The sequence below is a fragment of the Schistocerca cancellata genome, chromosome 3 (assembly GCF_023864275.1).
Source record: "Schistocerca cancellata isolate TAMUIC-IGC-003103 chromosome 3, iqSchCanc2.1, whole genome shotgun sequence".
Taxonomy (NCBI): domain Eukaryota; kingdom Metazoa; phylum Arthropoda; class Insecta; order Orthoptera; family Acrididae; genus Schistocerca; species Schistocerca cancellata.
In genome coordinates, this window is record NC_064628.1 from 452495362 (window position 1) to 452783719 (window position 288358).

The 288358-nt window shown below is 42.3% G+C and overlaps 3 protein-coding genes across 3 annotated transcripts; all 3 read left to right on the plus strand.

Moving 5' to 3' along the window:
* Window positions 1–103747: 103747 nt before the first annotated feature.
* Window positions 103748–127222, plus strand: LOC126175219 (peritrophin-1-like). Its single transcript, XM_049921849.1, has 3 exons — window positions 103748–103807; window positions 105469–105695; window positions 127094–127222. Exons 1-2 carry the CDS (start codon window positions 103801–103803, stop codon window positions 105690–105692), a joined length of 231 nt encoding a protein of 76 aa, XP_049777806.1. The 5' UTR covers window positions 103748–103800; the 3' UTR covers window positions 105693–105695; window positions 127094–127222.
* Window positions 124950–201022, plus strand: LOC126175218 (peritrophin-1-like). Its single transcript, XM_049921848.1, has 3 exons — window positions 124950–124998; window positions 126867–127008; window positions 200812–201022. The coding sequence occupies exons 1-3, from the start codon at window positions 124992–124994 to the stop codon at window positions 200891–200893; spliced, it is 231 nt and encodes a 76-aa protein (XP_049777805.1). The 5' UTR covers window positions 124950–124991; the 3' UTR covers window positions 200894–201022.
* Window positions 171370–173982, plus strand: LOC126175215 (peritrophin-1-like). The gene is made up of 2 exons (XM_049921845.1): window positions 171370–171478; window positions 173642–173982. The coding sequence occupies exons 1-2, from the start codon at window positions 171472–171474 to the stop codon at window positions 173863–173865; spliced, it is 231 nt and encodes a 76-aa protein (XP_049777802.1). The 5' UTR covers window positions 171370–171471; the 3' UTR covers window positions 173866–173982.
* Window positions 201023–288358: the final 87336 nt, after the last annotated feature.

The window sequence follows — 288358 nt, forward strand, 5'->3', positions numbered from 1 at the left end:
CTGTATCCATCAGCTCTGTCTTACGTTGCTGCAACATACAAGTTACGAATCCCCCGCTTACTGTATTTGCTCCTACAAACGTTGGTAGTAGCAACGCAATCCCACCCCTTTCTTCTCAGACTCATGGTGGTGTTCTGAGAATGCCTCCTACAGTCTTCGAATATTGTTTGTCTCTTCCAACTTATTATATGTTAATTTTAGCGTCCAACAGTGACTCGTTAGGATGACGTATTGCTGTCTGCAGAACGGTACGCATCCTGTGAGTCACAGATCCTCTCCCTCACTGTAGAGGTGCAGCACTGCTAGAACTATGATGCACATCTCTAGTGGCGACGTGACCTGGAGAAAGGAAGCTGCCATCACTTTCCCTCCCCCTTTTTGAAGATCAATTGTTTGTGATCCATATCCAAAATCAGAATATAATTGTATAAAAAGCTCCTGTGATGTCACCATGTGCCTGCCCTTTGAATAAGTTATTGGAATAAATTCACGTCATGTGTAAGATAAAAAAATAAAAACGAACAAATCTCCAACTCCCTATATTAACAAAACAATGTTCCAGGCCAAAAAAAAGTTACATGAACAAGTCGTAACAGCATAGAGCTGTGGCCGCATGAAACACGTGTGAAAACCGAAAACACGCCACAGCCACAGCCTGCCGGCCTGTCAACGTCTCTGCCTGCATAGCAACTTTAGTAGAAGGTGCTGCTTACGTACTGTCTACCTCCATACGCCGTCAGCTGAGTATGGGATGGTGTGTCCAACTGCTGCGTGGTAACAGCCGGTTGCTGGGCACAAATATCTGTTCCAGATGTTTCCAAGCATCGCAGAACGCAGTTCCATTCACAAAGTCAGCCTTGGGCAGTGGTGCTTGAACCTCAGTTATTGTCAACGAGCCAAGGGATGTACAAGATCCGATAGATTTCGGAATTTGGAAACTAGGGAAAAACGCAAGATATTTAACACTATCAATAAAATACAAGAAACTGGAATGAACGCCACGAAAGAGTGAGTCGAGAAAAATTACCTCTCTCGATAAGAAGATTTAAGCCAGTTGGGAGAAGAAGTCAAAGAAGAACGCGGAAGCGATGGGTTCAGTAACAAGCTCAAATGGTTCAAATGGCTCCGAGCACTATGGGACTTAACATCTGAGGTCATCAGCCCCCTAGAACTTAGAACCACTTAAACCTAACTAACCTAAGGACATCACACACACCTATGCCCGAGGCAGGATTCGAACCTGCAACCGTAGCGGTCGCGCGGTCCCAGACTGAAGAGCCTAGAACAGCTCGGTCACAGCGACCGGCTCAGTAACAAGCAAAAAAAAAAAAAAAAAGTATAATGTTTGAAGTGAAGGTGATGGTGAAGACGAGATAACAGAATAGAGGATATTTCGGATTAGACATACCATACCTGTATATTACATGGAATATATGAATACCTGTAACGTAACGTCTTTCGCAATATAGTATATGAAACCAGTGATAGTTTAGCACTGACAAAGTGGAACATGGTCTCAGAGTCGTAACGGAATCAGATGGGCAGATTTTCTGTACTCAGATTATGCTACACGGACCCAAAGCAGTTGTATTCTATGGAACCACATAGATGCAAGATGATCGCTATTCGAGACATCATTTAAAACGCTTCAGGCCTGCCATGATACACTGCACATAGTAGCAGGCAACGATGCGTGTAGGAATTTGCTATGGGAGAACATAAAGGTTAATAGAGAAAATTTTATGAAGTTTTACGAAGGTATGTTGTAGGCATAGGAGTGTAGCTAAAAGGCGATTTTGACTCAGAAAATAGGTCGTTGGTATCGGAAATAGTGAAATGAGACTACTGGACTAGTTGTACATTATAGAATGAGTGGTAGTCGTGAATTTGAATACGGAGTTTTATTGTGAAATTTCTTGAGGAAGTACATGGTGGGGCAAATAAAAGGGCCCAGAGGAGTGGATACGATGCATATCTGTATATGTGAATGTACACATGTAACCACACCCCGTAACGCTCACACCACGTGTAAGCTCGCCATGTGATCCACACTGGTTCAGAGCCTGGTGCGAATTGTGTCATTGTGAGTGGAGCTCTGCAAAGGAGACGATGGTACTCACCGTGGAGCAGCAGGTGTTCATTGTGAAAAGTTACGTGACAACGAAGTCGTGGAAACGGTGTGGTCTATTGTTTGCTAAGAAGTTTAATGGTGTCAAAGTGCCACCAAACAATACCATGCAACGCGTAGGCCGAAAATGGCGTCAGACACGATCTGTTTTGAACAAGCCAAACAAAATTAAATAAATAAAAAAGAAAGAAAAAAAGAAAATACCGAAACGTGCCCGTACACAGAAAAATGTGACTTCAGCTCACCATGAAATGCTTGACAGTCGTGGCTAATCAACCCGACGCCTGCCGCACATCGATCACGCGGACGAATATACATGGACCTGCGTGTGCATCCCTATAGAGTATCTGCTGCTCGCGCATTAGAACTGGCAGATGCCCCTCGGCGCCTCCAGTTTTATGAGCGGCTGTTCACTGAGATCACAATGAACTGCCTGCACATATATCTGTTCTTTATGTCTGATGAAGCCTGGTTTCAACTGAGTGGTCAACTCAAAGAATCGCATATTTCGGGCAGCGAAGAATCTGCATAATTTCCACGAAACACCATTGCATGATCAGAAGGTTAGGGTTTGGTGTGCAGTGTCTGCACGTCGCATTACTAGTTCACCTTCTTTCACCAGACACTGACTTCGGTGCCTTAAATAGCATTTTAAAACCATTTGTGCCAGCATTCACGGTGGAGGAAAAGACCAATCGTTACTTCCAACACGATGGAGCAACTGCCTATATAGACGGTCGAACCTTGGAGCAGATTTACTCAATCTTCACACTTGACGGAGTTGTTAGCAGAGGTCAATCTGGTCGCAGCCGTAACTGACCACCCAGCTCACCTGATGTGTCAGCGTGCGATTACTTTGTGAGCGGAACCTTCGAGTTTAAGGCGTACCGTAGAAACCTCATAGTCTTCAAGAACTGCAGAAAACATTTAGGATGAGACTGCAGCTACCCCAGCAATCCAGCTTCGGTACGCCTTCAGCAACTGGCTGACTAGGGCTCAGAAGTGGCAACAGATGAATGGTGGTAGCATTCAACATCTGCTGTAGTCAGATTAGTACCGTATTTCCTTGATCCTTCCTTTATCCCCTAAAACTCTTCTCTGGACCACGTGTATTTGCTCCACCCTGTATTATGTGCATTCATTGTTGTACTGTGAGGATGACGTAACTTTTAGGAAGATACAATAGTTTGTTTTCATTAGGTCATAGAGCTGCCCCCTATCAATGCGACTGAGAGCACGACTACAGAACTGCTGTTACTGATTTCTTCCTTTCGTAGACAGTTTCCATTACTTGTTCGGTCATAGTGATAAGGTAACAGAGTAGTACACATATAGCTCAATGACAAGAAAGTTAATAATTCTTGGCGACATATTTGGAAAGCACAGCAGTCTAACTATAATTTTAATAAAGTAATCAGTCTTGAGCGCAAAAAAAATATTTTACTTATGGTGATCAGTGTCAACCTTGAAAGACCAGTCGCTCTGAGTGGCCGCGTGGTTTGAGGCATCATGACACGGACTGCGCGGCCCCTCCCGCCGGAGGTTCAAGTCCTCCCTCGGGCATGGGTGTGTGTGTGTGTGTGTGTTGTTCTTAGCATAAGTGAGTTTAGGTTGTGTAAGTCCGGGGACCGATGACCTTAGCAGTTTGGTCCCTTAGGAATTCACATACATTTGAACATTTTTGAAAGACCACCTTCGGACCATAGGGAATCATCATCAGTGATCCGCATCGGCTGACGACTGTGCTGTCGGTCATACACTACAGCTTCGCTCAGAAACTACTCGGGTCGCCGATTGTGATTCCCAATGATACGAAGATGGTCTTTCCAGAATGAAAGCGAGCACCATAAATAAAACATCTTCATTGCGATCAAGACTACTTTAGTAATGAAAGGGAAACACAAAGGTCAAGGACTGACCAGTCTTTTATGTCAGTGCCATAGAGAGTGTAATATTATCTGTGTGAATTGCGGATATGACGTAATGTTATGTATAATATTTTTTATCGAGTTATTAGAGTTGTGTGATGTGAGAAATATGAGAATGCGTGAGAAACGAATTTTAGCTAGGAAATAGTGGGTGGATTAGAACCCTTTCCTGATTCTATTTGAAAGGACACAGCTGCTAACACGACTGGAAGTGAGAGATGAAGATAGTGCAATCGAGAACCTACAGATTCAGTGGTTATGAGAGAGTGTAAACAGAGTCGCTGTGGATGAAGAAGGGGATACCAAAGTGTAAATACTTGTAAGTGAATAAATGCTTATGTTGCAGACAGCTTTAAAAAGGAATTCAGAGGCCTAATTTTTCTTAGGAGCGTATTTCTTGCCATAAAACTGTGCCAGTATGGAAAACAGTCCATAACCGTAAATAAAAATTAGACCGCAGCCACAGAATGCCAGCTGCCAACGCCCAAGCCTACACAGAAACCTCAGCAGAAACCGCCGCTTTCATGCTGTCCACTTCTGCGAGCCATCGGCCCTGTCTGGAACAGTGATCAACTGCTGCCTGAAAGCCAGCAGATCCTAGGCATCAGTATCTGTTCCAAATGTTTCCAAGCGACGTAGAAATAGCGTTCCTTCCGCAAATTCTACTGTGGGAAGCAGGTCCAGCTCGTCATAGTTCGCCAGCTGGAAACCTTAGCTCCATCCAGTGTGTGTCCGCCACAGCTTTGGAGTCTTCACTGGAACTACATCACCTCAGCCTCTGCCATACTGGGGCTGTTAACCAGGGTCCACTGCTTGTCCGTGAAGGCCCTTGGCAATCTACAATCCGCCGCCGTCTCAACGGCACCCGATTACTGACATACTTTCTCTGCTCTGTGACCAGGGCATGAATGGATGGCCTACGAACATCTGCATTGAGAGTCCAGTGCCACCCAATACCACTCTACACTTATCAGTTCATAGTTACGCTCTGGGCAACACCATGATGTGCAGCAACAGCTGTTATTGTTAGGTGCCTTGCACGCTAGAGAGCCACGTGCGTGCCTTGGCTGCCACAGACAACTTTGCTCCTGGTGTGTTGGCTACACCATCTGAGCGCGCTGCCTTCTCGGTAGCACGTGTACACAACACGATGCATCTAACATAGCTACTGCTACAAGCTGGAATATTACAAGCTGGCACTAAACCATTCCAGAGGTGAGTGTGCCACTTACTGACTAAGTCGAATGATCTTGAAAGACATCATGTTTACGCTAGTGACTGTTAAACTTTCTATATATACTACTGCAATTTCGGCATTAGGCCATTATCAAGTGCAGATGTTTTGGCTTTAATCCAAGTCTACTTCATACAAGCGGACAGATTTATATGTCGTTGTCATTTGCTGTTATATACATTCGTAATGCTGCTATGTATATAACAGCAAATGACAACGACATATAAATGTGTCAGGTTGTGTAAAGTATACATGGCTTAAAGCCAAAACATCTGCATTTGATAATGGCCTAAGTCCGAAATTGCACTAGTGGAAATAAAAAGTTTAACGGTCACTGCCGTAAACATGATGTCTTTCAAGAAATGTCACATGACTGTGAATCCCAGTTATGAAAAGTTAAACCGAATGAATTTATAAAGAAGTATATATATTCACCATCTGTTTCTCTACAGCTATCCCTCAACATTACTCGTGTATCCACCAAAGGGAATCCAAGAAGCCGCAGGTGGGGCTTCGAGCCCATTCTGACACAAGGACGCAAAATTACCCTCACCACTTGTAGCGAGTTTAGAACCACAACGTGCTACGAAAGTATGACATTTAACAACGATTCCAGAATCCGTAGAGGTTAGCGCGTGTCGGCTAGGAGTCAAGGGGATGCCGCAAGCGGACGAGATAGGCGGTATTAGCGGAAGAGGGACGAAGATGTGTTGGCAACGACCGCGGCGAGAAGACAGGCGTCCAGCTGCTAGTGACAGGGATACGCTGTCTGATGTATGTGATTTTGAGTGTCTGGCCAGCAGACCCGAGCTGTTGAAGCGACCCGTGCTTGTTTGAGATGGCGATTGAGTTTGGAGGGGTGCCAGCAAAGAACCGGCACCCGGTTGTGATGAGCAGACAGAATGATTGTATGAAAGATGTACCTTTAGGTGTTGAGTCTGTATAAGGGCCCTGGTTGAGCCACCGTTTCTGTAAGGTTTCCCTCATAACCCTGAAGCCTTCCAGCGTCGTTCTCTTGGTTCGCATCTTGCTGTACTCAGTGTTGTGATGTGGACTAGTGCCATGAGCTGTCTACTTGTTGCTAATCTGATTTTCAGGTGGGGCCTATCGCCTTACATTCTGAGTAACTTCATTTTTCCATGACCTCGTGATTACTGGAATTAATGCAAAAATGGGCAATAGTGCGTCATTTGAATAACAAACTTAACTATGTTGGAATGGGCTAGACCCCATGAGCTATTTATTTGTTGCTAATCTAATTTTCAAAAGGGGCCTATCGCCTGAGATTTTGAGTGACTGCTGTTTATTCTGCGTTTTTAAATGATTTATTGCTCTTAGGAACTAATTGTTTTAAAACCGTTAATAACGAATTTAACTGTTTCAGTAATGTCTGTAAGCTGTTTACGTGCTGTTAATCTAATTTCAAAACTGGGCTACCGCCCACTTATCTTCACTCTGTGTTTTTTTTAATTAACTAGTGCTCGTAGTTCATCGCTGTTTCATGAGTATTTTTAATCATAAGCCCGCTTAGTATTTTCAAGTGACCGATTGCCCGTTGGATAATTTGTTTCGTAAAGGTTATGGTATATTTTCAGGTGGGCTCATGCCCGTAAGCTATCTATCCATCGTCGGCCGGAGTGGCCGTGCGGTTCTAGGCGCTACAGTCTGAAACCGAGCGACTGCTACGGTCGCAGGTTCGAATCCTGCCTCTGGCATGGATGTGTGTGATGTCCTTAAGTTAGTTAGGTTCAATTAGGTCTAAGTTCTAGGCGACTGATGACCTCAGAAGTTAAGTCGCATAGTGCTCAGAGCCATTATCTATCCACCAAGATTCTTAGGAGATTATATTGCTGAGTAACAAGCTGTGTACAACCCTGATTGTCAAATCAATCTTTTAACTGGAAAGCGTCCAGACCTGTGTGTCCCAGACTACCAGCTCCAAGGCATTGTTTCGCACTTGTCTCTTCTGGGCTCAAAAGGGGGATTGGTTTCAAGTGATTGCCCACAGCGTGGTTGCGATATACTTGGTACTGAGCAAGAAGCAGTGGGGGAGCTAGTTAATGTAGTGATCTCCCTTTCCTTCAGTGCAAAACTACTTTTAAATGTATATTGTTGCAGGATTTACCATGGGAGCTTGAGGTGTTCTTGGACTGTGTGACTCGAGAAAAGAAAAAACTTCAGTATGAACTGCGGAAAAAGGGGGATTCCGAGTACAGCAACAGGGCAGAGTTGTCCCAGTAGCTGCTTAGGGCTTAGGAGAAGCGAGTCGTCATTATGGTCAAAATAATGGTCGTCTGTTTCTCCTTACGGGTGTAATCTGGGAGAGGGTGGAATTGTTGGAAGGTACCACAACCTGCCAGAGAGCAGACGTTGAGGTTTCACGCTCTCATAAATTGCGCTGCTGATCTCCACATGGTCGATCAAGATCGAAAAGAGGCCTCATCAATACGGACTCGTCAGGAGAAGATTATTTCCATGCAAAGGCTGTATTTAGCTAAGTCGTAGGATGCGGGAAGATCGGAGAGTTGAAGCTTCGGGAAAACGAATAAAAACGTGTGATCAATTTGGTAGGTTCCAGAACACTGTCTTGCCGATTATCCTGAGCACTCGTAGACTATCAGTAAAAGACATGCAGCACGATAAAGAGGTTTTGTGGCTGAGAAACTGGAAGCGCAAGCAGCGGTTTTTCAATTATTATCCGCGGTAGTGAGTCAGGCAGTTTTGCCATTGGCTGACGGATCCTTAAGTAATGGAGGAGAGGAGATCCTTCACTCTTCTTCGCAAGAAAATTTTGGACGACTGTGTGGGCTCGCAGGGACAGAAGTAAATCTTTTACAAATATTTTTATAAGGCCAGGATGTTGGAGAAACCTAGGCTATATATGTAGAGGAAACCTCCACTGTAAAGAAACTTCTAAAGAAACAGAGATTTGCATAATAGGTGTAACACGAAGCGTGGGGATAGAGTGACGCTGAATGAAAGGTGTTTGGCTGTCAAGAGAGCAATGCGTAATACATTCAGTGACTAACGTAGCAGAATATTGTCAAACGATCTTTCACAGAACCTGAAGAAATGCTGGTCTTATATGAAGGCTGTTAGTGGCACCAAAGGCCCTAGCGAATGAGACAGGAACTGAAACGGAGGACAGCAAAGCGAAAGCTGAAAAGCTTAACTCCATTTTTAAATATTGCCCCACTTTAGTCCTTGTATCGCAGAAAAGATAAATCAAATAAGTATTAGTAACAGTGGCGTTGAGAATCAGCTGAAATCGTTAAAATTTAATGAAGCTCTAGAGGCCGATGGAATCCTTGTGAGATTCTATATTTGCAGCTGAGTTAGCCCCTCTTCTAACTATAATCTGTCGTAGATACGTTGAACAAAAAACAGTGCCCAGTACTTGGAAAAAAGCACAGATCACAGCTGATCCACGAAACTACCGTCCAATATACACGATATCAGTTTGATGTAGGATCTTAGAACATATTCTGAGCTCAAACATAATGAGACACCTTGAATGACGTCAGCCAGCATGGATTCCGAAAACATCGATCGTGTGAAACCCATCTTACACTTTTCTCACATGACACACTGAAAGATTTGTATGAAGGCAATCAAGCAGATGCAGTATTTCCTGAGTTCAGAAAAGCTTATAGTCAAAAGTTCGATCATATGGGTATCAAGTGAAATTTGTGACTAGATTGAGGACTTTTTGGTAGGGGGACACAGCATGGTATCTTGGATGGAGAGTGATTGTTGGATGTAAAAGTAACCTAGTGTGTACCCCAGTAAGCATGTTCGGATCCTTACTGTTCATGCTGTATATTAATGACCTTGCAGACAACATTAATAGTAACATGAGGCTTTTTGCAGATGATGCAGTTATCTGTAATGAAATACTATCTGCAAGAAGCTGCAGAAATATTCAGTCAGATCTTGATAAGATTTGAAAGTGGTGCAAAGATGGCCAACATGCTATAAATCTTTAGAAATGTAAACCTGTGCAACTCACAAAGCGAAAGAGTAGATCCTACGACTATAATATCAATGAGTCACTGCTAGAATCGGCGAACTCATACAAGTGTTTGGGTTTCAACAGTCTGTAGGATATGAAATGGAATGAACACATAGGCTCACTTGTGTGCAAATCAGGTGGCGGACTTCAGTTTATTGGTTGAATGCAGAGGAAGGGCTAGGAGATTGCTTACAAATCACTCATGCGACCCACCCTAGAATATAGGTCAAGTGTGCAGGACCCATACTAAATAGAACTAACAGGGGATATTCAACGTATACAGAGAAGGGTGGCACAAATGGTCACAGATTTGTTTAATCCATGGGAAAGTGTCACAGGGATACCAAAGGAATTGAACTGGAAGACTCTTGAAGATACAAGTAAACTATCCGGAGAAAGTCTATTAATAAAATTTCGAGATCCCGATTTAAATGGTGACCTTAGGAATATGCTACAATCCCCTAACATGGCGATAGCGAGAAAAAGATTATAATAATTACTGCACGGTCAGAGGCATTCAAACAAACATTCTTCTTGTACTTCATACGTGAATGGAACGGGTTGAAACCCTAATAACTGGTTGAATGACATATACCCCCTGCTATTTACCTCACTATGGTTTTCAGAGTACATGTACAGTTAGATGAACATATAGGTAGCCAGGGTTGCCCTGTGCTTGAAACTATTTGAAGCCATAATGAATATCTGGGCAGCATATGAGGCCTTCGGATATGTCTTGGATTACGCCTACTAGGTCGTTTAGAGGCCAGTACTGATAGCACCAGGTTTGGACATGCAAAACGACATTAGGCTTGGTGTTCTGATAAGGAGGAGGGATTGCAAGGGGCAGGTTCCATCGAGCACAAAACGAGCTATGAGTCACGATGCATCCGTTTCAGTTGCAGTATTACAGAGCACTTAGTAAATAACTGCAGGTCATCACAGATCACAGGAGGAGGGGGGAGTGGAGCATGAACAGCTGATGCTAAGAACTTGCGCTGGGTTCCAGAAGAAGGAGGTCACTATGAGCATGCAAATGGGTATGTGCGATGAACACTCGGAAGTTACCTTTTATGTTCGCCAGTTTGGGAACGGAACTCGTGTGTGTGCTCATTGACTCTAGGAGTACTATCTAGTTTGTCAATTATGAATGTTTGAGGTCTAACGGATGTCTTGCCAGTTTAGGGAAGCTACACCATGGGGATAAGGATTGTTGAAACGTATCTGGAGATCCTTTGCAAATGGTCGGTCAGGTCTAATGAAAGCTCAGGATTGGGTGGTCTAGCTGGCTGATGAAGTTCTCCGCTGTGAAAACGAAATGGTGAACCAATTGTTAGGGTGTGACTGCTTAGAGCGTTTTCAGTGCCAGATGGACTATACAAGGCTACAAGGAAAAAGAGATTATGTTTTGATACTAATGGGGTAATCTAGGCACTTATCTGATGGAGCAAGCTTTCAAGGTTGGGAGAAACCGGAAGGGAACAACTATTAGAAGTGTTGTGCTGATTTCCGGAAGTCCTAATGGAGAGGTTAGAAATGACTAACAAGATCAAATACAGCATTATATTAATGGATCAGGTTCCTGCATGGAAGGATCCCTTCTGGCTTTAGCCACCTAAGATAAAGGAACTGCACAAACTCATAAACAGACTGTTGATGGAGGGTGTAATTTCGGCAATCTGTGTCCTTGTACTTCTCGTCGATATTCACAGTACCTAAGCCCAATGGCCCTGAGTACCATCCAGTATCGGATTACCAGTTGCTCAACCAAAAGGTGGTTTTGGAACCTGTTCCCAAACTTGGCTAACATACTTCATTCGCATGGTGTTGGGGGCCAAAATTTTCACTATCATGTATATGAATCAGGTCTTCTATCAGCTGAATTTGGCTTAAGAGTTCAAATTAGTTATAACTTTTTGCACAGATACAGTCTCTCTGAATTCAACCGAGTACCCTTTGGCTTGGCCACTGGGACAACAGTTCTCTAGCGTCTGCTGGATAATGTTTTGGGTGACTTAACGTTTCAATGTGCCTACAATCATGTTGACGATGTGGTCATTTACAGTACTAATTTCGAAGAACATTTGAGCCCCACGGAGAAGGTCTGAATCCGATTGTAGGCAGCCCAGTTGACCATTACAAATAGCAAAGTCGCTTTTGCCAGATGGAAGATTTAATTTGTTAGGCGTAGTGTGCCATCCAAAGGAGTTCAAATTGATCAGTCACGAACTGGAACCAATTATAGATTCCCTGTTTCCAGAAGAAAATGGGATGTCGCAGATTTTTTCCAGTTTTGCCCAATTTCGAATGCCCAGCAGCACCAATTGCTACTGAAGGGTGAAAAGTTTACGTGTGTGTGTGTGTGTGTATGGAGGGGGGCGGGAGCGGTGTTTTGAAGACGGCCCTGGGTAATGCATCAGTGTTGGGATCGCCCAATTTCAGTCTACCGTCCATCGTACTGACTGATGCATCACATGGGGGAATCACAGTGGTAGTATTGGAAGATCAGGAAGTAGGGCACACGTCCTAGGTGTATGCATCAGTGGTTCTACTTGGACTTGAGTTATACTAATCTGCATCGGAGCAACATGTGTGCCCTTATAAGAGTTTAAATTTTATCTCGAAAAGCGAAATTTAGTCTGAAAACTGATAATCAGGCGCAAAGTTGGGTCTTGGTACATCCCTGACAGTTTCAGGAACAGATGAGTTGTGATATGATGGAACATCGTGCTTCCTCACAGTACGTAGACACAAGTGTATAATTGATCGAAGCACAAGAAGCCGAGAGATTAGGAGAGAGAGAGTGTGTGTGTGTTCGTTAGGGCGTTTGGGAACAGAGTAAGCAAATGGAATTACAAGAGAACGTTGACAAGTTCAACGGCTGGTTAAATTATTGCCACCCATAAGTTTCCTGGTGGAGGATGTTTGATCCCATAACCGTATTCATGTCCTTTTGAGCCAACTAGGTTGTTGTCTGTCTGTCTCGTCCTGCCCGTTCCCTCACCTACTTAATTTTGCTTTTGCTTCTTTTTTTGGGGGGGGGGGGGATGTTGATTCTCGAGGATCGACGTGTATCCAGAAAGCTTAGCGCGTGTCGGCTAAGAATCAGGGGCGTGCCATAAGTGGGAGACAGGCGAAGAGATGTTGGCGGCTTGAAGATGATAGTCCAGCTGCCAGACGACAAGGGTCTGCCCTCTGGTGTATGTGATTTTGAGGTAGTCTGGCCTGTGGACCGGAGTTGTTGAAGCAACCTGTCGCTGTTTGAGATCGGAGCAATGCCAGCTATGATCCGACGTGACCACTGTAACGAGCAGACATAGTGTGATTAAATGAAAATTATTCCTTTGGCTATCGAGTCAGCATGAGAGCCCCGTTCCGTCACCGTTTCCGAGAGTGGGGTTTTCAACGCAATCCTGAGGCCACCCAGGTTTGTTTCCTTGGTTCGCTTCCTGATGTATCCAATGTTTTGAAGTGGACTAGTGCTGTAAGATATTCAATTGTTGTTAATCTAGTTTTGCAGAAGCAGGCTTCTACCAAAAATCTGAGTAACTTTTACTTGTTCTGTGTTATTTTAAATAAGCTAGTGGTTGTAGGAATTAACTGTTTGCAAATGGGCAACAATTCGGCAGCGTATTTGAATAACAGATATGTTTGAGTGGGCTACTGCCCGTTAGCATCTTACTCATTATTATTCTAATCTTCAAGAGTGGGTAAGTGCCTGAGATTTTGAGTTATTTCTGTTTATTCTGTGATAGTGTTCTTAGGAATTAATTGCTTGTTTTGTCATTGCTGTTTCATACGTATTTTGAACGATAAATCCAGTTAGTACTTTCAGGTTAGATAATTTGTATAATAAAAGTTACTGTGTATTTTCAGGTGGGTTAGTGACTGAGAGGTATCTGTTTATTAAGACTCTTAAGACATTACACAGGCCAGTAACAAGTTGTGTATTACCTTCATTGTTTAGTAAATCTTTTACCTAGAAAGTGTCTAATGGTTTTCCACTCCCAGATCTGTGTGTCCAAGCCTACTAGCTCCAAGAGGCCATCCCGCCCTCGTACTTCCTCGGCTCAGAAGGGGGAGGAGTTTAAAAATGTAACATAATCCTCCTTCAGAAAGAATGCATCTGAATACAATGTGAGACCCTAATGCATGTGACATTTTAGTACAGTTGGTGGAAGTGCTTCTGGCTCACATTTTTTCCTTTTTCTCCCTAAATTCTTTTTAGGATCTGGTGCTGGCACTCGTTGCAGTAATCCAGTGCACATTTAAAAGAATGAAGGTGCCCCATGTGCATAATACACTCCTGGAAATGGAAAAAAGAACACATTGACACCGGTGTGTCAGACCCACCATACTTGCTCCGGACACTGCGAGAGGGCTGTACAAGCAATGATCACACGCACGGCACAGCGGACACACCAGGAACCGCGGTGTTGGCCGTCGAATGGCGCTAGCTGCGCAGCATTTGTGCACCGCCGCCGTCACTGTCAGCCAGTTTGCCGTGGCATACGGAGCTCCATCGCAGTCTTTAACACTGGTAGCATGCCGCGACAGCGTGGACGTGAACCGTATGTGCAGTTGACGGACTTTGAGCGAGGGCGTATAGTGGGCATGCGGGAGGCCGGGTGGACGTACCGCCGAATTGCTCAACACGTGGGGCGTGAGGTCTCCACAGTACATCGATGTTGTCGCCAGTGGTCGGCGGAAGGTGCACGTGCCCGTCGACCTGGGACCGGACCGCAGCGACGCACGGATGCACGCCAAGACCGTAGGATCCTACGCAGTGCCGTAGGGGACCGCACCGCCACTTCCCAGCAAATTAGGGACACTGTTGCTCCTGGGGTATCGGCGAGGACCATTCGCAACCGTCTCCATGAAGCTGGGCTACGGTCCCGCACACCGTTAGGCCGTCTTCCGCTCACGCCCCAACATCGTGCAGCCCGCCTCCAGTGGTGTCGCGACAGGCGTGAATGGAGGGACGAATGGAGACGTGTCGTCTTCAGCGATGAGAGTCGCTTCTGCCTTGGTGCCAATGATGGTCGTATGCGTGTTTGGCGCCGTGCAGGTGAGCGCCACAATCAGGACTGCATACGACCGAGGCACACAGGGCCAACACCCGGCATCATGGTGTGGGGAGCGATCTCCTACACTGGCCGTACACCACTGGCGATCGTCGAGGGGACACTGAATAGTGCACGGTACATCCAAACCGTCATCGAACCCATCGTTCTACCATTCCTAGACCGGCAAGGGAACTTGCTGTTCCAACAGGACAATGCACGTCCGCATGTATCCCGTGCCACCCAACGTGCTCTAGAAGGTGTAAGTCAACTACCCTGGCCAGCAAGATCTCCGGATCTGTCCCCCATTGAGCATGTTTGGGACTGGATGAAGCGTCGTCTCACGCGGTCTGCACGTCCAGCACGAACGCTGGTCCAACTGAGGCGCCAGGTGGAAATGGCATGGCAAGCCGTTCCACAGGACTACATCCAGCATCTCTACGATCGTCTCCATGGGAGAATAGCAGCCTGCATTGCTGCGAAAGGTGGATATACACTGTACTAGTGCCGACATTGTGCATGCTCTGTTGCCTGTGTCTATGTGCCTGTGGTTCTGTCAGTGTGATCATGTGATGTATCTGACCCCAGGAATGTGTCAATAAAGTTTCCCCTTCCTGGGACAATGAATTCACGGTGTTCTTATTTCAATTTCCAGGAGTGTAGTTGTATGCCTAAGTGATTAATTTTGTTGTCTTACCCTTCAGGATATATGGACTTGTCAACAACAGACATTAACCTGCTCAATAGTGCTGTACTTTACCGCTATGCTGCCCTATTATCCCCTTATAGGTGTTCACTCATTGCACTTATTGCATGTGGTTTCTCACATCCTTCAGCGATGTAGTGAGTTTCTGTACCAATTTCCCATTGTTCAGCTAGTCTATATCAAAAGATTGAAGCATTTTCCTACCATACACAACATAACTCCCTACAAGGAAAGACCCTCGCTATCATGGGTTACAGGCTGCTACCATATATGGTAAGAAAACGTTCCAGTCATTATGACAGCTATGGACGTAATAGCTCAGCATCCTACTGACTGTGTGATGAATGTGGTTCGTCTTTCCACTAGTCTACGAATGTAATAGGCTAGTTCCCCTTTTTTTTAGTCATCAGTCTTCCGACTAGTTTGATGCAGCCCATGACGAGTAATCTTCTGTGCCAAACTCATCTCAGAGCAGCACTTGCAACCTATGGGCCCAATTATTTGCAAGTGTCTTCCTCTATACATTTTACCCTCCACAACTCCCTCTAGTACCATTTAAGTTAATCCCTCATGTTTTAACAAATGTCCGATCATCCTGTCCTTTCTTCTTGTCAGTGTTCTTCACACATTCATTTCCACCCCAATTCTCTGTGGAACCTCCTCATTCATCATCCCATCAGTCCATCTAATTTTTAACATTATTCTGTAGCACCACATCTCAAATGCTTCTATTCTCTTCTGTTATGGTTTTCCCACAGTCCATATTTTACCACCATACAATGCTGTGTTCCAAAAGTACATTCTCAGAAATTTCTTCCGCAGATTATGGCCTATGTTTCACACTCACAGACTCCTCTTGGCCAGAAACGCCCTTTTTGCCAGTGCTACTCCTCCTTGCCTCGCCCATTTACTTCCTAGGTAGCAGAATTTCTTAACTTCGTCTACTTTATGATCACCATTTCTGATGATAATTTTCTGGGTATTTTCATTTCTGTTACTTTAATTGCTTTCGTCTTTCTTAGATTTATTCCCGATCCATAATCTATACCAGTTCTTAGTTTGTGAGTATATACCAAATGACGCAGCTGTTTCATCAGCTCTGACATCAAATTGGTACCTGAACTGTGATTAATGTCTTGAGGGGACACAGGACTAAAGCAAACATTTATTTACCATCACATGTGCTAATGTGTCCGGATGTTAATTTGGAACAGCGATCAGTGCAACATATAGTGAGAAATGGTCTCTTAATATTCAGAACATAACTGTTTCCCGCTGATGTCTGGCTAAAAGGTCCATTCCACTCAAGTCTAAGTTGTTAGATGCCTCTTGTAACCTCCGTAACGGCACTTGTTTATGACTTAAATCGACAAGTTGTACACATGACATACAATTATTTATATACTGAACTACCTACACCCTCCGTGCCCAAATAACACATGCTCATGTGGTGCCTGTAATAATTCATTCCACAATGTGGCAGCCATTACCACATGCTGTACAAACTTTGTTGTCCTATACAGCACACTATAATGAACAGTGAACTTCGGCTGTAAATATCTTGTACACTTATCAGTAATTTGTGCCTTGTGACATTCACCGTAGCTACGAACCACTGCCTGTATTAGAACAATCTTTCTGGTGACAAGAATCATTTGTTCACTATCCTCTTTCTGTACACCTCCTACCTACAAGCAACATGGTACATCTAATTCCTTATTATCCTCTAGTGGGCCTACAACACATGAATCGTCGACAGGTAGTTCGTACTTTGACGTGAAGTATTTTCCCTTTACCTTGCAGCGCTTTATCATGGCAATCCAGTGTGAATGACTGATCACGCAATGTAACTGGTTCGTCCTTAACGAGGTTGCGTTAGTAGAGCAATGGCACAGCATCCTCCAGTTGGAACAACGCCACACATATTTGTAGCGTGTGCTGTCGAAGATCAGTTTTTTCATTCTGTTTGCAAAGGAGAACCCACTCTACGATCACACTGTACTCTTCATCCAAATGGGGCACAGCTTCCATACTCTCTCAAAACTGTTTTGCCCTAATGTAACTGCATTTTTAAATTCTCCTTGGTACATGATACATTTCTTTGCTTTTTATTTCAAGCAAAACTTGATCAACTGCTCAAGAGGCCAGAAATATAGCCTTTCAACTGTCACTAGGTCATCTATAAATAACAAAATATTGTCTGTATCTTTGCCTGGAAAGGACTGACCAAACCAGTGGCAACTTAATCTGGGTTACCATGGTGTCTCTTCCAGATCATGAATCTGCACGAAGGAAACTCACTCAGTTTTAATGTGCTCTGTGTAAATCTTGTCAATGGATACTTCGTACCTTCATGATAAGTCAATATCTTAAGTTTATTACCATACAAACAGCATTTGAAGTATGTCGCAATGTATATCAAGCTTAACATTTCCTTCTCAGTGGTAATGTTTCTCAATCTGTCATTTGAGACAGAGTAAAAGCAATATTGTGCTCGTTACCCTGTACTCCTTAACTCAGAAAACAGCTTACCACACAGTTACTAATATCACACAAAATTTATTTCCATTCATAATTTGGGATGACCAACACAGGATTAGTTGTTAATGCCTAATTCAATTTTTCAAATGTAGTTTGACATTTTGCTGTCCATTGGATCCTGAAACCCTTCTTTAACAATTACTTGAGCAGCCTTTCAATATTCACAGCTCCCACCACAAACTTCTATAACAATTACCTAATCCCAAGAATCATTGTAATTTCTTCCTCAGCTGTTGTGCCACAAAACTTTATACGGCTTGGAACAATGTAGGCTCTGTTTTCACACTACCCTTAATGCAAAATGAAACTTCTTGTTGCTTAAGGTCAGCTATATGGAACATAATCCCTTAAACATTTCGTTTAGCCATTGCAAATGTTCCCCCATATGTCATGAATATATATGATAATATTCTGAAGCTACATTACGCATTGCCTCAGCTTCAAACCTCTTAACACTCCATTCTGAAATATCTGAAATATTCCTAGTGTGTTTTTTAAACCAAATGGTATTATCTTATACTGGTGATGACACCCAAGGCACTGAAAATACAATCTATGGTTGGTGCTATTTCACTACGTCCAAGTTTTTTTCAAGTACCGGTAGTCACAATAGCGATAGTCACAAAAGAATCACATTTCTCATTTCTTTGCAATGCCTAATGATTTTTTTTGCTACTGTGACAGTTGGTGCTGCCCAGGGGTATAAATTTCTTCGATTATGCCGTGGTTCCATTGCTGGTCACTAAATCTTTATGTCATTGTATATGATGAGATAGCCGATATGGTTTCTGATACGATGGTCATTTATCTCCATTTTGAGTCTGGTGTTACATTATTGGGGCTGCTTTCAGTAGACAACCGAGGACTGAAGAGGTACTCGTTTTCCAATAATACCTTTTCCAAGACTCTCCCCTCTGCTTCCTACAAATGCTTCACATTTACACGTAATTCACCCTTTACCTATTTCTTGGTGTCCCTCAACTAGAATGTCTAAACTGGCAACTAACAGCCCTTTTGCAATTTCTGAAATTATGCTTACTGACAATAACCATTTGTTCATTGTCCTCTTTCTGTACACCTCCTACCTACAAGCAACTTGGTACATCTAATTCCTCAGTATCCTCTAGTTGTTCTACTACACACGAATCGTCGACAGGTAGTTCCTACTTTGACAGGAAGTATTTTCCCTTTACCTTGCAGCGCTTTATCATGGAAATTCAGTGTGAATGACTGATCACGCAATGTAACTGGTTCGTCCTTAACGAGGTTTTGTTACTAGGTCATTGGCACATCTTGCTCTAGTTGGAACAACGCCACACATATTTGTAGCTTGTGCTGTCGAAGATCAGTTTTTGCATTTGGTTTGCACAAGAGAACCCACTATACGATCACAAAGTATTCTTCACCCAAATGGAGCACAACTTCCGTACTCTCTCAGGGCTGTTTTGCTCTAATGTAAGTGCATTTTTCAATTCTTCTTGGTACATGATATATTTCTTTGCTTTCTACATCAAGCAAAACTTGATCAACTTCAACAACTACTCAAAAGTCCAGAAATATAGCCTTTCAACTGTCAATAGGTCATCTATAAATAACAAAATATTGTCTCTATCTTTGCCTGAAAAGGACTGACCAAACCAGTGGCAACTTAATCTAAGGATGGAGCGATCAGCTGGACAAGACTCTGCCTTCTATTACAACTGATAACTGCTTATGCATTTTCAATTTATCTGCTCTCAGCTGAGTTACCTTCTGCGCCAAAGATTCAGTCACTTCTCGTGTGGTTAATCCTAGTGTCTCATATTTAGATGTTATGGAGGCTGTATATAATATTTAAAAACAGGCTCAAAAACTCCACTCTTGTGCCCTTGGCAGTCTCGTATCCCAGTCACAACATTCACACACTAAACGCGACAAGGGTAGAGGAAAAAGAAAACAGTCCTCCCACTCCATTGTACGAGGGCTATTCTGAAATTAAGGAACGATAGGTCGCGAAAAGGAAACCACAACGAAAAACAAAACTGTTTTATTTGCAACAGTTAGCTACAACTTCCAGCTACTTATCTCAATAGTAGCCGATCCGACTTAGACGTTTGTCGTTGCGTTGTATCAACTTTCCAATACCCTCGTTATAGAAGGCAGCCGCCAGTGATTTCCGCCAATTCTCTGCGCTGGCCTACAGCTCGTTGTCTGTGCCAAAATGTTGTCTTCATAGCCAGCGGTTCATGTGGTCAGAGATGCAACTCAGAGGGAGACAGTTACGGGCAGCATTGTGGGTAATCAAACATTTACAATTGAAAACGATGGAGGAGCATCTTCATTGCCCCTGTAGAATGCGGCTGATAATTGTCTTGAAGAAGAAAACGCACGACAGTTACGTAATGTTGGCTGCATAGCGTCAGGTGAAATTTCTCACCAGGCCTCGTACTTGGCGGGAGACACTATTGTTCCAGGTATCTTTATGTGCTCCCTGTGTGCTCAGAACTAAAAAGAACGACGTAATGCGGTCGACAGGCATGCAAAACTTCATGGGATTTTTACTGTGGTTTCCATTTCGCGACCGATCGTTCCTTACTTTCCGAATAACCCTTGTATGTTTGATGTTGCCCACTGTGGCTGCCAATGTCATGGTTAATGCAGCTGTCTGCGGTAGGAACACTTCTGGCGCTACTTGTAGAGGTCGGAGGTGAATGACTTCCACAATGGTTCGTGTAGCTGAGCTGCCAGTGCTCAGGAAGGACTGTAATTCATCAACCTGGGTTTTGTGCAGTGGTTTGGTGAATAGGTACCGGGTGGATGCCTGACATCCTATAAAAACAGTATTTACGTATAATCTTTTATTTCATACCGACATACATCGATGGCAGTGCTAGGTGGCAGTCAGTGTTCCCAAAGCGCAGACCAGATTCAGTATGCTGCGATCAGCCAGCTGCCAGCAGACTTCGGCGACCTGGGTAGCAATGGGAGCTGCACGAGGCGACGTACTCAAGAGTTGTATGGCGCTGTCTCAGGTGCCGAATCAGGGTCTAATGTGGCTGCCAGAGAAGGGAGCCGCACTGACTGGTACGAATACACTGCTCAGTTTGGGACGCACATGTGTGTTCAGAATCAAACTGTAGACCCCGGTGTGGACAATTGCGATTTACAGTGGTGACGTGTGTCACTCAGTTGACGAAGGACAGCAGAAGAGTTGCCCACACTGGACGATGAATGGCAGAGTTTGCCAGCACAGGCGATGACACTTGGGGAGCTAGGCGACCAAGTCACACACTGTGGATCCCAGTGAATACAAGTGAGACATTAGTTGGCCCACTTATTAGAAGACATCAGAACCGCAGCTAGTGGAGGCAGCATCCGTCAGTGGCAGCCTGCTAATCCATTTCTAGTAATAGGCTAGTGTAGAGACTCCCTTCATAGCTGGCTGCTGGAACCGAATGATGCTGTCTGCCTACGCAAACTCAGTCCATCTTTGGTTCTTGAACAGTGACACTGTCCTCTTCTAACTCACAACAGAATCGAGATGCAAGGCGTGCTCGTAGGTAACCATGACGTGTGGCGATTTCTCTTTTCAAGAGCAGTTTCTGAAGTGTCAGCATAAACCGCCAACAGTATCCTATGCAAAAATGCCTAACCAACCCCTGTACTGTGGTTTCTTGCATCATTCTTCTGTGACGCCTCCTCTTAACTCGTTCACAAGATTCTTCTGTTGGTAGAGCTATGTCGCACCATTTAAGACAAAATTGCGGGAACTTGTGTCCAATTATTGATCACACTGGAATGCATGAGTCATGCTCATGTGTCTCGTTGGAATTTCATAGACAGTTGGAGCTCATTATAAGGTCTTTCTCCACAAGACATATTGCCACCTTGCTGGAGGATGCACCATTTCAGCAATGACCATAATGTAGTTCATCCACCTGTCACTTCAGCACTTTTTTGCAGCAGTGTGCTTGAACATCTAACGCTGACATTTCATGACTACTAGATGAGCGGGGATGGCCGTAAAACATGACATCCTTGTTCCCCAGGTTCAAGCAACTAGAAATCTGGTTGTGTAGGTACTTGATGGAATAAGTCTACGATATTTTGATTAATGACATACAGCAGTAGAGTCTGCAATGTCAGTCGGCAAACAACGCCTGTGACGCAATTCCATTACAATAATTAAAAAGAATGACCCTCAGGGGTGAAGGGCAAGGATTGCCATGAATTGCCATCACGTCGTCCTTCGCTAGGGATCAATGTCATGAATGGACCAATGTCAGATGTCAGAAAGTATGTTACCACTCACTCAGGTTTATTTGTTTTGTTCTTCTTGCTTTATTTAATATACAAATTCTCAAAATATTTTACACCCTCATATAGCAAGCAGTGGGAACACCTAAGAAAGTTGTCATATGTGTATGCATAGGTAGTACAGGTGTTATGGTGTGGGGGAACATAACGTTGAACAGGCACATTGACCTCCAAATCATTGGAAATGGTACTCTCAATGGTCAACGTTATTGTGGCACTGTACTCATATTCCATTTGCGCCTTTTCCAAGATAAATTTGGCCCTGATTTCATTTATATGGATGACAATGCGCGACCACATCGAACTTCGCAAGTGGAGGAGCTCTTGGAATGAGAGGATATTCGGCGAATGGATTGGCCTGTCCACTTTCCTGTCTTAACTCCGCTGAGAACTGGTTGCATGCGTTGGGGAGATGCATGCACCAAGAACCATCCATCAGTTGTCAACAGCGTTTATGGAGTGAAACGCCCTACTACAAGTACTCATTACCAACTTTGTAATCAACATTGGAGAGCATTGTAGTGCATGTTCGTTCTGTGATGGCCTTACATTCTATTCAAAACCGTGTCCCACCGTTTGTAACGTCCAGAAGATTATCATGATTTCAGAAGATTAAAAAATGGTTCAAATGGCTCTGAGCACTATGGGAGTTAACTGCTGAAGTCATCAGTCCCCTAGAACTTAGAACTACTTCAACCTAACTAACCTAAGGACATTACACACATCCATGCCATAGGCAGGATTCGAACCTGCGACGGTAGCGGTCGCGCGGTTCCAGACTGTAGCGCTTAGAACCGCTCAGAAGATTATCATGATTACAGAATGATTATTTTCTTTGAATAAAAGCGTAATTTCCGTTCGTCTCATTGCATATCACTTCCCGTTACTATTGCACTATTGCCGCGCGGGGTAGCCGCGCGATCTCAGGCGCCTTGTCACGGTCCGCGCAGCTCCCCCCCGTCGGAGGTTCGAGTCCTCCCTCGGGCATGTGTGTGTGTGTGTCTTCCTTAGCGTAAGTTAGTTTAAGTTACATTAAGTGGTGTGTAAGCTTAGGGACCGATGACCTCAGGAGTTTGGTCCCTTGAGACCTTACCACAAATTTCCAAATTTTATTGCACTATTATGTAGGAATTCGTTCTATGTATGTCCAAGTTTCGGTGAACTACGTTACTTGTTTGTCACTGACACATCATTGGGAAGTTGCTTTTGCCGTTACGTTTTGCTCACCAGGGTATAAACCAATTTGAATAATGATTTCAGAAATCTCTGAGGAATGTGATCTACGCCTTCCACCTTGTTTAACCGGACGTCTTCTAATGTCCTGTTAAACTCTGACTTTAAAACTGGATCACCTATGTCATCCATATCGGCTCCTATATCTTCTTCTGTCAAGCCATCAGACAGATCCTCCCCTTCGTGGAAACCTATCAGTTCCCCTTGTACCGTGCATGAGAAGTATAATAATGATTACTTGGTATTAATAGGATCTCTTGGTACAATAGAGGAATCTGAAGACGGTGTAATGTGATACTACAATTAAAATAAAATAGGACCAATAGATACAAATGAAGGCGTCATGCCTGCTATAGAAATATATAGCAGCACGTATCTTTTCGTGATCTGTTGGAAGAATTATGTATTGAAATAAATATGGCTGGTTACAGTGATTTGTATTTTCAAATTAAATATATTTTTGTGTCTCGTTTTTAGAAGCATTTATTTTTCATTTTCAACTCGTGTTCCTGTTGGTACACCACGAGGCCGCGAAATCTGTGAGAGATGTTTTCTTAACCTGTTTCATACTTATTTGTCATGTGATATCTTAAGCATGATATTATGTGCAATACAAACAGTAGCTCATATAATTTACAAACATACATTGAAAATTTTAATATAATCAATTGCGTCGCTCGCTGCCATCAGGAAATCGATGAAAGTTGCACTATTTGCCCTGCTGGACATTCTGTAACAATATATCGAATGGTTAGTCTGGCCGCTCCACAACTGCTTTTGGATGTAGCTTTACTTTATCAATAAAGAGAGTCTGCGGTTCTGCCGTGCTTGGTGCGTATTCTTTTAACTGCTATCCGTATCCTGTGTGATTTTTGGAAGGCAAGGAGCTTCTTTCTTATGCAGTGCAAGTTCATGTTATTTGAGGATAGATTTCTGTTCAATCTCATTCCCATAAGTCTTTTTAGTTAAACTGAGACGTGTGCTTTTCCAGCCGGCCGGTGTGGCCGTGCGGTTCTAGGCGCTTTAGTCTGGAACCGCATGACCGCTACGATCGCAGGTTCGAATCCTGCCTCGGGCATGGATGTGTGTGATGTCCTTACGTTAGTTAGGTTTAAGTAGTTCTATGTTCTAGGGGACTGATGACCAGAGATGTTAAGTCCCATAGTGCTCAGAGCCATTTGAACCATTTTTTTGTGCTTTTCCATGGCTGTTTTCATGTATGGTTTTCTTGATTGAAAGTTGTTTCTTCCTAGGGTAACCGCGTTTTGTTGGATAGGGAATTGCGTGTTGCCTTGTGTGCATTTAAACTCACAGAGAAAAGTTGCTTTCTATTGAAAGCTAGGGCGCATAACCTAATCAAGCATTGGTGTGTGTGCACTATTGACCCACGCAGGATATCATTTTCCGCAACAGAGTAGACAGTCCAAGTGCTGAAGGTCGCAGAGTTTCAGCATTGGAGTCCCGGTTGTTCTGTCCAGCTTACATAGGATGTTGTTCCTAGTATGTATCTTTGTAACGGTATTTTCCAGATGCTTTTTGTAAGACGGTATCCAGTCCAATGTAAATCCTACACATTCTGTCACCAAAGTAGCCCAGGAGCTGTCTGTCTGCCGTTCTATTTCGCAGTGTCTTGGTGGAGTTTGATTTCAGTCTCCATCTCTGAAAGTATATTTCCTTTATCGCCATAAGATATTAAAATGCCTTCCATTTCTTCAAAAGTTCTGTGTCCCAATGCCCACATCCAGTCACCAGTATATTCAAATTTACAAGTCCTAGTTTCAGGAATGTAGGAAATGTACAGATTAAACAACAGTGGAACGAGGACAGACTACTGTGATAATCCATCGTTTAAGAGCTTATTCTGTTGATCAGTGTAACCATAAATGACCTGCTGGGAAGCATGAACTGTTTTTCTTCATGGGATTATTTCAACGAATTTGAAGGGACTGTGTCGTAAGCTGCTGTGAGGTCTATAAACGTAGTTGATGTTTTTAAATTTTTATGAAAGCCTTCTTTTATGTAGGTCTTGAATGACATTTTCTGAAATGGTTTGTGTCTAGTGACATTAATCAATGGCTGTTCTGAAATATAACATTGCGTTGCATGTACTGAAAGAGACATTTTCCGTTTAACATGGGTTCCAGTATACAAGGGAATGACAATAGCGTATATGATAAAATTACGTCAACAATTTCTTGCAACGTAAAAAGAAAACTAGCTACGAATTGTGACGACTAATCTCTGACTCCCGATAATAATACATCTGGATATCGAAGCACCCAGACGTTGCTACATTTGACATTACACGGGCACTTCTAGTCTTTCATGACATGTTTCATCTTCAAGACTTCAGATCCGTCTACCTTTAACGCAGATTTTTTTTGTTACATCCTATCAACAAGGTCACAAGTGACGCAAATATTTTGTTCTGATCCACAAGAAGAGTATCGCTTTGCGAAATCACAAAAGAGGTCCGAAGTAACTGAGATAAGATTTGGTCGTCATCCAAGAGAAACGTGAGTCTGTCGTTCATATCAAAGTTCGCTGCTGAGAGTATTGTGTCTGATTCATGTTTCATTCTCCCTCTTGATCAACAGCAGTAATATCTGATAACATTTCATTTTCGTCCGTTGCAGCTGAAATATCTGAGTATTTCATATATTCTTATTGTGATTTTGATTACTAATGATGCGATAAAAACACCTGTAAGATCCACGCTTATATTTTATTCAGAATAATATTCACGACAGAACTGTGTGTGCAGTGTGAACGAACATTAATCGTATTCTCGTGATATTAATAAAAGGAACTTCATCGTTAATTAAAACAATAAATAACTGTTGTCAATGACATAATTTAATATTTTGCAAAAAATTATATCTCAGACAATCCATGGAAAATGATAATGAAAATCTCAATCTTTTGTTATGTATGGTTCTTCTAGAAAAATCATTGTTGGAACCGTTGTACTGATAGGATGTGACTGATGTCTCGTAACACATAGTTCTGTAAAAATTGTATTATGTTTCTAATTTAACATTTGAAAAATAGAGTTTATGTGCCACTGAAATGAATCTTCTTTGTTTAAAGCTTTATTTCATTGTAATTCTCGTCCAATATAAATGTTAATTTTTCTGGACAGCTACAAAGGAGCTCTACCCTTAGCGCTACTGATCTACAGCGCGGTTTGCTGGTAAATGCTGAATAATAAGCGATTAACATTGAGAAATATTTTCAAATGTTAATGCATATAGTGGAGGCACAAAAAGATTTAATATATGTTATTTGTTAGTACTAGTAACACAGGGCCTGAAGCAGAATCGATAAGTGATTGTCTCATGTTAGCCGCCATCTTTGTGAAATATTGCAGCGGCACTTTTTATTGTTTTTCTATACAGATATAATTGTTCTTGGTTATAATTGCGATGATAATTGTGCATTGGTGGCCATGGACCCACTCTGAGGTAATAAATTCCAGTTAGACTGTGAATACAGTGAATAAATGCAAACAGCAGCTTACGTGATATAAATTCTTATCTGCTGATGTGTGAAGCCTGGTTATTTCGTAACAACCCTTATGAAATATTTTGACAAGAAAAAATAAATTAGTGTTGTGTGCGTGTGGTACTGTGTGACAGAAAAAGAAAAGTGTTGCCAACTCGAATAACAGTAACGTTAAAATCGATAAATGATCTGCAACTAGTAAAGAGACTGTTATACAACATCACTGAAAACTAATAAAAATCATTACTCTTGTTTAGCTCATATTACTTACCATACCTTGAGCTTGTTTTCTGGTTATATATGATTACTTTTGTGCTTGAACGTAGTGCTATTTACGCTGCTTGACAGATAACATTGCTACACGTTCCCAGGTGGACTTTTCTTTAACAAAATAACGATAATTTGTCGGGAAAAGCAGCGATTAAATAAAACCTCATGTTACATTAACAATAAGTCACTAGTTTTATGGTAATCTTGCTGAAATTGTACAACACGCAATCAAACCATATACGCCATACACTGCAGTGCAAGACGATTAGTATAGTTCATCAGCAAACACTAGATGAGTATGAACCACCTCATTACTTCGACTTTCATTGTTAATCCTACGAAGTTTTGGTTTATCTCGGTGTCCTATTGCTCTCTCTTCCTTACTTAAATTTTTAAAGTTCTACAAGTGCCCTCGTGAAGCCTAGCCATAATTCTTCTTTAAAGGAAAAATGTCTGTTTGGAGTAGTGACTCGTTCACACTGCAATATATTATATTATACATTTATTAGTATACGTACCATTCCTCTTGCGCCCAAGACATTAGCTCTTACTATAAATGAATATGTACGCTGTATCTTTATCACAAAAGGAGAATGCTTTTAGCAGAAATAATAAAAATACTTAGCTTAACTTATACATAGTAATTCAGACCTTCTCTGACTCCAGTGATTCATTTAAATGCATTGATAATTAGAGGGAATACTTTTTTTAAAACAGTAAATATCAAACAGACACTGAAGTTATTGTTGTTCTTGTGGTGTTCACTTTGGAAACTTGTTTGATGCAATTCTTGACGATATTCTGGTCTATTCGAGGTTCTTCATCTCTGAATTGCAACAACAGTCTACACCTATTTAAAACTACTTGCTATATTCAAACTTTAATCACCGCACACTTCCATCTATTAGCTAAATAACTATTCTCTGGAGCCTCACCCTAACTTTCGTTCTAGTATACTCTCTCTACCTTACCATATTCAATGGTTCAAAAATGGCTCTGAGCACTACACGGTTATTACAAATAATTGAAGCGATTTCACAGCTCTACAATAACTTTATTATTTGAGATATTTTCACAATGCTTTGCACATACACACAAAAACTCAAAACGTTTTTTTAGGCATTCACAAATGTTCGATATGTGCCCCTTTAGTGATTCGGCAGACATCAAGCCGATAATCAAGTTCCTCCCACACTCGGCGCAGCATGTCCCCGTCAATGAGTTCGAAAGCATCGTTGATGCGAGTTCGCAGTTCTGGCACGTTTCTTGGTAGAGGAGGTTTAAACACTGAATCTTTCACATAACCCCACAGAAAGAAATCGCATGGAGTTAAGTCGGGAGAGCGTGGAGGCCATGACACGAATTGCTGATCATGATCTCCACCACGACCGACATCGGTTTTCCAATCTCCTGTTTAAGAAGTGCCGAACATCATGTGGAAGCGCGGTGGAGCACCATCCTGTTGAAAGATGAAGTCGGCGCTGTCGGTCTCCAGTTGTGGCATGAGCCAATTTTCCAGCATGTCCAGATACACGTGTCCTGTAACGTTTTTTTCGCAGAAGAAAAAGGGGCCGTAAACTTTAAACCGTGAGATTGCACAAAACACGTTAACTTTTGGTGAATTGCGAATTTGCTGCACGAATGCGTGAGGTTTCTCTACCGCCCAGATTCGCACATTGTGTCTGTTCACTTCACCATTAAGAAAAAATGTTGCTTCATCACTGAAAACAAGTTTCGCACTGAACGCATCCTCTTCCATGAGCTGTTGCAACTGCGCCGAAAATTCAAAGCGTTTGACTTTGTCATCGGGTGTCAGGGCTTGTAGCAATTGTAAACGGTAAGGCTTCTGCTTTAGCCTTTTCCGTAAGATTTTCCAAACCGTCGGCTGTGGTACGTTTAGCTCCCTGCTTGCTTTATTCGTCGACTTCCGCGGGCTACGCGTGAAACTTGCCCGCACGCGTTCAACCGTTTCTTCGCACACTGCAGGCCAACCCGTTGATTTTCCCTTACAGAGGCATCCAGAAGCTTTAAACTGCGCATATCATCGTCGAATGGAGTTAGCAGTTGGTGGATCTTTGTTGAACTTCGTCCTGAAGTGTCGTTGCACTGTTATGACTGACTGATGTGAGTGCATTTCAAGCACGACACACGCTTTCTCGGCTCCTGTCGCCATTTTGTCTCACTGCGCTCTCGAGCGCTCTGGCAGCAGAAACCTGAAGTGCGGCTTCAGCCGAACAAAACTTTATGAGTTTTTCTACGTATCTGTAGTGTGTCGTGACCATATGTCAATGTATGGAGCTACAGTGAATTTATGAAATCGCTTCAATCATTTGTAATAGCCCTGTATGGGACTTAACATCTGTGGTCATCAGTCCCCTAGAACTTAGAACTACTTAAACCTAACTAACCTAAGGACATCACACACATCCATGCCCGAGGCAAGATTCGAACCTGCGACCATATTCAATATTTCTCCGTAATTGTTCGATCTCCTCAGATAATCTTCAACATTTTTTTTGTAACACAAAATATCAAGAGGTTCTATTTCCTTATTGTGTACTAGGGAAGTTTAATAAAAATGTACGAGTCTCAATACTTAGTCGATAGGTTCATTTTATCTGAAGTACTATACATGCGCGTCCAATTGTTATCTTTCTATCACATGGAACACAACCCAGATGTCGTGGACTGGAGGGAAATTTAGATGAAGTATTAAATATGAAACTACTCGTAAAATATTAACAAGGTCGTCTATTACTGACCGTAAATTCCAATCAGTTTCTTGCACTATTAAGCCAACCGTAATGTACACTGTCCAATCAAAAGTGATCATGAATATGGGATACATCCACACTTCACATATGTCGCGGCTTGAACACAGTCCTCGACTCTCATTTCATAGAGTGGAGTCGTATTCAGTGGTGAGTTCCGCTTCTAATTCGGTACAGATCACTCTACCTTAACCAGCAAGGTCGTTGGATCTCTCCCTCACGCCCCTACCCCCCTCCCCCCCCCCCCCAAATTGAGAACGTTTGGGGCAATATGCGGAGGGCTTGGGATTCTGACGACCTAACGAGCCAATTGGATAGCATTTTCACGATATCCCTCAGGACAACACCCAACAACTCGATCAGTGCCAAACCAAATAACTTCCTGCATAAGGGCCAGCAGAGGATCAACGCGCTGTTAACTTGCTCAATTTGTGTAGCGCTTTCTCTTGAATAAATCATTCAAATACCTGAACTTCTTATCATTTGTTTGATTGTTCGTGTACATCTACTGATTTTTTTTTCTTAGAGTGTATTATGGGCCCCGTAGCTGTCAATTAGGTCTGATATTATCGATAATGTCAATATAGAGTTAGAGATGATCTTGATTTCGTCGTTGTGAAGATGATTACTGTACTCAGTAAATACACCAAGAGGCCAGGAGAGAGATTCTGCGGGAAAGAGCAGATAAGCAGTTGTTATCATCCCACTTAAACAAGGAATGGACATAATTTATTTCCAATATGAGAGTCGTACACGAATGTCGCATACAGCATTGGTAGTGTGCCGTTTGAGACAGCCATGTCGATTAAATCTCTAGGCATAACGTTGCAAAGCAATATGAAATGATCGAACACAGAAGAATATTAGCAGGGAAGGCGAATGGTCGAGTTCGCTTCAGTGGGAGAATTTTTTGTAAGTGTAGCTCATTTATGAAGGAAACTGTGTATAGAAAACCAGTGGGACCAATTCTTGAGGACTGGTCGAGTGTTCGGAATCCCCACTAGGCCAGACTGAAGAAAGACTTGGAGGTAATTCAGAGGTGTAGTGCTATATGTTACTGTTATGTTCACTCGACAAGTGACTGTTGCAGAGGTGCTTCATTAACTCAAATGGGTATCACTGGAGGGAAGACAATGTTATTAGCAGGAGACATTATCAAGAAAATTAAGAGAACCGGCATTTAATGCTGACTACAGAAGGATTCTACTGCCGTCAATGTATATTTTACTTAGGAGAAATTAGATTTCGTATAGAGGCATATCTGCAGTCGTTTTTCCCTCTCTCTATTTGCGAGTGGAACAGCAATCGAATGACTAGTAGTAGTAGGACAAGGCAAACTCTGACGTATATCATAAGGTGGTTTGCCGAGTATGTTTGTAGATACAGATATAATTCTTCCATAAATAACGAATCTTAGTAAGATATAACTGAATAAATGGAAATGCAACTGTTAGAGAAAGATTTTAAATACAACATTGACAAAAGTAAATTAATAAATTCAAATGTTAGGGACATCTACATGGATACTCAGCAAATCACATTTAAGTGCCTGGCAGAGGGTTCATCGAACCACCTTCACAATTCTCTATTATTCCAATCTTGTATAGCGCGCGTAAAGAACGAACACTATATCTCTCCGTACGAGCTCTGATTTGCCTTATTTTATCGTAGTGATCGTTTCTACCTATATAGGTCGGTGTCAACAAAATATTTTCGTATTCGGAGGAGAAAGTTGGTGATTGGAATTTCGTGAGAAGATTCCGTCGGAACGAAAAACGCCTTTCTTTTAATGATGCCCAACCCAAGTCCTGTATAATTTCTGTACACTCTCTCCCATATTTCGCGATAATACAAAACGTTCTGCCGTTCTTTGAACTTTTTCCATGTACTCCGTCAGTCCTATCTGGTAAAGATCCCCCCACACAGCGCAGCAGTATTCTAAAGGAGGCCGGACAAGCGTTGTGTAGGCAGTCTCTTTAGTAGATCTGTTACAATTTCCAAGTGTCCTGCTAAGAAAACACAGTCTTTGGATAGACTTCCCGACAACATTTTCTATGTGTTCCTTTGAATTTAAGTTGTTCGTAATTGTAATACGTAGGTATTTAGTTGAACTCACGACTTTTAGATTAGACTGATTTATCATGTAACAGACGTTTAACGAATTCCTTTTAGCGCTTTTCGTAATTTAGAGACAACTGTCAATTTTCGAACCATTCAGATATCTTTTCTAAATCGTTTTGCAGTTTGTTTTGATCTTCTGATGACTTTATTAGTCGATAAACGACAGTGTCATCTGCAAACAACCTAAGGCGGCTGCTCAGATTCTCTCCCAAATCGTTTATATAGATGAGGAACAGCAAAGGGTCTATAATACTACCTTGAGGAATGTCAGAAATCACTTCTGTTTTGCTCGATGACTTTCCGTCAATTACTACGAACTGTGACAGGGAAACTCAAATCCAGTCACATAACTGAGATGATATTCCATAAGCACGCAATTTCACTACAAGCCGCTTGTGTGGTACAGTGTCAAAAGCCTTCCGGAAATCCAGAAATACGAAATCCCTTGTGAACAGCACTCAACTCTCCGTGTGAATAAAGAGCTAGTTGTGTTTCACAGGAACGATGTTTTCTAAACCCATGTTGACTGTGTGTCAACAGACAGTTTTCTTCGAGGTAATTCATAATGTTTGAACACAATATACGTTCCAAACTCCTGCCGCATGTCGACGTTAACGATGTGGGGCTGTAATTTAGTGTTTTACTCTTACTACCTTTCTTGAATATTGGTGTGACCTGTGCAACTTTCTAGTCTTTGGGTACAGATCTTTCGTCGAGCGAACGGTTGTATATGATTGTTAAGTATGCAGCTAATGCATCAGCATACTCCAAAAGGAACCTAATTGGTATACAGTCTGGACCAGAAGACTTGCTTTTATTAAGTGATTTAAGTTGCTTCACTACTCCGAGAATATTTACTTCTACGGTGGCAGCTGTTCTCGATTCGAATTCTGGAATATTTACTTCGTCTTCTTTTGTGAAGGCATTTCGGAAAGCTAACTCTGCTATGGTAGCACTGTCTTCGATACTGTCTCCATTGCTATCGCGCAGAGAAGGCATTGACTGTTTCTTGCCGCGAACATACTTCACATACGAGCAGAATCTCTTTGGATTTTCTGCCAGGTTTCGATACAAAGTATCGTTGTGCAAACTGTTATACGCATCTCCCATTGAAGTCCGCGCTAAAGTTCGAGCTTCTGTAAAAGATCGCCAATCTTGGAGATTTTGCGTCTGTTTAAATTTGGCATGTTTGTTTCGTTGTTTCTGCAACAGTGTTCTAACCCGTTTTGTGTACCATCAGCTCCGTTGTTTGTTAGTTTATTTGGTATAAACCTCTCAATTGCTGCCGATGCTATTCCTTTTAATTCAAGCCACATCTGGTCTGCATTTAGATTGTGGAGATTGTCTGTCAGAAAGTAGTGAAGTGAATTGTTATCTGCATTTATGAATAGGTATATTTTTCTCCTATTTTTGGAGGATTTGGCGATTACAATATTCAATCTTGCTACGACAACCCTGTGGTCACTAATCCCTGTATCGGTTTTGATACTCGTTATTAACTCAGGATTTTTTGTTGCTAAGAGGTCTAGTGTATTTTCACAATCGTTTACTATTCGCGTGGGCTCATGAACTAACTGCTCGAAATGATATTCAGAGAATGCGTTTAGCACAATTTCGGATGACATTTTATGCGTACCTCCGGAATTAAACATGTATTTTCGCCGACATATCGAGGATAAATTAAAACCACCACCAACTATCATCGTATAAGTCGGGTACGTGTTTGAAATCAAACTCAAGTTTTCTTTGAACCTTTCAGCAACTATATCATCTGAATTGGGACGTCGGTAAAGGATCCTATTATTATTTAATTCGGGTTGCCAACAATTATCTATGCCCATACTAACTCACAGAAAGCATCTACTTCAGTTTCGCGATAAGTTAATCTACTTCTAACAGCAACAAATACGCCACCGCCAACTGTGTTTAGCCTATCCTTTCGGAACACAGTTAGGTTCTTCGCAAAAGTTTCGACTACATGTATTTCCGGCTTTAGCCAGCTTTCAGTGCCTAAAACGATTTGAGCATCAGTGCTTTCTATTAGCGCTTGGGGCTCTGGTACTTTCCAAACACATCTAAGACAGTTTACAAGCTATACCAATGGTTCCTGTATCTGCCTTCTTCCTGTGTTCGGCCTGCACCCTTTGTGACTGAAGCTGTTTCTGTGTTTTCCCGAGACCCTCTAACCTAAAAAACCGCCCAGTCCACGCCACACAGCCCCTGCTACCCGTGTAGCCACCGGCGCAAGTCGAGGAATCTGCAGCATACATGGTCGCAGAACCGTCTGAGCCTCTGATTCAGACCCTCCACCCTGCTCTGTAGCAAAGGTCCGCAATCAGTCACGCCGACTGAAACAGTACAGGCGACAGCACCTGGCTCAGCGACAGTATCAGCCACAGACAGCACCAGGAGGAGCTGGCCACTGTTCGCGAACAGCTGAACGTGTTGATGGCCGCGGTCAGCCGTCTTCAGGCTGCTGCCTCGGAGTGTAGCGGCAGTGGGGAGTCTGATGCGTCGCAAGGTACACTCCAGGTGTTACATGCTTCACCCACTGTCCCTGCTGTCGAGACATCTTCGCGGATACCGGGCGCGGCTGGGCCACCCGCTCCCCAAGGGGAGTGGCGGGTTCAGCGGCGTGCGCGGCGCACGAGGCGGAGGGTAAATGTGGAGGCTGGCCGTGTGGCATCGCCCGCTCTGCCTGTGAGTGGACATGTGGCTGCTCCTTCAGCAAGGTCCGAGCAGGCACACGGTGGGAGGGCTTTATTAGTTATTGGGAGCTCCAACGTTAGGCGGGTGGTGGAGCCCCTTAGGGAAATAGCGAGAAGGTCGGGGAAGATGGCCAGTGTCTGCTTGCCGGGAGGGTCTCATCCGAGATGTGGTGGAGGCCATACCGGCGGCGATAGAGAGCACTGGGTGCACCCGACTGCAAATTGTTGCTCATGTCGGCACCAATGACTCCTGCCATCTGGGTTCAGAGGTCATTCTCAGTTCGTACAGGCGGTTGGCGGAATTGGTGAAGGCGGAAAGCCTTGCTCGCGGGGTGGAATCAGAGCTAACTATTTGTAGTATCGTTCCCAGAACCGATCGCGGTCCTCTGGTTTGGAGCAGAGTGGAAGGCTTAAACCAGAGGCTCAGACGATTCTGCGGAGACCTGGGGTGCAAATTTCTCGACCTCCGCTATCGGGTGGAGAAATGTAGGGTCCCCCTGAATAGGTCAGGCGTGCACTACACGCTAGAAGCGGCTACAGGGGTAGCGGAGTACGTGTGGAGTACACATGTTTTTTTTTTTTTTTTTTAGGTTAGAGAATTCCCTCCCTAGGCCCGACAAGACGCCTCCTGAGACGCGGCAAGGTAGGAATAGGCAAAATGCAACAGGGAATAACAATATTAATGTGCTAATAGTAAACTGCAGGAGCGTCTATAGAAAGGTCCCAGAACTGCTCTCATTAATAAACGGTCATAACGCCCATATAGTACTAGGGACAGAAAGTTGGCTGAAACCAGACGTAAACAGTAATGAAATCCTAAACTCAGATTGGAATCTATACCGCAGAGACAGGCTGGACAGTGAAGGGGGAGGCGTGTTTATAGCGATAAGAAGTGCAATAGTATCGAAGGAAATTAACGGAGACCCGAAATGTGAAATGATTTGGGTGAAGGTCACAGTTAAAGCAGGCTCAGACATGGTAATTGGATGTCTTTATAGGCCCCCTGGCTCTGCAGCTGTTGTAGCTGAGCACATGAAGGATAGTTTGGAAAATATTTCGAGTAGATTTCCCCAACATGTTATAGTTCTGGGTGGAGATTTTAATTTGCCGGATATAGACTGGGAGACTCAAACGTTCATAACGGGTGGCAGGGACAAAGAATCCAGCGAATTTTTTTTGAGTGCTTTATCTGAAAACTACATTGAGCAGTTAAACAGAGAACCGACTCGTGGCGATAACATATTAGACCTTCTGGTGACAAACAGACCCGAGCTATTTGAAACAGTTAACGCAGAACAGGGAATCAGCGATCATAAAGCGGTTACGGCATCGATGATTTCAGCCGTAAATAGAAATATTGAAAAAGGTAGGAAGATTTTTCTGTTTAGCAAAAGTGACAAAAAGCAGATTACAGAGTACCTGACGGCTCAACACAAAAGTTTTGTCTCAAGGACAGATAGTGTTGAGGATCAGTGGACAAAGTTCAAAACCATCGTACAATATGCGTTAGATGAGTATGTGCCAAGCAAGATCGTAAGAGATGGAAAAGAGCCACCGTGGTACAACAACCGAGTTAGAAAACTGCTGCGGAAGCAAAGGGAACTTCACAGCAAACATAAACATAGCCAAAGCCTTGCAGACAAACAAAAATTACGCGAAGCGAAATATAGTGTGAGGAGGGCTATGCGGGAGGCGTTCAATGATTTCGAAAGTAAAGTTCTATGTACTGACTTGGCAGAAAATCCTAAGAAATTCTGGTCTTATGTCAAAGCGGTAGGTGGATCAAAACAAAATGTCCAGGCACTCTGTGACCAAAATGGTACAGAAACAGAGGATGACAGACTAAAGACCGAAATTCTAAATGTCTTTTTCCAAAGCTGTTTCACAGAGGAAGACTGCACTGTAGTTCCTTCTCTAGATTGTCGCACAGATGACAGAATGGTAGATATCGAAATAGACGACAGAGGAATAGAGAAACAATTAAAATCGCTCAAAAGAGGAAAGGCCTCTGGACCTGATGGGATACCAGTTCAATTTTACACAGAGTACGCGAAGGAACTTGCCCCCCTTCTTGCAGCGGTGTACCATAGGTCTCTAGAAGAGCGTAGCGTTCCAAAGGATTGGAAAAGGGCACAGGTCATCCCCGTTTTCAAGAAGGGACGTCGAACAGATGTGCAGAACTATAGACCTATATCTCTAACGTCGATCAGTTGTAGAATTTTGGAACACGTATTGTGTTCGAGTATAATGACTTTTCTGGAGACTAGAAATCTACTCTGTAGGAATCAGCATGGGTTTCGAAAAAGACGGTCATGTGAAACCCAGCTCGCGCTATTCGTCCACGAGACTCAGAGGGCCATAGACACGGGTTCACAGGTAGATGCCGTGTTTCTTGACTTCCGCAAGGCGTTCGATACAGTTCCCCACAGTCGTTTAATGAACAAAGTAGGAGCATATGGACTATCAGACCAATTGAGTGATTGGATTGAGGAGTTCCTAGATAACAGGACGCAGCATGTCATTCTCAATGGAGAGAAGTCTTCCGAAGTAAGTGTGATTTCAGGTGTGCCACAGGGGAGTGTCATGGGACCGTTGCTGTTCACAATATACATAAATGACCTGGTGGATGTTATCGGAAGTTCGCTGAGGCTTTTTGCAGATGATGCTGTGGTGTATCGAGAGGTTGTAACAATGGAAAATTGTACTGAAATGCAGGAGGATCTGCAGCGAATTGACGCATGGTGCAGGGAATGGCAACTGAATCTCAATGTAGACAAGTGTAATGTGCTGCGAATACACAGAAAGATAGATCCCTTATCATTTAGCTACAAAATAGCAGGTCAGCAACTGGAAGCAGTTAATTCCATAAATTATCTGGGAGTACGCATTAGGAGTGATTTAAAATGGAATGATCATATAAAGTGGATCGTCAGTAAAGCAGATGCCAGACTGAGATTCATTGAAAGAATCCTAAGGAAATGCAATCCGAAAACAAAGAAGTAGGTTACAGTACACTCGTTCGCCCACTGCTTAAATACTGCTCAGCGGTGTGGGATCCGTACCAGATAGGGTTGATAGAAGAGATAGAGAAGATCCAACGGAGAGCAGCGCGCTTCGTTACAGGATCATTTAGTAATCGCGAAAGCGTTACGGAGATGATAGATAAACTCCAGTGGAAGACTCTACAAGAGAGACGCTCAGTAGCTCAGTACGGGCTTTTGTTAAAGTTTCGAGAACATACCTTCACCGAAGAGTCAAGCAGTATATTGCTCCATCCTACGTATATCTCGCGTAGAGACCATGAGGATAAAATCAGAGAGATTAGAGCCCACACAGAAGCATACAGACAATCCTTCTTTCCACGAACAATAGGAGACTGGAATAGAAGGGAGAACCGATAGAGGTACTCAGGGTACCCTCCGCCACACACCGTCAGGTGGCTTGCGGAGTATGGATGTAGATGTAGATGTAGATGTAGAACCTGTCAGGCAAACCGGGGAGGCCTTACGTGCGGCCGTCTGGGATGTCTTTCGCCGCCTGCTTCGTTCTGGGGTGACCTCCCACCCGTCCATAGGTGAGGGGTCAACCTCAGTGCGAGCAGTAACTGGGTTGGCCACCGCTGAAGACCGACCAGAGGACTCGGACGTGCTGGACGTCCGTTGGATCCCCACGGCCGGCCTACAACAGTGGTGCCCATCCACTGCAGCCTCAAGCTGTGTAACCGAAGCCATCACATCGTGAAGCTGAGAGCGAAGTGTCACTAACTCCGCTCGCATCCGCACACAACAATCGCAGTTCCTGTCCACTAAAGACCGTGGAAAACTAACCTATGCAGATAAACGGAGTATCGGCACGTGCTGCGCAACTGTACTGTGGACCCTGACGAAAACGCAGGAACTGTGTCTAATAATACGCAGATATTCAAGAACCTAACTTCCGAAGCACTCAGGTGAAACTAAATAATTCGCCCCTGATTAGGAACTTGTGTTACAAAATCCGTTTACTTTCCGACGCAAACGAAAACGCGAGAACTGTGGCTATTAAATATTAAATTTACACGCAGAAACTCAAGAAACTAAACTATTAAAACACACAGATGATATAATAAAATTTTCTCCTGGTTAGGAACTCGTAAATGTTACAAAAGCGGTTACTTCCCTGTTGCTGCGTCTGTCTCGGTCGGCTACTACTGCCTGACATAATAATAGAAACAGAACATACTGTAGAATAAGAAGGAAGATTAAAAGGAAAACAATGATTAAATACTGGGATAATCAGGGAATTGATAGTAAAACTAGTAAATAGCTTTATCAAAAACAAGAAAACTTCTGTAAAAAACCTGGAATGTAACAAAGAAGCATGAAATTAAAAACGGCAGAAAAAGAGGTAAATAGCTACAAAGGTAGGTAATGCTCATGAATACGGAGAAACATGTGAATAAGACAAAGACAAAATTACAAAAAATATAGAAGAACTAAAATCTTAATGCATCTATTAGATTCCAAATGAATCTGAAAAATGCCAAATGGCATAGAAAAAATTTCAGTAGCGCCATTGCTCAGTAGCCAGCCCAAGATACATGAAGACAACAAATATGCCCGTTAGATCAATCATCAATCTCAAGAATGCTCCCGTATCATATTGCAACATTCGCACACTAAAACTTAGTTGAAAGGTAACGACCACAGGAAAATGGAACTACACTCCTGGAAATTGAAATAAGAACACCGTGAATTCATTGTCCCAGGAAGGGGAAACTTTATTGACACATTCCTGGGGTCAGATACATCACATGATCACACTGACAGAACCACAGGCACATAGACACAGGCAACAGAGCATGCACAATGTCGGCACTAGTACAGTGTATATCCACCTTTCGCAGCAATGCAGGCTGCTATTCTCCCATGGAGACGATCGTAGAGATGCTGGTTGTAGTCCTGTGGAACGGCTTGCCATGCCATTTCCACCTGGCGCCTCAGTTGGACCAGCGTTCATGCTGGACGTGCAGACCGCGTGAGACGACGCTTCATCCAGTCCCAAACATGCTCAATGGGGGACAGATCCGGAGATCTTGCTGGCCAGGGTAGTTGACTTACACCTTCTAGAGCACGTTGGGTGGCACGGGATACATGCGGACGTGCATTGTCCTGTTGGAACAGCAAGTTCCCTTGCCGGTCTAGGAATGGTAGAACGATGGGTTCGATGACGGTTTGGATGTACCGTGCACTATTCAGTGTACCCTCGACGATCACCACTGGTGTACGGCCAGTGTAGGAGATCGCTCCCCACACCATGATGCCGGGTGTTGGCCCTGTGTGCCTCGGTCGTATGCAGTCCTGATTGTGGCGCTCACCTGCACGGCGCCAAACACGCATACGACCATCATTGGCACCAACGCAGAAGCGACTCTCATCACTGAAGACGACACGTCTCCATTCGTCCCTCCATTCACGCCTGTCACGACACCACTGGAGGCGGGCTGCACGATGTTGGGGCGTGAGCGGAAGACGGCCTAACGGTGTGCGGGACCGTAGCCCAGCTTCATGGAGACGGATGCGAATGGTCCTCGCCGATACCCCAGGAGCAACAGTGTCCCTAATTTGCTGGGAAGTGGCGGTGCGGTCCCCTACGGCACTGCGTAGGATCCTACGGTCTTGGCGTGCATCCGTGCGTCGCTGCGGTCCGGTCCCAGGTCGACGGGCACGTGCACCTTCCGCCGACCACTGGCGACAACATCGATGTACTGTGGAGACCTCACGCCCCACGTGTTGAGCAATTCGGCGGTACGTCCACCCGGCCTCCCGCATGCCCACTATACGCCCTCGCTCAAAGTCCGTCAACTGCACATACGGTTCACGTCCACGCTGTCGCGGCATGCTACCAGTGTTAAAGACTGCGATGGAGCTCCGTATGCCACGGCAAACTGGCTGACACTGACGGCGGCGGTGCACAAATGCTGCGCAGCTAGCGCCATTCGACGGCCAACACCGCGGTTCCTGGTGTGTCCGCTGTGCCGTGCGTGTGATCATTGCTTGTACAGCCCTCTCGCAGTGTCCGGAGCAAGTATGGTGGGTCTGACACACCGGTGTCAATGTGTTCTTTTTTCCATTTCCAGGAGTGTATATAAAAAGTCTTAGTATTACTCTAAAGAAATAAGAGATACAAACATCCTGCCAACAATAAAACTGGTTTAGTTTGATATCAAAGGCATGCACACTTTATCCCCACTTGGTGATATTTGCTGGGAAGTATGACACAGGGTTTCCAGCGGGAGGTAAAATATAAATATACGAATTCTTAAACTGAATATAGGTTTACTTGGTGATTACTTTTATCACTTGTGTCAGCACTTCCGTAGTGGTATTCCATAATAACAAAAGAACGGGAATACACGCTCTACAGGAAGAATGTCACAGAGAGGGGCATACAGAAACATAGGATATAGGCTCAATGAAAAAAAAAAAAAGAAAAAATACCCCCTTGGAGATTGTGCACTATACGCAAAAGGGACTCATGTAGTAATGGTGGTATATCCAGATGTGAACATTGCTCAGGTTTAACGAGATTTAACCGATCAGGTGATACATTTTATGATGCAAGAGCAGTCTCAAAGATCCTTTGTCTTCTGAAATCGTAATTGATGGTGTCATTGGGTCAAATGGAAACACGTAGGGCTCATCTACTATGAGACACTATATTCAACACAGTGCCTTGAATGCTGTGCTCTTATGAATTTGTGCCTGCATCACCTTTGTCATTGCATCTACCACATATCATTGCCTATTCTGCTTCAGAGAGCGAGCTCATAGTCCTCTTATCTCCATGTTTTGTAATGAGAGAAAGACTGCCAACCACTTGTCACCTATTTGTGGTTTTCTCATCCTTTAATGTCTTTCCAGAGATGCTCATGACAGTAGTACGTGAACAGCTGAACACTTTCGCCATTTCTGAGATGCTGGTTCCCTGACCCTCGGCCATAACTTGTCCGATAGAGTGGACACCGCTCATACTTTTAATTCTACGGGACTCAGAAATATGCTAGTAGGTAGTTAATTGGAGGTGGTCGTTGCGGTGCGGCGAGAGAGAAGTTGGGTGTTTTGGTTTGATGGAAAGTGCGTCTGGATGGCCAGGCAGTTAAGGCAACCATTCTAGAGAATAGGGGCATACCGGTTCGAGCTCCGGTCCGGCACAAATTTTCAGATTGTCCAATGTTGCAAATGGATTGCCGCAATACGCTGTGCGGCTGGAGGTTATTTCCTCGCTAACTCTGTCCCATTCTGTTTCCTTTCGATTCCTTTCACCCCAAAATATTACTGCTGTAATTATAGTTTTCCGTAGCAACTGATGGTGATGCAGTATGGTTTTCGATAAGTGCAGGTGTGGACAGAAATATGGAAACATCAAAAACACAACACATCATGACTAATAAGGTGTACGAAAACGGTTGGCATTCGGTACAGCCTTTAGTCGTCTCGAAATGGATAAATACAGGTCTTTTATGGTTTTCAAGGAAAATCAAAATAGTGGCAAGTACAGGTCACAATGATGGAGTAGGATAACGATCACTCACCTTTAAAAATATCACAAAGGATGAGTAATATTGAGATCTTCTGACAAGGGAACCTCCCCATCGCACCCCTCTCAGACTTAGTTATAAGTTGGCACAGTGGATAGGCCTTGAAAAACTGAACACAGATCAATCGAGAAAACAGGAAGAAGTTGTGTGGAACTATGAAAAAAAATAAGCAAAATATACAAACTGAGTAGTCCATGCGCAACATAGGCAACATCAAGGAGAATGTGAGCTCAGGAGCGCCGTGGTCTCGTGATTAGCGTGGCCAGATGCAGAACGAGCGGTCCTTGGTTCAAGTCCTCCCTCGAGTGAAAAGTTTACTTTCTTCATTTCGAAAAGTTATGATCCGCCCGTTCGTTCATCGGCGTCTGTGTTCACTGTAATAAGTTTAGTGTCTGTGTTTCGCGACCGCAACGCAAAACCGTGCGATTAGTAGACGAAAGTACGTGCCTTCCAATAGGAACCGAAAACATTTGATCGCAAGTTCATAGGTCAACCGATTCCTCCACAGGAAAACACGTCTGATATATTCTATACGACACTGGTGAGGGCAAGTGCGTCACATGACAGGAATATGTTGTCTACTCACCTAACTTGTACGCCGGCCGGAGTGGCGAGCGGTTAAAGGCGCTACAGTCTGGAACCGCACGACCGCTACGGTCGCAGGTTCGAATCCTGCCTCGGGCATGGATGTGTGTGATGTCCTTAGGTTAGTTAGGTTTAAGTAGTTCTAAGTTCTAGGGGACTTATGACCACAGAAGTTGAGTCCCATAGTGCTCAGAGCCACCTAACTTGTACACTTGGCGAATGGGTAAAAAGGTTCTTCTACTTTGCCCGATTTATGTTTTCTTGCGGATGTGATAATCACTCCCAAAAAAGTGATGGAAACATAACAGTTTGTCACATAAACTGCAAAAAATGAATGCAACAGTTTCACAGTCGTACAGTTTTCCCTGTGCTCTGTCAAAACATATGTTTTTAACGTTTTCAAATTTTTCCATGTGTAGACCGTCAAATCCTGCATATGCCCAAGCAAATCTGAACATGCCCTAGAATTTTGGAGAGCGAAGTTGATTATGTGTGAGTGCCTGAACTTTGATAATTATCTGAAAATAAAAAATTAAACTTTTCACTAGAAGGAAGACTGGAACCAAGGACCTCTCGTTCTGCAGCTGCTCACGCTAAACACGGGACCACGGAACTCCTGAACTCACACTATCCTTGATGTTGCTTATGTTGCGCATGGACTACTCAGTTGTCTATTTTGCTTATTTTTTTATAGTTCCACACTTCTTCCTGTTTTCTCGATTGATCTGTGTTCAGTTTTTCAAGGCCTATCCACTGTGCCAACTTATAACTAAATCTGAGGGGGGTGCGATGGGGAGGTTCCCTTGTGAGGGTGATGGCCACGGGAGATATGACAATTAATCCTTGTGCTCACAAAACCAGCGCTGAATGATGAGAGCTGTGTGAACAAGATGCCTGTCGTCTTGGAGCACAGCGTCACCATTGAGGAACAAACACTAGACGACAGGATTGCCCGAGCAGCCAGACATGTCACATAATCTTGGTAGTAAGGTGACGTTGCAGAATAACCGTGGGGCCCAAGAAATTCCATGATATGGCTGCCGCAGTCATCACTGAACCCACGCCATGTTTCACTTTCGCGATGTTAACACGACTAGAAGTTTGAAACTTATCAGAAAAAAATGACTTTAATCAATTGCTCTGTAGTCCTGGTTTTATGGTTTCGGCACCACGTTTTCCTGTTACGGGAATTTGCATCACTGACGGAGGTTTTGCAATTCCATCTCGTCCTGCAATTGCCAGTTTATGGAGCTCCCTTCATGTTGTTTTGGCGCTGACACTGTTCGCGAATGCGATATTCAGTTCTTCAACCACTTTTGCAGTTGTCGTCCTCTTATTTTTCGTCACAAACCTATCTAATGACCGTCCTTCACGATAAGCCACATAAATGTTCAATACTGGGCCTTTACAAACAAACACTTCGGCTGTCTTGCTTATGAAAGCACTCACCATACGAGTACCATCAATTTGTCCACGTTCGTGTTCACTTAATTCCGACATAAGGCACTCACATCTATATAGAAGACTGATCTGACCGTGACTTAACTTGAAACGTAGTGTAGTGGGAATAGGTAGAAGGCACCATATTAAGACTCGTCCCAGCTTTTCAAGTGATTTATTGTTTCATACTACAGAGCCACCATTCCTCTCGATCTGTGTCACTGGGTCCCGCAATGCTGAAGACACCACTTCGCTGTCTGCGAAACGGCTTGGCGTGGAATGGCTGCCACAGTGGCCCATGCACGTGATGCTGTGTGTCAGCGTTGTACGGCAGCGGAGATGCGTCGTCGACAGGATTCTGGCAGATGACTCAGCGGTCTGCATCTCTGCCAACTCAGCGCTGCTCGTTGTGAGCCACAGGCGGTCGGTCAGCTGCATGCTTCTCGCCGGCGTGGCTAAGACTGCGGCAATAACAAGCTCCTGCGATCTGGAGTCTGAATCTGTGGCCCTCGCTTTGGGATGCTTCCCACGTGTGTTGGAAGCCAGGACGACTACCCGTGGTAGCGAGCCGTGGAGTGGCCCGCCGCTGGCTGACTATGGACCCCGCATAGGCCTCAGAGGGTCGAACCAGCGACGCGCCGTGTACTGGAACGTTGACGCCCCATCTGCTGCTGCATGTAGCTGGTGGTGTGACACGCCCCGCCGTCCAGGAGAGCTGCCACACTTGAATGAATCTCGTTACAATCCCGCACGTATTTATACGCAGCTCTGCAGCTCTGTTTTGCCATATGTGCCACTTTGTGTCACGTACTCATAACGTGCTAGGTTGGCCAGTGGGCCCCTTTTCCCTGTGATTTGCGAAATGCAAAACTGCTGCGTATACTCTTTCAGCAATTTGACAGCCCTGTGGCCTCTATTCTACTTCGCAACAGTTGGTATGCGTAATTCACTAATTCACTACAATCCGGCCCGCAGCTGGCTGTAACTTGTCCTCAGAATATAGCACGAAACTAACTTTCCCTATCCTAAACGGTGGTGCCCCTAGAGTACTGAGGACATTGAATAGGTTCCGTTTGTGGCCAAAGACAACAGCGTAGCGTGAAGGCTTGGCTAGCATCTGTATTTATGTTGAAGCGTGCATTTCTCGCAGTGTTTCAATATTTTAAAGTAGGAATGCGGTCGCTATTGAGGAGACTGATATTATTAACAACATCTCCACAAGCTTCAGTTCTAACGTAAGATCTACAGCGTAAGACAAGAAAGATGTTTTCATGCTATTTACGGTTTTGCAATGTGCGTAGAGATAACTGTTTAGGATATTGAAGACTCTGTTTGTCTGCAAATGGATTGAAAGTTTCAACAGTTCAAGAGAGATCATGGGGTGATGCTCGTACACTCACAGTTTTAGAACTAAATTACGCATTCGTTCAACATTCAAGACTGCAGTGAAATTTAATTTTTCGTGGATCAGTCATGAAGTTTACCGTATCATCTGATACAGAAATTGTTGTAATACGGGGATCCCGGTGGAAGTTTCTCCAGCAAAATTGTCTCTGCGGAGCAGCACAAATTGTTGTTTTACATTGAAATGAGGAAGTTCAGTATTCGCTGCTTCTATTTATTTGTAAGTGCGTTGGAAGTACAAGCGGAATATAATCAGTGTGTCATGCCAAGTGATGCCAAATTATAGAGCGCTAATCTTCTGGTGCTTTCTACATCCTGAAGTCCGGCCAGCAGCAGGTGTTGATGTTGGAGTTCCAGACGGTGCCAATGGGGCAGGCCGTGTGAAAGGATCCACCGTTGATGCTCTCGTAGAATCTGTCATTGTCCTTACCGTCAGTGAAGAAGACGGGCGTGGAGCCATCGCAATGTGGACAGTTTGTAGCACCCGTCACCATGGCTACCAGCATGCACACGGTCGGAAGAGATGCCAACACAGAAACTTATAAGACGCTTTATATAATTGAGGGTGAATGGGGAGAAAGTGAAGAAAAGGGAAGACTAATGATATCAACTGCATCGTAACTTAATGTGAAACCAACGGTGAGCCGTCAAAATGTGTGCTGGACTGGCGCTCTAACCCGGAGTCCTCTACTTACTAATCAGTTGCGCTAATCACTGCGCCATCCGGGCAGAGTGTTTATTGCAAATGTGCGGAGTATCTTGGCACGCTCTCCGGCAGACTCCCACTCCCACCCAGCGCCTCCTGTCCACAGCCCCGTCCAAGTCCTCCATGCTCGCTAATTTTCGATTACCGTAAGAGGTCAAACAAAATGCCCATCGAGGTGAATCAATTTTATGAATGAGTGGTGTCTGTTCTTACGGAGATGTCCGAAAGAATGGACACCTGGTTTCATATAGGTTTTGACGTGGTTGAAGCAATTTGTTTTATAATTCTTGTTCAGCTATGACATCGTTATTGAATACTACAGTATTATGAATGGTTTGTTGCTCCCTATGTCTATCTACCTACTAAGAATCTTATCATCTCAGCATAACACATACTCTCATAATACCCACAGTTTCTTTTATGTATTTCTTATCCACTGTTTTAACCTTCTGCTACTCTTTCCACCGTTCTATTATTAGGTGCAGGTATGTGAGAGATTACACTGTGTCCCGGTGGAGTTTTGAAACCGGAACCCTGCCATTTTAGGACGGTACACTGCCGACTGCACCTAATGGGTACATCTCACGGATCCAACGACCACAGCTATGCGTCTACCTTACCTTTCCACATACTTCAAACACCCCCAGGGGCTGCCTATTTGTAGTGTGAGCCTAACGTCTCTTGTAAAATAGATAGAACAGAGAACTTGACATAACTACAAAAATGGTTCAAGTGGCTCTAAGCACTATGGGACTTAACATTTGAGGTCATCAGTCCGCCAGACTTAGAACTACTTAAACCTAACTAACCTAAGGACATCACACACACCCATGCCCGAAGCAGAGTTCGAAACTGCGACGTAGCGGTCGCGCGGTACCAGACTGAAGCGCCTAGAACCGCTCGGCCACTCCGGGCGGCTATTTATTGTTCTTTAGATTATGCAGATAGGAAGATAATCATTCATATTCGAATACTCGTCTGGCACCCTACTTTGACTTGCCGCTTCTCCACACATATTTTCGATCAGACACGCTCTTAATACATTGGTTAAGTCAAATTTTTCGCCATTAGCATTCTTCCGAAGTGCTAGTACCACAGCGTCATCAGAAAGTGTGAAGATTAGAATTTCTGAAGAGGATATAGTGGCAAGGTTATCACTGAGTAGAAGGAAGACGCATGTTTGGGAAGCACACTGTTCGGCACATACGTTTTAACTGTAAGGTATATTCATCGCAGCGTGTACTGCGCAGTAAAATACTCGTATATAAAGTCAAGTCACCTCATCCTGTTCCTACGAGACGTGGAGTAAGACACACTTACCTGTATGTTTTCCTTCAGACTCCTTTGTATTATCTCCCTCAATCAATAACATTTCATCGAGAAGGTTTTAAAAGATTTAAGTTAAATTACATGTAAATTTATTCTACATACTTTTCTCTACTATGTGCAGATTCACTTTGTACGAAGATAGTGGTCTGCTTAAAGTATAATGCTTTGAGAACATGCAGAAGTTTAATGTTAATGGAGACCCTTTGTTCTAATGAACCTTTATCGTCTGCTCAGGTGAGGTTCCAATGTTGCAATCGTTTCTGCCGTATTTGCTACACACCTGTATTCTTTCACTCATTGTATAATGTTTCCACAATTTCAGTATTTAGAAGGTCGATATTATCTCAGCACTACTGTTCAGCTTTTATTTGTTTATCGTCAACGCCAATTGTATGCTATGCGGGCTCTCCTGTCCTTTCTATAATTTGTGAATACTTATTGATGAATTTGACCAGAAGAGCTACATTAACTGCAGATGTTAGTATTAGCATCCTTACCCCTTACTCGTTTATTCCTGTTCTGAACTGTTCTTCCGTTTGTTTGAATGATTATTCTTTGTAAAAAGTAAACGACTGTGTTAAGTTGCAGACGTAGCTTACAGCACTATTAACAACGAATAAATTTCTTGATTCTTCCAGTTTTCCTTACTATTTTTTTGTATTTGAAACACGTTATTAGCGACTTTGTCACTACACAGAATGCATAAAAAATATGATTTTGTGCAACGAAAAAATGTTAAGTGTGAAATGTAATATAGAATACTGAGAAGTTCATTTGGTATAACGACAATTAATTCAATCCGTCTTTATGCTGACGAGTTTCATTATTTATCTTTGCAATAGTAATAACCTCAAGTTTAATATTAACACCATTATAAAAAGTTTCCTGGTAATTACATCAGATAGTAAAACTTAATATTAGGCCGGTTCATAAAGTCGTAGTTTTTATCCGTAAGTTTAATAAACACAACACATATACATAACGGAGACTTCAGTCATCAATAATGTATTCTCCTTCACTACTTACAGCAGTCTGGCGACGCTGAGGTAACTTTCCAATTCCGTGACTGTAGAACTCGCGTCCTTTTGAGGCAAAGAACTCGTCGAGCCACGTTCGGAGAACATTTTCATCCGGAAAGGAAGTTCCTTGAAGATTGTTAGATAGAAAGCGAAAAAGGTGAAAATCTGAGGGCTCGAGATCAATTGAATAAGATGGGTGCGCATGACTTCCATACCCAACGCCTGTATAACGTTTTATGTCAGTGTAGCAAAATGCGGGGAAGTGTTTTCAAATGGTTCAAATGGCTCTGAGCACTATGGGACTTAACATCTGAGGTCATCAGTCCCCTAGAACTTAGAACTACTTAAACCTAACTAGCCTAAGGACATCACACACATCCATGCCCGAGGCAGGATTCGAAACTGCGACCTTAGCGGTCGCGCGGTTCCGGACTGAAGCGCCTAGAACCGCTCGGCCAACGCGGCCGGCCCCAAATGTTTTCGTGGAATAGCATCACTTCATGCAGTGTTCGTGGTCGTTGTCCTTGGATTGCATCTGCAAGACATCTCATTTTTTGACAATAAATGTTAGTAGTGATGATTACACACCGGGGAAGCTATTCGTATAGTGCATCACACCGTCGCTGTTCCACCAGATGTAGAACATTATCTTCCATGGATGCATGCAGGTCTTTGTATGGGGAGCTGCTGCTGTGTTTTGGCGCAACCATTCCTTTCTTTTCCTTAAAGACAACGTTTCTCGTCACCATTAACGATAGAGGATGGGAATAGTCAATGTTATTCACGAGACAGTTGATGGCGAACAGGCTTAGATACGCATATGGGCACCTGTAATTTTTGTGATTTTGCCTTAGAGCACGCGGTACTGATACACTCGATTTTTGAAGTTCCTCACTGAATGCAAATGTCGCACGATTGTGCAATGATCACAGTTCATCACATCTGTCAGTTCTCGGAGGACGTGGTACTCATACACCCGATTCTTTAACCTTCCTCATTGTATGCAAACGTCGCACGATGGTGGAATGATCACAGTACATCACATTTGGCAGTTCTCGAGTACACCGACTTGGAGCATTGTGTGTTAATGCGCTTAAACGATCTTCATCAAACCCTAAAGGTCTTCTTGAGCGTGGAGAGTCACTAATGACGAAACGATCCTTCTTAAAACTACAAAACCATTTTCTTGCCGTGCTCTGTCCAATGGCATTATCCCCTTATGTGGCGCAAATGTTTCTGGATGTTTCCGCGGCTGTCACCCCTCTACTGAAATGTTCCGATTTCACCATTTGGCGCTCCATTATACTGGGTCCACTGCTCCAATCATTATCTCCAGACGACAAAATGACGATATGCAGACAAGCACCAACAGTGAACCACAAATAAAGATGAAAATCTACAAATGAACTCGTTGCAACCGGAATACCAACATGCTAAACAAAAACGGTACGAAATTATGTACTAACCTAATCAATATCGAATATGTAGGCTGTTCTGTAAACGAATTGTTGTTATATGCACTCAGCTACTAGGTTCAACCAAACTGCGTAGTAGTCTCGTTTAACAATTGGACTTCCAGTCGTTCCATTGGTTAAACGTGTACGACTAGATGATAATTTCTCGTATGTAGTTGATTGTACATCATGATTTGACTCACTGTTTGATTACGATAGCTGACCTAATGTTTACCAGGATAGGGTATACTATACGAGATGTAGAGATCAAAGAAACCATTCTCTCACCCAACCAGCTACTTTCTTTTGTGTCTTATGCCGAAAAATGTGTTACAATGTTTCGCGAAGTGACTTAGAGCATTAAAAAACTGTCTATTGAGTAAAGCAGTACATTGCAACAAGGACTTGAGTACCGATATTCGGTTTCACTTTCTTCTGAACACGTAGGGAGTCAACTGTGGTGTCTCGCGAAGAAGCACATTAGACTACCGCGTCAGGGGCGGTGCAGTTGCAGGGGCACTGCTATTGCAAAAAATGTCACACTGAAGTGTAATGAAATTTCGCTCAACGAACACCTCCCATAAAATTTAGGACATACTGGAAAAAATTGACTAGCATAACGATCAACTTTTCGGGCAGTCTCAATGTTTCAGCGGTGTCTGTCAGTTCATTGACTTCCAGGTAACTACTCATGAATTCCATCTCTAATCTCTCTTCGTGACAACCGACGATACTGCAGCTCTGGTTTGCTGTTTTCACAGCAAGCAAATGCCGAGGCCGTACCTTAATCAAAGCGAAGGGTGCTTGCTACCTTCCAAATCGTATTTTTTTCTCATCCTTGCGTCGCCGAAAGCCTTCAAGTGTGAGTGCCACGTAAAACCTTTCGCAAAATACAAAAATAAAAGACAAAAATTAAAAAAAGAAGACCTTAAATAACAACAAATCGTCCACATTACTTGCAGTTATTTGAATTACAGTTTCTTTACTCGTTATTTCTGCAAGAATTTCTTGATCATGTCTTCGTAGAATTTGGATTCATCATCATCTCGCAATTTCGTAAGAAACTGTTCCTCAATCGATATGAGGCTTACATTAGCCATACAATGTGGGGTTTATCTAGCACGGCAGAATTTGTGAATCCGGGTCAAGGACGAAAATGACCCGTCGACAGATGATGTAGTGGATGGATTTGTTTCAAAGAGCACAGCCAGCTTGTAAATTTCTCTAAAGGCACTCTGCAGATTAATAAGTGAATAAATAAGTAAATAATTAACAACTTGAACCGGTGTTTTGTCCGCTCCTTCGTCAGAAACATACCACACGGAAAGTTCATTCTGGAGTTTCCTCAAATTAAAAAGGTCATCGTAAATTTCCTTAACTCTAAAAGTGGCTCATTTTTGAAGTACTGCAAGGTTTCAGAAGATGAGAATCTAATTTCTATTTGATTACTGGTATTATCTATGATTTAGAAAAAGAGTCTTCGAAAGTAGCTCTCACGTGGTTCATAATTCAGCCTTCCCCTTTTTACTGATGTCAGTTCTTCATCCCCAGCCATAACCGTAACGATTCAAAGTTCTCTCTTCAGAAAATGATCTTTCTCCACTGCAAGAAGTGACATACAAATACTGAATTGAGGGAACTTGGAAAAGTGTAATGTTGAATACTTCCAGATCCTATGCATTTGCTCTAGCTTCTCTGTTCAACACAATAATATCAGATTTGTTCAGTCCAACAACCCTATCGGTAATAATCACGGTGTGCTAAAAGTTAAAATTCATTGATTTCTGATCAGAAGTGATCAGAAATCAATGAATTTTAACTCAAATCGAAACTGAGAGAAGAAGAGTGCAAAATAACCTGGGAGGCTGAAGGGATATTAAAGCTGACTGCTTCACAGTAGTTTTTCAAAATACAGCAGTCAAAATGAAGTGATTATATCTCTGCTTAATAAAAGCTCCGAAATAATTGTCAAAGAAAATGGTTTATTGTATTGTTTGAAATTTCCATATTTTATGGAATAAAATCGTGAAAAAGCACTATTATGCAAAATAGTGCAATGTTATGTGTTAAAGGTGGGGAAAGGTGATTGATCTGAAGGCTTAAGGTATAAAATATGTCAATTAAGTATTAAAAATCAAAATATGCAATATACATGACTATATACGACCGTAGTATCTGTTCCCAAAAGAACAGTTACCGTGGATGACCATGCAGCTTTGCTAGAAATGAAATGATAATTAAATGGACACCCTAGCTGCAAACAGGCGTTGATGTACTTCATTGGGGACATGTTGAAAATGTGTGCCCCGACCGGGACTCGAACCCGGGATCTCCTGCTTACATGTCAGACTCTCTATCCATCTTTTTTTTTTTATTCACCAAAAACAGTAACAAAAATGGCTACAATGAAATGACATAAATAAGGTGACAGATAATTTCAGTCATAAATTACAGCATTCAAAAAAATGAGTCTTTAGCAGTAGCACAATTTAGCACATTCACTGTCACCTTCAACTGGTGGCAGATCAGCATGCACATTTTCTTCTTCTGCAGCCGGTTCCTCATCATCATTTCCCAGACCCAGATTAATCATACAGTAAATCCTTGATGTGTGTTGCTTCCAGGGTAAATTACATGGACAGAAGAGAAGTCTCCAACAGCGACATCGCAAAATATTTCACTGCCTTGTTGTTTTTGTCAGTTCCAGCCTTCTAAAAGCATCTATAGGGAGTTCAAGATCTTCCTTTATATCAGACACCAGATGTTTCTCGCCATATTCTTGTATCTGCTTTGCTACTGATTTATGTTTCATGTGTGACTTGCAGGTGAGGTTAGGGTCGGGAACGTGCCCCAATCCATTCCCTCTCTATTAGGAATCCAGTTCCTAACCTATACCCACTCGGTTGAAGACAATTCGGAGCATGTTACCATATTTCTTATTGTGATTCTGATATTTGAGTATTTTCTCGAATTCATTTTCCATATACATCTTGTATTCAATATGTTCATCGCTCCCAATATTGTTAAAAACATAACTTGTATATTTGCCCATTAACCAAATCACTGCGTTATTTTTTGCCTGAGGGTAGTAACTTCCCTCTGGTCTGAAGAAAATGTTAGTCGGTACATTGTTTGCTGAAGTTCTTGTTATTTGAGCAATTTTCTCCCTGGTCCACCTCCAGTTGATAATCCGATCTCCACAAGTGTAACGATGTGGCACACTATCAACGAGATTGCATTTGCTGCAGAGGTTTGTGTCACTTAAACCGATGGCAAAGAGACGCTCATTAGTGCTGCTGATGTTATTGACTACCTTGTACCACGCTGTTCTCACGTCAGACGAAAGAACATCACTACTGATGTTTTTTCCAGACCACATTCCATGCTATTCCAGCATATTTGGTTTCTATGTTATTTTTCCTTTCATGTTTCCGTCTTTCAGCTAAAATCGCCTTTGCTGTAACGTTTTTGGAGTTTAAAATCTTTTTGCTGAGATAACTTAGTTCAAGATAATACTCCCTAATGTGTTTCAGCTTAAAACTTATTTTTTATATATTTATCGGCGGCTCTACACTTTCTGGCCTGACAATATCGTATAGTTTTGCTGTAATGCACCCTGGATCATTACACATTATGCTCCATTTTCGTTTGGCATACAATGCCATCGCTTTAGATTTGATGTCGGTTAGACCCATTCCTCCATTGCTTGGATCCAAAACTGCTGTCTTCACCGGCACTCGAAACAATTCCCCTTTCCGCAAGAACTTTGCTAAGGTGGACATGATCGTCTTCGCCACCATTGATGGAATGGGGAGAACCTGTGCTACGTAGTAGGCCTTGGATAAAATATACGTGTTGATAAACAATATTCTCTGGAACTGGTCTATGCTACGTTGACAGTTTTCAATCAAAGCTCCCTTGATTTTTCTTGCCACCTCCCGCCAATTTATTGCTATCAGTTTTAAAATGGACGTTGTCAATGGCATTCCAAGAGCTTTGTGTTCATTAACATGGTTCGCCCACTCAATGCGTAAGTTAGCAAGCCGCTTTATATTTAGAAATTTACTTTTATTTTCATTTACCCTCGAACCTGATGCGGAACAGTATTTTGCAAGTATCATCTCTAGTTGTGTCACATCTGTTTGGTCTCTGATGATTACGCCTACATCGTCCGCGTAACCACCTACCACGGACTTTGTTCCTTGAATGGTAATGCCTGTCAGCCTGTGCTGTAGCTGTCTCAAGAAAGGTTCCAGCGATATAACGAACAGGTGCATGGATAAGGGGCTTCCTTGGGTAACACCCCTTTTTATTTCAATTTTTTTTTGTCAGTTGACAGTTAACGGAGATTTGTGCAGTAACACCCATTGCCATGTTCTTGATGATGTCGATGGTTTTTGGCAGGAAGTCCATTCGGCGCATTATCTCTATCAGGTATTTGTGATTAATTTGATCAAATGCCTTATGGAAGTCTATGAAAAGCAGTCCACATTTTATGTTACTTGCCTGCGCTTGCGCAATGACATCGCGATACAAAGCCGCAATTTGTAAAATCGTTCTTCTAAAAGCACAAGTCTGCTGTTGGCCTATGATGTCAGCAGTGCATGGTGAGCCACCGCGGGCACAGAGGATAGTGCGTCTGCAGGGACTTATCCCTTGCACGCTCCCCGTGAGATCCACATTCCCAACATGTCCACACCACTACATTCGTAGTGCGCCTGTTTGCAGCTAGGGTGTCCATTTAATTATCATTTCATTTCTACCAAAGCTGCATGGTCATCCACGGTAACTGTTCTTTCGGGAACAGATACTACCGTCATATATAGTTAAAATATGGCTTCCCGGCCATTGACCTTCTTGTGCGAACGCACACGCTATGCCCGAACTCGTACGGGACTTGGTAGATTAATCTGCCACGAGTAATGAGTATGATGGGCAAACTTCTATTAGGCGCACTACGAATGTAGTGGTGTTGACATGTTGGGAATGTGGATCTCACGGGGAGCGTGCAAGGGATAAGTCCCTGCAGACGCACTATCCTCTGTGCCCGCGGTGGCTCAGAGGGATAGAGCGTTGCCATGTAAGCAGGAGATCCCGGGTTCAAGTCCCGGTCGGTGCACACATTTTCAACATGTCCCCAATGAAGTACATCAACGCCTGTTTGCAGCTAGGGCGTCCATTTAATTATCATTTCAATATACATGAATTTATTTCTCGTAAAGTCAAATTATGCAAACATGCACGAAAAAAACCCTGAGCCCTGGAGCTACATTTCAGGAATGGTACTGATTTTTTTAAAATGATTGACATTTTATCCAACCCTCCCGTTAACACATCCCCTCCGGGATTCGGGGAGGTGATAGTGAACCTTGTGTTAGAAGACATCTGTGTTCTGGTAGCCAAGAGGTAGTAAGTTATATGAAAATTACAATTCGTTTGGCAACAGAGTTAAGTCATCATACTGCCAAAGAAAGAAATATTTAATTGTGAATTTGGGTACTTTTACTTGCTGTTGAGAGTATTTGTTATACATTTTTAAGAAAAGCTTTTTTTTTTGCTTTATTTTATAGAAAAAATTCTATTTGTATGAAGATCTCCCAAAAGCAAATTACGTACATAAAATTTAAAACGATGAACAAGTATGTTTTTATAATAACTGAAAAACATGAGCTCTTTTAATGTCCTTTTTAACGAATCTGACTCCCCCCGCCCCCTCCTTCCTCTTTGACAAAATCCTGTCTACATCCTTTTCACTGTGACTCACCTGATTCTTTTCATTATAATGTCTTACTACGCTTTCACTACTAATATTAAATATTTGAACTTCCGACTTAATTGCGTAATCAATAACACACTCGCTTGCAATTCGAAAAGAATAATCATTGTTATAATGTTTAATGTTATAGTCAAGGCTGTCCCTAGACCTTCGCTCTAATGTTCCTCTAAGTGGCTAGTTAACTGTTGCTAGATGTTGTAAGACAAGTTTTACTTATATGTGCTAGTTATGCCTACAGTGGCAATTTCTCGTATGTGCTTGGATATACACTGACGGAGCTCATAATGCTGAGAAAAAAATCCGCGAAATTCAGGAACGAGGACGTTTGAAGTGGCATGCACTGTAATTGAAATCTATCGTTTTATTTGTCTCATTTATGAAACGAGAGACTCAGACGCTCACTTTAATCACAACAGCATTCGGATGAATTTGTGTGGAATCAGTAGTTCTTTTGTACACTGAAACAAAACAGAATAAATCGTGTCGTTGCGAGTGGGTGGAATACTGGTAATTCAGAAAGAGGTTTTTCAGGCAGGTATAACTACATGCATGACGTAGCTGTTGATCAGCTTGAGAGTAAAATGATGCCAAGGACTATACTTCGCATCTAACATGGAAATTAAAGCGGATGAACCGATGTGGAGAGATGTATCTTCACAGAAACCATGAAGACAAACAATGGGCTGAAATGGTATGTAAGAGAAAGTAAATAGCCTGATGACTGAGCTACCGTCCTCTAAAGATTTTATTCTCTGCAGTTTCCTCTAGTACAATCGAAGTTGTTCCCTGATGTCTTAACACATGTCCTGTGATCCTGTCCCTTCTTCTTGTTTTATTAGTTACTTAATTTTAAACATTATTCTGAAGCAGAATATCTAAAACGCTTTTACTCTCTTTTGTTACAAGACTCTTATCTACGTTGGACTTTAAATACCACACGTCATTTGGGCGCGGATGACGGGCGCAGTCGTCTTGATAAAAGCCGCTGACAGCGTTTCCTGTCAGATTTGACATTTGGCAACGCAATAATATGAAATCAGAATTACGCCAAATACTACACAAAGGCCGCAGCCTCGACATATCTCTCAGTTTCCAGAAGTAATTATTGGTACTTGAGTGCGAGTAACGCAAAAACAGTTCACGCAGGAATGCACTTATTTCAGGTGAAAGCTCTGACCCAACAGCGGCTAACGGAAATGAGATTAATTGTCGCACTGGTAATCAAAGTTTTTGTGACGAGTGACTCAATGTATTTACTCCTCCGAATCGCAATACAAGTAACTTAGTTACTCTTGAGTGCCAGTTACCGAACGAGGAAGGGAAGTTACCGTGTAACGTTTCGTCAAAGTTGGGGGCTACGGCTCCATGAAGGAACTATCCCGCTAGTGACTTGAGTACACGTGTGAACCTTAGAAGATTAAAAAGCTAATGAGTGAACATATGTTTGAATTCCTTTCCTATAAAATGTTGATGCAGTATATTAATTATTGCACCACGTCGCTCAGTATTAAATGAAAATTCGTTACTTCTACGAAACGCCAAGTCCTCTAAACATTAAAGTATTCATGCGCTTTAAATTTGCTACGTTAGGTTTCATAGTCTGCAGCAACATTATGCAGGGCAACCTTGTTTCCCTGCAATTACTGGAACAATAATTATTTATACTCCTTTATTGATAAATGTGTCCTATAGACACAATGCACAACTGTAAAATAATGTACTACAAAACACACTGTTGTTAATCTGAGTATATCTAGCCACGCAGTATGTGCGGTTCACAGGGCCAGAAACGTGTGGTGACACTGATTGTATTCTTTAGCCATGGTGCTCCAGGTGCACTCGGTTCAGGAGGATTGTTAAGTGTGAGATTCAAGACGCACATCCCTCTCTCGTCATCATCCAGAATCGACGAGAATTGGCCTCTGAAAGGAGACAGGAACATTACTGTGGTTATAGACCCACTCTGGCAAAATCTGCGGTTGATGTATAGTGCTTTGCATGATGCACAAGAAAAAAGGACTACGACAAAAAGAAAGGAATGTGTTGTTTTGCTGAAAGAGTCACCTCGGACTACAACTCAAATGCTTTTGATGAACAACAAAACTGTAACGCACATTAATTATAACCACCTTACGACAACGTCACCAGGTTTCGTTGGTTATAGGTGAAAAAATGACCCCGGGGAGAATCGCAGCAGCTGATGAGTGGAAGAATTTCTGCGACCAACAATTCCACCTTTGCTAATATGGAGGTGCAGCCACGCCATTGTATTACGGCATTACTGCATCGATCGAATTCCTTTAGGGTCCTGCTCATTAAATTTTAAAATTCCGCGTTGCTAAACAAAACTTGTATCGACCGTAGTTCAGTTTCAAGTGCGTCAACGACAGGTTGGGTATATCATCGTTGTCAAACGGAAATTGCGAGCCAGGTGTAGTTGTGCTTAGTGTCGCATCGCATAAAGTAGAATTATGTATCAAAATATCGATGTACAACTGTGTTCTTTTTGTCTTGCTACCGCGAAACCGAGCGACGTGTCTTACTTTCCGAAACCCGAAACCCGGGAAGATCCGCCACGTGGAAGGAATTTCTGCGAGCAACACCTCTTCAGACTGCTTGGCCGTTGTGATTGAAGCAAAAATCTCCTGGGTTGTTGGACCGCGTCATATTTCTTCTAAACTATCGACGGTACCGAGCGAGGTGGCGCAGTGGTTAGTCACTGGACTCGCATTCGGGAGGACGACGGTTCGATCCCGCGTCCGGCCATCCCGATTTAGGTTTTCCGTGATTTCCCTAAATCACTCCAGGCAAATGCCGGGATGGTTCCTCTGAAAGGGCACGGCCGACTTCCTTCTCCATCCTTCCCTAATCCGACGAGACCGATGACCACGCTGTCTGGTCTCCTTCCCCAAAACCAACCAAACCAACCAACCTATCGACGGTTCGAGCCCTCTGCTGGGATCTTCTTCAGGATCTTGTGGTGTCCACTGTTGACTGAACACTGTCAGAGACAAGCGTCGCGTTCTCTTATAAAGTGAGGTTCTCCCATACATCTGCTGGAGAAGTATAATTATTGGATTAAGTAATTCTGGCTACCAGTGGTCGGCCATCGAGCAACACAAACAACGCCCAGGAAGCCACCTCTGCAGACAATAATATTTTGCACAAGCATTGTCCTCTCTTACTCTGCCCGTTTCGTTTCTAGCCAATGATGTTGGGCCACCAATAGCACCAAGAGGAATTTTAAGCAATAACTCTTCTCTAGAATAAGTTCGGGAGAAAAATGCCTATACATCCGATGACAATGGCCCATCGACGCGAGTCACAAGAGATTTAGCCAATAACCCAATTCTTCGGCATTAGCACGGGAATACTTCACTTAATGACGATGGCCCTCCAGTGGCAGGCAAAATAATTTTACCCAATAATCCCACTTCTGCAGCGCAAGCGTGGGAAAACTCTCCTTCATCAGAAAATGCGACACTGGTCTCTGAGCGTGTTCAATCAACAGTGGACACCACAAGATCCTGAATGAGATCCCAACACAGGGATCGAAACGTCGATCGTTTAGGAGAAATATGACGTGGCCTAAAGGCCGTCATTGGCAGTGAACATATTGGCCAACAAGCACCTGACACTGAAACCAACGGCGAAATCAACGTATTGGGCCTGTTCCATATACTATCGAGCTAAGCACGAGCTTTAGACCGAACTTGTTACTACAGTATTCTTTGTGCAATGTATTTTGAATCGGCTATAGCTGTGTGTTGTTCTTTCGCCTAAGTAAAAGGAAGAAATGAAAACCTCCTTGATTGTGGATTAAGAAGTGGATATTACAGCGAAATAAATTTAGTCATATGTCTTTATGGTCACAACTAGCCTCCAACGAGCCACAAGATTATAGAAACTATTTACGAATGGACGAGGAGTATTTTGAAGACAGACTTTCTAACAACCCCACCACAACAAAGGTCAAAAATTAATTATGATTGTAGTGTTGCTCACGCTGTTAAATATTGCATTTTCGGGCAACAACAAAGTTATATTATGTGGCAGGTGTCATTAGAGCACAGTTAATAAAGCCATTTCTTGAAATAATGGATAAACTAGGCACTCATCTTTTCGTGTTTCCCACGCTGGTCTCGTATGTGAACTCATGGCTCAATCGTCGAAAATCTAGGTAGTGATGATTCCAAGTTCGGATGCAAAGATGCCTAGGTGTTATTCTGCGATATTCAAAAGTTTTATAGATGTGTTTCATAAACCATTCTTGAAGATTAAACTTTTGCAAGTTAGGACAATGGTGAGGTAAAAAGGTAATCAGCACTCCGAATTTAAGTTACACTTCTTTTTCATTACTTTTGTTGTAATATCACGTAACTCGTTCCAAAACATCAATATAAAACATACTTGAAAATATCTTTCTCACTGTTTCAGTTCACATTTCATAAACTGACTACAATTTGCGTCTTTTTAACATGACGACCAAAGTTTGACTCTCTCTAATAACCGCTTACGCGCCCAAAAATCAGTGTTACAAGTACGTCAAAGATCATAGTGACAAAAGAAAGAATACGCATAAGAGTAATATCATTGCAATATATACAATCGATGTATCGAAGTACCTCTACATTAATGAAATAAAATCTGAATGTTGTCACAGAAATATGTTAACTACTTTACAGAAACACACTACAATATTGCTGGTATCGAGAGGTTGAGATGTGGTGCCGTAATGGTTATGTAATTCAAGTACCATTACAACTTGTACGAATTTTCAATCTTATCCAAAGTATGATACTAGGATGAGGGAATCTATTTCTCCTAAAGCATGACTTGTTGCCATATTTCACTTTCTAGCCACTGGAAGAAACTATGAGAACATGAAGTTCAGTTGTATGATATCATCTCAAACGCTCGGTAGGATTTTATCCGAAACATGAGCAGCTACTTTTTATGTTCTCAAGGAAGATTCACTAAAGGTAAGCACTCCACGATTGAAATACCTTCGTATTAACCTGAACTCACAGTACATTATAACTCGAATTTTTACTTTCTTACATATCGTAGTGGATAATGTACTATGCCTGCTGGTGGTAACAAATGCAAATAACACCAGGTAATCTGGATGGACATATAAATTTTGTAAGGGGACAGTTGTACCACGATAGAACAATGTGTCAGACCGGGATTCGAACCGGGACGCCTTCATTTAGTGGGGTGACGTTCTAAAATTTTACTGTCTTGATAGACGCCCTCTTGCGAAACGTCCAGGACTGTTACGCTAAAGAGATGATGGGGAAATAGCTGTCACCCATCTTGAGGTTAAAATGTTACAATTGTGCTACAAAGTTCTCAAAACAGCGAATACTCCGCCAACGAGTCAAAGCCTAACAGCGTAAATTTTCCAATACATTGAGATTGATGCAATGCTTCTCTGCCTTGTAAATATTAACATTTCGCGTAGTATACAAATGAAATCTAATACAAATCAATATGTGAATATCAAACGGTGTAATTATCAATTCATCAAAATATTATATGTTATATTTATCTTGGGCCTGTGCGAAACTTTTAGCAGCTTGCGTTAGGACAATGATAATCGGTGATTTAATGTGCAAATCACAAGATTCTGAAATTGTAAAAAAATTAGGGCTGCGAGGCATTAAAAATAGATTTATTAAAAACATGGTTAATACAATATTTTACAAAATCATATAACGTACATATTATTTAGTGTTCATTATTTGGAAGATTATCAGACGCAAAAACTGTCCAAGTTCTTCCCTGGTCTCTTGATGGTTAATTCCTTCGATAGGAGAGATATTACTGCTTCTGTTTGAAAAAGCGGATTGTCAGCATGTGACGTATTTGGGGGAAGCGCATTTGCAACGTTTGAAGACTCACTATGAGCAGCTGTATGTTAAGGAAATGCACCTGTTTTTGTAGAAACGTGCTGGGAAGGTGCTCCTTCGAATACGCAACATAAATGGAGCAGTATGAACGAAATTTGTCAAAATGCAGTCGATGTTGATTACTTATCCTGCGATGGGTGAAAGAGTGAATCTGAACGTTTGTATCTACGAAATATGAATGTGACCGCTGATGAATGGCTCTGAGTTCTATGGGACTTAACATCTGTAGTCATCAGTCCCCCAGAACTTAGAACTACTTAAACCTAACTAACCTAATGACATCACACACATTCATGCCCATGGCAGGATTCGAACGTCCGACCGCAGCGGTCACGCGGTTCCAGACTGAAGCGCCTAGAACCGCACGGCCACACCGGCCGGTGGACCGCTGATGATTCAATGTAATTATGATGAGTAGGCTGATCAGTTACTACCGCAGAAAAGGCTTTCAAATTCCCTAGTTTACCGTGGAAGAGAACGTTGAATATTAATTTTTCAGCAATCACTTGCTGGCGCCGATCTATGTCCTCTATTTGGAATGCCGCATTGTTCCCAAGTGCTCTCAACTCACTCTGACTGGTCAGAAGAGACGTAGAAATGTAGAAGAAATTTCCTTGCTTCTTGTACAAGTTACAAAATCTTTTTCCTATTTACACCCACTCTATCTATACCTTAATCTGTACTTCCCGAAAGTGATTCACTGAAACCTGATCTTTGGCAGGTTGAAACTGTATATATAAAAAGTACCACATTGTAATGCTATAAGAGTAGTGAAAAAGTGTCATGATGATTTCTCCACTGGCAAAAGATTCCACAATAGTCCACCATTCGGATCACCGGGAAGGGACTGCTAATGGGGATGTGACCACGAGAAGAAGACTGAATAATCAACGAAACGATAACGTTCTACGACTCGGAGGGGGGGGGGGGGGGTGGAATGTCAGAAATTTGAACGTGATAGGGAAACTAGAAAATCTGAAAAGGGAAATTCGAAGTCTCAATCTAGATATAGCAGGAATCAGTGAAATGAAATGGAAAGAAGAAAAGGATTTCTGGTCAGATGAGTATAGAGTAAAATCAATAGCAGCAGAATATGATATAACTGGAATAGGATTCGTTGTAAATAGGAAGGTAGGGCAGAAAGCGTGTTACTATGAACAGTTCAGTGATAGAGTCGTTCTCATCAGAATCGACAGCAAACCAACACCGACAACGATAGTTCAGGTATACATGCCCATTTCGCAAGCTGAAGATGAAGAGATAGATAAAGTATATGAGCATATTGAAAGGGTAACACAGTACGTAAAGGGAGATGAAATTCTAATGGTCATAGGGGACTGGAATGCAGTTTAGGGGAAGGAGTAGGAGAAATGGTTACAGGATGATATGGGCGTGGAACAAGGATGAGAGAAGAGAGAGACTAATTGAGTTCTGAAACAAGTTTCAGCTAGTAACAGCGAATACTGTGTTCAAGAATCACAAGAGGAGGAGGTATGCATGCAAAAGGCCCGCCGATATGGGAAGATTTCAGTTAGCTTACAACATGGTCAGACAGAGATTCAGAAATCAGATAATGGATTGTAAGGCGTACTCAGCATCAAATATAGACTGAGATCAAAATATACTAGTGATGAAGAGTAGGCTGAAGTTTAAGACATTAGTCAGGAAAAATCAATACGCCAAGAAGTTGGATACGGAAGTACTAAGGAATGACAAGATACGCCTGAAGTTCTCTATGGCTATAGATACAGCAATAAGGAATAGCTCAGTAGGCTGTGCAGTTGAAAAGGAATGGACAGCTCTAAAAAGGGTCATCGCAAAAGTTGAAAAAAAAAACATAGTTACAAAGAAGGTAACTGCGAAGAAACCATGGGTAATAGAAGAAATACTTCAGTTGATGGATGAAAGGGAGAAGTACGAAAATGTTCCGGGAAACTCAGGAATACAAGAATACAAGTCGCTATAGAATGAAGTAAATAGGAAATGGAGGGAAGCTAAGACGAAATGGCTACATGAAAAATGTGAAGAAATCGAAAAAGAAAGGATTGTGGGAATGATAGACTCAGCATACAGGAAAGTTAAAACAACATTCGGTGACATCAAAATCAAGGCCGGTAACATTGAGTGCAACGGGAATTCCACTGTTAAATGCAGAGGAGAGAGCGGATAGGCGAAAACAATACATTGGAAGCCTCTATAAGGGGGAATATCTGTCTGATTTACTAGACGAAGAAACAGGAAGAGATAGGGGACCCATAATTAGAATCAGAATTTCAAAGAGCTTTGGAGGACTTAAGAGCAGATAAGACAGAAGGGACAGATAATATACCAACAGAATTTCTGAAATGATTTGGGGAAGTGGCAACAAAACGACTATTCACGTTGGTGTATTGAATGTATGAGTCTGGCGACATACCACCTGACTTTCGGAAAAATATCATCCACACAATTCCGAAGACTGCGAGAGCTGACAAATGCGAGAATTATCGACAACCAGGGTAACAGCTCTTGCATCCAAGTTGCTGACAAAAATAATATACAGTACAACGGAAAAGAAAACTGAGGATGTACTAGACGATGATCACTTTGGCTTTAGAAATGGTAAAGGGACTAGAGAGGCAAATATGACGTTGTGATTGATAGTTGAAGCAAGACTAAAGAAAAATCAAGACACATTCGTAGGATTTGTCGACCTGAAAAAAGCTTTCGACAATGTAAAATGGTGAAAAATGTTCCAAATTTTAAGAAAAGTAGGCGTAAGCTAAAGGGAGAGACCGGTAATATACATGTACATCTACATCAGCATAGATACTCTACAAAACAAATTTAAGTGCCTGGCAGAGGGTTCATCGAAGCACCTTCACAATTCTCTATTATTCCAATCTCGTATGGTGCGCGGAAGGAACGAACACCTATATATTTTGGTACGAGCTCTGATTTCCCTTATTTTATCATGGTTGTTGTTTCTCTCTATGTAGGTCGGCGTCAACAAAAAATTTCGAGTTCGGAGCAGAAAGTGTGTAATCGGAATTTCGTGATATGATTCCTCCACCATGAAAAACACCTTTCTTTTAATGATGTCCATCCCAAATACTGTATAATTTCAGTGACACACTCTCCCCTATTTCGCGATAGTACAAAACGTGCTGCCCTTCCTTGAACTTTTTCGATGTAGTCCATCAATCCTATGTGGTAAGGATCCCACACCACGCAGCAGTATTCTAAAAGAGGACAAGCGTAGTGTAGGCAGTCTGCTTAGTAGATCTGCTACATTTCCCAAGAGTTCTGCCAATAAAACACTGTCTTTGGTTAACCTTCCAAACAACATTTTCTGTGTGTTACTTCCAATTTAAGTTGTTCGTAACTATATTTCCTAGGTATATTAGTTGAATTTACTGCCTTTTGGTTTCACTGATTTATCACGTAACCGAAGTTTAACGGATTCCTTTTAGCACTCATGTGGATGACCTCACACTTTTCGTTATTTAGGGTCCATTGCCAATTTTCGCACCATTACATATATCTTATCTAAGTCGTATTTCGTTTGTTCTCCTGATGACTTTACTAGTCGATAAACGACTGCATCTGCAAACAACCTAAGGTTGCTGCTCAGATTGTCTCCCAGGAACAGAAAAGAGTCTATAACACTAACTTGGGGAACGACAGAAACTATTTCTGTTTTACTCGATGACTTTCCGTAATTGACTGCGAACTGTGACCTCTCTGACATGAAATCATGAATCCAGTCACATAACGGAGACGACGTTTCTTAAGCACCCAATTTCAGTACAGGCCGCTTGTGTGGTACAGTGTCAAAAGCCTTCCAGAAATCCAGAAATAACGGAATAAATTTGAAATCCCTTGTCAATATCACTCAAACACTTCATGCGAGTTAGGAGTTAGTTGTGTTTCACAAGAACGATGCTTCCTTAATCCGTGTTGACTGTGTGTCAATAGACCGTTTTCTTCGATGTAATTCATAATGTATGAACACAATATATGTTCCAAAATTCTGCTGCATATCAACGTTAATGATATGGGCCTGTAATTTAGTGGTTTACTCCTACTGCCTTTCTTGAATATTCGTGTGATCTGTGCTACTTTCCAGTCTTTGGGTACGGATCTATCGTTGATCGAACAGTTGTGTGTGGAGCTATTGCATCAGCATAATCTGAAAGGAACCTAATTGGTATACAGCCTGGACCAGAAGATTTGCTTTTATTAAGTGATTTGAGCTGCTTCACTAAGTCGAGGATATTTACTTCAACGGTGGCAGCTTCGTCTTCTTTTGTGAAGCCATTTCAGAAGGCTGTGATTAGCATTCTGTTTTGGCAGCACTGTCTTCGATAGGATATCCATTATTATGGCGCAGAGAAGGAATTGCTTGTATCTTGCCTCTGGCGTACTTCACATACGGCTAGAATTTCTTTGGATTTTCTGCCAGGTTTCGAGACAAAGTTAGATTGTGGAAACTATCATAAGCATCTCGCACTGAAGTCCACGCTAAATTTATTCGAGCTTCTGTAAAAGATAGCCAATCTTGGGGATTTTGCGTCTGCTAAATTTGGCATGTTTGTTTCGTTGTTTCTGCAACAGTGTTCTGACCCGCTTTGTGTACGAAGGAGGATTAGATCTGTCGTTTCTTGATTTATTTGGAATAAATCTCTCAATTGCCGCCGATACTATTTCTTTGAATTCAAGCCAAATATGGTCTGCACTTAGATTGTGGAGATTGTCCGTCAGAAAGACTCAAATGAATTATTATCTGCTTTTTTGAATAGGTATATTATTCGTTTATTTTTGGAGGATTTTGGGATTACAATATTCTATCTCCCTATGACACCCTGCGCTCATTAATCCCTGTATCCGTTTTGATGCTCGTTATTAACTGAGGATTATTCCTTGCTATTAGGTTTCACAATCGTTAACTATTCGTGTGGGCTCATAAACGTATTGCTCGAAATAATTTTTAGAAAATGCATTTAACACAATTTCGGATGACGTTTTATGCGTACCTCCGGAATTAAACATGTATTTTCGCTAAGATATCGAGGGTAAATTAAAGTCACCACCAACTGTAATCGTATGAGTCGGGTAAGCATTTCATATTAAATTCAAGTTTTCCTTGAACCTTTCAGCAATTGCATCAGCTGAATTTGGAGGTCGGTAAAAGGATCCAATTATTATTTTATTCCGATTGCCAACAATGACCTCTGCCCATTCTAACTCACTGTAACTATATACTTCAATTTCGTCAAACAATGGCCTCTGCCCATATTAACTCACAGGAACTATCTTCTTCGATTTCGGGACAAGATAAACTACTTCTAACAGCAACAAACACAGTACAGGCAACTGTGTTTAGCCTATCCTTTCGGTACATTGTTAGGTTCTTCGCAAAAATTTCGACTACATTTATCTCCGTCTTTAGCCAGCTTTCAGTGCCTATAACGATTTGAGCATCTGTGTTTTCTATTAGCGCTTGGAGCTCTGGCACTTTCCCAACACTGCTACAAAAAATTACAACTGATATACCGATGGTTCCTGTATCTACGTTCTTCCTATGTTCGGCCTGCACCCTTTGTGACTGAAATAGGTTTTGTGTTTTCCCGAGACCCTCTAACCTAAAGAACCGGCCAGTCCACGCCACACAGTCCATGCTACCCGTGTAGCTGCCTCCTCCGGATAGTGGACACCTGACCTATTCAGCGGAACCCTAAACCCAAACACCTTTTGGCGCAAGTCGAGGAACCTGCAGCTACACTGTCGCAGAACCGTCTGAGCCTCTGATTCAGACCCTCCACGGCTCTGTAGCAGAGGTCCACAATCAGTCATGTCGACTATGCTGCAAATGGTCAGCTCTGATTTCATCTTGCAAGCAAGACTGGCAGCATTTGCCACTTCTGTTAGCTGCTCGAAACCAGAGATAATCTCTTCCGATCCATATGTACAAGAGCCAAGAGGGAATAATAAGCGTGGACGACCAAGAACGAAGTGCTCGGATTAAAAAGAGTGTAAGACAGGGATGTAGGCTTTCGCCCCTACTGTTCAATGTGTACATCGAAGAATGGTGGTTAGTGTTTAACGTCCCGTCGACAACGGGGTCATTAGAGACGGAGCCCAAGCTCGGGTAAGGGAAGGATTGGGAAGGAAATCGGCCGTGCCCTTTCAAAGGAACCATCCCGGCATTTGCCTGAAACGATTTAGGGAAATCACGGAAAACCTAAATCAGGATGGTTGGAGACGGGATTGAACCGTCGTCCTTCCGAATGCGAGTCCAGTGTGCTAACCACTGCGCCACCTCGCTCGGTTACATCGAAGAAGCAGTGATGGAAATAAAAGAAAGATTTTAGGAGTGGTATTAAAATTCAATAGGATTCGTTGAGGACATTGCTAGCCTAAGTAAAAGTGAAATGAGAACAGCGTGAAACTTAACATCAGGATTGATGGTCACAAAGTAAATTAAGTTAAGCAATTTTGCTACCCAGGCAGTAAAATAACCAATGACGGACGGGGTACGGAGGACATCAAAAGAAGACTAGCAATGACAAAAAGGGCATTCCTGACCAAGAGAAATCTACTGGTATGAAACATAGGCCTTAATTTGAGGAAAAATGTACGTCTGGAGTACAGCAATGTATGGTACTGAAACATGGACTGTGGGAAAACCGGCGGAGAAGACAATCGAAGCATTTGAGATGTGGTGCTACAGACGAATGTTGAAAATTAGGTGGACTGATAAGGTAAGGAATGAGTAGGTTCCGTGCACAGGAAAGGAATATGTGAAATACACTGATAAGGAGATGGGACACGATGATAGGACATCTGTTAAAGACATGAAGGAATGACTTCCATGGTACTAAAGAAAGCGGTAGAGGGCAAAAACTGTAGAGGAAGGCAGAGACTGGAATACATCCAAGAAATAATTGAAGAAACGAATAGGTTAGGTTGGCACAGGAGAGGAATTCGTGGCGGATCTCATCAAACCAGACAAAATAATGATTACAAAAAGAGAGAGTTGTGAAGTGTGAATTCAGTCCATGTGAGCGTGATCTTGAAGCTATGTTAATCACTGTGTAGTTGAAACCTAGAAAAAGACGTTAACCATAATTTTGCTAACACTTACACATATAGAGAGAGGCGTCGGGCGGATTTAGGTTCTGAGGGGCTCATCGGATGGTCTGGGTGTATGGAATATCCCCAAGAGAATAGAGGTTGTGACGCTCCCCTCCAGAAATTTTTGCGCTTCTTTTACTGTATTTCCATAGGGTGTTAACCTCCCCCTTGCAACGCCTCGGTATAAGAGATGCATATATTTTGCATTAATAAAACAGAAATTCGGTGGATTTTATTTTATTCAGTGCGAATTATTTGCTGAGTTGATGACTCATGACCAACCTACATGCCGATCCGGGGCTCAAACACCGGAACAGGACAACTGCGCCACCGACTGCGTCTCCTGAAAGCGCTTCACAACTTACGTCATTACAGATCTCTGTCATATTCCGAACACCACGAACGCTCTTCTGCAATCCCTACAGAACTAGCACCTTCGTAACGCTGTAGCGATGGAAAAGCAGTGGTCCTGGGTTCGAATTTCAGTTCTTCACATGGTTTTCACTTGTCATGATTCATAAGCACATAAAAGTTAAATTAAAAAAAAAATAATTCTTACAATAATTGTTCTCTATTTCAGTTTCCTTGTAAGTATTTAATATCAAGAAAACATTTTGGTAGTACAGTGTGCTTCAAATATTAATTTCATTAGGTACTACAAAGCGGTTCTAATTATTTGTGCTTGCCCGCCCGGTTGGCCGTGCGGTCTACCGCACGGCTTTGCGGGCTGGAAGGAGCGCCTGGTCCCCGGCACGAATCCGTCCGGCGGATTTGTGTCGAGGTCCGGTGAACCGGCCGGTCTGTGGATGGCTTTTAGGCGGTTTTCCATTTGCCTCGGCGAATGCGGGCTGGTTCCCCTTATTCCGCCTCAGTTACACTATGTCGGCGATTGCTGCGCAAACAAGTGCTCCACGTACACGTACACCACCATTACTCTACCACGCAAACATAGGGGTGACACTCGTCTGGTGTGAGACGTTCCCTGGGTGGTCCACCGGGGACCGAACCACACAATAACCCTGGGTTCGGTGTGGGGCGGCGGAATGGTGAAGTGGACTGCAGTAGTCGTCGTGGGGTTGTGGACCACTGCTGCTGGGGCTGCGACGGAGCCTCTCCGTCGTTTCTAGGTCCCCGGTTCACATACAATACAATAAAATACAATTATTTGTGCTTGCAGAAATAAACACCGTTATTGAAATAATATACAGAGTGAGTTAACCACGCCGTTACATCAAGTAACAGAGATCTATGAAATTTCTACCAAGCATATAAGGGGCAGCCAAAAGAAAACGAGATAGATGGAAACGTAAGTAAACTGTTTCTTATTTCAAAAGTAATGATAATAGCTATTAATACATTTATTACACTGTGAGACAAGACGGTCAATGACATCATGGAAAAATGAAACTTCCTGGCAGATTAAAACTGTGTGCCAGACAGAGACTCGAACTCGGGACCTTTGCCATGGAAAAATGTTTGAGTTTAGCAACGACCACATAGGTCGCACCAGTGGTCTAGGGGTAGCGTCTTTGATTACTAATCAAAATGTCCTCTGTTCGGGTTCGAATCCAACCATCGCTTAAATTTGAATAAAAATCCTCAACAATGGCTCCCGAAGTGGCTCTCATTCAGCCAACGGCCTTGTCAAAGTGGGAAAAGGAGCGGACAATGGTTAAGGAGTGGGGTAGGAAGCGGTTACTAAAAGCGGAAGAATCAACAATGATCAACGAAGCGAGGGTGCAGAAGGCAATGGAAGACACTGCATTAACGACACGTACTGTGTATCCACACCCAGGACAAGTAGCTTGTACTTGAAAAAGTGTAATGATGATCTCTCCATTGACAAAAGGTTCCGGAATAGTCCCCCATTCGGGTCTGAGGGAGGTGACTTCAGAGTGAGGGGTGACCATGAGAAAAAGATTGAATAACCAGCGGAAGGATAACGTCCCACGAGTCCACGATTCACGGCTTGGCAGAGAAGCAAGCAAATCTGAAACTGGAAATGCGAAGGCTCAGTCTAGATATAGTGGCGGTCAATGAAGTGAAATGGAAAGAAGACAAGGATATCTGGTCAGATGAGTGTAGGGTAATACTAACATCAGCAGAAAATGGTATGAGTGGGATTCGTACTCAATAGGAAGGCAGGGCAGAGAGTGATTTACTGTGAACAGTTTATTGACAGGGTCATTCTCATTAGAATCGACAGCAAACCAACACCGACAACGATATTTGAGGCATACTAGATTGTAAGTTGTACCAAAGAGCATATATAGATTCCGACCATGATTTAGTAGTGATGAAGAGCAGATTGAAGTTTAAAAGACTAGACAAAAAGTCAGTGCGCAAAGCATTGGGATATGGGTATACTAAGGAATAACGAGATACGCATGGCGTTCTCTGTGGCTATAGATACTGCGATAAGGAGTAGCTCACTAGGTATTTCAGGTGAAGAGGAATGGACTTCTCTAAAATCGGTAATTACAGAAGCTGGAAAGAAAAAAACATAGGTACAAGGAAGGTAGCTGCGAAGAAGCCATTGGTAACACAAAAATACTTCAGTTTATCGATGAAAGATAGAAGTATAAAAATGTTCAGGCAAATCCAGGAGAGTACAGAAATACAAGTCACTTGGGCATGAAATAAAGAGGAAGTGCAGGGAAGCTGAGGCGAAATAGCTGCTTGAGAAATGTGAAGAAATCGAAAAAACAAAAGATTGTCGGAAGGATTGAGGCAAATATAGAAAAGTCGAAACAACATTCGGTGAAATTAAAAGCAAGTGTTGTGACATTGAGAAGGCAATGGGAATTCCACTGTTAAATGCAGAGGAGAGAGTGGATAGGTAGAATACATTGAAGGCCTATATGAGGGGCAAGACGTGTCTAATGAAGTGGTAGGAGAAGAGACCCGAGTCTAAGTAGAAGAGATAGAAGATAGAGCATCTAGTATTAATAACAGAAATGAAATGAGCTTTGGAAGACGTAAGATCGAATAAGGCACAAGGCATAGATAAAATTTCATCAGAATTTCTAAATTCACTGGTGGAAGTGGCAACAAAACGACTATTCAGTTTGGTGAGTAGAATGTATGAGTCTGGCGATATATCATTTTACTTTCGGAAAAACATCATCCACACAATTCCCAAGGTTGCAAGGGCAGAAAAGTCGGAGAATTATCGCACAATCAACTTAACAGCTGCCACGTCCAATTTACTGGCGAGATTTATATACAGACGAATGGAAAAGAAAATTGAGGCTGTGTTAGATAACGTCTAGTTGGGCTTAAGGAAAGGTAAAGGTACCAGAGAGGCAATTCTGACGTTGCGGTTGATAATGGGAGCAAGACTAAAGAAAAATTAAGAAACGTTCATAGGATTTCTCGACCTAGAAAAAGCGTTCGACAGTGTCAAATAGCGGAAGATGTTCGAAATTCTAATATAAATAGGAGTAAGGTACAGTGAAATACGAATAACTCACAATACATATAAGAGCCAAGAGGAAACAATGAGAATCGAAAGCCAAGGAGAAAGTACTCGGATTAAAAACGATGTAAGACAGGGACGTAGTCTTTCGTCCCTACTGTTCGATCTATAAATCGAAGAAAGAATTACGGAAATACAAGAAAGGTTCAAGAGTAGAATTTAAATTCAAGGTGAAACGATAAGGTTCATTAATGACAATCAACGGAAGCGAAGAAGAATTACAGGAACTGTTGAATGGAATGAGTACAGAATGTGGATTGAGTGTAAACCGAAAAAATCCCGCCCAATTAACCGTGCGGTCTAACGCACTGCTTTCCGGGCGGGAAGGTGTGCCGGTCCCCCGCACGTATCCTCCGGGCGGATTAGTGTCGAGGTCCGGTGTTCGTAAGGTGGTTTCCCATCTGCCCATCTACCACGCAATCATTGGGGCTACACTCGTCTGGTGTAAGTGAGACGTTCCCGAGGGGGAGGGGGGGGGGGTCCACTTGGGCCGAACCGCACAATAACCCTGAGTTCGGTATGGGGCACCGACGAAGCCTCTCTGTCGTTTCTAGGTCCCCGGTTCAATACAATACAATGCAGTACAATACAAACTGAAAAAAGGCGGAAGTAATGAGAAATAGCATAAATGAGAGCAGCGAGAAATCTAATATCTGAATTGGTGATCACTTATTAGATGAAGCTCAGGGACCCTGATACCTAGGCAGCAAAATAACCTATGGACGGAACAACGAGGGTATAAAAAGCTGACGAGCATCGGAAAAAGGGCATTCCTGGCGTAGTCTACTAGTCTACTAGTCTACTAGTGTCAAACATAAGCCTTAATTTGTGGATTTCTGAGGATCTTCTTTTGCAGCATAGCATTGTATGATGAATCATGGGTTGTAGGAAAACCGGAAGAAAAGAGAACCGAAGTATTAGAGATGTGGTGCTACAGAAGAACGTTGAAAATTATGTGGACTGATGAGGTAAGGAAATAGGTGGTGTTCCTTTCAATCGGCGAGGAAATGAAAATATGGTAAACACTGACAAAAGCAGGAACAGGGTGGTTAAGACATCATGGAATGACTTCCATTGTACTATAGGGGGCTGTACAGGGTAGAAAGTATAGAGGGAGACAGAGACTCCAATATAGCCCGCAAATAATTAAGGAGATAGGTTGCAAGTGATACTCTGAGGTGAAGAGGTTGGTACAGGAGAGTAGGAGAGGAATTCGTGGAGGGCCGCATCAACCAGTTATAAGGCTGATGACTATCTTTTTTTTAAAAAAATTGAAACATGATTTTAGCCATACTCCAGGAGTGAATCTTCTTTCGGAAATGCCTTTCTTCAGGTATTCCAAAACATGGAAATAGCATGGACAGGGGTCGGGACTGTATGGATGATGTGTAACAACTCCCAGCGAAACTTATGAAGTGTAGTCGAAACGATCTTGGTAACATGTGCGAAAGCATTATCCTGCAACAGGATAATGTCGTTTCTTTTAAGCTGCAGAAGTTTTGCTGAAAGCTCTTACACATCCTCCATACAGTGCCGATTCCTCCCTGTGAGATTTCAATACTTTTGAAGTCCTGAAGAAAGATATTCTTGGCTGTCGATTTGCTTGGAACTCAGAAGTGCACGCCTGGGTACAATGATGGTTCGCCAGGCAACTGCACCAATTTTTCCATGAAGGAATTAACCGTCTTGTTTCACAATGGGCTAAATATATTTGTATTTGTGGAGATTGCTTTTGAAATAATAAATAGTTTACTTACTTTTTCCATCTGTGTCGTATTTATTTGACTGCTGCTGAAATAAAAATTGCTGCAGTATAGTACAGAAGGTATGTGACAGAAATACGATAGAGAAATTACAGTTTTATCCAAAGTCAAGAACTACACTGAAAGCACCATAATTTATGATGATTTTCATATTCAAATATTTGGAGCTCAGTACGCCCATCCAATATTATGCGATATCACACCTTAACATCTGGATCACCAAAACTATCATGTTTGGCAACGCTAAGACGTTCCCTCGTACGGTGAGAGGTGGGAACACGTAATTTACCGAAGAACATTGCCGAACTTGATTGTTTTAGTAGTCGAGGTATTACGGTGTGGGGAGGCCTAGGGTGCATCGCCGCACCGACCACCAAAACATTGGACACGTTACACCTCCAATCAATCATTGTGACGCTGTACTCATTGCCCATGTGCGTCTTTTGAGGGGTGAATTCGACCATGACGTCTACATCTATTCTCCGCAAACCACAGTGAAGTGCTTGGAAGAGGGTACATTCCATTGTACCAGTTTGCTCCCATTCAATCACATATGGAGCTTCGGAAGAATGCTTGTTTCAGTGCATCTGTGCATGCTGTAATTAATCTGAGCTTGTCCTTACAATGACTTCATTTGTGTGGATGACAATACGTGGCCACCTCAAACAGCGCAGTCGGAGGAGCTCTTGGAACACGAGGGTATTCGGCGAATGGTCTGCCTTTCGTTCCCCCTGACTTCAATCCCATCGAGCACTTATGGGAATCAGTGAGAAAATGTACTGCAGCACGCCCACATGCACGAACGACCATCCAACAGTTGTTAACCATATTGTTGGAGGAAGGGAACGTTCAAGCACAAGAACTCCCTCCCAACCTCGTGTCCACTGTGGGAGGACTTTGCAGAACGTGCACTCGCGCCTGTAATAATCACACACCCTACTGAGAACAATGTCCCGCGTTTTGCAATGTCACTGAGACCGCCATAAGTCACAGTGAATTCGATGTAATTATTGTCCTCGAATAAAAGAGTTATTTCTGTTAGCCTCCTTGCGTGTTTCATTCAGTTACTTCCTGTACAATATGGCAGCACATCTTTATTTGTATGATCCAAGTTCCATCGAGCTGTGTTACTTGGCTTGACACACGTAATTAGACTAACGAGTCAAGCACGACAGAAAAAAGGGAGAAGGGTTGGTTGATGGAATACGTTATTCATCTCTAGGTGAGTAAGTCTCCTGCCTGGAGATAAGTAAACGTTACGAATAGTGAGCACTGCTTTCTCACAAAATCTGCGCGAACCAGTGTACTGACTGCAAATTCTCTGTAGCGGTGAGCAGTTTTCTGACAAAATAACGGTTACCTCTAACAGTTGGAGAACGCTCATCAGTGAAGTGGATTTCTTTGTGAGCAACTCAGGTTGCAGAGCAAGGGGAAAGTAGTTGTTGTAGCTGTGGCAGGTGACGGCAGTATCCTTTCCAAGTCCGTTTAGTTATTATTTGCGAGATATTCTAGTTAGGTGTGAAAGGATCAGTAGGACAGGCCATGCTCCACTGATGGGCGTGAGACATCAATCATCACTGGTTCAATGTCCGCAACCAAGACAGTCACAGAGTAGACAAAGCCTCTGGTTTAGTATCTCCACTTGACATCAAACCAAAGGTTCCTGAAGAATCCTAGAATGGTGAAATTTGCTAGCCCTGTCTGTATGAATCGAGCATGGTCTCAGACGCGCAGCAACAGTCGCCATTGGTGCCGAAGTGAACCACTACTTCCATCTCGGATGAGGACCCAGCAGACATACCGACAGCACATTGGCTTTCTTTCTAAATGGTATTTCTCTTAGAGGCTCCATAATGCTCCTACCATTGGAGCTGCCGATAGCTGATAAACCCCTCCCCTCTTGTACCTGCTAGGACCGCGGTGTATGAGCGGCCACCTGTCAGTTCACATTGTGAATGTCTGAAGCTAGACAGCAAGCCTCCACACTATCCCGCGATAGGTGGGCGTTACGATTCATGTATCACCCTACGATGCTGGATCCCCCGCTGTGTCCACTGGAAGGTGTGTTATCAAAACCTGTGAGTGAATCAAGCTTGCGATGCACCATACGCTCTGTCATGCGTATACCCTGAGGCAGCAGCCTGAAGGAGACTGCGGTAGTCATAAGTTCCTTCAGCTGTTCGCGAACTGCGGAAAAAATACAACTGAATAAAATACTAAGAGAAAATTACCTCACACATCATCTTAAAAACAAATCTAAGAGCATAAGTCATTTCGTGTGTATTATGATCATCATTTTTATTCTCTTTTTTTACTCCTATATTCACGGGACGAGGTCTGCACGGGGGGGTGGGGGGGGGCTAGGGGTAGCGTCTTCGATTACTAATCAAAACGTTCTCGGTCCCGGGTTCGAACAACGCCACCGCTTAAATATCGACTAATAATCAAAATCGGCGGTCGAAGACTGCCGACATAAGAAGTCACCCACATTCTGCCAACGGCCTTGTTATAGAGGGTGGAGGAACGGACGGAAGATCAGGACATTGTCTTGTCCTTTGGGTGGGAAACTGTTCTAAAGGCAGAACAATCAGCAATCTACATCTACATCTACATCTACATTTATACTCCGCAAGCCACCCAACGGTGTGTGGCGGAGGGCACTTTACGTGCCACTGTCATTATCTCCCTTTCCTGTTCCAGTCGCGTATGGTTCGCGGGAAGAACGACTGTCTGAAAACCTCCGTGCGCGCTCTAATCTCTCTAATTTTACATTCGTGATCTCCTCGGGAGGTATAAGTAGGGGGAAACAATATATTCGATACCTCATCCAGAAACGCACCCTCTCGAAACCTGGCGAGCAAGCTACACCGCGATGCAGAGCGCCTCTCTTGCAGGGTCTGCCACTTGAGTTTGTTAAACATCTCCGTAACGCTATCACGGTTAGCGAATAACCCTGTGACGAAACGCGCCGCTCTTCTTTGGATCTTCTCTATCTCCTCCGTCAACCCGATCTGGTACGGATCCCACACTGATGAGCAATACTCAAGTATAGGTCGAACGAGTGTTTTGTAAGCCACCTCCTTTGTTGATGGACTACATTTTCTAAGGACTCTCCCAATGAATCTCAACCTGGTACCCGCCTTACCAACAATTAATTTTATATGATCATTCCACTTCAAATCGTTCCGCACGCATACTCCCAGATATTTTACAGAAGTAACTGCTACCAGTGTTTGTTCCGCTATCATATAATCATACAATAAAGGATCCTTCTTTCTATGTATTCGCAATACATTACATTTGTCTATGTTAAGGGTCAGTTGCCACTCCCTGCACCAAGTGCCTATCCACTGCAGATCTTCCTGCATTTCGCTACAATTTTCTAATGCTGCAACTTCTCTGTATACTACAGCATCATCCGCGAAAAGCCGCATGGAACTTCCGACACTATCTACTAGGTCATTTATATATATTGTGAAAAGCAATGGTCCCATAACACTCCCCTGTGGCACGCCAGAGGTTACTTTAACGTCTGTAGATGTCTCTCCATTGAGAACAACATGCTGTGTTCTGTTTGCTAAAAACTCTTCAATCCAGCCACACAGCTGGTCTGATATTCCGTAGGCTCTTACTTTGTTTATCAGGCGACAGCGCGGAACTGTATCGAACGCCTTCCGGAAGTCAAGGAAAATGGCATCTACCTGGGAGCCTGTATCTAATATTTTCTGGGTCTCATGAACAAATAAAGCGAGTTGGGTCTCACACGATCGCTGTTTCCGGAATCCATGTTGATTCCTACATAGTAGATTCTGAGTTTCCAAAAACGACATGATACTCGAGCAAAAGACATGTTCTAAAATTCTACAACAGATCGACGTCAGAGAGATAGGTCTATAGTTTTGCGCATCTGCTCGACGACCCTTCTTGAAGACTGGGACTACCTGTGCTCTTTTCCAATCATTTGGAACCTTCTGTTCCTCTAGAGACTTGCGGTACACGGCTGTTAGAAGGGGGGCAAGTTCTTTCGCGTAATGATCAACTACATGAGGATGCAGAAGAAAATGGAAGCTACTACATTAAAGACACAGGGCAGTAATTGAAAAAGTGTCATGATGATCTCTCCAAGGGTAAAAGATTCGGGAATAGTGTCCCATTCGGATCTCCAGGAGGGGACTGCCAACGGGAAGATGGTCACGAGAAAAATATTGAATAACCAACGAAAGAATAGCGTCAGGGCGTGGAATGTCAGAAGTTTGAATAAAATATGAAAAGAGAGGTGCAAATGCTCGATATAGATATAGTAGGGATCAGTGAAGTGAAATGGAAAGAACACAAGAATTTTTGGTCAGATGTGTACAGGGCAGCAGAAAATGCTACAACGGGAGTAGGATTCGTTGTGGATAGGAAGGTAGCCCAAGGAGTGTGTTATGTGAAAAGTTCAGTGATAGGGTTGTTCAGATCAGAATCGACACCAAACCAACACCGACAACAATAGTTCAGGTTTACACGCCGACGTCACAAATTGAAGACGAAGAGATAGAGAAAGTATATGAGAATATTGAAAGGGTTATACAGCACGTAAAGGGAGATGAAAATCTAATAGTCATGGGTAACTGGAATGCAGTTGTAGGGGAAGGAGCAGAAGAAACGTTTACAGTTGAATGTGGGCCTTGGACTAGGCATGAGAGAGAAGTAAGCCTAATTCGGTGATAAATTTCCGTTAGTAATAGCGAATACGTCGTTGAAGAATCACATGAGAAGGAGGCATACGTCAAACGGCCGAGTGATACGGGAAGATTTCAGTTAGATTACATCATGACCAGGAAGAAATTCCGAAATCAAAGACTGGATTGGAAGGCATACCCAGAAGCAGATATAGATTCGGATAACCATATAGTAGTGATGAAGAGTAGGCTGAAGTTTAAAAGATTAGTCAGAAAGTATTAATACATCAAGAAGTGGTAATAAAGAAGTGGTATATACAAATACTAAGGAATGACAAGATACGCTTGAATTTCTCTAAGGCTGTAGATACAGCAATAAAGAATAGCTCAGTAGGTAGTACAGTTGAAGAGGAATGGACATCTCTAAAAAGGGAAATCACAGAATATGGAATAACATACGTAGAAGTAAGGTAATTGCGAAGAAATCATGGCTAACGGAAGAAATACTTCAGCTGATGGATGAAAGAAGGAAGTAGAAATTGTTCAGGGAAATTCAGAAGTACGGAAACACAGGTATCCGAGGAATGAAATAAACAGGAAGTGTAGGGAAACTAAGACAAAATGACAGCACGAAAAATTTGAAGAAATCGGAAAGTAAATGATTGTATTAAGGACTGCCTAAACATATGGGAACGCCAAAACAACCTTCGGTGAAGTTAAAAGCAAGGATGGTAACATTAAGAGTGGAACGGGAATGCCACAGTTAAATGCAGAGGAGAGAGCTGATAGGTGGAAAAAGTACGTTGAAGGCTTATATTTGTTTGATGTGGTAGAAGAAGAAACATGAATCGATTAAGAAGAGATAGGAAATCTAGCATTGGAATCATGATTTAAGACAGCTTTGGAGGACTTAAGATGAAATAACACAGAAGAATTTCTAAAATATTCAAATGTCTGTGAATTCCTAAGGGATCAAACTACTGAGGTCATCGGTCCCTGGATTTACACACAACTTAACCGAACTTAAACTAGCTTATGCTAAGAACAGCAGACACACACCCATGCCCGAGGGAGGACTCGAACCTCCGGTGGGAGGGGCCGCGCAATCCGTGACATGGCGCCTCAAACCACGCGGCCACTCCGTGCAGCGAATTTTTAAAATTACTGGGGAAGTGGCGACAAAACGGCTGTTTACGTTGGTGTGTAGAATGTATGATTCTGGTGACCTACCATTGGACTTTCGGAAAAACATCATCCACACAATTCCGAAGACGGCAAGAGCTTACAAGTGCGAGTGTTATCGCACAGTCAGTTTAACAGCTCGTGCATCCAAGTTGCTGATTAGATTAATATACGGAAGAATGGAAAAGAACATTGAGATTGTGTTAGATGACGATCAGTTTGGTTTTAGTAAAGGTAAAGACACCAGAGAGGCAATTCTGACGTTGGGATTGATAATGGAAGCAAGACTATAGAAAAATTGAAGATGCGTTCATAGGCTTTGTCGACCTGGAAAAAGCGTTCGCCAACGTAAAATGGCGCAATATTTTCGAAATTCTAAGAATAATAGGGGTACGTTGTAGTGAGAGACGGGTAATATACAATACGTACAAGAGCCAACAGGGAATAATAAAAGTTGACGATCAAGATCGAAGTGCTTCGATTGAAAAGTGTGTTAGACAGGGATTTAGTCTTTTGCCCCTATTCTTCAGTCTGTACATCAAAGAAGAAATGATGGAAATAAAACAAAGGCTCAGAGCAGAATTAAAATTCAAGGTGAAAGGATAGGATTCGGTGACGATATTGCTATCACGCGTGAATGTGAAGAATATTTATATGATCTGCTGAATGGAATGAACAGTCTAATGAGTACATAAGATGGATTGAGAGTAAATCGAAGAAAGACGATGGTAATGAGAAGTAGCAGACATGGGAATCGTGTGCAACCTAGGCAGAAAAATAACCAAAGACGGACGGAGCAAGAAGGATATCAATAGCAGGCAGACTAGCAATGGCAGAAAGGGCATTCCTGGCAAAGAGAAGTATACTAGTATCAAACATAATCCTTAATTTGAGGCAGAAGTTCCTGAGAAAGTACGTTTGGAGCACAGCACTGTATGGTAGTGAAATATGGGTCGTGGGGAAATCGGAGAGAAGAGAATCAATGCATTCGAGCTGTGGTGCTAGAGACGAATGTTGAAAATTAGGTAGACAGATAAGATAAAGAAGAGGAAGTTTTGCGCGGAATCGGAGAGGAAAGGAATATGTGGAAAACACTGAAATGGAGAAGGGACAGGATGACAGCAAATCGGTTAAGACATCAGGGAATGACTTCCATGGTATTAGAGGGAGCTGCAGAGGGCTAAAACTGTAGAGGAAGGACGAGATGGGAGTACATCCAGGAAATAACTGAGCACGTAGGTTACAAGTGCTTCACTGAAATGAAGAGGTTGGTACAGGAGAGGAAATCGCGGTGCCTAACCTCCTTTAAAAGACTTAATATGTCCGATATGCACAATGAATCTTTTGTTGGCGTTTGCGACATGGCAGTGGCAGATGATGACATCTATATGCCCTGATATGGTCCTTTATAGCCGGCCAGGGTGGCCGAGCGGTTCTAGGCGCTACAGTCTGGAACCGCGTGACCGCTACGGTGGCAGGTTCGAATCCTGCATCGGGCATGGATGTGTGTGATGCCCTTAGGTTAGTTAGGTTTAAGTCGTTCTAAGTTCTAGGGGACTGATGACCTCAACAGTTAAGTCCCATAGTGCTCAGAGCCATTTGAACCATTTTTTGGTCCTTTATATCAGGCCAGAAATGTCTTTGTTATCCCATAGATGCATAGTGATATGTTAGCAAATCTTCATTGCCTCACTTAGCAATACACCATACAGTCAGTTCCTGACACTCAGGTGATGTAGTATTTTATTTTTTTCGTATTTTGCCTCACAACCTGTAATTCTTTTATAAACTTCTTCACTGTGCCCTTGTTTTCTCCGAGTCTCGGCTTAACTACCTCAGAATGTGTGGACATCTTCGTACTGTATATTACTTTTTATGGCAAACCGCAAACCCACTAAGTTCTTTAGAGTTATATGCCGACATGACGTCACCACAGTGTACAAAGGTCATGGGGTATCTGCTTCTGCCCAGCGTCATGCTGCGGATCGACGTGGCGTGGATGCAACATGTCGCTGGAAATACGTACAGAAATATTGAGCCCTACTGCTTCTATAGCCGTCGATAACTGCTAAAGTGTTGCCGATGCAGGATTTTCTGCAAGAAATGCTCTCTCGATTATTTCCCACAGATATTCGATGTGATTCATGTCGGGCGATCTGGGTGGCCAAATCATTCGCTCTAATTGCCGAGAAGGTTCCTTAAACCAATCGTGACCAATTGTGACGTAGTGACATGGTGCATTGGCATCCACAAAAATGCCTTCGTTGTTTGGGAACAAGAAGTCCATGAATGGCTACAAATTGTCTCCAATCAGCCTAACATAACCAGGATCCAGTCCGTTCCATGCAAACACAGCCCACACCATGATGGAGCCACCATCAGCTTGCACAGTGTCTTGTTGACAACTTGGGTCCATGGTGTCGTGATATCTGTGCCACATTCGTATCCTACCACCAGCTATTACCAAATGAAATCGGGATTCATCTGACCAGGGCACTGTTTTCCAGGCGTCTAGGGTCCAACCGATAATCCAGGAGAGGCACTGCAGGTGACCTCGTGCAATTAGCAAAGGTGCTCGCATCGACCATCTGCTGCCATAGCACATTAAAGTCAAATTTCGCCGCACTGTCCTGACGAATACGATCGACGTATGCCTCTCATTGATTTATGCGGTTATTTCATGCAGTGTTCCTTATCTGTTAGCACTGACAACTCTACGCAAACGCCACTGCTCTCGTTCGTCAAGCGAAGGCCATTGGTCACTGCGTTGTCCACGGTGAGAGATAATGCCTGAAATTGGGTAATCTCGGCACACTCTTGACTCTGTGGATCGTAGAATTTTGAATTCCCTAACGATTTCCCCCCATGAACCATGGACCTTGCCGTTGGTGGGGAGGCTTGCGTGCGTCAGCGATACAGATAGCCGTACCGTAGGTGCAACCACAACGGAGGGGTATCTGTTGAGAGGCCAGACAAACGTGTGGTTCCCGAAGAGGGGCAGCAGCCTTTTCAGTAGTTGCAGGGGCAACAGTCTGGATGATTGACTGATCTGGCCTTGTAACACTAACCAAAACGGCCTTGCTGTGCAGGTACTGCGAACGGCTGAAAGCAAGAGGAAACTACTGGCGTAATTTTTCCCGAGGGCATGCAGCTTTACTGTATGGTTAAATGATGATGGCGTCCTCTTGGGTAAAACATTCCGGAGGTAAAATAGTCCCCCATTCGGATCTCCGGGCGGCGGGGACTACTAAAGAGGATGTCGTTATCAGGAGAAAGAAAACTGGCGTTCTAAGGATCTGAGCGTGGAATGTCAGATCCCTTAATCGAGCGGGTAGGTTAGAAAATTTAAAAAGGGAACTGTATAGGTTAAAGTTAGATATAGTGGGAATTAGTGAAGTTCGGTGGCAGGAGGAACAAGACATCTGGTCAGGTGAATGCAGGGTTATAAACACAAAATCAAATAGGGTTAATGCAGGAGTAGGTTTAATAATGAATAGGAAAATAGGAATGCGGGTAAGCTACTACAAACAGCATAGTGAACGCATTATTGTGGCCAAGATAGATACGAAGCCCACGCCTACCACAGTAGTACAAGTTTATATGCCTACTAGCTCTGCAGATGACGAAGAAATTCAAGAAATGTATGATGAAATAAACGAAATTATTCAGATAGTGAAGGGAGATGAAAATTTAATAGTCATGGGTGACTGGAATTCGTCAGTAGGAAAAGGGAGAGAAGGAAACGTAGTAGGTGAATATGGATTTGGGGTAAGAAAAACGAAAGAGGAAGCCGCCTGGTAGAATTTTGCACAGAGCACAACTTAATCATAGCTAACACTTGGTTCAAGAATCATAAAAGAAGATTGTATACATGGAAGAAGCCTGGAGATACTGACAGGTTTCAGATAGATTATATAATGGTAAGACAGAGATTTAGGAACCAGGTTTTAAATTGTAAGACATGTCCAGGGGCAAATGTGGACTCTGACCACAATCTATTGGTTATGAACTGTAGATTAAAACTGAAGAAATTGCAAAAAGGTGGGAATTTAAGGAGATGGGACCTGGATAAACTGACTAAACCAGAGGTTGTACAGAGTTTCAGGGAGAGCATAAGGGAACAATTGACAAGAATGGGGGAAAGAAATAGAACAGATGAAAAATGGGTAGCTATGAGGGATGAAGTAGTGAAGGTAGCAGAGGATGAAGTAGGTAAAAGGACGAGGGCTAGTAGAAAACCTTGCGTAACAGAAGAAATATTGAATTTAATTGATGAAAGGAGAAAATATAAAAATGCAGTAAATGAAGCAGGCAAAAGGGAATACAAACGTCTCAAAAATGAGATCGACAGGAAGTGCAAAATGGCTAAGCATGGATGGCTAGAGGACAAATGTAAGGTTGTAGAGGCTTATCTCACTAGGGGTAAGATAGATACAGCCTACAGGAAAATTAAAGAGACCTTTGGAGAAAAGAGAACCACTTGTATGCATATCAAGAGCTCAGATGCAAACCCAGTTCTAAGCAAAGAAGTGAAAGCAGAAAGGTGGAAGGAGTACATAGAGGATCTATACAGGGGCGATGTACACTCCTGGAAATGGAAAAAAGAACACATTGACACCGGTGTGTCAGACCCACCATACTTGCTCCGGACACTGCGAGAGGGCTGTACAAGCAATGATCACACGCACGGCACAGCGGACACACCAGGAACCGCGGTGTTGGCCGTCGAATGGCCCTAGCTGCGCAGCATTTGTGCACCGCCGCCGTCAGTGTCAGCCAGTTTGCCGTGGCATACGGAGCTCCATCGCAGTCTTTAACACTGGTAGCATGCCGCGACAGCGTGGACGTGAACCGTATGTGCAGTTGACGACTTTGAGCGAGGGCGTATAGTGGGCATTCGGGAGGCCGGGTGGACGTACCGCCGAATTGCTCAACACGTGGGGCGTGAGGTCTCCACAGTACATCGATGTTGTCGCCAGTGGTCGGCGGAAGGTGCACGTGCCCGTCGACCTGGGACCGGACCGCAGCGACGCACGGATGCACGCCAAGACCTTAGGATCCTACGCAGTGCCGTAGGGGACCGCACCGCCACTTCCCAGCAAATTAGGGACACTGTTGCTCCTGGGGTATCGGCGAGGACCATTCGCAACCGTCTCCATGAAGCTGGGCTACGGTCCCGCACACCGTTAGGCCGTCTTCCGCTCACGCCCCAACATCGTGCAGCCCGCCTCCAGTGGTGTCGCGACAGGCGTGAATGGAGGGACGAATGGAGACGTGTCGTCTTCAGCGATGAGAGTCGCTTCTGCCTTGGTGCCAATGATGGTCGTATGCGTGTTTGGTGCCGTGCAGGTGAGCGCCACAATCAGGACTGCATACGACCGAGGCACACAGGGCCAACACCCGGCATCATGGTGTGGGGAGCGATCTCCTACACTGGCCGTACACCACTGGTGATCGTCGAGGGGACACTGAATAGTGCACGGTACATCCAAACCGTCATCGAACCCATCGTTCTACCATTCCTAGACCGGCAAGGGAACTTGCTGTTCCAACAGGACAATGCACGTCCGCATGTATCCCGTGCCACCCAACGTGCTCTAGAAGGTGTAAGTCAACTAGCCTGGCCAGCAAGATCTCCGGATCTGTCCCCCATTGAGCCCCATGAAGCGTCGTCTCACGCGGTCTGCACGTCCAGCACGAACGCTGGTCCAACTGAGGCGCCAGGTGGAAATGGCATGGCAAGCCGTTCCACAGGACTACATCCAGCATCTCTACGATCGTCTCCATGGGAGAATAGCAGCCTGCATTGCTGCGAAAAGTGGATATGCACTGTACTAGTGCCGACATTGTGCATGCTCTGTTGCCTGTGTCTATGTGCCTGTGGTTCTGTCAGTGTGATCATGTGATGTATCTGACCCCAGGAATGTGTCAATAAAGTTTCCCCTTCCTGGGACAATGAATTCACGGTGTTCTTATTTCAATTTCCAGTAGTGTACTTGAAGACAAATTATGGAAATGGAAGAGGATGTAGATGAAGATGAAATGGGAGATATGATACTGCGTGAAGAGTTTGACAGTGCACTGAAAGACCTGAGTCGAAACAAAGCTCCGGGAGTAGACAACATTCCATTAGAACTACTGACAGCCTTGGGAGAGCCAGTCCTGACAAAACTCTACCATCTGGTGAGCAAGATGTATGAGACAGGCGAAATACCTTCAGACTTCAAGAAGAATATAATAATTCCAATCCCAAAGAAGGCAGGTGTTGACAGATGTGAAAATTACCGAACTATCAGTTTGATAAGTCACGGCTGCAAAATACTAACGCGAATTCTTTACATACGAATGGAAAAACTAGTAGAAGCCGACCTTGGGGAAGATCAGTTTGGATTCCGTAGAAGTATCGGAACACTCAGGCAATACTGACCCTACTACTTATCTTAGAAGCTAGATTAAGGAAAGGCAAACCTACGTTTCTAGCATTTGTTGACTTAGAGAAAGCTTTTGACAATGTTGACTGGAATACTCTCTTTCAAATTCTGAAGGTGGCAAGGGGTAAAATACAGGGAGCGAAATGCTATTTATAATTTGTACAGAAACCAGATGGCAGTTATAAGCGTCGAGGGACATCAAAGGGAAGCAGTGGTTGGGAAGGGAGTGAGACAGGATTGTAGCCTCTCCCCGATGTTATTCAATCTCTATATATTGAGCAAGCAATAAAGGAAACAAAAGAAAAATTCGGAGTAGGTATTAAAATCCATGGAGAAGAAATAAAAACTTTGAGGTTCGCCGATGACATTGTAACTCTGTCAGAGACAGCAAAGGACTTGGAAGAGCAGTTGAACTGAATGGACAGTGTCTTGAAAGGAGGATATAAGATGAACATCAACAAAAGCAAAACGAAGATAATGGAATGTAGTCGAATTAAGTCGGGTGATGCTGAGGGAATTAGATTAGGAAATGAGACACTTAAAGTAGTAAAGGAGTTTTGCTATTTGGGGAGCAAAATAACTGATGATGGTCGAAATAGAGAGGATATAAAAAAGTAGTCTGGCAATGGCAAGGAAAGCGTTTCTGAAGAAGAGAAATTTGTTAACATCAAGTATAGATTTAAGTGTCAGGAAGTCGTTTCTGAAAGTATTTGTATGGAGTGTAGCCATGTATGGAAGTGAAACATGGACGATAAATAGTTTGAACAAGAAGAGAATAGAAGCTTTCGAAATGTGGTGCTACAGAAGAATGCTGAAGATTAGATGGGTAGATCACATAACTAATGAGGAGGTATTGAATAGAATTGGGGAGAAGAGGAGTTTGTGGCCAAAAGAAGGGACCGGTTGGTAGGACATGTTCTGAGGCATCAAGGGATCACCAGTTTGGTATTGGAGGGCAGCGTGGAGGGTAAAAATCCTAGAGGGAGACCAAGAGATGAATACACTAAGCAGATTCAGAAGGATGTAGGTTGCAGTAGGTACTGGGAGATGAAGCTTGCACAGGATAGAGTAGCGTGGAGAGATGCATCAAACCAGTCTCAGGACTGAAGACCACAACAACAACAACAACAACAACAACAACAACGATTTCAGAAATGGAATACCCCATGTGTCTAGCTCTAACTACCATTCTGCAGTCAGAGTTTTTTAATTCCCGTCGTGTGTCCATCAACACGTCGGAAATCTTTTCACATGAATCATCTGAATACAAAAGACCTCCGTCAATGCACTGCCCGTTTACACCTTATGCCCGCAGTACCACCACTGTATACAGGGTGGCACAGAAGTTACTGGACACTGGGCACTGATTTAAACAAAAAACTGAATTTATGTTTCATTACAAATACAAACAATACTTACAATAATTTTTTACGTTAAAACTGTTTTCTGTGTGATATTGCTGGCTCTGGCCGCCAGTATTTTACTTTGTTAGAGGCTCGCCTAGATGCAGTTTGATACAAGCGAAGTAGCATGTGGTACAATTGTGGAGTGAGATACAAGCGACAGATGGTACAGTATGTACCAGTCCCGTGGGAGAGTCCGCCAATTGTACTGAACTTGATCCTGATTGGTTGGCACATTCGGGTGCTAGGCACCAAAACAACTAACTTCTCTTATTAATTATTTATATACGTTTCATTGTATTTAACCCAGCTTTTTATGACAGTCTCTCATGATTACCCTACAAGTCTATCGTTTTTTTTATGAAATTTCACTAGTTTTGAGAAACATAAGATCAACGATATTGCAACCGAACTGCTTCGGACATCTTCGGGTCATACTCTATATCGGTAGTTGGATAGAGAAGTTACCGTACAATTAAGAAAGCTATGTCGAGTGTTGTAAAAGGTAGTGTAAAATATTTAAATAATAACCAAACAGGATACATTAATGGGAAGTAGCGCCTACCATCATTGTTGGTACTGCAGATCTTTCCCTCCGTAGATACATAGACTAACCTAAGCAAGTGGCACACCATAAAAAGCACAATCACAGGTTCGAGATGCCAGCATAGCAGCCTGCGCCGAAGAAGATCCCACGACCGACGAGCTGTCTTCTGCGCTGGGGACACAAGTTTAGAAGTCGACAGGTTAGTGGGAAGAACGGTTAGAGACTCTTATTCAGTCCCTCCTGATCTCTCCAGCTCTCAGATCTGACTTCCAAATGACGCATAATTTGTATCTTCATTAATACGTCTTTCAAATCTTTTTGGAACACTGTTACATATTTTATGGCATAGTGTGGTATCACCGTCCAAATCATGAAATGCGTCGTATATGTAGTCCTGTAGTTCAGCAATGGTTTGAGGCTTTTGAGAATAAACAGAGTCCTTGACGACACCCCATAGGAAAAAATCATAGGCTTGATATCCCGTGAACGTGATAGCAATCACTTTTCTTTGGAAAGTTTCCTTTACATAATCTCGAGCAGCAGTGGAATAATGTGGTGGAGCACCACCGTGTTGAAAGTAAATTTCTTGAATGTTTCCAGCACACGTCGTTAGCGCTAGCACCACATGATTCTGAAGCATGTCCACATAGTTAGACCTGTCTCATGTCACCATTCCTTCAAAAAATGTGGTTCAAGTAACCCATACGAAGATACTGCCTCCCAAGCACTCACACCAGGTTGATTTAGTGGTTGTTCGATGAAAATATTTTGATTGTCAGTATACCAGTAAGTCCAGTAATGTCTGTTAACTTGCCGTCTTAACTTAGACAATTTAGACCACACAGTTTTACTGAATAGGTTAGGGTCATGTTTCTGTTAGTCAATTCACAAATCTGAAGACGTCGATCTGAATCATCTTCAAGTAACCCATGTCGTAAACGTGGAATATGAACTCTAAACCTCACATGTGTAACATTCTTTGCACTGGCGTTCTTGACCAGCTCAGTTGTTGACCTTGTGGTTGATTTTCGCTGACTTTGTGTCACAGCTAAACATAACCACAATTCATTTTCCTCAGATGTGACTGTTGTTGTGCGTCCAAATCTTGGTGCATCCACAACAAATCCACAGTCTTCAAATCTATCTCGTATGCTGTAGACTTTTCGATCTAAAATGTCTTTCTCATTCATTAACAACTGCAGTAACACCACTTTAATAAAGCGTTTTTAACGCGAAAGTGTTAGCTTCTTTCGTTATCGTCGTGAGAATTCGGAAAACTAGAGCTGTAAACACGTCTCACAGATCACTATTTCAAAAATTCGCTAGTTTGATTACTGTGTTTGTTTTGGTTGTCATTGTATTGATACCAGTTTGACAAGGCGAAATTTTCACCATTTGGTAATGACAACTTAATGGGTTAAGACTTCCCACTGTATTACATCTTGCTGTTACTTTTGTTTTCTTTTACCCAATTGTCCAGTGACTCTTGCGCCGCCTTGTATGTGCATATCGCTATCCCATGATTTGTTTCAACTCAGTATAGGGGAAGGCGATGGTTGTTTACACAATAACCTAACACAGTCTGTTCTCCATTGGTTTGAGGTCTGATCCTGTGCTTCCAAATGCATAGCAGTTGGTGTAACTGTTTCATCAGAGCGGGCATAAAATTGGTGCCATGAGCCCATGTGGAAAAGACAACTTTTCACTGTAGCCTGCATTTGCCTATTGAATCAGGATTACAACCGTTGGGACAAAACGTTAAAAAAATGGTCAAATGGCTCTGAGCACTTTGGGACTTAACATCTGAGGTCATCAGTCCCCTAGAACTTAGAGCTACTTAAACCTAACTTAATCTATGGACACCACACACATCTATGCCCGAGGCAGGATTCGAACCTGCGACCGTAGCGGTTGCGCGGTTCCAGACTGAAGCGCCTAGAAACGCTCGGCCACCACGGAAACGTGAAAAAAGACCTCTCATAGTGAACATATAGCACCTAATCATTTGTGTCCTGTTCAACAGATCTAGGATGTCCTTTCTCACCATTTCAAAATATGTAGAAGCTTCTGGGAACTTTTGCAACCACCCTATTTCGTGACTGAGGTTTGGCTCATTGTGCAAAGGTACACAATTTTTGACATTTCGTAAAACCTCCTGTCTCCTTATTTTTCATCAATTTTTTTCCACTACTCGTCGATGAAGAGTTCCCTGACCTACAAGACATGGTAAAAATAGTCATGTGCTTCCTCCAGTAATTCATATTTGAATGCGGTAGGTGCCACCATGCATGATGTACACTTCGTAATTCTATACAACAAACGCACATATGTTTTAAACTATTGGTGTGCCATAAATTTTTGACAGTGTGCATAACCAGACAGTGGCTCTTGCCATTCAAGACTGCTGCTACCCAACGCTCACAAGAGTGTAATCTTCCTACCCAAACCAATTGCGTTACTGTGCTTTCTGACTGATTTCCGTGCTACCTCGTAACCAACGATCATTAACAAATTACTTACTTTAATGACAGACTGTTAGGAATGTTGTTGCTGTGTTGTCCGAGCTGGCAACAAATAGTGCACTGCATAAATCAAACGTGGATCTGTTTCCACAACCTTTTCACTAATTACATGATCCAGATATTTGACCTCTGTTGCCGCGAAACGACATTTATCAACACTCAATGTTAAACATGCTACACATAACCTCTTGAATACCTGTTCCAATCGTAGTGACAGGTTACTACCGTTATCTTTTCTGGTCGCAGCTCTCCCACCTGTTGCATCAAACAGTCAGGCCTACTAGGTTTGTGACCTGCCAAGCGAGTGCTTTTAATGTTTGTGCATCGGAAATGTTGATATGACTTATCGTAGCCACTGCTACTGTACATTGTTAGCAAAGCCCTATCACCCAGATATTTCGGTATTCAACTAAATACCTAGGAATTACAATTACGAACAATTTAAATTGGAAGGAACACACATAAAATGTTGTGGGGAAAGCTAACCAAAGACTGCTTTTTATTGGCAGGACACTTAGAAAACGTAACAGATCTTCTAAGGAGACTGCCTACACTACACTTGTCCGTCCTCTTATAGAATACTGCTGTGCGATATGGGATCCTTACCAGATAGTACTGACGGAGTACATCGAAGAAGTTCAAAGAAAGGCAGCACGTTTTGTGTTATCGAGAAATATGGGAAAGAGTGTCACAGAAATGATGCAGGATTTGGGCTGGACATCATTAAAAGAAAGGCGTTTCTCGTTGCGACGGAATCTTCTCACGATATTCCAATCACCAACTTTATCCTCCGAATGCGAAAATATTTTGTTGACAACGACCTACATAGCGAGAAACTATCACCTCGATAAAGTAAGGGAAATCAGAGCCCGTACGGAAAGATCGTTTTTTGCGTGCGCTATACGAGATTGGAATAATAGAGAATTGTGAAGGAGGTTCAATGAACCCTCTGCCAGGCACTTAAATGTGATTTGCAGAGTATCCATTTAGATGTAGATGTACATTTTTTTAAATTATCTCAACGCAACAGAATTAAATGCATTTGACTAACAAATTTTAAATATGGCACTGTCTGTAAACATTTCCGATGGACTCACTCCAGCTTAACAAGACTACAATTCCACTCTATTGCATTCATTTTAATCAGAGCTTGGGTATTCTAGTAATAGGGAGCTTATGGCAAAAAATTGTCTGAAGAAAATGACTACCCTCTACTGGAAGATCATGACCACTATTTTGTTTCATATCTCCTCTTTTATATTCTGAGATTCTACCACCGCAGTGATACAAAATTTCCTTCAATACATTTAAACATAAGAGGAAACGAGGAATTCTCTGCCCAGTGGGCATGATATTAGGTACTCATTTCAATATCCTATGGTCTCTTAATGATTTTCCTTATTACTATAGTGCACTTTCTGGATTGGTACAGATATCCACTGCCTCTCTCTCTCTCGCTCCCGTAAGTTCATTCATTAATAACCTAGAGAATTTACTAGCGGTCAGGCTATTCAAAGAAAATTCTTGCTTTTTGGCACAGTACTTGTAACTAAGTCACCACATTCAAATTACACAGATTAAACATGTAAATAAAACAGAACAACCGACTTTAGCCAGTACGTATCAAATCTTCCGCACAACAAAATTTCAACCCAGGTTAACAAGTCACAGACCTTCGGATTAAATTTCACAATTAACCTTTCCCATGAACCTACCACGCACTCTGGAGGACTTAAGCTCATCTCCCACTGCAATGTAACATTCATTTTGTTGCTGGGCAGAGGGCTAACTCTCCTTTTTCTCTCTCACAGTATCCAAATTTCTAACTTGCTTCACACGAAAGTAAGTAATACCAGTAATTTTGATATCATCATTACTTAATTACCTCACACACGGATTGTCAACTGAAAGTCTGGACAACCACTTCTGTTTTCCATTGTCTCTTAGTCAGACTGAGACAAAGTCAGTACTAACCATGTGGATGTGCTTGTTCCTAATTCAGATTCTGCACACGCAATTCTTAATTATTCTCAGCTTAAATTTACACACGCAAGTATCTCAGCTTAAAATTACCACACGCAAGTATCTCAGCTTAAAATTACCACACGTGGTTTCATTGTGACCGTTCGTCACTACCAAATAATCCTAAGTTCCCCATGTGTTTCACCTGCCTACCTTTACATGAATCTCAAACCAAACAGTTTAGTTCACGTCGAAATACTTAAAAGGGAAATAATTATTTCTAGCTACTCTTAAAAGATTCCACATGCATTACATTCCAATATTCTTTAGTTTTACGGAGCACATCCAAAATCGGTGTTTCAACTTCAGGAACCACTGACAGAGTGCCGGAACATGACCGATCACCAGGCCATCTCACGCTTCCTCAGAGGTGGGGGAAGATCCCGTTACCGTATTGGTCAGCCACTCTCCATGCCCTCCAGTGGTCTCGAATACTTTCTTTCTCCATAGGTGACTAGATGACTGTCTCAAAGATAATTACAGATTCTACATCCACTATCTGTAGTCAGCAGACAACAAACCACTCACTCATTTCTCAAACATCACAAAACTGGATATAGGGATCTATTTTTGAAGGAAGTGCACTTATAGATATCCGGTTTCGGTGTATTGAATAAAACTGTGTTACCATAAAACCACTGTTCTGAATAGAACAACGAAGTCTGTTGTTTTACATCGGGTATTACTGTACCCAATGAGGCAAATTTTTTCTATGTCGGGTAATACTGTACACTTTCATTTGCTCATGCTCTTCCATATGCTTATAAAACATAATTTTTCTCATAGTCAAGATAACCTATACACTGTTTCCTTTTTCAGTCATCTGAGCATTCCATCTAGCAGCCATTGGAAAATTGCTGGGGTATTCTTGAGACTAAACGGCATCCAATGATATTAAAATGTCCCATGAAAACAGTAAATGTAGTCCTTTAAGTCCACTGCAGAAAAATATTTGCACTAACCCATTAACTTTGGTAAAAGATAAGCACTGGTAACATTTCTTGAGTTTAATTATACGTAGTCACAAAAAATAGATAAAAATGCTTTCTTTTACTATACAATGGTTTTTTGGGAAGAATTACTACGGCCGTCTCCCACGGGCTTTCACTTTCTTTAATAATGTCATCAGCCACTTGTTGATAGATAAATTCTTCAGTTATTGGTGAAGGTGTTTAGGAGTTTAATACGGTTTCTTGTACAATGGAGCACTGTTACCGAACCGTAATCTATGCTGAATTGTTGATGTTGCTGGTAATGTCTCACCGTGATTAAGCAGATTTATGAATCGTAGAGCAAAACTTCCATTGATTTTTTACTTCTTCCCTCTAAATGCTTCACCTTTTCACGTAGTGAAGATGCATTGGCAGTTTGCTTGTGGGAGTGTCCATCTGACCAGTGTAGATCATTGTAATCCATATTATCCAAGCTGGCAAACTGTAGACCCTTTGGCACACTCGCTTGGGGAGTGCCAATGTTGCCCACAATATTGATACCATATAATTTCCAGTCATGTCTTTTAGGCATACTTGGCTCCTCTACCCAAGAATATGATTGCAAATGATTCCACGATACATAACATCTGACTCGGTAGGTCAGTGCCCACATTCACTTGTATTATCTTTCCTTTTACTCTCTTTACTTCATTATGTGATTTCCTGAGAAATTTCTGAGAGTATATGTTTGGGGCACAACACTGTATGTGAATCATGGACAGTGAGAGAACGGGACCAAAAGAGAATAGAAGAGTTTGAGATCTGCTGCTACAGGAGAATGTTGAAAATTGTATGGACTGATAATATAAGGAATTCGGAGAGCCTCTACAGAATCAGAGAAGAAAAGAACATGGTACTAAAGAATATCTGTAGAGGGTAGAAACTGTAGGGGAAGACAGAGAGTGGAAGAAGACAGACATTCTCGAGCCTGATGTCCTCTTCCGAGCATCCATAACGCTACAGGTGACGACATTTATACTTAATGTTACCCAGACACCGACATCTATAGCTTTTCATGGCGGAGGAAAACACACTTCGTTTATTGTATACTCGAGTCGCAATATCGAACTATTCAAATTGCAGTCCCAACCATGACAGAGGCTGCTAAGTTCCTTGGGTTTTCCATTCTTACCATATCCCTTAAAAATACATCAAGCTTCCTGTTCTCTGACTCCTGAAGAATAGTTCTGTCTGCTTCCTTTTTTGGTTAATCATAGGTCTGAGAACTAACTTTCCTAACTCTGTCCGAAAAAATTCAAAAGACTCACTCCGTTACTACGACAAACCATTAAGCAGTTCCCCAAAAACGACACACTTTTCTGCTTGTTGTTATGTTGATAAAGCCCCTTTGTTAGCTCTTTAGATGCCTGTGTCTTATTTAATCCCTCATAATATATGACGTACATTTTCACATTGCCAATTACTCTAACTCTGCAGTATACAAGTACATTCAACTAAGTGACAGCTTTCAGGTCACTAATAAATACTGACAATACTCCTCGGTGGACTTACACAATAAAGGATTTAACAGAGTAGTTGAATCAGAGTTTATAATAGGGCTGGGTACATTAAACAAAGCGTGTTCCTCCATCAATTCGGCTTGTGGCCACTCATTAAGGGTTTGTAGACTACCTGCCTGTCACTCCAACGTGGAACTGCTTTTCTGCAGTTCGGCTGCTTGTCCCTGAAAAAAATTAGTGTCAGGATTTCAGCTTTTGTGCAACCAACAAATGATAAGAGAAAAAATACGGACAACCATAATACACAAACAGTCGGAAAAGCTGTTAATCGAGCGATGTCATGGCCCAACGAGATCCAAAGCACTGATACGCTTCATGGCGAAGGCATCGGTGTCGCACCAAGGCAAGAATGACCATGTTGTAGACTACACAGAGGAAAGGCAACCACCGGCAGCAGTGGGCAGCCCGCGGGAGCAGAAGATGGCAGCCTAGTCTGCGCGCCCCCGCGAAGACGGGAGAGCGGCTGCACGTCCCTGGATCGGAATGAGGGACCCTCAGGGTGTAAGTTGTAGCAGAGCCCACCGACCCAAGGTGCCTATGTTCATCTCATCGCACTCGACATGGATATCAGTGCTGTGGATATCAGTGTTGAAAAAGCCAGGGTAGACTTTGTTGTCCTATAGACGATTGGTCTAGGGGTCTTCGACTAGTAATCAAAACGTCACGGATCTAGAGTCCTAATCCACTCACTTCTTAAATTTCGAATAAAAATAATTACAAATGGTGGACGAAGACTTCCAACTCAAGAAGTCACCCTCGTATTCTGCCAACAGCTTTGTCAAAGAGGACGTGGTTGGAGAGGGGTAGGGGGGGGGGTGAGGAGAGGATGGAGGTTCAGGGCACTCTCTCGCTCCTGAGTTAAGAATAATCAGCAAGGATTAACGGCACGAGGATGCAAAAGACAATGGAAAAACAATGGAAACTACTACGTTAAAAACACGTAACGTGTACCTACACGATACGGGGAATGTAGCTAAAATATTGTCGTGATGTTCCTTTTTGGAAAAAGATTCCACAATAATCCCCAGTTCGAATCTGCGGGTGTGGAATGCGAAGAGGAGGATGAAAACGAGTAAAAGACTGAATCACCAACCAACGTGAAACATTCGTTGAGTCGGAGTATGGATTGTAAGAATTTTAAAGACAATGGAAAAGCTAGATAATCTGAAAAGCAAAATGCATATGCTCAATCTATACAAAGTGGGAATCAATAAAGTGAATCTGAAAGAAAAAAAATGATTTCTGGTCAGACGAATGTAAACTAATATCAACAGCAGCAGAAAATAGTACGAAACGAAATACTAAAGTAGGGCAGCGAGTGAGCTACTGTGAACAGTTCAGTGACAGATTTCTCTCGCCAGATTCGACAGCAAAAAAACAACGCTGTTTCAGATACGCCGACATCGCAAGCAGTACATGAAAAGAAAGAAGGTAAAGAGGACATTGAACGGTAAAACCATTACGGAAATGGAGATGAGTAGAAGAAAGGGTTGTGTACCAATATGGTCTATGCAGTAAGAATAAGACAAGAAAGAGACTAATTGAATTCTGCTATAAATTTCAGATGGTGAAAACACATACTCTGTTTAAGACTCACCAGATGAGGAGGTATACATGGGAAACACCCGGAGACACGGCCACGTTCCAGCTGGATTATATGATGGTAACCAGACACTCCGAAATCAGTTACTGGATTGTAAGGCGTACCTAGAGCAGATATAGAGTCAGATCATAATTTAGTAAGATGGAAAATAGACTGAAGAGTAAGGGAACAGTACAAAAGGGTGGGTGTGAAAGGAATTGGGAGACTGAAGAGACGAGGAATGATGAGACGCTTGAGAGGTTCACGAAGAATGTGGACACTGCGATTAGGACTATCACAGTAGGCACTTCAGTTGACGAGGAGTGTACATCTCCAGAAAGGCAATTACATATGTTGGACAATGAGACATAGATTCAAGGAATGTTACTCCGAAAAAAACCTTTTGTAACCAAAGAAATAATTTAGGTGATCGACGAAAGGAGGATATACAAAAATATGCAGGGAAAGATGGAATGCAGCCACACAAATCACATAGGAATGAAATAAATAGCAAGTGGAGTGCAGCAAACGCGTACTGGATGCAGGAAATATTTGAAGAAGTCGAAAAAGACATGAGTATCGATAAGACTGACACAGAATGCAGAAAAGTCAACGCAAGGATGGTAACATTAAGGGTCCAATAGGAATACCACTATTAAACGAAGAGGAAAGACCGAATAGATTTAAAGAGTACGTTGAAGGCTTGAATGAGGCGGAGGACTTATCCGGTTACGTGATAGAAGAAGGAATAACAGTCGATATGGAGTACATAGAGAATCCAGTATTAGAGTAAGAATTTAAAGGAGTTCTGTAAAACGTGAGAGAAAGAATGGCGAAAGGAATAGAGACAATTCTATCGGAACTCCTAAAATTATTGGGGAGGGGTGGGATGGGGGATGGCATCCAAACTGCTATGCAGGTTCGTATTTAGAATCTATGAGACTGGCGAGAAACCGTCAAAGCTTCGCATAAACGTCGCCCACACAATTTCAAAGACAAAAAGTGCAAATATGTGCGAAAATTATCGCACGATCAGCTTAATATATCAAGCATTCAAGCTGCTGACAAGAATAATACAGAAGAATAGAAAAGAAAATTGATAACCTGTCAGATGATGGTAAGTTTGGCTTTAGGAAAGGAAAGACAGAAGAGTGGAAGTTTGGAATTTGTAATTTTGTAATTGATAATGGAGCAAGACGGAAGAAAAATCAAGATACGCTCATAGGATCTGTGGTTCTAGGAAAAGCGTCCAATACCGTGAAATGATGCATGAGGTACGAAATTCTCATATAAATACGAGTAACCTAAAGTTGCTTAATATAAAATATGTACAGAAACCGAGAGGGAACAATAAGACTGGAAGAACAAGAAAGAACTGCTCGGATTAAAAAAAAAATGGTTCAAATGGCTCTGAGCACTATGGGACTTAACATCTCAGGTAATCAGTCCCCTAGAACTTAGAACTACTTAAACCTAACATAAGGACATCACACACATCCATGCCCGAGGCAGGATTCGAACCTGCGACCGTAGCGGCCGCGCGTTTCCAAACTGAAGCGCCTAGAACAGCTCGGCCACCAGCGGCCGGCCCCGATTTAAAATGTTATAATACTGGATGCAGCTTTTCACCATAGTGTTGAGTCTTAACACCGAAGAAGCAATGACGAAAATAAAAGCAAGATTAAAGAGCGGGAAAGGATATCAATGATAAATTCGGTGATGACATTTCTGTACTCAGTGAAACAGTAGAAAAATTACAAGATATGCTGAATGGAGTGAATAGTCCAACGAGTACAGAATATGGACTGAGAGTAAAGTGGAAAAAGACAAAGTAATGAGAGGTGGCAGAGATGAGAAGAGAGAGGAACTTATCAAAACTGGTGCTTGAAACTGGCAGGGTCGCCATATGAAACGTCCCCTTTGAACAATTTATATAGGACTGAGCTTAAACTGACACACAATATTTTTAGCGCAACGCAATCTGACTTTCAATAATCCCTACAAAACAATGGCCCTGACTAACAATAACCTATACCTTTCACAAATCACTTACCTCACAAAAATCTTCGTTACTCGAACTACTGCAATACAGCGAGCGCCACTACTGCCAGCTAAATAAAAGATTAAAACTACGGAAGGCACTAACTACTGATAGGGATAGTTAGCAAATGAAAGATTTTAATAGAGAACAAACAATGTATTTACCTTAATAGTCATAATATATGATATCCAGTATTACAAATTTCAAATCTCCGCCATCTCTCTCCCCACATCCACCACTTCTGGCGGCTCACCTCCAACTGCGCAACGCTACGCGCTGTTCACATCCAGCTGCTACTGCTAAACACTACAATGGCAGACAACAATGCAAACTAGCACAGACTGCACACAGCACAGCCAGTGATTTTCATACAGAGCGCTACGTAACGTTGCCAATAAGTTAACATAAACAGCCTACTTACATGCTCACGAAGTAGTTGAAGTTCCGGAATTCTGTCTTGGAAGCAAAATAGGTCATGATGGATGCAGCAAGGGCGACGTAAGAAGCAAACTAGTAGTGGCAAAGAGAGCATTCCAGGTCAAGAGAATTCTACTGGTTGAAACGTAGACCTTGAGGAAGAAATTTGTGAGAATGTACATTTGGAGCGTAGCATTGTATAGAAATAAAACACGGAAATCGGGAAAATCGGAAAGGAAGAGTATAGAGGCGTTCGAGATGTGGTGCTACAGAAGATTGTTGAAAGCTTGGTGGATTGATAAGGTTAGAAATGAAGAGCTTCTCCGCCGAATCGGTGAGCAAAGCACTATATGAGAAACGCTGATAAGAAGAAGGGACATGACGATAGAGCGTTAAGTCAAGGGGGAATAACATCCATGGTCCTAAATGGGACGTAGAGGGCAAAAACTGTAGGGGAAGACAGAGATTGGAATACCCCCAGCGAGGAGATGAGGTCCTAGTGTGCAAGACCTACTCTGAAATGAAGAGGTTGGCACAGGAGATGAATTCGTGATGGGCCGCGTGAAATCAGTCATAAGACTGATGACCCATAAAATAAAGAGAGAAAGTGAGAGAGAGAGAGAGAGAGAGAGAGAGAGAGAGAGAAGAACATGACTGAGCACACCTAAATGAGCAGATGGTAGAGCGACATAGGCCTTCTTGCAGGCTGGTCGGCTACAGAGTACGGTACTTCTACTGGAAATGAGCAATATTTATGCGAGGCTGGCCACCATTCGAGTCATCGGTGGTATCATTTGGACTACTTATCCAGTTTGGTCAGCTTTCCTGAACGCCCCATGATGTCCTAACTCTTTACACTTCAGGTGCTCTGACTGGCCGGCCGCTGTGGCCGAGCGGTTCCAGGCTCTTCAGTTCGGAAGCGCGCTGGTGCTACGGTCGCAGTTTCGAATCCTGCCTCGGGCATGGATGTGTGTGATGTTCTTAGGTTAGTTAGGTTTAAGTACTTCTAAGTCTAGGGGACTGATAACATCAGATGTTAAGTCCCATAGTGCTTAGAGCCATTTGAACCATTTTTTACTCTGACTGATCTATTTTGCGAGGTCAGTGTACTGTATAGCTGGACTTGCATCCGAGTTACCTTTTCCTGCTTAACTATGCATTGACACCGTAATCACGGCACCCCTCTCCGGACGATGTTGTGCTGCGTCGCTGACTCAGTCCACGTCGTCCATATGGTGTGTAACAAAAGGGGACGTTCGTGCGGGTGTCATATCTGCAGTGTAAGAGGCATCTCCGTGTAGAAATTTCGTCCTGCTGTTAGGGTTTGACCTGCTTTCCTTTACTTCTTGCGTTTTCAGGGAAGGTGCTCCGATATATGAATCCGCATCGCAACATTATGTTTCCCATTAACTTTTACATCAAGTACTTGTTGCAAGTAATTACAACATTTAATGTAGAATTTTTTTGTGCCCTTTGCAGGTCTGAAGATGACTGCTAATGGACGCTGGTCATGCCGCGTAAATTTCGGATCAAGATAATGTAAATTGTGTATTAAAATTTTTCTCCAATTTTCGTTTCGAGAATTTGGAGGACAAACAATATATTAAAATCTTCTGGGTTATTAGGCTGCGTCATAATTCTTCTAAAATGATCGACGTTTCGACCTCTCTGCTGGGATATTCCTCAAGTTCTTCTGGTGTCCACTACTGCTAGAACACTGTCAGAGACGAGTGTAGCGTCCTCTTGTAACGGGAGAGTTTCCACGCGTTGGTGCTGGAGAAGTGACAGTATTGGTTAAAATTCATAAGGCTGTTGGTTGGTCGCCATCATTGGCTAGATTCGAAAGGGACAGAGCAAGAGAGGGGGAATGTTTACCCAAAATATTATTGTCCACCAAGGTGACTTGCAGCGCGTTGTTTATGCCGCTTTTATTGATCTCATGAGAAACGAAAGCATCATTCTAACAAAATCAGATAAGGGGAATGCTACTGTTGTTTTGGACGCTGTGGATTGTCTCAGGAAGATGGAACAACTACTAGCTGATCGTGTGTATCGCAAGTTAAAAAACGATCCGACGAACAGAATCGTTCGGAAAGTGGAAAACCTGATATCAGACTCCAGACTGGACAGCTCTATTACAAATAATCTAACACTTCGAATACCTGTCTCACCCAGACTGTATGGACTACAGAAAATACATAAAGAATCGGTCCCTTTGAGGCCTATAGTCAGTGGGATTAACTCGCCGCCTTATTTTTTAGCACGTCATTTATCTGGAAAACTGAGAAATCTAGTTGGTAAAACAAATACTTTTATAAAAGATTCGAAACATGTTTTAGAAATTATACGCACACTGAAGATATCTGCAAGTGACTTTCTTGTTAGCTTCGATGTGACATCATTATTTACTAACGTTCTAGTATCAGATACAATGGAGATTATAAGGGAGAATGTTGCTCCAGGTGTTTGTGACTTAATTGAATTATGTCTTCGTTCTAACTGTTTTAAATACAATGGTAAATTCTATGGACAGGCTGACGGCCTTGTTATGGGCTCACCCATTTCGCCAGTTGCAGCTGACGTTTTTATGGAACATTTTGAGCAACATGCGTTAAGTAGTGCTCCTTTGAAGCCTTCTTGCTGGCTCCGCTATGTGAATGTTATATGACCACACGCCGAAGAAGAACTTCATGCGTTCCACAATTTCTTAAATGGAATTCACCCCAAAATCAAATTTATCTTGGAGCTTGAGAGTGAGGTTGGTTGGTATACAGAAGATCTGATAACACTCTAGGTCACAGGGAGTACAGAGAGCCGAGTAACACAAACAGGTATTTAGATGCCACTTTGCACCACCACACAGCCCAGAAGCAAGCAGTACAGTGCCTTCCGTACCAGCGATGGCGACAACTTGGAATCCGAGTTGAATTTTTTAAAGAGGACATTGAAGGCAAATGGGTATGATAGTTATTCAGTCGACAGGGTTTTTAGGCGGATTATTTATACCGCTAACAAGAATGACGAGGAACTGCCTTCTCACTCCGTCAGGTTACCTTTCGTTTCTGGGGTCACTGACTGCATAAGCATAATTTTAAAGAAAAATGGTATTCAGACATCTTTCCTTATTCAAACAAAATAAAACATTTTTTCCGATGGAAAACGGATGCACCTGATTGCCTCCACAATGCAAAGGTGTCTATCAAGTGACATGTGGCTACGAAAAAGTATAGGCGAAATGGGAAGAACTGTAAAACAACGCGTAAGAAACACGAACAGCACATGCGGCTAAAACAAAGTGCAAAATCGGTAATAGCGGAACATAATGAGAACTGTGGCCCTGACATCGATTTTGATAACGTATTTGTACTGGCTAAAGAAACAAACATTTATAGAAGAAAGGTCCGAGAAGCGGATGAAATTTCTAAGAATGCATCTAATTTCAATAGAGAGGACGGCTATAGGCTTCCGGCATCGTGGCTCCCCGCCATCAAGGAAGTAAATAGGCGGCCGCGGTGTGTGAGCGGCATAAACAATGCGCTGCAAGTCACCCTGGTGAACAATGATATTTTGGGTAATTATTCCCCCTCTCTTGCTCTGTCCCTTTCGAAACTAGCCAATGATGGCAACCAACCAATAGTGGTAGCAGGAATTTCAACCAATAGCTCTTCTCCAGCGTAGGTGTGGAATAGTGCCTTTCTATCCAATGACGATGAGCCGCCAATGGCATCCACAGGAGATTAGCTAACAACGCCCCTTCTTCTACATTGAGTATTAGCCTATGACTATGGCTCGCCAATGGAAGCCATATGAATTTTTACCAATACTGTCACTTCTCCAGCACCAACGCGTGAAAACTCCCCCTTGGTAAGAGGATGCGACAGTGTTCTAGCAGTAGTGGACACCAAAAGATCCTGAGGAAGATGCCAGCACAGGGGTTGGAAATTCGATCATTTTAGAAGAAACATGGTGCGTCCTAATAAACTAGAAGATTTTATCTTCAGTGACAACGGCCACGAAAGCCTCCAGACTTACAACAAGCATTATGTCTTATGACGAACAAAACGGGAAAACTGGGAAGTGCTCTGTGGTCCTGTACTGACGCGACTGACGAAATGTGCTGTAAGTAGCTGCCAGGAATTTTTTTTTATAAAGTGCACGTAATCACAATTATGATTTCGGACGTGGTGACAGCCTTATCTCTGACAGTTTCTGAAAGCTAAATCGTGTAATTGGAAACGCCCTTAATGTATTGTAACACGACAGCCTTTTTTGTCATCGACGTTGATATGAGGCAGATTATCTGTTCCAATTTGTATATAAAGCCTCAGCAGTACACTGTTGGATATCTTCTGACTGTTGAAACATCGAGTGTGTCCACATCGTAGCATCTCATCCATCATGAAGGGTAAGTGGAAATTCTGTTGTATTGTATGTGGGAAAGAGTTATTCTTCTGACGATAGTTTCTTTTTATGTATTTGTCACTTGAGTGTGTGCAAGACTTCTATTTTCACTAGTAGAAGGAGCACATCCAAAATGAACTGTGTAGGAAATATTTATCAGACAGTTGCCTATGGACAACTAATACTTATTTGGATAGAATGATCGAATAAAATTATAGGTAAATTACAAGTGAGAGCTTTGTGGCCTTTGAGTGTGTCTCGGACATATATTTGTCTCGTAAAATTGCACACAAAAAAGAGTACGTCGATGGCAGCTAGTCTGCGACTCATTGTACTTCTTGTGTGATTATATGTGATACTAATCCAATTTATTGCATTAGAATGAGGATAGGTTACGATGGAATATTAAGACAAAGGCGCTGATCACAATACTGTTAAATGAATGTTTTTCACAAATGCTAACAAACAGTACAGACCTGCTATTCAGAATGATAGCTCTCTTGACTTAGCAAAATGAAATTTCGTTAGGTACTTACTGTCGTGCTGTAGATATGTATTATTTTACAATATGCCTCACATATTTTACGTTATTCACTAATAATTATAGCAGAAGCCGTGACGTTGTTGAACACACGTTCAGTTATCGTTGCACCACATCATAGAAACAACACAAAGTAGCTGAAACACGTATAAGTAAGAAACAATAATATTGAGTCAACGGGATGATACACGCGATTTTTAACATTTAGTGTAACCGATTCATAAAGCGATAAGAAAGTCATGCGACAAATTTAAAAAAAAGAATAAGTTGTGAATAGGGACAACCACGACAGAAAAAAATTCGAAATGGAGCTGGACATCTTATTAAAGGAAAATTTCCCTTTAAGTAACATTCCCAAGCTGTCTCTCATCTTCTACTGTAATTATGGAGTTGAGACAGTATTACGACATATTACCACCTGGTACGCAGTCAGTATTTCTGAAAGCAATGTAAGCATGTAATCCGATGGATACAAGGATGAATAGCAAACTGCATGACTATCGCCTCAGCTAATATTGCCTTGTTGACAGGATAGTGACACTTGCCCAGCCAGGTGAGCCGAGAGCGCTAACGCGCTGCCTCCTGGACTTGGGTAGGCGCGCCGGCCTCGGATCGTATCCGCCCGCCGGATTAACTAGGAGGGTCGGTGTGCCGCCCAGCCTGGATGTGGTTTTTAGGCGGTTCTCCACATCCCTCCAGGTGAATACCGGGCTGGTCCCTTTGTCCCCGCCTCAGTTACACGACTCACAGACATTTGAAACACATCCGCACTTTTCCATGATTTACGCTGGATGCAGAAGATGGGGTACTCCGATTCCGTCCCGGGGGGAATGGGGTGGCGGCAGGAAGGACATCCGGCCAAATCCGATTTAACCAAGCCAACCCCACGCAAAATGCGGAACAAAGGCGATAGCGATAAAATAGGATCGTGATACTTGTTTAAGTTAGCCGCTGTGAAATATACTTTTATCAATCCCTGTATCACAATTTTGAGTACAGCTACTTGTTTATGTACTCAGACTCATTTAGTTGGTTATCTTTACTTTTACTGGCTGATTTCTCTTTGCAAACTTGTGCATTCTACAGTGGCGACAGTCCACATCTGACTACCCTTTCTGTTCCAGTGTTGGCTTCTCTCCTGGCTGTGTGCGTGCTGGTAGCCGTGGTGTCGGCGGCCCCCAACTGCCCGCAGTACGACAGCTCCACGCCCGTCTTCTTCCCTGACGAGAACGACAGCAGCAGCTTCTACGAGTGCAGCAACGGCAGGTCCGTCCACATGGCCTGCCCCACTGGCACCGTCTGGAACTCCAACATCAACACCTGCGACTGGCCCCAGGCCAGGAAGTAGAAGGCACCGGACGATCGGCTCTCTCTCGTTCCACATTACTTGGCATGATGATGAAAATGTACTCCTATAAGCTTCACAATGTTCTACAATGTAACAGTTGATTTTGAATAATCGACAATGAACCAAAAATCATTCATTTTTATTATGAAATAATACTGCAAAATCCTACTACAGTGCAATGTATTCAAAAATCTCATGAATAGTTGAGGGGGATTGAAACAAGGTAGTGATGGGAGTTAAAAAGCCTATTACGACCTTCACCGAAGAAAGTGATGAAATACTTTGCTCTCATTCAGAAGGCTGACGGTTGAAGTAGCTCTCCCCCTATACCTATTTTGTGTGGTTTGTCCAAATCGCTGTTTTCTTTCCTTACGTAAGGATGCAGCCAGATATATTTCTGTTTCTCGCCCAATTCAAAGTCGTGGTCTGACAATATCGTCGTTGACAGGATGTTAAACACCGGTCCTCCATGCTTCCTTCTGTGTTTCTTGGTGTATCACAGATTTTATAAAAAATTATGTATGTTTGTGTATGTTTGTGTGTGCGTGCGCGCGCGCGTGCGTGTGTGTGTGTGTGTGTCCCACATCTCCTCCTAAACTACTGGACAGATTTAAAGAAAACGTGGTACGTGTATCACAGTGTGGAAATAAATCACCGTGTTGGTTGGAACCACCTATACACCCCTTATGTTTGGTGTGAGAAAGAAATGTAGCCCGCGACCCGTGAAACCCAGACTTTATTCATCCAGTATTTCAGAATGAGAGCTTTTAGTGACTTGTAACAATCTTTAATTGTAGTTCCGGACATTTAGGGAACTTTTCTGGCTGACATCACTACAAAATGATTGAAGGAAACAAGTTTATCGCTTGCTACAGTTGCTGTTCATGGACAGAGCGTGATGTTTTAATGAATTACTTCTTTAGTGCAACTGTATTCACGACACATTTTGTAGACTGTATCCACTGTATGTAACTGCAAAACTGTGTCATTGAACTACACTTAGTTCAGGAAAGAGGACTTCATAAACACTGCGATGCGTCAAAACCGACGCATCATGCATGACGTTCAAATGTATTACTTTTTTCGTATTAAAACTATTCGCTACACATTTCGCAGACCGTGTACACGTATGCTACGGAATGTACCTACAGAATTATATTATTGTATGATACATAGCTCTGGAGACATGACGTCATACACATGTAGCTGCATGGAACGAAAATGCAGGTTGAAATTCGCTGTAGGTACAACGGAACTACGTGTACAAATACGTGTGAAATGTGTTAAATGTATGTGAACTACATGTCACATGTGTATATGTGCTCACAGTCACAGATAAAAGTTTCCTCCTAAATTCATGGATCGATTTCAACCAAACATGGTGCACATACTACTTACTATCTGTGCGGTTTAAACAGTAACCTGCTAGTGGCATAAGGATGGTAACGTGGAGATCGAAGAGGGTAGGAGGAAATTGACAGACAGAGAGTAGGAAGGACAGGATGAGCACAGATATGAGTAGGAGAAGATAGACAGAGAGAAGGGGAGGGGTAAATGGACAGAAAGGAAGAATAGGAGATGGACACAGAAATGAGAAGGAGGAAAGGGACAAAGATATGGAAGAAGAGGATATTGCAGAGACAGGCGCTGGGAGGAAATATACAGAGAAAGGAAAGAGGCGGAGACGGGCGGAGGAAGGCGGATGAGGAGGTGGAGAGAGAGTGTGGGAGGAGTAGATAGGTAGAGAAAGGATGAGGAAGAGATGGAGGAGTGAATGTGGAGGAGGCGATGGACGGAGGTAGGGCGTTAGGAGGATGTAGGGAGGAGGAGGAGATTGACTTAGAGGGTGAGGTCGAGATGGACAGAGGAGAAAAAAAGCAGAAACTCAACCCCTAAGGGGTTCACATACTGGATGATTTTCTAATGAATATAATTCATTATGAAAGCATTTTTAAAGTTTACAGTTTTTGGAAATTGAGCCACTAAGGGGGTGAACTGTTTCATAAAAGGTATTTCACTGCAAAAGCATTTTTAAAGTAAAATTGGTATTCGACTTCTGAGCTGGAAATAAAAGAGAGATGCTCATGTGTTCTGTGGAGCTCAATCGCTTCAGGATGTGAAATAGAGGATGAGAAGATTAATGATATTATTTTATTATGAAAACATTTTCAAATCTAAATCCATGAAATTTTTCGTTATATTAAAAAATGTTTAAAACTGAAGCTATGAAAATTTGTACTTCACTTCACAGTTAAATAAAAGAAATATATGTTAGAGGATGACAGTTTCTATCGAAATGTCACCACAAGAACCCAAAATGTATGTTGAACAAAACCCATGGACTCCAACTACCAGAATTGCTGTCTCGTTAGAAGCACATTCGGTAAGACCATCCTACTACGGTCTTATTTAGCACGAAAAGTTTAGAATGCGATGCGATTTGTGAACAGCATAAAAATTCGATTAAAAAAATCTGTGCAGACCACGCAGTCTGCCAGAGTATATCAGTGGGTGCCAAGCTAGTGTTGTATACAATCTGTCCCTCCCTGTAGCTTATTCCTATTTTTCTTAGAATCTGGAACATCTTGCACCATTTTACTTTGTCGAACGCTTTTTGCAGGTCAACAATAACTACTAACGAATCCTCCTTTTCCAAGTCTTGCTTTGACTATCAGTTACCTCCTCAGATCTAATTTCCGGTGTCCTCACATTTTCGAAAGCCAAACTGATCGTCATATAACAGATCGTCAGTTTTCCTTCCGTTATTCGTGTCAGTGCCTTGAATGTATGAGCCTTTAAGGGACCTGTAAAAACGTCTCCTTGCTGTGTTTGCGAGTGCTTGGAAGATTTTTTCGCGATAATATCCCTCCAGACTCATAGATCTTACACACCGAATTAAATGGTCGCCTGGTTGACACTTCCCCCAACGACCTTAAAAGATTCCGATGAATGTTATTGGTTCCTTCTGTCTCACTTGATCTCAAGACTTCGAGAGATCTGTTAAATTCTGGCACAGACCTGTCTTCCATATCGATGCCCATTTCTTCCATAGTTAAGTCATCAGCCTATTCCTCCCTCTCATAGAGGCCTTCAGTGTGGTCTTTCTAAGTTTCCGTTCCCTCCTCTGTGCTTAGCAGTGGTATTTCCAACCCACTTTCAATCTTGACGTTCTCGTTTCTATAACTATTTCTTTATCGATTTCTGCACATATTTCTACTGTTATTTCCATTTAGTTTCCCTACACTGTATGTCATTCCTAAGTGAGAATGCAGGCTTTCTCGGCGAATCTCGATGATAAAGTCTTATTGGGTTGACAGCAGAGTCAATGTGTTGTTTACCAGCAACGTTTCAACAAGTTTCTTACTTGACATGTTCAACCTGTCAACCCTAGAAAATTTTATCGTCATTCCTAAGTGTCTTATATTTCTGTACCCCTTAACTTTCTTGATATGTTCGTACTTCCTTCTTTCGTAGATCAGTTGAAGTACTTCATCTGTCACCCAAAGTTTTTTCACAGTTACCTTTCTTGTACTTATGTTTGACTGCCCCACTTCTGTAATTATCGATTTTTGAGGTGCCCACTCCTCATCGGGTGAACTGCCTGCTGTGGTACATAACCGCAGAACTATAGACTCAAATAACTTCAAATGAATCTCTTCATTCCACCGTATTTCAGTATCCCACTACTCTAGACACTGATTCTTCATGGTGGGTAAGCCTACTCTTCATCGCTATGAAATTGTGATCCAAATCTATATCTGATGCTGGGTAAACCTTACAGTAGAACATCTGATCTGGCAATCTCTTTCTGAACATAGTGTAATCACTCAGGTATCTACCTGTATCTCTAAGCCTTCTCCAAGGACACTTCTTCCACGTGTAATTTGTGAACACTGTTTTAGCCAGTTGTCATTTTTATAACTACCAAGCTCATATTGTGCCATGACTCTTTCTTCTATTCCATCCCTTACAACAGCATTCCAGTCACCCTTGATGATAACGTCATCATCTCCTTTTACACTGAAGCGCCAAAGAAACTGGTATAGGCATGTGTATTCAAATACAGAGATATGTAAACAGGCAGAATACGGCGCTGCGGTAAAAAATGGTTCAAATGGCTCTGAGCACTTAACTTCTGAGGTCATCAGTCCCCTAGAACATAGAACTACTTAAACCTAACTAACCTAAGGACATCACGCACATCCATGCCCGAGGCAGGATATATATATATATATATATATAGAGAGAGAGAGAGAGAGTAGTTGAGTAGTTGTTAGGTCGGTTACTGCTGCTACAATGGTTGGTTATCATTGGTTATCAAGATTTAAGTGAGTTTGAACGTGGTGTTATAGTCGGCGCACAAGCGATGGGGCACAGCAATTCCGAGGTAGAGATGAAGTGGCGATTTTCCCGTACGACATTTCACGAGTGTACCGTGAATATCACGAATCCGGTAAAATATCCAGTCACCGACATCGCTGCTGCCGGAAGAAGATCCTGCAAGAACGGGTCGAATGACAACTGAAAAGAATCATACAACGTGACAGAAGCGTAATCCTTCCGCAAATTGCCGCAGATTTCAATGCTGGGCCGTCAACAAATGTCACCTTGCGAACCATTCAACGAAACATCATTGATAAGGGCTTTCGGAGCCGAAATCTCACTCGTGTACCCTTGACGACTGTACAATACAAAGCTTTACTCCTACCTTGGGCCCGAGAACACCGACGTTGGACTGTTGATAAGTGGAAACATGTCGCCAGGCCAGACGAGTCTCATTTCAAATTGTATCGAGTGGATGGACGTGTACGGGTGTGGAAAAAACCTCATGAATCCACGAGCCCTGCATGTCAGCGGGGGATTGTTCATGCTCATGGAGGCTCTGTAATGGTGTGGGGCGTGTAAAGTTGGACTGACATGGGACCTCTGATACGTCTGGATATGACTCTGACAGGTGACACATACGTAAGCATCCTGTCTGATCACTTGCATCCATTCATGCCAATTGTGCCTTCCGACAGAGTTGGGCAACCCACACGCCCAGAATTCCTACAGAGTGGCTCCTGGAATACTCTTCTGAGTTGAAACACTTCCGCTGGTCACCAAACTCCCCAAACATGAAGATTATTGAGCATATCTGGGATGCATTATTACGTGTTGTTCAGAAGAAATCTCCACCCCCTCGTACTCTTAGGAATCTATGGAAAGCTCTGCAGGATACGTGGTGTGGGTTTCCTCCAGCACTACTTCAGACATTAGTCAAGTCCATGGCAAGTCGTGTTGCACGGGGCCCCTACACGATATTAAGCAGGTGTTCCAGTGTCTTTGGCTCTTCAGTGTATAAGAGCCAATCAAATGAAAACGAAAGAGACAGAAAAAAATTAAGTGTTTGCTATTTGAAAAGTAATCACCATAACTGTGAGACCAAATGGTCAGTGCCCTCATGGAAAAACGTTAACGACTGGCTACAGAACCACAACTGTACCCACAGCGCACCTCTTAGTCTGAAGCAAATTGACTGCCACACATGTCTTTCTTTGCCACTCTAAAAATATGGAAATCTCAAACGGAGAGATTGAGACTGGGTGGAGAATGTGTAGGGGCTTTCCAGTAAAAGTTCTACAGCCTACTCAAAACAACCTTGGCAACATATGGACATATGACAACTACAAAGGAATACAGCTATCAATACGCTCAATCTCCTAATTCAACTGTACAGATTCCATGTGAAGAAAGCTTTTGTATTTTAAGAAACCTGTGGATTCCATAATACCACTACAAATTAATCCTTCTTATATTTACAGACGGAAAACACCTTATTTGCTAACACAAGGACGAAAAATAAATATACACTAGAAAATGAGTCATACTAGATCATTTCACTGACAGATATTTATTTACAATGCAAGACACCAGTCATGTCTCGAGTGACTGTTCATTTACAATATGGTTTCACATCCTCATATGGACATAGTCCTTTGATTTTTCTTCAGTCAGGAAAGCTTTGTCACTACAAACGTGTTGGATAATTTCATATCAACGAGTCTGTATCAATTCCCAATCCTTATTTTGTTGATTATAAGAGAAGATTTAAGATGATCATGAACCAGATCTGTGTCACAGCGTTACATTGTGGGTTAGAGTGAAATTTTGTAATCGAAATACGATCTTCTTTGATGTGGTTTTATGAGTGAGTTTATCAATGTTCATCTGACTTTATCCACATGGTATTGTATATTACACTCCTGGAAATGGAAAAAAGAACACATTGACACCGGTGTGTCAGACCCACCATACTTGCTCCGGACACTGCGAGAGGGCTGTACAAGCAATGATCACACGCACGGCACAGCGGACACACCAGGAACCGCGGTGTTGGCCGTCGAATGGCGCTAGCTGCGCAGCATTTGTGCACCGCCGCCGTCAGTGTCAGCCAGTTTGCCGTGGCATACGGAGCTCCATCGCAGTCTTTAACACTGGTAGCATGCCGCGACAGCGTGGACGTGAACCGTATGTGCAGTTGACGGACTTTGAGCGAGGGCGTATAGTGGGCATGCGGGAGGCCGGGTGGACGTACCGCCGAATTGCTCAACACGTGGGGCGTGAGGTCTCCACAGTACATCGATGTTGTCGCCAGTGGTCGGCGGAAGGTGCACGTGCCCGTCGACCTGGGACCGGACCGCAGCGACGCACGGATGCACGCCAAGACCGTAGGATCCTACGCAGTGCCGTAGGGGACCGCACCGCCACTTCCCAGCAAATTAGGGACACTGTTGCTCCTGGGGTATCGGCGAGGACCATTCGCAACCGTCTCTATGAAGCTGGGCTACGGTCCCGCACACCGTTAGGCCGTCTTCCGCTCACGCCCCAACATCGTGCAGCCCGCCTCCAGTGGTGTCGCGACAGGCGTGAATGGAGGGACGAATGGAGACGTATCGTCTTCAGCGATGAGAGTCGCTTCTGCCTTGGTGCCAATGATGGTCGTATGCGTGTTTGGCGCCGTGCAGGTGAGCGCCACAATCAGGACTGCATACGACCGAGGCACACAGGGCCAACACCCGGCATCATGGTGTGGGGAGCGATCTCCTACACTGGCCGTACACCACTGGTGATCGTCGAGGGGACACTGAATAGTGCACGGTACATCCAAACCGTCATCGAACCCATCGTTCTACCATTCCTAGACCGGCAAGGGAACTTGCTGTTCCAACAGGACAATGCACGTCCGCATGTATCCCGTGCTCTAGAAGGTGTAAGTCAACTACCCTGGCCAGCAAGATCTCCGGATCTGTCCCTCATTGAGCATGTTTGGGACTGGATGAAGCGTCGTCTCACGCGGTCTGCACGTCCAGCACGAACGCTGGTCCAACTGAGGCGCCAGGTGGAAATGGCATGGCAAGCCGTTCCACAGGACTACATCCAGCATCTCTACGATCGTCTCCATGGGAGAATAGCAGCCTGCATTGCTGCGAAAGGTGGATATACACTGTACTAGTGCCGACATTGTGCATGCTCTGTTGCCTGTGTCTATGTGCCTGTGGTTCTGTCAGTGTGATCATGTGATGTATCTGACCCCAGGAATGTGTCAATAAAGTTTCCCCTTCCTGGGACAATGAATTCACGGTGTTCTTATTTCAATTTCCAGGAGTGTATATTGTATATTGTATTATATGTCATTTCAGCTTTCTAACGGGTTTTCACCATTCATCGCTTTCGAAACCATCAAACAACGACTGACTTAAAGTGAAAATTGTTATTGTATTAGCCAACTCACTAGTTTCATTTCAGATATTCTATCCATATTGGTTCGTACACAGCCGCACCATGGATCCCAATAGTACGTGGTACTTGCTGGAATTAAGGGAAACGTGGGAGGTAGGACCCACCAAGAACATATAAACTGTGTTTTACAGATAATCGAAGCATTTAATCATAAAATTTTCCTTAACAAAATGAACAAATTTGCAAAATTTTTTTGACCTTAAGCCTTAAGTTGAATAATATTTTCATCTTTGGAAAAGAAATCTGAAGTGCTGTATTGGAAAACAGCAAGTAATATGACAATGATTATAAGACGGCATTTAATCATAAAATTTTCCTTAACAAAATGAACAAAGTTGCAAAATTTTTTTGACCTTAAGCCTTAAGTTGAATAATATTTTCATCTTTGGAAAAGAAATCTGAAGTGCTGTATTGGAAAACAGCAAGTAATATGACAATGATTATAAGACGGCCGGGCCGGCCGTGGTGGCCGAGTGGTTCTAGGCGCTACAGTCTGGAACAGCGCGACTGCTACGGTCGCAGGTCCGAATCCTGCCTCCGGCATGGATTTGTGTGATGTTCTTAGGTTAGTTAGGTTTGAGTAGTTCTAAATTCTAGGGGACTGATGACCTCAGAAGTTAAGTCCCATAGTGCTCAGAGCCATTTGAACCATAAGACGGCCGGACCTGCAGCCCGTCCGTTATCGGGTGGAGCAGTTGTCTATACTACCGCGCTGGACACAGTCTGTCTTATTAAATGCCCTTCTTTATCAGCAAGAAGTTCCATGGATCCACGGTGCGTCGCAGCGGTTACTGAGTGCTGTCGATGAAAGCAAGGTAGAAGAGGGCAGCCAGGGCACGAGCGGTCGTCCGACAAGAATGTTGCCAACCAACCGACGGGATGACGGCCTTCTGCTTGTAGTCGACGTTGACCCCTGTGAAGTACTGTGGTATCTTCGCTCTGCGCAGGCCCTCCTTGCGCAGGTCGTGGCTTCGGCCGCTCAGACCTCGTGATCACCTCTTGTCGCGACGCTACCGCCAATTCCCAAACTTCGTGCCTCCCTCTCGGGCCAGCGAACCTCGTACATATATCGACAAGCAAAGACTTTCTAAGGACACAAACGACTGATACCAACTTTTCCTCATAGATATTGGCCAAGGGGCCTCAAGAGAGATAGTCGATACTACATTTGAGCCAGTGGTGCCAGACAGAACAGTCCACTAATTCAATGGCGCCACGGCTCATTCTCATTCCAGATATTCTATCCACCTTGTTTTGTACAGTCCTTGATACATACTTGCACACAAATCCAGACAGACTACAGAAACAGTGCCTAATTGGCTTCGCTTCTGGATGACTCTTAGAAAGGAACAACTGGATATTATTATCCAATTGTTCCTTAGAAACTCTCGTTGGAAATATTTACTGAATACATTACATCATGCTACGACGTAGCTGACTCCAGTCTTTGTTTATAGTAAATGTCCATAAATGGTTCAAATATATCTGAGCACTGTGGGACATCTACATCTACAACTCCATCTACATGACTACTCTGCAATTCACATTTAAGTACTTGGCAGAGGGTTCGTCGAACCACAATCATACTATCTCTCTACCATTCCACTCCCGAACTGCGCGCGGGAAAAACGAACACCTAAACCTTTCTGTTCGAGCTCTGATTTCTCTTATTTTATTTTGATGATCATTCCTACCTAAGTAGGTTGGGCTCAACAAAATATTTTCGCATTCGGAAGACAAAGTTGGTGACTGAAATTTCGTAAATAGATCTCGCCGCGACGAAAAACGTCTTGCTGTAGTGACTTCCATCCCAATTCGCGTATCATATCTGCCACACTCTCTCCCCTACTACGTGATAATACAAAACGAGCTGCCCTTTTTTGCACCCTTTCGATGTCCTCCGTCAATCCCACCTGGTAAGGATCCCACACCGCGCAGCAATATTCTAACAGAGGACGAACGAGTGTAGTGTAAGCTGTCTCTTTAGTGGACTTGTTGCATCTTCAAAGTGTCCTGCCAATGAAACGCAACCTTTGGCTCGCCTTCCCCACAATATTATCTATGTGGTCTTTCCAACTGAAGTTGTTCGTAATTTTAACACCCAGGTACTTAGTTGAACTGACAGCCCTGAGAATTGTACTATTTATCGAGTAATCGAATTCCAACGGATTTCTTTTGGAACTCATGTGGATCACCTCACACTTTTCGTTATTTAGCGTCAACTGCCACCTGCCACACCATACAGCAATCTTTTCTAAATCGCTTTGCAACTGATACTGGTCTTCGGATGACCTCACTAGACGGTAAATTACAGCATCATCTGCGAACAACCTAAGAGAACTGCTCAGATTGTCACCCAGGTCATTTATATATATCAGGAACAGTAGAGGTCCCAGGACGTTTCCCTGGGGAACACCTGATATCACTTCAGTTTTACTCGATGATTTGCCGTCTATTACTACGAACTGCGACCTTCCTGACAGGAAATAACGAATCCAGTCGCACAACTGAGACGATACCGCATAGGCCCGCAGCTTGATTAGAAGTCGCTTGTGAGGAACGGTGTCAAAAGCTTTCCGGAAATCTAGAAATACGGAATCAACTTGAGATCCCCTGTCGATAGCGGCCATTACTTCGTGCGAATAAAGAGCTAGCAGCGTTGCACAAGAACGATGTTTTCTGAAACCATGCTGATTACGTATCAATAGATCGTTCCCTTCGAGGTGATTCATAATGTTTGAATACAGTATATGCTCCAAAACCCAACTGCAAACCGACGTCAATGATATAGGTCTGTAGTTAGATGGATTACTCGTACTACTCTTCTTAAACACTGGTGCGACCTGCGCAATTTTCCAATCTGTAGGTACTGATCTATCGGTGAGCGAGCGGTTGTATATGAGTGCTAAGTATCAGCGTAATCTGGAAGGAACCTAATCGGTATACAATCTGGACCTGAAGACTTGCCCGTATCATCTGAGGTAATCATTCCCCCAGAACTTAGAACTACTTAAACCTAAATAACCTAAGGACATCACACACATCCATGCCCGAGGCAGGATTCGAACATGCGACCCTAGCGGTCACGCTGATCCGTACTGAAGCGCCTAGAACCATTCGGCCGCAGCGGCCGGCCTATCCATAAATGATGGCGGAAAGTTGTAGTAATTTTTTTTTTAACAATAATGCTTTCAGATGGTTCAACGACTTCCCAAAGTGAGATCTGAATTATCTCTTTTGCAATGGCCAGTCTTTTTACCCACTAGAGGATAGTAGAATGAGCAGTTGGTGAGCCACTTCTACTTCATACTCACAACAATTAATTGTTCGTGGGTTTTCTTCAAAAATCTCTCTGAAATGTGGCAGGACATTCTACAGATCGAGTATCCGTTGGTCATTAATATGATTTGTTTCATATAGTTTATCTTCAATGACTGTTATTTAGTTCAATAACACTGTAAGCATCTAAGATTGTAAGCCACATTGGGTTCAGGTTCTGTCACCACCAGCTACACTCATGGCTGTCAGCTAAAGCTAATAAATTTACCTACACAGTACAACCACTAAACTGTAAAACAAATGTTCCTCCAGAAAATACCATAGACCTTTTCTCTGCTCGGAAATTAACACCTGTTATACCGTCAGTCACCAAGTCGTCGACAGTGATGACGGCGTGACACACTACTTGCTCTTTCAGATTTTCTTGTAGTTGGGTCTGTAGCTTTACAGCCCAACCTCACATAGCCACGACGCTTAATATTCTGCGCCGCTGACAGGTGATGTTGATACCTTCCTTCAGAAATTCATCTAAATAGGATGGTCGAGATCAGCGGCAAACTGCGCCCGAATAAATAACCGCCAATGTATCAATTCCTTCACTTTTCATTGTGAACCGATGGCTCGTCATTGAGCCGAACCACAGACAGCTTTCGTGCATATTTTGCAAGTTGTCCTTCAGGTCTGTCCGATTCTGTAGCTGTGTGGTCAGCGTGGCTGACTGAGATGTGGAGGACCCAGAATTGACCACTGGTACTTCCAAGGCTTTTTGGTTGATGGGGACTAATAAAGGATGCACTCAACTTCGTGAGACCAATTGAGGAGCTACTCGAACGGTTCCAAAGTCAAGAATCCTTGACAAAGATGGGGAGAGGGTATGCTGATTGCGTGCCCCTCCAGACTACATCCAATGACGCCATTAGCAGAAGATGACATGGTAGTCGGTGGGAACCGACTGGTCCGTCTAGAGCCAGAGCTCGGAACTTTACTGCCCCTCATGTTCAGGACATAGTTGTAGTGTAACATGCGGATTTCTAAATCTGCGCCACTCAATTCCCTTTGGTCAGTACACTGGGGTTATCTTGTTTGGTCGGTATCAGCTTTCTTATACTTCGTGTTCATTGGGTCCATCCAAACAACGATTTTTACTGATGTCTGTGGTTTTGTATATGGCGTGGTAATGCTCGTTTCATTTATTTTTTCACCACCCATTGTCTGACCATCGTGAGTTCCGTTCGATATTATCTGCATTATATTGCTACTCGTGAAGTGTGCTTTCATGTGTCCGAGGCACCTGTAGGTCTCTCGACCTCTCATGTGAACTTTGATTGTTTGTTCATGTAGCCTAGATTGTTGTCATATGATGCATGAACGTTATTAACGACACAACGTCTACAGTCTCCCATAAATCGATTGTATTAATCTTGAAACACTTTGTATTACTTCAAAACTTTTGAAAGTAAAGACGCAGAAATCCTTATCTACTGTTGTACGTGCCGTGATTCAGTATCCCTTTGTGTAGTGTTAGGTGGTGGCCATTTGTCAAGTATTTGGTCAAAAGAGCTCTTTCGAAATCATCTTTAACTGGACGCTTCTCTGAAGCTTCGATGGCTCACGATGTGGATGAACCCTAGATGTATGCTGCTGCAAACTTAGCATGCTGTATGTCATTCCAGCTATTTGGAATGACCCCTAAAAATATTGTAATGGACGCATGGTGTGGATTTCATATTATGTCGTCCCAACTAAATACCGTGAGTTGCCATAGTCGGAGCGTGATTCTGTCTATGATACTAATAGAAAAATATGGTATAGCTCCCACAACATGTTATTCGTGGGCTGTCCCAATATAATTTTGTTCATTAGTGGCAATAGCATTTATATGGTTATTTCTGTTAAACTTGCCACGTGTGCAAGAAGTGCTATCCCATCGAAAATAGACGAGTAAGCGTCCTACAATTTTATATAATTTTTTAATACTGTTGCCTCATAGTGCACGGATTTCATTGCTTTGCTGATGCTTTCACCTTCGTCGTACTGGCCAGTACCAGCTTCATATAATTGTTCTGCCAGGACGTCAGTAACACATACTCTCGTACCTGTTACATGGTTTTGGCACGCTGTTCCCACTTCGCTGCTAATTTGCATAGTCTGATCCTGCTACAGTTTTGAATTATGTTCGTTTTGTGTTTGCTGTAGAGTAGATATTCTGTCATGAGTTGTTTCGATTATTTGTTTATTTTTTCACACGGTCCAAGTGGATGTCTTCCTTCTCGTCCCAGAAACTTGTTTAGCACATTCCCCATCAATATGTTTCACTGTCTTGTCTGCAATGTTATTCATTCTTTGACATATTTTTTGAAAATTTTTAAATATATTATGGTTACTCGTTAGGTAAGCGGCTTAGCACAGCTATAATTTTGTCGATCAGTCTATTTTTGGGTCCATGCTATTTATTCTGCAATTTGGTTTTGTTAATTACTCATTTGGTTTTCTTCTTTTGCCATATAGATAACAACACCTAAAATCGAATCAAATTGAGACAGGTATCTGACAATTTGTCTTCAGTAATGTGCACAGCTACGCTTTTATGCATGTCTTTAGGTTTTGTAGTCTATCTTCCCTTTTCATCCGACCTACAACCAGTTCTAATACGTAAATCTATTTCGCTTTCAGAGCACGTCTCAGACTGTGAAAATTGATAACAACCTCTCTAATTAAAATTACCCACCTGTTTCACTTGAATTCATTTGAACTTTCCTTAAATGCAAAATGTGTAAAACAGTTACTGACCAAATTACAGAAATAGAGTTATGTTCATCAGTGGAACGTACACGTCATGTTCACAATTGAAACTGCGAAAATTCATTTAAGCAACAAAATATAATGAACCAGTTGACTACAGCTAACTAAATTGCGCACGACGTTACTACCGCTAATTTATAACTTCTACAGTGACGTCTCAGTGCAGAATTTGCTGCTACAAAGAACAAGATAAGAATAAATTTTTTTTTCAAGCTGCGTTCAATATCCGACGGATATAGTTTTCGGTTTTTAATCCTTCCATCTGAATTTCGTTTCTCTGCATCTCGCCCGGATCCGTGTGGTTCGTGTAACAAAATATGCAAGAATCAATTAGTTATATGAGAAATACCTGAACTTGGTTAATTCAAATAACAAAATCCATCCTATTGCCTCTTACAAATTTCACAAATAGCTATAGGTTCTTTCACTGAGATCATCAGTTATTGTATTCCTTCAATTTCTATTGTTATTTTTTATCATTTTTAACCTTCTGATATTTTATCTGCCTTATTTATCCCATATAAATTATACAGTTATGAACGATGTAGCCTCTTACTGGGGACTAGGAAAAAACTATATGAACAAAATATTTGTTGGGTTCTCTTCAGATATAGTTCTGCAAAAATACAATTGTTTTGTATTAACACGTGGGTGTACTGAAAAGTAATGCCTCCGGATTTTTTATGTGATAACCCTTAATGTTTCTTAAATAAAACAAACTTTATTAACATCCAACATCCTATACTTCTAATCTACATATTTATTTTTCAACTTAGTCGCTGTGGTGACAAACATGTTTCTCTCAGCGACAGGCCAGTTTCTTGATACCATCGCTGTAGAAAGTTTGACTTTGTTGACAGAGATAGAGCCACAATATCACCTCTGCTTGTAGCCCTTCACCACTTCAAAGTGAAGTCCTCCAAGTATATTTTAAGTTTTGGAAACAGATGAAAATCGGAAGCGTCCAAGTCGGGACTATATGGAGGATAACCGATGACAGTGAACCCAATGTGCTGGATTGTTGCAGATGTCGCAGCGCTCGTGTGTAGTCAGGAATTATCATACTGAAGCAGAGGGTGCCCTATCTGTGGATGAACTCTTAAAATTCGAACCTCGGTTGCAGCATGTTGTTTCTCATTCACTAACATAATTACGTTACACATTGCTTAGTTTCACGCTATTATTCGGAACCGCCTGGCGGCATAGGGCTGCAAATATGTAGACATGAAGAATAAAGACGTAAGATGTTAATAACGTTCGCGTTATTTAAAGATCTGTAAGGTTTCTGTCATAAAAAATTCGCAGGCATTACTTTCCAGCACGGCCTCGTAATACAGAGAAGACACAGGATAACTTTTCAAATTACGTAAGTGTTTCTATTTTCATTGGTTGATAAAACTGTTCCGTGTATGCACTTGGATTTACATACATTTCTTCTCTTATCGTAATGTTTAATATGCCTTTGTATTCATATGTATTATTGTTAATCGCGGATATCTGATAATGACAGACTAGTTAACAAAAGAAAAGGCAGATTGCTTTCAGTTACGAACATGATCTAGATTTGCTGGCATCGTCGGTGTCTTTGAAGAGAGAGGCATAGAGAGTGGTGTGAGTTCTTCTCCAGTCATATTACAGCATGTTTTTCCTGGTGGTGAAACTCATGTTGCCTACACGTAACCACGTTTTCAGTGCATGAATTACGTTCTCATCTTTTTCTATATGTGTTCCTCATAGAGCACCGATAAGAGACCCAAGCAGGTGAAAGTCCGAGACAGAGGGTCTAAGTGATAGGATGGACAGGGTAGTGATGTCCAACCTAGTTGTGTGATGTTTTCCCGGATAACGTGTGTGTGGGCACGCGTTGTAGTGTTGGAACATTGTTACTTTTTAATCTACTACAAATGAAAGTAACTGGGTAGACAGCACGTTTGACTACCTCGTAAGGGTTTATAGACATCTGTAATTTGTGCGTGAATGTGCCAGCAAAAGAAACTATTCCAATCATAAAATAAAACTTATTAACGTATTAAAATATGAGCAGTGCACAAACATTTGAACTCTTAGCACTTTAACAATATTTTTATGTTTCAATTATTTTGCTTTTAAGGCAAATATTTATCAGCAGAAGAAGGACCGCGCGACAGCTGACAGCCTACGTGGCATAATGGCAGCAATTTTAATCAGTGAGCTTGAGAACAGTTCTTGAGAAACGTAATAACTTAAAACAGAAAACGGTTTATGTACACGATGCTATTCTCCTCTTTAAACACAATGAGGAATGTATTACTTTGCATAAACTATGCGAAACGTTTTTCTTGAACCAAAATGTGAGAAATGGACTTCATTATAATGAGAAAGTAAAGTAAACATGTCATCGACAGGTACAGAAACCAACATGCACCAACGTTATCACAAATGCCTATTCATGTCATTTTCAAAGCTGCATTAGAGTACTTTTCAAATTCTCTGCCTTATCGTTAGTACTCCTTCCTTTACAACAAAGTAAAATAAGGAAGGAACTAGATATACGGAAATTAATCGTTCTAACGAAGGGTTGTAAAACACCTAAGAAAATTTTAAGAGGATCCCAATGAACGATGAATGACACTTCGCGATTTGGAGATACAGAAACAAAATATAATGCTACCACATATAATGGCAAAATTTCACAAAAAATGACAAATGCTCTAAAAAAATCAAACGTTAGATTACATTTTAAAATAAATAAAATTTCGGGATTTTTCTTAGCCAATAAACTGGACCTAAAAGTGATACACTATCAGGTACATACAGAAATAACTGCAGTGGTTGTGATCGGCATTGCGTAAATTATATAGGTTGTTTATTTAAGACAGTTTTTAAAGAGCGTATACAGGGTTAGTCAAAAAGAACTGTACAACTTTACAATGATACTGGAATTTATTGAGATAACTTAAAGAATCGGTAGATGTGTCTATTCTTAGGAAACAACCTCAAGTTTGATTCATATAGTGCATCCGTACACCATTCCACCACCAAGAGTGCAAGCATAATGCACAGTTAAAATGGATGAAACTCCCTCGCAGATTAAAACTGTGCCGGACCGAGACTCGAACTCGGGACCTTTGCTTTTCGCTGGAGAAATACTGTGGAGTTTGGATGATAGGAGACAAGGTACTGGCGGAAGTAGGGCTGTGAGGAAGGGTCGCGAGTCGTGATTGAGTAGCTCAAGTTGTAGAGCTCTTCCCCGAGAAAGGCAAAGGTCCCGTGTTCGAGTCTCGGTCTGGCACAGTTTTAATCTGCCGGGAAATTTCATATCAGCGTACACTACGCTGTAGAGAGAAAACTTCATTCCAGTTAAGATGGATACTTTCACTGTGGCGGAGTGTGCTCACTGTATGTTCTGGTTTGGTGAAACAAACTCTGTAACAACTACTCGGCGTAAATTTCTCACCGAATGCGCTAAAGAACCTCAAAGCAGGCCTACGATTTACTCTTGGTACAAGAACTTTGTTGAGACGTGTTGATCAATGCGACATGATAAATCACCAGTTGCTGGCCGGAGTGGCGGTGCGGTTCAAGGCGCTACAGTCTAGAACCGAGCGACCGCTACGGTCGCAAGTTCGAATCCTGCCTCGGACATGGATGTGTGTGATGTCCTTAGGTTAGTTAGGTTTAATTAGTTCTAAGCTTTAGGCAACTGATGACCTCAGAAGTTAAGTCGCATAGTGCTCAGAGCCATTTGAACCAAATCACCAGTTACTTGTGGAGGGTCAATCACATGGCCACATCGCTCCCCAGACTTAACGCCACTGGATTTGTTTTCCGGGGTTTCGTTAGAAACAGTGTGTAATTTTTCCTCCTACTAAACAACTTAGCCGATCTGAAAAATCGATTTACTGCGACGAGTGTGTCATAAACTGATAACAGATGGGATGTTTATCGCATCACAAATCGTAGTCACATTGAACACTTTTATGTGAAACTTGAGGTTGTTAGCTACAAAAGACACGTCTACCAATTCTGTAAGTTATCTCAATAAATTTCTGCATCATTTAAAAGTTTTAAATTCCTTTTTACTCAAACTATAAATTCACAGATAAAACGACCTTTAGTAGGTAGATTCCTAAAGCTAAATATTCCACGACAGACATAAAACAGAACTTGTATGTTTTATGTACAGCAACCAATGGAAGCCAACTCATTGTTCTAGAGGGAATGGAAATTTTAAGTAGCAAAAATTACTCGCCCAGTGAGGTCAGTTAGAATTATAATTTTAAAGAAGGGTTATATCTAAATAACAAATATTTTGACGATACACGTCGAATTGTGGTGAATTGGAATCCGGAAACAAGAGGGTTACGTGGCTTCCTGGCTCTTACAACACCAAAACGACAGACAGATGTTTTCCTCACGGCCGGTCTACACTCCTTAGTGGCAAATCAGCGACTGAGAAATACTACAGGAAGACAGAGCACGCCAGCAGGAAGTGACCCGTGTTGGCTGCAATGATCTGGTCGGCCCTTTTCTACTTAACACCCCATAAATTCTATGTATACTTTTTGAAATTAATCACACAATTCACTGATGTAGGCCTCTAATTACGTATCTATTATCAGTTGACAGTATGCTCTTGTACAAGACTATTAACCTTCTCAGTGCTTTTCCTACTTTTTGATTATCTAGTATTTCATTCTTGTGTGACCTTCAGTTAGCTTTCTGAGATTCATTTTTTTTATGTGTCAAATTTTGTTTTATGTGATAAAGTTAATAAAGGAACTGTGACATCTAGCGTGTCGGTATTAACTTCTTAAAAGTATCAGCACAGAATACACAACAGTTTTAATGAACATCACGGCGTTTGGCTACGTTTAACGAGTTACTCCCCATAACCAAGTTTTCATGGTAAGTGCAGCATATGAAGTATGTAACTTCTATAGTTGACGTTCAGTGCAGTTTTCCGTCTGGTGTAAATCTAAAGATTGTCGCTTGATCAGTCAACAATGGTCATACTGCATAGATTTGCCATCAACCCAATCTTAATTTTATATTCAATATGTTTTTCGACTTCCGTTTGAAGATTTCCGCGAACAAGCGTCGTGTCTTAAGACAAGGACAACGAAATAGTTCGGAATAATTTTGCTGTCGTGTACTGAAGTGAATAACAAAAGGTACTGAATATAGCTGTCAAGCGTGTATTTGAAAAGCATATCGAATCAACAATTTTGATTTCGGAACCGTCATGACGCGACAGATTTATCTTTGACAGTTCCTGAAAGTTAATCGAGTTTTAGGAAACGCCCTTAATGTATCGTAGCACGGCGGTCTTTTTTGTCATCCACATTGATATGAGGTTGTTTATCTGTCGCAGCGTGTATATAAAGCCTCAGTGAAGCACTGTTGGGTATCTTCTTACTGTTAAAGACGCCCAGAGTGACTTGTGTCCCAACTATCATGAAGGGTAAGTGAAAGTTATGTTGTATTTTAAATTAAAAAAAAAAATCTTGTGGCGATAGTCTCCTGTAAAGTATTTGTCATCTGCATGTGCGCAAGACAAAATGCACATTGCTAGCCAGTTGTCTAGTAAACATTTGTCATGCAATGGCCTATGAACTACTGATAGTTACCTGGCAAGAATGAGCGAATCTCGGGTAACAGTTAAGAAATTACAAGTGAGTCTGAGATGATGTCCATGACATGAGCATACACTTGGCCCGTAAGGATAAATGGGAGTCCTTTGTCGTCTCTGTATCTCAGACATATATTTAACACGTGAAATTACATACAAAAATTAGTACATCGATGACTGCTTGTTTACCAGTCATTAGACTTCGTGCGTGATTGTGTTATATTAATAACATTTATTGTATTAGGAAGGGGCTATGTTACCTCCTATTTCCATGACAAAAACGCAGATCACATTATTTTGAACAGATTCAGTTTTTAGGTATGTAACCAGAAAGTATTCAGGACGACATTTATTTGGTCGTAGCGTGATGACATTTCAACTTCCTGGTGAATCTTTCACTCCATGAGGTTTGCCAACCCAGCGTCACCAGGAGCATCTCGGAAGATGTCTAGTGCTGCTCTCGCGAGACATCAGGAAAAGTTTTTTCAACAACGACCATACAGGCTGGAAGATTCATCAGCAATGATGACATTCAGTCACGAAAGACTTCATTGTTCGAAGGCGCTGACAATTGAAATGTGAATATATATTATTTAGCAATATGCCTTTCTTATGTTACGTTTCTGAATAGTAGTGGAAGCAGAAGCCATTAGGTTGTTGGGGTACAAAGTGTCATCATTGCACCACATCATAAAAAATATAATCTAGTTGAAATGGCGATATGTAAGGAAAAGAGATAAGATAATCAGAGACATGGCATATGTGACGTTCAACATTTAGTGTCACTAGGGTTTTGTGACCAAGAAGTCATCGTACCACAAATTAAAAAAAAAGCAAATTAAGTTAAAGTGTATTTGGACAATTACTCCAGAAAAGGTTTGGAAATCCTGCTGAAGGTCTCATTAAAAGGAAATTTCCCTTCAGGCAACACTCTCAAGCCAATCTCTTTGGCTATGGAGTTCGAACTGAATGTTACGAGAAACTAGGAAGTCAGTATTCTTGAAACCAATGGAAACATGAAAGGCGATGCGTACTACAATAAACCCAAAAACTGTATGACCATCTCCTCAGTTAATACTGCCTTGGTGTTAGGATCATGATACTTACATAAATGTAGCCACTGTGGAAAACTTTGTTGTTGTGGTCTTCAGTCGAAAGACTGGTTTGACGCAGCCCTCCAAGCTACTGTATCCTGTGCAAGCCCCTTCACCTCCGAATACTGCAGCGTACATCCTTCTGAATCTGCTTACTGTACTTATCTCTTGGTCTGCTACAATTCCCCCCGCCTTCCCCCCCCCCCCCCCACACACACACACTTCCATCTAGTTGTAAGCTTGTGATCCATTTATGTCTCAGAAAGTGCCCTCTCAACCAATTCCTTCTTTTGGTCAAGTTGTGCCACAAAATTTCTTGGCTCCCCAGTTCTATTCAGTTCGTCCTCGTTAGTTATGTGATCTACCTATCTCATATTCAAAATTTTCTGTAGCGCAACATGTTCAATGATTCTATTCTCTTCTCGTCTAAAATGTTTATCGTACATGTATCATCAGTCCTTGTAGCGCAACATGAGCACCGCTATTTGTTTACGTTCCCCGCGCTATTTAGTCACTTGTTTTTACTTTTCCTAACTGATTTTTCTCTGCAAACATGTGCATCCCACTGTGACGACAGTCCAGACCTGACTACCCTTTCTGTTCCAGTGCTGGCTTCTCTCCTGGCTGTCTGCGTGCTGGCAGCCGTGGTGTCGGCGGCCCCCAACTGCCCACAGTACGACGGCTCCACGCCCGTCTTCTTCCCTGACGAGAACGACAGCAGCAGCTTCTACGAGTGCAGCAACGGCAGGTCTGTCCACATGGCCTGCCCCACTGGCACCGTCTGGAACTCCAACATCAACACCTGCGACTGGCCACAGTCCAGGAAGTAGAAGGCACCGGATGACTTGATCTCTGAGATTTGATACAATATGACACGAACCTAAAAATGAATTAAAGCAGATTTCACATTGTTCTCTAAGGTAATAATTGACTTAAAATAAAAAGAAAAAAGCAAAACAAAATGATTCGTTGTTATTGTGTAAGAAGAATGTTGAATAATCCTACAATGCAAGATATTAAAAAATATCTTGATTAATTGATGATACTGAAAGAAGTTAGTGAACGGGAGGCAAAGCGCCGATTATGTTCTTCGCCGAACGTGGGGATAGAATATTAGGCTCCCATTCAGGAGGATAATGATTGAAGTCATTCTCTAGTCTTCCAGACTGAAATTTTGTGCGGGGCCCCATAATACCCGCGATAATTCCTTACGTAAGGATGCAACCAGCTTTATCTCCCGTTCTTGACAAATTCTAAATAGAAATATGATACTGAACCATCCAAACATCCTTCCTCCAGTGTGTTTTATTGAGTCGATAATACTCTTTACTTTGTGATTTGACGGGTAATGATGCAAGTGCGATCTCTTCTTATTGGGGGAGGGTGGGTGGGGTGGTGGGGGGGTGAGTGAAGGGGTGGTCGGGTGAAGCACAAAGATGAATGTTTTAAAGAAATTTGAAAGATCGTTAGCAGATGAATACGGTGATGTAACACATGTCAATGTTCACGAGAAAGCGACCAAAACTGTGAAAAAATTTTAGTAGCTCTTCACTTACTACACAGTACTGAAATTTCAGTTTCTGAATATTATCTTCAAATTCCACTCCTAAGTGTGACACAACTGGCGAAAGACTGCACGGGGCGATGCCGATTTCTTTTTGTGTATTTCCTCATCTGATTTAACCCTGCAGTTTTATCCAACCACAATGCAGGGAATGTTTGTATGATACACTAAAAGTTCTTTGGAATTGCATCACTGCCACTGCCACTGTGTCCTCTGCTTTATCTGTTTGTTTACAAGTGTTTGAAGGCGAGTAAATTCTAAGAAAGTTGTATGAAGATTATTGCAGTCTGCAGCGTGCTTCAATCCAATAAGGGATTTAAAAAGGTTAGGAAGTGTCATTCTTATCGAAGTCATAAAGACAACTTGAAAACGAGATCATTAACAATGAATGAAGACCTCTCATCAAGCAAGAAAAGAAGGGTTTGGAAGAGGAGAACTGCTGCAGGTGACATTATTACTACTCAGTTTTAAAGTCAGATTAACCCAAGAAGACAATGTAAGGTATAATACAAACAGAGTCAAAACTTTGATTCAGGTTTTGCACAACTTACATTTTGGAAACTTTATTTACCTTTTCCTCACGAACGACTGTCATTATACAGGGTGGTCCATTGACAGTGACCGGGCCAAATAGCTCACGAAATAGGCATCAAACGAAAAAACTACAAAGAACGAAACTCGTCTAGCTTGAAGAGGGAAACCAGATCGTGCTATGGTTGGCCCGCTAGATGGCGCTGCTGTAGGTCAAACGGATATCAACTGCGTTTTTTAAACAGGAACCCCCATTTTTATGACATATTCGTGTAGTACGTAAAGAAATATGAATGTTTTAGTTGGACCACTTTTTTCGTTTTGTGATAGATGGCGCTGTAATAGTCATAAACGTATAACTACGTGGTATCACGTAACTTTCCGCCAGTCCGGACGGTATTTGCTTCGTGATACATTACCAGTATTAAAATGGACCGATTACCAATTGCGGAAAACGTCGATATTGTGTTGCTGTATGCCTATTGTGATCAAAATGCCAAACGGGCGTTGCTATGTATGCTGCTCGGTATCCTGGACGACATTATCCAAGTGTCCGGACCATTCGCTGGATAGTTACGTTATTTAAGGAAACAGGAAGTGTTCAGCCACATGTGAAACAAATGATGATGCCCAAGTAGGTGTTTTAGCTGCTGTCGCGGCTAATCCTCACATCAGTAGCAGACAAACTGCGCGAGAATCGGGAATCTCAAAAACGTCGGTGTTGAAAATGCTACATCAATATGGATTGCACCCGTACCATATTTCTATTCACCAAGAATCGCATGGCGACGGCTTTGAACGTCGATTACAGTTCTGCCACTGGGCACAAGAGAAATTACTGCACGATTATAGATTTTTTGCACGCGTTCTATTTAGCGACGAAGCGTCATTCACCAACAGCCGTAACGTAAACCGACATAATATGCACTATTGGGCAACGGAAAATCCACGATGGCTGCGACAAGTGGAACATCAGCGACCTTGGCGGGTTAATGTATGGTGCGGCATTATGGGAGGAAAGATAATTGGCCCCCATTTTGTCGATGGCATCTAAATGGTACAATGTATGCAGATTTCCTACCTAATGTTATACCGATGTTGCTACAACATGTTCCATTGCATGACAGAGTGGCGATGTGCTTCCAACATGATGGATGTCCGGCACATACCTCGCATGCGGTTGAAGCTCTATCGAATAGCATATTTTATGACAGGTGGATTGGCCGTCGATGCACCATACTATGGCCCGCACTTTCACCGGATCAGATGTCCCCGGATTTCTTTCTGTGGGGAAAGTTGAAGGATATTTGCTATCGTGATCCACCAACAACGCCTGACAACATGCGTCAGAGCATTGTCAATGCATGTGCAAACATTACGGAAGTCGAACTACTCGCTGTTGAGAGCAATGTCGTTACACGTATTGCCAAATGCATTGAGGTTGACGGACATCGTTTTGACCATTTATTGCATTAATGTGGTATTTACAGGTAATCACGCTGTAAAGGCATAAGTTCTCAGAAATGGTGACTTCACAAAGGTACATGTATCACATTGGAACAACCGAAATAAAATGTTCGAATGTACCTACGTTCTGTATTTTAATTAAAAAACCTACCTGTTACCAACTGTTCGTCTAAAATTGTGAGCCATATGTTTGTGACTATTACAGCGCCATCTATCACAAAGCGAAAAAAGTGGTCCAACTAAAACATTCTTATTTCTTTACGTACTACACGAATATGTAATAAAAAATGTGGGTTCCTATTTTAAAAAACGCAGTTGATATCCGTTTGACCTGTGGAAGCGCCATCTAGCGGGCCAACCATAGCGCCATCTGGTTTCTCCCTTCAAGCTAGACAAATTTCGTTCTTTGTGGATTTTTCGTTTGACGCTTATTTCGTGAGATATTTTGCCCGGTCACGATCAGTGGACCACCCTGTATACCTAAATTTCGCGTGCCATTAGTCAATACTATATTGAAACATTCTGTTGAATGAAATTTCTTTTATGCAATATCAACGCAGTTAGGTGAGAGAAAACCCCTAAAATGTGGTTTATTTTTCCAAAGATATTTGGACAGTTGTTAAAAACTAGCAAAAGAAGATATCAGAATTCTCTTCTACAAATATTTGCAATGGCAATATATCAAACTTTGTACGTAAAGGCATTAATTTCATTTTGACAGATTTTTCAAAACCGGAACATAATTGTATGTACTAACATCATTGAAAAAATTTCTATCGTTTATAATTAAAACCATATAACTTCAATACGCATGAACCTTGATATGTGTATGCACATAATGATTCTTAACAACTGTGCTAAATTTAGCTACATCATCTTGCAATTAAGGTTTCCTTCACAGTATTTCAATTTCGCGTACGTCCCCCCTTACGTATCACGAAATTGACAGGGGAAATCACTAAATTCAAAGTTGTCAACTGAGGACATTTTCTGCCGCAATGCAGATCTCAAAGGAGGACTAATACGGAATATTTCGCCATTTTATTCGGTATTCAGATACAGGCCACTTGTCCTGAGGATCCATATTGTTTGTAATATACTGATTATTCCTTGCCACTGTAGTGTTATCTTGAAGCTGTGAGAAAGGAGCACAGGCACTCCAAGGAGCGGAAGCAGAGACGATGCTGAGGGCAGAAAAAACTAGGGGAGATATTGTTACTTGAAGTAAACCGTAAGGGGAGAGCCCTGCGAAAATGCAGACGCCCCCAGACGCGGTCCCAGGGTGCTTGTTATTCTTCAAGGAATTAGCATGTAACTTTATATGTCGTTTACACGCTGTGGTAGGTTGCCACCGTAGAACGTTTTAACCAACAGGCACGTATTAGCGTATAAAGCCAGATTGATACCAGCCCTGAGAACAGCAACATCTGTAGGCTCACAAGGATTAGAGCGAAAACGCCAAAAAACTGTTGACCTAGCAGTCCCTACTCCGGGGAGCCCGAGGGGCTAGGCTAAATGACGTATAACAATGATGTTGCAAGCCTTATTTGGCAGAGCAGTTACGTTTAGCTTTCAGCTGAACAATATTGATACCAAACACGGACTTAATTAGTGCAACTGGATTAACATCCCCGCCTTAGGAGCAGTAGAGGGGGCCTAAGCAAACCATGATTGGCAAGCGCCTGTAAGAGACCTGCGGAATTGGCTGGGTGGCTTTAAGTGGGAAAAACAGTGCCTCCACTCGACTCTTTAAAATCCTTAGATTCCGCAGTTTGGCGGAGTTCTCAGTCAGACGATCTGGGCGCCGCATCCGCGTCCGTCGACTCCAGCCTCGGTCCAGCTCCACGTTAAGTCTGCTCTCTCACTTGGAGTGCGTCAGTGAACAGTGTCCATTCAGTATGTTTTGTTTTGCAACTAAGTTGTTGCCTTAAGATGCAAGTCCTCCTGGGACTTGTGCACTGGCTTCTGTTGTAACAGTGTTATTCATGCTTTTTCTAACCCTAGAACTAGCCTCCAGTGTATTAGTTAGTCCTGTCTGGAATAAACAACTATTTCAAAACCCTGTTTGTCCAAGAGTATTTAAAAACCCTGTTTGTCCAAGAGTTTCCACAACAAGTCCCCTACCAAGTCTCACCACCTGCATTTCTAGTAAATGCCCGTACCAGCGTTGGCTCAGATAAAAGAATTGTCCTTCTGTCTTCTGCTCTGTATCGCTCGGGAGCGTAGACTGACCAGTAACCCTTTTCTCCTTCTCCCACCTATGTCAGGACACGACGTGTCTACAATCCATTGGTTTACATAGTCCTGTGGATCCATATTGTGTGTCTACAGTCCATTGGTTTCCACAGCCTTCTTTATTCTGATGTTAGCCATTGCTGATTGTTCCTTCTTTTAGGGGGAGCTCTCCAGCCAAAGGACAAGAGATTTCCCTGGAAATCCTTCCTCTCCTCTGCACCCTTGCGCAAGGTCGTTGGCAAAACGGAGATGACTCTTCGTACTGGGAGTTTTCGTGCACCATTGCTAATCATTTTTATTTGAACTGCAAGCAGTGGTTGAGTTCGAAACCAATATCGAGTGTTCTTTAGTTGCAAAATGACGCTACTCATAGACCAATTTTAACTATTTTGAACTACAGTACGTTGACAATGTAATTAAGCTGAAATTCAGCGTGACAGAAGACTTCGGTCCTTTTATGGCGTTGTATGTCTTGTTTCGAAGTCTTGGACAGCTTATGAAACACCTGTTTAGGTGGGTCACTGTCATATACTGTTGTCCAAAATTAAAGCAATAAACAACTATTTCCCTATCCTGTGTTTAATCTACGATATAATCATACAAACTGTCAGAAAATATCCGTACGATTGTGTTCTGCACGGAAGATAAAACGCCGGTCAACGATCAACCACGCCAGTGATGGCGTCCGGGCACCTTTCAAACGGGGTAGTGTTTACCGGGCAGTCCCACATCCATAATCGCCGTGTACACAGTGACAGACGGTGCAGTATGGCACAGAGAAGACGCCTGCCAGACCCCCTGCGGTGGAGGGCCATAGGAAAAATGGAAGCAGGACAGTCGTAAACTGATGTGGCGCGATGGCTTCATGTGAATCGTTCTACTGTTTGTCGGATATGGGACCAGCTTATAGAGACCGAAACTCTATGCCGAAGACCAAGGCAGGACCGACCATGTGTATCATCAGAAAGAGAGACAATCGTTATTTGACTATAAAGGCACAACGGTACCGCCTTAGTACGTCACGGAAACTGGTATCTGACCCCGTAGCATCCACTGGACGTGTTGTATCGTGACTAACGGTGTACGGAAGATTCGAATGAGTGGTGTTTACTGTCGGAGACCTGCTGTATTGGTATCTTTGACGCGTCTTCACGGAAGGGAAGGTCGAAAGCGGAGTCGTCAACATGTCACCTGGACGGTCGAGCAGTGAACCATTGTTCTTTTCATACATGAGTCCCTCTTTTGTCTGGAGAGTGAGTCTCGACGGATTTGCATCTGAAGTGTACATGGAACACGATTTCTGGACCCAAAAATTGTAGAATCAGACAGATATCGAGGAGGATCCCTAACAGTGTACCAAGGGATTATGTTGACCAGTGTCTTCATAAAATTCTATGGGTGAATCAACAGGGTTGAACTGTTATCAGGTATCATGACGAGAACTTGGGACCTCTTGTGTGATTGCAGTGAGGAGGTGTGGGCCCAGACTTCGTACTGATGGATGATAATGCTTGACCTCATAGAGCAAAGTTATCTGATGTTTCGTTGGAAACGGATAATATTGCACGCACGGCGTGAACTGTTCGCTCTTCCGATTTGAGTCGCATAGAGATGTCCAGCATGCACTGGGGAGACGCGTTGCACCACGCCAGAATCCACCAATCGATCTCCATGATTTGTAAGCAGCTCTGCAGCAAGAACGGGCGTTATTGCTCATCGGGAGACTGATAACATCATTTACTGCCTGCCCCGTCATTTAAGGCCTGTATTGCTGCCGAAGATGGTCACACCCCATACTGAACATATTAACCAGTGTCGGAATGTGTGTGCAAGTCCAACAAGTTGGAAAACACGAAGAACATGATTGTCTACCGTTATGCATGTTGCAGTTGTTTACATTGTTTACATTCCGTATTATTTACATTGTTTCTAATTTACAGTCACCTGTTTATGGTGTTTTTAGTAAAAATAAATGTAAACTTACAAAATTTCTATTTGTTGCTTTAATTTTGGACACCAGCGTTTTTACGGCCAGACTTTCAGGGAACATTCCTCACACACAAATAAAGAAAAGATGTTATGTGGTCATGTGTCCGGAAACGCTTAATCTCTATGTTAGAGCTCATTTTAGTTTCGTCAGTATGTACTGTACTTCCTCGATTCACCGCCAGTTGGCCCAATTGAAGGAAGGTAATGTTGACTTCGGTGCTTGTGTTGACATGCGACTCATTGCGCTACAGTACTAGCATCAAGCACATCAGTACGTAGCATCAACAGGTTAGTGTTCATCACGAACGTGGTTATGCAGTCAGTGCAATGTTTACAAATGCGGAATTGGCAGATGCCCATTTGATGTATGGATTAGCACGGGGCAATAGCCGTGGCGCGGTACGTTTGTATCGAGACAGATTTCCAGAACGAAGGTGTCGCGACAGGAAGACGTTTGAAGCAATTGATCGGCGTCTTCGAGAGCACGCAACATTCCAACCTATGACTCGCGACTGGGGAAGACCTAGAACGACGAGGACACCTGCAATGGACGAGGCAATTCTTCGTGCAGTTGACGACAACCCTAATGTCAGCGTCAGAGAAGTTGGTGCTGTACAAGGTAACGTTGACCACGTCACTGTATGGAGAACCAGTTGTTTCCGTACCATGTGCAGCGTGTGCAGGCACTATCAGCAGCTGATTGGCCTTCACGGGTACACTTCTGCGAATGGTTCATCCAACAATGTGTCAATCCTCATTTCAGTGCAAATGTTCTCTTTACGGATGAGGCTTCATTCCAACGTGATCAAATTGTAAATTTTCACAATCAGCATGTGTGGGCTGACGAGAATCCTAACGCAATTGTGCAATCACGTCATCAACACAGATTTTCTGTGAACGTTTGGGCAGGCATTGTTGGTGACGTCTTGATTGGGCCCCATGTTCTTCCATCTACGCTCAATGGAGCACGTTATCATGATTTCATACGGGATACTCTACCTGTGCTGCTAGAACATGTGCCTTTACAAGTACGACACAACATGTGGTTCATGCACTTCAGTCGAAGTGTTCGTACGCTTCTCAACAACAGATTCGGTGACCGATGGATTTAGAGGCGGACCAATTCCATGGCCTCCACGCTCTCCTGACCTCAACCCTCTTGACTTTCATTTATGGGGGCACTTGAAAGCTCTTGTCTACGCAACCCCGGTACCAAATGTAGAGACTCTTCGTGCTCGTATTGTGGGCGGCTGTGATACAATACGCCATTTTCCAGGGCTGCATCAGCGCATCAGGGATTCCATGCGACGGAGGGTGGATGCATGTATCCTCGCTAACGGAGGATATTTTGAACATTTCCTGTAACAAAGTGTTTGAAGTCACGCTGGTACGTTCTGTTGCTGTGTGTTTCCATTCCATGATTAATGTGATTTGAAGAGAAGTAATAAAATGAGCTCTAACATGGAAAGTAAGCGTTTCTGGACACATGTCCACATAACATACTCGTATTTTCTTTCTTCGTGTGTGAGGAATGTTTCCTGAAAGTTTGGCAGTACCTTTTTGTAACACCTTATACACACACAAACACACACACACACACACACACACACACACACACACACACACACACATATATATATATATATATATATATATATATATATATATATATGTATATATATATATATTCTTATCACAGCTGATTCCAAGATATTCCCAGGGAATTTATTTCGAATCTTCACAATAAATATTCCTTGAGAACAAACTGGGGGATATTATCTATTGAACGAATGTGTATATTCTGTTAGTGTCATTTTCAAGCGATCTAGTCTTGTACTATCCTCACGTCCCCCAACAAAAGTTTCCGAAAACTCTTATTTTGTGTTTTTTCTAAATTGCATTCCCAGATTTCTTTAATATAGCTGCACATTAAAAAAGTTACTGATATTGATCAAAATATCTTTTGTGTAATATATATAATACCAAATATACGCTAACAATTTAGCTGTTTTTCGATAACGTTATTCTTTTGTAGGTAAGCACACAATTGCACAAAGGGTATTTTAATCAATATCACTAAGTTTTTTTTTAATTTGCAGCCCTATTAAATAAATCTGGGAATGCAATTTAGAAAAAAACACAAAATAAGAGTTTTCGAAAAGTTTTGTTGGGGGAAGTGATAATAGTATAGGACTAGATTGCTTGAAAATGACACTAACGGAATATAACAGTCGTGCGGCTCACTCTGAAGATGGCTGAACGTTATACAGCCGAAATATTAGAAGAAGAAGGAGATTTCTTGCGGCTGCACACCCGAAACTTAATGGAACAATACCCCACAGTTTTTCCTCAGGGCATATTTATTTTGAAGATTCGAAATTAGTTCGCTGAATGGGAATATCTTCGAATCAGCTCTGTTAAGAATGGGTATACTACCAACTAGTGACATTAAAATTTGTGTCGGTCCAGGCTACAAACCTGTTTATCTTGATTATCGCTAGCGTTCAGCTTAACCACTTCAGATATACGTGCACGTCACCTGGACCGACCCAGACATTAATAATGATTGACAGCCGTCCGGAATTAATTCGAAATAACTTTGAAGAATGTGAATATGTCAGCATCACCTGCTTTAGGTATATGTATATATATATACTACCTACTACTGAGATATGAATAATTCTGCCAGACTCGAACCTCTTTTTCCCACTTATCGCGAGAGTTCGCGTTAACCACACAGAACATCCGTGCACGTAGGTATATTATACATATCACAGCTGATACGAACAAATACGCAATCACGAATTTATCTCGAATTAATTTCAGGCGGCATTGAATCGTCATTAATGTCTGTTCATCCAGACATCCAAGTAAATATTACATGCCAACGTGGGCACAACATGACAATATTACCGGTCTCGATTCCTCATAGTCTCGTTCTCACTCTTGTGGAAGTTCAGAGTAAAACTGCGGGCATTAAGTGATGAATGTTGGGATTATGGCATAGGGTTATAGACAGTGTGGCATTTAGACGTTTGAGTCAGGCTCAGGAGCGAGCACAGTTAGCTGAAGTGGTTAAGATGAACGCCCGTGTTAAGCGGGGAATCCATGTTGGAGTACTGCTGAGTCACAAATTTTCGTATGTCACTAATAGTGTGTCTACAGGGAGTCTCAAACCTTTTACGTCAGATGGAAAAGATGATAGCTGGTCCACAACCGACTATATTTAGACAGGGATCCAATGGTCGGAAATACAAATTTCTTGTGCTATAGACGTACACAGCGTACACCACATAACGACAACGAAGCACATAATAAATGTTGAAAGTGACGACCATCAGTCTCAACGGACACATGGAAATCGCACATGAAGTTCTGTTGCGCTCTTGGAAAGATTCCCGGTATCTTTTCTACACTGGAACCGGCAGCGGGTACAAACAGCGTACACACCTGACCAAACCGGCATACTGTAGACAACTGAGCCCACAGCTCGGGTGTCATGCGAAGACCATATGCGTCGCACCGACTCATTAATCTGTGGCCTAAGCACACCAATATTTCTGGTGTGAGTTGTGCATTGCCTTGACAGCTGGTGTTGTTCCATGGTTAGGCGCCTTACTGTGCACAGTGCGCGGCTGTCCCAAGTGAAAATGGGACGTTATTCGTCACGAGAGCTGGCATACACACATTTAATATACAGAGCAGCAGAATGTAATTCCTGTGAAGCAGCACTAACGAACAGAGAACGTTTTACCTGAAAGTGGTCTTTTGCCGAAATCTGGATCGTATACCGATGAAATAAAAATTGTTACAATCAAATGGCTGCAGAATCATTAAAAAAAGAAAGAAAAAAGGAAAAAATTTCCTTCCCAACAGGTGTAATCCTAATACGAAGAAGTTTATCTTTTATGTCAGTGGAAGCTAGAGAAGAGGTCGTTCACGCCACAGAATGGGCATATCATTAGTGAAACCGAACAGTTGAAATTTCTAGATGCTCAGATAGATAGGAAACAGTCGTGGAAAGTTCAAGTTCAGGATCTTGTTCAAAGACTTAATGCTGCCATTTTTACTATTCGAACGGTATCTTTTCGACACGAAAAGTAGTCTGCTCTGCTCATTTTCAGTCGCTTATGTTGTACGGTACAATATTTTGGGGTAACTGTTTCCATTCTCAAAGGATATTTTTGGCTCAGAAACGCGCGGTTCGGGCAGTAAGTTTTATAAGGTCGCGAACCTCTTGTCAACCCCTGTTCTTTAGTTGGGGTATTCTGACACTGGTCTCATAGTATATGTATTCTTTACTGTCGTTTCTTGTTAACAGTATAAGCTTATTCCCAAGAATTAGCAGAGTTCACTAAGGTAATAGAAGGCAGAAATCCAGTCTGATTTTGTATCGCACTTTCTTGAGTCTTGTGCAGAAGAGTGTACAGTATACTGCTGCATCCAGTAAGCTACCACAAGAATTAAAAAGTCTTAGCAGTTATCCATACGCTTTCAAATTGAAACTGAATAGTTTCCTCTTGACTCATTCCTTCTATTTTGTCGAGGAGTGCGTTGAAAAACGAAGCTGATTCCTATGTCTTATTGTTGACTGATTATACATAAACTTATGGCTTGCTTTTTTTTGGCTTCATAAACATTTTGTTTTATGCGATATTGCTTTTATGTTGTCATTTAATGTGCTGACACGTTCCGTGACTTTGGAAATTTGCTCCGCCATTTGGTACTACGGAATTAGAAGTGTAACATAAAATAAAATAAAATAAACAGAGATGGCGTCAAGGTTCACGCCAAAGACATGTCATTACATTAGACTTTGAGCAGATGGTGTTGGATCGCGCGGCTGACTACCCAGAAACGAGCACACGTCAACTTGCCCGTAAAACGCACACTTTGAGGGATGTAGCTTGGAGAATATTGATGGAACGAGTATTACACCCTATCAGACAGAACTTGTGCAACCACTGGAGTTTGAGCCGAGCGTTCACTAACGCTAATGGATTATCCGTCTCTATGCTGTAGTTCCGAACTTCATACGGTTTTTATTGTTCACGGATGAGGTCTCATTCACCCGTGATGGTGTTTCCAACAACTGCAACAGCCATATGTGGAGCGAGGACAGTCCCCGCGCCACCCACATAGATGACCACCAGCAGCGATTCTCTGTCAACGTTGGGCGGGCATTGTCCAAGGTCATCTAATAGGACTTTATTGGCGGCTTCCCCGGCCGATCCTCGTTAGCTGATTTTCTTGTGAGCGGTGCTGCCACAATTCTTGGAGAACATACTCCTTGTTTTCCGTGAAAGGATGTTGTTTCAGCACGACGGCACACGAACTCATATCGACGTTTATGTCCACAAACACCAGAAAAAAAGCCAAAAGAAATCATACCGTCATCGGGGATTGGAAGAGGAGGTCCTCTCCCACGTCCTGTGCGATCGCCAAATCTCATACCTCTGTTCATTTTCTCTGGTGTTACGTCAAGACACTGATGTATGAAATCCCCCTAGGAACCGTTGAAAACCTCATTTTTACGGCTGAATCTGCTTTTCTCCTTTTACAACAGACACTAGGAATCTTCGAGAGAGAGCGGCTGTATTTCATTGCCATACATGTACTGCGACTGGTGCTCGACACTTAGAGCAATTACTATGAGCTGTTTTCTTGTTGTGCAGTGTACGTTGTTTATGTCCATAGCACAGTAAATATAATCGGCTGTGGAACGACTATCACCTGTTTCAAATTGACCCAAAGATTTGAGACACTCTGTACGTCTAACTCAGCTGATGCCAAGACATTCGCATTCAGCGAATTCACTACGAATTAATTTTTAACCGCTGTCGATTATCGTTAATGGCTGTTCGTCGAGACAAGCAGGTAATGATTTCGAAGATATAAGACCTAGTGTCAACATTATTCAACATTTCTTATGCATGTACAATTTTTCTACACAGTCTCCGTTTACAACAGTAATCCACAGACTTTTTTGTCCTTTTATTATTTTGGAGTACTTTGATGTTTTTTCTGTCTTCTGTGTCCCACATAAATTATGCAGTTATGTACCGTGTAGACTGTGTAAAAACAAAATATTGCAATAGTCATTTGTGAATATAGTTCATGAAAGACACAGGATAACTTCACAAATCAACTTTTCCTTTGTTAGGGAGTTCATAACATTATCTTGAGTATGCACTGTGTTTACATTCATTTCTTCTCTCAGTAATGTCAGGTAGTACACTGCTGTCATATCCATTCTTATAATTATAGTTACTGATTTCAGTGACGAAAAATAAGTAACTTCTGTGACGTCGACTCCAACTTAGAAAAAAAAGGGCACTAAAGAATGCGTAAAGAGTAACGACAATCTCTGTCCCACTTCAGAAGAGGCTCTAAAATCCAATTAATGTTTGGTTATAGATATAATGTGTTTCTCGTTGGTGGCAGAAATAAACAGGGATGCTACGTTGCCACAACGTAGATAGAAATTATTTAGTTCACATCTCTTCCCTCTTACTTTGTTTCAGTCATTGTTTTCTAATTTTTTTTTCATTTACATGGCAGAGATATTAAACTCGTAGGTAGTCTACCATAGTTCATATAGAAAGAAGCACGTAATGCAACAAGTGCCAGAAAAGATAAAACAATAGTTGCTACAAGTGTGATTAACCTGAAGGTGGATTATAAAGTGAAAAAGGATGGAAGCGTTCCGACAAATCGTTGTATAATTACTTTAAGGTCAGTAACACTATTTAGTAGATAATATACAGACCGAAGCGCAGTCAGCTCATTGTACTTCCACATCACCATAATTTTCATATTTCATATTCGCATTAACGGGTAATTTCTCGCTGCCATTTTTCTATGTAGTGTTTGCAGTGCTTGGACGAACACCGCTCCATAAATCCCTCAAACCAATGAGCATACAGTATTTGTAGACACATTGTTGAAGTTAATCGACTCCACAACACAGACGAATCACGAATTTGAATTATGTGGTAAGTGATAAGCTACTTCTCCTTGGAGAGTGTTCGAACTTTATCACCGATTACAAACTTCCAGCAAGTTTTCAATCCGTGGAGCTCACACTGCGAATTATGTCGTGCAAAAGCTCTTCATACTGGCAGCACAGTTAACACAGCATGACCGTATGATGTGACGCGCAGTGTACAGTTTTAAAAAATACATCACAACCTCGACATACATATGCCATGAGAAATTTCTGTCCAGACCGAAAAGCAGATTGATCTTCAAAAATGAAACAATTAAAACCAACTTAAGTAACAATCTACAACTTCACCTCCTCACATGCAAAGAATTTAATTTCAACAGGAAGGTCCAGGTTAAGCATTTCATTAGAGTGATGAAAGCTGAACCCAGAAAATCATGACTGTTTGTACAGGTACAGCTATCCTTCAAAGGTAAACCCTGAGTTTTCTCTCGAAATTGCTAGTAAAAAAATAATGAAGGAAGAAAGCAGAGCACTATCTTGTCCGATGAGGGCAAGATACCAAAAACACTGGTAAACTCTCAATAACAGTTGATTAGCTCTTGACGCTTATTATAAGTACAAAAGAAATTCACTCTCTTGCTGTCATATACCCTAATCCTACATTTCGTATGCATACAAAGAGATATTTTCCAACTACGGTTATATGACTTCCATAACTACTGTCAGAAATCGTTCTTACGTTAACACGTGAGAAACACCGTACTTTCTAATACAAAGACGACTAATAAAGCTATGCTAAATAATAAAGCATACTAGATCATGTCACTGAAAGACATTTAATTATGAGCTATGACCCGGATTTAAATATGCTGTAAGCCTGACAGGCGTAGAAAAAATTGGTGTTCCCTTTAAAATGATCAAGGGAACTTAAGACTACTAAATGAAGCACGGATTACAATTACTTTGATTTGTTGTGAGAAAATTATTCGCAAAACAAGAAATAAACAGTGGTAACGTTAATATAATAAGATCTTGACATATCTGACACAGGGGTTAGGAGAAGATGCTAATAATCGTGCAGGTGAATTAACTACACTCCTGGAAATTGAAATAAGAACACCGTGAATTCATTGTCCCAGGAAGGGGAAACTTTATTGACACATTCCTGGGGTCAGATACATCACATGATCACACTGACAGAACCACAGGCACATAGACACAGGCAACAGAGCATGCACAATGTCGGCACTAGTACAGTGTATATCCACCTTTCGCAGCAATGCAGGCTGCTATTCTCCCATGGAGACGATCGTAGAGATGCTGGATGTAGTCCTGTGGAACGGCTTGCCATGCCATTTCCACCTGGCGCCTCAGTTGGACCAGCGTTCGTGCTGGACGTGCAGACCGCGTGAGAACACGCTTCATCCAGTCCCAAACATGCTCAATGGGGGACAGATCCGGAGATCTTGCTGGCCAGGCTAGTTGACTTACACCTTCTAGAGCACGTTGGGTGGCACGGGATACATGCGGACGTGCATTGTCCTGTTGGAACAGCAAGTTCCCTTGCCGGTATAGGAATGGTAGAACTATGGGTTCGATGACGGTTTGGATGTACCGTGCACTATTCAGTGTCCCCTCGACGATCACCAGTGGTGTACGGCCAGTGTAGGAGATCGCTCCCCACACCATGATGCCGGGTGTTGGCCCTGTGTGCCTCGGTCGTATGCAGTCCTGATTGTGGCGCTCACCTGCACGGCGCCAAACACGCATACGACCATAATTGGCACCAAGGCAGAAGCGACTCTCATCGCTGAAGACGACACGTCTCCATTCGTCCCTCCATTCACGCCTGTCGCGACACCACTGGAGGCGGGCTGCACGATGTTGGGGCGTGAGCGGAAGACGGCCTAACGGTGTGCGGGACCGTAGCCCAGCTTCATGGAGACGGTTGCGAATGGTCCTCGCCGATACCCCAGGAGCAACAGTGTCCCTAATTTGCTGGGAAGTGGCGGTGCGGTCCCCTACGGCACTGCGTAGGATCCTACGGTCTTGGCGTGCATCCGTGCGTCGCTGCGGTCCGGTCCCAGGTCGACGGGCACGTGCACCTTCCGCCGACCACTGGCGACAACATCGATGTACTGTGGAGACCTCACGCCCCACGTGTTGAGCAATTCGGCGGTACGTCCACCCGGCCTCCCGCATGCCCACTATACGCCCTCGCTCAAAGTCCGTCAACTGCACATACGGTTCACGTCCACGCTGTCGCGGCATGCTACCAGTGTTAAAGACTGCGATGGAGCTCCGTATGCCACGGCAAACTGGCTGACACTGACGGCGGCGGTGCACAAATGCTGCGCAGCTAGCGCCATTCGACGGCCAACACCGCGGTTCCTGGTGTGTCCGCTGTGCCGTGCGTGTGATCATTGCTTGTACAGCCCTCTCGCAGTGTCCGGAGCAAGTATGGTGGGTCTGACACACCGGTGTCAATATGTTCTTTTTTCCATTTCCAGGAGTGTATAATTGGGAAGTGCACATTGACTGTGTTGATGCTGACTGAAAACAGATAGTACTACAGAAGTCAAGACATCACACCTGCGGTTGTATTTGAAAGCATACTGTTCACTGATTCGAGGTACAAATTTCCAAAATGAAGCTTGAAGTGATAGAAATTTTATGAAATGAGTTTGGTTTCCACATACCTTGCCTCGTTGTTGTCGCTCGATCTCACTGTAGTGTTGTAAGTGGAGGCTGAAAGTGGCTGCAAAATCAGTCGCTGGCGGAACCAACGACTCTCGCCAACGTAAAGAGCAGATCAGTCCGAAATTTCTCTAAGTCCCCAGATACATTAGCCCTGGCGGCGGCACTCAGTGGCGATCAAGTCGAAGACAGGGGCTTGGATAAAATTAATGATGCAGGAGAAGATATTCCTGATCGAATGCTTACTACGAGGTGCATTCAAGTTCTAAGGCCTCCAATTTTTTTTCTAATTAACTACTCTCCCGAAATCGATGAAACTGGCGTTACTTCTCGACCTGATCGCCCTGCAGACGTACACATTTTTCACAACGCTGACGCCATGATTCCATGGCAGCGGCGAAGGCTTCTTTAGGAGTCTGTTTTGACCGCTAGAAAATCGCTGTGGCAATAGCAGCACGGCTGGTGAATGTGCGACCACGGAGAGTGTCTTCCATTGTTGGAAAAAGCCAAAAGTCACTAGGAGCCAGGTCAGGTGAGTAGGGAGCATGAGGAATCACTTCAAAGTTGTTATCACGAAGAAACTGTTGCGTAACGTTAGCTCGATGTGCGGGTGCGTTGTCTTGGTGAAACAGCACACGTGCAGCCCTTCCCGGACGTTTTTGTTGCAGTGCAGGAAGGAATTTGTTCTTCAAAACATTTTCGTAGGATGCACCTGTTACCGTAGTGCCCTTTGGAACGCAATGGGTAAGGATTACGCCCTCGCTGTCCCAGAACGTGGACACCATCATTTTTTCAGCACTGGCGGTTACCCGAAATTTTTTTGGTGGCGGTGAATCTGTGTGCTTCCATTGAGCTGACTGGCGCTTTGGTTCTGTATTGAAAAATGGCATCCACGTCTCATCCATTGTCACAACCGACGAACAGAAAATCCCATTCATGCTGTCGTTGCGCGTCAACATTGCTTGGCAACATGCCACACGGGCAGCCATGTGGTCGTCTGTCAGCATTCGTGGCACCCACCTGGATGACACTTTTCGCATTTTCAGGTCGTCATGCAGGATTGTGTGCACAGAACCCACAGAAATCCCAACTCTGGAGGCGATCTGTTCAACAGTCATTCGGCGATCCCCCAAAACAATTCTCTCCACTTTCTCGATCATGTCGTCAGACCGGCTTGTGCGAGCCCGAGGTTGTTTCGGTTTGTTGTCACACGATTTTCTGCCGTCATTAAACTGTCGCACCCACGAACGCACTTTCGACACATCCATAACTCCATCACCACATGTCTCCTTCAACTGTCGATGAATTTCAATTGGTTTCACACCACGCAAATTCAGAAAACGAATGATAGCACGCTGTTCAAGTAAGGAAAACGTCGCCATTTTAAGTATTTAAAACCTCATTCTCGCCGCTGGCGGTAAAATTCCATCTGCCGTACGGTGCTGCCATCTCTGGGACGTATTGACAATGAACGTGGCCTCATTTTAAAACAAAGCGCATGTTTCTATCTCTTTCTAGTCCGGAGAAAAAAAATCGGAGGCCTTAGAACTTGAATGCACCTCGTACAAGGAAACCTTGCTTTGCTCTGTTTTGCATCTATTATTTGCATTTCTTCCTGAATTCTCATTGGCTGGATTATGGATCTTCTAAGCGCTGACCGATAAAAATAGTCTTAGAACATGCTGTTTGGATAACCAGTACCGTTCGTTTTACCAAGTTACACGGCAAAAAATCGCTTCATTCTCTCGCTATATCTTTCTCTGGGCAATGTGGCAGTCTGGTTGGTACATCCAAGTTCTGTATCTAAACTTAAGTGATCCAGTCGTTGTGATTCTTGAGTCGTGTAAGTATCTGTTATTTGAAGATTCAAGACATCCCTCAGTGCCTCATACCTTCAAAGGCCCAAAACTACAGGTTCCCATCCGATCTTATAGGTGTTTATGTGTGGCTTTCAGAACCATCCGGATAAAGCTCTGCTTTCTAATTTTGTGCACAATAGTGATCGAGCTACCAGACGCACTATCTGTGTGTCCTCGAAGTCTTAGGCTCCCAAGCAACTGCCTGGCGGTGGGGTAGTGACCTTCACCTGTACATCAGAAGACCTTCTGCAAACTGGCTCCGAGGGTAGTGGCTGACGTTTACTGCCCCGGCACCATTCAGAGGGCTTTCAATATTCTCTCACTTCTACAAGGCAGGCAAATGTAATTCGAGGGTAAATGAAGAGCAAGGTTACATTAGTCAGTTAATAACGATCGCTTGCACTGCCGTTGATGATATTCATTGGTGTCAGTTAAATATTCCGATCTAGTGGGTTTCTCCTTATGAATTTACATACGTTACGTGGCTGTTCCTGCGAAAAGGGTCGTGTAACATCACTCCTTGTTTCTGATAATGCTTTTGTACTCAAAACGTATTAAGACTCAACTGCACAAAAGAAATTTTCGTCCTATGTAGCATCAGATAATAGCTCTATATGCAAAATTCTTGTGTCACTGGTTGTGAAGCAATGAATGAGTTTGTAAATTCGATTGCAATTAAAATTTAAGCTTCAAATTATTTTTGTTGTTGTTTGCCGTACAAACAAATAACCACTACGAAAAAATTCTATAACTGTCAAATTAGAACTATAAGTGCTCAGAAGTACTGAGAAATAAATACGTTTATCTGTATGACATACATACTTAACATAACTCTATATCAAATGCATTAAGTAAGAGCATCTTCCCTGAAAAACCATTGCGGAAAAAACTAATGTCAGTTCGAGGCATAACTAGTTTGTCAAACAAGAATCTCAGTGTAAAAATCAAGGTATGAGAGGTGCGTGGCGTTAAGGTCACGAATCAGTGTTCATTCGATGTCTGTTCACTTCATAGTAGCTCTCATAAGAGTCATAGTAGTAGTCTTAATGTGACCTAAGACAGCCTGGTTGCGATACATGATCGTCCAAAATGTAATTTATTTCCTTGGTATGTTGTGCACACACATAAATTAATCAAAACTGAAATGCTCACAGCAATGTGACCTTAATCTTGTTATGTAAGTTGAAATATTTCATCAGACCCTAGATGGGTACATTGAAATCTTCAGTTGCAGACGTTAAATCAATCAAGTAATATCTTTTAAATATTGAAGGTTTGATGTCCTGCTGCTTTCATTGTTATGTGCTGTGACCAGTGTTGATACAAGGTAGGTGGTGAGACACCTGCTTTCACACAACAACAGTTTATAAGTTAAATGGTGTGACGCTGCAGAATCATATTGTTCTTTCCGGATGAAATATAATCCAACACGGTCTGGGTAACAAAGTAATCAACGCCCTACTTGAAGTATCTCTTTCCATTCCAAACAGTGAATCTTTGAATGACACTGCCGTCGATCGCTCGTTGATGGGGTGGCGAAGCAGCAAGGCTTCCCGCAGTAGCAACAGCAGATTGGGGTCTCATGGCGGTTCATGTAAGAGCAGGGATCAGCGTCCGGAACCATCCCATACATTGTGATCAGCTTAAGCTTTGGCACACGGGTCTCCACCTGGAAGCAGCTTCGCGTGACATGCTGTAACTGCAGCCACATACCATGATGGAGAGGCCTGCTGACGCAGTTTCGGTGTGTGCTGCTCATGGCGGCCGAAGGTTCAGCACCCTTCCAATAATCCATAACGTTTCCATCTGCGATTTTTTTCATACCTCTTGTTTTCATGTGGGTTGTTTGTCCTCAGAAAAAGGTTAACAATGAAACCATGAGCGATGCAGTTTACATAGATACAAATACATACAAACATACACTCCTCTCTCATACACTATCACGACTATTAACATCTTCAGATTATTACTTTATTTTATCTTTAGGTTACATCCAGAATCAAACAAATATTCTGGTTTTTCTTCAAATAAGTCAGGATTCAACCACATTTATTCAGCTATTATCCTTGTGTCATGATTATTTCCAGTCATTTGAAGTTAACTAATCATTCAATTGAAATTCAGTCACACGACAACGCATTATTATTCATTCTAGTTGTTTCATTACATGACTCTTGCACGTGATAATATTGGTCATAGTTTCTCTTTATATCTTGTTTAAGATAAATTATTACCTCTTTAAATTTTTTCAGATATGGTATAGGATTCATATGGTTGGTAACTCTGAAAAGGGCACGTTAATAATTTAATTCTTTACACAGTTAGCCTTTGCTTTCATCGATTACGTTTCACCACAGACATCCACCAATACTTGGCAGTTATTTCCCAATGACCCACACTTTGCTATAAACTATTGTTCACCTCTAAACTATTGTTGCCACATAAAAGTCAGCGTGTCTTGCTGTGCCATTGATTCAGGTACGCTACCGACCCCAGTGACACCACACTGAGGAAGCGCGTGCAAATAAGCTGTTCCATCCCTGCCACGCACGGCGGAGCAGCCCCCTGTTTCATAAGGCCTGTTCTCGTTTCCTGTAGTTTCTCAGCAAAAATATTGTGCCGCACTCTGACTGCCAAGTTATCCCTTAAGCGTGCAATATACACTCATTGCCCCCATATGTCAGTGTCGTAAATAACTTGTACCCGATGTTTTACTGCAATTAAAATACAAGTGCCTTTCTAATAGCTGCAAGTAACAAGACAACAAAGTCTGAGGCCTTACATTACCCTCTTCTTGTCAACAGATTTTCTGCTGTTACCGAATTAAAATATTGTGGACGTTTGATAAAGTAGAAAATACTCTTGATGATAAAAATAATTTCTAACAATTGTGCCTGTTACCAGCCAAACTCTTACAATCATTGGTAAGAGTCTGCACATACAAGCTATTTTGGCATCTCGGTGTAGAATGCTCTGCCCTTTTGAATTTAAATGCCGCATCAGTTCTTTAAACAAACAATATGAGTCTTTCACTGTTCGGTCCTACCTGATCCTTTTTGAAATTGCAATACTAGAAACCTTATGCCAAGTAAAACAATAATTGTGTAAGTGTTGGGTGTGTATTAACAAGCATAACCACCACAAGCAAGATTATTTAATACAACAAAAATTGACAGAAGTAGGAGCATACCGCATATAAGCGCTAGTGATCGCTTTCTAGCGTTTACGTAACATGAACCCATACTAACTTAACATATCCTTATTTCAAAGCGGTATCACTTCTTACTAATGATCCGCTTATTTAATATTACTCACATGTTTAATACGTAAAATTGGTATCATGCATTTATCGTGTTTCCATAATTGTAAATACACAATCTAAACTATTATAAGACATTCTAAGTCCATAATAAATAAATTTACCTTTTACAAACAATTCAAATCGAAGTATTCACAGAAAAGATTGAAAAAATGTACCTGACTCCGCAAGGAGACGTCGAAAAAACCAACACTCGCGTTGGAATTGGGGGTTCACTCGTTTATAGGTGCACACTGATTATTGCACCAAGCTGGTGGAACCAACAAAAGAAGCACTCGCTTCACATACCACTCTCACTGAACGCTGTTGTCGGTAGATGCCCTCGCTCAACTCATGGGAACTAAGGCACAATTACTGTGATAGCGGAGAGGATTGCGAATATTGTTGGTGCGATGGTGCCTATAATGACACCCCAGCGTTCGCCTATCGACGTTGCTGAGTTACAGACTAGTTGTCGCTCGAACTCGAGGACGACTGACTGTTGCTGCACAGTCGTGTCGATCATCTCAATGACTGCATCTTTGTCGCCTTAGAGTGGTGAGAGTATGTTACAGTGGACACGAGAGCTGTGACAACTGGGAAGAGAGCGCCTAAATGCCTGTTGAACAGCCTTCGTCAGCAATTTGCTGTGAATCTCTAAAGTGATACATTTTATGAAAGTAGGTATACGAGCTCGTTACGTATTTTGATGGTATATTACACCGCCCAACTGCTCCAAATTTAACTTTTCTCTTGTCTCTTTGGTTTCTGTTTCTTTTAACTTCCATTTTCTTCTGTCTTTCTTCTTCTGTATTTGTGTCTTGTAACTTGTTTCTCTTCTTTCTTGCCTTTTCCGTAAATTGTGATGCACTGGGTCCATAATTACCTGGAATGAAGAAGTTAGGTCGGATTCAGAATACCCTAATCAGGATGATATAGAATTCCGAGAGTATGCATGCCTGCCAAGAGTTGGAATTTAGAGAGGATTTGAAAAAGAGTTCTGTATGTCAGTGACTTGTGCATTGAAGAAGGTGTTGACCTACTTGTCCCTAGGGACATTATACAGTGTTAGACAACACATAACAAAGTGTTACAAGCCATTAAATGAAGCAACTTCCTTAAACCTCTTATAAGCTCTTGACCCTTTTAGCTCTGTCACAATGGCCTCGGCAGGCCGTCGCGTTCGGCAACCCCCAGCAGGTAGACACGGTGCGGTTTCCCACGTGCCACAGCGGCCGTACTTCCGCTACACCGCCGTGTGTCAGTTGCCGAAATACTTTCACCCCGCTACGCCACTTGTCCACTCCAGCCGGCTGTCCTCTTGCTCAAAGAAATCTTGCGTTCTCAACTATGTCTCCGACATTCCGATAACCCTGTGCAGATAATGAAACCCGTGTATTTTTTCTAATACATCCAATGACATACACAAGTGGTCACTTGACAGTACAAACCTACATATTTGTCGAAAATAATATGTTTATCTGTCACAAATGATTCAATTCTATTTATAGAAAAGAATGAAATTAACTTTCCAAACTTATCTTTGATTCCCGCAAATATGATTATTAGTCAATAAACAAGATTTACGAAAACGTGTTTTTTTTAATTTGATCCATTGTTTAACTCTGTACAAAAATATGATATAAAATCATTCATCCATTTGGGAAATGGAGAGATAAGGAATCAACGCTGTTGTAAGGCCATTCATTATCAGTGCGCTTAGCATTTTCCCAGTGTCCCATGTGATTAGTGGACTTACTAATTTACATGATACTTATCAATATTCGTCTCTACTCTTCTTAGTGCTGGCTCCTCCTTGTATCGTTGTCTGGTTGTCCATTGGCCTGTGAATGTAGAATTCCACTTCCTACTACAAACAATTTTTCTGTTTCTTCTTTTCTGTTTTCTTTTAGAATAGCTGTAACAGAGTATACATTGTTAATTTACAAAATTATTATTAACTTATACTAATTACATTGGTGATATACCATATCTTACTAACCTATTACCTTACCACTCTATTACCTTACTAATCTCCTGTGATCTCCTGTACTCCTCTTCACACATGGGGTAGTGTTGTGCCAATATCTACACTCTATTTTACTGTAATGATACTCTCTCCTCACTGGTAGTTTTCCTGTGAAGTATCAACAAATAATTACAGATCTCTAACTAAAAACGGCGACTTTACATATAGTACCCCATTTCTCTTGCAGCCAATAAAATATCATATCCCTTCTCTTCCATAATACATAAGCTTCTTGCGTTAGGCCCTCCAAATTCTCAATAAACACTCCCCTGCAGCTCGCTCTAAGGGCAGCATCGCAAAGTCCGCCATCAGGCCTTGGTTGGCCCACCATGTCACCATAAACGTACTTTCTTTGTCGATGGCGACAGGGAGAAAGATACAAACGTTAGAGAGAAGTCACATTGACTTGAAAATCGACCTAAGAAGACATCAATATAGTCACAGCACAGACATTTAACTCCTGCTGTTCGCCTTACTTTGGATTCTATATGCACCATTTCCTGTAGGATTATATATATTTAAGCTCTTAGACTTCTACCTCGACTGGTACAGTCTGTTCACAATATCACAATATCTGATAACATACCACTAGTACAAGCCTCCCTCAAACGATGGTAGGATCTCACAGTGTTCGCCATGCCATGCTGGCATTACCTGCTTTACCTCACTCAAGTCTAGAGCACAGGGATTTTCTCAGCACACTGTTATAATATGAGTAGTTCAACTTTTTTTTATACTTCCTTCAAACCAGCTTCCCTTCCATTAAATACATGAAACACACAACAGATAACTAATCTAATATTTACAAAATTAATGAATTAATATTTTTCATCTGGCATTTTATCATACCATATAAACTTCTTCACGTTGCTAACGTGGTGCACACCTATTGATTTCCCCATACGCAAACTTTCCAGCCACTTACAGCTCATTTCGTCACTGCCGTCAGTGCAGGACTAAAAACTTTTTCCCAGCTTTCCTGTTCTTCTCGTCTTAAAACATAATGTTTGTTCTCGAAATTCTTGGAACTGAGATTGAAGAAAAATTTTAATGTATAATTTACCTTGTCTTGATCGCCAATTAATGCGGGATGACCAGCGTCGATGGATCGATCAGTTCAGCTCTACAACAGACAGAAAAATTCTACCGTATTTATGTGAATCTAATGCGTTATCGAATATAATGCGCTCCCCAATTAAAAAAAAATAAAAAAAGGAATTTTAGCCATCGCTGGTAGAGTATTTTTGTATTGTTGAAATTTATTTTACAATGCTAACTTTATTTCAAACAATGGTGAATCTATAGATGAATTACAGAAAACAAGAATAATTTATTTTTAAATTACTTATTAGAGCAATAAGTGACATTTTCATTATTAAAAAAGAACCTCTAACTTGATTACCTACATGTCATACAAAGAAACATACTGTACATTACAGGCGTTACTCATCATTATTCACTAATGTCATCATTACTGGAATCCTCCGAAGAGTCTACATCAGAAATAGATTCATTTCCTCCTTCCCCGCCATCCTCGCTGTCAATCCACAGCACATCATCTTCACTGACATCCAGGGTATTTGAAATACAGAATTTCTCGAATGATTTTACCATCACTGGTGCTTCGATGCGTTTCCAGGCAGCCGACATCCAGTGCGGAATGATGTTGTGTGCAGCACGTTTAATTTTTCCTGTCGGAGTCAGTTCACGATTTGGTTCGCAAAACCATTTTTCGTACTGTTCTTGAACATAACCTTTGAAAGGTTCATTTATACTAAAGTCCAGGGATTTTAATGCAGCAGTCATTCCTCTAGAAATAATAACAAGGTCACTAGATTGGCTGTGCATCTTCTTTTTTACGTCGTCAGTGAGATGACCACGGATTCATGAAGATAAATCATTGGAGGTCGCTTGAAAAGCCCACCAGGACGGAGTTCTCACGTGCTTTGGAGCCAGTCAAGCATCAAAGTTTCAGTCTTCCTTCTCTTGATTCTGAACAATGACCTCATCAGGGAATAGCTTTTCATTATTTGGAGCCTTGGGGCTTGTTTTTCGCTTGAAGATTAAAAAAGGGGGGAGTTTGTTCTCATCTGCTGTGATTTCCAGCATTAGTATTACGCTCTGTTTTTCACACCCGGATGTTTTGATGATAACTTGTTTTGTACCCTTCTCATCAGTCGTATAATTACGTGGCATATCAAACCAAACTGGAGTCTCATCAGCGTTGCCTGATTAGGCCATCGAAAAATTCTTCTCTTTCCGATGCGTGATAACACACCACTGAAATTCTTGAAGTTTTTTCTCAAAATCCTGTCGAAGCTTTTGGCGTATTGTTGTACGACGTCGCAGAGATAAGCCCGCTCGTTTCATAAAGCGATCAACCTGTCCGCGGCTAGCCTTAAGCTCTTGCTTCGGCATATTAGAGCTGCAGCCACCTCTTTTGCTTTTCTTTTTTATTATGGTGTCACTGGTCGCGCGCTGCCCATTCTTCCTCCTTTCTCTAACGAATTCCAAAACATTCACTTAAACTTCAGGATGCCTTCTTTTGCAAGGTCAATTGAATTTGTTTCTAGTAGCGGTAGTTGCAAATAATCCTAATTTCTGTTCCTTACATGAGCGAACGTTAGTTGAACTGTCTTCCTGCTGTCACCATATTTTTCAGCATAAAGAATTACTTCACCTTTATAAGTAACTCCTTTTAATATTCTTCTCTGTTTGCCTTCCATTTTGTGACTATCTAATGCAGACACAATGCGAAGTACTATAGTTGGCCAACAATAATGAAACGAGGTTGAGAAGTACAACAATGCGTTATAATGTATGGAACAGTACCTAAATTTTATCAAGCAAATAAAAAAAAAAGACACGAAAATTTCCTCTTGTGGCAGTACTGGATTTTGTTCTGACGCTTGTGAGCAGAATTCAGAACTGGAAATATATACCAGCTCTTTTAATTCGATAACCTATTACCCGATTTACGTCTTGCTTTATTTTAATTCACAGATACGGTACCTATAGTTTCTTGCTAGGTTTTAATAAGTGCTCTGCTACTTCGGATCACGTAGGGTAAGAAATTACCGGTGAACGATTCAAGTTTGTACTCGAATCTAACGCACCATCGAATCTCACGCTCACCCCAATTTTGAGTTCTTCGTATGATAAAAAAATTGCGCAGTAGATTCGCGTACTTGCAATAAGTACTTTATGTAAAAGTGAATGGAGAAAATGCTGTTGCTGTGCGGAATAATACATCAGAGCAACTTCCCTGACAACGCAAGAAGGAGAGGAAAGCGGGCCAAACCCTAACAGCAGGATGCAATTACTCCAAGGAAACGTCTCTGACACTGCAGACATGACGTCCACCCTAACGCCCGCTTTGCTGTACACCATATGGGTGGGGTGGACTCACAACGCAGAAAAAGAACGTGATCCAGAGAGAGATGTGCACAATTAAGTATACAAGGGTAACTCGGATGCAAAAACAGCCATTCAGTTCACTGACGTTGCAAAGTACGCTAGCCACAGCAGCTGAAGTGTAAAAAGTTGGGACATCACAGGGCGTTCAGGAAAGCTGATCAAATTGGATAAGAAGACCAACTGATGTCTCTGATGCCTCGAATGCAGACCAGTCTCACATAAATATTGCTCATTACCAGTGGAAGTAAGTTACAAGGGGAAGTCACCATTACACCCCCCCCCCCCCCGCACCCCTCAGATTTAGTGGTAAGAGGACCCAGTGGACAGCCCGTCAAAAAATGAACCCCAGTCAAGCATGAAAACAGGAAGAACTGTGAAAAAAATACAAACAATGATCGGTTCAAGGACAACGTGTGCATCATAGAGCAATCTGGAAGAGCCACAACGTCGTAGTTAAGTGCTCAGGTCTTAGTTTACAAAGCAGGCGAGATGTGTTCAAAGCTCCCTTGTACCTCTTTTTTTTCACTGTTTGCTGTTTTAAAATTTGTGTCTGTGTGATGGTGTAACGTCCGTTTGCAACAGCGAAACAGTGATGTGTAAGGATGGGAACTATAATGAAAATTAATTCTGCACAACTACTCTATTAGCAACTGAAGGAAGTGGCTTTCCAATGGTAACCGCAAAAGTTTGATGACAAGGCGGCAAGTTAACCGAATCCTCCACCGAAAAAAACGAGTGGTGTGTTGTACAAGGCATTAGTGACAGTACATGTGTCGTATGACAAGAATCTGTTATCGACACACCTAACTTGAACGCTTGGTGAATGAGTGAGATATGCTTCCTTGCCTTATTTAGGTGTTCATATGAAAGTGGTTGTAGTCACCCGCAAGTAAATGATGAAACATAATAGTTTGTCACATAAGCTGCAACAAATGAACTCAACAATTTCACAGTCACACAGTTTTACTTGTGCTCTATCAAAGCACATGTTTATATGTTTTTTACGTTTCTTTCCTTTTTGGAAGTTTTGGCTCTTTAATTCCTTTGTTGTAACGTAGTTCACACCCGTTTATTTGTTCTTTTCATTTCTGTGACACATCTTTGTGTCGTCTCGCCTGATCTCTCTATTCGTCACATTTGCCTGCGACGGTAATGTATTCTTACCAGTTGCCTCATATTCTATAACCAGTGCATATATGGCAACAGCCAAGATTACAGAAAGAGAACAAACATTTCACTGCACTAACCAGACGGACAGTTGCTAATTTTGCGAAAAAAAGAAGTAAATGGCACGAAAGAGTTGTGGACACAGCTTAGCCGCTTTGCAGTCCAACACTGTCACCATTTAACCACGACGCCATGGCTCATCCTCTTCCCTCGATGTTGCTTTGTTAAGCTTGGACCATTCACTATTTCTATCTTGCTGTTTTTCACAGTTGGGCACACCTTCTTCCTGTTTCCGTGCTTGATCTGCCTTCAGTTTTTGATGGGTTGTCCACTGAGCCATTTCACCACTAAATCATCTGTGGGGCGGGGGGGGGGGGGAGGGGGTGCAGTGGTAAGATCCCCTGTCTGTAGCCAGCCAGGCTGCAAAAGGGCCAATGTCACTGTAGCATCTGTTCATCTAGATGTATACATTCTTATTCTTCTCTCTCTCTCTCTCTTTAGTCTTTGGTCATCAGTCTTCTGACTGGTTTGATGTGGCCCATCACGAAGTTCATCTCCTGCGCCAACCAATTCATTTCAGAGTAGCTGTTGCACACTGCGGCCTCAGTTATTTGCTTGGTGTATTCCCCTATAGTTTTTACCATCTACAGTTCCCTCCACTTCCATGGACGTCATTCAACGATGACTCAATCTCTATCATCATTTCCCTTCTTCTTATCAGTGTTTCCCACATACTGCTTTGCTCACTCTTTCTACGGAGAAACTCCGAACTCAAAGTCGTGCTCTGACAATATCGTCGTTGACAGGACATTAAACACCGATCGCCGCGAGGAGTGGCCGCACGGTTTGAGGCGCCATGCCACGGGTTGCGCGGCCACTTCCGCCGGAGATTCGAGTCCTCCCTCAGGCATAGATGTGTGTATTGTACTTATCGTAAGTTACTTTAAATAATGTGTAAGTCTAGGAACAGATGACCTCAGCAGTTTTGTCCTTTAGGAATTCACACACATTTGAAACACCGATCCTCCATGCTATCTTCTGTGTTTCTTATTGTGTCAAACATATTACAAAAGTATATGTATGTGTGTTCCACATCTCCTTCTAAACTACTAGACAGATCCTAGCCAAAGTTAGTACATTTATCATCTGCAGTGTGGAAATAAATCGCGGCGGGAGAAGGAACTACCTAACACACCCCCTATGGTTGGTGTGAGAAACAAGTGTAGCCCACGACACGCGAATAACGAGACTTTATTCGTTCAGTGTTTCACAATGACAGCTTTTTGTGACTTACAACGAACTTTACACATAGATTCAGACATTAAGGAAACTTGTTATCGATAATACCACCACAAAATGATGCAGGAGAAAAATTTTATAGCTTAGTACATTTTCGCTGTTCGTACAGTAAAACTACTGCATTAAGCATGATGCTTCAATGTATTATTTATTTACTAGGAGACAGTATTCACAAGTACCACTGAACTTACCTGCAAAATTTTATCGTGGTGCTACACTTAGTTCAGGAGATATACTTCATAAACACTGAGATGGGTGAAAAGCATCCCATCGTGCATGACGTTCAAATATATTACTTCTTTCGTACTAAATCTATTCGCTGCATATTTTGCAGACAGTATTCACGTACGCTACGGAATGTATCTACAGAATTATATCACTGTATGATACATAGGTCAGGACACATGACGTCATACACAAGTAGCTGCATGGACGGAACTGCTGGTTGAAATTCGCTAGTGGTGCAACTGAACTATGTGGACAAATACCTGTGAAATGTGTTAAAGGTATGTGAAATACATGTCACATGTGTGTATGTACTCACAGACACAGGTAAAAGTTTCCTCCTAAATCCCTGGCTCTGTTTCGACCAAAAGTGGTGCACGTACTACTTACTACCTGGAAAGAAATACTATGGGCGTTAATCAGTAAATTCCTAGTGGGGTACGGGTAGGGGGAGATGGAAAGATAAAGAACAAGAAGGAGAGGATGGGCACAGATAGTAGGAGAAGACAGAGAGAAGTTGAGGGAGGAACGGGAGATGAACAGAGAAATGATATGGAGGAAACTGTCAGATATAGGGAAGAGGAGGAGATAACAGGGACAGGCAAGGAGAGGAGACAGACAGAGAAAGAAATGATGTGGAGATACACACGGGAAGGGGCAGGAGGAGACGGAGAGAGAGAGGGGCAGTAGTAGATGGGCAGAGAGAAGGGCGACTAGGAGATGGAGGAGACATAGGGCAGGAGGAGATGTACACAGATGGGGGGAAGAGGAATTGGAGGAAGTTAGGAAGATGTAGAGGAGCAAAAGGAGATTGACTTAGAGGGGGGAGTGGAGATGGACACAGAGGAAAGAAGCAGAAATTCAACCGCTAACGATTTCAAATAGGGGAGGAATTGTTTTATGAATATAATTCATTATGAGGGGCATTTTTAAAGCTAAATGTATGAAATTTAAGATTTGCTTCTCGGTTAGAAATAAAAAAAATACATATTTAACTAAGGTGGTGAAATAAGGGGTGAAATGTTTCATGAAAAGTATTTCATTGCAAAAGCACTTTTAAAGTTACTTCTATGAAAATTGGCATTTGACTTTTCGGTTGGAAATAAAAAAATACATGTTTCAGAGTTCTTGCAAATTCAACTCATAAGGTAGTAAAATAAAGATAAAAATTTTTAAGAAACTATTTCATTATACTAAAAAAGTTTCAAACCGATATCTATGAAAATCTGTTTCTCACTTCTCGATTAAAAATAAAGGAATACGTCTTGGAGAATGAAAGTTTCTATTGAAATATCACCACATGAACGTTAGAAGTATTGTTAACAAAAACCATGGACTCCAGCTACCAGAATCCATGTATCGTCAGAAGTACATTCGGAAAAGACCCTGGGTCTACGGCCTCATTTACCGTGAGAAGTTTAGAATGCGTTGCAGTTTGTGAACAACATAAAAATTCGGTAAAAAAATCTGTGTGGGTCACGTAGTCTACCTAAGCAAAACAGTGGGTGCTAAGCTACCGTTGTATATAATCCATCTGTTCCTATAGCTCATTCCATTCTACATGGTCGAACGCCTTTTGCAGATCGACAGATACTACTAACGTATCGTGGTTTTCAAGGCTTGCTTTGAGTATCAGTCGCATCCTCAGATGTGATTTTCTGGTGTCCTTCAATATCCGAAACCCAAACCGATCGTCATTTAATAGATCATCAGTCTGCTTTCCGTTATTATTTTCAATATTGTGAATGTGTGTCCCTTTAAGCTGCTTATAAAAGCGTCTCCTCGTTATGTCTCCTGATTTATGGATTATACACACCAAATTAAATAGTCGCTAGGCTGCCATTTCTCTCAATTATTTTAAAGATTCAGAAGAATCTCATTAGTTCCTCCGCCTTACTATAAGACTTCCAAAGATCTGTTAAACTCTGACACAGAACCTGACTTCCTTATCGACGCTTATTTCTTCCACAATTAAGTCATCCACCTATTCCTCCATCTCACAGAGGCTTTCAGTGTGGTCTTTTCAACTTTCCGCTACCTCCCCTGCGCTTAACAGTGGAATTCCCATCCCACTATTAATCTTGACATCCTTGCTTCTAATTTCTCCGAGAGTTGTTTTGATTTTCTGTATGAAGATTCAGTCCTTCACATAAATATTTCCTTATGGATTTCTGCACATCTTTTCTGCAGTTATTTCGCATTAGATTCCCTGTCGTGTATTTCATTCCTAAGTGACTTATATTTTTACACCCCTGAATTTTGGTGGGATATTGGTAGTTCCTTCTTTCGATCTGTTGAAGTGCTTCTGCCGTCACCTAAAGTTTCTTCACAGTTACCTTTCTTGTACCTGTGTTTCTTTACCACACTTCTGTGATTATAGTTTTCTGAGATGTTCACTCCACAGCAGATGAAGTGCCTATTAAGGTGCCCATAATCGCAGTAACTACAGTCTCAAAGAACATCAAATGCATCTCTTCATTCATCAATATTACAGTATCCCATTACTCTGGACGCTGAATCTTCCGAATGGGTAAGCCTATTCTTCATCATTTCTAAATTGTAACCCATATCTGCTGCTGGGTACACCTTACAGTATTACATCTGATTTCACAATCTATTTCAGGTATCGACCTGTATCTCCAGGCCTTATCGAAGTACACTTCTTCCACGTGTGATTTGTGAACGCTCTTTTCGCTAGTTGTCATTTTTATAGCAGAACTAGTCTCCCTCGTCTCTCATTCCCACTACCAAGCCCATATTGTGCCATAACTCTTTCTTCCTTCCCCTATTACTTCATCCCAATCGCCCATGATGATAATTATTTGTAAAGGCCAATGAAATGAAAACGAAACGGGCACAAAAAGGTAAATTAACTGTGTACCATTTTAAAAGTAATCACCATATCTGTGAGACAAGATGGTCAATGCTTTCATGGAAAAATGTTAACGACTGCCGACAGAACCATGATTGTACCCGGAACTCAAGCTCCTAGTGTGAAGCAAATTAATGGCCACGAATATCTTTCTTCACAGCTCTAAAAATATGGAAATCTCATTAGGCGAGATTGGGTCTGTATGGAGAATGTGTAAGGCATTCCCTGTGAAGTTTCTGCAGTATACTCGAAAAAACCTTGCCAGCAAATGGACATATAACAATTACAAAAGAATACAACTATCATGACGCTCTATATCCTAGTTCTACAGTATATATTGCGTATGAAGGAAGTTTTTCTCTGTTAAGACGCTTGTTGATTCCATAAATACCACCACAAATCCTTTTTAAATTTACGGATGGAGAACACCTTACCTGCTAACATGAAGACGAAACATTACACTAGAAAATGAATTAGAGTAGATCATGCTACCGATAAATATTTATTTACAATGCAATGGAACCACTTATGTCTCGAGTGTTTGCTCATTTACGATATGGTTTCACATCCTAATGCAGATTTTGACCTTTTTTTCTTCTTGAACAAGGGAAGCTATGTCGTTGCCAAACTAGTCCAAATCAATTCCAGTCCTTCATTCTCTCGATTATAAGAGAAGATTTGGCATGATTATGAACCAAGTCTAAGTCAGGACTAGGCTTTGTGGCTTAAAGTGATATTTTTTTAATCGAAATACAATTTGGTTTGACGTGGGTTCACAAGTGGGTTTATGAATGTTCGTCTGATTTTGTACACATGGGAGTGTACATCTCATTTCAGGTTTGTAACGGGTTTTCACCATTCTGTGCAATCATACAATGACTCACATAGAGCGTAAATCGTTATTGTCTTTGCGAGTTCACTATACTGATTACAGATATTTTATCCACATTGTTAGTGTACAGTCTTCTGATATGTACATGCACAAAAATCGTGACAGAATGCAGAAACAGCACCAAAATGGCTTCCCTTCTGGATAACACTTAGAAATTAAATCATATTCCTACCCAGTAGTTTCTTAAAACTTCTTCCATTCATAACTCGTAGGAAATATTTACTGAATACATCACATAATGCTACCACGTAGCTGGCTGCAATCTTTGCTTATGTGAAATGTCCATAAATGATGACGGCAAGTTGTAGTAGTTTTGTTGGGACAATAATGCTTTCTGGTTCAACAATTTCTCAGTGTAAGATCTGATTTCTCCTTTTTGGAATTTCAAGTCTTTTTTTCTGTGAGATGACGCTGGAATAAAGAGTTGGTGAGGCTCAACTTCCGGTTTGTACTTGTAACAATTAATTGTTTCTGGATTTTCCTCAAAAATCTCACTGAAGTTCGACAGAACATTCTGCAGATAGTGTATCTGTTGGTCATTAATATGACTTGGTTCATACACTTTATCTTCAATGACTATTATTCAGTCATTAACGCTGCAAGCATCTAATGTGCTATGACGCGTGCCCCCGAGATTTTGTCACCACCAGCTGCACTCATGGCTGCAGATGTAACTGTCTAGGGCCATCAGCTAAATTTAATAAATTGAATCAACACCAGTTATACCATCAGCCAACTAGCTATCGACAATAATGACTGCTCCTTAAGTTTTTCTTTTAGATAGGTCTGTAGCTTTATAACCTAAACTCACAAAACCACGACACCCAATATTCGCTGTTGACTTGTGATATTGACATATTCCTTCGTTCAGAAATTCGTGTGAACGGGTTGCTCGAGATCGACGTCATGTCTGCTCCTCAAACAGTGATAATCAGTGAATCAATTCTTCTAAAATTCCTCACTGAGTCAAACCACGGAAATCTTCCGTGAATAGTTTGCAAGTTGTCCCTCATGTCTGTCTGACTTTGTAGGTGAGTGGTCAGTGTGGCTGCTTGGCATTCAGGCGGCCTGGGATTGATTGCTGGTGCTTCCAAGGCTGTTTGCTTTGTGCTTTGTGAGAGGACTAGTACGGGGTGCATTCATCTTTGTGAGGCCAACATAGAAGCAACTAGAGCGCTTTGAAGGTCATGAAACCTTGACAACGACAGCGAGAGCAGCGTGGTGACCATGTGGCCCCACCACACCATATCCAATGACGCCATAGCAAAGGATGACATGGTAGTCGGTCGGAACAGACTGGCACGTCTACAGCTAGAACTACTGTTTTGGCTGCTGTCTCTGTTTTTGTATCCGGGGTAATAACGACTGTTTCGTTTATTTCTCCATGATCCGTTGTTTGATCTTCGTGAGTTCCGTTCGATATTATCTGCATTATTTTGCTACTCACGAAATACGTTTTCATGTGTCTGAGTCACCTATCGGTCCATTTGTGTGGTCTTAGATGATGGCCTTTTGTCCAGTATTTGGTCAAAAGAACATTTTCGAAGTCATCATTAACTGGGCACTTGTCTGATGGTTCGATGGACCACAATGCGGAATATCTCTAGATGTACCGTGTTGCGAACTTAGCACGTTGTATGTCATTCCAGCTATTTGTAGTGACTCAACAAAATGTTTTAATGGACGCATGGTGTGGATTTCATATCCTCCCAAGTAAGTATAGTGAGTGGCCGTAGTCGGAGAGTGTTTCTCTCGATGATGTAAATAGGAAAACATGTTATAGCTTTCGCAACATGTTATTCATGAGCTGTTTCAACATAAATTCGATCAATGGTGGCCCCAGTAATTATATGGTTATTTTGTTAAACCTGCCTCGTATGTAGGACCTACTATCCCCATCGAAAGTTGACGCGTAAATGCCCAACAATTTTTAATATAATTTTTTAATTCTGTTGCCTCATAGTGGACGGATTTCATTGCTTTCCTAATGTTTTGATCTTTCTCGTCTTGACCAGTACCATTTTCATTTAACTGTTCTGCCAGGACTCAATAACACGTGCTCCCATGTTTCTTACATGATTTTGGCGCGCTGTTCCCACTTCCTTGTTAACCTGTATTATCTGATCCTGGTACAACTTTGAAGTATGTTCGTTTTGCATCTGATCTAGAGTGGATATTCCGTAATCAGTTGTTTCGACTATTTCATTATTGTTTCATACGGTTGAAGTGGATGCCTTATTTCACATCTCAGAAACCTGTTTATCACTTCCCTCATTAATGTTTTTTTCTGTCCCGTCTGTAATGTTATTCATTCTTTGAGATGTGTTTTGCAATGATTTCATTATTTTATACTTGCTCGCTAGGTAAGCGGTTTTGTACAGCTATAGTTCGTTCGATCCTGTCTATTTTTGGACCTATGCTCATTATTCTGCAATTCGATTTTGTTCATTATTCGTGTGGTTTTCTTCTTTAGCCATGTAGATTGCAACACCTACAGTCGATTCAAATTTAGACAAAGTATCTGACACCTTGTTTGGAGTGATGTGCACAGGTGGGCTTTCACGCTTGTTTTTAGGTTTCTAGTCTATCTTCCCTTATCATCCGACATACATCCAGTTCGAATATATAAATCTATTTCAATCTCCGAACACGTTTCAGACTGTAAAAATTGTTGATGACCACTCTAATTAAAATTACCCACCTATGTTGCTTGTGTAACAAAACGTACAAGAATAAATTACTTGTATGCGAAATATCTGAACTTGTTTAATTCAGATAACTAAATCCATCTTGTTTTCTCTTACAAATTTCACAGATCGTTATAGGTTCTTTCACTGAGATTGTCAGTTATTGTATTCCTTCAATTTTTATTGTTATTTTTTTATCATTTTTAACCTTCTGATATTTTCTCTCACTTACTTACCCCCTACAAATTATACAGTTACAAACCATGTAGCCTCTGACTATGGACTAGGGAACCTATATGAATGAAATATTTTGTTGGTTCTCTGCAGATATAGTTCTGAAAAAATAAAATTGTTTTGTATTAAAACATGGGTGTACTGAAAAGTAATGCCTCCGGATCTTTTATGTGATAACCATTATTTTTTTTAAATAAAGCAAACTTTATTAACATCCTACATCCTATTCTTCTAATCTACATATTTTTCAACTTAGTCATTGTGGCGACAGACATGGCCAGTTTCTTGATACCGTAGATGTAGAAGGTTTGACTTTGTTGACTGAGATAGAGCCGCAATATCACCTCTGCTTGTACCTCTTCATCACTATCAAAGTGAAGTCCTCGATGGTTATTTTAAGTTTAGGAAACAGATGAAAATCGGAAGCGGCCAAAGGGGGACTATATGGAGGTTAACCGATGACAGTGACCCCATGTTCTGGATTGTTGTAGATGTCGCTTTGATCGTGTGTGGTGTGGCATTGTAATACTGAAGCAGAGGGTGCCCCATCTGTGGATGTGCTCTTGAATTCGAAATTTGGTAATAGCATGCTATATTATCATGCCGATATAATTACGTCACACAGCGCCACGTTACACACTGCAATTTGGAGCCATCTGGCGGCATAGGGCTGAAAATATGTAGACATGAAGAACAAGGACATAAAATGTTAGTAACGTTTATTTTATTTAAAGAGCGGTAAAAGTTTTACCATAAAAATTTCGGAAGCAGTACTTTCCAGCACGGTCTCGTCATACAGAGGAGACACAGGATAACTTTTCAATTTACGTAGATGTTTTATTTTCCTTGTTTCTTAAAACTATTCGGAATATGTACTTGGTTTTACATACATTATTTCTCTTATCATAAAGTTTAGTACTCCGTTGCTTTCAAATGTAATATTCTTAATTGTGGATATTTGATAACAGCAGACAGTTATCAAAAAGTGACAGACTGCTTTCAATGACGAACTAGCTTTGCTGGCATAATCTCTGTCTTCGAAAAGAGAGGCGTAGAGAGTTATGTGAATCCCTGTCTAGAGATAATTACAGCATGTATTCCCTGTTACATGCAAAATATAACAAGTGCTTTAATAGTTTAGTTTCTTGAATTTCTGTGTATAAATTCTATATCTAATAGCCACAAATGTCGCGTTTCTTTTGCGTCGAAAAGTAAATCAATTTTGTGACATATTACAACTTACAAATCAGGAGCGAATTATTTATTTTCACCTGAGTATTTCCGTACCTAGGTTCTTGAAATCTGAGTGTTACTAGACACAGTTCCTGCGTTTTCGCCAGGGTCTACAGTAGAGTTGCGCAGCACGTGCCGATAGTCCGTTTATCTGCATAGTTTAGTTTTCCACGGTATTTAGTACGGACAGGGACTGCAATTGTTGTGTGCGGATGTGAGCTGAGTTGGTGACACTTCGCTCTCAGCTTCAGGCTGTGATGGCTTCGATTAAACAGCTTGAGGCTGCAGTGGATGGGCGCCACTGTTGTGAGCCGGCCGTGGGTTCCAACGGACGTTCTGCACGTCAGAGTCCTTCGATCGGTCCTCACCGGTGGCCAACCCAGTAACTGCTCGCACTGAGGCTAACACCTCACCTGTGAGTGAGTGGGAGGTTAGCCCAGGGCGAAGCAGGCGGCGAATGACTTCTTAGGCGGCCACACGTCAGGCCTCCCTAGTTTATCAGACAAACAGGTTCCAGGTGCTGACACTGTCGCTGAGCCAGTTGCTGTCGCCTGTCCTGTTTCAGAGGAAACAACTCAGCCTGCAAGGTCCGGACAATCGCAGATGGTGGGATTATTGGTTGTTGGAAGCTCCAACGTTAGGCGCGTTAAGGACTTGGCTGAGAAGAGGGGTAAAAAAACCAATGTGCACTCCGTGTGCATACTGGGTGGAGTCATTCCAAATGTGGAAAGGGTCCTCCCGGATGCCATGTAGAGTACAGGGTGCTGCCAACTGCAGGTGGTTGCCCACGTCGGCACCAATGATGTGTGTCACTTTGGATCAGAAGAGATTCTGTCTGGTTTCGAGCGGCTAACAGAAGTGGTAAAGGCTGCCAGTCTTGCTTGCAAGATGGAAGCAGAGCTTACCATTTGCAGCATAGTCGACAGGACCGATTGCGGACCTCTGGTACAGAGCCGAGTGGAGGGTCTGAATCAGAGGCTCAGACGGTTCTGCGACAGTGTAGACTGCAGATTCCTCGACTTGCGCCAAAGGGTGGTTGGGTTTCGGCCTCCGCTGAATAGGTCAGGTGTCCCCCGTACGCAGGAGGCGGCTACAAGGGTAGCAGGGGCTGTGTGACGTGGAATAGACGATTTTTTAGGTTAGAGGGCTCGGGAAAACACAAGAAGGGCTTCAGTCACAAAGGGTGCAGGCTAAACACAGGAAGAAAGTAGATAAAGGAACCATTGGTATAACAGTTGTAAATTGTCATAACTGTTTGGAAAAGTGCCAGAGCTCCAAGCGCTAATAGAAAGCACTGATACTCAAATCGTTGTAGGCACTGAAAGCTGGCTAAAGCCGGATATAAGTTCAGCCCAAAATTTTGCGAAGAACCTAACGGTGTTCCGAAAGGATAGGCTAAACACGGTTGGCGGAGGCGTGTTTGTTGCCGTCAGAAGTAGTTTAACTTATCGCGAAATTGAAGTAGATACTTCCTGTGAGTTAGTATGGGCAGAAGTCATTCTTGGCAACCGGAATAAAATAATAATTGGATCCTTTTACCGACCTCCCAATTCAGATGATACAGATGCTAAAAGGTTCAAAGAAAACTTGAGTTTGATTTCAAACACGTACCCGACTCGTACGATAATAGTTGGTGGTGACTTTAATTTACCCTCGATATGTTGGCGAAAATACACGTTTAATTCCGGAGGTACGCATAAAATATCATCCGAAATTGCGCTAAACGCATTCTCTGAAAATTATTTCGAGCAGTTAGTTCATGAGCCCACGCGAATAGTAAACGGTTGTGAAAACACACTTAACCTCTTAGCAACAAATAATCCTGAGTTAAAAACGAGCATTAAAACCGATTCAGGGGTTAGTGAACACAGGGTTGTCCTTGCGAGATTGAATATTGTAATACACAAATCCTCGAAAAATAAGCGAAAAATATACCTATTCAAAAAAGCAGTTAAAAATGCACTTGACGCCTTCCTGAGAGGCAATCTCCACTCATTCCAAATTAATCATATAAGTGTAGATCAGATGTGGCTTAAATTCATAGAAATAGTATCGGCAGTAATTGAGAGGTTTATACCAAATAAACTAACAATGACGGAGCTGATCCTCCTTGGTACACAAAACGTGTTAGAACACTGTTGCAGAAACAACGAAACAAACATGCCAAATTTAAACAGACGCTAAATCCCCAAGATTGGCGATGTTTTATAGAAGCTCGAAATTTAGTGCGGACTTCAGGGCGAATGCCTATAACAGTTTCCACAACGAAACTCTGTCTGGAAACCTGGCAGAAAGTCCAAAGAGATTCTGGGCGTGTGTGAAGTATGTTAGCGACAAGAAACAATCAATGCCTTCTTTGCGCGATAGAAATGAGATACTATCGAAGACAGTGCTGCCAAAGCAGAGTTACTAGACACAGCCTTCCGAAATGCCTTCACAAAAGAAGACAAAGTAAATATTCCAGAACTCGAACCGAGAACAGCTGCCAACATGACTGACGTAGGAGTAAATATCCTCGGAGTAGTGAAGCAACTTAAATCACTCAGTAAAAGCTAGTCTTCTGGTCCAGACTGTATACCAATTAGGTTCCTTTCGGAGTATGCTGATGCATTAGATCCATACTTTACAATCATATACAACCGTTCGCTCGACGAAAGATCCGTACCCAAAGACTGGAAAGTTGCACAGGTCACACCAATATTGAAGAAAGGTAGTAGGAATAATCCACTAAATTACAGGCCCCTATCGTTAACGTCGATATGTAGCAGGATTTTAGAACATATATTGGGTTCGAACATTATGAATTACCTCGAAGAAAAGGGTCTATTGACACACAGTCAACAAGGGCTTAGAAAACATCGTTCCTGTGAAACACAACTAGCTCTTTATTCACACGAAGTGTTGAGTGCTATTGACAAGGGCCTAAAGATAGATTTCGTATTTCTGGATTTCCGTAAGGCTCTTGACACTGTATCACACAAGCGGCTCACAGTGAAATTGCGTGATTATGGAATATCGTCTCAGTTATGTGACTGGATTTGTGATTTCCTGTCAGAGAGGCCACAGTTCGTAGTAATTGATGGAAAGACATCGACTGAAAGAGAAGTGATTTCTGGCGTTCCCTAAGGTAGTGTTAGAGGCCCTTTGCTGTTCCTTATCTATATAAACGATTTGGGAGACAATCTGAGCAGCCGCCTTTGGTTATCTGCAAATGACGCTGTCATTTATTGACTAATAAAGTCATCAGAAGATCAAAACAAACTGCAAAACGATTTAGAAAAAATATCTGAATGGTGAGAAAAGTGGCAGTTGACCCTAAATAACGAAATGTGTGAGGTCATCCACATGAGTGCCAAAAGGAATTCGTCAAACTTCGGTTACTCGATAAATCAGTCTAATCTAAAAGCCGTAATTTCAACTAAATACCTAGATATTACAATTACGAACAATTTAAATTGGAAGGAACACACAGAAAATGTTGTGGGGAAGGCTAACCAAAGAAAATGTAACAGACCTACTAAGGAGACTGCCTACACTATACTTGTCTGTCCTCTTTTGGAATACTGCTGAGCCGTGTCGTATCCTTACCAGATAGGACTGACGGAGTACATCGAAAATGTTCAAAGAAAGGCAGCACGTTTTGTATTATCGCGAAATATGGGAGGGGGTGTCACAGAAATGATACAGGATTTGGGCTGGAAATCATTAAAAGAAAGTCGTTTTTCGTTGCGACCCAATCTTCTCACGAAATTCCAGTCATCTACTTTCTCCTCCGAATGCGAAAATATTTTGTTGACACCGACCTACATAGGGAGGAACGATCACCACGATAAAATAAGGGAAATCAGAGCTCGTACGGAAATATATAAGTGTTCATTCTTTCCTCGCGCTATATGAGATTGGAATGATAGAGAATTGTGAAGGTGGTTCGATGAACCCTCTGCCAGGGACTTAAATGTGATTTGCAGAGTATCCATGTAGATGTAGATGTAGGTGTGCAACGTGTCTACGACAGATACGGAAACCGACATATACCAGTGTTATCACAAATGCCTATTATGTCATCTTCAGCGCTGTAAAAGAGTATTTTTCAAATTCGTTACGTTATCGTGTACTATTCCTGCCTTTACAAAAAAGTGAAATAAAGAAACAAATCGCTGTAACGGAGGGTTGTAAAACACTTACGAAAAATTTAAGAGAATCGAAATGAATCACAATAAACGATGATCGACTGTTCGCGAATAGTAAGACAGAAGCGGGAACTGATTATAATGCTGCCACATATAATTGCAAAATTTCACAAAAAACTGACCACTGCTCAAAAAAAAAAATAAAGACTGGAACGTTAGATTATATTTTCAAATTAACAAAATTTCAAGACTGCGTCTTTGTCATAAAACTATATCTAATCGTGGTAAATTGGTGATATATAGAAATAACTGAAGTGGTTGTGATCAGTATTAGCCTAAACATATAGGTCTTTTTTTAAGACAGTTTTTAAAGAGCATATACGGGGTGAATCATAAAGGACTTTATAACATTGTAATGATTCTGGAATTCATTGAGATAAGTTAAAGAATCGATAAAAGTGTCATTTTGTTTCGAAAAAACTCAAGTCTGGTTCGTATAGTGCATTGGGACTCCATTCCGTCACTAGGAGCGTCGGCATAGTATACAGTTAAAATGGCCACTTTCACTGCTGCGGAGCGTGCTCGCTGTGTGCTCTGATTTCATCAAACAAACCCTGTAACAACTTTTCGGCGTAAATTTCTCGCCTCCAAGGAGGCCTACGATTTATTCTTGACACAAGAACTTTGTTGAGTTAGACATGATAAACCACCAGTTTCGTATGGTCAATCGCATGGCCACCTCTCTCCCCAGACGTGACACCACTAGATTTCTTACTCCGGAGTTTCGTTAGAAAACGTGTGTATGTTCCTCCCCTACCAAACAATTTAGCAGACCCGAAAAATCGAGTCTACGCTGCCGTTGCACAAGTATTTTCCGGTTTACTGCAATGAGTGTGGAAAGAAATTGATTACCAGTGGGATGTTTGCCGCATCACAAATGGTAATCACATCGAATCAATACGAGCTTAACACTTTTATGTGAAATATGAGGTAATTTGCTACGAAAGACACATTTACCGATTCTGCAGGTTACGTCAGTCAATTTCTACATCATTCCGAAGTGGCCTGGGTTCGATTCCCGGCAGGGGACTGGGTGTTTGTCCTTCATCATCATTTCATCATCATTGACACGCAAGCAGCCGAAGTGGCGTCAACTAAAAGACTTGCCCTAGGCTGCCGAAGCCCGAAAGGAGATATCCCGACCAATAAATACTGTACTTTTTTTTCATTTTTTGTAAAGCCGTTTTTGACTCATCATATATATTCAAATACAAAACGACCGTTAATACGTACATTCCTAAAAGTAAATTCTCTACAATAGATATAAAACAGAATGTATGTTTGTTACGTACAGCAACCAAAGGACAACTCATTGTTCCAGAGGAAATGGACATTTTTAGCAACAATAATTACTCATCAGCGATATTAGTTAGAGTTGTAAGTTAAAAAGGGTTTATCTAATGACTATATATTTTGATGTTAGCACGTTGAATTGAGCTGAATTAGATTTCGGAAACAACAGTGGTTATGAGGTTTCCTGCCTTGTACAACACCAAAACGACAGCGAGATCTCTTCCTCATGTCTCATCTACATTCGTCAGCGCTAAATCAGCGACTGGAATTACCACAGGAAACTAGAATACGCCAGGAGAAAGCGTTACTGATTTGCCGTTATACAGTGTTTGATTCTTTTGTCACCTTCAGTTGGCTTTCTGTCATTCATTTTCTTGTATCAAGTTAAATTTGTTTTCATGTGATAAAGTTAATAAAAGAAGTGTGACCTCTAGCATGTGGCCGTTTGGTTCTTCAAAGTACCATCACAGAATATACAGCAGTTTTAATGAGACACCATGTTATTAGGATACGTTTAACGAATTACTCCCCATAGCGACATTTTCATAGCATATTTCCGTTACATTTTACATTCAGTTTACATTCAGTGCCCTGTTCTGTCTGTTATTAGTGTAAAGATTGTCGCTTGAACAATCAACAACGCTCATCCAGCACAAATTTGCAATCGACCGAATGTTAATTTTATATTCAAAGTTTTTTCAACTTGCGTTTGAATTCCGCGAACAAACGATATGTGCTAGGACGAGGGCAACGGAGTAGCCGGGACTAATTTAGCTGTCATGCACTAATGCGATTAACAAAACATACTGAAAGTAGCTGTCAAGCGTGTATTTCAAAAGCATATGGAATCACAATTATGACTTCGGAACGCCATGACGTGACAGTTTTATCTTTGACAGTACCCGAAAGTTAATCGAATGTTAGGACGCGCCCTTAATGTATGATAGCACAGCGGCCTTTCTTGTCATCCACATTGATGTGACGTTGTTTACCTGTCGCAGTGTGTATATAAAGCCTCAGCGGAACACTGCTGGGTATCTTCTAACTACTGAAGACGCCCAGAGTGACGTGTATCTCATCCATCATGAAGGGTAAGTGAAAGTTCTGTTGTATTTTAAACTGAAAAGATATAACTCTTTTGGTGATATTATCTTGTAAAGTATTTGTCATCTGCATATGCGCAAGACATTCATTTTTACAAGCAAAATGCACATTGCCAGCCAATTGAGTAGTAAACGTTTGTCACTCAAACGCATCTGAGGAACTGCTAGTTACTTGGTTAGAATGATCTAATCTGAGCTTGGGTAACAATTAAAAAATTACAATTGAGTCCAAGATGTTGTGCCATGACACGAGCATAGACTCGGCCAATAAACGTTGATGTATGTGAATGCTTTGTAGTCACCTTCTCACAGACATATATAGTTAACATGTGAAATTACATACAAAAGTTAGTACATCGATGACTGCTAGTTCACGACCCATTAGACCTGTTGCATGACTGTATGTTATATTAATCCAACTCGCCGGCCGGTGTGGCCGAGCGGTTCTAAGCGCTTCGGTCTGGAACCGCGCGACCGCTACGGTCGCAGGTTAGAATCCTGCCTCGGGCATGGATGTGTGTGCTGTCCTTAGGTTAGTTCGGTTTAAGTATTTCTAAGTTCTAGGGGACTGATGACCTCAGATGTTGAGTCCCATAGTGCTCAGAGGCATATGAACCATTTAGTCCAACTCATTGTATTAGGAAGGGGATATGTTATCTCCTATTTCCTATTTGTTTGGAACAGAATTCAGTTGTTACGAATGTAGCTACAAAGTAGAGACCTCGTATCTAGGATAACAGCTCTTTGGTCACAGAGTGATGAAATTTCAACTTTCTGGTGAATCTCCCAGGCCATGAGGCTTGCCAACTCAGCTTTACCAGGAGCACTTCGGAAAATATGGATATGTTTAGAGCAGCTCTGTATGAAACATTAGGAGCTGAAAAACCTTTTCCGACTATGGCCATACAGGCCAGAAGATTCATCAGCAACGGTGACAGTCAGTCATGAAAGACTTCATTGGATAAGGGCTATGACTACTGAAATGTAAATATATATTATTTAGCTATAAGCCTTTCATGCTTTTCATTAACTAATAATAATGGCGCCAGAAGGTGTTAGGTTATTGGAGCGTCATCACAGCACCACATTATAAAAGGAAATAATAAACTAATTGAACTGGGGATATATAAGGAATAAAGATAAGATAATCAGAGAGATGTCACACATGACGCTCAACATTTAGTGTAATTGAGGTTCTTTGTGACAAAGAAGCCATCATGCCACAAATTAAAAAAAAAAAAGAAAATTAGGTTAAAGTCAACTAGGGCAATCACTATGGAAAAGGATTGGAAATCTTGCTCAAGGTATCATTAAAAGGAAATTTGCCTTCAAGTAGCTCTCTCAAACCAATTCCTTCGGCTACAGAGTTCGCATTGAATATGACAACATATTACGACAGACAAGGTAGTCAATATTTTTGAAAGCAATGGAAACACGTAAGGCGATGCATATCACAATCAACTCCAGAACTGTATGACCTTCTCCCTAATTAATATTACCTTTGTGTTAAGATCATGATACTTATTTAAATGTTGCCACTATGGAAAATGTTGTTGTGACTTTCAGTCAAAAGACTGGTTTGACGCAGCTCTCCATGCTACTCTATCCTGTGCGAGCCCCTTCATCTCCAAATACTGCACCTACATCCTTCTGAATCTGCTTACTGTATTCATCTCTTGGTCTCCATCTACAATTCCCACGCCCCTCTCCGCCAACTCCACCCAGACCCACACCCCTCCCACACAGAATTCACTCCAATAGTAAACTGGTGGTCCCTATGTGTTTCAGTATGTGTCCCATCAACTGATCCTTTCTTTTAATCGAATTGTGTCACAAATTTCAGGTCTCCCCAAATCTATTCAGTACTTCCTCGTTAGTTACGTGATCTACCTATTTCATCTTCAGTATTCTTGTGTAGCACGACAAGTCGAAGGCTTCTATCCTCTTCGCGTCTAAAATGTTTATCGTCCATGTAGCATATGGAAAATTATTTTCCATCAATCCTTGTAGCCCAACATGACCAGCGTTATTTGTTTACGTTCTCTGTGCCATTTAGTTACTTGTTTTTACTTTTGATAACTGATATTTCTGTGCAAACATGTGCATCCTGTGGTGACAACAGTCCAGACCTGACTACTCTTACTGTTCCAGTGCTGGCTTCTCTCCTGGCTGTGTGCGTGCTGGCAGCCGTGGTGTCGGCGGCCCCCAACTGCCCGCAGTACGACGGCTCCACGCCCGTCTTCTTCCCTGACGAGAACGACAGCAGCAGCTTCTACGAGTGCAGCAACGGCAGGTCCGTCCACATGGCCTGCCCCACTGGCACCGTCTGGAACTCCAACATCAACACCTGCGACTGGCCCCAGGCCAGGAAGTAGAAGGCACCGGACGATTGGATCTCTGACATTTTACATAATATGGAATGACGCTAAAAATGTATTCAAGTAGATTTCACAATGTACTCTAACGTAATAGTCAACTTAAAATAAACAGCAATAAGCAAAACAAAATGATTCATTGTTATTGTGAAAGAAGAATGTCGTATAATCCTACAATGCAAGATATTAAAAAATATCTCGAATAATTAATGATACTCAAAGAAGTTAATGAATGGGAGGCAAAGCGCCGTATATGTCCTTCGCCGAACATGGTGATGGAATATTAGCTTCGAATTCAGGAGGATAATGACTGAAGTCCTTCTCTAGTCATCCAGACTGAATTTTGGTGCGGGGTCCCAAAATCTCCGCGATAATTCCTTACGTAAGGATGCAACCAGCTTTATTCCCCTTTCTTGACCATTACTAAATCTAAATCTGATATTGAACCATAATCCTCCTAACATCCTTCCTGGAGTGTTTTGTGTAGTATCGATAATATTCTTTACATTTTTGTTTGATCGTTTGACGGGTAATGATGCAAGTATGTCCTTATTTGGGGATGGGGGCGGGGGGGGGGAGAGCAAAGGGGTGGTCGGATGGAGGACAAAGATGAATGTTTTAAGGAAATTTGAGAGATCGACAACAGATTGATATGGTGATCTAACACAGCTCAATATTCACTAGAAAGCGACCAAAACCGTGGAAAAAATTTTACTGGCTCTTCACTTACTACACACTACTGTTTTACTTCCTGAATATCACGTTCAAATTCCACTCCTAAGTGTGACAAAGATGATAACTGGCAAAAGACTGCACACGGCGATGCCCATTTCTTGTTTTGTATTTCCTCATATTTTTTATTCCTGCTGCGTTTTCTTACAGTTTATGCAATGACACTGCAGGGAATGTTTGTACGATACATTAAAAATTCTTTGGATTGGCACTATTACCACTGACACTGTGTCTTTTGCTTTATGTTGTTCGTTTACAAGTGGTGGAGAAGGAGTAATTTTTACGAAAGTTGTGAAGAGATTTAGTACTGCAGTCTGCAGTGTGCCTCCAGTAAGGAAGAGCCGTTCTTCCCGATGTTACAGAGACAGGTTGAAAACGAGCTCATGAAGACGTCTCAGGAAGCAAGAAAACAAGTTCTTCGAAGAGGAAATTTGCTACATCTGACATCATTCCTACTCAATTAGAAAATCAGAGCGACCGATGAAGACAAACAATAAAAGGCTATTTGAGGATGAAAAGAAGTATACACATGGTTTGCACTAGTTTAGCCAGATAATGTAAGGCCTAATACAAACAGAGTCAAATGTTTGACTCAGGTTTTCCGAAACTTAAATTTTGGAAACTGTATGTAGTTTTCCTCACAGACGACTGCCATTAGATACTTATATTGCACATGCAATTAGTTAATACTATACTGAAAGATAATGTGGAATAAATTTTCGTTTAATGCAGTATCAAGGCAGTTATATAACAGGAAAACTCATAAAATCAGGTGTATGTTTTCACAGATATTTGGAGAGCTGTAAAAATCCAGCTAAAGAAGATATCAAAATTACATTCCAAAAATAGTGATGTTATGTCAGACTTTGTACGAAGAGGCATTAATTTCTTCTGACAGATCTTTCAAAAAGGGAACGTATGTACTCACCTCGTTGAAAAAATCTCAGTTGTTTATAATTAAAACTGTATAACGTCAATAAGCATGAAATTCTTGTCATTTTTATCTATTTTCCGTCTTTCGTGGAGGTATGTACCGTCTATGCAACTAAATGAAGGAAGTTTGTTTGTTGCTGTACTTGTTTCCCTTCTTTTATTTGGGAAGCATCATCAGTGGCATGAAATACATGTTTCTTTTTATTATGTGATAGACGTTTGTGGCTCAAGTTCTGTATTCTGAATGTATCGTTCGGTGTTACGATTTCTAGCGCTGTTTACACATGTTTGTGGTCCTGGAGATGTATTTGTTAGTCTTCATACTCCAGCTGGTCGATTTTGGCGTTCTTTCATCCACATTTGTCCCATAGCATGTTTCACTTTCACTTTCCATTTCGTGATCAACATATGTATGGTTTTGGTCTGTAGTGTTGCCAACTGTTGTTGTGTGTTTGTTTCTCTTTTGTTTGTGTTGTGTTTGATGTTCTTCATTTGTTCTGTGTGTGTGTATGTATGTGTGTGTGGGTGAGCACGCGCATGCGTGCACGTGTATGTCTATTCTGTTGCGTCCCTTATTTTTTTATGAGACTGTGTGTGTGTAATTTACTATAATAAATACGAGTGCGTGTGTCTGTCTGTGTGTATTTGTGTGTATGTGTATCTTCCTGTGTGTAAATGTATTTTTTAAGCAAATATCAGTTCCTCTGTGTCTATGGGTGGGGAGGGGGGGGGGAGATACAGAGAGAGAAGAGGGGAAGGAAATTCATTAATTTATTTTATCCTGGTTACATTTCGGTTTGTTATTGCTTTGGTGGTAAGCATGATCAGAGAGTTGTTGTTGTTTATATAGGTTTGGTCGTTGAGTACTTTCTTTTCCATTGCAATGGCTCTTTGTATGTGAAAGTTCTCATGCAATGACAGGGGCTATTTGCTGTGATTGTTCATTCTGATAACTGTCATGTCACATTACATGTTGGATGGTTCATGTCCATGTTTTATCATGTATTTTCACATTTCCATCTGCTTATATGTTCTTTATATCTAATTTCAAGGTTTCTGCTTTCATCCCCAGATATACTGATTTACATTCTTGGCACTGTAGCACTGGTATATACCAGCTCCTTGGTATTTGTCTGGTTGGTCCCCTGTTTTTTAAATGTGATTGGAGTATGTTTCTTGTTCTGTAAGCTATTTGTAATAGCTGTTTCTTTAGTATATTTACTGTCTTGTGTGCTGCTTTGTCTTTGTATGTATCAGTGTACCATTTTTTACTGTTATTCAGTCATGAGTATTATTATTTTGTGTTAACGAGTGTGCAGTAGTGTCTATGGGTTTCTGTGCTCTCTGCTTGTTTTGATATTTCTTTAGTTATGTTTTAATTTTTGATTGAGTTTTTATACTATATGGGTGCTGTGACCATTGTTTGTGGCTATGAGTTGTACTGTTTGTAATTCTTTTTCGAAGTTTTCTTTGCTGAGTGGAATGTTATTAGGCTGTGTAACATGTGTCGTAAGGCCACTAATTTTTGATTTTGTGGGTGGCTGGATGAAGCATGTATAATTATGTCTGTGGCTGTTGGCTTCCTGAAGATCTCAAATGTGTGTTAATTGTTCTCTCTCTTTATTGTTATATCCAAGAAATGTATTTGCTTTGTGTTCCTTTTTCCATGGTAAATTGAATATTTTTATATATGTTGCTTATATCTGTATGACGTTTATCAATTTTCTCTGATGGTTCATCTACCATATAGATTATGTCGTCCACATATCTGTACCAGTAAATAGTTTTGTATCCTTTCTTTGTGATGACTGTATCAAAGATTGTGTTTTCTATGTGGTTTATGAATATGTTTGCTAGTGTTCCTGAAACTGGGGATCCCATTGGAAGCTCATCTTCTTATAAGTAAAATTCCTTTTCAAATTGGAAGTAGTTTTTGGATGTGATTGCTTTGAGGGTTTTAGTTATTTCATTAATATTGTCTGCAGGTAGTTTGTTGTATGTCAGTAAGTTTTCTTCAATTAGTTTTACTGTGTCGACAATGGGTATTAAGGTGTACATGTTTTCTTTGTCGAAAGAGATGAGTAAAGCTGTTTGTGGAATGAGTAAGTCTTTTATTTGTGTTATGAGTTCATTTGTGTTTTTCACTGTTCTGCTGTTTTTCATTTCCTGATGTAGCATTGTGATTATGTTCGTGTGTTTTGCCACACGGTATGATAGTGCATTCATGAAATTAATAACAGGCCTCAATGGAATCAAGACAAGCAAGTAATTATTCTGAATATTTAATATCTGGTGTTAGTATCAATCAACATTTCCCTTACATGTACTATTTTTTCACAAAGTCTCCGTTTATAATAGTATTTCATCGACTTGTTTTGTCCTTTTAATAATTTTGAGAACTCTGATATTTTTTCTAGCTTCTATGTCTCATATAAATTATATAGTTATGTGCCACATAGCCTCTAGCTGAGGACCAGGACTACTGCAAGAACAAAATACTTCTACAAGCGTCTGCGGGCATGGTTCTGGGTAGATAAAAGTTTTGTGTTAATAACACGCAGAAGAGACAACATAACTTCTCAAAACAACTTTTCCTTTGTTTTAGTTACTTCATAAAATTATCCCGAGTATGCACTGAGTTTACATATATTTTTTTGTCTTACAGTAATGTCAAGTAGTCTGCAGCTTTCATGTTCATACTTATAATTATAACTATTGATTTCAGTGACGAACATGAACTAACTTCTCTGGCATCGACTCCAAATTAGAAAAGAGTGGCACTAATGAATGCATAGAAAATAACGCGAATCTCTGCCCCAGTTCAACATAGTTGGTAAAATCTAATTAATATTTGGTTATAGACATGATGTGTCGCTCGCTCGTAGGTGGCAGAAAGAACAGGGATGGTACGTTGCCCCAACGTAGATAGAAATTATCAGTTGGAATCACTTTCTGCCTACTAAGTTTCTGTCATTGTTTTCTAATTTAATTTATTTTTCATTAGCGTGGCAGAGATATTAATCTTGTAAGTAGTTTAAGATAGTTTATATAGAAAGAAGCGCGCAGTGCAACAAGTGACAAGAAAGATAAAACGATAGTTGTTGAACGTGTGATTAACATGAAGGTGTAATATACACTGCTAAAAGTAAAAAAGGATTGAAATTTTCCTACAAACCGTTGGATAGTTACTTTAAGGTCAGTAGCGTTACTTAGTAGATAATCTACAGCCTGAATCACAGACAGCTCACTGTATTTCCATATCACCATATGTTTCATATCTCATATTCACATTAGCGGTTAATTTCTCGTGACCATTTTTCTATATAGTGGTTGCAGTACTTGGTGAACACCGCTCCATAACTCCCTCAAGTCCATGAACATACAGTATTTCTAGACACAATGTTGAAGTTAATCGACTCCATGGCAGAGACGAAACGAGAGTATAAATTTCGGGGTAAGTGCTCAGCTTCGTCGCATTGGAGAGTGTTCGAACTTCATCACCGATTACAAACTTACAATAAGTTTTCAATCCACAGAGCTCGAACTATGAATTATGTCGTCTAAAAGCTCTTCATACTGGCAGCACAGATAACACATGCATGACCATATGTGACACATAGTGTACACTTTTAAAAAAATACATCACAACCCCGACATACATACGTCATTAGAATTTTCAGTCCATAACAAAAAGCAGATTGATCTGCAAAAATTTAGCAGGTAAATCCAACTTATCTATAAATCCGCAACTTCATCTTCTCTCATACAAAGTATTTATTTTCCATAGGAAGCCCCATATTACGTATTTCATTACATGGTTCAAAGCTGGACCGAGGAAATCATGACTCTTTGTACAGATACCGCTGTCCTTCACAGGGAAACTCTGAGTTTGTTCTCGAAATTACTGGTAAAAAATTATGAAGAGGAGAAGCAGAGCAATATCTTGTCCGATTGGAGAACGATACCAAAAACACTGATAAATAGCCAATAAGAGTTGATTAGCTCTTCACGCACATAAGAAGTACAAAACAGATCCACTTCCTTGCTGTAATATGTCCTACGCATACAGTTCGAATGCATACGAAGAGATATTGTTCAACTACGATTATGTGGGATCCATAACTACTATCACAAATCATTATTACGTTAACACATGAAAAACACCTTACTTTCTAACATGAAAAACACCTTACTTTCTAATTCAAAGACGATTAATATGGCTGTGCTAAACAATAAGTGATACGAGTTCATGTCACTTATGCAATTATGTATTTAAATGCTTTGTAAGCCTGACAGGCGTAGCAAAAATTAGTGTTCCCTTTACAATGATGAATGAGGAAACTTATCACTACTAAATGAAGCTCGAATCAAAATTACGTTGATTTATTGTGAGAAAGTTCTTGACAAAACAACTAATAAACAGTGGCAACGTTAATGTAATAAGATTTGGTTGGTTGTTTAGGGGAAGGAGACCAGACAGCGTGGTCATCGGTCTCATCGGATTAGGGAAGGATGGGGAAGGAAGTCGGCCGTGCCCTTTTAGAGGAACCATCCCAGCATTTGCCTGCAGTGATTTAGGGAAATCACGGAAAACCTAAATCAGGATGGTCGGTCCCGGGATTGAACCGTCGTCCTCCCGAATGCGAGTCCAATGTAATAAGACCTTGGCATATCTGACACACGGGTTAGGAGATGATCCTAACAATCGTGGAAGTGACTTAATTGTAACTGCAAAGTGCCAATTGATTGTGATGGTTTCAATTGAAAACAGATAGTACTAAAGAAGTGAATACGTCACACTTGTGGTTGTATTTGAAAGCAGACTGTTCACTGATTGGTGGTACAAGTCTCCGAAGTGAAGCTTGAAGTGACTGAAATGTTATAAAATGATTTTAGTTTCCCTATACATTGTGTCGTGGGTGTCGCTCGATCTCACTGTAGTGTTGTAAGTGGAGGTTGACGTGGCTTCGACTCTCGTCGAAGGTAAGGTAAGTATTATTCCGAATTTTCTCTAAGTTCCTCGACACATCAGTTCTGGTGGCGGCACTCAGAGGTGATCAAGTCGAAGACAGGGCCTCAGATGAAGTTGATTATGCTAGAAAAGATACGTTGGGGCCGAGAGCATTGTTTAATTTTATTCACACTCCAAATAATAGGATGTTTACTCTTCCCATGCTGTCACAAAACAAATGGTAACGATTACCGTGATATACATTAAAACTTTATCACATGGGGTAAGAAAACATCTACGCCTGACAAAATAAAGTAAATAGTTTAAAACACGCAGTAGGTGAATCATAAATCATTACAAAACAAATTGTAATGATAAATACGTATACAAGATAGTATTTACACACAGTAAAATCTCTATAGAATTCCGAAATCATGAAAAACCATAATCGTTGAAGCACAAAAATCAAATCATAACTCATTATGTAAAACTCTTGTGTCACTGGTTGCGACTCAGTGTATGAGTCTGTAAATACGATTTCGATTAATAATGAAGCTTTAAACTATTTTTGTTGGACTTAAGCATACCTATAAATCAGTTCTTCAAACAAATACAATAACTATCAAGTGGAAGTAGAACACTATTGCAAAATCAATTGTAATAGTTATTTGTATGACCTACATATGCAACATAACTCTATATCAAATACACCATGCTCTTGCTGGTCATCGTTCCTAAAAAATCATTGCAGAAAAGAGAAAAACTAACGTCAGTTCGAGTCGTAATTAGTTTGTCACACAAGAAGCTCGGTGTAAAAATCTAGGTATGAGATGTACGTTTTGTGAAGGTCGCGAATTAATATGCATTCGATGTCTGTTCACTTCGTAGTAGCACTCATAACAATCGTAGCAGTGGTCTTAACTTGACCTAATAGAACCTGGTTGCGATATATGATCGTCCGCAGTGTACTGTATTTCCTTGGTGTGTTCCGCACACACATAAATTAGTCAAAACTGAATTATTCTCAGCGATGTGACCTTAATCTGGTTATGTAAGTTCAGGTCTTTGGTTAGACCATAGATGGCTGCATTGAAATCTGCAGTTTCAGGCCTTAAATCAATTAAGTAACGTCCTTTAAATATTGAAGGTTTGATGTCCTTCTGCTTTTAATGTTATCTGCTGTGACCAGTGTTGATACAAGGACGGTGGTCAGACATATGCTTTCACACAACAACAGTTTATATGTTCAGTGGCGTGACATTGCAGAATCATATTGTTCTTTCCTGATGAAATAAAATCCAACAAGGTCTGGGTAACAAAGTAGTCAACGGGCTACTTCAAACATCTCTTTCCAGTGCAAACAGTGTATCTTTGAATGATACTGCCGTCGGTGGCTCGTTGGTGGGGTGGCGAAGCAGGAAGGCTTCCTGCAGCAGCAACAGCAGGTTGGGGTCGCATGGCGGCTCATGTAAGACCACGGATCAGCTTCTGGAACCATCCCAAACATTGTCATCAGCTTAAGCTTTGGCGCACGGGTCTCCATCACGAAGCAGATTCAAGTGACATGCTGTAAGTGCAGCCACTTGCCATAACTGTGCGGTATGCTAACCCAGTTTTGGTGTGTGCGGCTCATGCCTGTCCATGGTTCAAAACACATCGTCTCCCATCAGGATTTTTTCTCGTAGCTCTGGTTTTTGTTGTTGGTTGTGTGTCCATAAAAAAGGTTTACAAGGAAATCATTAGTGATGAAGTTTATATATACAGGGTGCAAATTTTAAATTGACAAACCAGAATAACTCGAAATATAAGTTTCACACGAAAATATGTGTAGAATCCAAAGTTGATTATTTTCGAGGACAGCTGCTGGTGATGAAGTTAGCCCACCACGCGAGCCCCCTGGGGGTGGGGCGGGAGGCCACTTTCAATTTTCAAATGGGAACACAATTTTTATTGCAGCATCAGGTTCTACATATAAAACTACCTACATTTTGTCTTAAACATTTTTTTTTGCTTCTTGACAGTTGGCGCTGTAATTCAAGAAAATCCATGTTCTCATTTTTGCATGGAAAATGGTTATGGATAAATAAAAAATACTTATTTACTTCGTAAATTTTGATTCGCTAAACCTAAAACTCTCCCTCTCTCCCCTGTGTACAAGTAAATACAAATATACTCTCCTCTCTCATGTTCACAATTACTATCAATATGTTCAAATTATTATTTTACTTTATCTTTTGGTTACACCCAGAATAAGTCATATTAACACTAAATATTATTATCCTTCTTCCTCAAATAAGTCAAAATACAACCACATGTATTCAGCTATTATTATTGTGTCAAGATCATGTCTAATGATGTGAAGTTAACTAGTGATACCATCAGAATTCAATTCCACAACATCATATAACTATGCAATCTGGTTCTTTCATTACTCAACTCTTCCACATAATAATTTATCCTTAAATTGTCTTTAAATTTTGTTTACGAGGATGAATTATTACCTCTCTTAAGTTTTTCAGATATGGTATAGGATTAATTTGGTTGGTAACTCGGAAACAGTATGTTAATGAATTAGTTCTTCATGCGATTTCCTTTTTTTTTTCTCTTTTTTTTTTTTTTTTTTGCATTACCTTACATCAGAGAGACCCACCAAAGCTTAGCGGTTCTCTCCCAATCAGGCAAAGTTTGTCATAAATCACCCTTCACTTCACATCCAAACTACTGCGGCCACATAAAGGCTTTACATCAGGTTTTATACATTCCAGTAATCTCAGTCTTTCCATTTATCATCTCATCTATAAAATTCCCCATTGTCTTTCCATCACCTCAAGTCTTTCTTCACTCTGAAAGAGTTATGAGAAATTATAAAATGGGAAAAACGAATTTATATACAAATATGTGCAAAAATGTCACGATCATTAACTGATGCAATTAAAAGTTTCGATTGAGAAGAGTATCCCAATCTTCAACTATATCTCTGAGTTTGGCCTGATATTAATTTATATTGAACTTGTCGTCCTCTTAAACAAATGTCATCGAGTTGTAGCAAAAAAAAAAAAAAAAAAAAAAAAAAAGCAGTCAACTCCCAAATGTAAATGTAGGTTTCTGCGGCCATTGTCACAGTTAGTTAAATTTTTCTGTGTTTGATTGGATTGTCAGCGTGTAAAACTAATGTTGCAAGTGAACGAAACGTCGGTAGTTTTACATATTGACAATGTCACAAACTCAGAAAATTTTTATTGACAGCTGCCAAACGAATCTGACAGCTTTTGAATACAGCACAATGACATGGAACTCAACGCTTTTACAGACTTAAGGCCCTATAGTCTGCCGTGTTGCGGTAGCACCGTATCCAAAACGCCGATTGTCTGACTGCGCGGCGGGGTCAGGGATTTTCTCTGCCTCGTGATGACTGGGTGTTGTGTGCTGTCCTTAGGTTAGTTAGGTTTAAGTAGTTCTAAGTTCTAGGGGACTGATGACCATAGATGTTAAGTCCCATAGTGCTCAGAGCCATTTGAACCATTTTTTTTTGTCTGACTGCGGCTCCTCCACAGTAGGTAGACGGTCGCTTGAAACCTGCCTACTCACTAGGACTAATATTGTCCGTAATACTCTTCCCTGTGAACTGCTCTGGTGTCATACGATGTGCGAGTGAGTCCACCTGATTTTCCACTGGCTAGTCTCACTACAGGCACGCGAGAATAGAAAGTACTTTTAATGTCCGACTGCTGTTAGAGCATCTTAATTTACCCTCACTCTGTTTACACAGTGGCGAATAAAGAATTCACAGAGACCCGCTAGTATGTCTACTCAATAATCAATCAGAGTCTAAGTGCCTCTCCATTGCGCAAAAGATGGTGCGCACAGAGACACGTCCTCTCTGCTCACGGAGAAGGCTGAGATCCCGACTGGCCATTCACACAAACTCACAGCTTGACTTTCCTGTCCAGTCACAGGGCTCGTCTCTAAACGAGTACCCCTCCTACTTCAAATAATATAGCCTTCCGCCAATCCATGTTAAGCACCTAGCAGTCGAGTGGAAATTCCCAGCAAAACTCCATCTTCCTAGTTTTCCAGAAGAGCGAATACGTTTTTCTTTCTTTTCAATTTAAGCTTCGGACGTTGGATTACGGCTGGGCTGGAGCCGTTCCTCCGCATCAGGTTTCGTTTTACGCTCTACCTCACGCAGACTTTCATGACCCCAGCCCATATAAATGTGTATTGCTAAGAATTGGCTTTCAGCTGATGGGGCCTGAGTCCCCTGTTGTACTTCGGAACGCGGTCGACCCTAGTCACACCACAGTGAGGAAGCCCGAGCATATACGCTGTTCCGTCCCTTCCACGCTAGTTCATAATGCCTCTCTTCGTTTCCTGTCGTTCTTGGCAAAAACATTGGGCTGTTTTCTGACTGCCAGTTATCTCATGAGGATGCAGTATAGGCGATTACAAAGTCATCCGCATTGCCCGTATACACTACTGGCCATTAAAATTGCTACACCACGAAGATGACGTGCTACAGACGCGAAATTCAACCGACAGGAAGAAGATGCTGTGATATACAAATGATTAGCTTTCCAGAGCATTCACACAAGTTTGGGGCCGGTGGCGACACCTACAACGTGCTGACATGAGGTAAGTTTCCAACCGATTCCTCATACACAAACAGCAGTTGACCGGCGTTGCCTGGTGAGACGTTCTTGTGATGCCTCGTGTAAGGAGGAGAAATGCGAACCATCACGTTTCCGACTTTGATAAAGGTTGGATTGTAGCCTATCGCGATTTCGGTTTATCGTATCGCGACATTGCTGCTCTCGTTGGTCGAGATCCAATGACTGTTAACAGAATATGGAATCTGTGGGTTCAGGAGGGTAATACGGAACGCCGTGTTGGATCCCAACGGCCTCGTATCGCTAGCAGCCGAGATGACAGGCATCTTATCCGTATGGCTGTAACGGACCGTGCAGCCACGTCTCGATCCCTGAGTCAACAGATGGGGACGTTTGCAAGACAACAACCATCAGCACGAACAGTTCGACGACGTTTGCAACAGCATAGACTATCAGCTCGGAGGACATGACTGCGGTTACCCTTGACGCTGCATCACAGACAGGAGCGCCGGCCATGGTCTACTCAACGACGAATCTGGTAGCACGAATGGCAAAACGTCATTTTTTCGGATGAATCAATGTTCTGTTTACAGCATCATGATGGTCGCATCCGTGTTTGGATACATCGCGAAGAACGCACATTGAAAGTGGGTATTCGTCATCGCCATACTGGCGTATCAACCGGCGTGATGGTATGAGGTGCCATTGGTTACACGTCTCGATCACCTCTTGTTCGCATTGACGGTCCTTTGAACCGTGGACGTTACATTTCAGATGTGTTACGACCCGTGGCTCTACCCTTCATTCGATCCCTGCGAAACCCTACATTTCAGCAGGATAATGCACCACCGCATGTTGCAGGTCCTGTACGGGCCTTTCTGGATACAGAAAATGTTCGACTGCTGCCCTGACCAGCACATTCTCCAGATCTCTCACCAATTGAAAACGTCTGGTCAATGGTGGCCGAGCAACTGGCTCGTCACAATACACCAGTGACTACTCTTGATGAACTGTGGTATCGTGTTGAAGCTGCATGGGCAGCTGTAACTGTACACGCCATCAAAGCTCTGTTTGACTCAATGCCCAGGCGTATCAAGGCCATTATTACGGTCAGAGGTGGTTGTTCTGGGCACTGATTTCTCAGGATCTATGCACCCAAATTGCGTGAAAATATAATCACATGTCAGTTGTAGTATAATATATTTGTCCAATGAATACCCGTTTATCATCTGCACTTCTTCTTGGTGTAGCAATTTTAATGGGCAGTAGTGTATTTTCATGCTTTTCTATAAATATGTAGATTTGAATGATTTGAAAAGATAAATGTATTCTTCTCGATAAATAAGCTTTTACTGTCATTTGGCTACTTATGTATGTCAGTGTAGTGATTGGAAATAAGACACTGGCTTTAGTATGTGCAGTGAGTTATTGGAACGTCGGTGAGACAGTTGAAAACAAAAGTTTTCACCGAGACGGAGGAATAGCCAGCTGGAGTGAACAAAAGTCGCAGAGGGGTGAAAGTGGCTCTGGAACAGACAGATGTCACCGTTGTGGAAGTACGGCCATCGTGGCATCTCGAAAACAGCACCGCATCTACCTTCTGGGGGTTGCCTTTAGCGACGGCCTGCCGAGGTCATTGTGACAGAGCGAAAGGGTGAATAGCTTAAAAGAGGTTTAAGAAAGTTGCTTTATTTGCTTGTAACATTTTGTCGTCTCTTGACTAACAGTGTATAATCCCACTATGGACAAGTAGGTCAACAGCTTCTTCAATTCACAAGCATATTGACATACAGAACTCTTTAGAAATCCCCTCATAAATGCACACTCTTTGCAGGCATGTATTCTCTCGGAATTCTACATCAGCATGAGTAAGATATTCGGAAATCCACCTGACTTTTTGATTTATATGCCCAACGCGTCACAGTTAACAGACGAGGCAAGTAGAAGATAAATAAGTTACAAGAACAAATACCGAACAGGAAAACCAGAAGAAAAGGGAAGTAAAAAGACACAAAATCAAAATAGACAAGAGAAAAATTAAATTTGGAGCAGTTGGTTGGTGTAATACACCATGAAAATACATAACGAGTTTATATATCTACTTTCATAAAATATATCGCTACAGAGACCCACAGCAGATTGCTGACAAAGTCATTTCAACAGACAGGTATCTCAAAAGGCAATCTCTCCAAGTAGTCACAGCTCTCATGTACACTGTAACATACTCTCACCACTCTAAGGCGACGGTAGGGCAAGTCATAGCAATGATCAATACGAATGTGCAACCACAGTCAGTCGTGCACAAGTTTCAGTGACTGACTCAACCAGTATGCAATTCATCAACGACGAGAGAGCAACGCTGGGGGACCATCTTACGCACCATCGCACCAGCAGTGTTCGCAATCCTCTCCGCTAGCACAGTAATTGTACCTTAGGTCCGCACGCGAGTTGAGCTAGGGTATCTGCCGACGTTAGCGTCCAGTGAGAGTAGTATATAAGTGAGTGCTTGGTTTGTTGGTTCCTCCAGATAGGTACAATGATCATGTGCACCTTTTGGAGTTAACCCCAAACTCAAACACAAGTTTACCTTTTTTATCAGCGTCTCCTTGCACAGTCAGAACAATTTTTTTATTCATTTCTATAAATACTTAGATTTGAAATGTTTTTAAAAGATATATTTATTTTTTATGCATGTAGGGCGTCCTATAAGTGTTTAGATTTTGCATTTAAATGTACAAAAACACGATAAATACATGCCACAAATTTGACATATCAAAAGTATGAGTATTGTTAAATAAGTGGACCATTATTAAGAAGTTATTCTGATTTTGTCTTTGCTTTGAAATAAATGCATGTAAAGTTGATACGGAGTCATGTACCATAAACTTGAAACAGTGATCACTAATGCTGATATGGTTCAGCCAAGTTTTGTTGTATTACGTGATCTTACACGGTTATTGTTTTGTCAACTTCGTGGTGTAGCAATTTTAATGGCCGGTAGTGTAACTTTACGAAAAAATGTTTGATTCCTGCACAACAAGATTTACAAAAACATGTTTTTTTAATTCTGTTCTTTATTTAAGTCTGTACAGAAATATACTATCAAACTCATTCATCCGTTCATTCATCTTTGGGAAATGGAGTGACAAGGAATGAACGTTGTTCAAAGGTCATCTGGATTAGTGCACTTAGCATTTGTCCAGTATCCCACGCTATTAGTGGACATGCTAATCTATATGTTAGTTATCAATATTCCCCTCTACTCTTCTTAGTGCTGGCTCCTTCTTGTATCTTTGTCTGGTTGTTTATTATGATGTGAAGAAACGCATCCTACAAAAAAAAATTTTTTTTGAGAGCTGCGGTTATTGAGCCTACACACAATTAATCTAAAAAGTTATAATTAACTTATACATCCGCCATTGATGATATACCGTACCTCACTAATCTTATACATTTCTCATCTCCTCTGATCTCTTATACTCCTCTTCACACATATTGTAGTGTTGTGCCAATATGTATCCACTGTCTTACTGTAATGATACTCTCTGCCTCAGACTTTTACTGTCTTTGATGCAGAATTGTTTGCGATCTTGCTGACTTGCCAGCGGACCTGCCATCTCTTTTAGGCAACACTCGGACGAATGTGATTAAAGTTTTAAAGTTCTGTGCCCTGTCAAATGTTTTTACAAAGATTTTAGGGAGAGGATTTTAATTTGCTCACTGTGTGACAAGCTCGCCCATATTTTATGTAAGTGGCCAGTCAATTACAATTTCCTGTGACATTCTTGTTGCTATGTTTCCCCTTTCCTTAGGTTTTACTTTCTTATGTAGCATTTTCCTTCTTTTCCTGCTTTCTTTGAGTGTGTGCTTTAGTTTTCTTAGGTCTGTCCACATTCGTTCCTTTTAATGTGTGTCAGGGCGCTGATGACTTCGATGTTGAGCGCCCATAAGCCCCAACACACCACCACCACCGGGTCTCATTTTTAGTTTTCCTGTTAAGTACCAACGAATGATAAGAAATCTGTAACTAAAAACATCGACTTTACGTATAGAAACCCGCTTCTGTTGCAGCCAATAAACCAACATATCCCTTCTATTCCATAATTCTCACGCATCCTGCAGTAGGCCCTCTAAATTTTCAATAAACACGCCCTTACAATTGCTGTCAGTTCGTTCTTACGTCAACATCACAAAATACTCCAGCGCGTCTGTGGCTGGCCAATCATATCACCATAAACATGCTTTCTTCGTCGATCTCGACATGGAGAAAGATACAAACATTAGAAACAAGTCGCATTGATTTGATCTTCAACCTAAGAAGACATCAATATAGTCACAACACAGACCTTTTGCTCCTGCCCTTCGCCATTACTTTGGACTCTATATGCACCATTTCGTGTAGGGCTCTGTGGTTCCTTACCATCTAATATAATTTTTTTGTATATATTTATAGAGGAGGAGTCTGTTCTCCACTCGTTTAGTAAGTCTATAGCCTCGTACCTCAACTGGCACATTTGGTTCACAATGTCTGATAACATATCGCTGGTACAAGTCTCACCATTTAAGACTGTAACTGATTTCCATCAATCAATTCTAGAGCACAGGACTTCCGTCAGCACAACGTTCTGGTGTGAGTAGTTCCATTTTTTAATACATCCTCCAAACCAGCTTCCCCGTCCTTAAATACATAAAATAGAAAGAGATATCTAACCCAATATTTACAAAATGAATGAATGTTCATTTTTCATCCTACATTAAGCAGGAGGACAAAGAGAGAGTTAGTGCATTTTGTTAGCCAGCGGAAGTGGCCGAGCGGTTCTAGGCGCTACAGTCTGGAGCCGCGCGACCGTTACGGTCGCGGGTTCGAATCCTGCCTCGGACATGGATGTGTGTGATGTCCTTAGGATAGTTAGGTTTGTTCTAAGTTCTAGGGGACTGATGACCTCAGAAGTTAAGTCCCATAGCGCTCAGAGCCATTTAGTGCATTTTGTAAGTGTGGGTTGCCTATATCAGGGCCATGTAAGTACTCAGGGGCAAACTTTTTGTTGTCCTTTGACAGTTATTGACCCCCTGGGGATAATCTATCCTTCTGATTGACGGGTCCTTAACCCTCCCCCCCCCCCCCCCCCAAGCCCACCCCTAGGAAACCTCCAACCCACCCCGTCCCTCTCGCTGATACAGGTACACTTTCAGGTCTGAGTTACTCGAATGGCCCCCTCTCACTCCTATCAATTTGATTGGCTACTTAATTAAATTGATCAGTTAATTAATCCATCCCCTCTGGTAACCTCTGCATCCTCTCTCGCCTCTACATGGAAATTGGCGGCTCTGTGATGGTGAAGAAAGATATCATGACAGAAAAATTCAAGGGTATGTAGTTTTTTCTACAAAAATTCAATTGTTGAGGGTTGAATTTCTGTTGCTCATCATTCTCTGCTTTTGGGAAGTTGCAAGTCTTGTAAGAAGTAATGAAAGCGATCGCCTTTCTTTTTACTACGATCGTGCAAGGAATGTCATGATGAAACACCTATCACACGTAATTACCCAGTTAAAAAGATTACGAGGCATGTACCGTCCACTGGACTCCACAGATCGCCGCCGCACACGCTGCCAAGAGTCGGGGTGCATGGGCGGCCCCCGCAAAGCGACAACGAGACACCCATCCGCAGGTGAATTTCCTAATTTTCTTGGCCTTATGAAAAATTTGGAACGATAACGGAACAAATCTAAGCTACTGACTTTATAGTTTAAGATTTAAGTGACATACTTTTTCATTGGCATACGATTTTCTTTGATTCACTAATAGAGAGGGTAATTAGTGTGTCCCTGTCTTTATCCGAATGGGATTGGTTACCTTGTTAAAGCTTGGAATGGGTTTCCACCATTCATTCCACTCTGAGCTGTCAAACAGCAACTCATGTGTAATGTAACTTGTTTTTGTGTTTGGCAGATCATTAGCCATTTACTCGAACAGTTCCAAATATGTTAGCAATTCACTTCGTAAACTGCTTTATGTGCACATAAATCAAGAGAGTTCATGGAAATGTCACCGAAATCACTTTCATTCTGGACGATATCTTGGAATTTGCACTTTAGTGTATTCAGTTGTTCCTTAGAAAGTTTTTCCACTTTTCGCTTGTAAATTGTGCACCATTGTCTGAGAGAAATGCTTCACGCTTATGAATACTCACAATATAATCAGATTGTAGGCATCAAATTAGAGACGTACTCGTCACGTTACTGACTGCATCAAACTGTAAATATTTACGATATACACTCCTGGAAAATGAAATAAGAACACCGTGAATTCATTGTCCCAGGAAGGGGAAACTTTATTGACACATTCCTGGGGTCAGATACATCACATGATCACACTGACAGAACCACAGGCACATAGACACAGGCAACAGAGCATGCACAATGTCGGCACTAGTACAGTGTATATCCACCTTTCGCAGCAATGCAGGCTGCTATTCTCCCATGGAGACGATCGTAGAGATGCTGGATGTAGTCCTGTGGAACGGCTTGCCATGCCATTTCCACCTGGCGCCTCAGTTGGACCAGCGTTCGTGCTGGACGTGCAGACCGCGTGAGACGACGCTTCATCCAGTCCCAAACATGCTCAATGGGGGACAGATCCGGAGATCTTGCTGGCCAGGGTAGTTGACTTACACCTTCTAGAGCACGTTGGGTGGCACGGGATACATGCGGACGTGCATTGTCCTGTTGGAACAGCAAGTTCCCTTGCCGGTCTAGGAATGGTAGAACGATGGGTTCGATGACGGTTTGGATGTACCGTGCACTATTCAGTGTCCCCTCGACGATCACCAGTGGTGTACGGCCAGTGTAGGAGATCGCTCCCCACACCATGACGCCGGGTGTTGGCCCTGTGTGCCTCGGTCGTATGCAGTCCTGATTGTGGCGCTCACCTGCACGGCGCCAAACACGCATACGACCATCATTGGCACCAAGGCAGAAGCGACTCTCATCGCTGAAGACGACACGTCTTCATTCGTCCCTCCATTCACGCCTGTCGCGACACCACTGGAGGCGCGCTGCACGATGTTGGGGCATGAGCGGAAGACGGCCTAACGGTGTGCGGGACCGTAGCCCAGCTTCATGAAGACGGTTGCGAATGGTCCTCGCCGATACCCCAGGAGCAACAGGGTCCCTAATTTGCTGGGAAGTGGCGGTGCGGTCCCCTACGGCACTGCGTAGGATCCTACGGTCTTGGCGTGCATCCGTGCGTCGCTGCGGTCCGGTCCCAGGTCGACGGGCACGTGCACCTTCCGCCGACCACTGGCGACAACATCGATGTACTGTGGAGACCTCACGCCCCACGTGTTGAGCAATTCGGCGGTACGTCCACCCGGCCTCCCGCATGCCCACTATACGCCCTCGCTCGAAGTCCGTCAACTGCACATACTGTTCACGTCCACGCTGTCGCGGCATGCTACCAGTGTTAAAGACTGCGATGGAGCTCCGTATGCCACGGCAAACTGGCTGACACTGAAGGCGGCGGTGCACAAATGCTGCGCAGCTAGCGCCATTCGACGGCCAACACCGCGGTTCCTGGTGTGTCCGCTGTGCCGTGCGTGTGATCATTGCTTGTACAGCCCTCTCGCAGTGTCCGGAGCAAGTATGGTGAGTCTGACACACCGGTGTCAATGTGTTCTTTTTTCCATTTCCAGGAGTGTACGTCAAAGAATGCTATCACGCAGCTGTCTCCACTCTTTACTCGAGGGAGACTTCCATAAATGTCGTTAGCGGCAATTTGTAGCGGCTATGTTGGAACAATAGGACGTTTTCATGGTTCAGTCTTTCCTTGCGTAGCAGATGATTTATCTGCTTCACAACTCCGATCGCTCCTGATTGCGTTCGAAAGGCGTACAACATTTTGCAACTCGTCTCTCACGTCCACGCCATTATTCTAGCGCAACATGTGGCCCTCTAAAATTGCGAGTCTCACAACCTCTTTGACTAGCACATTGGGGCTAACTTGTCTGGCCGGAATTAGTTTTTTAGCTTGAGGTCAGCGGATTCCTACGAACCACGGTTTTGATCAGAGTCCCTTTTTTCGTGTCTGTGGTGGTAGTGTCCATTTAGTTTTGTTTTTCCACCGCCCATTGTCTGATATTTTTGTGTTCCCAGGATCGGTCCTTTGGTTTGGGACCGAGTGGAAAGTTTAATGCAAAGGCTATGCTGTTTGTGGGTCTTTCATCGTATTTTGACCAGTATTTGGCCGAATATGCTTTCTCAACGTCTTTATAAGTTCAGTACTTCTTTGACGATTTAGTAGCCTACAATGCGGAACAGCTCTGTCATATACCCTATCACAGAACTCAATTCCTTGAATATCGTTCGAGCTATATGGAATGACCTAATCGTAGTAACTTCGTGAATTCAGGCATATATGAAATTAGCTGCAGTAAGTGTAACTAGCCCGACGTGCTTCAGGCGACTCGTTCATTTACGGCACATTTGAAAGAGCGTACACGTTCCCAGAAGAAAGTGGTCTATGGCACACGTTGCTGAAAATAAACACTACGCAGTATAAATGAGAAGGGATGTAAGTGTTAAATACAGTGTCCAAGGGAAGGCTCTTCGATGTTCTAGAGGAAGTGAAAGTGTTTAGGAAGAGAAATTCCCTCCAGAACAAATTTTAAAAGAACTGAGCGAGATTGGTTAGAACTATAATTTAATATTTTTTAAGGATTTTCCCCAGTGACCAGATGTTTTGACGTTACAACGTGATGTGCGGCGCATTAGAAAGCAGAAACAAGCCTGGTTCTGACACTTGCTGTCTCTTCAACAAAGGATGGGACCCCTCCACGCCCACTCCATCGTGGTGACCAAACCAAAAGTTCTAGTGTCACCTCCGTATAACATGTTACTTTTTGAATCAGGAGTTACAGGATGCGGGCTGTGATGTTATCCATGCGTCTGGCTAAGATTACTCATTAACATGGTCCACTAGGAGATAGAAAGTGGACGAAAGCGATCGAAAGGTAACGGTTGTAAGGGCAGAGGAAAAAAAGTGCCAAGGCAAGCGCCAAGGGAAAAAAACCTCTGCGACAGTAGGACGGGTAGTAAGGGCAGTAGCAGCTTGCTGTCTGCGACAGTGCATGCAAGGTGCGGTTATGTTAGTGCGAGGTCGTACATCGTTACCTTTGTCGTTGCTGGAGCTCGTTGCGGGGCTTGCTGCAGTTGCTGCGTCCCTGCAACAGTTCAAGATCGTTGTACATTAGTGGGCGATCGGTCATAGATCGGCTCACAGACAGTGTAGGGGGTGTGTGTGGTTGGTTTGCGTGCTGTGTACAGTACGGTTTCCCAGCGGTTGCCTGTTTTTCGGCTGGTCGAGCATCTGGGGTTACCAGTAGTAACTGTGTTGCAGGGGCTCGCCAGTACTGTCGTGTTAGCGTGCTATGGACCATAGATGTTTAATTCCTAGCCAATAGTGTCTTTGGTCTGTTATGCTTCCATCTATGGTTGTGTCTCGTACAACACTGAAGTAACAGCGAGACCTCTTCGTCGTGAGCCGTCTACTCAGCGGCTGAGAAGGATCACACGAAGTTAGACAGCGTGCCCAGATAGCGACCTGTGTTGGCTGCAATGAACTCGTCAGCCCTGCGACGTTTCCACTCTGCTTTTACTACTTTGCACTTTATATTTTTGTATATTAACATGTTTTAAAGTAATACGCACTACACTGATTTACGCCTTTAGTTGTGTTTCCATTATCAAGCAGCAACCTGGGCGTTTATAATATGATCTGTTTTCTTGAGAAGCTTCCCATTTGATGATAATTCAGGACCGAATTCCCCTATGATCTTCAGTTAGATTTGTAATATTCAATTTCTATATTAAGTTAATTTTTGTTTCATGAGATAAACTTACTAATGCAGCTGTGACCTCTGCTACCTTTAACAACGTTTCACTGTTATGTTTTTGTATACAGTACATAATATACACAATTACGACAGTTTATGTAGAATGGTTTTATCTGTCTCTTGCAGGTCAGGGTATGGTTATTTGGTCAATAGACACCGATCATCCTGCCGAGCCTCCTGTATAAATTTGGAATCAATACAGGGTAAATATACACTGAAATTATTCGTCGACTTCTAAGTATTTCGCCAACAAGCCTTATGTCTTCAGACGATGACGCCAGAATAGCTGGAAAGAACTTTATTTTCACGTACTAATCTGATTTACGAAATGTAATGAAAGTAGCTGTCAAGCACATTTCCAAGAAGCGCATAGAATGTTATGATTTCGGGTAGGTCATGACGTTGTGCCAGTTTTATCTTTGACAGCTCTTGAGAGCTAAATCGTGTAAAGGAAACGCCCTTAATGTACTGTCGCATGGCGGTCTTTTTTGTCATCTAAATTGATACGAGGCAGATTATCTGCCCTAGTGCGCATATAAAGCCTCAATGGCAGACTGTTGTGTATATTCTAAATACTAAAGACGCCCAGAACGTGTTGCATACTATCCATCATGAAAGGTAAGTGAAAATTCCTGTTGTAAGTCGGAAAGTTAAAATTTTTCCGACGATACTCACTTGTAACGTCTTTCACGCTTTTGTGTGTGCAAAACAATGATTATTACCTGTAACACACATATTGCAAGCGAAATGTGCAGAAAATATTTGTCAGACAATAGTCTATGAACAACTGCTACTTACCTGCTAGAAAACAGAAGTGAGTGCAAGATGCTGTGCCATGAGATAAGCAGAAGCTCTGATAAGCATTAATACATGAGAATGCCTTGCGGCTTCTTTGTGTCAGACATATACTGGACACTCATTAGACTTCTCGCAAGACTGTAAGTTATTTCGTTATTTTAGGAAGGCGACAGTTCACTCTCAAATTCCGTGGCGAAACGGAGATCACATTGTTTTGAACAGAACCCAGTTTTTATGAATTTAACCACAATATAGAGACCTCCTGAACAGGATCCTATTTATTTTGTCGTAGAGCTATGAAATTTAAATTGGTACTGACTATTCTGATGTAGATATACGGTATATTATTAGGCGGATCTTTTATAATGTACTTTGTTGACTAATAATTTAAGCAGAAGCAATGAAGTTGTTAGGGACACGTTCAGTTATCGTTGCACCACATACACAAAAAACATAAACTAGTGGAAATACAGACGCACAAGGAACAACGATTAGCCATTTAGAGAGATGGCACACGCTACTTTCAACATTTAGTGTATTTGACGTTAATGGTGACAAGGAAGTCATCCTGGGACAAATAAAAGAGAATATTAGGATAATTGGCACACAGAGACAATTCTTGAAAAGAAAAGGAAAAAAAAAGAAGTGGTTATGTGCGAGTAGGACTGGCGCACTGAGAGTTACGTAGAAAATAATTATGCACGTAGACAGTTCGTCCATTTCTGGAATGAGAATCTCGGCCATTTTTGCCTGTTATAGACATTGCTTCTGGCAAGATATTGCCCCAGTGATTGCAATATTTTCGAGAATATTTCAATTTAATTAGCATAGACGTGACGTACAGTAACTGCCGGATACAAGCGACCGTAATTATAACAATCAACAGTTCTGCATTCAGGTTGAATGGATCGAAGTGGTAAAAGTCAAACATCACACAAGGAATCACTTTGTTGTTCATATGACGCGTTTCGGAATTTATCCATCATGAGATATCCAGGAGCCATCCCGCACATATTTTCGAGTAGTTTGTGAAACAAAAATTCGCAGGTTAATGCAGTAATCGCTCCCGAATATCTAATGATGGAAAAATTCTGAAACGCGTCATATGAACAACAAAGCCATTCTTTTCCTGATGTTTGACTTTTACCATTGCAGCCCAGTCAGCCTGAATGCAGAACTACTGGTGGTTTTAATTTCAAGTTTGAAGTCGGATAGCAAACGATAAAATAAATATTTTTTCGTGTGATTTAATTACAACGATTTTCTGATTTTTTTCCTTTACTTCTACTATGAAACGTTGCTTCTTGCCAAATTTCATTTTATTAGGTCAACAGAATATACCCTATAGGTTTTGACGATTGAGTTCACTAGTATCCAGATTTGTGACGTAAATGGTCATATCTTTTGGTTGTATTGGCTTAGAAGCTCACATTTATTTCATCGCCAAAGACCTATAGACCTTTATACGTAATATAAGTTTCAGCTTGATAAGTCTATCCTTTCCTGAGGAAAAGTAGCCTTGACAGTCAGACAGATTTAGAGTCAGATAAGAAGAAACAAATGTTTTTTTCGTGTGGCTTAGTAGCAAATTTGCGGTATTAAGATTCTTTTCCTTTGGTTGTACTGTGAAATTCATGATTCTAGGCCAAAAGGTACCCTATACGTATTGATGAGTGAGTTTGTGAATATCAAAACACGCGACATAAATGGCCGTAATGGCCGGAATTTATCCATGACTTTGTGGTGACCTTGAAGTTTCAGGATTTTACACTGCGAAGGGACCATTCAGCCCAGTACGTGACATAATTGTCAGCTTGATACAATTATCAACAGTCGGACAGACGGACAGACAGATAGGCAGGCAGGCAAGCAAAAAAATGATCATATAAGGGTACCGTTTTTACCTACTGAGTTATGAAACCCTAAAAAGGATTTAAATCATGCTGAAAGTCTTTCTGAACGAAAACTTTGCTTTCAATAACACTCCCAAGTCTGTCTCCATTCTGAAAGAAATCAATGGAGTTCAGACTGAATATCGTATTAACATTACAATATCGGTATTCATTATATCTGAAAGGAATGGAAACATGTAATTCTATGCATACTAGAATAAATCCCTTGAGCAGTTAAACAGAGAACCGACTCGTGGCGATAACATATTAGACCTTCTGGTGACAAACAGACCCGAACTATTTGAAACGGGGAATCAGTGATCATAAAGCGGTTACAGCATCGGTGATTTCAGCCGTAAAGAGAAATATTAAAAAAGGTAGGAAGATTTTTCTGTTTAGCAAAAGTGACAAAAAGCAGATGCCAGAGTACTTGACGGATCTCAAGTACAGATAGTGTTGATGATCAGTGTACAAAGTTCAAAACCATCGTACAATATGCATTAGATGAGTATGCGCCAAGCAAGATCGTAAGAGATGGAAAAGAGCCACCGCGGTACAACAACCGAGTTAGGAAACTGCTACAGGAGCAAACACGAACATAGCCAAAGCCTTGCAGACAAAAATTGCACGAAGCGAAATGTAATGTGAAGAGGGCTATGCGAGAGGCGTTCAACGAATTCGAAAGTAAAGTTCTATGTACTGACTTGGCAGAAAATCATAAAATATTTCGGTCTTATGTCAAAGCGGTAGGTGGATCAAAACAAAATGTCGAGACACTGTGACCAAAATGGTACTGAAACAGAGGATGACAGACTACTGTTTCACAGAGGAAGACTGCTCTGTAGTTCCTTCTCTAGATTGTCGCACAGATGACAAAATGGTAGATATCGAAATAGATGACAGAGGGATAGAAAAACAAATAAAATCGCTGAAAAGAGGAAGGGCTGCTGGACCTTACACAGAGTAGGCGAAGGAACTTGCCCCCCTTCTTGCAACGGTGTACCGTAGGTCTCTAGAAGAGCGTAGCATTCCAAAAGATTGGAAAAGGGTACAGGTCATCCCCACTTTCAAGACGGGACGTCGAACAGATGTGCAGAACTATAGACCTATATCTCTAAAGTTGATTAGTTGCAGAATTTTGGAACACTTTTTACGGTTCAAATGGCTCTGAGCACTATGGGACTTAACATCTGAGGTCATCAGTCCCCTAGAACGTAGAAGTACTTAAACCTAACTAACCTAAGGACAACACACATATCCATGCCCGAGGCAGGATTAGAACCTGCGACCGTAGCGGTCGCGCGGTTCCAGACTGAAGCGCCAAGAACCGCTCGGTCACAGCGGCCGGCGAACACGTTTTATGTTCGAGTATAATGACTTTTCTGGAGAGTAGAAATCTACTCTGTATGAATCAGCAAGGATTTCGAAAAAGACGATCGTGTGAAACCCAGCTCGGGCTATTCGTCCACGAGACTCAGAGGGCCATAGACACGGGTTCCCAGGTAGATGCCGTGTTTCTTGACTTCCGGAAGGCGTTTGATACAGTTCTCCACAGTAGTTTAATGAACAAAGTAAGAGCATATGGACTGTCAGACGAATTGTGTGATTGGATTGAAGAGTTCCTAGATAACAGAACCCAGCATGTCATTATCAATAGAGAGAAGTCTTCCGAAGTAAGAGTGATTTCAGGTGTGCCGCAGGGGAGTGTCGTAGGACCGCTGCTATTCACAATATGTATGTAAATGAGATTGTGGATAACATCAGAAGTTGCATCTTGAGGATGATGCTGTAGTATATCGAGAGTTTGTAACAATGGAAAATTGTACCGAAATGCAGGAGGATCTGCAACGAATTGACGCCTGATGCAGGAAATGACAATTGAATCTGAATGTAGACACGTGTAATGTGCTGCGAATACATAGAAAGAAAGATCCTTTATCATTTAGCTGCAATATAGCAGGTGAGCAACTGGAAGCAGTTAATTCCATAAATTATCTGGGAGTAGGCATTAGGAGTGATTTAAAATGGAATGACAGTGTAAAATTAATCATCGGTAAAGCAGATGGCTCTGAGCACTATGGGACTTAACTGCTGTGGTTATCAGTCCCCTAGGACTTAGAACTACTTAAACCTAAGTAATCTAAGGACATCACACACATCCATGCCAGAGGCAGGATTCGAACTGCGGCCGTAGCGGTCGCGTGGTTCCAGACTGTAGCGCCTAGAACCGCTCGGCCACCCCGACCGGCTAAAGCAGATGCCAGACTGAGATTCATTGGAAGAATTCTAAGGAAATCCAGTCCGAAAACAAAGGAAGTAGGTTACAGTACACTGTTTGATTACTGCTCACCGATGTGGGATCCGTACCAGATAAGGTTGATAAAAAAGATAGAGAAGATCCAACGGAGAGCAGCGCGCTTCGTTACAGGATCATTTAGTAATCGCAAAAGCGTTACGGAGATGATATATGAACTCCAGTGGAAGACTCTACACGAGAGACGCTCAGTAGCTCAGTACGGGCTTTTGTTGAAGTTTCGAGACCGAGGAGACAAGCAGTATATTGCTCCCTCAAACGTATATATCACGAAGAGACCATGAGGATCAAATCACAGAGATTAGAGCCCACACAGAGGCATACCGACAATCTTCCTTTCCACGAACAATACGAGACTGGAATACAGGGGAGAAGCGATAAAGGTACTCAAGATACCCCCCGCCACACACCGTCAGGTGGCTTGCGTAGTATGGATGTAGACGTAGATGTAGATGTAGATTGTATGACCATCGTCTCAGTTAATATTTCCTTCTTTATAAGAAGTGATACATGGTTAAATGTCAGCTCTGTGGAAAAATGTTTACATCAATATTTGTACCACAGTTTTAGCAGAGGTACATTTATACTTATTCAGAGCTATTTAGATGTGTGTTTATACTTTTTCTTAGCAAAGAAGTGAACACCACGGTGACGATTGTCCAGACCAGACTACCCTTTCTGTTCCAGTGCTGGCTTCTCTCCTGGCTGTGTGCGTGCTGGTAGCCGTGGTGTCGGCGGCCCCCAACTGCCCGCAGTACGACGGCTCCACGCCCGTCTTCTTCCCTGACGAGAACGACAGCAGCAGCTTCTACGAGTGCAGCAACGGCAGGTCCGTCCACATGGCCTGCCCCACTGGCACCGTCTGGAACTCCAACATCAACACCTGCGACTGGCCCCAGGCCAGGAAGTAGAAGGCACCGGACGATTACCTCCCCCGTGATATCACATTACTTGACATGACACTCTAAATGTATTCGAATAGGTTTCACACTGTACTCTAGTGTAATATTTAACTTTTAATAAACAGGAATAAAATAAAAGTGACTTGTTGTTATTAGGAAACAATAATACTACGAAGCCCTTTAATGCGGGGTATACAAAAGTGTTGAAATGTTTCAAATGGTTCTGAGCACCATGGGACTCAACTTCTGAGGTCATCAGTCCCCTAGAACTTAGAACTACTTAAACCTAACTAACCTAAGAACATCACACACATCCATGCCCGAGACAGGATTCCAACCTGCGACCGTAGCGGTCTACAAAAGTGTCATTAACATTTCATGATATTGAAACAAGCTAATGATTGGAGTCAAAGTGCCGATTATGTACTTTGTCGAACATGGTGGTGAAATATTGACCTCGCGTTGTTTAGTGTGACGGTTCAAATCCATCTTGAGCAATCCAGATTTCGATATTATATTGTTTCCCTAAATTGCTGAGGTATTTCTCTACATAAATATTAATCTAGTTTTGTTGTTGTTTCTTACCTATTTTGAAATCTTAGTCTGATGTTAAGCCTTAGTCCTGCTTCCTTCGGTGTTTCTAGTAGTATTGTTTGTATTTATTTTGGGGATGGGGGGATGGGGCAACAATGATGCATGTTTTAAGGACATTTGATAGATCATCAGCAGAGAAACACTGTCATCTTCTACATGCTCTACTACATGCCAGTATTCACAGTTAAACACAAGTGGCGGGAGAATTTAGTAAATTAAGGCTGCTAGCTGAGGGCAGTTGTAAGTATATTACAGTAATTTGGGAATGTTACTGAGGTGAAAGACCCTTATTCCAGCAGACTTCGGCCATTCTATAAAACTGTGTGCCTTGTTTCGATGTCTTACGAAGTACCACATACGGAGGGATTCTGCACGTCGTCATGTTTGTGGCGATTTAGGTTATTACTTACCTGCAAATTTAAATTTGTTCTGTTCCCGTGATCTGGAGATAGAGATTTTAACTAGAAATAAAAAAGTCCCGGGACCCTGGTGTCAATCAAACCACTACTGGAATTCTGAATAAAAATCTTGGCAGGCGATATGTGACGGCGTAAGAAGTCACCCCTCGTTCTTCACTGGCCTTGTCAAAAAGGGGGGAGGAGGCCAGACAGTGGTTAAGGGCGCACTATTGCCGTTGGATTGGGAAACTGCCAGTAAAAGATGGATGACTCAACAAGGAACACTGGCTTGAGGACGCAGATGGCAGTGGAAACCACTGCATTAAAGTCTAGTTACGAGCATCCGCAGTACATGTGGCATGTGATTGAAAAAGTGTCATGATGAACTATATATCAGCGACATATTATGAATTATCGCTGGTAGGGGACTGTCAAGTTGGAGGGGGACCATAAGAAAAAGATGGAATAATCAACGACGGGATAACATTCTAAACGTGGGAGCAGAGAATATCAGAATTTTGAACGTAGTAGTAAAGCTAGAAAATCTTAAAAAAGGAATGCAGTGACTCAATCTAGATACAGTGCTGCTCATTGTAGTGAAATGGAAAGAAGGAATGGATTTATGGTCAGGTGAATGTAAAGAAATAAGAACAGCAGTAGAAAATGGTATCATGGGAGTAGGATTCGTTATGAATTGGAAAGTAGAGCAGAGACAGAGAGTTACTGTCAACAGTTCCGTGATAGGGTTGTTCTCATCAGAATCGATAGCAAATCGATGTCAGCACAAGTAGTTCAGCTAAACATGCGGCCATTATAAGCAGAAGATGAACAGATAGAGAAAGTATAAGAGGGTATCGAATAGGTAATTTAGAACATAAAGGGAGGTGAATCTGTAATATCAGTCGAAGATTGGAATGCTGTTATAGGGGAAGAAGTGGAAGAATGGGTTACGGGAGAATATGGGGTTAGCGTAGGAATGAGTTCTGCAATACATTTCAACTAGTAATAATGAATAGTCTGTTCAAGAAAAACTATAGGAGGAGGTATACTTTGGAAAGGTACTGTGACACAAGAGGATTCCAGATGAATTAAGCCATCGATAGAGAGAAATTTCGAAAAGTTATTTGATTGTAAGGCGTATCCAGGAACAGACAGAGACAGACGCCACAATTTAGTTCTTAGTAGTTAACTTTCTAGTGTCTAAGTTCGTCCTTCTAACATCAGTGATAAGGGCAATCACTGTTACTGGAAAGACAAACATAGACACTAGAGAAGTAACTGCGAAGAACCTTTGGGTAACAAAAAATATATCAATCCATCTACGAAAGAAGGAAATACAAAAATTTTCAAGGAAACACGGAAGTACAAATACATAAATGACATAGGAACTAAGTAAACAGACAATGAAGGAAAGCCAAGGTGAAGTGGTTGAAAAAAAATCAAGATATCGAAAAAGAAATGACAGAAAATTCGAAACAGCTTGTCGTGAAATTAATAGCAGGAGCGACAACACTGCAATTGCACTATTAAATATAGAGGATGCAGTGGATAGTTATAAAGAAGGCGTGGATGAGGGGGACAAATTGTGCGATGACGTGACAGAAGTAAAAATTGGCGTCGATATGGAAGATATAGGGGATCCATTATTAGTCAGAACCTACAGCTTTGAAAGACTTAACATCAAAGAAGACAAAGCGGATAGATAACATTCCGACAGATTTTCTGCAAAAAATGGGGGAAGTGGTAACAAAACGATTATTCATGTTAGTGTGGAAAATCTAAAAGAGTGGCGACATACCGTCAGACTTTTGGGAAAACTGTATCCACACAATCTGGAATATAGTGTGAGACCTATTGCGTAATCAGCTTAACAGCTCATCCATCGTAACAGCTAACGTGAATAACATACAGAAGGATGGAAAAGAGGAGTGAGGATCTGTTAGATGACTTCGACTTCCACTTTATGAAAAGTCAAAGCATCAGACAGGCAGTTCTGTCGTTGCCCTTGATAATGGAAGAAAGGCTGAAAAAATTAAGATATGCTCGTAGGATTCGTCAAGCTAGAAATAGTGTTCGTCAATGTAAAATGGTGCAATATGTTCAAAATTTTCAGAGAAACAGGTGTAACCCGTAGAGAAAAAAGGGTAATACACAACATGAGCAACAGTCAAGAGCGAACCATGAAACTGAATGAAAGTAGTAGAGGACCAACCTTCGTACTTGGGCAATCTGCATTATTCAAGGGCGGCAGCAGATGCATTCATGTCGCACTGTTGAGATCACCAGGTAACGTCATTAGTTTCTTCTCATCTTACCCTCGCGTCACTTTCCCCAACCCTCACCCCCCCTCTCCAAATCCTCCCAGCCCCACCTCTCTCTCCTCCTCTATGGGAGAACATAGGGTTGCTTCTCTTTATAACCTGTTGGAAAATTTTCCTACACCACTCGAAATTGGTGGAGAAAACTCAGGAAGGAGCAAGTATTACTGTCTTGCAATCACATACACTAATTAGACTGCTATGAATCATCAAACTAAAAATATTATAAGCATAGCTACAGATCCAATAAAATATTGCAAAAAAGGTATCAAAAATCTCTCCTACAGATCGTATAAAAATTTGTGAAATACTGCAGAAAACAATATCCCAACACAGCTAAAAATCTCACCTAAACTCCAGCTACAGAAATTTCACTACAGATCTTATACACGTTTACTACATACGGCAAATGGAGTCTATAATAATATACGCACCGTCTACCAATGTTTCAGAGCAGATGTGCGATGCTAGAAAACACCGTTACTGCACTATGCTGAGTGATGGGGACCATAGAGTTACTGCACTGCGATAGGACCGCTGACAGGTTACCACAGGGCTGCCCGCTGCCTGCATTAATAGCTGGGGGTCTGGTAGTGCAAGAGGAAATTACCATCGATCCATGAGGTAGACAACATTATCCCGTTCTACCTTGTGTGTAGTAATATGTAGAACTAGTAATAACTGGAGCCAAATTGACGAGGTTGCAGCGACCTGACCTTTTCCACAACCTCAGACCGACTGAACTCGTCCACAAAACCACCACCAAAGGGCACTTAAAATTGTGATCTCATGGATTTTTCTGATCTCATGGGTTTTTCCCCTACCCCTCTGACGAAGATCAGCTGCCCGTTAAAATCTGGCAGGCTATTTATACAACACTGTGGAATTCTACCTCAGACTTGGGTGAGGGTCGACTGGTCAAGTTCAAAATTCCACCGCCTCCACCCTCTTCACCCCCATCTCGGAATTGGCAGGACAAGCTTACCCTGGTAGGAGCTGCCAGAGTGGAAGGACAATGGTTGTTGTTTTCTTTATTTAATCATTTTTGGGGATGTGCTGATGTTATCCTGACTGAAGACGACTTCACAACAATACCTCCCCCCCCCCCCCCCCCCCCCGCGGCCCTCGGCTCCCAGATTTTTCTAATCGTGTGTGCTCATCTTGACATGCAAGGGTCAACTGGCCTAGAGTTCGGAATATCTCCATCATAGAGCGTTCAAAACTGTGAACATGATGGCTTTCCCCCCTCCCCCACATGACAAGGCCAGTTGGCAGTTCAGACCTGTCGAGCTATTTATATAATAGTGTGAATTACTGCTGAGTGTTGAGTGGGTGTCGAGTGGTCTAGTTCACAACTTTTCACTGCCTCGATTTGGAAAGTGGTTGGAAAAGTTCAATCTTGGCTATGGAAGGACTTGGGATAGTTTCTGCTGCTTGTCTGGGGAAGCGCAGGTGTTATTCTGTTGGAGGAAGAATCCAAAATACCATCCCCACTCCCACTTTCTACACCCACTTTTTTCCTGCTCTCATGCATGCGTGTGTGGAAGGACATCTCTTTCCCAGTACCACCACCAGAAGGCGCTCGAAATAGTGACATCACAGGGGTTTTTCCCCTCGCAAATTGATGAGGGAAAGCTGAGCTCTAGGTGTGGGAGGAGCAAGTATTATCCTGTTGACGGATGCCCTAATTATGTACAGATCATATAAAAATCATAAACTCTATATGCACAGCTTCAGAAACAAACACATTAAAAATATTGTGAGAAACCTCGCCTAACCAACACGAAGAGATCATAAATGCGCACCTTACATAACGCATGTAACGGGCTACAGCGCATCTGACTCCGAACTGTCCTTGAAGTAACCGATTTGTAACAGTTCGTTTTGTCATGTATTTACATGGTTGCTGTGTCGACCAAATTGGCGCTGGAGGCTGTTCCACGATCTTGGGGGTTTGTGCAGACACTGTCCGCTAACAGCTCTGACCAGAACCACCATTACTGCACTGAGCCGGAACTGCTGACGGATTACTGCAGGTTGCAAACACGCAACGCAAACAGACCGCAGAATACTCACACGTAATTATATCGATATGTTTCACATCACTGTAAAATATCTTTAAATGTATTTAGTTTATTCTTTACACTGCAAACGAATTACATATGAAGAGCCTTAATCTGCTGTCCTGTACTTTTTTACAACATATTTCTCTTGCGCACTGTCAGTGGCTACCAGGTGCGTCGCGTGAGCAGCAGTAACAATTCCACCAAATACCATTCAATATTTCCGCTGCGCACCACTGCCGTGAGACATAAGGGCCCGCAGCAAACACTTGTGCACGTGCTATACGGCCCGAGGAGTAAATCGGCTCTGGGTAAATCCCGAGACCGCAGACACTCATCTGCGATCACAGGAACTCGTTGGCGGCGTCTGACGTGGGTCGGGCCATCACTAGTTTGCAGGCACGCTGTACCGCCTAGCTGGAATCACTTCGCGAATCTTGCACATGTCCACTCGTATATCACTCGTCAAGTGTGGTCATATTTAATGCAAGCTTCGATAACCATCCTTCTAAATTGACCATCATTCGACATTTAACATCATCTACCATAAACCATTACACACCGTCATTCACTGCCGACTAGCATGCAGTTTTCCCCTCAACTGTCTGACGTCGCACTTCAATTGTCGACTTAAGTTTAGCCATGAATCCCGGAATTTAGAGTCGGTGATGCCAGAGTGGATGGAGCCGGTCCTTGACGGTCTCGGCGTATGCTTTCATCGTGAAGGCAGAGCGATATTGGTAATTTATATACTCATCTTACAAGTTGAAAGGTCTCTGTTGGATTCCTTTCATGTTTAATTTCTTAAATCTGTTGCCATTTATGGAATAAATTCCTCTTCTAAATGTACTGTGGCGTTTCTGACTATCTGGGAGGAGACTGAGCAGTGGAACGTGTTACTTTTACACATAAACAAGAACGATCTGTCACACTACTACACTTTAAAGCACAGTTTATATGTAATTCTTATATGTAATTCATGTCACACAGTCTCATACGGAACCTACATCCGCTTTCTTTTATATACTGTATATGATAAGATACTGTCATCCCCCTTCCCTTTTGTGTGAGAGGATGAATGAGCATATGTATTTCTAGTTGCATGCTTGAGGGTAGCAGACAAGGCTGTCTGCTAGAGAACAGTAGGACCAACATCGGAACAGGTAGCTACGCTTCCTAAAAGCAAAGAGGTTTCTATCCTTAGTATGGTCCTGTCCGTCCGTTGTCATGTTGGTATAGGAAGCTGCCCCTCTGGCCACTTCCGTTGGTCTTTGAGAGCCGCTCTCAGGAAGCACGCTCGGCAGTAGGTCAGTTGCTGTGTGGCCGTGGCGAGCGTCTGAAGTGGTAAGATCTCCGGCTAAGCGCGTGTCTGTTAAGTCCGTAGGACAATGGATTTCTTAAGTTCAGCCTAACTGAAAATTTAATCACCTTGATTTCAGGTTTAGCTCTAAAATATCTAATGCTATCTTAAAGTGCAGCGGAGTGTAATTCTCGTGTTAAATTCAGATTATTTTTCGGTAGTTGCTTTGTTACTACTTTGTGAGTAAAGTGGAACCACGTGTTGATCAGTAACTCTAACTAAGTTCATCAATCTTAAATGCGAATGTTTGTGTGATTATAACGTCTCGTCTTGACTATATTTTCAATATAGCAACTTTTCTTTATGTTCAGCTCACGTGGGGTGTACTTTGCGAGACCACTACCACGTGCTTATATAACTGTTTGACCCATCAGGTTAATAGTAAGACGTTAGTAACCAGTTCAAGGTTTTTCTTTTGTCAAGTGCTTTTCGATCTAATGTATTTTAATTATCAAAATTATTGTGGAGTTGTACGCTTTGTGTAAACCAAGTTGACCACGTGGAGCATGTGGTGTAATCATCAAAGTAGCCCTCAGCTATTCTTTTTGCGAAGACTTCACAAAGAGTTAATATGAATTTAGTATACCAGTGTGTGGTAATTACATGACGGACAGGATTGTGGTATGAACGTAATTTCTTTGGGTAAAAACTGAATCTGTTGGTTGTGGTTAATTTCTTCTTGCTTATGTTTCAATGTTCTTCGTGTGTTATTTTATGAATGCAGTGTTGTATCCAGTCTCCCAATCTTGGCTCCATAGTTTATGTGTTCCGTAAGATTACAATCTCACACTCTTTTCAATCGTAAATAAGGCACCAGCTCAGTTATAACTCACGTATAATATGCTGAAATTCCAATGAACAATCTTAAAATAAATTTCCAAGTATAAACTGATTTCTTTCTTTTTATTTAAATTCTCCTTTTTATATATATATTTTACCGGTTTTGTATGACTATTAAAAGATTATCATTAATGTTAGTCTGCTAAATATCTGATGAAACAGTTGCCCAGTAATCCACGGTTAACGTCCCCAGACAGATCACGGCTTTTAACCCACTTTCATTGTCAACTAGCACCGATGTCAGCATAGCAAATTGAAGTTACAACCTTACACATCAGCATACCAAATTAAAGGAACAATATTACAAAGTTCCTTATTTTTTGTTGTAGTACATACAATCAGAGCTCTTTCTTTGCAGCAGGCGAGTTTAATCAGTGCCTAGAACGTTGTACTTAGTTTCGTTATTCTTTATCTCTCTCTAGAGCTGGTAAGTGCACAATCCCTGGAGCGTTTATATCACACTCCTGCGGGCTGCTGCTTACAGTGTTATTAACAAAAAAAGCATTAGTTGATAGCAAAATCACTCCATACTTGTACTCATTACAACAGTATCAGCAGGTGCTGGACGTTAAGATGCTACCACGAATACTCACGTATCGTTAGAAATCCGACAACGCAACGTCTAATACATCTGAGAGGAACGCTTGTAGAGTCCCTCTGCAGAGTGATATTTTATAAAGTCGATTTACTAGGAGAAAAACGTTCTGAGACAAATATGAATTGTTAAGCGACTCATTAACAAAAGATGTTCTGGCAATGTATATAGTGTTACATTACGATCGATGTATCACGAGACAGACTCATACGCTGGTTCCTACCAAGAAGAAAGCAAAGAGCTATGATCAGCCAAGATCATAAGATAGCCTACTTCTTAGCGGTGACTCGCTTGTCGCTGTAACACACTTCTTACTAAGCGAATGACTTTTCCTATGTTTAATACTTTTTCAGAAGTAAATGTATGTAAGCACTGAACTGCCATTAAGAAATAGACTTCAATGGAAGTAGCTCATGCAATAATTGTAGCCTACAGCCCTCAAACCAACTTCGTAAGTGTCTCAAGACTGTGGACGAAATTTCGTATTTTGTCACAACACACCACGGTAATGTTAAACGTGTTACGTACAGGATAAATAATTACTGATTCGAAGACCAATCATAGCTACCACCATACTGACTTTAGCACTATGTAGCGGGAGAATGACATACTTGGAAAACCGTTTCTACCAACAATAGCCGCTCGAGCATAAGAAAGTTAGTCTCCCAGTCTTAATTCTACAGGAAGTATCGCGCCATTATAGGTCCTGATTGTCTCTTTTTTTAAGTAGAGTATCAAGGTACTGCATCCTACCATTACTATATAATCCATTAAAACTACTATCTTCCACAACACGTACATAGCCAGCTAAAAATACTGGGTGTTACAAAAAGGTAGGGCCAAACTTTCAGAAAACATTCCTCACACACAAAGAAAGAAAATATGTTATGTGGACATGTGTCCAGAAACGCTTACTTTCCATGTTAGAGCTTATTTTATTACTTCTCTTCCAATCACATTAATCATGCAATGGAAACACACAGCAACAGAACGTACCAGCGTGACTTCAAGCACTTCGTTACAGGAAATGTTCAAAATGTCCTCCATGAGCGAGGATACATGCATCCACCCTCCGTCGCATGGAATCCCTGATGCGCTGATGCAGCCGTGGAGAATGCCGTATTGTATCACAGCCGTCCACAATACGAGCACGAAGAGTCTCTACATTTGGTACCGGGGTTGCGTAGACAAGAGCTTTCAAATGCCCCCATAAATGAAAGTCAAGAGGGTTGAGGTCAGGAGAGCGTGGAGGCCATGGAATTGGTCCGCCACTACCAATACATCGGTCACCGAATCTGTTGTTGAGAAGCGTACGAACACTTCGACTGAAATGTGCACGAGCTCCATCGTGCATGAACCACATGTTGTGTCGTACTTGTAAAGGCACATGTTCTAGCAGCATAGGTAGAGTATCCCGTATGAAATCATAATAACGTGCTCCGTTGAGCGTAGATGGAAGAACATGGGGCCCAATCAAGACATCACCAACAATGCCTGCCCAAACGTTCACAGAAAATCTGTGTTGATGATGTGATTGCACAATTGCGTGCGGATTCTCGTCAGGCCACACATGTTGATTGTGAAAATTTACAATTTGATTACGTTGGAATGAAGCCTCATCCGTAAAGAGAACCTTTGCACTGAAATGAGGATTGACACATTGTTGGATGAACCATTCGCAGAAGTGTACACGTGGAGGCCAATCAGCTGCTGATAGTGCCTGCACACGCTGTACATGGTACGAAAGCAACTGATTCTCCCGTAGCACTCTCCATACAATGACGTGGTCAACGTTACCTTGTACAGCAGCAACTTCTCTGACGCTTACATTAGGGTTATCGTCAACTGCACGAAGAATTGCCTCGTCCATTGCAGGTGTCCTCGTCGTTCTAGGTCTTCCCCAGTCGCGAGTCATAGGCTGGAATGTTCCGTGCTCCCTAAGACGCCGATCAATTGCTTCGAACGTCTTCCCGTCGGAACACTTCGTTCTGGAAATCTGTCTCGATACAAACGTACCGCACCACGGCTATTGCCCCGTGCTAATCCATACATCAAATGGGCATCTGCCAACTCCGCATTTGTAAACATTGCACTGACTGCAAAACCACGTTCGTGATGAACACTAAACTGTTGATGCTACGTACTGATGTGCTTGATGCTAGTACTGTACAGCAATGAGTCGCATGTCAACACAAGCACCGAAGTCAACATTACGTTCCTTCAATTGGGCCAACTGGCGGTTAATCGAGGAAGTACAGTACATACTGACGAAACTAAAATGAGCTCTAACATGGAAATTAAGCGTTTCCGGACACATGTCCACATAACATCTTTTCTTTATTTGCGTGTGAGGAATGTTTCCTGAAAATTTGGCCGTACCTTTTTGTAACACCCTGTATAATACGTATTCGAATTTTAGGGGTCACATTCAGAAAAGACATAACGAACAGGTCCTTCGGAGCTGGTATTACTGACCTCCCTCCAGTTCACAAATTGCGGAACGATCTTAGGTATACAAATTTGGTAAGTTTAGTAGGTCTGCTCGACAGACATTGTCTCCAATACGTATCAGGAAGGCATAATTTATTCTACATCGCAACCAATCAGACCCTCTAGAGCAGATACTTAGTTGTTCTTTCAATTCTCAGATTTACTCTCACTGGTATTTTCTACACTGATTTGCTTCTGATCTATAAACAGTCATTTGCATATGCAGTATGGGATATGAAATATAAAGCGCATTGCTTTACAAACCATTATCGTTCCTGACTATCATTTTTAAGGAGAGTTTAGTGAGATTCGGCCCAACCATTGTGGAGAAATCCATTAAAACTACCGTCTTCCACACTATGTATACATCCAGCTAAATATTTAATACTACCTATTCTAATTTTAGGAGTTATAACCAGAAAGATGTCATGTTCAATACCATATGATCAAGCATCACTCTCGCTCCCAATGCACTACGGAAAGGGAGGAGGGGGGAGATACTTATACGAAAAACTTTAATAGGTACTCGTCTACGTCCGCTCTTGGGATACAGTTCTGTAACCGTGTATTCACCAGTGCTGTCGCCCCGGCCTCCAACGATATCTCTGCTGTCGGTGGGTGGAGGGAGTCCGAAGCCTATCCTCGAAGTAGTGTAACTTCTTGTTTGCAGTAAAGTAATGTCAATGCACTACCTCCAACAGCAGTCCAAGTGTTTTAGAGTTAGTGTTTCCACTTGGAGGAACGCACATGGCTAGGTTGGAAGGTATAAAAACGTGGCAAGCCACATTTGGTTGTGTAAGAAACAAGAGCATATTTATAGTTACGTTTGGAATACGGAAGAAACGAATAAATATTGAAAAAATGTGAGAAATATCAAAAATTCGGTATGAAATCTGGATACTATATAGCCACATAGGATATTTGCATTTCTGCTTACAGCGTAGTGGAGAACTGACATAAGCACTACATCAAAGTGTCTGGCAGAGAACTCTTGGACGCTCCACTAGAAACCTACAATTGTGAGTGATCTTTTACAATCAAAAGCGCGCCTGAGGTTCTAGAGGTAGCGGCCATGAGTACCAGTCATAAAGATATTGGTCCTTTGTTCGCCACAGTGGCCGAGCGATTCTAGGCAAAAGAAACTTTATGACACGTGTCTTCTTGGAACGCACTCTGTTAAAGACTCCATTTGGAAGGCTATCGGAACTTCATGAAACTGTAGGAACAGAAGTGGGAATGTTGCTCGATGACCCACAAGAATTTCTGCATTTTTTCACTCGAAAATGGCCGGGATCAAATGTGTTTCATTACTTGTAGAACGTCCCTTATATTTGGAAATAATCCCATAGTCATAGAACCCTCCGGCCCAAACCGCACTGCACACAAATCCGTGGCTACAGTTTTAATAATGTTATTCTACAGCAACGACACTATATTATGGAATTTCAATCACATGTAGCGCACAAAATCTGGGAAGACAGTGTAGGAGAAAGACACAAATTAAAAGTTTTCAATGATATTTGTCAGTGGAAGTACCGACTGAATGAGAATACATTACATGAAAGTGACACTATCTGAATTGCAGACGCGGTGTGATCAGGTAATGAAGGATCCAAGGTATTTTTCAGAAAGGTCAAGTTCCTTGGCGCTAGAGATTCCAAAGATCCGTCGGGCACATACAGAGAAGCCAAAAAGTCGGTCATGGGATGTCGCACTTCATGCCGTTCAGTAGTATAACGCTGTGCCGTAATTCCAGGTGTTCTGTATCCTTTGTACATATATTAAGTACACCTTGTGAGGAACTATCTTGTGAAAGTAAACTTGTGTCACGAGTATGTACCGTGGACTTTTGTACACTTGTCCCCCTAATAAAACGCTGTCTCGCAGTTTGGATCAAAATGGAAGTGGACATCATGATCTGCTCTTTCTGACAGTGGCTCATCTAGTTTCCTGTTATTAATTCATGGCTTTTCCTATCTGGAGTGTCCCGGAATATTTGCTTTGTCGAAATACGTAAAGCACTCCGTCTTCAGGCCACAAGTGGCCCATTGGGACCATCCGTCCGCCGTGTCATCCCCAGTTGAGGATGCGGATAGGAGGTGCGTGTGGTCAGCACACCGCTCTCCCGGTCGAAATACGTAACATATTTTCCAGAACTGGACCTGTCCCAAGATCAATGTATACGTAAAAAATTTGACTACCATAATCTCTTCAGTGCGATACTACGTGACAACTATCCATTACTTCTATGCCTTATGTAATGCCACAATCTGAACATATTCCTAGCTATATTTCATTTACACTGTTTTCGTAAAATAAAAACTTTCTTTTGTCACCCGCAGTTCATCGTACAACAAAAATAACCTTCAAATCATTACCGTAGCCAGTATCAATTCAAGTTAACGACACACATAATACACCCCAAATTAACAACTTACCACAAGGATGAAAATCACCCACACGTTGTAACCTGTAAATTCGTATCTCAAGCAAAACACTAAAAAAAACTTCTTCATCACTATTACGCCATACATAGAATCACGTACATTTCAGAAACGGTGACAGGACAGTGTTCACACATAGCTAATATTTTAGAAATGTTTTACAGACTACAGCGTGTACATCACCTGTATCTCGCTGGTTATCTTAGCGATGTTCCACGTCCTCCCATGTAAAGCCTCATGGTCTCACTGTTGTGTAGCAACCAAAGACCAACGAAAACGGTGCAACAGGGCAAGACACGCGTTTTGAGCTATGTGACGAGGTTCGGAATAATGTGCAACAAATGCGGCTCAGAGCCGTATAAATATGTGTGAATTTTCAGGCAGATGCGTTCTGAATCCAGCAGTGCCACCAGAATGAAAGATTCATGCTAGACGAGACAACTGGGCACTGCCAGCTGAAGCTGTGGGTTCAAGAACGAGTCGGGCCAGCGGCTGCCTACACTGGGTCTGGGCCTCCTTGTGAGACCTGGTGCCACAGTGCTGCTGACCTGGCGTCCGCACCTGCCACTTCCAGACTCCTGCCAGGTGGCAGTGGGTCATCTCCTGTGCACGGCAGTCTCCACCTATCTCCGTGGTAGATGCAAGCTTCACTTCACCGGGGCAGAGGCATCTGCCTGCGAACCGACGCTGGCCAGCGTTACTAGAGTGGGGCATGTCTGACGTGCACTACCAATGATGAGAAGTGTATCAATAATATGAATAAAATATTTCTGTAGATCAGCAAACTTTCACAGGGCTCAACAGTAAGCCACTCCAACATTTAGCCCACCGAGTGTCTTCTGCACTCTGTAAGTGGTGTCAGGAGTAGGAGCTGCCGGCCGGAGTGGCCGTGCGGTTCTAGGCGCTGCAGTCTGGAACCGAGCGACCGCTACGGTCGCAGGTTCGAATCCTGCCTCGGGCATGGATGTGTGTGATGTCCTTAGGTTAGTTAGATTTAATTAGTTCTAAGTTCTAGGAGACTGATGACCTCAGAAGTTAAGTCGCATAGTGCTCAGAGCCATTTGAACCATTTGAGTAGGAGCTTTGAGTCTGTCACCACTTAATTTGGAGACAGCAGAGTAATTGCTGTGAGGTGTAGTAGTATTTGTGAGCAGCCACTCAGCAAGAACAGGTACGTTATAGTAGGACGTAATATGAGAATTTTACGGTTACGTGAATGATTGGGGTGAAAGGGATGGAAAAAAAATCAGATGAGAGATGGGAAGGAAATGATGACCTCTGACAAGAAAAATATGGAAATCTGTGGTAAGGTCTTATGGGAGCAAACTGCTGAGGTCATCGGTCCATAAGCTTACGCACTACTTAACCTGACTCAAGCTAACTTACGCTAAGGACAACACACACACACATGCCCGAGGGAGGACTCGAACCTCCGACGGCGGGAGCCGCGCGGACCGTGACAAGGCCCCCAAGGCAGCGCGGCTACCCCGCTCAGCTGACAGCAAGAGCACTGCGGCAGTTCAAAGGCGCGAGTTGAAAATTTGTGCCGGACCGGAACACCAGCCCAGATGCTTTGGTCTGTAGAACGGCCATCTGGACATGATTTTCGTTAGGCCCTGAGACCCAACTTTCCGCTCACCGCATCCCAACGACTCCCACCAATAAACCCCCTAGTTGCACGCAGATTTCTGATTCCTGTAGGAGTTCGAACTTTTGTTGTGCATTTACAGTGAAACTTTTTCATCAAATAGCTGCCACAACGTACAGTAATAGAGTGATCTGATTCTGCTCTGTCGGACATATCTGAAAGAAATGCTCTTCAGTAAGATAATACTTTTCGACTCTATTCCACTGACAAGATACATAGGCTTCCCTATGCTTTGCTATGTTTAACTCAAAGTTTTATAAATGACAGAGAATATGGTTACTTGCATCAAAAGAGAGTACAGGCTTACTCCCATAATCTGGAAAATTTAAAACTGGGCAGTTCTTTTAATTCCCCAATGCATCTTCACACTGTTATCCACTGGAATTTTGCACTTTTCTTCTGTAAATGAGCGAAGGGTCATGCTACTTCTGCAAATTTTGGAACAAGCTCTCTACAACAATTTGCTTACCTCAAGAATAAGTAGCTCCTTTTCCATACAAGCCATGGGAAAATTCTGTACATCCTTCACTAACTTAGGATCTACAAAAAGACTGAAATGTGACTGGCATATTCTTCAACCCAAACAGCATACAATGATACCTGTCCTGAAGAAACAAAAAATTTGATTGCAGCTAATCCTCTAGTGCAGATACATGGTGGAGAAGTATCTTATCTATCTCAAATTGTTTAAAGTCTGTTTTTATTTCGAATGAGATAGGTATCTGCGATCGTACGACTATTAATATTATCAGTAATCACAGCAAAATGATAAGCTCCCTCAATGGTGGCATCCCCTAGCTACTAGGTAATGAACTCCTCCAATACCTGATGTAGGTGGTTACGTGCATGTTATGATTTATGATACACAGGTGATCCACTTCAAGTTGGGATTCTGTGTTGTGTGACGAGGGTCACTGGCAGAGACCAGTAAGGATTGAACAAGGCCTCACTTTCATTTAAATGTATTTCCTCCCTTTTAGTAGTGATTAACTGTCGCTACATGCATTCTTGTAATTGCAGATGCCTGCTAATGATGGACCATATAGTAAAAAGCCTCTTATTGCTTTCAATGATGAACTATAACTAATTTCTCTGGCGTCAACTGCACCTTCAAAAAGAGGGAGATAAAATAATGCACAGAAAGTAATGCGAATCTTTAACCAAAGTTACTGCAGCATGTATTTCCCGTTGGTCTAAGCTCTAGCTGGTACTGTGCTCATAACCATCTCCCTACTGCATGAACTATGCCCTCTTCTACAGTGTGTGTCCTGCATGGAGAATACAGTGGCCCCAAGTGTCAGAAGTCCTAGGGTGCCAGCCGTGAGCTATAGTGCAGATGACGCAATAATGTTTAACTCAATTTGGCGATGTGTTCCCGGGTATTGAGACTCGTGTCTGGGCATGTATTGCATGTAGGGAAGAGATTAACTTTTTTAAACTACTACGAATAAAACTAGATGTACGGACAACATGAGTGATTGACATATTAGTGTATATGGACATTGTCAGTTTATTAACGCACAAGCCAGTCAACGTAACCATACAATGCATAAAATGAAACTTATTAAGACATAAAAAGATGAAAGTGTATTAGCAGAAGAAGAGTCTCGCGACAGTTATCAGTCTACACAGCACAACGGTAGAAACATTCATAAATGATCTGCAGAACAGATTTCTTGAGAGAAACGATAACTGTAAACAGAAGAACTTTTCTTATACGAGTGAACACTACACTGAGGTGACAAAAGGCATGGGATAACGATATGCACATAGAGAGGGCGGTATTAACACTTTCACACAGTACATATGGGCCGTCCATTAGCAGAGTTGTCAGTTGTACTCAGGTGATTTATGTGAAAACGTATAAATGTGACTATGGTCGTAATATGTGAATTAACAGACCTTGATCGTAGAATAGTAGTTGCAGCTATCCGCATGGGACAGTCCGTTTCGGAAATTGTTAGGGAATTCAATATTCCTCGATACACAGTGTCAAGAATGTGCCGAGAGTAAAAACAGTTTTGGCGCTACCTCTTAGCAAGAAAATGGCAATGGCCGACAGCCTTCACTTAACGATCGAGAGCAGCGGCGCTTGCGTAGAATTGTTAGTGCTGACAGACATGAAACACTGTGAGGAATAAACGCACAAATCAATGTGCAGTGTGGGACTCACGACGAACGTATCCGTTAGGACAGTGTGGCGAAATCTTGCATTAATGGGCTTTGGCAACAGATGATCGATGCGAGTGCATTTGCATCGCTATTTCGGAATACAAATTGTATTTACTGTTTTTTAAAAACATTGATTTTTTTCATTCATTGTCACCGTCGTCAGAATTTTATGAGACACTCACGAATCGTGAAATACTTCAGTTCTAAGTACATGCAGTTCAACTTCAATCTTGCTCCCTATACCTGCACCGTCCCGACACGTCAACTAGAGGCTTCCTACGACGAAACTCTCTAATCGGTAAGGGCATTTTTCATATACAGGGTGGTCCATTGATGGTGACCAGGCCAAATATCTCACGAAACAAACATCAAACGAAAAAACTACAAAGAACGGAACTCGTCTAGCTTGAAGGGGGAAACCAGATGGCGTTATGGTTGGCCCGCTAGATGGTGCTGCCATAGGTCAAACGGATAATAACTGCGTTTTTTAAAATAGGAACCCCCATTTTAATTACATATTCATGTAGTACGTAAAGAAATATGAATGTTTTAGTTGGACCACTTTTTTCGTTTTGTGATAGATGGCGCTGTAATAGTCACAAACGTGTAACACTTATACGACCTATTCTTGAGTACTGCTCGAGCGTTTGGGATCCCTATCAGGTCGGATTGAGGGAGGACATAGAAGCAATTTAGAGGCGGTCTGCTAGATTTGTTACTGGGAGGTTTGATCATCACACGAATGTTAGGGAAAATGTTTCAGGAACTCGGGTGGGACTCTCTATAGGAAAGGAGGCGTTCTTTTCGTGAATCGCTACTGAGGAAATTTAGAGAACCAGCATTTGAGGCTGACTGCGGTACAATTTTACTGCCGCCGACTTACATTTCACGGAAAGATCACAAAGATAAGATAAGAGGGATTAGGGCTCGTAGAGAGGCATATAGGCAGTCATTTTTCCCTCGTTCTGTTTGGGAGTGGAACAGGGAGACAAGATGCTAGTTGTGGTACGAGGTACCCTTGGCCACGCACCGTTTGGTGGATTGCGAAGTATGTATGTAGATGTAGATGTAGAATTACGTGGTATCACGTAACATTCCGCCATTGCGGACAGTATTTGCTTCGTAATAGATTACCCGTGTTAAAATGGACCGTTTACCAATTGCAGAAAAGGTCGATATGGTGTTGTTGTATGGCTACTGTGATCAAAATGCCCAATGGGCGTGTGCTATGTATGCTGCTCGGTATCCTGAACGACATCATCCAAGTGTCCGGACCGTTCGCCGGTCGGAGTGGCCGAGCGGTTCTAGGCGCTACAGTTTGGAATCGCGCGACCGCTACGGTCGCAGGTTCGAATCCCGCCTCGGGCATGGATGTGTTCAGAAATGGCTCTGAGCACTATGGGACTTAACTGCCTGAGGCAGGATTCGAGCCTGCGGCCTTAGCGGTCGAGCGGTTCCTGACTTAAGCGCCTAGAACCGCTCGGCCACTTCGGCCGGCCATGGATGTGTGTGATGTCCTTAGGTTGGTTAGGTTTAAGTAGTTCTAAGTTCTAGGGGACTGATGACCTCAAATGTTAAGTTCCATAGCGCTCAGAGCCATTTTTTTATCCGGATCGTTCGTCGGATAGTTACGTTATTTAAGGAAACAGAAAGTGTTCAGCTACATGTGAAACGTCAACCACGGCCTGCAACAAATGATGATGCCCAAGTAGGTGTTTTAGCTGCTGCCGCGGGCTAATCCGCACTTCAGTAGCAGACAAATTGCGCGAGAATCGGGAATCTCAAAAATCGGTGGTGTTGAGAATGCTACATCAACATCGATTGTACCCGTACCGTATTTCTGTCCACCAGGAATTGCAAGACGACGACTTTGAATGTCGTGTACAGTTCTGCCACTGGGCACAAGAGAAATTACAGGACGATGACAGATTCTTTGCACGCGTTCTATTTAGCGACGAAGCGTCATTCACCAACAGCTGTAATCTGCACTATTGGGCAACGGAAAATCCATGTTGGCTGCGACAAGTGGAACATCAGCGACCTTGGCGGGTTAATGTATGGTGCGGCATTATGGGAGGAAGGATAAGTGGCCCCCATTTTATCGATGGCAATCTAAATGGTGCATGCTGATATCCTACGTAATGTTCTACCGATGTTACTACAAGATGTTTCACTGCATGACAGAATGGCGATGTACTTCCAACATGATGGATGTCCGGCACATAGCTCGCATTCGGTTGAAGCGGTGTTCAATAGCATATTTCATGACAGGTGGATTGGTCGTCGGAGCACCATACCATGGCCCGCACGTTCACCGGATCTGACGTCCCCGGATTTCTTTCTGTGGGGAAAGTTGAAGGATATTTTCTATCGTGATTCACCGACAACGCCTGACAACATGAGTCAGCGCATTGTCAATGCATGTGCGAACATTACGGAGGGCGAAATACTGGCTGTTGAGAGGAATGTCCTTACACGTATTGCTAAATGCATTGAGGTTGACGGACATCATTTTGAGCATTTATTAGCGTTCTCGCTTCCCACGCCCGGGTTCCCGGGTTCGATTCCCGGCGGGGTCAGGGATTTTCTCTGCCTCGTGATGGCTGGGTGTTGTGTGATGTCCTTAGGTTATTTAGGTTTAAGTAGTTCTAAGTTCTAGGGGACTGATGACCTAAGATGTTAAGTCACATAGTGCTCAGAGCCATTTGAGCATTTATTGCATTAATGTGGTATTTACAGGTAATCACGCTGTAACAGCATGCGTTCTCAGAAATGACAAGTTCACAAAGGTACATGTATCGCATTGGAACAACCGAAATATAATGTTCAAATGTACCTACGTTCTGTATTTTAATTTAAAAAACCTGCCTATTACCAACTGTTCGCCTAATATTGTGAGCCATATGTTTGTGACTATTACAGCGCCATCTATCACAAAGTGAAGAACGTGGTCCAACTAAAACATTCATATTTATTTACGTAATAGACAAATATGTAATAAAAAATGGGGGTTCCTATTTAAAAAAAAGCAGTTGATATCTGTTTGACCTATGGCAGCGCCATCTAGTGGGCCAACCATAGCGCCATCTGTTTTCCCCCTTCAAGCAAGACAAGTTTCGTTCTTTGTAGTTTTTTCGTTTGACGCTTCTTTCGTGAGATATTTGGCCCGGTCACGATCAATGGACCACCCTGTATAGCTGATGTGATCGGGTATTGCCAGGCCGCAGCAGCACAATCGTAGTATAACCAGGAACAAAATGAACCTGCATTAATCTTCATGCAATTAATTCTCCTTCCAGTTATTCAATAGCAGACCATTTCCGCTATCAAGAAGTAGAGCCAGGAATGTTTTGGACGTAGAAGGTTGAATTTTATTCGTAGGTAAGAAGTCTGCAATTCTGTGAAACAAAGAGGCTCAATAAATAGATGTTCAAACATTTCTTTAACCTAATGTTGCAATTTCTTCTTTAATGTACATTTATAATGAAAATTTTGTCCGATAAGCCTTCCCAAAGTATAGGAGCTATAAATATATGTGTTTCTTAACTTTCACACTATAACTCCCGTTAACACAAATTAATGATCAATGATTCAATCGAGTACAATCGAAGCCAGAGGTAACACGCCCGCCAAGAACTGCAATTGTGCGTGTACCAATTTCACTTCAGTGTTTGTCACTGTGAGATTAAACTGAAACAAGCCCGTAGCATTCAGAGTTAGGTTCTATAAAGCCTTATCCTAGTTAAACGCTATTAAAAGTTCAACTGTGGATTATTCGGCCCAAAATTCACTGACAATGAATTCAAAACTTTTTTTAATAATTCTCGTTTTTGGCCTTGGAATTGTGTTAGATAGTTCTTAATACTTCACTACTCTATTACTCTACTTCACTACTCTATTTAACACTGAAGTGTGCAGTGTTACGTGGCATTATGCTTAATTACAGACTTACTATTTTATCAGTTGATTTGTTTTCACCACGTAACGCCCGTTGTTTACGTCCTTCTTCGTTGCTGAGCGATGTATCACTTTTCGTTCTGACGCCGCAGCTCTTCCTTTCCTATATCTTCACTACTTTTTATCTATATAAATGATGAACTATTGGTTTTGCCGTTTAACAACTTTTTAATAACTGTGGAAGTATTACAGGCATCGGGTCCCACCTAATGTGTCACCCGCCTATACGTTTTACATGAACCTTTAAAGACTCGATCGATCTTGTTACAAACAGAAGGCAGAATATCTCTTCCTTTGACGTTGTCCAACAACGACCTAGGAAGCTCGACGCCCTCGCGGCCCAGGCTCTTCCATGGCTCGCGGTAGTTTGCAGCATTCGTTTTATTCCTTGCCCGCTTGCCGCTACGTCGAACTTTCGTGGTGGTCGTTGGGCAAAGGCTTCCACGTTATCTGCAACATAAATAAACATTCTTCCCACAGTATTTCTGAAAACCCAAAAACAAACTTAAAGAACATAATAATAATAAATGTTTTTACAATCATTCGTATAAGTCTTGGTCGATTTAATGAGGGGTGGGACAAGCCTAAAACTTGTGACACCACAAGTGTCAGTTAATCATCTAAATTACTGCAAAATTCACTATCAGAGATATTGCTGTCACTTCAAATCACATATGGCGAGTAAAAACCTGTAAGTCACAGAAGTCACAAAAACCTGTAACTTTCTTATCATTCATTTAAGGCTTTGCTAAAATTCGTCTGACCTCTGATAAGCTGCGTTAAAGTTGGATAATACGAGAAAATCGTCCTTTGAATGTAGCTCCCGTGATATTAAATAGCTCCGTATTAAATTATCAATCGCTTCTATCTCACTACTTCTACATATTGTTTCTTGAATGAAAAAAAGTCACTGTTACTCACATATGTAAGAGAACACTACTTTCTAATGTGCACAATAGTGAGTAGAAATTCATCACCCCATTTTTATTAGCAATACATTTTAATACTTAATATACAGGTCTCAACCATGTCTTCCAGGTTCGCCGCCGTCCTCTGGCTGTCAGTTGAATTCTAATAGTGTCCAGTATACAGCTGTCTCGTTGTTAGGACAGCACTGGAACACCTTGTCTGGCCTCGGTCTTAGAACGTGAAACAAACAATAAACACAGAATTTTTAATAACACAGTTCGTTTATGTAAGAGGGATTCTCAACTAATGGAAGAAAGTGTATTGTATGTGCGAGTCTATAACATTTAAAATACGGATGCTTTTTCTGTGATATTTACATTTTGTAGCGACGGCCTGTAGGAGTCACTGTAACGTCAGAATTTCGAAGTTGTGTAAATAAATGGACCACCATAGTAGTATTGCACACTGCGCTAAACTTTCTTTTTTTTACTCTTTACAGTGAAGCTAGGGAATCAGAGAAAGAGAACTTCATTATTACAAATAATGTGGCGATTGTGGCCTATTCTGCGACCGTATAAAGTCTTATTTAGATCGGATTCGTTTCACTTTAGTTAAAGGCATCGTCAGGGCACACTGTTACAATCGTGGTTTCCTTTACATGTCGGCTTAACGCGATCACAAACATTTCTCATGTTTAAAATTACTTTTAGTACTCTCGTTTTGTGGCGCCTTACATTTCTCCCATGTGTTCTGAACGCAGGAGTACGTTTCAGCACAATTGACTGTCTACGCTATCCACTATGCTTTCTCGACTACGACAGAGCGAGATCGACCTCAAAACTAAAAGACAGTATTTAATTTCATTATTGTCCCACCAAGCAGCATAGCCACCAAGCAGCATAGTAGAAATGTGAAAATGCTAGTACGTGAAAGTGGTTCTCTAGATACTTTGTATAGTTGTGCAATAACTAATCCTAGATGTAACTTGAAACAGAAATGCAACCTTAAGTGCAGACAGTCCTTTCTACATTCATAACATCATAACACAAAGTCTATATTTCAGTACATGAACAAGAAATAATTTTGCTCGAAACTGAATCTGTTATCCATGTCAACAAAATTGGTGTAAAGTTTGCAATGCGACCAAAGAAAGTCGGATTTCCGGTTTTCGAATTTCATAGATTGAGCATATGAGAGATCAAATTCTCGTGTTATGACATATGTGAACGAAATGCGTTTTGAACTTCGTGTACAAGACGCAAGTATTGCATAAGAAATCAACAACAATAACTAAATGCAGCAGTGCAGATTTCACAGCTAACTCACTTCAGTCGATCCGTTAATCTCCGTAGACGTTTATGAACAAGTCATATTTTCTTCAGACAAAGAGGTGAGTTTATTTGAGGATCTCTGATGGAACGTCGCTCACAGAAACTTAGTCCCGAGATAAAACTGCCACCGTTTCATCTGCAAGTTGCAGAGCATAATGGCTTTCTTATGTAGACTGACATTAGCGTGAGAGGAAACTCATGAACGCAGTAAATTATCTGTCCTTCAAGGTAAAGGGTTTCCTGTGTTTTACCTTCGTCAGATTTTAGCTGTATTATAAACGTTAGGATCAGGTGAAGTCAGAAGAGATGAAAAGCTGTTGCAGTTACCACAACCTGCTGAATAACAGAACAAACTCAGCTGTGGATATTGGTAAACGCAACTAAGGAAATGTTTAACAGAGTTCGTTAGTCACTGAGCACTTAGCGGCACGAGGCGTGAACTGAGGATCATAAATATACATTTAATGGCTCCAGGGTGAGGAACGACTGGCGGAACAGTATAAAATAATATTTGAGAACATAATATACTATACGGTTATATCAATTTTGTCTGGATTTATGAGATGATAAAGTGAGCGCAACGACCGGAGTCGTAACACATATAACCTATAATACAGAGTTATTACAAATGATTGAAGCGATTTCACAGCTCTACAATAACTTTACTACTTGAGATATTTTCACAATGCTTTGCACACACATACAAAAACTCAAAAAGTTTTTGTAGGCATTCACAAATGTTTGATATGTGCCCCTTTAGTGATTCGGCAGACATCAAGCCGATAATCAAGTTCCTCCCACATTCGGCGCAGCATGTCCCCATCAATGAGTTCGAAAGCATCGTTGATGCGAGCTCGCAGTTCTGGCACGTTTCTTGGTAGAGGAGGTTTAAACACTGAATCTTTCACATAACCCCACAGAAAGAAATCGCATGGGGTTAAGTCGGGAGAGCGTGGAGGCCATGACATGAATTGCTGATCATGATCTCCACCACGACCGATCCATCGGTTTTCCAATCTCCTGTTTAAGAAATGCCGAACATCATGATGGAAGTGTGGTGGAGCACCATCCTGTTGAAAGATGAAGTCGGCGCTGTCGGTCTCCAGTTGTGGCATGAGCCAATTTTCCGCGGGCTACGCGTGAAACTTGCCCGCACGCGTTCAACCGTTTCTTCGCTCACTGCAGGCCGACCCGTTGATTTCCCCTTACAGAGGCATCCAGAACCTTTAAACTGCGCATACCATCGCCGAATGGAGTTAGCAGTTGGTGGATCTTTGTTGAACTTCGTCCAGAAGTGTCGTTGCACTGTTATGACTGACTGATGTGAGTGCATTTCAAGCACGACATACGCTTTCTCGGCTCCTGTCGCCATTGTGTCTCACTGCGCTCTCGAGCGCTCTGACCGCAGAAACCGGAAGTGCGGCTTCAGCCGAACAAAACTTTACGAGTTTTTCTACGTATCTGTAGTGTGTCGTGACCATATGTCAATGAATGGAGCTACAGTGAATTTATGAAATCGCTTCAATCATTTGTAATAGCCCTATACTTAGATAAATTGACGTTTTGACTTTTCAGGTGCATAAAGTATGATCCATCTTCACTAATACTGACGTAATACTAGTGGTAATGAGTAAAATTTCCGAAATACAAAAAAGTAAAAATATGAAATACGAATGTTTCAATCTTTTATCTCAGAACACTTTAGAAAGAAACAATAACCGTCTTCAAACGCGAAATCGTACTGTCTGCTAGAAACGTTATCGATAGTTACGACAAGTAAACAACATCAACGTGACCCCGTATTTTAAGAAGAAAAAGTACAATTTTAAAGTATCAGCTCAAGTATTCGATTTCGAGGGAAAATTGGGAATCAGTCATGAGTCCCGTTTCGCATTGAGCCCTGTTAACCAGCAAAGACGTGTCTGGAGGCGCCACAGACAGCGGTGGCCTACCAATCTCACTGTCGCCCGCCATATGGCACGACAACCTCGAATGATGGTGTGGACCGCTTTCATTTAAGCAAGATAATGCCCGCCCGCACACGGGTAGAGTTCTTGCTACTTGTCTTCATACAGGGCAGGCCCTCTCTTGGCCAGCAAGCTCACCGGATGTCTCGGCAGTTGATAACGTTGAAGCACTGTGGGCAGTGCCTTCCAACTATCTCGAGATTCTGACGATCTAACAACACGTCCATTGGGCAGAATAGGGCACGATGTACTGCAAGAGGACATCCAAGAACACTGTCATTCTATGAAAAGCCCTATGCTTGCATAGGAGCCAGAGTATTCCTTCGTGGTGTGTCTTTATTTATTTATTTATTCATTTTTGTTCAAATGGTTCAGATGGCTCTGAGCTTTGTGGGACTTATCATCTGAGGTCATCAGTCGCCTAGAACGTGGAACTACTTAAACCTAACTAACCTAAAGACATCACACACATCCATGCCCAAGGCAGGATTCGAACCTGCGACCGTAGCTTTCGCGCGGTGCCAGATGGAAGATCCTAGAACCGCTCGGTCACAACGGCCGACTTTATTTTTGTCATAGTGTGTATTCCAATATCCGTCTTCCCCTACACTTGTTACTTTCGACAGCTCCCTGAAGTACCAATGAAGGTATTTCTCGATGTCTTAACACATAATCTATCATCCTGTACCTCCTCCCGTCAGTATTTTCCTCGTGGTCCTCTCCTAGCCGATTAAGCTGACAGCCTCTTACATTCTTGTCTTCTCAGTCCACCGAATGTTCAACATCATTCTGTAGTAGCACACCTCAAATGCTTCGATTCCCTTCTTCTCCGGTTCTCTGATAACCGATGACTCCACTTGCAAACGACGCTGTGGTCGAAATGTACATTCTCAGAAATTTCTGCCTCAAATTAATCCTGGTGTTTGATAGTAGTAGACTTAGTTTGACCAGGAATAACCTTTTATGTGTGTCTTCTTCCCTTCGGGCTTGTAGTGTTTTGCTTCCAGGCTACCAGTCCTCATTGCCAACCTTCAGAGAAGCTCTTCGGCTTTGCTTACTGGACTACACTCTTGGAAAGAAAGATGTCGTGTGCAGTGTTAGTCCAGTGAGATATAAAAGGGAGCATTTGGGAATGAGGAGACAGATACCGCCAAAGGTTAAGCCGTGAAGCGGCTAAACACACTGACACAGGACGGCAAGGTTCTTGGTCTCAAAGCGGTCCATCACATTGTCCTAATCTGAGAGAAATTTTCAAAATAATGTACGCTCTCCTGCAGAGCGGGCGATTCGGTCTGTCGTCTAAAATTACCAACTATTCATAACTGAAGACATACGCAAAAGACAGTAACGGTGACGTGGTTAGAATTCTAGATACCAGCTGGGTTCCATATGAATTAATTTTTCTCCATACTGCATGTTTCACTTCCATAGAATATTGCATCCAGACGTAAAGCCATAGTAATTTTTTTCCTCAAATTAATGCAGATGTTTGATACTCGTACACTTTCATAACGATTAATTCTCTCTTTTCCTTTGATAGCCTGCTTCTCATATTTTCCATGTTTCATCCGACATTTATTTCATCCTCTTTGTTGACTGCAATTTTGATGTTATTTTTACCGGCAGTCACATTCGATACTTCGATCTTTGTTTGATTTACTGTGAATCGATATTCTATGACTATCTGATTGCTCATTGCACTCAAAAAGTCCTGTTATTTGACCTGCCTATCACTCCAGGTAGATATATCATGAACAGATTCGCTGTATTATCACTGATATTCTTTCATTTTGCATTTCAGTCACACTTCTGATTAGTGGTTGCTACTTCTAGGTACAATTTGAATAGTTGAAGAAAAAGGGTTGTATACGCTCTTTTTAAAATGAACATTTGTTACATGGTCTTCCATATGTATTGCTCCCTCTTGTTTCTTGAATTGTAATTGTTGTTTATCATCCTCATTTCTCTCTAGATTTGAGCCAATTTTAAGAGAATTTCAAATGCCTTGTGTCATTTTACGTTGTAGAATGTTATTTTTAGACTGACAAAACGTATCAAAGTGTCATGATTTTTCTTATGTCCTGCCTCCATTATCAAGTGCAACGTCAGAACTGCCACCCTCTCCCTCATAAATTGTGTGCACTGCCACGTGTTTGACGCAGAGACTTTATAACTAAACCTATAAATAATCTCGTTTTATGGAAGGGCGTTATGCGGTACTATCACGGTCGTCTGGTTTTTGTGCTGAGTACGTGACAACTTGGTCTAGAAAGTAAATCAAGAAATCGGAAAGAAATATCGTGAGAGGATTAATCCTAAGGTGTGGCAGACACGCTCAGGTTTTCATTTGGATCTTTCGCAAAATTGCCAAGTAGCCTCGCGGTGATCTGAGGTGATCCACGACGAGTGGCGGCAAGTGCTGTTACACTGCCCTTATTTGGTTAAGATTTACACTTCGTTAGATTATTTGGATAAGTCTATACTGTGGAACGAAAGTTTGTCATGAAACCTTCTGGCAGGTTAAAATTGTGTCCCGGCCCCGCAGACGGTAATAATCTGTTAGGAAGATTCATATCGGTTAAGCAATTTCTCAAACAAAAAAAAAAAAAAAAAAAAAAAAAAAACCTTTACCCCAAGAGTGTTACTTCCGACAGATATGCAGGAGAGCTTCTGTGAAGTTTGAAAGGTAGGAGATGAGGTAGTGGTGGAAGCAGGAAGCAGAGCTGTGAGAGCGGGTCGAGAGTCGTGCTGGAACAGCTCGGTTCGTCGTGGATATGATGGTGGTGAACAGACGAGTTCGGCAGCGCCTTCCTCGCCTGCAGGAAACAACGCCGGCTACAAGACGGAACCAGTTTGATCACTACATACTGTTTCTAATTCTGGTTTGTATCATTTAGATAGAAAGACAACCTTAAAAATCACATTTTCTGTCAGTAGTGAATGAACTAAGATTTTGTACCTGTATATTTGTCTTTATGAGAAAATTACGTTGACAAGTGGTGAGGGATTTGGTTTTGCATATTTCATGGGAAACGTCATTTATGACAAAATAAATAAATAAGAGTTGATCTGATAATTAAGAAAACCGTAGGGAATTCCTGAAAATTTATCTCGTCGATTGGTGAAATTGTTGACATCATCGTCATCAGTGTTGGTTTAAGACTAAGTAATGTGTGAACGTTTAATTTACCCTTGTAAACCGAGCTCGACAGGATAAAAACGACACTTTCTCGATGCAGTGAAGTCATACGGATTCAGGGCGAAAACGGACACAAAATAATCATTTTAACGTAGACGGTGGAGTGAGCAATGACATACCGAAGCTACATATACATCTACATTTATACTCCGCAAGCCACACAACGGTGTGTGGCGGAGAGCACTTGACGTGCCAATGTCATTACCTCCCTTTTCTGTTCCAGTAGCGTATGGTTCGCGGGAAGAACGACTGCCGGAAGGCCTCCGTGCGCGCTCGAATCTCTCTAATTTTACATTCGTCATCTCCTCGGGAGGTATAAGTAGGGGGAAACAATATATTAGATACCTCTTCCAGAAACGCACCCTCTCGAAACCTGGACAGCAAGCTACACCGCGATGCAGAGCGCCTCTCTCGCAGAGTCTGCCACTGGAATTTGCTAAACATCTCCGTCACGCTATCACGCTTACCAAATAACCCTGCGACGAAACGCGCCGCTCTTCTTTGGATCTTCTCTATCTCCTCCGTCAACCCGATCTGGTACGGATCCCACACTGATGAGCAATACTCAAGTATGGGTCGAACGAGTGTTTTGTAAGCCACCTCCTTTCTTGAAGGACTACATTTTCTAAGGACTCTCCCAATGAATCTCAACCTGGTACCCGCCTTACCAACAATTAATTTTATATGATGATTCCACTTCAGATCGTTCCGCACGCATACTCCCAGATATTATACAGAAGTAACTGCTACCAATGTTTGTTCCGCTATCATATAATCATACAATAAAGGATCCTTCTTTCTATGTATTCACAATACGTTACATTTGTCTATGTTAAGGGTCAGTTGCCATTCCATGCACCAAGTGCCTATCCGCTGCACATCTTCCTGCATTTTGCTACAATTTTCTAATGCTGCAACTTCTCTGTATACTACAGCATCATCCGCGAATAGCCGCATGGAACTTCCGACACTATCTACTAGGTCATTTATATATATTGTGAAAAGCAATGGTCCCATAACACTCCCCTGTGGCACGCCACCGGTTCAAAAAATGGTTCAAATGGCTCTGAGCACTATGGGACTTAACATCTGTGGTCATCAGTCACCTAGAACTTAGAACTACTTAAACCTAACTAACCTAAGGACATCACACACATCCATGCCCGAGGCAGGATTCGAACCTGCGACCGTAGCAGTCGCGCGGTTCCGGACTGCGTGCCTAGAACCGCTAGACCACGGCGGCCGGCTACGCCAGAGGTTACCTTAACGTCTGTAGACGCCTCTCCATTGAGAACAACATGCTGTGTTCTGTTTGCTAAAAACTCTTCAATCCAGCCACACAGCTATTCTGATAATCCGTAGGCTCTTACTTTGTTTATCAGGCGACAGTGTGGAACTGTATCGAACGCCTTCCGGAAGTCAAGGAAATTAGCATCTACCTGGGAGCCTGTATCAAATATTTTCTGGGTCTCATGAACAAATAAAGCGAGTTGGGTGTCACATGATCGCTGTTTCCGGAATCCATGTTGATTCCTACAGAGTAGATTCTGGGTTTCCAGAAACGACATGATACGCGAGCAAACAACATGTTCTAAAATTCTACAACAGATCGATGTCAGAGATATAGGTCTATAGTTTTGCGCATCTGCTCGACGACCCTTCTTGAAGACTGGGACTACCTGTGCTCTTTTCCAATCATTTGGAAGCTTCCGTTTGTGGGGCGGCGAGTAACTTGTGAAAATAAAAATAATTGTTGTATAAATGTTTGAAATACAAATGTTTGAATGTTGAATCAGTTACAGGCTTTTAGAATGTTGTTAATGCTGTCTTTCGCCGTTCTCAACACTGGCTCTCTATTTACTTTTTAGCACCCAGAAAGTGGTTTAACAAAACGTGAAGCCTGTAATTAGAGTTCCTAGTGCCCACTTCATCTGAGAACACCATTATAGCTGCAGCTTATAGCTCTGAGGAATTAGGAGATTGTTCGGGATTTCTAATCAAAAGCGATTTTCCAGAATAGTTGAGTATATTCTGAAATTCACTGATAACAAACACAAGTATCCCTACAACCTAACTAACAGAGCAGTTCAGAGTCTAATGCGCTGATGCAACTATAAATGTCCGAATTAAATGTTAAAAAGAATGCTCGCCAAAATTTGATGAGAATATTTCATCAAACGCCACGCTAAATAATTGGTAGAATGTCTGTCCCGCGACGGCACGTGAAAATACGACAATACGCCAACTGAGGCTAGATAATGAAAATCATCCCAGAATTAACCCTTCACTTGAAATGCTTTCACGGTTCCGCGTATCTCTAGTAACTTAATACGGCACCCGAGGCTGTTTGTAGCAGTGATACCGATGCGACGCGACTCCCGACACAGATGGCGTGCTATTTAGAGTCTGGAGAGAACTAGGGCCTTCCTTCCTCACGCAGCGTTCTTATATATATAGCCGCGGTGCAGACGGCTAAGGGAACGCCTGATCCCGACTAGCCGCTGGGCTAGTAACGCACCACTTCAAGTTACATAATAATTTATAGCTTCTTTTGCTGATGGCCGATGAAGCTTTTAATTTAAACGTGCAATCAGCACGCAGGTAAGTATTGATAATAAAATTTTGACGTGGCTAAGTTAAATATTTTGGGCGAGAGAATTAATTAAATTACACTGCACGCAGTAGATGAGCTCTGAACTGGCCCTTTTGAGATCCGCTATCGCTATAATTTTATAGGTATTCAAAAGAAACTTTTCACATCTTCACAGTCATAGCGGACCTCCAACCTATTTAAATCTAAATATCCTAGCCTTATTTATTAGCCTACTTAATCTATCTTGCTTCCTTCAGTTTTGAGATAAAAACCAGAAAATCATTAATTTCCACTAAAGTCTTAATCTGTGAAATCCAAAGTACTGTTTTTATTAAATCATTATGAAAGATGAATCTAAATATAAATTTTGAAGTCTCTAGCTCTTTTCTGTTGCGCCAATGATTTTTTCAGAAAAACGTCCAAATTTCAAAAATGGCTGAAGTTATCGAACTGATATTTAACACACATTAATTTAGTATTATTCCTGACATGCTAGAAAAGTTTTAGGTCATTTGCTTGATTTTTAAGGTATTGCGCAACATTTATGACGTCAGAGCTAGTTACAGCAGACTGGCTAGCACACAATGGAAACTGATGTGAATTTACTACAGCGTGAGTAGGCTGCTTCCCTACACGTTCTTCTAGAGACTTGCGGTACACGGCTGATAGAAGGGGGGCAAGTTCTTTCGCGTACTCTGTGTAGAATCGAATTGGTATCCCGTCCGGTCCAGTGGACTTTCCTGTGTTGAGGGATTCCAGTTGCTTTTCTATTCCTTGGACACTTATTTCGATGTCAGCCATTTTTTCGTTGTGCGAGGATTTAGAGAAGGAACTGCAGTGCGGTTTTCCTCTGTGAAACAGCTTTGGAAAAAGGTGTTTAGTATTCCAGATTTACGCGTGTCATCCGCTGTTTCAATGCCATCATCATCCCGAAGTGCTGTTTCGAGCCACTTACTGATTTAACGTAAGACCATAACTTTCTAGGATTTTCTGTCAAGTCGGTACATAGAATTTTACTTTCGAATTCACTGAACGCTTCACGCATAGCCCTCCTTACGCTAACTTTGACATCGTTTAGCTTCTGTTTGTCTGAGAGGTTTTGGCTGCGTTTAAACTTGCAGTGAAGCTCTCTTTGCTTTCGCAGTAGTTTCCTAACTTTGTTGTCGAACCACGGTGGGTTTTTCCCGTCCCTCACAGTTTTACTCGGCACGTACCTGTCTAAAACGCATTTTACGATTGCCTTGAACTTTTTCCATAAACACTCAACATTGTCAGTGTCGGAAGAGAAATTTTCGTTTTGATCTGATAGGTAGTTTAAATCTGCCTTCTATTACTCTTGCTAAACAGATAAACCTTCCGCCCTTTTTTTATATTCCTATTTACTTCCATATTCAGGGATGCTGCAACGGCCTTAAAGCTGCTGTTGTTCTGGTCTTCAGTCCGAAGGCTAGTTTGATGCTCTATCCTGTGCAAGCATCTTCTCTCTGAATACCTACAGCTTTCTGAATTTTTTTTTTGTTGTCATCAGTCTACTGACTGGTTTGATGCGGCCCGCCACGAATTCCTTTCCTGTGCTATCCTCTTCATCTCAGAGTAGCACTTGCAACCTACGTCCTCAATTATTTGTTTGACGTATTCCAATCTCTGTCTTCCTCTACAGTTTTTGCCCTCTACAGCTCCCTCTAGTACCATGGAAGTCATTCCCTCATGTCTTAGCAGATATCCTATCATCCTGTCCCTTCTCCTTATCAGTGTTTTCCACATATTCCTTTCCTCTCCGATTCTGCGTTGAACCTCCTCATTCCTTACCTTATCAGTCCACCTAATTTTCAACATTCGTCTATAGCACCACGTTTCAAATGCTTCGATTCTCTTCTTTTCCGATTTTCCCACAGTCCATGTTTCACTACCATACAATGCTGTACTCCAGACGTACATCCTCAGAAATTTCTTCCTCAAATTAGGGCCGGTATTTGATATTAGTTGACTTCTCATGGCCAGAAATGCCTTTTTTGCCATAGCGAGTCTGCTTTTGATGTCCTCCTTGCTCCGTCCGTCATTGGTTATTTTACTGCCTATGTAGCAGAATTCCTTATCTTCATTGACTTCGTGACCATCACTCCTGATGTTAAGTTTCTCGCTGTTCTCATTTCGACTACTTCTCATTACCTTCGTCTTTCTCCGACTTACTCTCAAACCATACTGTGTACTCATTAGACTGTTCATTCCGTTCAGCACATCATTTAATTCTTCTTCACTTTCACTCAGGATAGCAATGTCATCAGCGAATCGTATCATTGATATCCTTTCACCTTTCATTTTAATTCCACTCCTGAACCTTTCTTTTATTTCCATCATTGCTTCCTCGATGTACAGATTGAAGAGTAGGGGCGAAAGGCTACAGCCTTGTCTTACACCCTTCTTAATACGAGCACTTCGTTCTTGATTGTCCACTCTTATTATGCCCTCTTGGTTGTTATACATATTGTATATGACCCGTCTATCCCTATAGCTTACCCCTACTTTTTCAGAATCTCGAACAGCTTGCACCATTTTATATTGTCGAACGCTTTTTCCAGGTCGACAAATCCTATGAAAGTGTCTTGATTTTTCTTTAGCCTTGCTTCCATTATTAGCCGTAACGTCAGAATTGCCTCTCTCGTCCCTTTACTTTTCCTAAAGCCAAACTGATCGTCACCTAGCGCATTCTCAATTTTCTTTTCCATTCTTGTGTATATTATTCTTGTAAGCAGCTTCGATTCATGAGCTGTTAAGCTGATTGTGCGATAATTCTCGCACTTGTCAGCTCTTGCCGTCTTCGGAATTGTGTGGATGATGCTTTTCCGAAAGTCAGATGGTATATCGCCAGACTCATATATTCTACACACCAACGTGAATAGTCGTTTTGTTGCCACTTCCCCCAATGATTTTAGAAATTCTGATGGAATGCTATCTATCCCTTCTGCCTTATTTGACCGTAAGTCCTCCAAAGCTCTTTTAAATTCTTTAATACTGGATCCCCTATCTCTTCTAAATCGACTCCTGTTTCTTCCTCTATCACATCAGACAAATCTTCACCCTCATAGAGGCTTTCAATGTATTCTTTCCACCTATCTGCTCCCTCCTCCGCATATCTGAATATCGTTGCTATATTCGTCTCTTGTCCATCCCCTACGAATTTCACTCCCACACCTACATCCAACACTAAATTGGCGATCCTTTGGTGTCCCAGAATGTATTCTATCAAGCGATCCCTTCCTTTAATCAAGTTGGGCCACAAATTTATTATTCAGCTTTGGCGCGGCAGTTCGACTTACCTTTCCGCGAATGTCCTCTTTGCGACATATATCGATAGATGTCAACTATTTGGTTGCCATCAGAGGGTATGACGGAGGGGAGCGAATGCTCGTTAGTGCTCCCTTGCCGAGCGACCAGCGGAAAAAAAGAAAAAGAAAAAAACTTGACAATGGCGTGAGCTGGAGCGGCTTGCGCTCTGGTGCGCTTCTAGTTGTTAGTTGTGCAGTTGCCACGGACCTGAGTGGCGTATGAATGGAGCACACTTATACTGCCATTGTATTTTGAAGCGCTTCGCGTCGCGAGCGTTCGCTGGCCTGAGGCGGTCAGAAACTTCTACTGCACGCCTGGGGAAGAGCCACTGCTGTTGTGATACGGCAGTACGATTGAGATCATCCTTAGGGTCCGGCTTCATTTGTCCGCTTTTTGCGCTGACTTCTTTTGTTTAATAGTAAGCTCTGATAAATTTCCTTGAGAAGTTATTATTCTTATGCGGAAACCTACCACCTTTATCGCACTTTCGTTGTCTGCCATCGTGAGGTACAAGAAGAAGAAAAAAAAAAAAAGGAAGAGAGTCCGGAGACGAGTTGAGTATATTTACCCGGACTGTGATGTTGCTTGTGATGTAATTAAAGTGTTCTGAGGGCGGGGAAGTTTGGTGATTAAGATTGTCAGAGTGATAAAATAATTACCTAATTGTGTAAGATCCTGGCCGGAGCCGATGACACATTTTAATAGTTATTTTGAGTCACATCCTGAATCAACACGATGGTTGCTACAGTCCATGTAATTACAGTTTCTTCGTTTGTGGGAATCTGAAAGGGGCAACAGCCGCCAGTCAAGACAGAGAAGGAACAGGGAAGTAACCGATTTTGTGAAATTTTGCGAATTCCCAACCAGTAGCGAATTGTATACCGTGTGGTTATAATTAAGCTTTTCCTACTTAACACGTTATAACACGGAAACTAATTAGCGTAGAGTACCAAACTTGGTAGCGTTAATGTCAAGGATGTGAGGAAGAGAAATGTTGCAGAATCAATTCGACTGAAACACTTTCAATGTGCTGCTACGGTACATCGTACCATTACATACCAGTACCATTACTGCTACAAAAGGGGCTCAGTATGGCACCCATCAGTGTCCAGAAGACACAGGTCTGAGTAGGTATGCTGGCCGCCTCTCTTGATATGCTGCTCTTCAGATCAGCACGTGTGTGAATGTTCCCCTGGTAAACCCTGTCCTTTAGGTAGCCCTACAACCAAAAGTCACAGGGAGTGAAATCAGGTGCTGGTGCTGGTCAGGCATTTGGAAGTGATCGGCTGATAATTCTATCGTTTGTAAATGTGTTTCGGAGAAGCAAGTGAACTTCACGAGCGACATGTGTCGGGGTCCCATCTTGCACGAAAACCGTTGAGTTCAGTGCGTCTCTCTCCTGTAGGGCGGGCATGACATGCTGGCGGGGCATATCGCAATAACGCTGGCCAGTCACAGTGCACGTCTTTAGTCCATGAGCGGCAATCGGTTCAAAAAAAGAATTGGCCAATGATCAACGTAGCCGTGAAGCCGCACCATACGGTGACACTTTCACCACACAGAGGAACTTCATGCACAGTGGCAGGAAGTTCATATTTCCACACTCGGCCATTCTGTGTGTTCACCTCCCCTGTCAGAGAAAAATGAGCTTCGTCTGTCCATAGGATGGCCGAGGGCCAATCCTCGTCACCTTCAATCCTTGCGAGAAAGCGGAGGCCGAAGTCAATACGTCGTTGTGTGTCCTGTGGTGCAAGCTGCTGTACGATATGAATCTTGTACGGATACCATTTGAGAACGGTTCGAAGCACCTACCTTACAGTGGACCACGGGATGTTCAACTGCAGTGACACAGCATGCGCCTTGCCTGACGATACGGAATTGCGTGCAGCGTTGTCTGCCATAGCAACATCGATTTCATCAGCCACCTGTGGTGCAACCGGTCGTCTGCCTCTTCCCGGAGCGACGCCCAGTTTTCCAGTTGATTCGAACTTGATCATCATGCTCCGCAAAGCAGGTGGCGAAAGAGGACGCTTCCGTAACCCTTTCAGCCGGTGACATTCTGGAAGTGCAGGTGCAGCATTACTATTGTTTTGATAATAGAGCTTCACCAGTAATACCCTGCTCCTTTTGTCCAAGCTCATGAAGGCACGTCAACAAGTGCACTGCGACTGGTCAGGTGTGTGAGACTATGAATCATTATGACTGACGGTACCTGGTGGCCATACTTACACTCCTGGAAATGGAAAAAAGAACACGTTGACACCGGTGTGTCAGACCCACCATACTTGCTCCGGACACTGCGAGAGGGCTGTACAAGCAATGATCACACGCACGGCACAGCGGACACACCAGGAACCGCGGTGTTGGCCGTCGAATGGCGCTAGCTGCGCAGCATTTGTGCACCGCCGCCGTCAGTGTCAGCCAGTTTTCCGTGGCATACGGAGCTCCATCGCAGTCTTTAACACTGGTAGCATGCCGCGACAGCGTGGACGTGAACCGTATGTGCAGTTGACGGACTTTGAGCGAGGGCGTATAGTGGGCATGCGGGAGGCCGGGTGGACGTACCGCCGAATTGCTCAACACGTGGGGCGTGAGGTCTCCACAGTACATCGATGTTGTCGCCAGTGGTCGGCGGAAGGTGCACGTGCCCGTCGACCTGGGACCGGACCGCAGCGACGCACGGATGCACGCCAAGACCGTAGGATCCTACGCAGTGCCGTAGGGGACCGCACCGCCACTTCCCAGCAAATTAGGGACACTGTTGCTCCTGCGGTATCGGCGAGGACCATTCGCAACCGTCTCCATGAAGCTGGGCTACGGTCCCGCACACCGTTAGGCCGTCTTCCGCTCACGCCCCAACATCGTGCAGCCCGCCTCCAGTGGCGTCGCGACAGGCGTGAATGGAGGGACGAATGGAGACGTGTCGTCTTCAGCGATGAGAGGCTTCTGCCTTGGTGCCAATGATGGTCGTATGCGTGTTTGGCGCCGTGCAGGTGAGCGCCACAATCAGGACTGCATACGACCGAGGCACACAGGGCCAACACCCGGCATCATGGTGAGGGGACACTGAATAGTGCACGGTACATCCAAACCGTCATCGAACCCATCGTTCTACCATTCCTAGACCGGCAAGGTAACTTGCTGTTCCAACAGGACAATGCACGTCCGCATGTATCCCGTGCCACCCAACGTGCTCTAGAAGGTGTAAGTCAACTACCCTGGCCAGCAAGATCTCCGGATCTGTCCCCCATTGAGCATGTTTGGGACTGGATGAAGCGTCGTCTCACGCGGTCTGCACGTCCAGCACGAATGGTGGTCCAGCTGAGGCGCCAGGTGGAAATGGCATGGCAAGCCGTTCCACAGGACTACATCCAGCATCTCTACGATCGTCTCCATGGGAGAACAGCAGCCTGCATTGCTGCGAAAGGTGGATATACACTGTACTAGTGCCGACATTGTGCATGCTCTGTTGCCTGTGTCTATGTGCCTGTAGTTCTGTCAGTGTGATCATGTGATGTATCTGACCCTAGGAATGTGTCAATAAAGTTTCCCCTTCCTGGGACAATGAATTCACGGTGTTCTTATTTCAATTTCCAGGATTGTAGAAATGGACTGTGGCGCTGTGACGCATGGAAATCAAGCACCCCATACTCTGGACATTAAAGGTACCTAGTTTGGTACGTACGGTAATTAGTTTCCGTGTTATAACGTGTTAAAAAGTTTGGCTTGGCTGTGAGCACTACGGGACTTAACTTCTGAGGTCATCAGTCCACCAGAACTTAGAACTACTTAAACCTAACCAACCTAAGGACAGCACACACATCCATACCCGAGGCCGGATTCGAACCTGCGACCGTAGCGGTCGCGCGGTTCCAGGCTGCAGCGCCTAGAACCGCTCGGCCATCCCGGCCGGCAGATAAAGTTTAATCATAACCGCAAGGTATTTACATCAGTGTGGTTTGGTAGTTTAGTTTTTGAATTCTTTTGTGTTCATTTTATATTTGATAGACACAGCTCTCGCGTTAACGTTTTTATCGGAAAGTAACCGATTATGTGTTCCTAATCAGGAGCGACCTATTTAGTCTCACCTTTTGTGCTTTAGTAATTTAGTTTTTGAATCTCTGTCTATTAATCTATTTTATTAGAGACAGATCATTCGTTTTCGACAGTACTTACAGCAGGGTCTCAACCACGTGTCGATAGTCAAATGGTTCAAATGGCTCTAAGCATTATGGGACTTAACATCTGATGTCATCAGTCCCCTACACTTTACTTAAACCTAACTAACCTAAGGACATCACACAAATCCATGCCCGAGGTAGGATTTGAACCTGCGACAGTAGCAGCAAGGCGGTTCCGGACTGAAGCGCCTAGAACCGTTCGCCAAAGCGGCCGGCTGTTAACAGTCGTTTGTTTGTCTGTGTAGTATAGTTTTCCACAGACTTTAATATGAATGACTGTGACTGCTGTGTGCGGATGCGAGCTGAGTTGGCCATCCATCGGTCTCACCTCCAAGCTGTGTTGTTTTCGGTTATACAGCTTGAGGCTGCAGTGGATGGGCATCACCGTTGTGGACCGGCCGCGGGGTTCCTACAGACTTCCAGCATGACCCATTACCCTCACCGGTGGCCACATGAGTTACTGCTCACACTGACGTTGACGCCTCACCCATGGTCAAGTGGGAGGTCGCCTCGGGGCGTGGCATGCTGCGAAAGACATCCTGAGGAGCCGAATGTAAGGCCTCCCTCGTTAGTCTGAAAAACGGGTTCTAGGTTCTGTCTGCTGCTGACAATGCTCCTCATTCAGATGCAGTCGCTTTTCCTATTTCAGAGAAAACCTCTGGGAAGTCAGAGGGGTTGGATATATTCGCAGCTGGGAACTCCTATGTTAGGCGCGTCATAGGTCGCCTTAGGGATATGGGTGACAAAGAGGGAACGAAAAAGCGCACTACGTGTGCATTCCGGGTGGAGTCATTCCAGACATCGAACGGGTCCTTCTGGTTGACATGAAGAGCGCAGGTTGCAACCAACTGCAAGTGGTCGTTCGTGTCGGTACCAGTGATGTGTGGCGCTTTGGATGGGATGAGACTGTCACTGGTTTCGAGCGGCTATCAGAAGTGTAAAGGCAGTGTGCGAGATGAGAGCAAAGCTCACCATTTGGAGGATAATCGACAGGACCGACTGCGGATCTCTGGTACAGGGCCGAGTGCAGGATTCGAATCAGAGGTTCAACGGTTTGCTACCGTGTAGGCTGCAGATCTCTCGATTTGTTCCATACGATGATGTGGTTTCTGGTTCCGACAAAAAGGTCGGGACTCCATTAAAAAGTGGGAGGTGGCTACACGGGTAGGGTTGGCTGTGTGGAGTGAGCTGGGCGGTTTTTCAGGTTTGAGGCGCTCGGGGAAACACAGAGAGGGCTTCGATAAAATAATTGTAAATCGTCGCAGCTGCGCTGGGGAAGTACCCTAGCTCCAAGCGCTAATACAATAGAAAGCACTGATTTTTACATCGTTATAGGCACTAAAATCTGGCAAAAGCCGAAGACAACTTCAGCCTAAATTTTGGCGAACTACCTAACGGTGTTCAGAAAGCATGCACCAAATACACTTGGCGGTGGCGTGTTGTTGCTGTTAGAAGTAGTTTACCTTTTAGATAAATTGAAGTAGTTAGATTCTTTGAGTTAATACGTGTAGATGTAATTCATTGTAACCAGAATTAAATAATAATTGGATCCTTTGACCATCCTCCCAACTCAGGTGATACAATTGTTGAAAGGCTCAAAGAAAAATTGAGTCTAATTTCAAACACGTACCTGACGCATACAATTATATATATGCTGGTGACTTAAATTAACCTCTGTTGCCGAAAATACATGTTTACATCCGGAGGTACACATAAAACATCATCAGAAATTGTGTTAACCCTATTCTCTGAACGTTATTTGGAGCAATTAGTTCAACCACCAAAAATAAACTAAAAATATACCTACTCAAAACAGTGGACAAAAATTCGCTTGACGCTTTTCTGAGAGATAATCTCCACTCCATCCAGATGAACAGTGCAAGTGTAGACCAGGTGTATCCTGAATTCGAAGAAATAGTATCGACAGCAATTTAGAGATTTACACCAGATAAATTAACAAAAGACGGAGCTCATTCTCCGTGGTAAACAAAACAGATCAGAATACTGTTGCAGAAACAACGGAAGAAGCATGTCAAATTTAAACGAACACAAAATCTCCAAGATTGGCAATATTTTTCACAATCTCGAGATTTAGAGTGTATTTCAATGCAACGTGCTGATAGTAGTTTCCACAGCGAAACTTTGTCTTGAACCCTGGCAGAAAATCCAAGGAGATTCTGGTCGTATGTAGAGTATGCTAACGGCAGGATATAATCAATACCTTCTCTGCTCGATAGCAAGGGAAATACTACATATATGACATCGCTACTAAAGCAGAGTTATTATGCACAGCTTTCCGAAATTTCTTCACCAAAGAAGAGAAAGCAAATATTCCAGAATTCGAATTAAGAACAGCTGTCAACATGAGTAACTTAGAAGTACATATCCTCAGAGTAGTGGAACAAAGTAAATCATTTAATAAAAGCAAGTCTTCCGGTCCAGAGTGTATTCCAAATAGTTTGCTTTCAGAATATGCTGATGCCATAGCTCCATATTTGAAAATCAAATGCAACCGCTCGCTCGATGAAAGATTCGCATGGAAAGACTGGTAAGTTGCACGGACCACACAAATAGTCAACGAAGGAAATATGAGTAATCCATTAAATTACAGGGAGATATCACTAACGTCGATATGCAAAAGAATTTTGGGACATATATTGTGTTCAGACATTATGAATTATCTCGAAGGGAACGGGCCATTGACACGTGGTCAACACGGATTTAGAGAACATCGTTCGTGTGAAACAAAACTAGATCTTTACTGACACGAAGTCTTGAGTGCTACTGACAAAGGATTTCAGATTGATTCCGTATTTATAGATTTCCAGAAGACTTTTGACACTGTACCTCACAAGAAGCTTCTAATCAGATTGCACGCCTAGAGGAATAGCATATCAGTTCGTGATTTCCTGTCGGAGAGGACAGAGTTCGTAATAACTGATGGAAAGTTATCGAGCTAAACAGAAGTAACTTATGATTTTCCCAGTGGTAGTGTTGTAGGCCCTTTGTTGTTCCTTATCTATACAAACGATTTAGGACACAATCTGAGCAGCTGTCTTACTTTGTCTGCAGATGACGCTGTCGTTTATCTTGTAGTAAAGTCATCAGAAGAAGAAAACTAACTGAAAAACGATTTAGATAAGATATCTTTAAACATCTCCATTACTTTCGTTTCATACTACTTAACTTGTATTTCGTGCTGTCATGCTCAATTATTTGTAATTTAGATTTGTACTTCATGTTTGTCCCTATTTAGTGGTACAAAATTGCATTAAAGTATCAGTTTTTCCAGTAGGCATCTAACCCTATGTACATTACCTACATTTTGTGCTCCCAAAGTTTCTTTCTCTTTTTATCATCAGTATGATTGAATGAGTGAATGTGTGTACTGAATATGTCTTATACACTCCTGGAAATTGAAATAAGAACACCGTGAATTCATTGTCCCAGGAAGGGGAAACTTTATTGACACATTCCTGGGGTCAGATACATCACATGATCACACTGACAGAACCACAGGCACATAGACGCAGGCAACAGAGCATGCACAATGTCGGCACTAGTACAGTGTATATCCACCTTTCGCAGCAATGCAGGCTGCTATTCTCCCATGGAGACGATCGTAGAGATGCTGGATGTAGTCCTGTGGAACGGCTTGCCATGCCATTTCCACCTGGCGCCTCAGTTGGACCAGCGTTCGTGCTGGACGTGCAGACCGCGTGAGACGACGCTTCATCCAGACCCAAACATGCTCAATGGGGGACAGATCCGGAGATCTTGCTGGCCAGGGTAGTTGACTTACACCTTCTAGAGCACGTTGGGTGGCACGGGATACATGCGGACGTGCATTGTCCTGTTGGAACAGCAAGTTCCCTTGCCGGTCTAGGAATGGTAGAACGATGGGTTCGATGACGGTTTGGATGTACCGTGCACTATTCAGTGTCCCCTCGACGATCACCAGTGGTGTACGGCCAGTGTAGGAGATCGCTCCCCACACCATGATGCCGGGTGTTGGCCCTGTGTGCCTCGGTCGTATGCAGTCCTGATTGTGGCGCTCACCTGCACGGCGCCAAACACGCATACGACCATCATTGGCACCAAGGCAGAAGCGACTCTCATCGCTGAAGACGACACGTCTCCATTCGTCCCTCCATTCACGCCTGTCGCGACACCACTGGAGGCGGGCTGCACGATGTTGGGGCGTGAGCGGAAGACGGCCTAACGGTGTGCGGGACCGTAGCCCAGCTTCATGGAGACGGTTGCAAATGGTCCTCGCCGATACCCCAGGAGCAACAGTGTCCCTAATTTGCTGGGAAGTGGCGGTGCGGTCCCCTACGGCACTGCGTAGGATCCTACGGTCTTGGCGTGCATCCGTGCGTCGCTGCGGTCCGGTCCCAGGTCGACGGGCACGTGCACCTTCCGCCGACCACTGGCGACAACATCGATGTACTGTGGAGACCTCACGCCCCACGTGTTGAGCAATTCGGCGGTACGTCCACCCGGCCTCCCGCATGCCCACTATACGCCCTCGCTCAAAGTCCGTCAACTGCACATACGGTTCACGTCCACGCTGTCGCGGCATGCTACGAGTGTTAAAGACTGCGATGGAGCTCCGTATGCCACGGCAAACTGGCTGCCACTGACTGCGGCGGTGCACAAATGCTGCGCAGCTAGTGCCATTCGACGGCCAACACCGCGGTTCCTGGTGTGTCCGCTGTGCCGTGCGTGTGATCATTGCTTGTACAGCCCTCTCGCAGTGTCCGGAGCAAGTATGGTGGGTCTGACACACCGGTGTCAATGTGTTCTTTTTTCCATTTCCAGGAGTGTATATGGTAACGGTGCAGCAGCTGGCTCTCTGCTGTGGTAGCAACAGTGTATCCAACGTGGCTTTCTCAGTCAAGGCAAAGAAGTTTGTACCCTTTCGGCAGTCATTCGACAGTAATTAAGTTGGTCGCAGAAAGGACCCCTCTGGTCTCTGACGGCTACCTGGGGGAAGTTCATTGCAGGGAGAGCGTGCTCTCGTCATTTGGGACTACACTCTTTATGTGTGAAGACTGTACTATTTAAAGTAACTTGGCTCTGGTGAGTGTGTTAGTATATGATGGTGTATAGCTATGCCATCTTACGTACACGTTCGATTTCTTCATCTTTTCATTTCGTTTCAATTTTAAGACTGTGTAGTTTTCTTCATACCACGTGGTGACGATTTCACCGTGTGTAATTTCAGTACCATCTTAAAATAAGTTTTATTCTTGATTTCGCGTGATACTTTATTGCTACTTGTGTCTATACGGTTTACATCTGTGTTCTTGAAGTTTTCACAAGTCTTAATAATTTTGCTTTGTTCATGAATACTCACGGCATTTGTTGGTGCTTCATGCCAGCATAGCTTATTTACATGTGCAAGGTGATGCAGATAAATTTCTTTGTCGGAAAGTGTTCCATAGTATTCTTACTCACAAAAATTGAATCACAGCGATAGGGATGATTCTCTGAGCTTTTGACCTATTGGATAGGCAAAATTCTTTTATCTCTGTTCTTGTATGTTTGAACCGTGTATGTTTGATGTTTTCCCATGCGCGTTTAAGCTTTCTTTTACAAATATCACCGCAATGTACCTCAGCGCTCAATATAGTAGTAATACAAGTCAGTTAATTAATTAAATGACAGGCAACCGCGCTGTATAGTTTAGGATTACTCTGTGAATTTTTAATATGATGTTTTATTTTAATAAACTACGTTAAATTGTGATAACTGTTTTTCAGACAAACTCATCCCCTTTTGTAAGATTATTTTTAATATAACCCACCCGGCGTTTTTAAAGTGGAAAAGGCAGGTCTTTTATTTGTATACATTTGAGTGATTATCTCATTCTTTTCCATATATTATTAATATTAAGGGGGGTAGGACGTCAAACGGGCAGACTTGAAGCAGGAGAGTCACCGCACGACATTTTAATTTCTACTGTCTATACTTTTACAAATAAATGCATAAAACTTTGTCAACGTGACCAGGAAGGATTGAGGACTCACACTCATAGTAGTCGAAGTGAAAAAACGCAGCAAAATAGCTTTTTTTACATGTGAGATTTTATCATTCTTTTCACTTACTACTGGCTGCATTTGTTGCTATAGGTACTCTTTTCTTCCTAAGTAAGAGAGATTCTTCGATGAATTTTCCACAGCATACGAACAGTACTTACAGGTGAATGAAACTCTAGAATTTTACAAAATTATTAAAAAACTGTGGGAAGAATTGAGATAATTAACTATAAAATTTGAGTTTTTTCTAAACATGAAATTTAAAATGTAACAGTTCATTCAGTGTTTCATAAATTAAATAAATTCTAGAGTTTCATACACCTATAACTATGGTTTGTATGCTGTACAAAATCCATCGAAGAATCTCTCTTACTTAGGAAGAAAAGTGTACCTATAGCAACAAACGCAGTCAGTAGTAAGTGAAAAAATGATGAAATTTCACATGTAAAAAAATGTAATTTATTACGTTTTTGAGCTGTCATTGCTATGAGTATGAATCCTTCCTGGTCATGCTGTCAAAGTTTTATGAATTTATTTGTAAAAGTATAGACAGTGGAAATTAAAATGTCCTGTGGTGCCTCTTCTGCTCCAAGTCGGCCCGTTTGACGTCCGACCCCCCCTTATCACGTTAGTTATGATTACCATTTCAGTGATTAATTCAGTTCTTATATTAAATTTTGCCAATTTTAATGAAATTCGGTGGGTAACCCAGAAAAATTTTTGGCACACGAACCTTATAGTAGACTGCAGAATTCCACATTGGCAAATGTCCCCCAGTTTCTGTTTGCAAAGCACTTTCCAGATAACCATTCACCGATTAATAACCATTTAATCTGCATGGCATGAAAATTGGCAACTGACCCTAAATAATGAAAAGTGTGAGGTCATCCACAATAGCGCTAAAAGGAATCCATTAAGCTTCGGTTACACGATAAATCAATCAAATCTAAAAGCCGTAAATTCAACTAAATACCTAGGGATATAATTACGAGCAACATAAATTGGAAAGAACTCATACGAAATGTTGTGGAGAAGGCGAACCAAAGACTGCGTTTTATAGGCAAAACATTTAGAAGATGAAACAGATCTACTAAAGAGACTGCTTACACAAAGCTTTTCCGTCCTCTTTTGGAGTACTGCTGCCCAGTGTGGGCTCCTTATCGGATAAGGTTAACGGAGGGTATAGAGGACGTTCAAAGAAGGGCAGCACATTTTGTATCATTGAGAAGTAGAGGCAGACTGTCACAAACAAGATACAGGATTTGGAATGGATACTATTAAAATAAAGGCGTCTCTCGTTGCGACGGGATCTTCCACGTCATTTCAATCACTAATTTTCTCCTCGGAATGCGAAAAAATTTTGTGGGCGACGATCAACGTAGGGAGACACGATCACCACAATAAAATAAGGGAAATCAGAGCCAGCAGGTGTTCGCTTTTTCCGCGCGTTGTTCGAGAGTGGAACATCAGGGAATTATTGTGAAGGTTGTTCATGGAAACCTCTGCTAGACACTTAAATGGAATCTGCAGAGTAGCCATGTAGACGTAGCTGGAGATCTAAACTGTGTGTGTTCATTTGTTCTGAGCCTATACTTGTGTTCCAGGCAGTTTAATTATTGTGTAATTATTCCGTCACCTGACGCCAGTTGCTACACCCGCTGGTTTTGGGCGTGATGCCTAAATCTCTTATTACTGCGATTCTTGAGACAACGTGCAGCGTTATTGATGTGTAGAACTTAATTGTTCAATTGGCTTAGAAAGTAATTTAATAAAATGTTGTATACGTTTTTAAGTAGTTATTAATTTATTAGTGTGTTTTAGTTTTATTTCGGTCTCTAGTAAATTTTCTCATTATAAAAACTCTTTGGCTTCTAGCCGCAGTAATTTCCAGAAGTTTAAAGTTAATTGAATGTTTAAAGATTTAAATGAGAAGCTGCGATTGAGTTTTCTTCTATAATACTTGCTTGTTTAAGTCCGTTGTCGATGTTATCAATGGAACACTTGCAGATATCGTTTTGATGTCATTTCATTATACTACAAATAGTACACTATCTTCAGGCCTTAAATGACGCTGAGTTGGTGAACTCCAATCGTATAAGCGACCTCATCAGTGGCCAACATTTATGAACTGGCTTTCGTAGCGTACTCTGAAAGCGGTGTTTTGTCTGCAGCCATAAACTAAGAATGGTTTGCCGTATGGTCTCTGTACAAATTGTAAATAGCCTTTCGATCTCTGTATTTTACCTGTGGTACCTTCAGAATTTCAAAAGAATTCCAGTCAAGATTGTCAAAAGTTTTCTCTATGTTTGAAAGGTATAAATGTAGGTTGGATTTTCCTTAACGCATATTCGAAGAGAAGTCGTAGGGTCAGTATTGCCTCGCGTGCCCCCCATTTCTTCGGAAGCGGAACTGACCGTCTCCGAGATCGGCTTCTACCAGCTTTTACAGCTAAGAACTTGCAGTTTTGCAGACCGCCTTAATACAGATTGTCCGCTTAACAAACAAGCTAATAGAAGGCTTCAAAACTTGTTAGCAAGTGGATACAACTATCATCAAACTGTCACAACATACGCTCATGTGATTAATGAACGCCAATAGGTACTTACCGACAAACGGACAGTGGTTGTGGCAAGCCAGGTAGCAGAAAACACGCAACATGACAGCTTAGAAGACGGGAGTCGAAATGCGACATCCAGATAACCACTCACGATTGCAGAACAGGAGGACACCCAGCATAAATTTGAGAAGGAATCCGTAAAACATAATTCGCCACAACAAACTCATTTCAAACCACTTATGATAGCACACAATAGCGCGTTTTAGATAAGGTAACACCGTCACACCAAGATACCAGCGAGTACAGTGCAAATTCCCACCAGTCACTTACAGCACTGGAGGGTAAAAAGGGAGGAAATACGGATACACATCGTAGAGGCACCGATAGCGAAAAATTTAGTAAGACGCAATGAACGCAGAGTGGAACAGCGGAAGCAAACGAAAGTGAAAAGCCTAACAAGCAAAAAAAAAAAAAAAAAAAAAAAAAAAAAAGTCAAAAAGACTGATGATGAGGAAACAAATTGAAGAGAATGTCCATGAGATTTAGGAAAAACAGGAAAGAACTAGAAAGAAGAAAGGATCTGGGGACGTACACTTCGCGGACACGGGTGAGGGCGGTACACAGAATGCAGACGGGGACGACGGGACTATGACCCCACAGAACACTCATGAGGAACGTACGGAAACAAACGACATTCAGAACCCGGACGTACCTTTCCGGTGGGTGGATTATAGCTGGAAATGAAACGTATAGACGGTGTGCAAGACTACAAAATTACGACACTTAATGTAAACAGTATATAATCGCACGTCATAGGTTTTACAGCAGCAGAGATTGATCATATTATTACAACTATTCATCACAAGTAGACTGCGTGCTACGAGGTAATAAGCGAACACTGCTGCGGTACAGCAGTCTTAGTTAAGGTAGGGATAGTATACATAATTAAAGCGGTACTGGAAATTGGTAGAGGTATGGCGGCGGATACAACGTTTGTTTCTTGTTAATACCTGTGCGCACTCAGGCACAAATAAGGTGGGGCGCGTCGGAGTCAATTCCTTGGAGACCATATAGTCCATCTTTATGCAAGTTATAATCACATAGTGCTCCTGGGGCAAGGGACTGATTTAAATTGTTTAGTTCGCAGAGGGGACAGAACCACTAGTTGTAATTACTGTCTTGAATTAAAAATTTTAATAAATGGGCTAGACATGGGTGACTACATTTGTGTCACAACTCTGGATGCTAATTAGACAAAATCTATATTTCCAAACATTGAAGGACAGATGTGACAATTGCAGAAACGTGACCTGAACATAACGCATTCCACATCTGAAATAAAGCTGTCACTGAAAAAGTCTTTCGAGGACGTGGGAGATGGCAAGTCAATACACTACTGGCCATTAAAATTGCTACACCAAGAAGAAATGCAGATGATAAACGGGGGCATTGAGTCAAACAGAGCTTGGATGGCGTGTACAGGTACAGCTGCCCAAGGAGCTTCAACACGATACGACAGTTCAAAAAGAGTAGTGACTCGTGTATTGTGACGAGCCAGTTGCTCGGCCACCATTGACCAGACGTCTTCAATTGGTGGGAGGTCTGGAGAATGTGCTGGCCAAGGCAGGAGTTGAACATTTTCTGTATCCATAAAGGCCCGTACAGGACCTCCAACATGAGGTCGTGCATTATCGTGCTGAAATGTAGCGTTTCGCATGGATAGAATGAGGGGTAGAGCCACGGGTCGTAACACATCTGAAATGTGACGTCCACTGTTCAAAATGCCGTCAATGCGAACAAGGGGTGACCGATATGTGTAAACAATGGCAGCCCATATCATCACGCCGGGTGATACGCCAGTATGGCGATGACGAATACAAGCTTCCAATGTGCATTCACCGCGATGTCACCAAACACGGATGCGAGCATCATGACGCAGTAAACAGAACCTGGATTCATTCGAAAAAATGACGATTTGCCATTCATGCACCCAGGTTCGTCATTGTATACACCATCGCAGGCGCCCCTGTCTGTGATGCAGCTTCAGGGGTAACCGCAGCCATGGTCTCCGACCTGATAGTCCATGCTGCTGCAAACGTCGTCGAACTGTTTGTGCAGATGGTTGTCGTCTTGAAAACGTCCGCATATGTTGACTGGGGATCGAGACGTGTCTGCACGATCCGTTACAGCCATGCGGATAAGATGCCTGTCATCTCGACTGCTAGTGATACGAGGCCGTTGGGATCCGCACGGCGTTTCGTATTACCCTCCTGAACCCACCGATTCCATATTGGATCTCGACCAAAGGAGCAGCAATGTTGCGATACAATTAACCGCAATCGCGGTAGGCCACAATCCGACCTTTATTAAAGTCGGCAACGTGACGGTACGCATTTCTTCTCCTTACACGAGGCATCACAACAACGTTTCACCAGGCAACAACGGTCAATTGCCGTTTGTGTATGAGAAATCGGATGGAAACTTTCCTCATGTCAGCACGTTGTAGGTGTCGCCATCGGCGAATGCTCTGAAAAGCTAATCATTTGCATATCAATGCATCTTCATCCTGTCGGTTAAATTTCGTGTCTGCAGCATGTCATCTTCGGGGTGTAGCAATTTTAATGGCCAGTAGTGAATTTTATGAAAGAGGGAACGCCTTGTCGTGAGAGTCGGAAATTGATTTGTAATGTAATAAATATTGTAGGATATTGCACCTGTATCGTGTGTTTTTTCAATCACAGTGTGTAAAACATACTAGGACCCGACGGAGCAATCAGTTGGTATAACTAAATATTTTCCTCTTCCACTAACCAGCTCTAAAGTATATCATTTTAGGTGAGTGGAACATATCTCCACACAAGAAAGTACGATACTGAAACCTTGGTCATTGGTGGCTGGAGCATGGAAAGCCACAGATTAAAATACACTCCTGGAAATGGAAAAAAGAACACATTGACACCGGTGTGTCAGACCCACCATACTTGCTCCGGACACTGCGAGAGGGCTGTACAAGCAATGATCACACGCACGGCACAGCGGACACACCAGGAACCACGGTGTTGGCCGTCGAATGGCGCTGGCTGCGCAGTATTTGTGCACCGCCGCCGTCAGTGTCAGCCAGTTTGCCGTGGCATACGGAGCTCCATCGCAGTCTTTAACACTCGTAGCATGCCGCGACAGCGTGGACGTGAACCGTATGTGCAGTTGACGGACTTTGAGCGAGGGCGTATAGTGGGCATGCGGGAGGCCGGGTGGACGTACCGCAGAATTGCTCAACACGTGGGGCGTGAGGTCTCCACAGTACATCGATGTTGTCGCCAGTGGTCGGCGGAAGGTGCACGTGCCCGTCGACCTGGGACCGGACCGCAGCGACGCACGGATGCACGCCAAGACCGTAGGATCCTACGCAGTGCCGTAGGGGACCGCACCGCCACTTCCCAGCAAATTAGGGACACTGTTGCTCCTGGGGTATCGGCGAGGACCATTTGCAACCGTCTCCATGAAGCTGGGCTACGGTCCCGCACACCGTTAGGCCGTCTTCCGCTCACGCCCCAACATCGTGCAGCCCGCCTCCAGTGGTGTCGCGACAGGCGTGAATGAAGGGACGAATGGAGACGTGTCGTCTTCAGCGATGAGAGTCGCTTCTGCCTTGGTGCCAATGATGGTCGTATGCGTGTTTGGCGCCGTGCAGGTGAGCGCCACAATCAGGACTGCATACGACCGAGGCACACAGGGCCAACACCCGGCATCATGGTGTGGGGAGCGATCTCCTACACTGGCCGTACACCACTGGTGATCGTCGAGGGGACACGGAATAGAGCACGGTACATCCAAACCGTCATCGAACCCATCGTTCTACCATTCCTAGACCGGCAAGGGAACTTACTGTTCCAACAGGACAATGCACGTCCGCATGTATCCCGTGCCACCCAACGTGCTCTGGAAAGGTGTAAGTCAACTACCCTGGCCAGCAAGATCTCCGGATCTGTCCCCCATTGAGCATGTTTGGGACTGGATGAAGCGTCGTCTCACGCGGTCTGCACGTCCAGCACGAACGCTGGTCCAACTGAGGCGCCAGGTGGAAATGGCATGGCAAGCCGTTCCACAGGACTACATCCAGCATCTCTACGATCGTCTCCATGGGAGAATAGCAGCCTGCATTGCTGCGAAAGGTGGATATACACTGTACTAGTGCCGACATTGTGCATGCTCTGTTGCCTGTGGTTCTGTCAGTGTGATCATGTGATGTATCTGACCCCAGGAATGTGTCAATAAAGTTTCCCCTTCCTGGGACAATGAATTCACGGTGTTCTTATTTCAATTTCCAGGAGTGTATTACAAAAAATGGAAAGGAGAGAGAGCCACGCCACAGATGTACCACAGAATACTATTTTACGTGTCTTACAGACCTGTACGGCAGATCAAATAATATACAGAAACAACGTGTCAGAATAAGGCAAGTTAAAGCTTAAATTACCCTTTTAACAATACAGCACCCACAAAAAAGGAAAATACGCACACGCTATGACGTCAGTTCCGAACGTACGTGAATTTTTCACGTAATAAGACAAAAGACCCAAATAATTGATCAGTCAATTATCGGACGAACAGGCAGCACATTACGACACTCAGGAACCCATCAAGCATCATGTGAACTCATATTTCACGACCTTGTATGCGGAGCCATTAAGAATCGCTAATCAAAAGGGGGAAATTCTGACGCTCATGATGAATTCAGTTCTGAAAATTACGAAGGTCTATTACGGAATTTCAACCTCAGAGAAATTCGAACAACTACCACACCTCAGGGAACAATAAGACAGACGTTGAAGATTATCTGCTTTGGGTTGTAATAGCCACAAAACTTATGAAAATTAATAGTGAGCAACTTACCGACATTTGCTTTCCATGCAAATTTACGTACGGACTAGGTCTGCATCTACATCTACTCAGATCCTCCGCAAGACACCGCGCGGTGTGTGGCGGAGGGTTCGCTGTACCACCACTAGCCATTTCCTTTCTTGTTCTACTCGCAAACAGAGCGACGGAAAAACGACACCCGTTATGTCTTTGTATGAGCCGTAATTTCTCGTATCTTATCTTCGTGGTCCTTAACCGCAATGTATGTTGGCGGCAGTAGAATAGTTCGGCAGTCAGCTTCTCTAAATTTGCTCAATAGCGTTTCTCGAAACGAACGCCGCCTTCGCTCCACGGACTCCTATTTGAGTTCCCGAAGCATCTCCGTAACACTTACGCGTTGTTCGAGCCTACCGGTAACAAATGTAGCAGCCCTCCTCTGATTTGCTTTAATGTATTCCTTCAATCCGACCTGGTGCAGTTCCCAAACACTCGAGCAGTTCTCAAGAATAGGTCAGCGTCCCATATGCGGTCTCTTTTACATGTGAAACACCCTTCCCTAAGATTCTTCCAATAAGAAGAAGTGTAATATTCGCCTGCCCGACTACAGTTCTCACTTACTCGTTCTATTTCATACCACTCTGCAACGTTTAGCCCAGATATTCAAATGCGTGATTGTGTCAAGCGGAACAATAGTAATACTATATACGAACATTGCAGGTTTGTTCTTCCTACTCATCCGCATGAACTTACATTTTTACACATTCAGAGCTAGCTGCCATTCATCACACCAACTAGGAATTTTGTCCAACTCGGCTTGTGTCTTCCTACAGTCACTCGACTTTAACACCTTCCCGTACACCACAGCATCATCACCAAACAAAACCAGATTACTGCCAACCCAGGCATCCAAATCATTAATGTAAATAAAAAACAACAGCGGTTCTATCACCCTTTACTGGGCCACTGCTGACGATATCCTTGTCTGTGATGAACACTCACCATCGATGACAACATACTGGATTCTGTTACTTAAGAAGTCTTCGAGTCACCCAGACGTCAGTGAACTTACACTATGTGATCAAAAGTATCCGGATACCCCCAGAAACATACGTTTTTCATATTAGGTTCATTGTGCTGCCACTTGCTGCCAGCGACCACAGTAGTCATTAGACATCGTGAGAGAGCAGAAAGGAACGTTCCGCGGAACTCACGGACTTCGAACGTGGTCAGGTGATTGGGTACCACTGGTGTCATACGTCTCTACACGAGGATTCCACACTCCTAAACATCCCTAGGTCCACTATTTCCGATATTATAGTGAAGTGGAAATGTGAAGGGACATATACAGCACAGAAGCGTACTGGCCAACCTCGTCTGTTGACTGACAGAGACCGCCGACAGTTGAAGAGGATCGTAATGTGTATTAGGCAGACATCTATCCAGATCATCACACATGAATTCCAAACTGAATCAGGATCCACTGCAAGTGCTATGACAATTAGGCGGGAGGTGGGAAAACTTGGAATTCATGGTCGAGTGGCTGCTCATAAGCCACACATTACGTCGGTAAATGCCGAACGACGCCTCGCTTGGTGTAAGGAGCGTAAAAATTGGACGACTGAACAGTGGAAAAACGTTGTGTGGAGTGACGAATAACGGTACTCAATGTGGCGACCCGATGGCAGAGTGCGGATATGGCGAATGCCCAGTGAATGTCATCTGCCAGCGTGTGTAGTGCCAACAGTAAAATTCGGAGGCGGTGGTGTTATGGTGTGGTCATGTTTTTCATGTAGGGGGCTTGCACCCGTTGTTGTTTTGCGTGGCGCTATCACAGCACAGGCCTACATTGATGTTTCAAGCACCTTCTTGCTTCCCACTGCTGAAGAGCAATTCGGGGATGGCGGTTGCATTTTTTAACACGATCGAGCACCTGTGCATAATTCACGGCCCTTGGCGGAGTTGTTACATGACAATAACATCCCTGTAATGGACTGGCCTGCACAGACTCCTTACCTGAATCCTGTGGAACACCTTTGCGATGTTTTGGAACTCCGACTTAGTGCCAGGCCTCACTGACCGAATCGATACCTCTCCTCAGTGCAACACTCCGTGAAGAACTGGCTGCTTCCAGCACCTGATTGGACGTGTGCCTGCGAGAGCGTATGCTGTCATCAAGGCTAAGGGTGGGCCGACACCATATTGAATTCCAGCATTACCGATGGAGGGAACGACGAATTTTCAGCCAGGTGTCTGGATATTTTTGATCACATAGAGTATTTCATATGCTCATGCCTTCGTTAATAGACCGCAACTCGGCACCCTGTCAAATGCTTCCCAGAAATCTAGAAATATGGAATCTGCCTGTTGCCCAATCTGAATTTCGCACGAGTGATGCTTTCTAAGACCATGCTAATTCGTGTACATAAGCTTGTCAATCTCAAGAAAGTTTAATATATTCGAACTGAGAATATGTTCAAGGTTTCTGCAGCAAACCGATGTTAGAGATACTGCTCTGTAATTTTGCGGGACCGTTTTTCTACACTTCTTATATACTGGAGTCACCTCAGCTTCTTTCCACTCACTTAGGAATTAGTGCTGGTTGCAAGAGATTCACGATAAGTGCAGGCTAGGTAAGAGGCCAGTGCCGTAGAGTACTCTTTGTTAAATCGAACTGGAACACCATCCGGAACTGGTGATTTATTTTGCTTCAAATTTTCACTTGCTTCTCTACACCACGGATAATTATTACTTCGTCGTCCTTAGCATAGTCTGTCCGATTGTCAAATAATGGTATGTTTGCATGATTCTCCTTCGTGAACGATTTTTTGAACGTGAAATTTAAATCTTTGGCTTTCGTTTTGCTATCTTCAACTGTCACACCATGCTGGTCAACAAGAGACTGAGACCCACTTAGCGATTTTACTTAGGACCAGAATATTCTCGGTTTCTGTGCCAGGTTCTTTGCAAAGGTGTGACGTTGTAATTGTTGCACGCTTCGCGCATAGATCTTTTCACAGACGCACGAATCTCTGGTAAACTTTACTTGTCTCCGTTTGACCGATCTCTTTTGAACATACAGTGCAGCCTCTGCTTTCTAAGCATCCGCAGAATTTCGTTATTAAATCATGGTGGATCTTTTCCATCCTTATCCACTTACTAGGCACATACCTCTCCAGATCACGGTTTACAATCTGCTTAAACTTTGCCCATAATTACTGTACATCCATCTTACTGGAATTAAGTTGTGTCGATACACTAAGTGATATGCTAGCAACTGCTTATCTGCTCTATCTTGCAGAAACACTCTACTAGTCTTCTTTATTGATTTATTAACTTTCGTAATAATAGTTTCTATAATGCTATATGATCGCTAATCTCCGTTTCTTACTGATATTGTCGATAAGATCCAGCCTATTTATAGCTGCAAGGTCTAAGATATTTCCACTGTGTGTAGGCCACCGAGTTAGCTGCCCAAGACAGTTTTCAGAAAACGTATTTAAAAGTATTTCGCTTGACTGTAACCCCCGCAATGAACCCATAGACACCCCAGTCAATACTCGACAGCTTAAAGCCGCCTCCAACTAGTATTGCCTGATCTGGGTATTTACCCGCTACTGACGATAGACTTTCTTTGAGTGACTTAGAGCTGTTACAGCGGAATCAGGTGGCCGGTAAAAACATCCCGCAATTGACTTGGTTTCACCTGCATCTGTTACGCCCGACCAGATAACCTCAGTGTCGCTCTCAGCTTCGACTTCAATGGAGAAAAAATTTTTGTCAGCTATAATGAGCACTTCCCCTGATATGGCCCCTATTCTATCTTTCCGATATAAGTTCCGTGGCTCGCTAAATATTTCAGAGCTTCCCAACTCTGGTTTAGCTAGCTCTCGGTCCCAAGAATAATATAAGCGCGAGAACTTTTCTGGAAGGCAGTAAATTCGAGAACTTTATTACAAATACTTCGACAGTTTACTGATAAAATTTTTATACCCGAAGTGTCATTATTCCGAACGCCATCTGACTTCCCTTGCTGCGTGTCGACTGGCGAGTGTTCATCAGAGAACCTCAAACTACCGCCTAGCCTTAAAAACTCTCATGTGCACTCTACAAGCACTCTGCTACCCCAGTAACTGCTTCCTTTGTGTAATGCTCCCGTGATATAACAAGGGGAGTCCTATAAATCCCGAAACTATGTGCGAAAGAACACTACGAGACATAAGACCAATCACTTTACGTAAGACAGATTACAGAATTTTAACAAGGCAGCTGAACAATAGACTGAAACCTCCTAGACGCGTACTAAGTATAGGTCAAAGTATTCCAGTCTCTTATCAGAGTAGTAGGAGATTGTGCATACTATGTTCGTATGACGCAGTAGATTATCTGTCATTTTTTCTGGACTTTGAGAAGTAATATGCTAGAATTAGGCACAAGTTTTTGTTAAACAAAATGATTGAGGTGTGTTTTCAGGAGAAATTCACCAAGTAATCCAGATTTTAAGCTTTCTAAAATGTCAGCATTCCAAGTATGAGCAGAGGATGCAAAACTGCCTGGATATAACCTTCATGAATAGCTGAACGAATTCTGACACGACACCTTAATATTTACTTTTCAGTGACTTGTCTTCATACTGTGTTAACAAATGAGACACTACAGGTCCCATGTGTAACAAATTCAAGTTCTACAGAATATCTCCTTCAACGGTTTCATGTAAAGGTGTTGCATGGGAATCTCAATTTTAGTTCTGTCTTAATACGAAAATCTAAGAGATAATTTCTGTCTTTTATATCAATAGGTGATTTGTTCCGAACAGGAAGAGACTTCATAAATAACGTCGCTTACTGGTAACCTATAAATTTAGTATCCTATATTCTTCCGTCCTAATATTGTAATAGATTTATTCCGAAGAGAAGTACATTTATTGGTTTTCTATCAGGAACTTCAAAGAAGAATTACATTTCGACAGATTTAGCTGCTGGGATACCAACGAAGTTTGTTCTGCACAAATTGCGCAATGACAATTTTGATTCAAAGGTGCTAGCTTGGACCAGTGAAGGCGATCTCGTGGCCAACGTAAGGCGGCGCTGTGGAGGAGGACTGATGAGAAAAAATCATATCTGATACGGTAGAGCGTTTGCAAACTAAAGGCGAAGGTCCCAGGTTCAGGTCTCATTATAATATACAGTTTTAATGTTACAGGAAATTTCAGGACAGCGCACACACTGCTACAGAGTGAAAACTCATTCTGAGAACCTATGCCGTGCTAGAAGCCAAAAGAATCGCTAATAAGCAGCTATGAAGGGAAAACGATGTGTTCTTGTTCTGTAAAAATAACCCCTTATATCAAATCGAATCATGCATGATCATGCAGTAACACTTCCTGTGATAAGACTGGAAATCACTACATACACTCAGTGGGTTTCCACAGGTAGTAACGCATATAACGTTTCTTCTTTATCCCATTATATGCTTAGTGTTACCAAGACATGTAGATGAATAAACTCAACCCGTTTTACTTTGGAACGTGAGGGTGATAAATTATACACACATTTTATCATTACTATATGTTCAGTTTATGAAGAAAAGTTTGTCCATTGGATTCAACAGGTTTCCCAGTACATTAGCGTCGTCGAGCTCGCCTTTGTTCCTCTCAGTCGATGACTGGCTCGTCATAATCCTCCTCCAAGAGCACTACAAGTGTTTTTAATTACTGTCCAAGTTGACGTCAATACCATATGGACCAATTAACTTTAAAAACTGGCTGTGTTCTTTAAATGATTAAGAATGAAAGGTCAAAAGTAGGTGTTAAAACGAAGTGTTGTAACCGCGAGTCGTAACGCCGGCACGATAGACTTCCTTCCAGCAACATAGGGAGAACGGGACGGCCTACACGTACAGGCGAAGCGAGTCCGGAACGGATAGTACGGAGCTTAGAAATAAATCTACACACGGGATAACTTCGATATTGATCGCCTCTGAATATGTGGAACTGTCCAAATAAGAAACACATTTTTATACGTGCCCATACGGCTGTTAAAGTAGTAAAACAGCCCCTTGGGGGGAAAAAAAACTGACCTGAATATTTTTTAACGAATGCTGCGGAACCAGCAACTTCAAATAAAAGTACTATGGTTTTTAACATCAGATATGTCGAAAAGTCACATTTTTTGAAACAGTCTCCCCGCAGTATTTTATTTTTCATTTCAACATTTGACTAATAGCTAAACGTATAGCATCATTAATACGAAGTTCTGTAATATATGATGAAGTCGTATTCCAAAGACACATTTGTCAGAAATAAGAGACAAATATTGCTAAATAGCTGCAAAACAACACGATACGTGCTCATTTCAATGGAAATTGTCATGTTCGATTGTTTAATAAGTCATTCCCAGATAAATATATGATACATTTATATCGTACATGTATTGTTCTACATATATCTTTTTCTTTTAATTTTACGAAATACGAAATATTTTGTGTCATATTGTGTTTTCTTTTTACATTTAATGTATGTTTTTGTTTTCAAGTTATAACCTTTCAGTTTTAATTATGATATATTTGAAACTGTATGTACGTTATTGTTGTAACATTATTGGAAATCCGTCCAGTGAAGAGGAAGTGCAGAAGAGATTGAGTTAAAAGAATGCTGAATGCCCTTTGACTGTTCAAGTAGGTGTTTCACTCCCCTTAACGGTTGTATGGGCACCTATAAAAAATGTATCTTTTATTTTGCTCTACACTACAACATACTGGAAGCCGATCAATATCGAAGTATGTCCCTTAGATGGCTTTACTTGTTAGTACGCCTACGCACTAATACGGAAGTATCGCTCTCCGTTACTAAAGAGGCAGAATTCCTGCAGAGTGGTTTCGAGAGTGTGCTTTTTCAATAATGTGCTCCAGAGTTTCAGCGAAGTTTACAGCGAAAGCCATTTCAAATTCCAGTCGCAGTTGCCGCTACTTCTCTGGTCATTGCAGTTCACCAGTCCAAAGAGAATACGTTGCTCTTCTATAGTGTCTATGACGGGTAGAAGACTGTATTCTTTTGCAAGCGGACTCAGCCTCTGATCAGGACTGTCACAGCCATGAGTATTGTACAACGCTCTCTTGAAGTTAAGATTTGTGTGTCGCTGAATAAATGTGTGTTTTAGTCATTTCAGTAGTTCTGCTTGCAGGTATGTGTGTCTGATGTTTAGATGGGTGGAACAGACCTTTTTGCACTGACACCAGCAGCACTCTGGTGTTTATCAACATCCTGTTGACGATAAAGTGTAGTTATGACATAATCAATAACCAATAATGTTATGATTTTTGTTCCTTTGTTTCGTAAGCTATTTTTTCATCACTTGTTCTGTTTAAAATTTTACTAGTTCAGTTGGCCTTTTTCTAATACAACGTTCTATTTGAAACTGGTTGTTTGACGTTTCATTCACCTATGCATTGGGTTACATGTGAATACTGAACTCGATATTATTGTTGGTGTGTACACTATACTTCCTATTTATTACTTAATTCTATCCAAATAGGTGTTAGAAATAACGAATTAACCTTGATGAACTGTATATGTCTATAAGGTTCACTCTAAACAGTAAAGAAGGGAAAGATGGGTAGAGTGTAACGTCCTAGTACCCACGATGTCTTTGGAAACGGAGACATGGATGGTAAATATAATCCTTCCCATCGTTTTGAAAGAAACTAACCCAACGTGAATCTTAAACGATATAGGAAAAGGATGGTAACCCTTCATCAAGGTAGTCGTTCGGAGACTTTACTCTGCCGACGATAAATTCAGTGTGGCAGGAGTAACACCTCCCTGCCCTTGTATTATACAACGGTCGCCCGTTCGGGAATTACTGATATCTTCGAAGGTATACAAAAACCTCGTTAACATAAGGCGATTACTTATCCTTGGCTTGCCCCAGAATTTAGCTTTCCTTTCGGGCCAAGTTACTATCATTTTAAACAGTTGTTAGAAATTTCAGCAAGATGCACGACTTTTTAATTTGGTGTAATTCAGTACGAGTGCCTCAGATTTTATTTCATTTTTAATGAAATTACACAGTTTATATACACTGTTATTTGCAATTCCTGTTTTGTTTATGTCGGTCTAGGTTATTTCGTGGTGCACTCGGCAATCTGTAGGTGCTATTGGGAGTTGGCAGGTTGCTCCAGCAAGAGCTGCGCTGAAGTTGTTTCTAGTTCACAAATGAGGGTGTAGTCCACGGTTACAGCGGTCGTACGATGAACTTGGCAGAATCGTATAGTAAAGGCGCTTGAGCTATTCAGCAATCTCGTGAGTTACAAATAAAAGAAATAGAAAAGAATTATGCAGAATATAAACACAAAAATTATCAGCCAAAAATAATTTTCTTTAGTTATTGGTCTGTATCATCTATAAACAGATAAGAGGTAATAATTTTCTCCTTACAGCTGTAAGTTTATTGAAACTTTTAACTAACTACTCTCTACGTTCATGTCAGTCTCAAAACGAGCTAACAACCGGCTAGTTTAAATTAGAGATAGGTCAAGTATTTCCCATAGTTCATAATGTTAATATTTACTGCACATTAGCATCTGTTAACTGTAAGCACGCTAGAGACTGACATTATTTAAAAAAAGTGACAGCAATAAAAGTGCAATGACAATCATTGGACATTCAAATATTGTTACATTATGGGAAGAGGGGAAGATTAGTTCTTTGTCATTTCAGTTTGTAATAATCGTTGCTGAGCACAGTGCGCCTTGTGAAAAATAGTCTGCATGGTTCTCGTGTTTTAGATGCGTCTGTACTGTACAGGCGAAGTAAGAAATAAGAGTCTCATTGTTTATGGTTTATTAGTTGTGTACAATGAGTTATGCACTAGACAGAAAAAAATGTAAGTGGAATTAAACTCTCAAAACATCTGCAGATATTATCCTGAGGCAGTGGACACTGGCGTTGCCAGAACCGCCGATAAGCATTTTTCCCACTTTGGAAAATAAAGTACCAGGACAGCGTTGGAATGATATTGCCATTTTAGCGGAACAGCGTCGGAACGATATTACCGTTTTAGCTATCACCACTAAATCACCGCTTACGCAAACACACTCACGTTGGCCATCTCTTAGGAATGGCGTAAAGACGCTTATGTCCGTGCAGACTGTATCGTCTTTAACGTATAGCTGTAAGAAATGGCTGCGAAGTACGCCGCATTTCGTTCCGTGCTCTGAGTCGGTCAGTGCTAAGTCGTCACACAGCCCAATATCCGGATGCGATTCGGGGTATTCTCTGTCAATAAAGAACCATCCGAAATGGTTACAACTTTTAGTTCCCAGCTACTGTATAGCGATAAGGACAGGACTTGTTTGTGTTTATCACATATATTAAATTTTTGGTGATATGCTAAAAGTAAACAATTAATAACTGTGTATTTGTTAATGTTGGACTCTTTACGTATGAAATCATTCGTTGACACACTTGTAGTGTAGTTACGTCAATAACTACCTCTCTCCCTCTGTCTATGAGTTTGTGTGTGTGTGTGTGTGTGTGTGTGTGTGTGTTTGTCTCTCTCTCTCTCTCGTTCATTGCTGGACATATTTTAACATTAAAGATAAAGAAGAAGCAATTCGGTTATTATATACACGACTAGATGGTAGACATCACGACTTTCTGCCAGATTTAGAGACAAAGAGATATGGAAGAATGCTTCCATAGTACCAATATGTAAAATGCATGACAAGGGGGATGTAAACACCTACACACAAGTATTGCAGCTCGCGGTGGGCAGCAAAGTGCTGTCGAAACTCCTGATGAAGAGAGCAAAAGGACTGATAGAAATTAGAGTTGGAGTTTGTCTAGCGGGATTTAGCAAGAGCAGAGCATGCATTGGAAAATTCGCTGGCTTTCACCAACCATTAATTAAATTTTCCTTGAGGTACGTGAGTCCCAACTTTATCTACGATAATGAAAGAAACTGAAGAAATGAATTAAAATTTGGGCCAAGCTCGGGACTTCAACCCGTGTCTCATGCTTACGGTGATGTAAAGGCTAACACAAATGCCTAGTAAGCAGGAGACCGTGCTTCAAGTCTCAGCCGTGGCGCAAATTTAAATTCATTTCTTCAGCTTCTTTCATTATCACTTCTAAGGGGTAACATCAAATTTTACGGGTACCTAGGGACTGGAAATTCAACGCGTTCTCCACATTTTGAGTGTCCATTCGGCGGATCTACAATTGCTGGCATTATTAGATGCACTTTCACATTGTAGATGCTAAAAGAGGAATTTAAGAAACCACCAACCACAGAAGAGTGGAAGAATATCAGTGAACAGTACCAGAAGACAGCAGACTTCAATCACTAAATCAGGTAAAAAAAATTACAATCAAAGTTTGAATCTGCCAGATGCGGCATCACATCCGTAAGATGCTTGTGGACCGAAAGGCCCGTCGTAAGTGTCTGTAGCTGGTGTTGCTTTTGCGTTACATGACAGCTTAATAAGACCATGCACCACAATAAACCTAATAAATAAAAAGTTTTTAACTACAAATTATCACAAGAACGGCATTACGTATAATGTGCATTTGGCAATTAATCTAATAAATGGTGAATTTTCTTTGTCCAATCGATGTCATTACTCTTATTTGCTCTTATAGAAGTATTTATACGTTTCACAGTTTTGTGAGACAACATGACTTGTACAATTTGGCTGATACAGCGAAACGAATAATGAAAAGTTTTTCTACACACGGAGCAAAAGGAACTAATAGCGGGAAAAGTGTCAGAGATAATTTTGCTGATTACTTCTGTTCCCCTCAAGGAAATGTACTTTTGTGAGATCTCACGTTAACATCCTCGAATGAAGACTAGTTTTTTTAGTCTACAAATTGATTCGTAGGAATTTTATTCATGAGTACATATCAATGATCCTGTTTATAACTATTAATGAAATATTTACTGTCGCTGGTCACCAAGATATGATTTCAGCTTGTCATCCATTCCACCACACCTTTCTCCATAAAGAACAGCTGTAGCTGCTCGTAATTATTCTCTGTTTTTATGTCTGTTTCACAACTCTCCGTCGCATATGTAGTACAAACATTGTTTCTTCGTTGTCCACATGCTCCATTTTGACATTTTATATGATACAACAAGATGGCTACGATGAAAACAATGAGTAGGTGGCCTGTCTGCAAATTGAATAGAAAGCTTGCGAGTCCCCAGTACCTCTACCCTGCTATATCATAGGTAACACAACGTAATACCGATTCTTCCGCATGGAATTGTCAAATCAGCAGCGACACATTGCGCAGACATGTCTGGAGAGTATTAATTTTTCACTAAACGCATTACACTATATGCAATACAGCAATTAGTGACTAATGTGAAAAACACAAGGAACACAGAGGAACAGAATTTAGTTAAGTCACCGATCGCTGCACTGTGCGGCTACATATGCAACAGATTAGTAGCCACCTTACATCGGCCTTCTTCCGCGAAAGCTAATTCCCCCATACAGATCAGGAAACGGCAACACGTCTACCGCACGTGTGGCAGAAGTCCGCGGGAGTGCAGCGTGGAAAAATGGCGTCGTGTGGCCGAATCCACTAAACAGCGGTCTGTAATGGCGTGAATTCTCGCACAAACGCGCGAGAAAAAAGCTCTCCTGTTCCCGTAGCCTTAGGTTGCGATGGACTGCCGTGAAGCATACACAGCAGGCGATCAACAGCGGTCTCGCCGTAATTCACACAGCGTAGCGCCGTCAGTGGGTGTTGCCGCTGTTTTTATTACTGAGGATACTACGAAAATAATTACTGATATTGTTTTAAATCAAATGCTTCACAATAAGGTTAATTTTTATTCCATTTAAAACGGCGTCTATCAGGAAAATGTGAAACATGGTAACCACATAAAATTTATGTTATAAAAATACACATGTATACCACTCCGCCTGTAAATAGTACCTTCATTCTGAATTTTATTTGAGAATTTTATTTCTAATTGTTTCTGGGCCACAAGTCTCAGAATCCTGCCATGTTATTAAATTCCAAACCATTAAGAAAGCCGGAAAGCGCTTGTCCACCACAGCTCCGGGTTTGCAGAAAATATTACCTTATCGTATACGTTAGATGGCAGAAAATTGAACCCCCGCAAAAAATACAGGATTTACTATTTCCTGCTGTCCGAAGTGAATCGGAATACCCTGCGCACAACAGATCCTTACTCTGTAACAACTGATTCAACGCAGGGTCTTCAAGAGCAAAAACTTTGTGAACTTCATGAAGTCATATTGCTGCGTTGACAGAAACCTGAAAGGATCCTGAATAACAAAGATGGCAGTACATGAGAGCTGGTAGTTCTGGGAGAGACACATGCAAGGGTAAAATTCAGAGGAGCACTACAGGAGGAGTGTGAGGTCGGGATCGGTGTCAAACGGAATGTGTAATGACATCAAGTTTGTTCAGCGTGACGCTAGGCGAAGTGGTCGAACAACAGAGTGCACTAAAAGCTGAAATGGGGATACCAAAGAATACACGTGGGTGGTTAAAAGTGACAAAAGGACCCATGTTGGCTATCTAGGCTGTGCGGGCGACAAAGGGAAAGCAAGTAGGACAAAAGATGAGGCAAAGGAACAACTCGACAACTTAAGCTAAATAGCCTAGTGGATGGGACAGAATCGTGAGAAAAAAAAACAAAACAAAGACTGGTTCAAATGGCTCTGAGCACTATGGGACTTAACATCTGAGGTCATCAGTCCCCTAGAACTTAGAACTACTTAAACCTAACTAACCTAAGGACATCACACACATCCATGTCCAAGGCAGGATTCGAACCTGCGACTGTAGCGGTCGCGCGGTTCCACACTGAAGTGCCTAGAACCGCTTGGCCACACCGGACGGCAACAAAGAATGCTACTGGGTTTTGTAAAATACCAAATAACACCATGCAAGATATGGCAGATGTAAATAGATAAAGGAAAACGCCTTTGCCAAAATTGCTAATAATAGCCTTCATTTTTGATAACCGGATTCGATACTCAGTGTTATCATCTTCAGTTGTCAGAGATCACCCTTTACGGCTCAAAATGACTAATCCAAACAAAATGCAAATACCGGGGAGAATATGTTCAAGACAGAAAAAGAGGCAACGCGGGGATAATAGACAGGAGCAGAAAAGGTGGGGGATGTGTTCTGTAGAATCAGACACATGTCGGTTGGACAATAACGTGCAAACATTGAAAACACCTTATCATGCATAATACGGTGTAGGAAAACAGTTGGCATTCAGAACAGCTTCCAGTAGTCTCGGAATGGGCAGATACAGATTCAGTAGGGTTTTCAAGGATATCTTATACCGATCTTCCCGCAAAGTAGTAGCAAGTTTAAGTAACAATGATAGAGGTAAACAGGTATCATGTACTCTTGTCTCCAAAGTAGTCTGCAAAGGCTCAGTATTATCGAGATCTGATGTCGGTGGTGGCCAGAGAGATGGACCGTTCATCCTCGTGCTCACAAACCTGGCCCAGGACGATGCCAGCTATGTTAACATGGGTCCTTGGAACACAGCGTCACCACTGGGAAACAATCATTGCACGACGGGATGGAAATCATCACGCAAAACGGTCACATAATCTTTGTCAGTAATGCGACATCGCAGAGAGCTAATGGGTCCCATAGAATACCATGATATGACTGCCCAAATCAGCACCGAATCCCAGGTATGTTTCACTCTTGGGACGCAAACTCAACCAGAAGTTGGAAACAGTGTGAAACAAGACTCGTTCGACTAATGAGTCTCTTCCAATACTCCATTGTCCGGGTTTTGTGGCTTCGGCACCACGCTTTCCTGTTACTAGCATTTCCCTCACTGGTGAGTAATGTTGGAATTATAGCTCGCCTTGCAGTTCCAGTAAGTAGTGTAGCCGTCGTTCCCTTACTTTTTCTCACAATCATCCTCGATGACCACTCGTCACGATCATTCAATACATACTTTCGTTAGCGTTGTGACTTAGGAGCTGATACTCCCGTTTCCTTGTATGCGGTGTACATCTTCTATATGGTGCCTCTTGAAACACCAAATACTTGGGGTACCTTGGTTATGGAAGCACATACCATACGAGCACCTGCAATTTTCCCACGTTCGAATTTACTTAGTCCGACATCTCGCACTCACAACTAGACAACTAGACAGAACATAGGACGAGACCGACACTCACAACGTACTGACGACATTGGACACGTGCAGTTCGTGGTCAAATAGAAAAGCGCGACCTGTAGACTTGGCCAGCATCTGCGTTTTTGTTCAGGCATGCGTTTCTCGCATTGTTTTCGTATATATATATATATATATATATATATATATATATATATATATATATATATATATATATATATATATAGTGAAAAAATATTTTTAGAGATGCAAAACCCATACACTATAAGGCAACGGTAAGGAATGCAATACAGTATGGGATTGAAAAGATAAAACTAGGAACATATGGTGCAGGACAAGGACAGATAGAGACGGAATAGTGAAAACCACTGGGCCCAAAAAGAGGTGACGAGAGGTGGATTCGTAGGCCTAGGGTAAAGAACTGTACAGAGCATGAATACGTATCAGGAGAAACCGAATTGGAGAAGGCGGGACATGTGATCGGGATGATTATGTATAGAAACTCAAAAAGATAATGGCAAACAACAAATATATTAAGAGGAAAGACAGAAACCAAGTGGGATGCTGATATGAGGAAAGTTTGGCTGGAAATTAAGCTCAAGGTGGAAGTGAAGGAAAACTAGAAGTAAGTACCCACCGATCAATATTCCCGAGATCAGCGACATAGAAGGATACAATCAGCAATGAAGTAGACAAAAGATAGAGTACCGAAGATCTTGGAGAAAGAGCAGGGCTGAGAAGTTCAAAAACGAAGAGGTTCTGAGAGGAAAATAAGGAAACAGAATCTGTGGAGGGACTACACGTCGTTCTACACAGGGCGTAAAGAAGAAGAAGAAGAAGCCATCTGTTTACTGACAACTTTACTCCAGCAAGGATGGAACAGCCAGTCGTCTTTGGCTCTGTAGTAGAAACGATCTTGCTGTTTCCCTGAAATAACACAGGGAAACCTCAGGAACTTAAATCAGAACGGTTATATGTGGGATAGAGCCTCCTTCTTCCTTTAGCGAGTCTATTAACATCAGCGCGCCCTCGTTCGATTATAAATCATGCAGACAATTAGCTCATAATGTAAGGTTGACCCTAAACTGTTTATTCATTTCTCAACGCCCATCACTGCGTACACTATACTCACTGCACAAACTATCAGCTGGCAGGAATATTACTGATGATGTTTGATTTCATTTCGTCTATTTTAACTTTCGACTTCCTTGTCTTAAAAGCCAAGTAAGCAACAATTTGTCATAAGCTAGAAATTTATCTATGAAAGAGGGTAAGATAATAGCAACCTCCATTGTAGAACTGTAGTGTAAGATTTTCCGAGAAAAGTACTTGACAAGAGCGCTGGTAACTGATGTGTTTTATTATTATTATTTTTATTACTTTTTAGCATTGTTACATTTTCTTCCACAACAGAATTAATCTCCTGCTCTGTTGAACTTAAACCTTAGCAGCTAGATTTAAGTATTATGTTAGTTTGTTGTATTAATTTCTTTAATATCTTGAGCCAATTTATTTGATATTTTATTGTCTGATCGAAAATATTGTTATGAGTTTATTCTCTCTTGATGAATGTAAATAGAGTATTGAACTTATTCCAAAAGAGCTGTCTATGAGGTAATTGTATAGGTGCTTCTGACATGCATTAATGTTTGGTAAATATGACCAGTTAATGCAGTTAAAATCCCAAGTCTTCACATCGATCCTGATTAACAATTTTACTTATTAATTTGGGATTTTTTTTTGTACCTCAGAAATTATACGGTACCCACGAACTAGGTGTATAAAACGAATATTATGCAACTGAAAAAGACTAGATATTACACAATGATGACAGAACTCTAAGGGCCTAACATTCTGATTGTGACCTGATAGTCAAGGGAAGGCTGGATTGGGTTACGACTATGGACGGGGCGGTAATCAGTTACTATTGGTTGCCTTTTACAGTTACGCACAATTTATTTTAAACTAGTAATTCCAGACTCAACAATAAATAAAATACCACACGTAATTAGTGAAGGAATAAACAATTGTGTAAATAATAGTGTTTTCAGTGAGCTACAATTTAGCAAATGACCATTAAATACAGATACAACAGATAATGTTTTAAAAAACAAGCCACTGTGGTCTGGGCAGAAGGTCTTACACGCCAGGAATGGCAATAAATTAAATTGTATAAAACTCTCTGCAACTTACAAATTACGGGTATTGAAATATTAAAGGCAAGTCGCCACAAACACAGCAGACGCCAGGAATGGCAGTAAATAAGGTTTTAAGGCTAAAATAGAAATACCAAATTAGAATTTTAAGGCAAATGACCATATTCACAGCTGAAGGCCTTACATGCCAGGAACGGCAATAATATAAAAAATTCAGAAACCTGCTGTAAAACAGTAAATACAATAGCAAAGGTTAATTAAAAAAACAAGCAACTGATCACCAAACGGGTGAAATAAGATGATAAACTTTGTAACACAAGGGCCACAGACGGTGCTCCTGGATCGACCTATGAGAAGGTCTGGCAACAAACACTTTCGCGAGCGATGAAATAGGCAGCCCAGAGTTGCATTCACTTCTCAAGATGGTAACTCAGACTAGTGGTGGTCTAACGAATGACTAATGATAATCTTGCTGAAGCTACCTGACGTCCGATAAACCAAATGCAACGATGGAACAATACGCCAAAGCCGGAACCGGCGGTCTGCACCACATCCCCAGAACACTGAGTTTAAAGTGCCTGGAACGAGAAAGGAGCAACTACCACCAGAGTAGAAAACACTCCACTCGCTGCTCTTCGCATCGGCGACACGAACCCATGTCACTGAAGCGAGATATCACAAAGCTGGAGGTTTCTCTACTTGCATTGAAATGCACACATCTTAAGGCTTGCTGGATCCAGTTTACTACGAGGTCTTGCATCCTCGTGACCACAGCCCTTCCATCCGGCACTCCATGCGTGCCACCAGCTGTCCCGGCGTGTTCTTGCAGTGCGCGGACCTGGCTCCTCCTGAATCCCCAACCGAACTGACCCACTCACACCCGGAAAAAAAACGATGCCGCCCCAAAGAAAGGGAAACAGTTACTACATATCGATGACCGCCACTGCTGCCTCTAGCGGACAGGCAACGGTTGCGAAACCGAATGGCTCCAGTCAACACGAGGAGAAGACAAACAACCGCAACCATGCCAACTAAACGATACTGTCTGGCCTGCAACAGTGGGCGGAAACCTACAAACGGCAGCAACACAAGCCGCAGAACGGCTCACTGATGTCATTCTGTTCGTTACACTGTGACACTACAGGGCGACTCGCATGTTCTGCCCATACCACGCTGGTCCAGTCCCTATCGAGACACATACACATACTTTGCACGCACCGGTTGGTGGCGCTCTGCGCTGACAGAATTGAAGCATGCGCACCCTGTAATCTTTCTCAAACGATTTTACAGAAACTATTCCGGAAAAGTGTTTGATTTTGTTTGCTGGTAACTTTATACGTCAGCTTCGTAGCGAACTGCCCATCATCTCGCTATTGGTCATACCTTTTCTGATATACACATTTTAGTGAAACGCTACGAAAAATTCGAAAAGTTTGCAACGAAAAATACGGGACACTATGATTTTGCGTTTGGTGCATATTGCACCATATCTTGCTGCGTATGAAGTTTAGCTAACGTACTGAATTTTTCTTTAGACTTGGTAAGAGGTATCTATCTGTCTCCGATATCGAGAAAATGGATCCGAGGTAGTGCGTTCACTCCCGATCTCACGCTCACGAGAATGAAATATTCACAACATCCCTCATATCTCCTATACTGCTCGAGACATCGAAACGAGATTTTGGCCAGTGATAGGACACAAAGAGGAGCGTATTATGCCAATTTGTAAATACATGGAAGTTTCTCATCTATGGCGACTTATCAGAAGTTATATTTTCTATTTTATTTTTTCACTGCAATGACTGCAGTTTTTAAAGAGTTATAGATGGCTAGCTAAACAAGCCTTTCCTAGTATGAAAATACACAAGAAATGTTTCTCTCTTATGTTACTGCAGACCGACGCAATTTGGTTTTTCATAAGCTATTCAGCTCTCTGATCGCCAATTACTTGTTTAATGACACACTCTGTTTCAGAATTCTGTCGTAATAGCTGCTGCAAGATGAGTTTGTGCAAAATATACTGTGTTTTGGCAAAAGAAGTACAATTAAACCCACCAACAAGAAGTGATGCTTCTTTGAATGAGAAAAAGTTAACAATTCAACAAAAATAAACTGCCTACTATGTTGAATTTTGGTTGAATCCCCATAATCCATCGTATTTTGAACAGTGAACGACTGGAATAGAAACTTACCAAAGGATTTTATTCCGGTTTTTCTCCTGAGCAGTATTAATATAATGGCAAGCGTTTGCCAAATTGACAATGTATGATTTGCGAATAAAATAGTTGTTACTGAGAGAAGTAAACAATTGATCCGTTGGACACCACAATGGTCAGTGTATTGTCAGCAGCTGGGAATAACGCCTGCGACGGGAATGTGATGGGATGTGCATTATGAGTGGAAGAGTTCACATCGTTCGAAAAACATTGTCATGAAAGTAGATTTGCCTCTGTCGGTAAAACATTTCAACAAATTAAAGATATCACATAATCACAATTTTTCAAGATACTCATGCTTTCGGAGTAATACCGACCACTTCTTCATTTGTGTAGGCTGTTGTATAATTAGTTTATTAATGATGATAGTGTGTATACTATCACTGAAATGCTTTTTATCTACTCGAAGAGCCAATTAAAACAATGTCAGTCGTGAGCGCTACTCGACTGTTTCTAGCTTGCAGTGGAAATGTGATGACCACATGTACATAATACTGTGTCTCTTATTATGAGGGCTGTTCGGAAAGTAAGGTCCAATCGTTCACGAAATGAAAACCACAGTGAAAAATCAAAAAAAAATTATTCGCAACAGTTAGCCACACATACCAGCTACCTCTCTAAATAGTCAGTCACCGCTCCAACGTAACGCTCGTCACAGAAAGCAAGCGCCTGTGCTTGCCCCCAATTCCCTACGATGGCCTGCCTTTCTTGTTAGTTCCAAAATGTTGTCTTCATATCCAGCGGTTCATGTGAGCAGAGATGAACAACAGAGCGAGCCAATTAAGGGCTGTATCGTGGGTGTGAAACGCTTCCCATTGATACCGGCGTAGGAGTGACTTCGTTGCCCCTGCTGAATGCGGCTCAAAATTGTTGTGAAGAAAGAAATGCATAATATCTATCTCATGTGGGTTGTATAGCTTCAGGCGAAATCCCTCACCAGATCCAGATCACTTTGCGCTCTGAACTGAAAAGAGCGACGTGAGGCAATCGACGATCGACGATCGACAGGCACACTAAAGACTCCCATCGGATTTCCACAGTGGTTTCTATTTCACACCTAATCGGACCTTACTTTCCGAATATGCCTCATACAGCTATATCCAAGAATGGTAGTGAAACTTATGTACTACATATCTTGGACGTTTTTTACCAGGAACACAAAGGGGACATACCAGTGGAAATTGCGCCTTTTCCGCCTTTTGCAACAGATCGTAGAGATACGTTAGCATAACAAGCAGCAAGTTGATAACTATGTTTTACTTTCCGGCCTTGCATCTGGATCACAGGAATTTATAATATTCCGTACTTCCTTTTTCACTACCCTCACAGTGAATGTCTGTTCCTTTTTACGATCTGAAAACATTATGGAGGCAGAAGATATAATCCCAGTACCTAATGGCTCACCAGTTATTGAACTGCGCATTGTTTTGACAAAAGAATAACCAAAACACCCTAAACTGAACAGATAAATGTACAATAGATACAGATACACGGTTTACAGAGATGATACATACGGTGCAATACTATCATTTGAGATACGGTTTTTTGAAATCATATGCCACAATCAAAAATTGTTAGTTCAGTGGCTCATTGTGTAAATGTTTATTCACTGTGAAATATTAACTTCTGTAGTTTTAAAGTTATTGAATTACTGTTGGGTTTTTGAATGTGTCTCATTTATCTGAGGTAGCCGATGCATTCAGATTTACATTAATATGTAACTATGATTTATTGTCGAAGTTCAGAGAGCTGTAACTCAGTCATCTTGGATAATGTCTGACACTCCGACATATCTTAGAGCATTGTTTCTTGCACAAAGGCCATACGAGCGACAGCAGTCAAAATTTCACGTACTGGGATCTTCCCTATTTTTGGCGAAACTCCTAGTCTTTGTGCCTGGAGTCGGTTGCACCAGTTACCTAGCCGGAAGCCGGAAATGACACGGCGCGTCCCGCGTCCTGGGACTCCTAGCGTTTAGCCATACAACAAATTCATCTTACCTTGCATCAATATTGGATGGTCGATGAGCTCGCCTAAACACGCTTAACGTTACAACACGCAGCTCTCCCGGCAAGCATTGCATAAATAACGAGACCTATGTGGCAAAAAATTAACAATATGAAAGAAATAATGTCGTCACATGGATAAGAAAGTCCTCCGTCGCTAATTTTGTATCTCCTCTGCTTAATAAATACGTGAAATCGTCCTGTCGGCACGAAGTTCACTACTCGAGCCAGCATTGCCTCGACTATTAAAACCAGGTAGCTAGATTGAAGGAGATTTCCACTCTGCAGCGGAGTGTGCGCTGAAATGAAACTTCCTGACAGATTAAAACTGTGTGCCGGACCGAGACTCGAACTCGGGACCTTTGTCTTTCGCAGGCAAATGCTCTACCAAATGAGCTAACCAAACACGACTCACCACCCCTCCTCACAGCTTCAATTTTGCCAGTACCTCGTCTCCTACCTTCCAAACCTCACAGACTCTCCCCTGCGAGCTTGCAGAACTAGCACTAGTTTTAGTTCCTGCCTTGGTTCTAGATCACATTATTTTATAATATTCCGTACTTCCTTATTCACTACCGTCACGATGAATCGTCTCTTTCTACGTCCTGAAAACATTGTGGAAGCATAAGATAAAGTCCCAGTGGCTAATGGCTCATCTGTTATTGAACTGCGCATTGTTCTTGACAGAAGAATAAACAAAACAATAAAATGTACATATATCTACATCTACATTTATACTCCTCAAGCCACCCAACGGTGTGTGGCGTAGGGCACTTTACGTGCCACTGTCATTACCTCCCTTTCCTGTTCCAGTCGCGTATGGTTCGCGGGAAGAAGGACTGCCGGAAAGCCACCGTGCCCGCTCGAATCTCTCTAATTTTACATTCGTGATCGCCTCGGGAGGTATAAGTAGGTGGAGGTAATATATTCGATACCTCATCCAGAAACGCACCCTCTCGAAACCTGAACAGCAAGCTACACCGCGATGCAGAGCGCCTCTCTTGCAGAGTCTGCCACTTGAGTTTTGCTAAACATCTCGGTAACGCTATCACGCTTACCAAATAATCCTGTGACGAAACGCGCCGCTCTTGTTTGGATCTTCTCTATCTCCTCTGTCAACCGACCTGGTACGGATCCCACACTGATGAGCAATACTCAAGTATAGGTCGAACGAGTGTTTTGTAAGCCACCTCCTTTGTTGATGGACCACATTTTCTTAGGACTCTCCAATGAATCTCAACCTGGCACCCGCCTTACCAACAATTAATTTTATATGATCATTCCACTTGAAATCGTTCCGCACGCTTACTCCCAGATGTTTTACAGAAGTAACTGCTACCAGTGGTTGTTCCGCTATCATATGATCATACAATAAAGGATCCTTCTTTCTATATATTCGCAATACATTACATTTGTCTATGTTTAGGGTCAGTTGCCACTCCCTGCACCAAGTGCCTATCCGCTGCAGATCTTCCTGCATTTCGCTGCAAGTTTCTAATGCTGCAACTTCTCTGTATACTACAGCATCATCCGCAAAAAGCCGCATGTAACTGAAAACTATTACGTAGTAACGAAAAGAGATGGAGCCCTTAAATGGCGAAAAACGAAACATTTCTCAGTGACAATAAAATTCAGTACACTGTAAGGCTGTATTTTTCCTTTGGGTAATACTTCTACTGCCCATATGCGCAATGCCGAAGTTAGCATGTGGCAGGAGTGCGTTCCCGTTCTCGGCTTCTAGGTGCAAATTGAGACAAGTATAACGCGTGGGGGTGCGGCGCAGCGCAACGCGAATTTTTGTAACTTCACAGGTTCAAATAGGGCCGCGGCAATTACGACGCCAGGTCGTACCCGTTGTGGTTGTGGCACAGTTTCTCGCGCGGCATCCCACCTGAGCATTGCAGGAGCAGTAAGGCAGGGAGCGGGAAAACAGTCCTGCCATATGCTCACATCGGCATTGCGCGTACGCCACTGAGTAGTGTTTCCTTTTTCACCATTTAAGAGCTCGATCTCTTTTCGTTACTACATAATAGTTTTCAGTTACATATATCTGTACATTTTATTGTTTTGTTTATTCTTCTGTCAAGAACAATGCGCAGTTCAATAACAGATGAGACATATTGCTAAACTCTCTTCTATGACGTCGCCAGCACGTCTCCGCGCCGTCAGTCGCTTTTGTTATCCAGGGCTACCGCATCGGTCCCTCGTACATGATTTCCGTGGTCAGTTTGTGTTGCAGTAGACTGAGGATTGTACACTGGCAAGGGCGACGAGCATATGACTACTAACCCATTTCACCCAGCTTGGAACTCAGAGGTAATGTTAAAGACCCAGATGAAGAAGTCTGTATCTGCTCATCCAATGACGATACGCTATTCAGTTTTCTAATAGTTTTGTAGCTGGTTTCGTATAAATTGATTAATTTTCCAGACTATATCGTATTATGGTCGCAGACAAATGTATCCACTCGAAAGGCGGTTAATAAGGGAAGTAGAATTCTTCTCACTTTTGATTGGAATTATCGACTTCAATAGACTGAATGAAAATTTGCTTTAAAGTAAAAGATCTCTGTTGGTTAACGGCGCGCTTGGTGATGAATGAGCATTTAAGTAGTTAATTTTGATGCAAAAGAAGTTATTTTGTAAGAAGTTAATAGGTTTTTGATTTAAGATGCGGGACTGACTGTTTAGTAATAAAATAATAACGATAGTGCGCGTATGGCGCTCGATCGTTGCGTCACCAAACCATCCGCTTCCAGCTTAATTTAAACGTCCAGTAATTAATTTCCTGGTTTAATTAAAACAGGAGAACTCAGAGTTTGTCGTTTTAGAGAATAAAACGGCTTCAAAACGCAACATTCGAATTATTATTGGCAAAATGATACATCTAGTACAACTTACACCCACATCGTGTCGATTACAGGGCAAAGAGGAAACCACAATCTAGTGTGGCACATTTCTCAGATAGAATAATTATTATCGGAGAACAAAGACTGGTATTACATCAGTGTGTTAAAGATATTGAGTTTTCCAAGACTGTCCTTTTACCTAGGTACAAACAAAAGAAATAGATTTCTCTCTTGAATCAATAGAATATACAAAAACTTTTAAACATTTTAACTGAAATACGGCTAGTAGCTGCTTCTTAGCCGCCCACAAGCAGGAATATTATTTGACACTGTTATTATCACATCCCTTCCTGATTATTTAATTGAGCACAAGAGTTCATCTTCCGGCTTTGTCAAAAGATACGTTCTTAACCACTTTGCGACACAGGTAAACTTGTGCATTCTGGCCGAATGTTCTCATTGACGCGAACCGTGGCGTCATTAGAATACGTTGCACCCAGAGTCGCGTGCCCTAGACCTGTGTTTCATTGTGGCTTCTTGTATTTTTCTAGTGAGGCTGCTGTTTGAACCTGGTCCTTCTACCAGCAGCAGGGTTTTCTGCCGGGGATGCTATGGTGGGCCTCAAGGGTCGGAATTTGCGTGTGATAAAGTTGAGAGTAGCTGACCCGCTACTCTGTTACATCTGCAACCTGTTTGATACCGACGCTACACTCTCTCTGCCCCTCTGGGCGACGGATTCGGTCGCAATATTTTCCCAGTACGAAGCTCCCATTTGTGGCAGCGTGCACATCCACTGCCACCACCATCGCGACCTATGCCGTCGTAGTTTCTCCCGTGGAATAAGGCGCCGTGACAACTCCCACGCATTTTAAATTTCCTGTTGACCTGTGGATGAGTCCTCGCCCCCGTCAGCCCCACTGACATTGAGAGAGTAGTCGCTATGTCCGCCTTTGCAATCATCCGCCATTATGGCGGAGTCAGCTGAGTCCGCGTTTCCTACTGCGGCCATAGATCCTCCGTCGGAGAATATCACGCCCTCTCCGATTTTGAGCCACTTCGGCTCCACTTAACCTTATTAAAGGAAAGGTTCAGTATCCCCACAAGCGGACATCGATATGGATGCGAATTGCGCCACAAGCCTCCAAGAGCATTTTCAAGTTCTTATTCACCTAGCGTCATTGTAGCCATGATGTCTGAAGCTGAACATGGGATTAAAAATTTATAATGCAACAGGTACTGCAATGTATTCTTTTATTACTTACTGCAGTTGCGGATTCTTTCAACGATCGTGTGCCGTCATACTGGACTAAAAAGGTGTTGTCTTTATATTCAATAAAACGTTATTGCGTGCAGATCAACTGCAAACTTCTTTGAGAACATCGTGTGCTCTCGGTCTAAGGAATTCTATTGTTCAGTAGCGGTTATTATTTCAATGTTATCAGTAAAGATATTTTTTTTTCCAACTAATTCACAAAGTTAGAAAATAATTAGCGTTTATCATTAACAGCAACAGTCCTTATAATCCATTTTGAGGGATTCGTATATAAAAGTATTTTGGCTGGGATAAGTATTTTACTAAAGGTTTAGCCTTATTTGAGGTTTCTGTTACTCTGCTTTTTGTGTGATCGGAACCAGTCGATACCTACCCCTCTTAAACCTTATTGTCACAGCTTATATAGTAAAATGTTATAACGTGTGTGTGTTTGTGTGTGTGTGTGATATGCAAGTTCCTCCTTTTTTTTATGCATATCTGTATCAATGCTGCTCGCAAATTTCACAGTGTTACGTGCATTTGATAGTAATTACCACTCGTATTCTTGACTGCCACATTAGTGCCTCGGTGCTTCTGTTTTTCTTCTTAATATAATTTTCACAAGGTTTTCCTTCGTGCTTCATAAATAACAACGTGTGTTATTTAGCAAATTTCATGTTTAACAGTCAAATATCCTTACTTTTGCTGCTCTTCTACATCTTTGACACACTTGTTTTTTTTTCTAAGCCGAATCTTATGTGACGTTAACTGACAGCATACATCACCAATTCACTGTTAAGTCATCCATTACCATTTACAGGCAGATAGGCCTTTTAGTTGTAATGTATAGCAAAAAGATTTCACAAAGATCTGATCTAGTGGATAAATTTTGTTCCATTGATTGCTGTCACATATTTCCGACTCTGCTTCAATTGTTCGTGAACAATATCGTAATGGGGCATCACCGTGCCTATGATCGAAGTTGTCTGTTTAGCAAACGAATATAAAGACCTGCCGTTGACTCATAGCTCTTGGTGTATTTGTTCACGTTCAAGGACGATATGACATATAACAATAACGCCATATCCACATTAGAATCGACTGTCCGAAACTGTAATCTCAACGTGATGCCTGGAGTCACATTGATTACTTGCGTGACAGGGGAGGAAGAATTCATTTCTGTCTAGAAACGAAAGAAAATTAGGGTTTCATAACCCTTCGCCAGGGGAGCAAAAACGAAAGATTGTCTCGTAGACTCAATCAGTTAATGTAAGGTGAAAATGATAGAACTACATGAAAAAACGAAAATTAGTTACAAAGCCCAGCGTGCACACACTTTGTTCAACATGTAATCAGCACTACATATATTCAGATTTAGATTATGGCGTGTTCGAAATGCCTGCCGTCATTGGTGATCATGTGGTGCAGACGAATAGAGAAATTCTGCATGACCCTCTGAAGTGAAGGGAACATCGATATTATCGATGACTTCCTGAATGGCTGTTTTGAGCTCGGCAATGGTTTTGGGGTTATTTCTGTACGCCGTGTGTTTAATATAGCCCCATAAAAGTAAATCGCATGTGTTCAGGTCCGGATAATATGGTTGCCATTGAGGCCCATGCCAGTGACCTCTAGGTCCCGCAGAGCCAGTATGCGGTCACCAATGTGATCCACCAGGACATCAAAACTCTCATGTTTCGATGGTGTAGAGCTCGGTCTTGCATGAACAGCACTTTGGATAATGCAGATGATCATCTTCCAAAACCTTCACGTACCGTTCGGTAGTCACAGTGCCATCAAGGAATATCGATTATGGACACTGCACATCACACAGTCACCCATCGAGGTTGAAGAGACTTCTCGATGGCGAAATGCGGATTCTCAGCTCCCTAACGCGCCAATTTTGCTTACTGACGAACCCATCCAAATAAAAGTGGCCTTCGTCGCTAAACCAAACCATACATTTGTACACTAATTCTTATCATGCCCCGCGGCCAACCGTGCAGTTTGAACGTCCTAACGCAAACTGTTCAGAACTTATGACGATTTTATTTCATGTAGTCCAATAATTGTCAGCATACATTGCTAGAAATGTTGAACAGAGAATATAATTCAATTGTGTAAAAAAGGAGCGCAAGGATACCACGAATTTAAAATGTCCCGAACATATATTTTATTTATAATTCATTGTGAACAAAATATAACTTGATGTCCTTGTCGTAAACCTACAGTAAAATGGAAATGAGCGTTCGGCGTCATTGGCCGGGAGGCCCCTTACGGGGCATGTCCGGCCCCCTTGGTGCAGGTCTTACTACATCCGACGCCACATTGGGCGACCAGTGCGCTGGATGAAATGATGATGAAGACAACACAAAAACCGTTCCCTGAGCGGAAAAAATCCCCGGCCCAGCAGGGAATCGAACCCGGGCCCATAGGACGGCAATCCGTCACGATGACCACTTTTGTTTTGTTTATTTTTTGTTCGATATAGTAGTTCGTTGCGTTTGGTCTGGGCGGACGTCACATGACATCCGTCCAAGTTGATAGTTGGTTCTTTGACTGAGTTTATTATAGAGAGCATGCAGTCCTCTGACCGAACACGCTGAGCTATCGAGCCGGCCTACCTTGCTATCGGGGCGGACATAAACTGACAGTGATTAGCAACAACAGCAGTCACAGTAGATACATGCCGCATGGGTCTGTAGAATACGGTAAGGCTTATCATCGTTGTAGAAAGGCGACGTCATGTCACCAGCCTGCGAAGTTCCGTGGCGTAAAGGATTGATTCCAGCTTTGACTGAACATGATGCAGTAAATTACTGCACCAAGGTTTCAAGTACGTTTTCTACTTGAATACTGTACTTGTTGTACACCTCTCTTCATCAAAAAGAAATAATTATTGTCTTGGGGACTGTCTGGACCAATTTTTACATAAGATGTGTAAACAGTATATAGTGGTATTTCAGCTACGATGGGATTTTCCGAAAACTATTAATGAGAAAACGAAGCAGCAAAGATATTTCCGTTTTACTGACAAATACTACATTAATTTTCAGAGAGGAAATTTATTGAATCTGACAAAAAGATGATTTAATTTCGAGAACGGAAAAATAAAGCCTGGACTGAATGTATCACTTTATGATCATTTTCCGATTACTCCAAAGTAGGAGAATTCAGCCTTACACTCATTACATACAACAGTCTTGTGGGACGTGTTTTTGAATGCCGTCCGAATGTTTTGGTTCTAGTGGGCAACGTAGTGATAGATACGTAGTATGCATGTTGCGAATTGTTAGGGACACAGTTTAACAACGAACAAATGTCTCCTGTAACAGTCTAGAGAAAAAGACGCTGTTAGGTCTATAACGCAAAGGAAACTGGTAATTATAAGTAGGACCTATGGCTAGACAAATCAATCGTAGATACAACAAGTAAGATGTTTGCTGGAATTCTAGAGACAGACAAAGACCGAGAAGACCAATTTGCACAGATGAATTCTAGACCGTGCAAATGCAGCATGAACGAGTATGACTGAAGGACTGAAGATTGAAATAACTCTAGCTGTGGATGATGACGACCCAACGCGAAGGTGCTACGTGCGACATACGCATTGTGAGGCAGAGACTCTGCTCTGAGACCAGAAAAGCGAACTCAGGAACCTTCAATTGGAATGTTTGGGAAGAAATAGTAACGTTGTCTTTGAGAAATGTTGTTGAGCGATAATGATCCGCCTACCTCGGTTTTCTGTCTAACAAGGAAACCTCACCAACTTGACGTCACATTTTAAAGAGGAAAAAGTACGCTTTGAAGATGTGAACCACAACAATGGGATGATATATCGGAAGTGTACCTTTTTCCTTAAAATATGAGGTCAGCTTGGTGATGGAAGTTTCCTTGTAAGTAAGGCTCGAAACAAGTGAATTAGTCTTAGGCATTCGCTCAGCCCTTTAAACTGCCTCTCTTCAAGTCTGGAACAGAAATGAAAAAAAGAATCATAATGCTGTGAAGCAGCTTCCATCATACACTGTACAGCGTTTTAAGGAATGTTTATGTAGTTATACGGTACATATTACTTATAAGGCAGGAAACGAATAGTTTCCATAAATATTTATAACTACCATTAGATTCATTATACGACAAGGATGAAGGAAGAAGTAATCTAATACCCAGTCCACAGGGAATGTGTGCCTAATTCAAAAAGAAAGAATAAAATATTACGAATGAAAGCTTCCTCGTAAGATGAAACGCATAATAAAATGAAGGTAAACATGCACGCTAAATGTGGGTAAACTGCAACAAAATTCAGGTTACGTTTCTTTGGTGTGAGGTACAACCAATAATTTAACAGATCTGAAACATACGTTATGTATAAAGTGATATGCACTGGATCCTTTTATATCGAACTCCCTATGTGCGGTAACAAATTTTCTTTGTGGTGCACTTTGTGGAGTTGTGAATAAATTTCGGAGAACTATGTTAACTAACGGAATATCATCACTTTCGTATAACTTACGCGATGTAACTGGCGTTTAGAGAGCCATCTCATGGCAATGATGGAAACACATGATTAAGTAATATATTCAGAAACATTGTAAATACTATATGCGAATCATAAGCGTATGAGTGTGTGAGTAACTCGAAATGTACCGGAGACTGTCTGAGGTGGCACAAATGAAACAAGAAATAAGAAATGACACGCATGACGTGCATGTTTATTGAGTTCTACAGCACTCCTCTTGTGAAGCTTAGCATGCACTATGGTGCGTTGTTGAGACTCATTGCTGCAAATTCTTGTTGTGGACATTTTATAGGATTTCCTCGCCGTACGATGCAATGAATTATAACATATAAGTTTGATCCATGGAAGGCAAAAAGCTGAATGTTGAGTCATCTGCTTCGCTGCAAAAAATATGTACCACATGTAAAAAGAAAAGATGTTGAAGTTGCTGAAGTAGTTTTTCCGGAAAACATAATTTCGATTCATACGTTCCTTCGCTATGCAGTATTTCTCAAACGACTGCAGGGAAACTACTTGGTTAAAAATATTTAATATTCCAGGTTATGTGTCTCGCATCACAGCCTGATGGTGAGGCGGTTACTTTATGGGTCATATTTCTTACGATACTTCAGAGTTGAGTGACTCACAGCCTATTGTTTGAAGAATATGCAATGAATTAAGTGTAAATTGCTGTTGCTAATATGAGGGACGTAGAAGTTGGCAGTGTGAAATCGTCGTTATATCTGAAATGCATATTGTCACATCATTGAGAGAACCCTGTATATATGAAGGGTAAAAGGACGGATCCTCAAAATTACAGACCAAGTGCAGGATTCTCGAACATATTCTCAGTTCGAATATAATGAATTTCCTTGAGACAGAGAAGTTGCTGTCCATGCATCAGCACGGCTTTAGAAAGCATCACTCCTGCGAAACGCAACTCGCTCTTTTTTCACATGATATCTTGCGAACCATGGATGACGGGTATCAGACGGATGCCATATTCCTTGACTTCCGGAAAGCTTTTGACTCGGTGCCCCATTGTAGACTCCTAACTAAGGTACGAGCATATGGGATTGGTTCCCAAGTATGTGAGTGGCTCGAAGACTTCTTAAGTAATAGAACCCAGTACATTGTCCTCGATGGTGAGTGTTCATCGGAGGTGGGGGTATCATCTGGAGTGCCCCAGGGAAGCGTGGTAGGTCCGCTATTGTTTTCTATCTACATAAATGATCTTTTGGATAGGGTGGATAGCAATGTGCGGCTGTTTGCTGATGATGCTATGGTGTACGGGAAGGTGTCGTCGTTGAGTGACTGTAGGAGGATACAAGATGACTTGGACAGGATTTGTGATTGGTGTAAAGAATGGCAGCTAACTCTAAATATAGATAAATATAAATTAATGCAGATGAATAGGAAAAAGAATCCTGTAATGTTTGAATACTCCATTAGTAGTGTAGTGCTTGACACAGTCACGTCGATTAAATATTTGGGCGTAACATCTCAGAGCGATATGAAGTGGGACAAGCATGTAATGGCAGTTGTGGGGAAGGCGGATGGTCGTCTTCGGTTAATTGGTGGAATTTTAGGAAGATATGGTTCATCTGTAAAGGAGACCGCTTATAGAACGCTGGTGCGACCTATTCTTGAGTACTGCTCGAGCGTTTGGGATCCCTATCAGGTCGGATTGAGGGAGGACATAGAAGCAATTCAGAGGCGGTCTGCTAGATTTGTCACTGGTAGGTATTATCATCACGCGAGTGTTACGGAAAAGCTTGAGGAAGTCGGATGGGAGTGTCTAGAGGAAAGAAGGCGTTCTTTTCGTGACTCGCTACTGTTGTTGTTGTTGTCTTCAGTCCTGAGACTGGTTTGATGCAGCTCTCCATGCTACTCTATCCTATGTAAGCTTCTTCATTTCCCCGTAATTACTGCAACCTACATCCTTCTGAATCTGCTTAGTGTATTCATCTCTTGGTCTCCCTCCACGATTTTTACCCTCCACGCTGACCTCCAATGCTAAATTTGTGATCCCTTGATGCCTCAGAACATGTCCTACCAACCGGTCCCTTCTTCTTGTCAAGTTGTGCCACAAACTCCTCTTTTCCCCAATTCTATTCAATACCTCCTCATTAGTTATGTGATCTACCCATCTAATCTTCAGCATTCTTCTGTAGCACCACATTTCGAAAGCTTCTATTCTCTTCTTGTCCAAACTATTTATCGTACATGTTTCACTTCCATACATGGCTACACTCCAAACAAATACACTCCTGGAAATTGAAATAAGAACACCGTGAATTCATTGTCCCAGGAAGGGGAAACTTTATTGACACATTCCTGGGGTCAGATACATCACATGATCACACTGACAGAACCACAGGCACATAGACACAGGCAACAGAGCATGCACAATGTCGGCACTAGTACAGTGTATATCCACCTTTCGCAGCAATGCAGGCTGCTATTCTCCCATGGAGACGATCGTAGAGATGCTGGATGTAGTCCTGTGGAATGGCTTGCCATGCCATTTCCACCTGGCGCCTCAGTTGGACCAGCGTTCGTGCTGGACGTGCAGACCGCGTGAGACGACGCTTCATCCAGTCCCAAACATGCTCAATGGGGGACAGATCCGGAGATCTTGCTGGCCAGGGTAGTTGACTTACACCTTCTAGAGCACGTTGGGTGGCACGGGATACATGCGGACGTGCATTGTCCTGTTGGAACAGCAAGTTCCCTTGCCGGTCTAGGAATGGTAGAACGATGTGTTCGATGACGGTTTGGATGTACCGTGCACTATTCAGTGTCCCCTCGACGATCACCAGTGGTGTACGGCCAGTGTAGGAGATCGCTCCCCACACCATGATGCCGGGTGTTGGCCCTGTGTGCTCGGTCGTATGCAGTCCTGATTGTGGCGCTCACCTGCACGGCGCCAAACACGCATACGACCATCATTGGCACCAAGGCAGAAGCGACTCGCATCGCTGAAGACGACACGTCTCCATTCGTCCCTCCATTCACACCTGTCGCGACACCACTGGAGGCGGGCTGCACGATGTTGGGGCGTGAGCGGAAGACGGCCTAACGGTGTGCGGGACCGTAGCCCAGCTTCTTGGAGACGGTTGCGAATGGTCCTCGCCGATACCCCAGGAGCAACAATGTCCCTAATTTGCTGGTAAGTGGCGGTGCGGTCCCCTACGGCACTGCGTAGGATCCTACGGTCTTGGCGTGCATCCGTGCGTCGCTGCGGTCCGGTCCCAGGTCGACGGGCACGTGCACCTTCCGCCGACCACTGGCGACAACATCGATGTACTGTGGAGACCTCACGCCCCACGTGTTGAGCAATTCGGCGGTACGTCCACCCGGCCTCCCGCATGCCCACTATACGCCCTCGCTCAAAGTCCGTCAACTGCACATACGGTTCACGTCCACGCTGTCGCGGCATGCTACCAGTGTTAAAGACTGCGATGGAGCTCCGTATGCCACGGCAAACTGGCTGACACTGACGGCGGCGGTGCACAAATGCTGCGCAGCTAGCGGCATTCGACGGCCAACACCGCGGTTCCTGGTGTGTCCGCTGTGCCGTGCGTGTGATCATTGCTTGTACAGCCCTCTCGCAGTGTCCGGAGTAAGTATGGTGGGTCTGACACACCGGTGTCAATGTGTTCTTTTTTCCATTTCCAGGAGTGTACTTTCAGAAACGACTTCCTGACACTTAAATCTATTCTCGATGTTAACAAATTTCTCTTCTTCAGAAACCCTTTCCTTGCCATTGCCAGTCTACATCTTATATCCTCTCTACTTCGACCATCGTCAGTTATTTTGCTCCCCAAATAGCAAAACTCGTTTACTACTTTGTCTCATTTCCTAATCTAATCCCTCAGCATCACCCTACTTAATTCGACTACATTCCATTATCCTCGTTTTGCTTTTGTTGATGTTCATCTTATATCCTCCTTTCAAGACACCATCCATTCCGTTCAACTGCTCTTCCAAATCCTTTGCTGTCTCTGACAGAATTACAATGTCATCGGCGAATCTCAAAGCTTTTATTTCTTTTCCGCGGACTTTAATACCTACTCCGAATTTTTCTTTTGTTTCCTTTACTGCTTGCTCAATATACAGATTGAATAACATCGGGGACAGGCTACAACCCTGTCTCACTCCCTTCCCAAGCGCTGCTTCCCTCTTATAACTGCCATCTGGTTTCTGTACAAATTGTAAATAGCCTTTCGCGCCCTGTATTTTACCCATGCCACCTTTAAAATTTGAAAGAGAGTATTCTAGTCAACATTGTCAAAAGCTTTCTCTAAGTCTACAAATGCTAGAAATGTAGGTTTGCCTTTCCTTAATCTATGTTCTAAGATAAGTCGTAGAGTCAGTATTGCCTCACGTGTTCCAACATTTCTGCGGAATCCAAACTGATCTTCCCCGAGGTCGGCTTCTCCTAGTTTTTCCATTCGTCTGTAAAGAATTCGCGTTAGTGTTTTGCAGCTTTGATTTATTAAACTGATAGTTCGGTAATTTTCATATCTGTCAACACCTGCTTTCTTTGGGATTGGAATTATTACATTCTTCTTGAAGTCTCAGGGTATTTCGCCTGTCTCATACATCTTGCTCACAAGCTACTAAGGAAATTTAGAGAACCAGCATTTAAGGCTGACTGCAGTACAATTTTACTGCCGCCAACCTACATTTCACGGAAAGGCCACAAGGATAAGAGAGATTAGGGCTCGTACAGAGGCATATAGGCAGTCATTTTCTGTTTGGGATTGGAACAGGGAGAGCAGATGCTAGTTGTGGTACAAGGTACCCTTCGCCTCGCACCGTATGTTGGATTGCGGAGTATGTATGTAGATGTAGATTTAGATGTAGATGTAGAATACTATGGTGAAAGGCAGAGAGAAGAGAAGTGAGCCATCCGAACGGTGATCCCACACCCTTTCTACATCCAGCCAGACCCTCTGCCGCTAGATCTCCACACCAGATCCGAATTACATCCCGCTTCCTGCCTTATCGATGGCACTGCTTCTCTCTCGATTTATGGTGGCCGTTTGAAAGGTGATAATGGCAAAGTTTGCTGAACATAACTTTAATTCATCGTAATTCAGACAATTTGTATGAAATATTTATAAATTATATACAAAAAAATTCCTTGTGAATTAGTGTATTTATTAATAAAACACGGGTCAAAATCCCTACAGCAGTTCAAGAGATTAATCTGTGTAGGCAGACGGATGCAAGCAAGAAATCTCTAATTATATGTAGAGGGCTGAAGAAACAGAAGACCTACGTACTCGTATTCAGGAGAGAGTTTTGAAATGTGATACTGAAAGAGAAACCCATATTAACACAATTATTTTTGAGAATTTCCCGTCGCCCAATTTACTTTTAGATAGACCCTTGTGTCAGAGAATTTCGCAGATGATAAGCTATGATTAGAATAAATAAAAGTTACTGTGGTATCTATTTCGTTTCTTTTGGAGACTTGTTAATCCTGGAAACTACTGCTGTCGACTCTATACGGTAACATGACTCTACATTACCTCGAAAAATATTGTAGAGTGTTAGTTCCTGTCACTGTACCAGAAAACGACAGGTTATCAATGCAGATACGTTGCAATGAATTCCTTGAAGATTGTGTCAGTGGCTTCTTTAGTGGTGTGCATGATTTTGGCAGAGAAATAGTAAACGGTATAGGTCTGTCGCCCCTTTCCTAGCTTTGCCAATCCATAAAATCAAATCATACTCAAACTTCTCCTATGCTGCTGTTGTTCATCTCTTGAACAACGTGGCAACTGTCTGTGCACATTTTTCTTACATGTTGACTTTAAGAAAAACCCGGTGCGCATACTTTTATCGGTCTCTTAACTTTTTCTCAAAACATGTTTTTTTTCTCCTTCAAACAGTAAAGCAAATTGTTCCACTTTCCTCTTTTCGTTTCTCGATCATGTCGACCTTTTAAATCCCCTCATTTATAAAAGGAACGTCTGTTTAAATATTATTTTTAGAATTCATCGACCAGCGACAGCTGCCCACTCCATAAATGGACGATGGGGTTACGTTCCCTAATTTTATCTGAGGTCTGTTACATGTTTTGCGGGTCCCAAGCCCGGGGCCCATCTCGAAAGGGGTGGGGAAGGAGGAGGGGGAGGAGTAACAAACTCGTAAAAAAACGTTGGTCCATCTGGATCCGGACCCAGTTAGGGCCTCCACCTAGAGTTACAGGTGAAGCCCGGCTAACGGTCTCGAAGGTGGAAGATGAACATCACTTCGCAACGCCAGAGAGAGAGCAAGAGCCCCTGAAACATATCAGGTAGCTTCTGTACTCCATGTTAGGGCCGGCTACGAAAGGCGCCTGTGTGTCCATGTCAGGAGCGGCCTGAACTCATCTTCTGCGGCTAACAACTTCAGTCCTATAAGTGGACGGACACGAGCCGTCCCAACATAAAAAAAGCTCATGGAATGGATCGCACTATTGAATCAAAATTACCATTGGAGGAC

Bases quoted from the DNA above. Each gene is read 5' to 3' on its own strand.
- LOC126175218 (XM_049921848.1), top strand. The intron at 127,009-200,811 runs GTCTGTCCACAT...CAGCAACGGCAG, and splicing joins TACGAGTGCAGCAACGGCAG to GTCCGTCCACATGGCCTGCC.